We start from the raw sequence: 246,195 nt of genomic DNA, 5'->3' as shown, positions 1-246,195 counted from the left end.
TCCCCGGGTTTCTGATAGTGCTGGTAACCCCGGGTCCCAGCCCGCAGGGAAGGGCAGGAGGCAGCTGTACGAGTTTATTCAATAAATACTTCCTGAAACTGCCTCTCAGCCTGGCATTTCCATCCGTGTTGAATGGACATTCAATCCCGCTCCTCACCGTTCTTGGCTCTTGTGCAAAGCCAAGATCTGCATATCCTGAATCCACCATCTGCTGCCGTCTGCCCTGCTCTCTGCTTACGGTTTCAGCTGCGGCCGCTCCTGCAGCAGCACCGGCCTGTGGGAGAGGAAGCGAAGAGCTGGGGTCGCTCGGCTGCCGCCTTTTCTCACCATTAGTTTTTCCCCTCAGCCTCGGGTTGATATGTTCGTGTAGCACAGCTGAGCTGCTCCCGTCGGTGTTTGCAGTGGTCTCCTTTCACGCAGCAGCTGATCCATGTGCTTCACGCAGGAGCAAAACCCTGTTTTTTTATACCTGGGCCGGACAGCGATGGGCAGGTGCAGCGCCTGGGCAGAGGCGGTTTGTAAGGTAATTTTCAGGGTGGTTCTCCCTGCGGAGCTGTGAGCAGCCAGCCCTCCCGACTCCGCTGGGTGGCCTCGTGTCTGGCGGTCGGTGCCACAAGCAGGGCAGGCGCAGTGGGCCCTGGGCTGGCTGCGTGTGCCGGGCGGCTACTCTTCTGCCAGCGGTTGGGCTGTGGCTGTTGGAGATCTGAGACTCGGTTCCCCCTGATGTGCCGGGGACACGCACCACCCACGTCGAGGGAACTCTGCTCGTGCTAGCAGTGAGTTTGTGGATTTTTAAGAGCACGTACAAGGTTATTAAGTCCACAGGAACTCCAAGGGCCCTACAGCAGTTACACCTGCAAGCACAACCCTCTTTCAGGCACACTTCCTATGGAAGGGAAATTTAAATACACTATGACATCTTTAGGGTTATCAGAGGAGAACAACTGCTGTAATAATCTCCCAAAGGAAGATTTTTCCTGGCAGCTGGACTGCTGTAGCCAGATGGGAGGCAGGCCCTGCCCCCCACCGCAGACCGACGGCCCACAGAGGCAGCGGGTGCCACTGGGCACGGCTGCTTCCCCCAGTGAAGGGCTGGGAGGAGAGGATTGCACCAGGAGCTGTGTGCTCTAAGTGGTCTGAAATGGAACAGAGCCAGGAGTCCACGCTTGGTGTCTCCTGGGCTCCAGCTCCATCTTGGCAAGAGACCTGGGAAGTCCCTGCCAAGAAACAGGGAGAAAGTAGGGAATGGGGTCAGGCGGTGACCTGCATCAGGGGAAGAGGATCGCCGGGGGCAAAATGGCTTTTGGCTGATGACCTTCATCTTCATCTCTGGCCTGACACGGTTCCCTCCAGCCAGGGCTGCTCCTGGGCTCGGTGCTGAAGGGATTCACCTGCCCTGTGGCATGGAGAGGGAAGAGAAACGCTGCAGAAATGCATTTTGGAGCATCCCCGGGGGCGTGGTGCCACCCTGAACCTGCGGCTCGGCTGCAGGAGTAACCCAGCATAGTTCCCATTTGCTCCTAATAGTGAAACTCTTAATGCTTCGCCGTGAATATCCATATGCCTTGGCTAGAAATAACCCAGCGTTACTTCCCAGTAAAGCTGGTCATTTTTCAGCGAGATGAAGTGTTTTTGCCATGGCTCCACATCCACCAGGGAAGGCCTTTTCACTTTAAACTGGACAAGCAATTAGGAGGAACCATGTGCAGCTTCTGAAACACAGACTAAGCCCTAATATTAAGCTCTTGCAAATTAATTTTGAAGAGCATTCAGCAGTGTAGCTCATTTGTCTAAGAAAAGTAATCAAATGTGTCTGTTTTCCTTTTACATATCACTTGCAGCTGTTAAATGCCCCCCCCCCCCCCCCTTTTTTTTTTTATTTAAACTGCAACTGATGTATGAAGCAACAAGAAACCTCTTTTCAGTTTTTGTGTTTTGTGCGTGCAGGGTGTTAGCCTGCCTTCGAGACGCTGAGCTGTGCGATCAGCAGTCAGTGAAGTCTGCAGTAAAACAGGGTTGGGGTTTTTCTTTTCCCCTGGCATAAACTGTGAACTAATCTCTTTCTTGTATGTGGCTTGCTTTGTTGGAGCATTTACAGTAGTTATTTCCCTCTGATAAGAGTGTAACTTGAAACACCACTTTCTAAGAGTGTCAGAGTAATTTCATAATAATTTTTGTGAATAAAATGTTTCTTGTCAACGTTACTGTTGAATAGGTGTTCGCCTGCTGTAGCAAGCCCTTGCCTAGCCAGGTTAGTCCTGTCCCCCGGGATTCCCCACTGACTAGCTCCATCCCCACCCTCTGGTTTTTAAATTGGGAAAAACTTTAGAGTTTCACTTCACAGTTTACTGGACCTGGACCTGAAGAGACCGGAGTTGCTGTATAACATATAACGTTTCTATCGGCTGGCTCTCGGAACACAACGTACTGTTGTCCTGCAGTGCCCCGTGCTGCGCAGCCGGCTGCAGGGCAGAGCTCAGAGGAATCGGGGGCGGGGGGCCCCACTTTTACTAGGACGGATGATCTTAAGGGTCTTTTCCAACTTCAACGATTCCACAATTCTACAATCTGGCTCATTTGGTGCTCACACACCCGCTCTTTCTGTGGCTGCCTTGCAGGCCTAACTGATTTGAAAAGCAGATTTCTTGCCCACGTCCCTGCCCTGATCCCAGCTGGGTCAGCGCAGCTGGCACACTTAACCGGCTCCGTGCCCGCGCTGGTTTTTGGTGTCTCCCTCCCTGCTTTGAGCAAAATACTCTCACTCTCCTGCGATGAGATGTTGCAAGGTGTCTGTGTGATTCAGAACAAGCTGACAAAGGCACCGCTGTGAGCAGCTGGTGAGCAGCTCCCTCACCCGTCACGAAGTTTGGGCCCATTTTGGGACAGAAATAGCAACACGGAGCCCTCGAGCGCCCTGAAAAGCCACCGAGTCCCACGGGAGCCAGGTTGTCCCTATCTCCCCTTCCACTGCCATTGCCACTGCCCAGCATGGGGCTGCATGGGGAAGGATCCTCCATGTCCCCACCCTGAGTTATTTCATTCTGCAAGCCCTTGGGAATTTCTTTGCCCTTCAGCCAGCTGAGCACACTGTGCACTCGCCTGCTCTGCACTGCGAAGTCCTGCTTTGCACTTGGGCTCTGCCTGCTGGGAATTGTCCCATCCCTGTGGGCAGCACAGAGCCTGGGGGGGCACCCCTCTGTCTTGGGGAGCGTGGAGGATCAGCGGATCACTTATTTCTGAGCACGTAAGGAAAAGTCCTGTGATGCAAGCAGGATTTGCAGCTGGATGTGGGAGGGGAAAAGGGACCAATGGAGGCAAGCAATGAAAACACTGAATGTTGGGTTTTTTTTATCCTAAGAAATGTATAGCTATCTTCTTGTGGTTTTGTGGGGGGTTTGCCTTTAAATAAACACAGAATAGGTAAAATTACTTCTTCAGGTATTTCTTTTATAGCCACTGTCTCCCTGACACCTCCATGGGCAAGTACTGAAATTTGCATCTACCTCCTTTCTAGGCATCACCTGCCATTGTGCTTGCCCAGACCAGGGAAGCTGCTCTGACCGGGGTGGCCAGTGGATAGATGAGGATGGGGAGGCAGGAGTTTTTTCTGCATCAATCTGTAAAAAAAACCCACCAACCAAAACAACCACCAAGACCAAAACCAACATGTGCTGGGGGAGAAGTATCAATATTTGGAGATTTCTATGGTTGTCTGTAAGAAATACTACAGTATGATGCACTTCTGGAGTGTCTTTTTATAGTTACATGAATATTTTGAGTAATAATGTTTTACACAATGCAGCTGGTTTTATTATTCTACTTTATTATACTGCAGTATATTGTACTGCAGTAAGCTACCACTATCACTAACGCAAATTATCCCTACTGACACGTGTGGGGAGACAGCAACATGACAGGCTATGGCCAGAGCGCGGTGGCTTTGGAGGATGCACTGCAGTTACGGGGGTAACGCACGCTCTCTGTAAGGGCGCTGTCTTCCTCCTTCCCACGGTTTATGTTTAGAAGACCCGCAGGTGAGATCTGGTGAAGCAGGGGCTCACCAGCCTCAGGCAGGTTTCCATTCCCTGGTGAGTTCGGTAAATTAACCTGCGGGTACCAGCTGGGGCCAAGCTGCTGAGCACCAACGGCTATTTCTGTACCTCTTTTCTGCACAGATGTTGCACTTAATTTCCTTGATTCCTCTTTGCTGGGATGTGGTTCACCAGGCTGGCGCATGGCCCTCACCTCCTGCCACAGAGGATCCAGCCCATGGCACTCAGCACCGGGCTGCGCCAGGGGAGCTGGTGGCTGGGAGATGGTGTCACCAAATAGAGTAGAAATGTCCCCTGTGTGCCCACAGCAGCTCCACTGCCCCAGCCAAATGCCTGCTATTGCCCACTTGCTCTGTTTTTTGTGGGTCACTGCTGGCGAGGGGCAGAGGAGATGCCCCTTACTGAGCATCCCCACACCCCACACCTCTCTGAGACACAGGGTCTGACTTTCTGTTGCTGCTACCAGTGAGACCTGCTCTGTCTGGTTAAATCTCAGCGTGCTGACCCAGTGACTGTTTTATGATAAAAAAACTTCTTTATGTAAGAAAATTGCCAGCCTCATCAGACTCTGCAAGAGCCTTTAGCCCATCAGGGAGCTACTGGCCTTCAGGTCTGTGCAGAGCAGGAGAGACCCCATTTCTCTCTGCAAGAGCTCAGCAGCTCCATTGTACCACCTCGTGTCCCATCGAACGAGTGCTCGGGGATGGAGGAGTGCCTGACACACCAGGACAGGCTGCAGAAATGACAGGAACCTCATGAAGTTGCAACAAAGAAAAAGGCAAAGTCCTGCACTGGGGGGAATCACACACACACCCCCCTCAGCAGCAGCACCAGTTCAGGATGGGTGCCAAGGGGCTGGAAAGCAGTGAAAGACTTGGGGGTCCTGAGTTGGCTGTGAGCCAGCCCTGTGCTCCTGTGACAGAGTCGTCCCCCAGCACCCTGGGCTGCGTTCAGAGCACTGCCAGCGCGTCAAGGGGGTGATTTAAAAACACAGAAATGAGCAATACCTGCTTCAAACAGTTGCCCAGGCTGTGATTTTGCTGTGGATATTCCAGTTTACGTGTTCTCTACTGCAGAAAAAGTAATTAAAATGCAGGTTTCTGGTGTGAACTTCTGTAAGACGGAAGACCCCATTCTTCCAGTTTTCCTTCTGCTGAGAAAGCAGCAGGAGTTAATTTTGTCAAGGCCTGAACGAAATCCGTGGGTCCTGGTGTGCATACAGATTTTTCTGATGTGCAACAATAAAACACAGAGATTTCAGCCCCCGACCCCGTGGCCAGACGCTGCCACTGACAAAGGCGCGGTGGCAGCATTGTGGCTCTCACAATAGAGCACTGCGCTACTGGCACGCAGCCCCAGGAAGACCAAAAGGACCCGCAAAAATAATTTCCTTTCAAGAAGAGCCAAACTGGAAATACGCAGCACCCTTGTGGATGGAAAACCGCTCGGTTTTGGCAGGTGTCATTCTGTTCATTGATTATCCTAAACAAAAGAAAAGTGAATTATCTGTGTGAAACTCTAATTAATTACTACCCATCAGGAGCTTCTTATGCAAGAGCTGTCATCAGCAAAGCAGGGAAAGGCACTGAGAAACTCTCCCTAGGAGATCTGAAAATCAGTCTTGATGGCTTATGAAATAATGCAGTGTCCTGCTGTTCGGGAATGAATGGGAAAACAAATGATGAGGAGAGAGGGAGGAAAGGAGATCCTGGGGGGCTTTTAATGTTGATGAAAAGCGGTGGACAGCAAGGTCTGGGCTGTGTGGAGCCTGTGTACGATAAAGGTCACGGCAGCGCACACCTCTGTTTCTATTTCAGCTGTAATTAGAGCGTCTTGTCTTGCCTTTCTTACCACCAGCAAAGCACAGCGCCTCTTGGCATAGTCCTAGATGGGTTGTTGCCGAATGCAAATGAAGCTCATTTCCCATACCTGAAAATTACTTTTAAACCATCCATTTATGTCTTTAAACCTGAGCACAGCATTAAGGACAAGTAACAAACACAAAACTTTCTGGTGCTACTTTTACAAAGCTGCTTCTCAGCAGAGAAACTCACTTCAATATTGAAACCAACTGCTTGTCAGCTGTGTCACTTTGCAAAGAAGAATGGATGTGATGGGAAAGCCAAGGAACAGACTCACTGTTAATCCTCCCAAATCAAAACTGGCAAGGCAGCGCTGGGAGACACAGCAGGAGACACAGCGCAGGCTTGAACTTGTGCTGGAAAGAAACACTCAGAGACTTACTTCAAGCTTCCAATGATGATTAAAGATCTGGAAAAGAAAAGCCTGGCAGTGAAATAATTATTTAGTCTTCTGCCTGCCTAATGTCAAAAGCGAGCTGCAGAGACCTGCTGCTGTTTTGCTAGAACAGCTTGCCATCCCTCTGCTTTCAGTTGTGTGGTCATGAAAACACCAGCTGAAGAGCTGTGCGGCCGCTGCTCCTTATGGAGTGGGGACTGTCTTGCTCCTCAGCTCCAGGGCCAGGGGAGTGTCCTGTTGGGGGGCTCGGGCCTGAGCTCCCTTTCTGCACTGCCCACTGTCCCGCACACCCAGGCAATTTCTTCCACCTGGAGCAGGAGGAAAGATGGCTGCAGGGAGATTTCTTCCTACAACTCTATCTAATATGAAGGTGTTTGCTGCGTTTCCTTTTGTCTTCAAACCATGGGATTCTGAGACATGCTCTGAAAGTACAGACAATGTTTTGTTTCGTGTCTTATAACTATGGGTCCCCTTTTTCCAATCAGTTGGATATGAAAATAGATATTGAATTAGGAGCCCTGTCTTTATCACTCTGCGATGACTAACATCCAATTTCCTATCTGGGGTTTTAATAGATTGCTCTCTAAACCACTTGGAGCTATCTAGCTGAAGCAGCTGCTCCTACGTTGCTGCATTAGCAAGGTTAAAACTGCACTAGCTTTCGCAGAGATCTGAATTCAGCACATCTAAAGATATATTTCAGTGCAAGGTCTGTTTTGTGACACGTTCACGCTGCTGCCCAGAGCCATTAAGTGGTGACAGTGCCCAGAAACGCAAGCCAGGCTAGCGTCAGTGTCTGAGGCAGACGAGGAGGGCCGAACGCCAGCAAGGAACAAGCTCTTCACAGCCCGCCCGGCTGTCGTGAGCAAAGGAAGGAAAAATTCTGCTTTGATGATGATGCAGATAGCATGGGTTTAGAAGAAGAGATTTTACCCCACATTTTCTAAGCTGACCCTGCACCTTCAGAACCCATTGCTAAAACCCTCCAGCCTGCTTACTCCATCACCAGCAGACATAAACCAGCTGGTCCTGTATTTAGCATTCCACTCTGCTACTGTTGAATCTATGGGAAAATAGAGGGGGGCTTCAGAGAGCGTGTATTTCCACTGCTGCCAAGTAAGTGAGCAGAACAAAGCATTAGGATTGAGTTTAATACACGCCACACAGATCACAACCTGAATCTTGTCTTGCCTGCCATTAAAGTGGTCAGAGATACAGCTGACATTCATTGCTCTAAACAGCTGTTGTTTATTTCATCTTGTTTTCTTCTAACTTCTTTCTGTTGGATCAGCTATGGTCAGGCTAAAACATAGGAGGTTTCGTTGTTGTTTTAAAAAATTGCCGTTTTTTGTAGGCAAAAGGGAGTGTGCAAAAGACAGGGGAACTTTTCTTGTCAATTTGAGATCCTTTTTCACACTCAAAAAAACCCCCACACGATTAGGGTCTAAAGACTAAATGGCTGCTGCTTTGGTATGCTTTTAGAGAGCTGATGTTAATTAGCTGAGCCTAGTAAATGAATTGTTTTGTAAAATTGGTTATGTTAGTGGAGTTGTACCCTGACTGAATTAGATACGTTTTTCGGACATGATTTTCTAAATCTAGCGAAAAAACTAGATGCAAACAAGAAAGCTAAATAAGACCTTTGTAAGCCTCCTGACATGCAGAAAAATCATTTCCCTGTGCATTTACCAGTTGAACCCTGCAGATCGTGTAGCTGCCATCTGTAGCCAGTGCTGCTGATAGACCAGGCACAGTTGTTCAGGTGTCACTGCGCTGACACAGAGCAGTCCCCCAAGAGAAGGCTGGGCTACAACGGCTGATGCTGCTCTGCAAATACTGCGTGTCCACGCAGTCCTTCTGCTGGTGGTTGTGGATTGCCAAAGACTTCAGATGTTCATGTGTGAGGTGCAGCTTTCCCTGGTCTGCACTCTGGATTTGTGAGCTGGTGTGTGTGCGTGTGCAAAAAAACCTTGTGCTGCAGACCAAGCTGGAGATGAGCTGCAGAAGAGGAGTGAAGAAAGTCACCTTGTAAAGAAGGTTGATGATAGTAATGGGTGCTGGCAGTCTGTGCACAGCACTGAGCAAGCCCGAGGACACAGTTACAGCGGACGGCTACAACTGTTCTGTGCCCTATTTACCAAGTATAGTGACCTGTAAGAGAAAAGCAGAACGTTGGCTCAAACCATCAAAAGACTGTGAGTCCTAAGGGGAATGATGTCATTAGTCAAGATGAAGAACTGGAAAAAGGGACAAGAAACATGGGAGTGCTGAGAGCCAGTGTTCATCCTGCTGCTGATTTACCTCAGGGAAAGCGCTGCACTGTACCAACCTCACTGCAGCCCTGCGCAGGCCGTTTGGAGCCACGCATTCTTCAGGGCTGATCAAAACACGTCAAGAGCCGAAGGAAGGAAGTGTGAAGTGGTAGGGACATGTCATCTAGACACCTTATGGACTTCAAAGATGAAGTGTCACAGCCCAGTTCACAGACATTTACCCAGACTCAGACTTGCAGATCAAGACCAGAAAAGGGCGGCAAAAGTCTATGGAAGAAATACCTGTTCCATTACATCCAGCAGTGCAAAAGGTGGGATGAGCCTGCTGTACATGCCTCATGCTTAGGATAAAGAGGAACCCTGATGTGGCTCTTGACATTTTTCCTGGGAGCAAAAGAGAGAAAAATCACTTTGCAAGGCATAGGCACATGTGAGAAGTAGAAGGGAGGGCCCTGAGCAGCATCACCTGGGGCCCCCACCCCTGCCCAGGGGCTCTAGTTAAGCTCAGTCTGGGCTGTGCTGAAGAAGCACTTTGTGGCTCTATTGCACCTTCATGTGGTTCATGGACTCTCTTGATCCCTGCCTGCGGGATGGACCTGCCCAGCCATCGCTAGGATGCGTCTCCTCCTCCAGTTACTATCACTGGGATGTGTCTCCTCCAGTTACTGTCACTGGACCTGAGCCAGCCAGGGCACCGCTGAGCCCAGACCTTGGGATGGAGGCTTGGAAGTCTGCCTGGAGTAAATGGTAAGGTAGCAAGGTCTGTGTTAGAACAAAATGGGCTTAAATGTGTTAAGTTGCAATAGCTGGGTTTGGGGTTTTTTTCCAGATTGCTTAAAATGATTTCTTCTAAGCAGCTTTAAGGAAATGGTATGTAGAATAAATTATTTGGATGATCATATACCCAGCTTGGGCTGGTGATTTGCAAATATCCTGCCAGAAATAGTACTGTGTGAACAGAATCATGGAATAACGGAGGTGGGAAGGGACTTACAGAAATAGTCTAGTCCACCTTCCTACCCAAAGCAGGGTTGGGTAGGGCAGGCTGCACAGGGCTGTGTCCAGATGGGTTTTGATAGCTGAACAAGTTTAAGGTATAACTTGCAGAAGTGTTATTTTCTTCTACGGAGAGCTGGATATGCAAGAATCATCACTAGGGATCTCCATGGTTGATGTAGAGAGGCCTGCCGAGAGAGTGGGTTGAAACTCCATTGAAATTGTCTGTTTAGGGTAAATGATCTTAAACCTGTTTCATAGTAGTGTTGGGCCTTTAATATTTGTTTCAAAGTAAGCCTATTTTCCTATTCCATGTAAAAGATTAATGTTCCATTAAGCTAAGTGGATGGATTACTGGCACTTTACAAAATCAAATATTTCCCAACAATGAAGTATGCTAGCTTTAATGTCAGGACTTAATTTCTTATCTGTTACATTTATTACCTGTGATCAGATTAGTTGATTAGATGGAATTTTAGCTGGTTCCTTCGTAAAATACAAGGACCTTCCAGCCTTAGCTGTTACGCAAGACAAGAGCTGAAGAATATTGTTAGCAGCTATTTTTTTCACAGAATTCGTCAACATCCAGCCAACAGACCAGCCCTCCCTCCTACAGTTTTATAAACTGGGCTGGATGCATCAATACTTGGGTTTTAGGCTGCCAGCCAGTGAGTCCTCACTGTGAGGATTAGAATTATTCCCCAGCAGGTTTCTCTGAAAGTGTCAGCTGTGACCCTGACCACCAATTTCCACTTTGACCCTCTCAGGGATTTAGATATTCATAAAAGGCTCAGTCGAATGAATCAGCTCTGCCTGACAGAATTGTCAATACATACTGGGTGGCTGAGGTGGAGGAAGAGGAGTAAAGTGCATGCACTGATAGCTGTACACAACCAAGGCTGTAGAGAAGCTATAGAACTGGCTAAGTGACACAAGCTTTTTTCTTTCTGAATACTTTGCCTGAAAAGAAATGGTCTTGTCCTGTTCCCCCTGCTAAAACCAGTACCTGGTCCCTTGCAGGCAAGGTTAAGGTGGTACCTCTTGGGCCTGTTACAAAAGCTGTTGACCCTCGAACCGAATCAATGGGAACACCCAGCTTTTCCAAAACAGGGCACAAAATAACCCACCTTCCTGCTGATTATTTTTTTTTCTGCTCCGTTAAGTATATTTTACAGGGCGCACAGTGCTTCCAAGCTAGTGTCTGTGATGATGCCCCAGGGTGAACTGTTCCCTGACACCTCTTAGAGCCCAGCGTACAGAGGAAAATGGGAGTCAGCCATCTCAGCCTCGCATCCCAGAAAGTGCTGTGATGTTACTTCTGCACTGAAATGTTGTTGTCTTCAACAAAAATATTCTGGTTTTCAAACTTATTTCTGAAGGAGAAATCATCCATGGAATTACCCTCATTGGCTTATGTCACCACTGCTTCCAGTCTCCTGAAGTCCTGACTGCTGCAGGCTACAGCTGGATGCTTGTTTATTAAACAAGGAATTCCTGTGTTTGCATGCCATCCTCAGCTTTGCTTTAGGGCTGCATAGAAGTACACTATGTTTAAAAACTACATTGCATTTTAGAGGATTTTAAAACTAATAAAATGAGCTTCAGCGGTTTAGTAAGCTGCGACCCTTTTCATACGGAAAGCTAGTTGATCTTTTCTAGGGAAGCTAGTCTGTTGGGTGGTAGGGCTGCCTGGATTGCTATATTTATCTGTTTATATGCATGACTTGGGAATCAACAGCAGCCTTGTCATCCACTTGTGAGAGTGAAAAGACTTATTAACAGCCTCCCAAATGAACTTTTGAAGGGATAGGAAGTGCATCCTTCACAGCACAGTTAACTGTTTCATGCATTTCTCACAAGTAGGCTTCTAATAATATTGCAAGGAAGCTAAGCAGGGACGGAGTGTCTGCCCTACGCCTTGTTGCTCTTGCTCAGTCTTTCCTTTAAAAGCAAAGACAAGAATTCTTCTACTTCTGATATTAAATGTGGAGGGTAAATCTCATTGCCTGATCACAGGAGCACAGCCTCTGTTATACCACATTTAATTCCCCTCTGTTTGATGTATATGAGCTTCTTCAGTTATTTGAGCTGCAGTGGAAGGACAGAGATGGGAGCACAAACATTCATTAGTTCTGCCCAATGAATTAATTGATTTCTTACAGTATTTAGGGTGTTTGTTTCCTTCCCTGATTTCCATACTGTCCTATTCATCTCTCTGCAGCCTCCCATCGGTTTTCACCTGAATTCCCTCTTTCTCTAGTACCAAGACCTTTATGGAAGAGGAGGGAAGATGACAAAGCCATCTGGGTTTAATGAACTGAGGGCACAGAGGAAAGAAGACAATTGTGGGGGGAGGTACTGGTTGTCTTCTCTGCTTGGTGTTGGCAGTACTAGGAAATCTCCTCCTGGTCCTCTCTGAGAAAAGCAGTTTTGGAGGGGAGGGGGTAGAACAAACCAAGAACAAAACCAGAAGATTGTGCAAAATACCACAAAATGGGAACTGTCTTCTCAGTGGAAGTTCTGGGGCTGTGCTGCCCCTTTGGGGAGGGGTGGGGGGCACAGGAACTGGGAAGCCTTTCTGCCAGTGATGTCCTTCATGGTGCCTCCCCAACTAACCAACCAGCAAAGAGACTGGGAAAAGAAGTAATTTCACCTTAGGCAGAAGAACTTTCCTTTTTCTTTTGGCAGTAAAGGCTGCGTTTCCCTTCGCTTCCCTTATTTTTAGTGTTGCTAATACCAGCAAACCTCATCCAAAACACATTTGCTTTTACTCCCTTTCTATTTTAATAGGCAACATATCTTTTTACTTTTTTGACAGTATTTCACTGAAGCAATTTATTCTGTTCTGTACAAGCTCTCCTACCACATTTATTGCCAAAGTATTTGAGTGCATTAAGCAAAATAACATCTGCCAGGTTATTTGTCTTCTGTCTCCTCAGGAAAAAGAGGATGCAATAGTGTCCTAGTTTGGTAAGTGGGACTTTTTCCCCATCCTCTTTTACATCTATATTGTGGGTTTTTTTTTTATTTTTATAGTAGAGAAAGCAATGCCCAGGAATTGTACATGTCCCACGGAGCAATAATTGGTGACACATTAATGAGGTTTACTTCTTGGTTCACTCCATAACCTCAGATTTGGTCCCAAGAGCTCTACTTTCTGGTCACAAAGCTGTGCCATCCCTCCGCTGACCAGCAGTGACGGTGTCAGCAACACTCTTCATCTTACTGGGCAGCCTTTTGGCTATGGTGGGCTTGCAGCACGGAGGATTAGGAAGGTAAAAACCCTGCATTTGATTTTGTTCTGTGGGGAACTAGAGTCCAGGATGGTTACCATTGGTGCTGCTAAGGGGATGTTCTGCACTGTCCTGTATACTAGCTTGAGTTTCTGAAGCGCTGTGAGCTGCCTTCCCAGTTGCACCATGTATCTGTACTTCAACTGGGAGGTGATGAGAGCATGAAAAATCGCAATCGAATCATACACCATAATGGGACAGAAATGGTAAGAAGTCACCTGGAGATGATGAGAAGCATTACTTAAGACTGGCAAGTGGGAGCTCAGTGTCAACAATGCATCCAAAGATATTCCCGAGTTACTGCCTGAACTGACCGCTTGTGCATCATCTCCTTGTTGTTGGCACTTGAGTGTTTGGCACCGTCAAGTGTCTGTCCACTGCCTGGTATGGGCCCTTGTAAGCAAGAGGCCCAGCAGTGGAGGAACACTGTCCCATCGCTGTGAAAGATGCCCCCCTTCAGAAAGCATTCAAAGCCTTGGAGTGTATTATCCTGCCAGTTCCTGTGTGGAAGGCAGTGGGATGCCAGGGTTAAAAGTTTAAGCATGAAGTGACTCTGGAGAATGAGAACAGATGCCTGCCTCCTACCTACTGAGAGAAGGAGAGTAATTCATCGCTGCCAATGAAACTGCTTCATCTCTATGCCTTTGCCTAAATTTGTGCCAAGCTGTATCACTTTAGGAGAGGTGCACTTGGAGGTGGCCTTTGGGCAGCTTCTCTGTGGACTCTCGCAGGAAATGGTTTGGCCATGAACAGTAGCTGGATAACCAGATGTGCCACAAGCAGGAACCTTCAGGATCTGCCAGACAACTGTGTGTCTGAGAGGGAAATAGATGCCTGTGGGCAATGATGAAGGCCTTGATTATACAGTATTGGTCAGTGCAAGTTGTCCGTAACCTTCTCACGGACTGGCAGGATATCACTCAGATTTGTGGATATTAAGTCCTTTAGGATGTTTAGAGTTTCCTGATGCTGAAAAACTTGTGCTCATGAATGGTATTTGGTAAATATCAGTACAGCGGTGTAAGAACAGTAAGCCTTCCAGCGTTCAGTCCTAGTGCAGATTATGAGTGCTCAGGGTCAGTGGAATATCTTAATGCAATGGATGACTTCTTGAAGTTGACTTGGCAGATTCAGCAGAGGAAGGTAAGAATAACACAGCCTGTGATACAATCACAGCATGACCTCTAAGCAGGTTCTTAATTTTATCCTCCCTGTATCAGCTGCCAGTATTCAAGTTTCCAATAGGATGTCAGAAAACCAGAGCGCTGTGAAGAGAGGAGCATCATTTGAGGTTGCTGCTGCAAGCTAACAGGCAGCAGTAACAACCAGGTCCTCCTCCCCTCAGGGTGAGACACTGCTGTCTGTTACTTGGCTTTGAAACTTCACCAGTGTTTGTGAATTGTTGACTGAATCGGGATTACTGGTATTTCTTGTTGCCAGGGAGTTAAAAAGCTAGTATGTGCTGCCTGAAAGCTGTGGGGGACTAAGAGTAAGATTTTAATTTTCTTGGCCTTGTACTCTAGAAGATAGGGGGTTCTTTTAGCCGTTTGGGAATTTTGTGTCCTGCCATAACTCATGTATGTTCGGTGCTTGCGGTTAAGAGACAACTCTCCTAAATACTCCATAGCCAACAATCAAGGATTTGCCTCAACCTAAATCACAGAGATTAAATCTAGAATCTAGAGAAGGGTTGACCACCTCAGGTTTGGCAACGCTTCCCTAGATTCTAGATTTAATCTCTATGGAGTTTCACAAAGTTTAACACCCCTGCACACCGGACTCGTGATCAGATGTCTTACATGACTTGCTGACCAAGGCAGCATATGGGGAGGGGGAGAATCACCTTGTTTCTACTTGCTGCTCTTCCATGGTATTGAAATGATACAAACGGTTTGGCAGCCCCAATTTTGTAAAAGGTATTGGCTTGTTTTGAGAGGCCTAGCAAAAACTGTAAAAACGTTTGAAGAGGGGAGAAAACACCATGTATGACTAATTTGAAGAGCTCAATCTACTTGACTTACCAAAAAGTAGCTTAAGCAGTGACTTGATTAGCATGTAATAAATATAAATTTTTGGTTTAGGCAGGGAGGGTGGAAGAAGTACTATTTGAAAGCTGAAGTCAGACAAGTTCAAATTGGAGCGGTAAGTAAACTTTTTATTGCCTGTTCCTCTGGTTGCTCACTGACTGCTAAGTGGTGACCTCTGCTTTATCTTCTGACCCAGGCTGGGTGATGTTGGGAGACAAACTTTAGTCAAATACACAATACCGAACAGGAGGAAGCCGGTGAATTGCAACGACCGATGAAGTACAGAAGGTCAGACTAGATCTGGTGCTGGTCTCACTTGCCTCTTCTGGAGGCAGTTGGGACCTGTGTGCCATATTCTTTCCCAAAAGCACACCCTTTGCATGACAGAACAAAGGTGTTCTCTACCTAAGGATGAGGCTTGGGGCAGGGCAAGCCTGTATATTGGTGCGGATCAGTACGTGTCCATCCCCGTGAGGGAGTGTATGGGGCTGTAAGACACCACAGCACCTTCAGACCTACAGTGCCATCCTGACCTGAGGCTCAGCTCCGTCTCAAGCAGGGCTCCTGCCATGCATTGCCGCAAAGGCTGCTTTGGCCACTGTTGCTTTGCACCAGGGCAAATTATCCCCGGACAGCTGCTTAGTAAAGTGATGTGGTACCAAGTGCCCTTCCTCTGCAGGAACTGCAGGCAGCCACAGAGGCAAAAGCCTAGCTGGCTGCTCTGTAAGGTGATAGCTCCCGTTTCTGCTGAAATTCAGCTGGCATCCCCGTTGCCCCAACCTCTGGTGTCTTGCTTTTGTGTGAGATAAAGGTCAGCTCCTGTGACCAAATGTAAGCATCCTTAGTTCCACATCCAACCATGATGTTGGGAAGAGATAGTAGTGCAAAGCTTTCTTTTTGGGGACTTCAGACATGATAGGCTACGAAATGTTGGGAGTGGTAGTTTATTGGCAAAGGGAAGGATGAGTTGCAAGTTGTAACAGTGCAAAACGTTCTAGAGAAATGCTTTTAAGTTGCTTCAAAAATTCTGGCACTGTGGGATCTGTATTCATGGAGGCTGCCTTCTGTACCCTTGCTTGCAGTATGAAGTAATGAAGGAAATACAGTATATACCTAAAACTATAATTTGAATTAAAGTATTAGCAGTCTTACAATTTTTTTACACTACATGCACAGAAATAAATTTGCCCTTTTTTGGGGGGAAGGGGGAAATAGAAACTTTGTTGATAATTAGTTCTGTATCTTCTGTATGCAAAAATAAATGTCTGTAAATTATAGAAATCTCTCGAGCAGTTATTAACTCTTAGTTTTACCATAGCATAACTGAACAGCTATACAGACAACCTTTTTTTCCTGTTTATGATTGTGGTACAAAACTTTCATTCAATACTGTTCTTCTACACTGCACTGCATAAAGACTGGTTTATCAAGATCTGGTAGGGTCTGCACTGTGCATTTGTGGGATACAAGGGTATGGGATCATACTTGATCAAGAATTGTAACAAAGCAGCCTTCTGTTCAGTTTCCAGAGGCTGTAGTCATTAATCCCTGGGAAAGAAAACAAGGGTCTGTGTGTCATCCACAAATAGCAAGTTTAACTCTTAATTTAAAAGGCTTTATAATGAATGCACTCTATTTTTGTGTTCTGAGGTGTTGGGAGTTGGTGTGGGTTCTTTAAGCCTTTTACATGCTGCTCCTCAGTTGGGAAGACTAGAAACTTCCTCTTGTAAAATGTGAACTAAGTTCTTCGCATCATTACTCCAGAAACTTGGCCTTTGATAAAGACATCAAACGCCCAAGGATCTTGCATCGCTCTTAGGATCAAACAGAAGCTCCTACCGTAACGAAACCATATAAAATGAGTTATCCTTATCTTCCACATCATGGGTGTTTGGGGGTGGTGTGACCAGCGAGTGGCTTTAGCATACAGCTGCAAGATAGTGTGCCATTTTTAGGATACTTTGCCAGCTTTAAGGTAAGCTGCTGCTTGTCAGCCAGCCTGAGCCAAGTGATGTTGGTGTGGCTTTCTGTGCCTCTCGCAGCATACAGGGCTGTGTACCTTCAGGGGGCCGTGCTGGGGCGTCCCCTGTGCCGCCCCTCACAGTGTACAGGGCTGCCCACCTTCAGGGGGCCGGTGGCTCCTCGGCCGTGGGGGTGCTGGCCGCTCCGTCCCTCAGGGGGCCGAGGGCGATGCTTCCCGAGGCAAGCCCTCAAGGCGCGCGGGCTGCTTCCTCTCCCGCGCTGCCCCTGCGGACGCAACGCTAACGCCAGGCCGGCTGTCTGCCTTGCGCCGGGTGCCGTGCGGCAGGCTTGCCCTCAGCGCTCGCCTTCCCGCCGGCGGGGGGGCCGGCCAAACGGGCTGGCGAGGCCCGAACGCCGGCGTGGCCGCCCGTCCCGCGGGGCTGAGGCGGGGGCCGCCCCGCTGGCTCCCGCGGCGGGCGGTGCCGGGCCTGGGCTCCCCCGGGGCAGGGCCGAGGGCTCCGGCGGGCCCCGCGCCCCCTCCCGCTCCCGCCGCAGGGCCGGCCGCCGCCGCGCGCCCCTCGCCGCCCCCGCCCGGCGGGCTGGAAGCGGGGCGCTGAGGCGCTGAGGCTGAGGCTGAGGCGAGCCCGCCCCGCGCCCGCAGGGGAAGCGCCGCGCTCTGCCGGCAGCGCGGGGAGCGGAGCGCAGCCCCGGCAGGTGGTGGCCCTGGTAGCTGAAGCCGCCGCCGCCGCTCCTTGCTCCCGCTACCAGCGCCGGCTGGGGGAGAGCGGCGGAGCCATGGAGCGCTGAGGAGCGGCGCTGACTGGGGACCCGCAGAGCACCCCCCTCCCCCCGCCGGCGAGGACGCCGGGCCGCCGGCGAAGGTAAGCGCTCCCCGGCTCTCCGGGCTCGCCGCTCCGGGCCGGGCCGGCAGCGGCGCTGGGCTGCCCGCCTGCGCCTCGCCGCTGCTCGCCTGGCCGGGCCGCCGCCAGGGCCGGGCCCCCGGCAGCCCCCCGGCAGCCCCCCCGGCGCCGGAGGTACGGGGCGAGGGGCGCGGGGGCCGGGGCCGGGCGCTGCGAGGCCCGGCGGGGGTGCGGCCTCCCCCTGCGCGCCGCGGGTCTGGCTGAGGGAGACATCTGAGTCACTTGTGGGTCGGTTTCTGCAAGTTTTGTGGTATTGAATCACATGGCATTAAGAACTGGTAGGGTTTTTTTTAAAAAAAAAGGTAGTGGTTTTCCAGAGAGGGAAGATGCACTTGTATTTATTTATTTTCTTGCAGTCTTTCTGAATTTCTGTTAGAATTATTCATTTTACTTCGCACCTGTTAAGGCTGTCTTGTTGAAGCATCGCCTCTCATTTAAAGGAGTCGGATTCTCGGGATGGAATGGGATGGGATGGGTGCCACGCTCTGCCCGTGAGTGGGGTCTGGTATCGGCTGCCCACCCAGCGGGGCCCGGCACCCTTCCAGCTGCTGGGGTCAGTCCTCCCAACGCTGCTTTCTCCATGACATTTTCTCTTCCAGGCTTTACAGCTATGCATCGTGTTCACTAACATGTGGTTTGAGTCAGTTTGTTTTTTCTGGTTCTCCTTTTCTCAGTTCGGTGCCTGGTGGGAGTTGTGAGTTTAGAGAGGATCTGGAAGTTGAGCGTTTCCTCTGCGGAGCTCTGCACCGGCTCTGAGGCAACAGCTGCCTGCGAGCCCCTGGGTGCCGCACAGGCTGGCGGAGAGGGGTGCTCCTTTCCCTCCCTGGGTGAAGGTTGAGGAGTGATAAATCAGCTGTGATAGGCAACGAGCTATTTACTGTAGATCTCTCGGGGTGCAGCGTAGCCACGGAGGCATGGAATTGTTTTGTGTGTCTGCTGCAGTAGGACCTATCCCAAGAGGTCCCCTACGCTGGAGAGGGAGTTCCTGATAGATGTGTAAGGTATCGTAACGGCACAATTGATACAATGCTTTTTTTTTTCATTTGAAATTCTGATGTCCAGAGGAAGCACCAGTGAATAAGCTGAATAATTGCATTGGCACATTTAAAATCGAATGAAACGGAGAACTTTTTATACCGCTATGAGCAAGATGCTTATTTGCTGCATCCCTCACCACCAGCTTCAGAGATGGTGGCCAGATTGTAAATAAATCTCTGATTTATAAATCATCTAGAATCTAAAGCTCTTTAGTAAAAAGAGTGCTTTTCTAGTACACTATTAAGTATACTGGCTGCATATAGCAGATTATTCATTGTAATTATCTGTCTCTCTTGTCATCTAATCTATTCTAATACATTTCCATGGGCCTGCTCAGGTACTCCAGGTACAGCTACATTTTACTTTATTCTCATCTTTGAACATTTTAGATTCCGGTAAACCATTTTAATGTAATGCTTAAACATGAATCTGAAGTAAAATACAAGATGCAGCCTTGTTGCCTGCTTCTTCCGAAAATATATTTATGGAAGTGCCACAGAGAGTTTCGTAGCCTGCTTTGTCATCTTTCCTCTCACTTTTCTCAGTGCTCACCAGCCCCTCTGTTTGCCCAGCAGTGGCAGCTTTGTGTCCCAGACCTTCCTATTCTTCCCCAACCACCCCTGTACTTGCTTCCCAGCTCTTTCCACCTCACATGGAGGCCTCTTCTTATTCAGCATTCAGATCCTTACTGAAGAGTCTGACTTACCTGTCAGGAAGTTTGTAACGGATTAGCTGTCTAATCATCTCTGTGAACAGTAGTCTTGTTTAAAAAGTCATTACAGTCAACTATCTTGAATTTCCGTATATTAAATGGATAGCCATGGATAGGTTTGTAAAATCCTTCCTAAAACGGCAGTTTTAAGCATTGACAAGATAGGCCAGTTGGGCTGATTTGTTTTACGCGAACAATCCTGCCCTGGAGTGATCTGCATTGTACAAGCTGTTCTGGTATAGATGTGAGTAGTTCTTATGCATTGAGAAAATGGTGCATAGACATACCTTTGTTTGTTTACATTTAAAGGCTATTATGCAGCAAATAAAGCATGTAAGTCTTTACACTAGTTCCATCAGTAAATTAAAGTGTCTAGTTATGGCAGTAGGATAAATTTAGCTGTAGCGGATGGAAAAAAACCTATTAGAAAGGCATAGAACAAACGATGATGTGAAAGTGCTCCCCTAAACTTGAAGGCTATTGCAAACAAATATGTGTCTACATATATTAAATATGAAGGAATTACTATCCTTTTGCTTTAGAAGCAATACATACATTGCTTCTAAGGCAAAAGGATATTAATCTGATGTTATTACTCATGCTCTGTTTTTTCCCCCTGTATTTCCCATAGTTTAGAGAATTAAAATAATTTGTCAGCTTCACTTTCAGATTCTTGCTGCTGCAGTGTTTTGGTTTGAGGCAGTGGAGAGGAATGGTTATTTAACTGTTTTATGTAGAACATTTTAGCTGAATTTCTTTAATTATGAACAAAGTTTTCAGCTTTAAAAACTTGCTTTTACAAAAAAAAGAACAAATTGATAGCGTCGTGTCGCTTGCTAAAAACATGCACGAAGGGCCTGTTTCTGCTTTCTGTTGGTGCCGTTCTGAGTGTGAAATGCCATTAGCTCGTGCCACTGGCTCTGCTCACCTGTAAGCCCTACATGCCATTATATTTCAAATAGCTTAAGAGTATATCCCTTATTCACATTAACATATTAAAAAGTGTGATGAATGGTACAGAGAAGGTAAGTTAAGACCCTTTTTCCTGGTCATACAATATAAAAACAAGTAGACATGCAGTGAAATGGAAAAATTCAAGACTGTTAATTGTTTTTTTTCATTAGATATATAATTAGTTGGATTGGGGGACTATTTGCTAGAGTGTTCTTGAAGCACAGAACTTGTCTAGATCCAAAGTAATTTCTGTAAATCACAGAAGTATCCAGAAATATGAAAAACTTTGCAAATACTAAAGAGACAATTTTGGAGAGCTGTAGAAAAGATGTAAATGTTTATCCATCATAGCTTAAGCCAGTCTCTGAGAAATAAGGCTTGGAGGAAACTTTCTAGGAGAGCAGATTATTCTGTGTCTGCCTACAGTAGAATTTCTTGCACTTTCTGTTGAAGCATCTGGCGCTGCTGTCAGTGATGAGAAAATAGATTAGTGGATGATGATGGATTAGATCTGTGGCTATTCAGATGCTTAAAATGTGTAATTCTGTAAGTGCACATGTGCACTCTGAGTTTGGTACTTTCTCATGTTTGTGCACTTAACAGTGCACTTTGCTTATTTTTTTAGCAAGTCAGGGGACAAAAATCCAGAAAATTCCCCTGTATTTGTCTTTGCTTCTCCCTTTTCTTTCTGTGTAGTCTTTTGTGTGTGTGTGTTTTGTGGGGGTTTTTCCTCCCCTCCGTCCATCTCTCTTTCCTGAATGTTCTCTCCTCTTTGGAAGCCAAGCAAGGAGTGTTAGATGTATTTTTCCAGTGGGGAGTGAGGAGGCAAGAGGAACCAAAAGCTAAGTCATGGGCTGGATAGTGCTTTGTGCATGTGTAGTTTGACTGCCTCCTTCAACCTAAATGTTGTCTTTCACCTGCTGAGAGATGGCCAGCAGGCAGAGGGGAGGGGAAGTGTCCCATTATGGGGGGAGGCATTGTCAGGTGGGGGTGGGACACAGGGTGTTTCTGTGAGGGCAACCGGACTTGGCTACTGTTGGTGGGGAAGCCGTGAAACCAGGCTGTGACAAACTAAGATGTAGGATCCAGAGGGGTCTGTGCAGGTTCAGGGTGTGAAAGAAGTAAGGACAGTGTTGGTGTTACTGAAAATGTAAGTTGGGAATTGGGACAGTGTAGATCAAATGTATTGTATAGAGCAAGTTATTTTATATAGAGGGGGAAAAAGAGGTAGCTTATTTGGGGTAGAATTATAAAGCTTGGTACCTTATGGGCTGAACATCTTTACTTTTAAATTGTTGAAGAGTTAAGAGACGGGTAAGAGTTGGTGCTAGCAGGTGGTTTATGATGGGCTGTGGGACAGTGAAATGAGGCTGGATTGGATTTGGCTTTGGGGCTCAGGATGACGTGGGTGGGTGATACAGCATTACTGTTGGTGTATGTGAAGTTTTGTAGATTCTGGTGGGGTGGAAGTAGCTGAGAATTCAGTGCAACGTGGCATAAAAAGCCACAGGAAAAGAGATGTGATGTCATGAGCTTAGGTGGTTTTTTTCCCCCACGTGTGGAAATGTGACATGTAGTAGTATGACTAAAACTAGGGTTAGGGTTTGGCAAGCTGTGGGATTGATGCCTGTTTCTTTCTGTAACACCAGTAAGGGCTGATACTAACAGGGGGAAATGCCTTGAAGGATAAGTCTTGACTAGGGTTGAGCTTCTGAGCTTGGAATTAGAAATGGGAGCAGTTAACACACTAAGAAATGTGCTGAATTACGGTCCATAAACTGTGATGGCTGGATTCAAGTAGGCAAATGTCTCTTGATGGGCTCTGAAGATGAGCAGCCTTGCTGAGCTGGAGTTAAAGTCCAGGTTTCTGTTAAAACTTGCTATGCTTAGATGTTTCCTGTTAGGCAGTCACCCTTGTGAGCAGCCATATGGAGACTGCTTTTCCTACCCAGCAAGTGGAGTCAGCTCTGAGGTTTTTAGAGCCTTCACTCCATGAAGGATTCCATCCGACCCTTGGTGTAGTCATACTGACCCTTCATTGCCAGTAAACAAGGGCATTTGTCCCTTGCCTCACTGGCTGTAGCCTTGGGAATAAATGTGGATATTCCTTTCAGAGACCCAAATCACAAGTGTAACTAGAGCAGTCCTACCCCAGTGGGTCGTTCAATATTAAACATGATGTGTCAGCCCCTTTAGTGCCCTACAACAGAGGTTCCTTCAGACCAGGCTGTGGAGGTTGGCTGGGGGAAGCTAGAGCCCGGACTGTCCTGCCCAGGCAGTTGCAGCAAAGTTGAACTTGATCAAAGAGAGCTGCAAACTTCGTGATTTTTTTTTTGTTGTTTGTTTATCATTGAAAACCTTAAATCCTTATTACTACTCTTCAGAGGTATTTTCCCTACTCTTGTAGGCCATTCTCTGAAGATGAAAGCACTAAGCTGACTGAGGCTTTTACTGTTTCTTTTTATAATTGAAACACTAGCTAATTCAGAGGACCTTTCCTTCTCAGGTGATTTCGCTGTTGGTTGGCCAAGAAATAGTACAGCAGTTCTGTTTTCCTGCAGGCTGCAGGTAATTTGATGAGATGCCATTATTTCAGTGTATGATATGCTTTATCTTATATTAAATTAGTTTCTGGTAACAGAAAAGCAGCAGAAGCCACCAGGATCCTTTGCAATGCATCAGAGAAGTTAAGGTGACTCATGTTTTCTTTGTTTCTTGGAGTGTCATGAGTGATGCCCAGAAGAGGATGGAGGACCTCCTCAGTGGTTTTGCATTATGTTGAATGTCTAGGCTATGTTTCAATGGAAGCATGAGACTGCAAACATTAGATGACATTTTTGAGAAAAACTGTGAAAGTTATTTGCTGAAATAACTTCATTTGCAAACAGCTGCTTGTTAAGAACGTTCAAGTGACCTGACTTAGCTGCTAAAGAGTTAATATGTACTCATTTGCTCTCTAATTATTTGCAGCGCTGCTGATAATACCCTACTTTTGACCTGATTATAAGCAGCAGATTTTGCAGGGAACAGCGGCTATTTGTGGTAAAATGTATGCCTTCCAAGCATGAAGTGTTAGTGAGCAGCACGGAACTAGAATTTCTATAGTTAAAACATAACAGGTAATAAAAGGTTGACTAAAAGGGTAACCAAGCATCTGGTGCTAATACCTTTTTAAACAAATACTTTTCAACTTGCATGAACTGGGCAGGCATTGTTTGTGTGATGTTTGCAATGGAAGAATGATTTTTCACAAGGTATTCAAGGCATATTTTGTAAAACAATGCACAGAGCAGAAGCTCTGTTCTACAAATAAAGGAGTAGGAAGAGAGAAATGGAAAGAGAGGTCATCTAAAATAAATTCAAGGAAACAATACGGTCTTGAAGACTACAGAGAGCTGGGCAAGCATGGCAGAGTGGGGAGCAGCAAATAAGCGGATGCCAAAAGGGTGGCTTTGTAAGTCATGTCTGGGAGAGAAGTCACCTCTGCTTCCCCAAACCCCAAAGGAAACTCGACCTGTTGGCAGTGTTTTAGAGAGAATATTCTGCTGAGGCAGTGATGTGTTTTTTTACAAAGATACCTCAAGGAAGCTGCAAAAAGTAGTTTGCGTGAGAGCTTAATGCTGGGATTTTCTCATCAGTATTCTTTCAGATGTTTTTCTTGTACAACAGTGTTTCTAAACTTGTAAACAATAAGTTGACCCTTTCCTTTGGGAAAATAAATAACCATGGTTTTGCCTGGGGTCCTGGGTGAACTCAGGTGCCACTGACACAGAAAAAACAGTGTTTCTTCTGGAAACTGACGTGAATAAAGTGACTGTGTGCAGTATGTAAGTCTGGGAGCTGTTGGAGCTGCAGTGTTTTCTTACTGACATGTAAGAATCAGTTTAGGGATGTAAACTATGAAACATGAAAAAAAAAAAGGGGTGAAATTTTGCTTGGTGGGGGAGAACCTTCTCTAACCTTGTTGCTAAACAGAAGCTAAACGTCAGAGTCAAGCAGACTGATGTGAATTGAATGATTTCTGCCTGCGAGATGGTCACCGAGTGAAAAACTACTTCAGAACATTGGCTGAAGGAACAGTACTATGCTCAGATTGAAAAATACAGTTTTGCAATTGATTTTTGTTTCATTCATGCTTTTGTAATTCAGTAATTGCTCAAGGAAGCAATAGACTGCATACCGCCTGAACAAACAGTACCAGAAAAACCTTCTGAAACTGCCAGAGCACTTGTTAAATGTGAAGGATAAATCTGGAGTGGAGCTCCTTGCAACAGGGATACTTTCAAGAGTGCTTATAAATAATGAAAACAGGAACTTAAGGAAGAGAGGAATCCAAAATTATTAATCCTCAGTAGTAACCATTTCTGAAACTACAAGCCCAAATAAGAAACAGAAAATGATCCAACCTCAGAAGAGCTCTTGAGAAGAAAATAAGTATAAAAACATATGGAAACCTTCGGGGTGAAGCTGCTCTGTTTGATGGGATTCTGTTCAAAGAAAAATCATATTCTCAGGATGCACAGTGTGCTCAGGAATACTAATAATAAATCTCACAGTGCCTGTGTGTGGGGCGAGAGCTAAACCCCCTACTGCCTATTTTGGTCATTCCACTTGAAGAAAAGGCATCTATGTATAATATTTGCAGTCTCTGTAGGCATCAGCTTGGAAAACTGTCACTGAAGTAGCACAAGATTTTCTGTTTTTCGTCTGAGAATGGCTAGTGTTATTGTGAACTTGAAACACCACTTGCCATTCTTGGGCAGAAGACAAAGAACATTTAGAAGCAGGATATTAAGTGTTTTTTGAGCACTTAGATTCAGATCGCCACTTCTCCCATAAGTGCTCCTCTTCCCACTAGAGAAAACTTTCAGGGTATCTAGGGTTTATCTTTTGGCATCCTCAAAGGAGAACGGGAAATTTGTTCAGGCATTGTCATCCTTGAAAGCTATAGAGGCTTCTCCAGGGAGCCTTGGTGGTGAGGTACAGTGCAAGAAGAACAAAGTTGGAGAGTCAGATTGGGATGAGCAGTATCCTTGCCTGCTAACCTTGAGGATTTTGTGACAGATCTTTGCTTGAGACAACTCTAAAAGGGGTACATCATCAAGAACCTCTAGGCCAGTGGCCTATTGCTTTAATAACAATTAATGTTCTACCATAATAGTTCCGAGGATACCCATCCCCACTGTTTTTTCCCAGGTATGCAGGGTTGGGAGAAGTGACTATGCCTCACTTGGTTTTTTGGTTGGTTTTTTTTTTTTTTCCTTCTTTCTTTTCTCTGGCTCAAGTTTGCATTTCCTTTCTAGAATTCACTCAGAAATTTCTATTATAACTCCTCTTCACTGCACTTTCCTAATGAATTATGTATATACGTAACTTGCAGACCTCTGGATGGAAACCATTAACAAAAGATAAATACTTGGACTGGATAAGCAGGGTGATTAGAAGCCTGGCATTTTTACGAAGCTGGTGATCTTCTTTTCCTATTCTGAGCTTTTCACTTGCTTTCAACATATGCATAATGTTTTGGTATCCTGAAATCCCCTGCCTATACTGTTAGAGGTTTGATGTTTTACTTGCCATGTGTCCAGTGTTTGCCCTGTTCTGTAGGTGAACTGGGCCTGTGTGCTTTTTCACATTTTACATTCATTTTTATTGTTTTCTGTAATTTCTGGAGAAGCCATAGGAACTTCCCCCCCACCTCCCCCCAAAGCTGCTTGTGGGTCACTGAATTGATTCAAATATAAATTGAAGATTTTTTTAAATGCCTTTTCTCGGAGAGGCAAGAACAAGGTAGTGTTTAAATGAAGTCAGGCACAAGAACTATAAAAATAAAGACTTGTTTCCCTAATGCTTAGTTTTCTTCTGGAGCCTATTGGCATATTCACAGAAAAACCATGTATTTTTAAAAAAGGAAAAATAATCTGGTCACAGGCAAGTAGCTAACTAGAAGGAAGGAGAAAGGTACATTCTTTAGCATCTTTCCTTGTTCCTTAATCATCCACTATCAGTGTAAAAAATGTTCTCTACAAGTGCTAGTCTACAAGATTAGTACTGTTATGGTGCAAGACTCCTATCATGTAACACATTTGTAATGAAACTAGTTCCTCAAATCATTTATGTGTAGTAAAAGTTAGGAGGTACTCGGTAAGCAAAAGAGGAGGTATTTGTTTAGACCTATGTAAAAATAAAGAAGCTTTATGATAAGGAATAGTACCTTAGCTCTAAGCAAACCTCTGTTGACTTTGTGCGCATCAGTAGAAAGCTTTGGTGAATTTTGCTAGAGTAAATATTGCTTCTCTTCCTTGACCTGAGGTATTACTGTTGTGGAGCTTCCTTGTTGCTCTTATCGGCTGGAGGAACTGATACTAGCTGCATTTATTTATTTTTTTGAGGGCCATTTTTTTCTAAAACAAGGAGCAAGCAGGGAGACATCTTCCAAATTCCTCTCCATGGCATGGCTTATGCTTCCACGTGCCTCTTCACCAGCAGAAGTGCACGTGCTCCTCTTCTGCTTCGCTGTAGGTATCCTGCTGTAGCACTCGCCTTTTAGGAAACTCCTTTCTGTGCAGGGCTTGAGTGCATCAGAGAAAGCATTGGCAACCATCCTCCAAGAAAAAATGCCTTTCTCCTTTCACATAACTCACTATATGATTAAACTGCAATATGGTGCAGTTGCTGGAGTAGTTACTACTATTGCCTTTTCCATTTTTACTCTGCAGAGATATCTAATGGTTTCTTTATTTGATAGGTCTTGTGGTGGTCTAATGGATCAAAGACCTGCACGTTGGTGGGCACCAGCACTTGCTTTCCAGTATGACAGTGTAAAAGCAGTAAAGAAATGGCAAACTGAGATGGAAGCCTCTACACCAGAGCTGCAGTACTCTCGGGTCCAGGCTCATCTTAAAGTTTGCTTGCATGGAGTAGGCTGGGGAGTCAGAGCTTTGAAGTTGTTTTTTCAATGCTGTTTTTAAGAGGTGCATTGCAGCCAGGTAAGAAGTGGATTGATAAGGCAATGCAAATGGGTGATTGCTGCGCAGAGCTGTCTGTATATCAGCCGGTTCTCAAGGCAATGGATTGCCGCTGCCTGTAGCACTGTTGAACTTCTGTTCAGTACTTTGACTGAAAAGTGCAGGGGGTCTTTCCAGTCTGCAGATTAGCTGTGGATTTGGGAAAACACAAGAGATAGTTATAAAACCATCTTGAGGTCAACCTGCTTCTTTCCAGAGCTGTGTCAGTCCTACCTCCAGTACTTCAGGATAAATACATACTTATCATATTCGTTCTCTTTCTACATTTGTACCTGTTACTTTGTGGTTGAATAAAACAGATTTTCTTTAAGAAAGCTTATTCTATTCAGGAAACTAAACCCATTTTGGTTTTCATTTTTGATATTGTGTCTTTGGGAGCAAACAAGCTGCACCTGGGTTAAAGCTGTGAAGTGCAGTCATGTGGCATGCACAGCTGCTTCATACTGTTTTGTGCTTCAGACATATACTTCCATTATTATTATTTTTTTGAAGTATGGTTACAATGATAGGTTTCAAAAGGGTACTTGTAGGTGTCTAACAACTATACTTTATAATGAGAGTAATTAAATTCATAGAAATTAGTCGTTTGAAATTAAAAGAAAATTGTGAGCAGCATGAAATTGTTCTCCCTGTGTTCTTGTTTTTATCACTGCATACTTGGTGGTGACTAAAATGCAGGCCATGTTTTTATACTGTAAGTATAAACAACTATTATTGTCATTTCTGTGAATTTTTTTGATTTAAAATATCTGGAGAAGACTTTTTTTCCCTGTTGGAAGTCTGTAGGCTCAGATCATCTTTTTCTGCAGAGGAGGGTGAAAGGAGTGTTTTCCATATGTCTTTGGGGTTAAAATTATCCTGAGCGCTGTATGGCTATGGTTCTGCAGATGAGTTCAGTTCTGCACTCTACTGCTAAAAGGGGTAAGTCTAAATGGAGAACGTGGCGAGAATGCTTTGTTCCTGAGTTGTTCAGGTTCTCCATTGCACTCAGTTGTCTCCATACTTACAGTTTGGCCCTTTGAATTAGCATGTCTTTAAGTAAGCAGTAGACATATTTCCAAAAATAAGTGATATTGTAATTTTCAGTTATTAACTCTTTGGGTATCTGCCAAAACTTCTATCACAGAGACCTGCAGTCATATTTAAGGACCTACAGGCTGTCTCCCAAGCCAGGTTAACTCACTGGGCTGCTGAGAAGCCTCTGCTTGCAGGAGGGATGCAGCTTAGTGGCTCCCCTTGCTCCAAGCTGTGGAGGAAGGAAAACAGCCAACAGCTAACATCTGCCCCTGGGTGGATATACAACAACGTATACTGATGTGCTGCAAGTGCCCCTCTACAGATCCTGAGTTGCTGATTTTCAGTCTTTTTCAGCCCATTGCCCTCAAAACAGCTGGTAGTCATCTTGTAGCCTGTCAGGGTCTCGCTGTCCTTCAGAAGAGGAAAGGATTTGGTGTTTGGAGTCTTTCTGCGTTATTTAAACTCTGTGCAGGTCTGAAGTGGCAGGAGGTCAGTGCTGTTTAATCCCTGCATGAACGGAGCAGGCAGAGCACCTTCTCTGCCCTCCTGGTGCAGCCAGGCTGAAGAAACTTGCTGTCTTCCCTGTCCCATGGTGCTGCCAGGGGACACGAAGTCTTCGCTTTTCTCCTCCATGCTGTTGCGTAGAGGTGGCACTTCTGATCTCCAAAAGCCAATACATGTGAAAATGAAGGGGGTTAATTCTGCGTAGTGCAATGCTGCTGGACCTTAGGATTTGCCTTGAGTTTCTTGCATTTTCCTGCTATTTCCAGCAGTAGAGATCTGCCTGTTCCTACCCTGAGGCTGTGAAATGTAGACCTAATAAATTAGTTTCTGACTGCTTCTTTGCTTGTGCTTTCAGTAGTTTTGCTTGCAAAGCATTCAGTCTTTCTCTTCTGGGATGCATTATAAATGCCACTTTCAGCCAGGTTACAGGCTGCTCTGTGCACCATGTTTACTGTAGAAAACCAGCTGTGGGTACATCTTTCACAGATTTATTTTGGGCATCTTATTTGGTTTCAGGAAAAAACCATTTCCTTCTATTCTGAGTTCTCAAAGGAAGGAATATGAGCATTTCCTTATCTTGGTGGCAGCACATTTATGGGGGGAGCACCTGAGTGTTGGAGTAAGTTAGGAATGTAAACGCCTTTTGAAAGGACAAGAGAAGCTATCATATAGTGCCTCCTCCAAAATCCTGTATGAACAGATTAAGTTGAATGTAATTAATAACATCAAGAAGAAATCCATTAAGTTGTTATAGTAACTGGGAAGCTAAGGTTTCAAATGTATGATCTGAGTGACTCAGCTGTGGGGGAAGGGATCTGAAAGCCCACATATGGAGAGCTGGCAGCATCCTTTTCCCCCAGTCTCTTTTCTGTCCATGTCCCAGGAAGCACCACTGCAGGCACATTGCGTGATTAAGACTCTTACCAAACCCCGAGTATATTTGTCAACAGGAAGGACAAGTTTATTCTATCCACCCCATCTGCTGCAAAAACGTGTTTGGTTTTCCTGTTGTATATCCATGTAACGATTAATGCTCATCTCTACAGCATGTCTGGAGATCCTGAAGAAAGTTGGCAAAATACGTCCAAAATAAGTGGTAGTGGTAGCAGTGCTAGGTCTTTCTGGGAGGCTTTTTCATAATGGGTAATAAGGAATCTGTGGGTTCTTGGGTCCTGCAGGGTAGCACCACCTCATTTCTGGAGGTCCCCTGGAGCGAGGGTATCTACTGAGGTTTCAAAAAAGGGAATTTATTTCCTGTAACTTAGTTGGGATCTTTTTATAGATAAAGAAGGAAGTATATTACTTTCATTGACCTCTCTAAAAAATACTTGTGTAGAGTCAGTGTGGGAAAGGATTGTTTTATTTGCATATCTATGGTCTTTCATCATTTGCACTCTGCATTTTCTTGGGATGCAGCTCTCACCACAACAGTATATAAACATTTACCTGCTTCTCTGCAAGTCTTAACATCAGGTAATGGCATGGATGTCTAAAGAACAGAGTGCAGAAATCTGGGATGCTTTTTTCAGCCTGATGTGAAGATATTTTTTGCCATTGTAATTGGCTTGGTTCTTAGTACGCAATTCTGCATCCAGAATTAATAATAAACCTTTGAAATAGCAAAGGCTTGCTATTTCGTAGTGTAATTCTCATGTGTGCAGCTTCTGCCTTAGGAACAGTGAAGTCTTTGTTGAGCAATTAATTGTATAATGGCAATCTTCATACAAGATAAATGCACATATGTTTAAGTGTACAAAAAATTACAGGTGAGTATATGGTTGTACTAAAGGCCCTACGGAAATACTCTGCCACTTGTGTAATTTGGGATTCTTTGATCTGCTATCTACTGGGGTGACAAGAACAAGGTGAAAAACTGATACTTTTTTTTAATCATTATATTCTCTAAACTGTAATAAAGATGTTGATATATTGCTTTAAATTTTGCAGGAAGAACAATTCCTGCTGTAAAACACATCTAGTAATTTAATACTGCTGTTTTACTACAGGAATATGGGTGCCCTTTAGTTTCTCAGTAAGGCAGTTCTGAAAGATGAGAGCTTTAAAACTCCTCTGTACTTTTTACATATTGGAGATTCATATAGCTGGTGGTAAATTAATGATTTGGTGAGGCCATAGTAAGGCATATATCCTCTTAATCTGCTGTCCATCTTTGAAAATCCTTACATTTATTTTCATACAACAATTTATAGAAATGAAATAAAACATGCAAGTAGCCCTAAGTCAGTTCTTTTTCTTAACTGATTCAAAACTCTGTTACCGGAGAGTGGTGCAGAAAGCCCCTGGTTGCCTGGTGATGCGGTAAAAAGTTAGTGGGTTTAAAGATTTTTCCTGTTCTGGAGAGATGAGTCTAGAGAGCAGGTGCAGTGGAGGGCACATTACCATGGCTGTCACGTTGCTGTGTGGCTGAACAGGGCTGTAGTATCTCCCTGCAGGGGCACCGTGTCCACACGAAGCCCCTGCACGATCCAAGCAGCCTCTGCAAGCTTCTCAGCTGCTCAGTGCAGCAGTGCTACCTCTCCAGTGGGAGTTTCGTTCTTGAGAGCAGCAGTGGCAGCAAGGCCAGGTCTTCGGTGTGTGATCTTGCTTATGGGAGAAGAATATTGGATGAGCAGGCCATCTTTCATTTTGAAAGCTGGCATTTCTCCTGCCCAGAAGAAAAGTCTACTTTGCCACCCTGAGAAAGGAACATGGGTTTTGTCTAAGCATGTGATAAGGATGAAATGGGAAACCTTGCAGAAGTGTTAGGCCACTCATGTGGCTTACAGCATTTTGTAGGCTGATGCCTTGTGGCATAAAAAAAAAGCAAGTCGTGTGCAAATCAGGCTGCTTTGACTTTTTTTTGCACTGGAACAAGCGAAAAATGTCATATTCTTCCTCCCTAACCTAAGGTTAGCTTGAAAGAATACTGTACTGGTAATACCTAAATATTTCATTTCTGGAGAAAAGATACATGAGGTAGTACATAATCATCTGTGGCCAACAGAATTACCTGTTTTAAAAAGAACTCAGATGTTTTGCTTCATTGCTGCAAAGGTGGGGAATGGTCTTTTGCCAGCACATTTTCAAATTTTATTAGAAGAGCAATATTAATTGCATTTAGTGGCGTTCCCTTTACCAGTAGTTGAGTATCTCTTACTTTATGGGCCAGAGACTGTTGAAATTTTACCAGTTATTACATCTGTAGATACAAATGCTGACTCTTCACATCAAGACTCCCATCTTCAGTTGCTGTTTCTCAGAATTGCCAGCTGTGTGCAGAGCAGTAGTTGTTTTCTTGGTGAGGCTGTAACTAGGTTGGGATTCCCCTGACCACACTTCGAACAACCTGGGATTCTCATACATCCCTGTGTTTTGGAATGTTTAAGTTTGCAATTCTATTTGCAACTTCTGTGTTGAATAATTTGGACAGAAGAGCCAGAACTTTCATGGTGACACACACAAAAGAGCCATGACATGAAGCCTGTCCCTCTGAAATGATGTCTGTGCTCTGAAGCGTGGGGATGCTGCAAGTAAAGGTTACTGAGCAGTGCACTGCTCATTAATTGTGCTCTTTGTAGTTGTTGCAAATATGCAGCATGAGGCAGACACTGAGTGTTGGAAGTATCACCCCACATAATTAAAGGTTTGAAGAGATTTAAATAACTAGGAAAAAAATGACAATGATAACAATGAGACGTTTGAGGAAAAGGCTGGTGTTACCACTTTCAGCTAACATAATAGCACTTGATTTCTGGGAAAACTGTGGAGCGATCTGAAGTATCCTTTCATTTAAAAACATAAATGTTTGTAGTTTCAGCCTGGAATCTACAATAATGCAAATATTTTCCCAACAAGCAAAATATTAGCTACTGAAAGAAACAAAGTAGCACTAGTATAAAGAAACAGTAGCATCTGCTTTGGCTAAAAGAAAAATCCTGGAATGAGAAAGCTTAAATGTTCTTCTAATTAGGCTTTTTCTAAGTCTCTTTTTATAAATTAGTTTTTCAGAATACAAAAATGTTGTCATAGTTGCCTCTTAAAATATATAAAGTAAAATATTTTAATGGGAGTGGTTAAAGCTAGTGGTTGGTAGAAAACATCTGTGCATGTGAAGAATGCCAAAGGCTTTTCCTTTAGTCTTAATTGTCTTTTATTGCATGGACAGACAGAAATTTCATTTTGGAAATTGCTAGTATGGAGGAAAACTGGGATATGTCAGGTTTGTAGGTGACCATGCTAAGCTAATGCAGTCAGGTCCTCTTTAATAGTGTGAATGCCATGCTTTGCCTTTGCAGGTGAGATGTGAAATTTAATTTTAATTACTCTCTGTTTCTGCATAAAAAGGGGACTGTCTAAAAAGTGGAGCCATTTGATGAACCACTTATCCTCCAAAGTCAGTGTTATGACAGATACTTTTAGGCATGAATTTTGGAATGGGTTTGAGTTCTACTGAGAAGCCTGAAATCCTACATTTAGAGAATTTCCTTAGTTCTAAATGAACAATTAAGTTATTTTTTTTGAAATCTGAGAACGTAATTCTTTTTTTGACAGATAGAGGGGAATAAGGCGAACAGTGCGAGTTAAAAATAGGTTCTCTTTCCTAATCTGTACGTATACAGCTTGCGTACTCTTTCCTGGGTGCCCTCATGCAGTGGTAAGCGTAGCTGGTTCTCTGTCCTATTTCTGGCTCTGCTTTGACTCAGAAGTGGTTTTGAGTCAGGTGCTGCTTTTTTTTTTGGTGCGCTTGTGTCCGCTACTGCAGGGCTGGGCGCACTCATCAAATGCTTTGAGGTCTGTGGGTGAGAGGTGTTGCAGCGATGTTAAATGTGTCCAAAACTTGGGTAGGAGATGCTGAGGCAACAGTTAGCTTTACTGTTAATATATGGCTGTTTTTCTTATGTGCGTGTTCCAGGATATTATATAAAATTTTTGAGACAATGCACTGTAGCACAGAATTATTATTGTTGTACTTAATAATAGAAGCTACTGCCGCACAAACTCCGTGATCTAAAAAAATAAATCCATTGTATTTCACTAACAAAAATGATGCTGCAGACAGGCAGTGTTGATAGGAACAATATATCATGCGTGGCTAGATGCTGTTACCCCAGAAGTAACCTCATTTTGTACTCATTTAGCAGCACGGAGAGGTCTCTCCCAGGCTGTTCTTTCTTCTTCCTTGGACTGCTTACAGGATTGTCTTTTATGAGCAGTCTAGGATGCACAATTTATGAAAATGCAATTTATCAGCTGCAGAATCCTTTTTCCTGGTGAAGAGAGGACACAGGGGGGCAGATGAAAAACGGCAGCAGCTGTTTACCTTGGCACCAGGCATCCTTTTTATTTAGTTTTTGTGTGTGTCTGTGGTCAGAAAAAGCTATTTACGTGACCTCGCTGTGTTCATGATGGAAGCATTTACTCTCATTGGCCATGGAATAGGTTTTGCCTCGGGCAGCTAAATTGGTTTTTAGGTGGTGTTTCACGGCCCACAGGGTTGTTTTTGAGGCTGGGCGGTGGGATGAGCGGGCCCTGCCTGAGCGTGACTATCTGGTACAGAAAACCACTGTGCTGCATCGTGGAGAGCTCTTTCCCCAGCTGTTGACTAGTGCCTTCTCTTGTTTGAAGATGCTGCTGGGTATCTGATCATGTTTGTTCAGTCCCTCATCTCCCATTTTATAAGCCATCTTCAAATAAGACACAGCAGCAAGAAGGCTTATGGGAGACTCAAGGGAGATTCTTAATTTTTATGAGATTTTTACTTGCCTAAACAGTACAAGGGGAAAAAAACAACCATACAGGGCTGTGTGCCTGGCTGCTGGGGAGGGAGTGAGGTGGTGTTCATCTCCTTGTGGGGTGGGAGAAGGCTTCTGGAGCAGCATGGAAATGACATTTATAACAAGTCTCTTACTTGCGTGGGGCATCCCCAGAAGGAGCCAACGCTCAGCTGCCGCGTTGCGCCGTGACTTCTCTCTTCACGTAGACCTTGGTGGCCAGGCACAGCTGGTCGGCAGGTCAGAGATCGGGCCACAGCACTGGCTCTGGTAGGTGGGGTGAGCTGCTGCCCTGTGATGCAGATGCAAGGCACGGATAAAATGGAGTAGCTAAGCCTGTCCCTAGCAAGATTTGAAGGGTCTGCAGTCACAAAGCTGTTAGCGTTTCTCATAGATGCTTTGAATTTTCTCCTTCAGCCTCTTGCTGTGTGGCTGGTGTGCAGTTAAGATTTCTTCTTGCTGTTGTGGGTCCCCTCCTTTGCAGGTCTCAGCTAGCTTTGTTTTGGTTCTCAAGGGACCTCTTGCTGTGCTGATTTTGCATTTCATCTTTCTCCACTATTCTTTTGCATTTTTTTCAAAGAGAAAAATTGGGAAGATTAGGAATATTCCTCTGTTACAAGAGTTCTTCTGAGGATGGTCTTTATTTGTAGGCTTGATTGTATACTTGTGTGCTTAGGATCATTCTGTTGCTTTGCTGCATGGCTTCAATATTTTTATTTTAAAAAGGTGCGGGGGGTAATCCATCTTGCAGACTGTTTGAGCTTGGCCCTTCCCATAAAAACTTCAGAGGAAAGAGAGATCTGAGGATTTTAGAACTTCTCCTCTTGGACTAGAGCGATCTCTGGGTGAGTGTTTAGGAAGGTAAGAAATAAATCAGCGGCATGAGGCAAGTGCTGTGTGAGCTGGCCATGACACAGTAAGTGAGTTTCCCCACGCTGTTCATCCAGCACATGCTAATCCTGCCTGATCTGCAGCATTTCCGTTATCTGTGTAGACCAGCAAGGCTTAATGCGTTATGCTCCTTTCCTAATAAAAACACAGGGGGAATATGAGGTCTATTTTTTTTAAAAAAAAAAACCACCAAATCTAAAGGGGGGAAATTTGCGTTGTGTGCATTTTCTGCCACACTGTTTTTTGTTGTGCTTTTAAACTGATTTTTTTTTTTTAAAAAAAAGCATAATTAATTGTTCTTTGCTCTCTGGATGCAGTTCAGCTCCACTCCAAGGTGTGGGAGGCTCTTCTAGTCATATGCACATGGAACAAGAAAGGTATAAATTGCATCTTTTAATAGTATGCTTCACTTTTCTAAGTAATTACCTTGAAATCCTGCGCATGCTGGTAGGCAGCACTATTAAACTGTATCCTTTGTTGCTGTCAGAACAGATTTTTAAATTAATTGCATTTAACCTCAATAGTAGACAAACGTTTTTAGAAAGGTAAGATTTAAAAGCATTAACATAGTAAAGAAAATAGAATAGTGTTTTCTGTAATTCTTTCTTCTGCCCAGGCTATTAACCTTTGCCTGAAAGTTCCTGAAAAAAATATGGTCATATTTTCTGAGTAGTAATAGTGAAAAATATTGCTTGTCTGTCACAGGGATTCTGCAGAGCATGTTGGGCCTAATGACAGTAAGCAATGTAATGATAGGTTCAAATTACTGTTGATTTTCTTACCATAACTGAAACAAATGAAGAGCAATGACAACCTGATTGTACCCTCTGCTGGAAATCAGGAAGCGACTGGAATTTCTGGAATAGACTGACATGGTTATTCTCAGCTTTAGTGATTAGGTCGCCAGAGAAGAGATGAGTCTTTGCAATCCTCTTAACCTTTGTCACTGAAATTGGGAGTAAGAAAACTCCTTAACACCAATATAGCATTAAGAAGCAGGTGATATCTCAGTAAGAAACCTCCTAATGAAAGTTAAGACACTGTTGTAATAAGGGTAATTTACCCAGTGGTAACATGGGAAGGGAGGGGATTTTAAAAATTGTGGGGTTTTTTTGTCCCTGCACGACTTTGACAGAACTTTCCCAAGTATGTACAAAGAGTATCCTGTGTATAGAATTTACCTTTTATAATAAAAGAGTTGGTTTAATTTATATTGTAGATAAATTTGGAACTTTATCACATGGCACAGATGTGATGGCTTAAAACCAGCAAATTAATTTAGACTGGGTTTGCATACTCAGCCTGTAATTCACAGGTTGGCAATTATGAGAAAGCTTAAAAGCAGCCTTACAAGGGGACAAGCTGGAGTAATCACTCCTCTAGTTGGATCGTGTTGGTAGATCCTTAGCACTTCTATGGGAAATGTAGTTTATATGAGAATTGCAGTGATAAGCAATAAAGCTAGTTTTACCTCTCAGGGCAAATCCTTCTTTTCTGAGTCTGTTTTCACAGGTTCCAGGCATTTGTGTGCATAGATGCCCTTGCGTTGATTTTGTGTAGTGCTTTGAAGTCTTCTCGACATTTTATGAAAATTATAACAGATTGAGTTTTCTGAGGAGGAGTGAGTTTCTCAAGAGTTGCCATAAGCTCTGCAGACCAGTTTAGTTGCTTCTGTTCAAAAGAAATGAGAAAAGACCACTGAAAAAAACCCACCACCTTTTTACTCTCTAAAGAGGAAGTAAAAAGGGCTGTTTGGGAAATTCCTATGTATGTATTTCTGGGAGGCTATGTCCAAGTAGCTGGATGTTTTAGTGGTAGTCACAGAGCTAAAAATTTAGGGCTCAATACTGAAAAAAATAGCCTAGCACCTAAATTGGTAGAAGGGAAAAAGTTACAGTTAATTCTTCTGTGGCTCGAGATGTGTGCATGTGAAATGCACAAAAAGAAAAAAAAAAGGTAAAATCTCTGAAACTAATTTTTCAGGGGAACGTAATTTCTGCAGAAACATTTGACTGGTATTTCTTTGAAGTTTTGTTTGTTGCATGTACAGCTTGTAACCATACTGCACGTTAGTTCCTGCTGTAGGTGGATGGCTCCAGTACCTGCGGTGCTGCTGCCATGCTGTGCAACCAGTTGGCCGTGACCTCCATTTCCTTTTCTGTAAGCAAGCTGACCTTCTTAGCAGTCCCAGGGCGAAGAATTGCTCTCACATTCTGGGGTTGCTGGTTTTGTTTAAAGTAAAATACAAACCCATCACTGTTCAGGTACCGATTACTATTTACACCTGAAGTTTCTTTTGACCAATGTTAAATCCATGTAGGGTTTATTTTTCTTACAAAGAACCGCGTGCAATTTCCAAGCTTGAAATGAGAGCCCATGTGTTTCGTCTGGGAGAGCTAGACCCAAGATTATCACTTTTTTTGTGTGACTGTCACCCTGTCTGACTACTCTCCCTGTGAAGTTTTGATGACTTTTAAGGAGAAACAAGTTGTTTGAAACCCAGCTCACAAATGATGTAATTATCTGTGTGGTCAGATAATCTTTTTCATCCCAGCCCTTTCCTTAGTAAAGCTTCTCTATTAATTCACCATACAAGTTTCTGGTTTTATCTGTGATCATCCTCAGCTTCTGCTGAACCTGTAAGGATATGCATTTTGTTGCTAGGAAGAATACTGCCCCAGTAATGTGTGTCATGGCCCTGGCAGCGCTGCTGGCAGTTAGGAAGGAACAGGTATGGTACTGCAGAATGTGCTGTATGATCTGGGTTTCACTGGGTTTTGTTTTTCATTCTCTCCCAATCTTTGTGTCTTGCCTTCTTGAAAAGTGGGAGGAAATTAAGAGTATGAAAGGAGCCAGATAAACAGCTCTGCTTGCCAAAACCTTTTGATAAGCCAAAGAGCTAGCACTGCGTGAGCAGCAAAAATCTAATCCTCCTGGTCCAGCCTTGTCTGTGTTACATCGGTGAGGGGAGTATCCTTAGGGGTGAGAGGGCTGATCTGCTTGTCGTATAACCCTGTGGCTTTAAACCTGCCCATGCAGAAGCTGAAATGTGTGGGGAAAACAGTGACGTGGTGAAATGTGTGTCTGGTATTCCAAATCATACCAGAACTTGCACACTGAGATGTGTTTTAGGAATTTCTTTAAATAGTGGATTTCACACTGGATGAGTTGAATAGCTATTTTTAAAAAGGTGTGTAGGAAAAGGAGGATTTATAACACACATCTATGTAGTTCTGTTCTCACCACTGTCAGTTGCCAAGTTTTGAACCCTGTTAATTCATACCTTTGCTATAAGGCTTTATCACTCTGAAATTGCTGGAGCGTTTACTGTCATTTTTAAAACCCATGGTCATTGAACACAAAAAACTCAGGTGGAAGAACTAGGGCAGCTTGAGAAATCTCATACCCTACCTAGGATGTATTCCAGCAAAATGGGTTAGACCCAACTGCAGCACCGAAAGAGTAGTTTTCGTTGTAGTCTGACATCAAATACAAAGCCTTGCTGCTTTTAGGCACTCCCACACTTAAGCAGCCCACTGGGATATAGTTTCTTTTTGAAGAATTTGGGTAGTGGAGAGAAATTCTTCGCTTGTAAAAAAGATTGCATTAATTAGAAAATGTGCATGGGAAAAATTCTGCAGTAAGCCTCTTTCGTTTCTTTTCCCCTAGATGTTCATCCCAGGTGTCAGATCTTTTATGTAAAGACGCAAGAAAAGAATGACTCAGATTTGAACAGTAATTTAGTCATGACTAATGGAATTCTTACATTTTCTTGATAGGCTCTTCAGAAACGCGATCCACATTGAACAAAATATGTTTTTTATAATTATTCATGTTCTGGTTAAATTTACTTTAAGAAATTGATAAATATTTATAAAGGAAAGGGAGTTGTGGTATAAGAGGACTCAGACATCCACAGAAACGATGTGCTAGTCAGTCTCGTCCATCTCTATTTCTTCTCTCCTCGTGTCAGTTCTGATGCTGAAGTTCAGCAAAATTTAGAGACACTCTTAGACTCTCAATCTTTCAGATTTTGTTTTCCGAAGATGTTTTCCTGGATACTTACTTGTGTGTGTATTTACTATGTATTTACTTATTTATTTATGTTGGTTTGTGAACTGACATGTATTCAGAGCGAGCTGGTGGAAATGCTCACCAAGCCACTTCCGATTGTATCAGCAGCCCCGGCCAACTGGGGAGGTCCCAGTTGACTGGAGGACAGCAAATATGATGCTCATCTACACGAAGGGCTGGGAGGAGGATCCAGGGAGCTACAGGCCTGTCAGCCTGACCTCGGTGCCGGGAGGGTTATGGAGCAGATCATCCCGAGTGCCACCCCACGGCACGTACGGAACCACCAGGTGATCAGCCCAGCCAGCGTGGGGTTATGAAGGCAGGTCCTGCCTGACCAACCTGATCTCCTTCTGTGACAAGGTGACCTGCTCAGTGGATGAGGAGAGGCTGTGGATGGTGTCTGCCTGCACTTCAGTAAAGCCCGTGGCACCATTTCCCACCGCATTCTCCTGGAGGAACGGCCCGCTCATGGCTGGGCCGGGGGTGCTCTGCGCCGGGTAACAGCCTGGCTGGGAGGCCGAGCCCAGCCAGTGGCGGCGACTGGAGTGACCGGCCGCCAGCGGGACGTAGCAAGGGGTGTCCCCAGGGTGCGGGCGGGGGGCAGCCCTCTAACACCTTCACCCATGACCGGGGCGAGGGATCGAGCGCACCCTCAGCAGGTTTGCAGGCAGCCCCGAGCTGGGGGGTGCTGATCTGCTGGGGGTCGGCCGGCTCTGCAGGGGGGTCTGGGCAGGCTGCGTCGAGGGGCCGAGGCCGATCGGACGAGGGTCCCCAGGGCTCAGTGCCGGCCCTGCCCGGGGGTCACACCAGCCCCTGGGGGCAGGGGGCTGGGAGCTGCCTGGCGGGGAAGGGCCGGGGGGGCTGGTCAGCGGCCGCTGGACATGAGCCGGCAGCGTGGCCGGGTGGCCAAGGAGGCCAGCGGCGTCCTGGCTGGTACCAGAAACAGTGTGGCCAGCAGGGCCGGGGCAGTGACGGCCCCCTGCGCTCGGCACTGGTGAGGCTGCACCCCGAACCCTGTGTGCAGGATCGGGCCCCTCGCGGCAAGGGGGACCTGGAGGGGCTGGAGCGTGTCCAGAGCCGGGCAGGGGGCTGGGGAAGGGGCTGGGGCACAAGGCTGGCGGGGGGGGCTGGGGGTGTTCAGCCCAGAGAAAGGGAGGCTCAGGGGGAACCCGATCGCTCTCTACAGCTGCCTGAAAGGGGGGTGCAGCGGGGTGGGGTCGGTCTCTCCTTCCAAGTAATAGGGCAAGAGGCACTAGCCGCAGGTTTTGCCAGGGGAGTCTTAGACTGGATATTGGGAAAAATGTCTTCATGGGAAGGGTGGTCAAGCCCTGGAACAGGCTGCCCGGGGAGGTGGTGGAGTCCCCATTCCTGGAGGTATTTCAAAGATGCGCCTATGTGGTGCTTAGGGATATGGGTTAGTGGTGGGCTTGGCACTGCTGGGCTAATGGTTGGACTCAATGAGCTTGAAGGTCTTTTCTGACCTAAACGATTCTATGATTTATTAGTCCCATTGTGGGATGTGCTGCAGTGTGAGCTCATTTGTGTTGGGCATCACAAAGTGTGCGCAGCAGGTCAGTAATGGATGTCTCAGACTTGTACTTACATTAAGTACATACCTCTATTAAACACAAATCTGTTTTCTGCTGCTTTTGCAACTGCTTCCTCCTTTTGGTCTTTCTATGATTTTTGTCTAGATTTTACAATAGAATCTGTATTTATTTCTGGCAGGAAATAGTTATGCCATATTATTCCTAGTCCGTGCATACATACCACTGTCATGGTCATCTTTTCTTGCATAATATTTGGGACAGTGTCATCTAATTTGCTGCCTGCTGGCAGTTTTGCATTCTTTTTATAACAGGGCTTTTTACTTTCTCCTAGCTTTTGAAGATTGGTGGAGTCATTAAAAGTATTCTAGATTTTTATTCTGATACTGTAGTATGTCTTTTATTCTGCTAATAGAGTAATAACTCTTGGACTCTAGGAAAATTTTTCACAATGAAAATAATCAGCCATTGGAATAATATCCCCAGGGAAGTGGTGGATACCTCAACATTGGACACTGTCAAGATCTGGCTGTACAGGGTACTGGACTATCTTGTCTAGAGCGTGCTTGTGCCAAGAAAGGTTGGACCAGATGATCCTTGAGGTCCCTTCCAGCCTGGTATGCTATGCTTTTATGACTTTTTTTACTTCTAGCCTGCTCATCGAATTGTAATATGGATCAAAAGCTAGGTAAGGTTTGCAGAGAGCAGTGACGTTGCCATGCAACCATGCTGCCAAGTGTCCAGTTTTTAATAGCAATTCCATTGCTGTAATGTCTAAACCCACTCCTGATTGCTTTGACGGGGCATGCATGTGGCCTGTGGTCATGAGAAGAGGGTTTTTGCTCAGGCCATAATTCTGTTTATCCCACTAGCTTGGCTCTGGTGACAGCCAGTGATGGATGCTGAGAGGACAGCAAGCCTGGGGGGAGGCACTGCAGAGCACTTTCCATTGTTTTCTGTCCTTTGCTCCTGGATGGTCCTGCTCATCCTTTTCTGGAGGGAAGCTGTTTAGGTGCTTTAGAAGACAAATCCCTCGGCTCTTTTCCAGTGCTACTTCATACACGATGAAGCGTACAGCCCTGTGTGCTGGCACTTGTGCTGAAATGGCAGTGAGTTATGTCTGGCAAGGATCTGAGCACTCTGAATGCTTTGGCTGGCAACGAAGGGATACATGTGTGTTGGATGTATGAACCCTAAGGAAATGAAAACAACTGGAGGTGCCTGTGCCACAGCCAGAACTGCAGGCAGTCTCAACTACCATGCTGGCATTGTGCGTTAGTGTTTCCTTGGAGTTTGTTTTGTTCTCTCTCTCTCTCTCTTATTTTTTTTCCTAGTGTGGTTTGGTTTAGGGGAAAGCAGGTTCATTACAGCACTTCTTTTGTTCATGGAAGAGCAGATGAGCAGTTGGCTCCTGGAAGCTGCAGTGTCCTTAGACCTCTGTGGTCACAGGCACGACTATGTGGATGCTATGTCTGAGAATTAGCGTGGGGTTTTTTCTTTAAGCTTTTTTGATTTAAATAGGTGGACATGCAAGCTAAATACTGTTTAACCTGGGCACAATGGTATTAAGGTGACCCCCTGATGGCACAGTTGTGTTGTAGCTGTACGTCAAGCTGAGCTGCCACGCTTGGGTATGCAGACTCCTGAATTCATTGTGGGGTGGGAACCAAAGAACAGGTGTTGTATGACCAGCAATTGCCATGTAAGATGACTTTCAGTACCGGCTGTCGGGGCTTTGAACATCACAATAAAAGTGATGGGTGCAGGCTGCCTGCTTTCTGGGATCCTGACTGCTGGTAGTGGCAGGGAAGAGAACTGGGTGCCTAATTTTGACGCTACATCTTTCCTCGTCAGCTGGGTAGGTGGCCAGGGTCTGGCAGTCTTTTTTTTTTGCAGACAGTCTGAATTGCTTATTGCTCTCCTGAATTTGCCCTGCATGAGCAGGTGATCTGAACACAGTTAAAAATCCGTGATGTCTCCGAGTGAACATCATGTTAGAAGTCTTAATATTGCCAAGCCTGAAACTGCTGCACAGCTTTTCATGGTGGCTTCAATAATAAAGTTCATGAACAGTGGCCCTTCAGCGGTCTTCTAGCTCAAAAATAATCCTTCCAAGCATAGGGGGGTGGAAATTTGTCAGCGCACAAAAAGTGGCACTCCAGCTCTACCTGTTCTTTGGGGGAAAAAAAAGAAAAACCCCAGCACCCTCAGTCTTCTCTGTATAGAATCCTGAATGTAGCTTTTTTTAATGAGCGCTAAATCCACAGCAAGAAAGAGTAGGGGGCCTGGGAACAGTCCGAGGGGGGCTGTTCCCATGTGCTGTTTTCCCCTGCTGCTTCGGCTGCTCGGCTGTGTTTTGTTCCCCTTAGCACTCTTGCATAGTTCAAAGTGGCTGCAGTGTCACCCTCTACAGAAGGCTGTGATTTAGTGGCTGAAGTGGTGTGTGTGTGCCAGCACAAGAATAAATAATGTTTGTGAGTTATGATTAAATCTTAGAATCGCATACAAGCGCAATTCCTTTTCTTCTCTGAGAGCCAGCTCAAGCCATTCTTGGAGACTTTCTATACTGTACCTCTGAAAAGGGCTCATTTAAAGAAAAATTCTCTGCAAGTAGAACCTGTTAGCTTTGATCCCGTATTACTAGACATGTTCCAAAGCTTGCTTAGATTGCACAGTGTTTTGAATACTGGTTACTTTTAACATGATTTTACTAAATATTGTAATTGACCTTTCACTAATAGAGAGCTACACTTGCACCAGCATCTGCTGCCAAGTGTTTTATGAAAATGGGCAGTAAATTATAAATCAGCTGTGATGTTAGCAGTTAGCTCCACAGTTTGTTATCAGAACCAGTGTTTTATTCAAAAATACAACTTTTTCTTTCAGGTTGCCTCTCTGAAGAAATTTGATTTAGCAACGTTTGATTTTATAACGGGGTGCGCTTTAATCTCGATAATGAAGAAAAGCAGAAGTGTGATGACAGTAACTGCAGATGACGTAAGTTGCTTCTAAAGGCATGTTTTACTTTTCACAGTACTTTATGCAAATGAGATAAAAAGATAGTTTTGTCTTATTTTGTAAGTGTCAGCTGACTTTGCTTTGGTTACTCGTTGGTTTCCTTAGAATTGTTTGCAGCTCATATAATAGGCAGAAGATAAGCCCAGCACATTTGAAAACAAATAAGCCAGCCCTGACACCATGAGACATTTAAAGGAGTCTTGTGCAGAGCATGTACCTCACAGGTCTTTGGTCAGTGTAACGCTGGCAGGCAGCAGGCAGTGTTTGCGTACCTTATGGAAGCTCTCTTCTGGATCCCATCTTTGTGCATATGCTGTACTTCTGTACTTACAAATGTTTCAGCATCTCTCCCCAGTGTACTTGCTGAACACCTAATGTGATGATGTGTATGTTATTCCATTACTACACTTGCTAATCATCATCATAATACCCTATTAATTAAACTCCAGTTCCCATTCTCTGGAGAAATGTATCAGTTTGTAATGATGGCATGATAACCACAGCCTTATTTGTCTTGTTTGTCACAGCTGAGGCTCGCCAAAAATGGAAAATCACATGGAATGTATATGAAAATACAGTGGAGGAGTGGAACCTGATAGCGTATCCTATAGCACTCCTTCAATAAGTGTTTCTTTTGGACCACATGTTGTACTGCTTCCTAGTCAGTTTGCCTGAGCACGATGCTTGTCTGCTCAGGCCTTGCTGATACAGAAGGCAGGCTTTCCTTTCTGGGCTTCCTTAGGAGTATTTTTGACCTGATTTTGTGCTGTGAAAGAGTAGGGTTTGGATCACTGAAGATCTCTAGCATATTTTTGGAAACACAGCATGCCAAATACGTTAAACTTCTATCTAGGTCATTATGATGTTGATGCCTTAGTAACGTCATGAATCTGCACCAGCATGCCTCGTAGCACTTCAGGCTATGTACAAGGAGTAGAGGAGCTGTGGGCCATGTTGTTTCCTGTCTGGATCCTTCACATGGTTGCGGGGTGAGCAAACAAGCAGGGAAAGCTGAGGAAACTAGTAGTATGCCTTTCTCCTGTCAGTTTTGTCTTTCCTTGCTGTGTTGAGATTCCTTGCTGAGGGTAAGAGAGCAGGCAGTACCACAGAGTTGTTTAATGCCCTCAGGACAATGGAGAACATACTTTCCATTAGAAACTATGAGGCAGCGGAGGAGTCATGCTACTTTGCAGTTGTTCATGAAGGATGTAATAAATTATTATGAAAAAATTATTATGAAAAATTAAACCACTTTTTTTTTTTAAAAAAAAAAAGTTACTCGGTGCTGGCTGGGAGAGCACAGTGGTAGCAGTTTGTAGGGAAAGTGAACCAGGGGATTTGGGGAGGCTGTAAAGTGGGCTTGGAAAGGTCTGTGAAGGGTGGAGAGAGCAAAGTGGAGATCAAAATTCAGGAGCAAGCAGAAGAAGAAAAATGTAGAGGGGTTGCCATAGATATACATGCTGATTGTAATAAACCTCCAGCTTCTACTGGTAGCTCATCACACACAATACAGAAATATTCTGATTTATATCGGACAACTATATTTGACTAGCTAAATTCTCTGAGTAAGACCAAAACTGATAACCCTTTTGCAGTGCTGTTGTTCTGTGAGAGGACTTCTGGCTTGGGTTTGAGAAGACTGACAGCCAATTCTGTGGTCATGGTGATGTTTTTAAATAAAAATCACTAGAAACTAGAAGAAAAACTGCTTTAACTGATCAAAACCTTTTTTTGAGACTGTTTCTACTAGCAATGCCATACGTAGTGCAGATTAGCTGGGAGTTCTTCTCACTGAGTTGCTCTTGGATGATTCAGGATGTGTCTTAAGTCCAGTATTCTTGGCACCTTTCTCTGCCTGGTGATTCATCAAAACAAAAAGTGGCAAACCAATGTGTTTGTGCTGTGGAGAGGAATGATCCTTAGGTGGATATCGAGTGGAATGTTCTCTGAGAAAGTTTGAAATATTAAAAGTTTAACATATTGCCAAAGTGACATACATTATTGAAATGTTTAGTTAGAATTAGCTGTTGAATTTAGCTTAGACAAGTTATGAGTGAATTTGCAAGTTCATTCATAATTTGATAACAGTGCAGCGCAGTCGGACTCTGCCAAGATTTCGTCATACAATTATTTTTTGTGAGTAGCTATGGCTGTAGAACAATTGAATGTGTTTCATCCTCATGGAGGAAAATATTTGTTTGCAGAACTTCAGTGGCTTTTCTGTTTTTGCAGAATGCTCTGGATTACCTGGAGTGTGGGCTGAGTAAGTCCTACAGTACTTCTACCCATGCTCTGGGCATAGACCTCTGGAGAGGAAGAAGATGCTGTTCTGGCAATTTGCAGTTACCACCGCTATCCCAACGACAAACAGAAAAAGCAAGGACCCCTGACAGAGACATTGTCTGCAGACCAACAACTCTGCCTTTGTTGACACCTCCAAGTATAGCAATCACCACTTACCAAGACTGGTAGGTTGTTTCCCTTGTTTATGAATCTCACACAGTTGGGGTTTTTAGTGTTTGGTTTTGTTTGTTTTGTGGTTTTGGTTAAAGTTGGTTTTTGGGGGGTTTTTTTCCTGCTTAAAGTTACTAGATAGTTGTTTTGAATATCTTAATCAGTATTTTTGATCTTGATCCGTTACCATGGATGTAAGTTTACAAAGTAATTGCCTTTTTTTTTTAAATTCTACTTCTGTTAAAACCTCTTCTGTTCACTTTTTTTGTGCATCTTCATGAAACTTTAGTGTTGTAAATTCTGAGCTCTGTCAGAGGATTTGTGTTTATTAGCTTTTTATGCACAGAAGAGTTCAGGATGGTGGTAGACTTTTCTACAACAGATTGGAGAAAGAGACTTTAGCTCTCTGGTTATTTTCTGTGCAAATGTTAGAAGAAAGGCTTGGAAAAGCATTTGACTTTGATGTTAAACTCAAGAAAAGTCCCCAAGAAACTATCAGAGAGCTGATTAAAAGGGGATTGCTAAGAGGTGAGCTCCAAAACAGAAACACAGGATGTTAAGTGCTACAACAAGGACGTTCATCTAGAGGGAGGAGGAGAAGACAAAGCCCCAAGTGTTCACGTGTTGGAATAGCAATTTTTAGGTTTTGGGGGTTTTAGGCTTTAATGGAATAGCAATTTTTAGGTTTTAATGGCAAAATAACGTTAGATGTCCAGCTTGCCATATGAATCTTGAAATGGCATTGCCATGCAACCTTAAACCTTGTATGCTCAACTTTGGAATTCAAGTGTTGTTTAGATTCTAATTTTTAAATGCTCCACTCTATTTCATTTGTTGGCTGCAAGACATGTTCATCATTTCCAAGTCTGATTCTGGTTTTAGCTTCTGTTAAGCTCGGCACTCTTCAGAGGTGGCATTTCAGTTTGCATTTGAACAATTACAGAGGATATCCTAAATTTGTTAGAATCCTTCAAAAACAGTTTTCCTATTGAAAATAGGATTTTTGAACTATGTACTTGAATAGATGAGATACAGAAATCAAAGAGGAATTAGCAGGAGCTTTTGTTCCATTTTTGCATTTAATTGCTGTGGATAAATTTAACAAAATGAGTTACCTAATTTCAGATGGATTGTGAATTTTGACAGTAAAAGGATTGGGTTACCTTTATAAGCATTTTACGAGTGCTCCTGTTTGCATACCTGCAGCAGATTGTAATCTTGACTGCAGGACAATTAGGAGCCTATGCATAAGGTGTGCTTTTAAGAATGAGTTAGTTCTGATCTTTGAATACACCTTCATACACGATTTGGGAAAATGCAAGGAATTGCAATGGATTTATCATTACTTTCCCTTGTAACACAAGGGGGCATTGCTGCTCCTCTCTTCCATTACAGCAGACTCTATGTATGCTGTTGTGTTGCACAAAATGTGTTTTCTTGAACAGTATGCCCACAAAGAGAAAATACTTAGAACTGATACTCAGGTTACTGCTCTTTCTTTACTGCTGTTAATCTCTTATAAGTGAGCAGATAGCTTCCAACTTCTCTGGCTCGCTTGACACTATCATATCTGTTTACATCCATGTAGCAAGTTGGGAGTTGCTGGTTTGTGTGACCGCAATGCAGAATGCGGTTCGAACACGTCTTCACACAGGCATCTTTGCATCCCCCTCACCTTTCTGACTTGGGCACCAGTTAGATTGACTGCTCTTACAGCCGGGCAGAAAAATGGTGTAATCTTTCCCATTTTCTCTTTAAGTTCTAGTCATCAAGTGCTTTTGATGAGGTTAGCACTGGTCTCTACCCCATGCCAGGCAGTTCCTTACCTACAAATTTGCAGTTACTTGAGGCCTGACCATGCTCCCGGGGGTGCAGTCATGGTTGAGGGTTTTTTTGTGTAGTAGCAGTGTAAGCCGAATCTGGTCCCCAGGCTGTTTGGGCTTGTATATTGTGGTTCAGTTCTGTATGAAGTATACCCCAGATGCGGGTTATATTTGTGTAAGCCCAGCATGTGCCATTGTGATGAAACAGCTTTGGAATGATATGAGCATTAAGAGACTCGGTGAGTGGGCAATAAAGTGATAGGAAAATTTCAGTGTAGATAAATACAATGTGATATATCTGAGTGTGAAAGAATTGTAGCTGCAAAACAATACTACTATGCAGGAGCAAGGTGCTGGGTATAGGATAGAAGTCCAATAGAGTTGTGAGTTCAGTGCTTATTAATGGTCAGAAAAAATCGAGTTAATTGTTAAAGATTTGAAGGAAAAGAATAGTGGATAAAAGAGAACATCAGGATGCCATGGTGGGAACCCATTACTGGTCACATGTTGAATATAGTGTACAGGTCTGGTCCTTCCTCTCAAAAAAGGGTATAGCAGAACTAAAAAGAGTTAAAGGTTTCTAAAATGATCAAATATATGGAACAGCTGCTGCACTGGGATTGTCCAAGGAGGCCTGAACTCTTCAGCACAGAAAAGACACAGCTGAGCAAAGGGACAAAACCAAGATATTATAAGTGGTATGAAGAGAAGAGGTAGTTGGTCTATTGCTTATTGTCCCATCTAATATAAGAAAAAGGGGCCATCAAATAAATTGGCAGGCATGAAGCAAGTGCAAGGAGGTCGTTCTTCATGCAGTTTATAGCTATGCTGTGGAACTTCGTGCTGTAGGGGAGACCGTAGATGCTAGGAGTTTGAGCAGGCTTAAGGGAAAGCTTAACAGATCCTTGGAGGAGCAATCTGTTGTGGTTTCCTTCTGAATACATAAACTCCATCTCTTGTTCAGCTTCTGAACTGCAAGTTGTTTAGAACTGGGGAAATATTTGAGGGGAAGTATATATGTTCGCTTTCTGTTCCTTTCTGTTCTGTGCTTTTAATATCTTGTGGGAGACAAGATGATGGGCTAGATGTACCATTGGCCTGACCAGTAAGACCATTCTTTGAATATGTCTGGGTTTTCTTTATCACCCCACTTTATCTTTCCTTGGAGCTTTACTAAAAATGCTGAGGCCACTGGCAGAAAATTCACATGTTTTAAGCAATCGGGGCGGGGGGAAGGGCTTTACCTGTAGGTGAGCCTAATGCCATTAAACAGTGTAAATCTCAGACTGGGTCAGGAAAGAGGATACTCCTTGTGAAAAGGGTATCCAGCTCTTAGTTTCATAGGATTATAGGATAATTCAGGCTGGAAAGGACCTTGGGAGGTTTCTAGTCCAAACCTTGTTTGATGTGAGATCAGCTGTGAGCTCAGACGTGGTTGTGCAGTGGGGTTTATGTGCTTTGATCTTGAAAACCTCCAAGGATGGAGACATCAGATCTTCTTTGGGCAACCTGTTCTGCTGCATGACTGTCTCAGAAAAAAGCCTCAGTATGTCTGGTCAGAACCTGTCTTGATTTGTCTTCTGCCAGTTCTCTTGTGTTTCCCAGCATTTCAGTGGAAGGTAATGGCAGCGTGCTGTTCCTTCGAAGCGTGGCGTGTATCTTTTTTAGTCCACAAATCTACCGCATTAATGCAGCACCAAATATTCAGATTGCGCTGCTTTAGACACCTGTCTCCGGACCATGGAAATTGTTCACTAAATTTGTTCCCTGAGTTTACCTTGAGGATGCAGAGGTTTCCTGACCTCTGTATGTTCCCAAAGGTAGACAGTCTTGCTACTGGTTGTACAAGGTCAAATTCATTGGCAGTGTTACGGTGGTAGAGTTAGTGAATCATGCAAAAAGATGCTCTTCACTGAAATGTAAATGGCCTTGGTATAAGACATTTGGGGTCCATACAGCTAAAATGCATAAACAATGTAAGGTCTAGATTTAGGTATTCTATAAGGTAAATCAACGTAACTCTTATGTGCCCAATAGAAATTGTTTAACAGTCACTTAGTACGTGGTGGTTTTATTCCTGAGGGTTTGCAGAGCTGTAGCTTGGAGATGCTTTTCACAAGAGATCAGTAGGACTCGTTCAGAAATGTGTAGGTTTAGCCAAGCTTTCTGTAATCTATTTCTGTGCATATGAAACCCCAAAGACAGATGTGAAACATCTCATTATTATGACATGAAAAATTATTTCTAGAAATAATGTCTTTATTTCGTTTGTCTAGTGTGCATAGTAGCTATCATCTTTTTTTTTTTGTAATGGCTGTAAGATTTTTAAAGAGCTTCCTAGTGATACTGTGATGACAGTTAACTTCCCATGCTGATACCCAAGCTCCTCATTACACAGTTATACTTAATGTATGTTCAGAAACGCATATGAAACTTCTAAAGGGACACTGTCTCTTTTATTAGGACAGGTAGGGTGGAAGTGAGGCTTTCCATGCATATTTCATACTGAACAAAGAAGTCACTTCAGTTTGAGGTTTTGTTTCCTATTTGTGCAAGCCATTGTAGTCTTTGTAGAAATTTATCATCTTAACCAGAAAAACAGTGATGAAGTTTCTGGAGAGGCAGGGCTAAGTCAGAACCTGATCATCAGGGGTTTGCTCTGAACTGTGAGGGGCAAAAGCTCTACATCTGCTGGGGTTATTTCTCTTTTCTCCTGTTAACTTGATTAAATCCCTGGAGGAACTCTGACAGTGTGTATTTGGGGTGTGCATTCTGCCGAGCCATTTTTCCAGTTCTTCCTTTTCCTGTTAGCACCAAATGTCTGCTATACGCTCATTTATATTTTTATTGTTCTTGTGCTGGAATGCTGTTTTGCTTTCTTCTGGATGGTTTATTTAGGCTCACTGATCTCCATTGCTCCAAAGCATTTCACTGTTTGTGCTCTGTATTGAACAACATACCAAATGGCAAGTATCTAAATTATCAAATGAGATTTTTGAACCGAAACCCTAGAGGAGAGTTTGTGTAATAATATATCTGTGGTTCTTCCTGGACCAATTTAGGGGATGCTGCACCTGTGAAATACAATGCTTCCCAGTACTACCCATGCAGCTTGCACAGCTCTGAATGTTGCCAAGCTCTTTGGAAAACCTTACCTATCAATGGAGAATATAGTCAGATTACAGTAAGACAGCTTCAGTGCTTTGTTTTCTTTTAAAAATATTTTTCATGGTTTGATCATCACTGAGATAGTACAGAATTCAACATCAGTGCTGTGCTACAGACTGTGTGCTAAGAATGCACTGACTGGAGATTTAGCTGTTCCTGGGATTGCGTAACTGTGGTTTGAAGAAAAGAGTAACAGTTCAAATGTAGAACATATTATTTGGGAGGGGTAGAGGAAAACAAGCCTATTCCTTCTTTAAGTAGCTTTTCTGCCACGTTTTTTCAGAAATCACCTTAAATTTAACTTCCAGTGATAATACAAAAGTAAGAACTGTGAGAGGGTGAGCCATGACTTACATAATTTTTTTAACTTCAGATACATAGGAACCTAAAAAATAAAGCTGCTCCAGAGTTGTTTGTTTTCATTTCTTTATTAGAATTTTGTTTTCTTGAGACCAATGCTGGTCTGACAAGATCTATAACCAGCAAAGAAAAAAATGGGCAAGCTGACTCCAAAGCAATAATTCTAAGCCAGCTGCAATGTAATAATATTTTGTGTGAAAATGGCAAAGCAGTACACATACGAAATAGCTTTCATGAATCATGCAAGGGAAGAAGTACGTAGGATATAGATCTTCAAGTGGCAATCTGAATGTGGAAGCCTTATAAGCTGCTTTTGCACAAATTTTGTCCATATTTTCATGAAAGTTGTTAAAATGCTTTCTGCAATCCTGCTCCATATTTTGTAACTGAAGCTTTGTGCTGATAAATGCGGGCAAGAGGGAAGAACGAGGGTGTGAAGTATACATTTGTAGCTACACTTAGAGCCTCCAAAACAGTTCTCTTACCTTATTTTTTGATGCTCACCAGCTCCTGTGTTAGGTTTGACAGCTAGCTTTTTATTTACACCATTTCTACACATTTGACTCGGATCTGTGGGGATATACTGACAGTTTTGCATGAAGTTTCAATGTTGATACAAAACCAAGTTTTATGTTGAGTCCAAAAGCGTAAGGAAATGAAGGTCTTAAGAATTGCTATGGTTAATATCTAAATATAATCAGGAGTGCTCTTTTTCAGGGCATAGAGATTAATTAAATATTAGGACTACAGTATTAAATGCTAAATCGAAATATGTGTCACTAATTGTCCAGTGCAAAAGCTACCTTGCTCTTCTGCAAAAGCAAAATGAGAACTCACTCGGTTCGAAGGAAGTTGTCTGCTAACAGAGCTGGTTGCTATTTGAGTCACATTGTTGCCACTTAGTAAAAACATTAACCATTAGTCTGTCTTTACTTTTTCAGATATTTTTTTTTTACAGCATACGTAATTAATCAGCAGATTAGTGTTTTGTGTGCCTGTGAGCATGTTGTGTTGTTGCTAGCCATTTGTCAGTGACCAGGTCTATAACTTGCTTTCTTCTGAAACAATTTTATTGTGCGGGTTGGTGGTCACAATCTAAACAGAAAATATGAAGGGATTGATCCTTTTTCCCATGTCCATCTGAAAATCTTCCTGAAGTTTAGGTGTGCAATGAAGGTTGTGTGAGTGCATTACTGCATTCTGAAGTCTGCGTGCGCAGTGAGGGCTGATGCGTGTATGTAGTGTCAAATCTATGCTTGTAGTACTGCGCGTTGTTCTCCAGATGGTGATCGTGGGCAGTAAATTAGATGCAACGTTAAAAACAAAGCAAAAAAGAAAAATCAGTATTAGTTTTTGAGCAACTGAATCTGAGATCAAACCTTCAGTAGAAATGCTGACTTCAGCTCAGGCCAGCTCGTAGCCACTGTGAAGCTGTTAGGCTGGTTGCAATTAATTGAGGGATAGACGTGGAAAGTTAGAATGATAAAGGGGATGGAGATTTGCATGGAGGATTAAAAAGGATAATAAAACCGTATTCAGGCTAGTAAACTAAGCAGAAGGTCATATGCCCAGTCGGTGCTTTACATGCTTGAAATCTGTAAATCCCATGGAATGAAAGGAAATATTTAGGGTAATAGGAAGCTTAAGCAGGAACAGTGAGATGAAAACCAGAAGTTCAGAAGGAGTAATGCTGTTTTGGAGAAGTGTGGGGCTTTTTTCTTGTGTTTTTTTAAATGTTTTTTCAGACTACGGGATAATGCCCTGTGAAATAGGTTGAAGTCTTATTTCTTAGATCATTTCAAATTCAGCTAGGTAAGAGCTGAAGAAATATGCTACAAGCTTGGAATAGAAAAAAAATAGATGAGCTGGCTTCCTGTATGATGTGAAAAATAAAAACCTAGGAGAAAAAAACCCAAACCTTAAAAACATGTGTTTTATTTTTATACCTATATTTAAAATGTCTTAAATCACAGAATGGTTGAAGTTGGAAGGAGCCTCTAGAATCATCTAGTCCAAAATGTTTATTATTCCTATAAATCACATAATTTTTTTTGTTGTAATAAAGCAGGATCAATTATTCTGATTGAACATGCTTCCTGTATTTCAGAAGCCTATACCACATTTCTGTGGGGCGTTTACTTACCTTGAAAAAGGAGGTCAACGGTATTTGTCATAACATCTCATATATTCTATAGGGAAAATAGTTTTTAATTACATTGTGCTGTTTCTGGAAAATGTATATGATAGCTTAGGTTTGAAAATCAGACTGACTGTGATTTGTCCTAAGTTTCCTAACAATATGAAAGACATAGAGAGCATTGAAGAATGTTAGATGTGGAAACAGTCCTAAAGGATTTCATCAGCTCAGTGCTTTTATTTGTTCTTCAGTAGGTAGAGATATTATCCGGTACATTTTAGAGATGGCTTGTTCCTGGTGCTGAACACTGGTAGGAGCTTGGACTGCTAGGGACGCCTCAAGATAGTTTTTGAAAAGCTGAAAATGTTTGTTGCGAGATAGTTCGTATGTTGTCTGCAGGTAGATCATAAAAATTACATAAAGTTGTTCACTAAGGCTTGAATCTGTTTGAGCTCACCAAGGTGAGAAGTAAGAGCTGCTTGTCTGGTATGGGAAGAGGACATGCCTTGAATTTGTTGTCATCGTTGCTCCCCACCCCAGCTTCTTTTTAACACCTCACAAAGATGTGGAAAAATAAATGTAAGTAAGCGAGGTAATTTAGAGAAGTGCCTTCTCTAAAATTTTGTTATTTTCTCCCTTTGTAAGATGTTTCCACCAGAGGATATCCCATCCTCACCTACCTGGTTGTGAGGATGGTGGTTCTTAGTGACCCAAGAACTATGTAGAGCAGAGGATCAGTCAAAGAAACATAACTAGCAGTGAGGCTGTTGGCACTCACACTTAGCCTGCTTCCCTGGCTCTGCTACAAGAAGGCTGGTTTGTGGGGGGTCACTAGTGGACCCCCGTCCTCATCTGACATTACGCAACAAATCCTGTAGATCTCTTTATAAAAACAAATCACAAGAATCCTTCAGAATAGGAAAAAACGGTGGGCAACCTAAATATACAGGGGTCACTGCTTGTTTTATGCATAGTACAAAGGCAAACCTATCTAAAAAAACCAACTGCTGCAGAGATAATTCGTGCTATCTCTGAGTTATCACTGAAGTTATTTTCTCAGCTAAAAATATACAGATAAGTGTTTTGACTGCCTATATTTAGACATTGTCTCTTGCTGTCAGTTTTTGAAGCTCTTGGATCTTCTCATTTGGCATATTTTTTTTTTATTTTTATGTTTTCTGCAAGGCCTAAATAGAAGAAGTATGATTTATCTGTGGTGTAGTTGGTGTAGAGGAATTTTAAGAAGAAACATAATGTTGGATTAGTCATAAGTTTTGAATTTAAATTGTCATTATTTTATAAAGTATTTTTGTACACAATTTGTATTTGTTGGTGTAACATAATCTTTTTCTTAGTTTGCATTTATTTGATTTGTTGGATTTTAGTCTGCTTATGTGCTTAAAATGATAGCATCCCCTTTTTGTATGAATTGCAAGGTGAGCCCAGTAATTTTATTGAAGATGATCCTGAAGTTTGGTGCTGCCAGGTTTGCCTGGAGATACTAGTCGTTCAAAACAGAGGTAGCTGTAGGCACACAAAAAAGGCTTTTAATGATTCAATTATAATTATATACCTCAATGCAGAATTAAATAAGACATCTTGAAATGTATCTAGAATGGAAAGAAATGAGTCATTGTTAATTAGCAAAAGACAATGGAGCTTCTGAAGTATTATGTTCAACCTTCATCTTCCCAAGAATATAAAATACATGGAGATTATGGAAATACAGTTGATATAAAAGCTGAATCAGAGAAGAGTTTGACACAACTTTCTTTTATCTTCAAAATTTTGTCTATTGATAACTTCATCTGAAAGGAAAGATCAAACCCAGTTTGCTTTGTTACCTGGAGAGCTACCTTCTGGTTCAGCTGATCCTTGGCATTAGTTACCATTTTGTTCAGTATTACACCATGGTGGTCTGTTTTGTGCTCCTGTGCAAGCACAGAAGTCGTTTTACTGTGAAGGCCCGTGTACCTCTAAAACCCACAACAGAATAAAAGCAAATGTCATGTGCATCAAAAGGGTCTGTGTTTCCCAGTCCCCCCCAGTTTTCTTCCCGTGTGTGCTTGCTGGCGGTGGGCAGCCATGTCCCTGCCGCATGGTGACCAGCGCTATGTGTGGCATGTGCCTACGTGGTTTTTCAGTGATGCCTTGAACTATCGCTGGAGCTCTGGAATACAGTGTAAGAGAAAGAGTGAATCCTGGCCTGTGTATCAGTTTAGCTGTGACACGTGGCCTGCACACTGTCATATGGCCTCTCGTGTCTTTACACTAGAGCAGAAGCCATGGGGTACAACATATTTGAAATGGATTACAGAGCGGAAAAGATGAGTGTGTTGTTACCTGCTCTAGGTTGCTGTAGGGCTGCGATGTGAATCTACTTTCCAGCATTGTGCCATGGCCATTTAACAGACGACCTCCTCCAGCAGCCCCCATCCTGGATGTTGTATGTCTGGGAAGTTTCAATGCTTGGAGTTTGATTCCACATACCGTGCATTCATCTCCCCGCCAAAATTCAGCAAAGTCCACTTATAGATCATGTTTCTAAATACTTGTAACCAGGCTATTAAATCAGATTACTTAACAGTCTGCTACCAGCCTCAGTCACGTTCTGCAGGTTCTTACCATGTCTGCTCCTTCAGGAGGCTCATTACCTGTCTCTGGACACTCTCTTTCCACCAAGAAAAACGGGAGACGACTTATATACTTGGACAGGCCACAGCCACCTCCTCTCTTCAACCTTGCTCTTATTGGCACTGGCAGTGCACTGATCTCTAGGTTTTTGGCTGTGAATGTATTCCTTTAATTAAGCTGTAATGGACAAAGCTGTGTGTGAATTCTGACAGTTGCGCACAATGCATGTTCTATTTTTTCTCAGCACCAAAACATGAGGCGCTTGGCAAAGCTGGGGGTTACAACCATGCTGTTGAACAGTAAATGTAGTGAGGTTTACCTGTTTGTGTTGGTTTGGGTTTTTTTAAGGAAAATTTTTTAAGGAAAAATAATCATGAATAAATGCACATATAGGCCAGATACTGTTTAATTTGTAAGAGCTGATAAGGTGTAGATGATCTGAAACACAAAGTAATTAAAATATCTTGCATGTATGTCTTGTATGACAGGAGGCACAAATAACCTGACAAAGTGGGTGCCTGAATTGGTTACACAGTATTATCTGTTATCAGTAAGAACATTCCTCTGAAAAGAGCAATATTGGTTTTTTTTCATATTTGTCATTGTGTCATTATCATTCTAGTTACATGGAAATTACAGATACTCATGTTTGTCTGCATTTCATATTAAAAAAGGAGGTTACCAGTGACTGAAGTACTGTGGGTGATACTGGCCAGTAGCTGCGGTGCCCGTAGCTGCCTCTGGACGTGGGCGCGGAGGCACCTGCAGCGGCACCTAGACCTGGGCGCAGAGGCTTCTCTGCATGGTGCTGAGCAAAGACCTGATCCTGGCTTACGAATGTTGGTGACTCATGCAAGATGAGGTGCTTAGTCACAGGCAAATTCGTGGCAGAGACAGGTGCAGCTAACGCTAATCACAGTCAGATAACACCCTGTGGAGTGAATAAAACAACAGCCTGGTGAGAGGCGAGCTAGCCTGTCCAGGCAAATCCCTTTTTAGAGATTCCTTCATGCATCTCTGCAGCAGCATAAAGCCTGGTCTCATCACATTGGATGTAAAGGGTGTGTGAATTTCTAAGACTGTTTTGCCTTGGCTTCTCTTTTCCCTGGAGTTACCCCCAAGGTCTCTGCTTGTGAAGAATGAGTTGGCTTATTGAATTAATAGGTAAAATATTAATCTATAGCTCCAAAATGAGAAAATAATCACAAGTAATACAGGTGGGTCCAACATATGTGATTACTCACTATGGATAATACAGAAGGCATTTAAATACTCTCCGAGAAATACTCTCAATCAAACACAATCAAAGTTGCTAAGGAAATTACCATTATCAATAAGGTATCTTATATCATGCTCTGAGGGCTTATAGTATGTGATATATATTTTTATATATATTTATGTATAAGTAATATTTCCTCATATGTATTTACTGGGAGATAAGGAAAAAATGGCATTGTAGCATGATAAGAAAGTGTACTTTTTTTGTTTAAACACTGAAAAGTGCACGGAACTCAGATAAATTGTGTGTGTCTCTTTCTATGGTGCGATTTACTATGGAAGAAAATGTACCAAATCAAGTTTAGGACTAAATGACAGGTGAAAGGTGTCAGGCTTACCGTTACTACTAACTTTTCCATCCATGTTCTGAATGCAAATAATTTCTCTGTGACAGAGGACACCTTGTAGTGCACTACTCAAACAGTACAATGATGTGGTTGACGTAGACTACTAATTCAGTGTGAACAGATGAGCCACTCAACTCTCTCAAGGTATCTTTATTAAAGATGGAGCTCATTTATTTGTGACTAATCTGAAAAGTATTCTGGATGTTCTTGACAGTGTTAGATGCTTTAAAGACCTTAAAACTTATGAAATCGTACACAGAGCCTGCAACTGCTGGGTGCTAAACCAAAACCTAATGTGTTAGCTGCTTATTGAATGAGAAATAGCCCTGTCAAAAGCAACTGGATGCTAATGGAACAGGAAGAGCTCAAAAGGTCACCTTTGGTATAGGGTGGGTCCCGTTCAACCTTTGCTAAGCTCATAGATGTGGGTAATTTCTCTGTGCTGGTGTCCTGACTCCCTAAAATGCGGACCTTCCCGGTTGCTGCTTTCTTCTGCAGTTGGCTCAGCTCTTACACTGCAAACCAAAGGGTTGCTAGGTACTGTGGTTCTGTCTTCTGTGACCGTTCATAGTGCTCCAAAACATCGCTTTAAAGGCCTATGCAATCAGAAAATTTCAGAGGCCCCTAAATCTGTGGGAATGGAGACACAAACTATATAACTTTAAAATATTAAATATAGAAAAAACTTATCTTCCAATGGTAATATAAATTGCAGTTAACTGTTGCTTCTATTTTTTTGCCTCTTAAATATGGGAAATTTGTCATTTAAACCAGTAATAATGATGTATTTCTGCTTCTCATTCAGCATCTCAGTGTCTGGAGACTTGCAGGAAAGTATAAGAAAAATTGTTGAACATGTCATTTAGAGATTTCTGTCATGGAGCCATCTTCTAGAAGCTGTAGCTTGTGAGACAGCAGGCATTGCAATTGAGCAAAGGTGGGCTTCCCCCCCCCCCCCCAAACACACACACTTAAAAAGGTACAAACTGAACACCAAAAAGCCTCCCACTTCTGAGCCAAAGAGACTTTTCTGCTTTGGGCTTTGCTTAGTCTTCTATTAAAGAAGACATTATTAAGGGAGGGTGGAAGACATTTCCTACATTAGCACCTCTTCACAGCTTCCAGATAGTGTTTCTTTGCTGTTACATTTACGTTACTGTTAAGCCCTAGGTTTGTATTGCTTGGTTTGGAAGTTTGATCACTGTGCTGCGTTGTGGCTCTTGTTTACTGCATTGTAGGAAGATGTGGCTGATCAAATGCATCTCAAATTAGAATGGTGAATTCTTATTATTCAGGCTAAATAACTATTTTGAAGCATCAGAATTTGGTATGATGGTTCGTAGGTATATGTTTAAGTAGAGGCTATAAGACTTGTTGCTACTCTAAGGGAACTAAAAGTAAAATTGGGATTAGGATGGGGTGGAATTAACTAACCCTAATTCTGCCTAAAATATAACCAGTAGCTCTCACTGGTGGGGTGGACATAGTGTGCCTCTTGGTTGTAACAGAAAGGAAATCAAGAAGGCATGAAGTACACATTTTGTCATTTCCTCTTGTAACAGTCTCTTCAGCTTATACTCTTCACCTTTATTTTCCCTTTTCCCAGCAGCTGTTTTGTCTAGAGAACTAACTCCATCACTGAAAAGATTTAAATTCTCCACCACAAACACATCCTTATGTATATAACACTGGCTGTACAGCTGTTTTTTCGTTTTCTTGGAATCTTTTCCAGGTTTTAGCAATGTTGCATCCAGCTCTTCTTTTCACATCAGTGTCTCCTTCCCACCTCTTTCTTACCAGCCATTGCTCTGATTAAAGCCTTGGCTGTCGTTTCCTATCCTTGCTTTTTGATCCACAGCGACTTCCATTTTCACTGAAGCACTGTTCCTTGGCATCTGTTTTCCTGGCCACTTACCTTTCCTTAGTTCCAGTTTGTTGATGTATTTTTTTTTTTTTTTTGTCTTGCACTAAGTGTCCTCCTAGACATTCCCTCTTGTTTGCTTCGCTTACCTCCCCCTTGCATCTTTGCCTGTCTCCCATTGCCTGGATTGCACTTATTTATTCCCAGCGCTGGCTCATCTCGGAAATTACATCTTCTACCTTAGGCATCGAACTGAAGATCGCATCCATGTCAGACCTGTGACATTTCCATTGCAACTTTATTCCCTCCGCTACTGGAGCCTTTTTAACTGAGTTCTTTTCCAGTATAAGTGACTATACCCATATTCTTGACTCTCTCTGCTACCTCCTCTTTTCCTCTGCTTTCTCTATTCATGTGTCTTTATTGGTTTAGTCCTAAAGAAAATTATAAATTTATAGCTTTTTTTTCTCCCTTCCCTTGGTTTATTTTTCTCCTTTTCCTCAGAACCTTGTTCAATCCTTTCACAAAAACAGGCGTTCCTCAACTGCTCTCTTCCTCTGAACTCATCACTCGCTTCAATGACCCAATTCTAATTCCAATTTCTAGTTTCCTGCATGATCACCTGCTCTGATCAACCCTTTTCTTTTATAATGGAAATATGATTTAGCTGACCTGTTGGAGGGGGACAGAGATTTCACTGTCTCCTACTCAGGATCACATTGCCCTTTTATCTCTCTCTAATAGCACTAATTGGCTTCTAGAGTTTCTCTCCTGGAAGCCTATCGTAGATTCTCCCAACCCATCTTCTACCCTGTGTGCTTGGCAGAAATCCAGATATTAAGTAGCAACAGTGCTGTGAGATTGCGTAATGTTGCCGGCCCAATAGGCATTTTTACATCAAATATGTTCAAATTGTAGTCTAAAAGAAAGAAACTGGCTTCTGAGAGTCAGATTAAGTCCTTCCCTTGTGCATCCTCAACTATTAATAAAGGTTCTAGAGAGAGCCATTTCTCCCAAGTGACCTTTACAATCCCGTGTTTGCACAGATGCCTGACTTAAACAGAGCAAACACTGCTATATATGTGTGAGGGACCATCAAAATCCTGCCAGGGTTAACTAGTACAAAGGAACAGACTCTTCATTGCTTCAGGAGCACGTTGCATGTGTGCATTTAGACAGCAAATTGCTTGAACAACAATTAAAAATATGTGGGCAGTGTGTGTGTCTGTGTTTTATGTTTTATAGTGATTGGCACATGTAGTAGTCTTAACTTTCATGTTGTTTGAAGGAGATCTTTATTTTTGCTTTTAAAGACAGACTATTAAAAGCCAGGACTTCTGAAAAGAAGACTCTGTACTTGATGAAAAATATGTTTCCCTTAGGTTTCCTTTCTTTGACAAATAAGTGAAAGTAGTACCCGCAAACCGTGATCCCTTGAAATAATTTTTCTAATTAATTTGCTGTCAGGTTAGCATTATCTTTTTGGGATGCCTTGCTAATATGTGTATGGGTGGAACAACGACTAAGTAACAGAGGGCAGTTTCCAAATTTTTTTTATCTAAATAAGCTTGTGGAGAGTGTGCTGTATGGAAGAATTATCCAATTACTCTGCCACTGACTGAGTGCTGTGAAAAGGCAACTAACCACTCTTCCTTTCCTACTGAAGCATGTAAGATGTTTCACAGTTGCCTCTTCCCTGGCATTTTAATTTATCCTGCCAATTATGACTTAGAAACAGGTAAATAATAGTGCTACTGTAAAGAAAAATATGTGTTCTTGTTGCTTAGCAGTTGCTTTCAACACAGTGAAGATCGGCCTTTGATGAGGAATTGCATGCTTGAAAATGTTTACCACTTATATCAGTTATTCTATTAAAAGTATTAAAATATTTTAAAACCTTCAGCAATCCTAGACACTTTGGTGAGCTAGGAAGCTTGTATGAAAACTCACCCAAGTATACTCAAACTTTTGAAAATTTCCTTATTTGTTCTTGTTCTTCCAAGCAGTTTCATTTTCCTGCCAGTACTACCAGGCCCTTTTCCTTAATCATTCTTTCCCCCTCTCAACTCTGCCTTTGTATTACTGGCCCCATTTCTGAAGAGCTGAAATTACTTGTTACTTAAGGACTACTGATCCTATTGCACAGAATAATCTGTATTGATAGATAAATTGTTGCTTTACACTGTGTTACTGGGACATTACAGAAGTTCAGGAAACGAGATGCCTGTTGACTGTTTTTGCTGGTATATTAGGGGAGCCTCAGTAAACTGGGACTTGCATCTGGTAGCCTCTCCAAGTGTTCTGGTACCCTAGGTGCTCTGTCTACCATTATTTTCTGTTGCTAATGGTAACCTCACAAGTATAGCAAAATTCATTTTTCAGAATTATTGCCAAGGTTATTTTGATAAGCAAGCTTTCGTGCCAGTTAGCTCAAGTCTCTTGAGATGTTCTTGTTCTCACCTCTTCTTGGCTTATCCTAGAGTAAAGCAGCATGTCTTGACAGAATTCCAGTGCTACAAATCAGTAGAGACTATATAGACATTAACTGCATGGTCCTCTGTGTGTGCAGTGTCAGAATTTGGCAGCATGAATCGTGAAGGTAGCTGAAACAGAAAGAGAACTGTTCTACAGCCTTTTTCAGGTAACAGTTAGCTCCCGTTGCCTCCAAGATCTGGAAGATACTTAACAAAAGAAATATCCTGTGTTAATGGTCAGCCTTCAAAATACTCTGAGTACCAAGCAACTACTGTCCTCGACCTCATCTTGGAGAAGCAGGTAGCATTCTGGCTACCCAAAGCAGTGGGTGGCACTTTGTCTTTTCATTCTTTATGCTTTCACAAGGGAGAGTGGAGGCTTGCTTACCCCTCAGTCTCCTTTTCTCATTGCGTTAGCTTAGTTTGTTTTGCATTTCTTTGCTCCATCAACAGCCTTTGCACATCTTCCCACAGTACCTTCTGCAGGCTGTGGGGCTGACATCTCGTTACTAATTTATGAATGTCCAAATAACGAGAACCGCTCCCTTAATGGACACTGCTTCTAACATCTCTGAATTCAGGTAAGGAAAGTACATAGTACGAGGAGCATGCCATTGCACAGCATATTTTATTGCAGAGTGCTTTTAAAAGGTGAGTTTCCCTTTATTCTCCTTGCCATTTTAATAGCTTTCTGAAAAGACATGGAAATATTCTTTCTCTAGTATCGGATGTATTCTCACAAAACCTCTCCAATATCCCATTTTGCTTCCTGGTGAGTTAGAAAGTTAATTTTTTTCTGTTTGGAATTCCAGATTCTAAGCATTGTGTGGATTTTGTTTATCATTCAGCATAGCTTCCAAGCTTCCCTTTGTCTTTCACTAGCTGTCAGTACAGTCGAGACGTAGAGTAACATATCACAGCCTAACACGTCATAATTCCTAAAGCATTAAATGTTCCTGTTCTGCTCCTGTGTGAGCCTCTTGGTTTTAAATAACACTGCATTTCCAGTGTCCTTAGGTTAGGCTCAGGCAGAGTTTTTTGTTGTTTGATTGGGGGTTTTGTACTTTGGGTGGGTTTTTTTTTTGTTTTTAAATAAATCTGAATGATGATTATCATAGTGGCAGGTTAGGCAGAATGCCTGGTAACTCGTCTGTAGTCTCTGCTATAGGGAAGCTGTCTATAGCAAGCCTTTTGCTTGAAGCTGAGGAAGGCATGCTAATGTTTTTGTAAAGTGTTTTGGGATATGTGAGTGAAAAGAACTGGAATGAATAGGAACTGGTGGGGATTTGTTGTGTAATTGATGCCTATACTGTGCAATCAACATCTTGTATGCAGATCAGCGCACTCTCACCGTGGGCTGGCTGGGTATACTCTTTCCTGTCTCCTCCTCCTTTAAAAAGAACTATTGTATTTACATTTAAGGTCACCTACTTTTGACCAGTTAAAAAGATGCTCTGCCACTCCCTGTAGTATTATGCCCTTATTATGAGCATCGAATCTTGTCTTCAACTTTCTTGCTGGGATGTTTTTTTGGGTTTTTTTAGCCTTGCAAGTGTTGGTTTCATGGTGTTTATGTCCAGAAAAAAAAACCTTGGGATTTGTGTTTCTAAATACATATATTGCTGAATTAATTTGAATTAATTTGCATTGTCTTTGCAGGGAAATGCCAGGCTCCCCATCCTTTGGTGTTTCCCCCTGTTTTCTCTCCCTGTGCTAGCTTCTCCAGTGGTGCTTGCTGTGCTGGGGCTGTGCAGTATCTGGCAGTGATTCTGCCCTTTGACCATACACAGATCCCAGGACAGCAAAGCATGCTGCTTCGGCAGGCTTTCAGCTTCGTCTGTGGAACATGCATTCTTGCAGGCTTTGTTCTTGCAGAATATTATTGCTTGCCTTCCCCCCCACTAGACCTTTTCTTCCTGGCCCACCCTGAGCCTTGCGCACATCTCTATCAGAGCCAGCGTTGCTGCCACCCCAGGGGTCTCTCCAGGTGTGCCCGGGGTGTGCTCGGAGGTGCCCAGGAACAATGTCATGGTGTTAGACAGCTCGTTAAAATTTCATGAGAATGTGACACGCTCATCACACAATACGTAGCTCAACAGAATCCAGTTGTCAAAATAATATTGAGCCAATAAGCATGTCATGGGTGGAGCTACTGCAGTATGGGTAAAACTAATTCTGAATGAAGACCTTTTTATTAAACATACTGGGCCTGAATGAATCAAGTTACTTGGCTTGTGACAGGCTAGGGAATTCCTTGGTTTTATTAGTGCACACTGAAAAATCCAGTGTTTTTCTGTTCGGTATGTGAAGCCAAAATGCTATAGGAAAGGGATTGATCGGGAGCTGGCTGTTATGAATTTTTCATGAGCTGGTGTGCGGGGCTGAATGGCTCCGGCGCGCGTCGGTGGGTAGCTGGCAGGCAAGCTGCATCCACACAGAGGCTGCTGACACAGAAACACTTTGGTGCATTTTCAGAGGGAGAGCTGGGCTGATAAAGGGTTTTCTGACAGCCCTGGCTTATCGTCCTTCAATTTATGCTGCTGTTGCTTCAGGCAGCCTTTCCATTTGGAGCCCAGCCTTGTGAATGAGCAGGGTAAGCTCTGCCGATTTATCAGCATTTTTGATCTGCGGCGATGCCTGCGTGATGTGTTTTTCTTACGTTTTCTGAATGGTGAGAGCTCATATAACGTCTAAGCTATGACAGCAAAAGATTCTTCTAGGGAACTTGCTACTCCAGAGTCAGAGATTTACATAAGGACTTTCAAAGAACAAATGCATTTAGAGCTCGAGCTTCCCAAGCTGCCTGGGAACAGACCTACGTCTCCAAAAATTTCTCCTCGCAGTTCACCGAGGAACTCTCCATGCTTTTTCAGAAAGTTGCTTGTGAATAAAAGCATCCGCCAGCGTCGTCGCTTTACGGTGGCACATACATGGTAAGATCTGCTGGGTATCAGTGTGGGTTTACAAAACATTGTGTGGCTGTGGGTTTAACAGGGAAAAATGAGCTGAGATTCATTCACGGTACACTCTGCAAGTGTTAAATGAATAGAGCAGAAGACAGCCAAAGTATGTATAATGCAGTGCCTCGACAATTGTCATTCAGCTTCTGTTCTTTAGAATAAATCCAGCCCATTATTCATCTGTGCCATGGTTAATCTCTGAACAAAGGCAGCAGCCGCTAACTTTCCCAGGCATTACGTTGTCGTAGGTAGAGCACATGAATTCATTTCAAAACCTTTGAGACATGTTTTTTTCTTTGCTTCTGTCAGCTCTGCCTGCAGATGACAGTACGGCGCAGACTGGGTGATTTGGGCAGGGTACTCCTGGAGTTAAATGCTGGAAAGGGCTTCAACTTCCCTGTGAGAGCTTTTAAACAGTTTTTGCTAGCTACAAATTATCTTCTTTCAGCCATTTTTTTCCAAGGAAACTCCAGTTAAGAGTCATCTTTTCCCTCCCTTCAAATTACGAACCCCAAATAGTCAATTTGCATGCCATTACAGTTGATTGTGAGATGCCTCTGACTGTCAGTTATCCTGGCTAAACCGTGCTGTAAACAGTAATCAAAATACGTAATTCAGGAAAATCTGTAAGAATATTTTTTGGTTCATTTTCTAAATTTACTCTGTATGGGTCTTGTACAATCCACCTTTTAAATTCCGAAAGTCTTTATAAATATGCACTAGTTGACTGTGGGAATTAAACCAGAAAACTTTAAGTAACATAAATATTTTTAAACCCTGCTAATGCAGAGCTGTATCCCATTAGTTTCCTATTCCACAGACTAAATCAGAGGAGAGAGGATGAGGCTGTCCCGTTTGTATCTATATGGGCCAGTTGTTTTGGGGTATCTGAAATACCCATCCTTGTCTGTTGTTTTTAAAAATAGAACATTATATTAAAGTGGTTAATTTGAGTAATGCCGAAATAATTCAAAGCTGTATTTACTTCTGAAGTGAATTACTAATTGCTTAGAGTGGATTAGTAGCTCTGACAGTAGTTATGTGCTGTTAAACAGTAAGAAAAATAAGAGGAAAAACTGGCAACTTTCATACCAGGGAATTTTACTGAGTTGAACTGAGATAATTGACTTGTAAATCTTTTTTTAAATAGTTTGAAATGCATTTGAGGTGTAGCAGCATTAAATTAAAATTAGAATTCTAAAATCATGCAGGCTTTCTGCCCCCCCCCCCCCCCGCCTTTTTTGTTTTTTTTAAATTTAATCCAAGCAGTAATAACAGCCACCCAAACTGGTTACATGCTGTAGTGGTTTCAGTATGTTCTTTAGCTTCCTCTAGCATTTTAATTGATTGTAGTCAATAGTCTTTCGGTTTATACACATTAATTCCCTCGAACATCTGTCATATTTCTCAGCATTGAAGCAGTGGGTTACTGCTCATCTTACCCCCACTAGTGTATTTCAAGAAATGTGTGCTATGGAAAGACGGTACTGCTGGGAATTAGTAGAGCAGAATGTGGTCAGGGTTATCTGCATTGTTGGTGAAAAAAAATTTTATATATATATGCACACACACATACACACATATAGATGTAACTAACAATCAGCTTATAAAGGAGGTGGGATTACTCTAGGTTGATTTTTTTTAATGGAAAGATGGAAGGTTCCCATACTCTTAATTTTTTTAAGTTCTTAGTATCAGGTGGTTATGAACTGCACGTAAGTGTTTTAGCCTTAGATAAGATGTAAGCTATTGTAGAAATGAAGAAAATCACCCTTAGAAAGAAAGGTTTCAAGAATGCTTGCTTGTGAGTACATATTTAACGCAGTCAAAACATATAGCAAACACAGACATATTTTCAATTTGCTCTAGCATGTCATAAAACAGGAGGGAATTTAAATTGAGTGTGATAGAACATTTCATTAGAATGTCTGTACAGCTGTTGTATGCGTGTTGCAGACAGTGTACATTCAGCTACGTAACTGAATTTGCTTATTAGTTGTAAATTTGTTATGCAGGGCATGAAAACATCATCACCTGTGCTAAGCAAAAATGCCACTTACGTAAGGTGCTCTTCTGTGTTGAGCTGGAAGTTAGTATCTGGGTAGCAAAGGAATTACTTCAGGAGTAAATGTACAAGAAATATCAACTACACAGTAATAGTAAGCAAGGAAATTGATTCATGCTGTTGGATATCATATAATTTATATCTTTCATAGCCTCATAAACAGTAAAAACCCTCAGTTTGGGGGCTAGTGGCGTGGTAAAGGATCATCTTTCACCACCTTTGTCATTGTTGCTAATGTTATTACTTGATGAATCTTCTGTTCCCTCTTCTATGCCCCTTATTTTCAATTTTCTGTCTTCCCTTGCTCTTTTCCCTTCCTTTTCAACTAATTGCCTTTTCTAGGCATTTTCCTTCTTTTATAACTGAATACGTTGCAACTTTTCTCGTGATTATGCTGATGAAATCTCTGTCATCACCAGTCTTCTCTGATATCCAGTCATCAGATCTTATCCAGAAAGAAAAAGGAAAACAAAATTTCAGTTTGGTTTTTTTTGTTGGTTTTTTTTTTTTTAAATAAGCCCATGATTCAAATGCTTCTGTGCTCTGAATCTTTCTTTTCCTTGGGATCCAGTTCTCATGACAGGACATGACCGACTTGTCAACAGAATTGCCTTTAAATACCTGTGAAGCTGATTCCTTCCTGCTCCAAACCCCTGAAACAGTTTACCGTGGCTGCTGTTGCTGTGTCCAGTCTTCAAATGCCTCACTCATATAAAATAACAGTACAAAAACTCTTAAACCTTTGGTCTTTTCCTTCTACCAGAATCCACAAGTCTCACTCTTCTTTTCTTGCGACTATCATTTTTGTCCTGGAGATCCTGAAAGCCCACGTGCTATTTCTTCCTTTCTGATAGTCCGTTTGTATCACTTGCCTTTGGGGGGTGGGGGTGTGTGAGGAAAGGAGCAGGCAGTAGCTAGCTGACACGACTTGATACCTGTTAGCAACCATCCCGTGCTGAACTTGCACGCACACCTGGTTGCAGCGTTTCCTCTGCAGTCACTGGAGGGAGGTCAGCACCTCTGCAAGACAAGGATGGATGCTTTGTCCACAGTGCTTGCTCGTGTGAGCCACTGCTACCGCAGGAACAGCTCGTTCCCTCTCCATTGCTCATGTCTGTTCTCCCTTGCCCAGGCCTTAGCCTGAGGACTTTCAAAGCAAGAGCTGTAAAAATAACTTTCATTCTCTACAGGTCTGCCATCTCAATCTTGTCAAGTAATACGGTTAATGTCATTGGGATTACACCCAAAGGACGGTCCTTCTCAGCAACGTCTTGGAAGATCCTGAATGTCTTGTGAAAGAAAGTAGATATTTTCTAAGTGCACTCTGCTGCCTATAATACAGTTTTATTTACCTTGCAGTATTTATCTTCAAGATTAGAAGTAGTTCCTCAGTAATATTTATACAACCTAGATCACTTAATCAGTTTCTTAATATATAGACAGTCATTTGCTATGCTGTGTGATGAGCACTGGCTTTTTAATGAAGTGATTTCTAGAATATGTTTATTGCCTCTTCTTAACTAAGACTTGTGGGTTTTTTTCAAATTAGTTCATGTTTAGTTTTCCTCATTTTAGTGGCTTTAAGGTTGTTTTTTTTCTTTATACCCATTATTTAGTTTATAAAGAAAACACAGGATGGAACAGAAATAGTATGCTAGGAAATTTTGCTCTGTTTTTTCTTTTGATTGTGTTTCAATGAAATTGAAATACAGACATGCATTTGCTTTTTAAAATATAATGTAAAATGTAAATCGTATGCTAACCTTAATTTTTTGAAAACATCATCTGTTTTCATTACACAGTAATCTTCAGTGGTGGAGTTTAGTCTGTTAAATAGTGTGGCATAATCTAGTCAGAGGGGTAGCATTTGAGGGTTTTCCCAAGCCTGGTGAATAACAACTGGTCGGTTTAATTACTTGAAGCTGCAAAATGTACTATAGGCAAATCAAAGCTATCAAAAGATGTCACATTTTGTTTTGCTCTCTGGTGATTGTTCTTCTAGACTCAAATAAGAAAGCCTTACCTAGTGGCAGCCCACACTTGGATCAGCACTTCAGAAAATTCAGGTTTTGGAGACTGTCTGTATACTTGAAATTGCTGAGGATAACAGGTGTTTATAAGATCCATCAACTTCGCCAGTGCTTTGGTCATGTTGCGGTGCTGTGTACAAGTCACAGGGCAGCACGCGCGTGGTGGAGTGGAGCTCCTGGTGGGATCTCGCCCCTGTTGGTGTCCCCTTCAGCACCAAGCCCTACCGTGTCCACCTGCGGTGAGGTGGCCTCTGCCCTGTGCTGCCAGCCCATGCACCAGGGCCCCTGGTCTGAGCTCTCCTGGCCAGCTTCATCCAAGACTTGGGCTAGAGGAATTGACTTTTGCTTTTGAGACAAAGCTAGTGCCTCTCACCATAGCCTGTCTTGCTGAAAGTACTGTATGGTATGCTTTTGGACCTGTTTCAACTTTGCTATATATATAGCAGGGTGCATTTCCATAGTTCCAGCACTGACTAACACACTTGCCTTTACTTCAATGAGCTGATCTGTTTGTGTTTCTCACTGACTGTTGATGTGATTTCAAGCTTGGTTTTTTTCCCTCATTATTTTCATTTTGGAGAAATAGGATGATTCTCTTTCTGTCTGGAGTTTCTCTTTCGAACTGGGACTGGTGTTGGACACACTGTGTTGCTCAGTTATCTACTGAAAGTCCTAGGAGAAACAAACTGAATTGAATAGGGAAAAGGATGGGGAAAAACCAGAAGGTTCCTCTCTTTTTCTGTGCTGAATATGTTCTCCCATCTGTCCTGAGGAGCATTCCTGAGTGCTAGCAGCAAGTGGCAGGAAGGATTCCAAAGGACATGAAGGTGAGGAGGAAAGAGCTCTTCAGACAACAGAAGTAAGCACACACAACAAATACTGAACCCAGCTGTGTGATCTTCACATCTGTTTTGACTGTATATATTGCCTTTAAACCTCGTCTACAAAAGTAGAGGACAGAAAGGAGAAACTTTTATCATCCCCCAGCCACTTAGGTGGGAAAACATGGTCTTAAAATATTCACCAGCTGTTAAAGATTCAAGCAAAGTACAACAGATTATTATATTAATGATAATTTAATTTTGATAGATTCAGCCATTTCTCTGGGGTGGGGAGAGAGAATGAGAGCGGATACCTTCTCAGAGAAATAAACACTTTCTGGAATTTGTAATACCTTTAAGTTTTAACTGTTTGCAGTGTGCTGATCTATGAGGAATGCAGATTCTGAGAGGTTTCATGATTTACTGTGGCAGCGGAGACCTGCCTAGAGAATCCGTGACTTCCAACTCTCATACACAGGCTTACCAATCAAGTTAATGTTTTCTGTGCCAAAATGGTTTCCTTCGGAAGCTTTACTGTTGAATTTAGCTTTGCTGAAAGCTATGTTGATGTATGAAACTTGCCATTGTGATAGCATCTATGGATTTGTGCTGTGTGTTTCTAGGAGGTACGGTTTGCTGCTTACGTGCTCGAGTTGGTTGCCAGGACAGACTGATAAACCACAAATGTGTCTGCCACATAATTTATGCAGTGTAGATTAGCTTCACTGCAGATCTATACATTCTGTAGTCCATCGTTCGGTTGTTTTTATCTTTTTCACCTTTTTTTCCTTCTGAATAATGACAGCTAGCTTTCCTCAATGTTCCCCCTGTTTTACTTCTATTACTTGGGATTGCCTTAAGAGAACATCACACGGGTTCCACAATGCATGCTTCTCTGCATGGGGTGAGTTTGGAGGTAGTTTTGACAAGTCAAGTTTGTAGGTTCTTCTGTAATGATCATGGTATGGGCATTCTGCAATACTCAAAAAAATCAGTTGAGGTTAAAAGATGGACAGTGTTCTTGTCAGAAGTGAATTAAAGCAGTGCCACAGAAAATGCTTGGCTGATGCTGCGATGGCTGGATTTGCAAATAGAAGTAGAAAGAAGAGAGCGGATTTGGGAAGCTGCAATGTGAAAATTGCAGTTGCTCTCAATTTCCTACTGGACTACATGAGTGGGTATGGTATACAAAATGTAAATAATAAACGTGAACTCTGCTCATGGGATGCTATGAATTAATAGGCAGCATTGCTTGACACACACGAGTGCCTGTCTCAGCACAATATAAAGCTCTAACTGATAATAAATAATAGACATTTATTAATGTACTGAAATAGTGACACAAGCATAATGCTGAAGTAAAACAAGAAGAGTGGTGCAACAGCAGCTGATAGTGTTTTGGGGTAAAAGATTGCCATAGCTACCCATAGGAAAATTATTAATATGAAATAAGGTTTTATTTTCCAAGAAACACATCCATGGAGTCAATCTCTTCTAACAGATAAACTTCTACCACTGGGAAGCACTGGAAGAAAACTTAAGTTTTTAAGTTTCTCAGGTGGTTGTTTTTTTTTGTTCTCTCAGCACTACAAATAGGTATTGCTGAGGGGCAGAGTAGATATTAAATAATATAAGACTCTGAAGAAATGGCAATGATTAGCTGATTTATTTTCTTCTGATGGTAAAATAACCCTAATTTTTTTGTGTTGGACAAAATGCTTGATTGATCTACTGTTGTCTCCTGATAAATGTAGACCTTCCTTGTGGTGTGGTATACTACAATATACTCACATTTTCCACGTGGCTAAAATGATGGCATTCAAGTAAGAATCAGGTTTGACCCAGATTGCTTTGAGTTTTGACTATTTCCAGTAAAATGATTGACAAAAGTGTAAGAAGAACTTGGAGTAAAGGGGCTGACAAGAGTATGGAGATACAAATCGGCCTTTAAATGAGAGGAGGAGGGAGGAAAGACCTGCAGGTAGGAGGAGGGGACAGTGCTGAGGGACTGAAAATGTACAGTGTGAGGTATTTTTGATGTTGCAAGCAACATCACAGTAGGAAAAAGAACTGTTTCGAAACTTCCCAGTGGTGCAGACAGACTTCTGTTGTTTCGGAGATGGGGCCCTGTCACAAACAGAGCTGAGATGGGTGGCCAGGGTGAGACAAGCGGGTTACAACTGGGCTGACCGACCCTGCTGCCAGGCATACCCACCAGCCTCTATCTCAGCAGCTTCCCTCTCTGCAGCAGCAGCTGCCAGCTGGCTTTGCTGTCGTTGGCAGAGAAAGCACTGGGGACATGGATTATTTTTGTTGTTGTTGTTGCCATAATAATCTGCTACATTAAGAAGCTGCCTACTTTGCTACTGTCTAGAACTTGTTTGGACTAGAAAAGCAGAGCTCTTGTGGGTAGAATTAGGATGCCTGCACTCATTAGAACGGAATTTACCTTTCTGTGTTCAATGTAACATTGTGTAAAGGCCTTCTGCATTTTTTTTTTTAAGCCAGCAAGTTGCATTTCATCATGATAGAGCAATTTAATGCAGCTTTCTCCGCAACAAATTTAAATGTTATGAAGGGAAAACATCTGCATGGCAGTTAATGGAATTAAATGGGAACCATTTTATCAATTTGCCCTGAATCAATTTGTACTCATGTGGAGAGTTTTTGTTGCACTTCCAATAGCTCCATGTGTCCAGCATTATGTAGTCAGTTACTGCTAGGATGATGATTTTTCATTGTGCCATTGTGTACAGTGTACGATGCATCATAATGCAGACCTCAGAAAAGGACTCTTATTCTGAATGAAAATGTACTGCAGGTAGATTCTTACATATACATATACGGAATAATTTCCATTTCGTTGCATATTTTATCTTGGTACAGTAACTTCTTGGATTCCTGTTTCATTGATTTCTGACGTAGCTAGCTGTATAGACATTGGCATGGAAAAGCAAGCGTGTTGTACCACCTGAAAGGAAACATAAGGAGGCATTAATCTCATTTTATCAGTAAAAGAAAACAAAAGTCAATTAATTTTTCTCTCAGCTCAAGCAGTTTTTGCACTGATACAGGTTGACAAAGTGCAAACACAACAAAAATGTTTAAGACATTGCCTCCTTTAATGATATTAGCATGTAGTTCTTACCATAATAACAAAGTACCGTATGTTCTTAAAATGTGCAGAATATAGGTCGTAAATTAACAGTTGCTTGCTGCCTTTTCAATATCTAAAGAACCATATAAAGAGCTATCTGAAGATTAGAGACATTTTGTGCTGCTGCGTCATTTCAAAAAGCTTTAGTGAACCCTGCTGACATTTTACATATGCAGGTAATAATTGCATAGTGATGGACAACTTCATTAGGTTAGACGGAAAGTTTTCTTTCATAACAATAATGCAAAATTAGCTCTTCCAGTTTTATTGGATTCATTATTACTAAGGTAATTGGAGAGTCTGAACCTCTACTGAGCTGAGTGGATTCTGGAGCTCGTGACACAGAAATGAGGTCTAAGGGAACGTGGTATGTTAGGAAAGCATTCAGTCCTTGTAGGTTTGAGGGTATTTTCAGATCTCTTTCTTTAAAAGGCATACTAAGTCAAATTATGTATTATTACTTGCAGTTAAGGTTTATCACAGACCTAATCATCCATTTATGAGTGAAGTTTGTTTGTTGGGTGCTATGTACTGCAGTGTTTCTCTTTTTTAAGCAGGGAAGACAAGATGGAGGGGGAAAAAGAAGAGTTACCAAAATGAACAAGTTAAAAACATCCTATCCTATATTGCTTAGATAAGCTCTTGCTTGTCTGGGGATTATTTTATTTTGTATTTTTTCTATGGGGGATGGGGAAAGAATGAAAAACAATCAAATATAACACATGGAAACTCAAGAGATTGGCAAGGAACGCAGAGCCAAGGCAAAGAAGAGAATGGGGGGAGAGGAAGAAGGGCCGGACAGCCCACTGATCCTGTGGGAAACCGTTTCCGGATGACTCTGCATCGATTCCAATTGGCACAATCACTGTCACTAGCATGTCAGGCTGTCCTTAGGCAGTTGCAGCTCTGAGAGCCAACTGCTGGGACTGAAGACCAACACTGTTGGAAGAGGCAAGTCTGAAGCCCTGAGCCAGAGGAGTTCTCAGCCTTCCACATCTGACCATCACCTCTGAAAGTCCCTTTGGATTCAGGCTTTCGAGGAAATTTTGTCTGTTTCTCTCAGGTGAGGACCTGAGGTTAGTAACCTACACACTTACTGCCTCCAGGGTCTTTGCATCTGCAAGCGGTTGTGAACAGCTATTGAATACGCTGCCAGCCTCAAGGTGGCTTGTAATACAGCCATCTACTTTTCAGTTAGACTTCAGTGCCAGCTTTCAAATCTTTAATAAACCATTCTTAAGAGATTTGAATGTGTATTTCCCAGACTTGCAAACCATATATGCAGACTGTTACTGTTTAAATGTTGCAGAAAGCAACGTGGGGACTAATTTACCTAGCTAGGAAAGTAAAATCAAGTAAATCCAGGTCCTGGCGCTATTCATACAGTGTTGTAAAACTCCTGGGAAGATAAACAGTGTTCACAGCATGAGTAACTTCTGTTCTTAGCCTGAATTTATCTTCAAAAACTAGAATTTTATCTTGAAAAATCAAGTTCCCATGAATTTTCATAGCAATAGCATTTGCTTTGAAGAAGCTTAGGTAGTATACCCTGGCAGAGGTATTTAAGACATACAAGCCCATGTTGTTGAGAAGCTATGCTGGAGAGCTTTATATGAGCATCTGCTCCTGGTGGCACTGTGCTGTAGCTCTCCTTAGGCGTTCTGTCCAGCATTTGAAATTCCTTCTCTGCCCAATTGTGTAGATGTATTTTATAATACCAGTGTTTTCCTGTGAATACGCTAAAAACACAGAGTAGGTAATAAAAATTTTCTGACTTAAGATATCTCTGTCTACATTGGCATCTCTTCTTGTAGCTTCTGAGAACCTCAGAGAGTGGGTTTTATTCATTTGTGCATATACGTTGCTATGGAATTCCCTCACCTCCTAACCTCTTGTGTTCCTGTTTCTACCAAAGACTTACACTGCAGCTTTCACAGAAACAGAAGTAGCGATATAATGACCGTCAGTATGAGTAGGCTGAGTTTAAGCAGCGTTTCCTCTGTCATAAAATCAAGCTGTTCTTATGCACCACTGATGGAGACACCTCTCTGCTGATGGATAAATGGCATGGCACTCAGTGTGAGATTTGCATGGTTGCTATTATGGCTAAGTGATTGGGAGTCCCACTGTAGGAGTTCATACACAAGTGTGTGATCTGTTGAGGATCTAATTTCCTGTACATTAACACATGAGTGCTCATTTAAGGGGTTCTCAGCCCATTTGCCTTATTCTGCCCCATCTCAAGCTTAAGTTAGATGGGTAGGAAATTGGGATATTTGTATGAAAACCAGATGAGGCAGGTATTCCTAGGGAGGCTCATTTTCCGTAAGCATTCTGTTATTACACTGTGAAAGTGCTCGTGATTGTATACAAGGGCTTGATTTCCTGAGGGCTGTCGCCACTGCAGAGCTCCCAGCATCCTTCTTGTGCATCCTTTATGGTATGCAGTGCCTAAGGGAGCTGTGTCTTTGCTGTGTCCCAGCCATTAGACTGGGCTGGGGCTACCTGGAAGCTGTGCCCCTCCAGCCGTGCTGCCTTCACCCGTTGTTACTACTGTGGTAATTTACTTTGTGATCATCTATTTGGCTCTGTCCTTATGCCAGTTGCCTGAGTTATGGGTGTTTGGGGTGGGATGGAGTCACGATCACGGAGTATTGCAGCTGGGAAATGTGTGCTTGCCAGTTTGAAGCAGAACACTTTGGGTTACCCTGTTGCGTGGGTGGACTGCAGTGACGAACTGCGTTTGCTCTTGGCTATCACAGTAAGTGGATTCTGTGATTTCTGCATTTAAGTATGTCTTTAGTGGTTGACTTAAGCAGGAAAGTGTTCAAAGTAAGTCGTAATTATACACATCTCTTAACTATGATTAATGTAAATTAATGATGGCAAGCCACAGCCACCCTTAACTTCTGAGATCGGAGTATTAGTCTGTTTTCCAAAGCTCTCTCTTCCCCTTGAGGTGACGTGTCCTTTGAAATATAGTCAAGGTCTGTATTGTCAGACTGGATCCCCTTAAACTATTCTGTTGAGCTGCTGGAGGTCAGCGGTGGAACTGAGAACAAATGGCTCTTGCTTTGTCCCTCCAGTGTTTGTTGATTGAGCTGCCTCCAGCCGGTGTTGGGCTTGTTGATTGCTTTTCCAGCAGTTTGCTGTTAGATTAAACCCATGTATACATGCAGTAAAAATACTCATCAAGAGGACACAGTGTATTCAAACATTATTACAAGGCCGCCCTTTTTATTTGATACTGAGCTCCTTCAGTTCCAGGTAGAATTGATGGAAGCTGCAAATGTTGCCTTTTTCTGAATCATAGCCACTAAGATATTTTTTATTTATTTTTGCCCTCAAAGATAGATGGTAACAAATGATAAATGATGTCCTTACCAAAACCACCCCACACCTCAACCCTGCCCAAGCCCCAAAGAACTCCATTGTCATTTACCTGATATTTGCAAGACAAATTTCCTTCAATGTTAAGAACAATGTATGAGGAACAGTCCTACTATCTCAAGAGATCTCCTCACCATCATACTGGTAATGAGATGCAGGTGATTACATAGGCCTCATGGCAAAGGAGGAACAAAAGAGAGAAGATTGTACAGGATGGAGGAGGTAACACTGGAAGATGAACACTGAGAGAAGTTGGCGTAATGAGAAGCCCGCGCTTTGCACAAGCATGATCTTCAAATGGGCTTCTCTGGAGTACAGTGCCGTGGCAATCTCTCTAATTCTAGGATCTATAGTCAGTTGCTGCCTTTTCTTCCAGCTTACAGATGTGTTAAGCTCTTATCTCCATAGACGTAAGGATGTGTTCTCCATTCTGCCTACAACAAAAACACCTTCATAAACCACTAAGCCCTAAGGCTTTGCCCTGTTTTCAAGAAGGGACTGATGAAAATATGCAATACTGTACTTGAAACTTGCCTCCCTAAGGAAAAAGAAAAATCTTTAAATGTCAGGCTTTGCTATTTTTTTACAGCATGTCCCAGAAAGAAGCGCTTTGCAGTCACAATTGCAATACACTGCATGCCCGCCATAGGCAATTATTAGTTTGTCTCGTACTTGTCAGTTGTTATTTTACAATGGAAAAAAAAAATATAACAAGTTGTAAATGCTTTCAGTTGGTCAGCCTGTTGGGAACTGAATGTGAATCTTCTTCAACCGTGCTTGGAAAGTATTGAAGTTTTTTTGAGAATAGTCTTCATACTTTGGGTTGGAATTTCATTTACTCAATTACTGTAAACTAGGACTCCACAGAAGGCTAAGTAAAAAATGTCAGGACTCTGCTCTGTAGGATAAAAATAGTTTCCAATAGGTTTCTCTGTTGTATTCAGAGCATATTTGTATTGTTTAGGTTTCCCATAATATTAACCACTAACAATATTTGACAGCGTACTCCCTTTGTAGTGTACTTGCTCAAAGTAGCCTCAAGGTGGACTTGAGAAACGGGTTTGGTTTTAATGGTTGGTTAAAATAATTTGAGAATTAATTAAAAGGACTTAAATTGATGTTAATTCACAAAGTGAAATTTGAAAAATACGTATATAAAGAACTTGAATCTAGTCTCTAATAATAGATGTGGGAGAAATTACAAATTTTCCCTGTGGCCTGAGATGACAATTGCATTCCTGTTAGAGTACTCCTGTCAATCCTGACCTGGATCACTCACTCACTTGCCATCACCTCTGTCGCTGGACCTCTTATCATTCAGACTCAAATATCAGAGCAGGCCTTTTACTCAGTCTTTCTGTTAGCTGACTTACTCTCACTCGTTATGTAGATCTCAAAAGAACAGTAAAATTGAGAAACTGATCTTGCTTCTGTGCTGAAGGGTTGGGAGGTGAAGCAAGAGAACATGGCAGGGAATAGTCAAGCACAATATTGAGGATTACGTTAATAACTGTGTAAATAATGAGTATGGAAGCGAGCTCAAAAATATATAGAGCTGACATTTTAAAAACTCATTTAAAGTTGCGTGCATGACAATATAAGACAAATATCCACCGACCTTCAAGTGGTGGAATTGATCGGTCATATCAGTCCAAATTTGCAAAGCCAGGAGCATGGTGTTAAGTTTTGAAGTTGTCTCTGAGATAAACGACTACAGACATTTGAAAATGCTGTCAACAGAAGAGCAACTCACCCCCCAAGCTGGTGACAGTTGAGCAGTCAACCTGGAGATTTAAGTCCCAGACATTTAGTTGTTTTTTGGTTTGTGGGTTTTTTTAATTTTTCTCATTTAGTGGTCCTTATCCAAACAAACACCGTATTTCATTGTTAAAAATGTCATTTGCATGTTGTTAAATATAAAATTGGTCTCATAAGAAAGGTGTTGGCTTATTTCTGATTTCTCTTGTTAATGTGTTATGAAGGTAAAGAGAAATAGATTAAAATTATTTCAAGACCTTAGGGAAGATATTTCCTATGTAATAAACACCACAGGTTTGTTCATTCAAATGTGCTGGGGTGGAAACTGATTTTTTGGTGAAAGAGCAATTGCTAGTTGTAAATGAGTGACAGCAGTCATTGTGAAATCCAAATTCTTTTCTTTGTAAACTGAATGGTCCTGGGTAGTAGTGATACAAGCTTGAAATGGCATTGCCTGAGGCAAATAATACCCTGTCTAATGCATTTGATTTTGCAAATATAACAAGCTGAGTTGCATTTTTGCTTTCACTTATATTAATGGTTCAAGGAAAGGAAAGATAAGAAACTGAAACAGATTATTAAATCTGCCTTTTATTGTGATATCACTTAAAGTAAAAGCTAGTGATGCTTTAAGGAATCTTTTGAAAAAATGTAGTATGTAGTGCTATATAGAGAAAAAATAGAATATATAATCTGGTTTTTCGATTTACAGCAACTGGGGGTCTTGGTAGAGGATTTGGTTAAACATCTAATGAATAATTCAGGGTCACTAATTTATGAACCCTGTCATATAGACTAACAGCCAACTTTCAGGGCCTTAGACAAAGAGAATAAATACACAGCATTTAGCTAAACAGTGACCAAACTGGGAAGTTAGTGTGGTGGGAGGGAATGCTGTGATAAGCCTGTGAACCTTTGAAGGGCATCAGCTCTTGGCTGAAAGAGGGAATGATTTAATTCAGATAGAAACTGTTTTTTTTAATAGTCAATATTAAAATCTCTCACCAGAAGCAGTAAGCCTATTATATTATTAATACATTGTTAGTGAGCAGAGGCGTTTGATACAAACACACAGATGGACTTCAGGACCTTCATGTCTATACTCTTAATTCTGTGAAATGTTTTGTTGAACCAGTATCTGATGCATTTTTGATGCTTGACTTCTGCCAGGCTATGAAACTGGAAAACAAAGGGGAGAATGTTTCCCTGATGAGCTTGCAGTCTTAATTAACAAGACTTAACAAAAACAATTACCACAGATAAAGGTTAAAAAGAGATAGGAGAGATGAAAGTAAATCTCAAATAGGGACAAGTATTAAAGCAGAGATGTTAATGTTTGAGACTACTTTGCTTCCACTGAGAACAGCAGACATTAATACAAAGGCTTTTCAGAGCTGCAAATGGCCTATTTTCGTCCTGGATCTCTTGATCTACGTTTTCAGAAATTTGGATTTTGGATTTCAAAGCCAGATAAAGCATATCAGAGGCTTATAGAACACTGCATTGTGACATGTCACCTGTCCAAGTTGGCATTTTGGGTTTAAAATAATACAGAAGTCTCTAAAAACAGCAGTATGTCGCAATTGGAAATAACTTGTTGTTTTTCATTTCAGTGTGACTAGTGTAGACAATTATCTGATATTCCCCATTTGACATAAAGGTCCTGGGTTGGGAATCCTGTAGCTCGTAGCAGTTGAGTCGATAGACCGACTCTAAGGGAGAACTGTTCACCAAAATGACGGGTAATTTTATCTGAGTGAAAAGACACAGCAATGATCCCCTAAAGTGTCAGAGCTGGTCAGTACCCTTCAGCTGGGCTTTTCTTGCAGCAGGCATCTCCTTCAAGTAGCTTTTTGGTTGATCTGTGCTGGTTCAATTGTGAGTTTGGGGTCCAGTTTTATTTATTTGTTTGTTTATAAGAAGCAACGGGGATTTGGAAGTTTTTGTACAGGAATCCAGTCTTTCATAGGGCTGACTGAGCCTCTTAGGATCTAGGAACTAGGAAACTGTAATGGTGAGAATTTTGTGATGTTGAAAAATTGATCTCTGCAGCTTCTTACAGCTGAAGTGAGTTTAGCTTCATGCACTAAAGTTAAATTGATGTGGTATCTGTGACTGGTTTTGTCACCAATAATTCTTGCCTTGAGCAGGATAGTAAGAAGGGCAAACGAATTAAAAACAGAGCTGCTACTGACTACGCATTTTTATTTGACTTTCTTAATGTTAAATTAATTGTTGACAGAGATTACTTAGGTAGATTGGTTTTGTGCTGTAGTTTAAATTAAGCCATTGTGATATTACTTAGCATGCAGGAAAGATCCTTCCAAATTTTGAAAAGGTCACTGCTGTTAATCATTTCAGGAAGGCAGTAAAATATTCTAGTAATGACTCAACTGAAAGGAATAACCAAGATTAAAAACTTCTTAGTGCTTAGTGAGTGTGGTGTAAGGGGGCATACTGAAGAGAAGCCTTTGCGGCAGTGTTCAGATGGAGACTACTGGCTACAAGTGTTTGCAGCTGTTTGTTAGTTTTGATTAATTCATGTTGTCAACCCTTGTGACAAAGTTATTCAATTAACCGTGTTGTATAGCTGAAGAATGTAATTGGGGGTGGAGGGGGACGGGTGGGTATTTGGTTTTAGGGTTTTTGGCTTACTGCCGCAATTAAAAAATTGGGGATTCATCATGGGTTAGATGTTGGGCTCCTCAACTTCCAGAGGTGTTTCCTCTAGTACATATTTGTTGTTGAGTTTGGTTCTGATGAGCTGCGAAGCTCCCAATGACTTCACTTTGAGTGAAGTGAGAAACTTCTGCGGATTGTGACCCTTTTGCTTTTCTAGCTAGGCACCTCAAATGTGAATCAACTTTTTTTAAGGTTTTCATCAATAATACTAGTATGTCTTTTGTGCTACTGGAAATGGCATTCACTTTGGTAAGGTCTTGGTAAGGAGGAGTCAGCACAGACCTAAAGGAAGTATGAGCACATATGAGTAATAGGTACCTAATGCAACCATTCCTGTTTAAAAATGATTACAAATACATTTTCTGTGAGATAATTTGTGTATTGCAAAATTGTCACAGGTCTCATAGGAATGAGATCTTATTTTCATTTTAAGACTTTTATTTATAAACATTTTTAGTCATCCTTTCAGGGTCACAAAATTATTTTTGAAAATAATCTACTAACTTTCTCTACAGCTTGGTATTTATGTTAAATAGGATGTATAGATATAGTACAAGTGAAAGAATTTACAAACTATGCAGTAACTCAATTGTTATTTGTTTAACCATGCCACTAATGAGGTCTTCCTTCCCCTCACCCCCAAAGTCTGTGAATCCTAATTAAGGAGTTCCTTTTAGTTTACAGAATACATAAGCAGAATAAATATTGAAGGATTTAGCATAATAACATTTATTTATTGTATTTTTTAATGTCTAGCCCATGTTTAATTGTATTTTATATGTACCCAACGCTCATCTGCTTGCTCTTAAGCGTTCTGTTCCGCGTGAGCTAAACGATAGTCTGACAATGCACTCTGCACACTCCGTGCTCGCAGTCTATGGGGCGGGAGGAACTCCCCGTCCAGCACAGGTCCTGCCCGAAAGGTGCACAGTGTCCTCTTCCGATAGCCTACTCGGCTGCGGAGTACACGCATGAGTGCTCCTGTGGGTCTGGAATTAAATTGTCCTAAGTGTCTGTCAGAGCTTCAGCGACCTGACAAACTTTTTGTGTTTAGTAAATATTGTCATCTAGAGGCGTCTTTGCATAGCCTACACTTTTATGCTGCATTTCATCCCATTATTCCTAGCAATGCTTTTATCTTTTACCACCCTAATAAGTTTTTTCCTCCTTGTATTAATACCTGGAAACAAATGTTGACAATCAACATAACTGCATTAGCTGTAACATGCCTAAAAGATGACTGTTTTCTTATTTTAATCTTTCTTTATACTAATCTCATGGGGCCTTTTCTGCTTGATTTTTTATTTCCTTTCAAACCTATCTAGTTTCTCTGTAGGAAAAAATAATTGTTTCACTGTCATTTCAGTATCAACATTGGGTATGGTTTTTTGTGCCTGGAGTATCCCTATTGTACTAATTTTTACTGATAAACAAGGGAATTTTGAATGTTTTAGACATATGATCTAAAGAATCCAATTTCATTCGAGTGGCCTGCTGTTTCGGCATCTCTTGGGCTAATGCATTTTCCTGTAGACAACTTGTTTAGCTGAGTTTTTTATCGGCTGTAGCATCTACTTTTTGTTCCTGCTTTTACCAGTCTATACCTTGTAGAGAGCGTATGAATCAGCATTCAAGCTGAGGTGAAATATATTGACTTCACATTTCTCATCTTACATTTAATTTTTAGAAGCATGGGGCACATCTTCCTATCTTTAAATATTTTTAAGATACTGGCTGTCTTATTTAGCTTTTAAAACATTTTTTTTATTCCACTGCAGTAATCCTTTCCTGAACTGCTTGGGTTGAGCTGTTTTGATTGGTGTGACATGTGTGGGCCTCCTGCTGCTATACTTGGATTTACGTTACATGCAGAAGATTAATCTCCAGGTCATCAAGTTTAAGTCTTCTGAGGACAGACCAAGAGGAATTTTCTGTGCTGAATGTTTCTGCGTTGCTTTTTGTACAGAAAGTGCCTTACCAGTATCCAGATAGTCTCTTCACTTGCATCTTTTGATTTACAGTAGGCAAAGTCACTGTATGGGAATGCCTACCCGTACGGGGCAGGGCTGCCTTGCTGTGTCCCTGCTATCCCAGTGCGAAGTGGTGGTGTGGGTCTGCAATGCCGATGGTAGGCAGCAGGAATGGAAGTGGCTCTTTGCTCCCATGGTACTTCATCTTGCAGCTTGGAGCATGGTTGGTGAACATCATGGTTGGGTCTGAGGAGCAGTTATCACTCAGGTTCATGCTTTGATACCTGGGGGTCTTGGATGGTTTGGGGGCCTTAGAGGCTGGAAGCAAGACCCTTAGTCAACTCTGGGATGCTCAGTGAGGAGTGGGTGCTAGCAGCAGGCGAGCTTCATGTCCAGAGCAGCGTAAGTGAGAGGAGACAGGCTGATGGCAGAAAGAGCCGGAAGTTATGCATGCTATACGTCCCATTTACTACTTTAATTTGGAAGCAGCACTGCTTCTGCTCCTCTAACCTGAGGAAGCCCCTCCCATGCAGTATGTTCAAGTCCTGTTTTCCAGAAGAGCCCCTCACCGTGCCATCTGTCTTTCTGTCATCAGCCACGTGAAGAAGGTGTGTGGCTGCTGGAGCACGGAGCTCCCTGTCAGCTGGAGGGGCTGCAGGGTACCAGCCGTGGAGTTATCTCAAGGCACCTACAGAACAGGCACCAGGGGCAGTGGAAAGAGGGCAGCTCCCCCAGGAGAGCTCGGGCTGTGGAGGTGCAGTACAGTCCCTGCCACCAGCAGCAGGACAAAAGCCTTGCTTGGGACCGTGCGCTGGAAAAGGAGAGGTTCTCATGTGGGCTGTGCCAGAAGGTAGACGTGAGAAACGCCCTTCTTCCTACCACTGCCCCCGGCTTGCTGCCCTCACCTCTGCAGCAGCCCCAGCAGCGTCACTGCTCCCCGTCAGACCACTTGTGCCGCTGCCATGAAACACAGACTTTCCTTCACTGCCGAGAAGCTGTGCAGGGCACCGTGGCAGACCCCAGGTACTCCTGCAACATCATTTTTAAGCTTACAGTAATTAATGTACAATTTTTCCTCTAGCCAGGGTAAGTCCCAGAATGTGAGAGGCAGTGTTGCTCTGGGACATGTGCATCTGCAGGAGCATGTGTTTTGACAAGTCCCATATGTTGCCACCTACATAAGGAAATGTAATTTCTGCCTGATCAGCTTTGATCCTCGGTGAGAATGCTAGCGTTCTGCAAGGCACTTTGCTGTTGACCAATCTTCCACCACTTCATACATCACCGTTCCAGATCTGTCATGTCACTTCTAGGGTCTGTTGATGCATTTACAGCATCGAAGTCTCTGCTGTTCCCAATACACCAGCACGGCATACGTTTTCCAGGAATGTTTAAGCTGCAGCCTGCTGGACAGGAGGCTCGGGAAGGTCTGAGACGGGGAGGCTGTTTGGAGAGCAGGAAACTGTCTTTTGGGGGGTGCCTGAGCAATACAGGTTGTCTCCTCATCCATCCCCTTCTTCTGCGCTGAAGGTTTCATCTGACTGTCACCAAGAGATTATCCCAAAGTAAAAATACGATCCACCAGAAGAGATTAAATTTACCTTTTTTTTTTTTTTTTTTTTTTTTTTTTTTTTTTTTTTTTTCCCCAAAGCTGAATTCATCCCGGGTTTTGTTTGTGGGTTTGTGTTTCCCTTTTTTATTGGCAAACCCTTTATTGCAGGGCACCATGCTGTGATTGAAGTAGTAGTAGACCAAATCCAGTATTACACCAGTTGCTGTTTAGGTTCATCTACTATTTTTAATTGGTCTTTTGTCCCTTAATAAGCTGTCTATTGTCCTGCGGATCATGCTGTTAAGTAGTGCAGTGTTTATTATTCATTCCTCTGTTCTCAAAATATAAACCAACCATGGTTAAAACTGCAGTTCCTGACAGAGCACTGGATTTTGGGGAGCTGGATTTCATGAGGTTTGGAAAACAATTTGCTTTTCAGTATAAGTAGTCTTTCACATAATGCATTAACTTTTAAAGGCTAAAAATATTGAAGTGTCCAGGTGGAGTAAAAGTGAAAATAATTTCAGTTTTCTTGTTGAAACAAGACCTGGAAATTTGGTCAATCCAAAATGTGAGTTGCTCTGTGACTGTGAGCAGTTGATGATCTCTAGTAAAAATGAGGCTGAAAAACAGAAGGTTGAGCCATAAAGCACAATTCTTTGTTCTGTTTCCACCACAAATCAGCCAGATTGCTGTCTCGTTTTGCTGGGGTTGTTTTCAGTGCCTGTTGGTATGCTTTTAACCCAACACAGCATGAGAGGTAACATGCAGTTTCCATGATGTATTTCATTTGTACGTTTTTTCTTTTGGAGGTTCATCATCATCCCGTAAATTTTTTTCTGAATTGTAGTAGTTTTTCGCTAGTGGAATGAATACATATGGCAGATACTAGTTCAATCATATGTGTTTGACTTGGTTTAGCGAATGTTGTGGTGATTTATAGGCATCAAGTGTACCTAGTTTGTTGTCCTCCAGTCAAAACCACGGAAAAAAGATTTGGTGGAAGCTCACTTTGACATAACCACAATTAGCAATTTCCATCAAGCTCTGGTGTAAATTAGTTCAGTACATGATGAGAAAAGAGAGAGGAGAGGAGGTGAATACAGTATGTTGGAGACTGCTGCCTCATCTTGGCTGCTGGCTGATACCCAGTGTAGGGGATTTCCTCTTCTTGGTGGAGTGACCATCCCGCTGGGTTTCGTGGCTGCTTGGGACTGCAGTATTGCAGGTACCGGTCAGGTGAGGAAAGGCTTGTCTTGATGCAGCGCTCCACAGAACTGCCAGCTGTCTCTGCTGGGGGAAGGCGATTGTACGGAACACCCGATGTTACCGGGTGTCACCTCCTCCGGCCGAGGGAGAAGGGGGAGCTCTGACAAATCTTGATGAGCCTCCGTTGCCCACCCCAAAGCAGTGGGGCGTTCTGGAAGCAGAGAGTCACAAGAGATCTTTTTTATTTAAATGTACTTGTGGATGTTTTTTTCCCTTTGAGGAGCATGACTGTTCAGATGATTCACAGTTGCTTTCTTGTAGGAATTTCAGCGCCACAGAATAAGCAATCACAATAGCACGTACTTGTGTTGCAGCTTGTTTATTTGAGAAAATACCCGTAACACAAATTGTAATTCATTAATCCATATGCATCTTCTCAACTACAATTGTTAAATTAATTTTAGAATATTTTTAGCCAATTTCATGGTTATGATCTGCATGTCAGGTCTATATGTAGACATCACACTTTTAGAATGCTTCCACTGAAAAGCCCATACTTGTGCTGAAAAGCTGAGCTGCTTTAGTATTGAAATATTGGTATTAAGCCAACAGAGTGGATAGATACTTTTGCCTGCAGCACTCGAAGCATGTTGTTTTGTGCATTGTGATCTGTTACAGTAAAAATTTTCTTGTTCTTGCAATACATCTCTCTATCTGGCTGGCTAAGCAATATTTTTACTTGTAACCTTTGTGTCCAGAAAGGCAAATATAACATTAGAGAAGCTGGAGGAAATGTCCTCAGAGCAAATCACTTGCATTTTCACATGTTACTTTTATGAGATGTTACAGAATTTTACTATGAAAAAGTGTGTTAGACAGGAAGAAGCAAGGTAAGATATTAATCAGACAAGCGTTGGCTTTTGTGGTTGTTTTTAGTCTATATATAGAATAGCAACAAAGCAAAGAGTTGCATTTTTAGTAATCATCCTAATGGTCTGGAGATGGCTAAATGCCATATTATTGGACTGAAAGCCAAGTTACAGCTGATGCTTTTTTCAGCTTTTGAACACAATGCTTGGTATTACTGTTCTGAGAAAACAAGGCAGTTATGAGATACCCTGCCCTACTGCGCATAGTGATGCTACAGCTGCGGGATTGTGTCCAGTTCAGGGACCTCACTTCAAGAAGTAGAATTGGGTGAATCAGAAAGAAAATGGTAGAAATAGCAACATGGTCTATCAGGAAAGTTTAAAAAACTGGTATTATTTACCCTTGTGGGAATGGCTTTTTTAGTTATATAAAAAGTTTCAGAAGGAAATTTCTTTCCATGTCTGCTGCAGATAGGGCAAGAAATAATTAGCAGGTCTTGCAGCAAGGGAGATTATCAGGCTACAGGCATTCAGAAAAGCTTTGGTGGAAAGATGATGAAATGCCTGGGCAGGCTGCAAGGTCTTCAACCTCAATCATTTCTTGAGTGAGGTGAGGCCAGAAAGTTTTGGATTTAGTTGAACCTGGTTTAGAGTGTGGGAAAAGACCAGGCAACGTCTTGAAGTCCCTCACAGGGATGTCTTTCTGCTCATAAAAAGGTACAGCAGATATTCAAGGGAACTTCTGTGACAGCACTGAGTAAGATCTTCTGTGACAATGTAATATGTGTAGGAAAATAACAGGAGTGAATATATAACAACATTTATCTTAAAAAATATTACTCATTTATCTACTTAAATTCCTTTTTTTTATGCAGGCATGTAGGTGAGTAAAAATCTCATTCTACTACATAAAAACAAGATAAATGAGACATCTGATAATACTACTGCTGTGCAATGCTGTTCTCCACTGTAAGTCGTCGTACTCAACCTCCCACCTTTTGCCTATTTAGTGTGTGTTGGTACAAATGACTGTAAGGTATAAAGGCTGTATTTGCACTGAAAAGAAGCTGGTAAGGGTATATAATGCATTGAAAATGGAGGATTGTAGCATTCATTTAACTGCTTTTACCTAAATTCTTTCTCTTAAAAATCTCTTTGATGCAGTGCTGGTCTTCCAGTTACCCTGTGCAAAGTACAGTGGCTTCTTAGTAATTGCAATTAAGGTATATCCATCTGTACTCACTGTGAAGCCATAAGTCACCTTACGTTTGTAGCTGGTGTTTTGAACAATAGGTCAGAGTGGAAAATAATTGCTGGAAAGATTGATGATTGCAGTTATGTAAGGCAGCACATTTCAGTCACCCCTACAGTCACGCTGGTGGTGTTAAACGTGTCAGAGATGGTACCAGGATAACCTTCCCATCCTCAGTGTGACTGTTCCCTGGGCAGATTTATTGAGCTCCAGGGCACACCATGCAAATCTCAAATCCTCCAGGTCTCTGCAGTGATCTTATTTTATTTGTTGGGGTTTTTCCTCTTTTTGCATAGGGGTGCAACTGTGATCTCTCCTCCCTCCTTTCTCCAAATATTTATCTGCATTGCTGGAAAAGCTAGATTCCATTACCAGCCCCTCCATGGTGTGCATCCCCTCTCCCTGACGAGACCAAAGTCCTCTCTCCAGAGGAAGGAGATCTGTGAAATACTTTGTGTAGATTCTTAATTAGAGAGGGGGGAAAAAAGGCATACTTGGACGAGACAGTGCAACATCTGCTGCAGACTAACAGTAGTGAAACAGCAGCTTTTTAGGTTTTCCATAAAAAAAAAAAAAAAAAAAAAAAAAGAAAGCTGTTCTGCAACAGGCAGAGGTACTCAGGCTCACTTAGTTTGGTCTTTAAGGTTTGCTGCCTTGATGACTGTAGGAAGAGGTATTGTTGGCATAGTCAAGTTTTGTCCATGTTGGCAAATCATGGTAATAGGAGGCTCAATAAGAGCGAATCTGGAGAGGAAAACAGTGGTGAGGAGCCAGTGTCCACAGAGGTTTGTTCTCAGGGTTTTACTTTGGGCTGGTTCTATAAGCTGACTGGCTATTAGGGGCTGGGGAGCCCTGGCAGCATCTGAGGTGCACCTTCCAGTTCACTGTCACCTGAGAAGCTCCAGTTCACGTTCCTCAAGACTGTCCCAGATTGCAACCAAAATAACTTTAATGGGGATGGCTGCGAGAGTTGCATCCAAAGTCATCTTCCAGCGTGGACAGGAGCAGGAGTACAGAGCATAAACCTGGTGACATTGATTGTTGGACATTGATCATGGTCCCTTCCAGCAGGAGATACTCTTACCTTCTGCTTCAAGCAGTAGTGGTAGAAACCAGAGCATCTGTTTTTCCAGGTGGAGTCAGGGAGCATCTGTGCACCTTGCACGGTGGTGTCCATCATCCAAACTACTTCTTCCTTGCTTACGATTAACTTGCAGTTTTTTGCATGATATGGAATGCAGAAACTAGTGTTGTGAATTGCCTTTATACTCTCACCTCAAGAATAATAACTGAAATAAAAATAAGATGCAGTAATCTGCTGCAAATCCAATACTACCTGGTTACTATTGCAGTTAATTAAGGGCCCATGGAAATTACACAGTCTGTATTTTGTGGCTGGTGCTGTAGCTACGACCTTTAAATTGGGTCAGTAAGAGTGAGGAGGAGCAGCAGAGTCCGCTGGAAGCCTGTGAACCATCGAAATGCTTGTCAGTATATGCGTCTGTAGAAGGCGTGTTAGAGAGAAGGAGAAGCCACAGTTTCGTGAGGCGTGAAAGGGATGCTTTGTTAATGTAGAGCATAGCATGTACCGTTATGAAAAAACAAGCAAAAAAGAACCCTCAAAGAGGTGATCTTCCTAATAGTCTTGTGCCCCCTAAATTTTATCGAGGTTTTTTATCTAATGGGAATGGAATTTTTGAAAAATCCATTGTAACTGGGTCTTGTCTAGCACTTTAGTGAGAATTAAATTGCTTTATTTAAATTACTTACATGATCTCCTGTGAAATCCTGATAATTATTATTTAAATACACATTTTTGGTTGAGTTAAGAATCTGGCAAATGGTACAACTCTCCACAGGAGTTTTCACCCATTTTCATTATTGGTGAATGATTTCAGTTATTGCCTGTATCTCCAAATCTCATTCACATCTGACTGTAGAGATGAAAATGCTGTTAAGAGTGTGGTGGCTGTTTCTATATAATCTCACTGAGAAGTTAAATAATATGCATTTATATTCTGTTTACCATCCATGCCAGATAATTTTTTTTTGTTCTTTTTCTCACTGTTATTGTTTCAGTGGATGTTGTAGTTGGTTAGGGATGTACGTAGGGCTGAAATTCCAGCTTTTTGATGTCAAAAACCACCAGGATTTTCATGGGCAGGATTTCATTTCATAGTTGTCCTTTTTACTAAAGTATAAATCTTTGTATCATTAATCTAATGCCTGGGTCTCTTCTTGTCTTACAGAATAGAACAGAAGGCAGCTCTTTATGTTAGCCTGTTTATAGAAGGTTAATTATAATTTTGCAGATAATCCTTTACTCTGATTCCAGCTGTTCTGGACAGAATTGGATATACCTACCCAGGGTTTGATATACACCAATTTTATGTCCTTAATAAGCTTTTATTTCATTTATAATGCATCTTGAGTGGCAATTGGCAGCCTGGGTGAATGTAACCACTTAGGTACCAGCCTCACTAGTGTATTTCTTGATTGTTTTATTTTTAATTTAGTAGGACTTGTACTGTGAACCTCAGTCAAGCCATCCTTCTTTTGTACCAGTGACACTTGTATTCTACGTATTTTATTAGGAACATTAGTTTCTGCCACTTACTCTTAGGTTAGTAGCTGCTTTGCTTCATGTGACATGTTGTATTCCCTTTACCTAGGATTTTGTTCGGTAAGATGAAGTCATGCAATTTTCACTAAATGAGTCAAGAGTTATCGAATTGCTGTCCCAGTAATGGGAACCCTTTCTGCTGTGATCTGTCGTTATGTCTTTGCTGGTTGTGAGTGGAGATCCTTATTGTTAAACAAATTATAAACTTTTCAGATTGGCAGGATCCTGTTGTCTCCATATGTAGTAAAGTTTAATGCAAACGAATCACGAACAATAGCAAATGATTGCATATTTCTTTGGGTTAGCAATAATGAGAACTAATTGAGGGTATTTATTTGTATTGGAGAATTAGTTATTATTTGTTCTTTTTCATTGAAGTGGATTCTCTATTGGAAGCAATTTCTGAATGTCCCCTTCTTCATTAAACAATAATTCTTACCATAGGCTTAGGGAGAGCACTTAAGACACTTAAACCACATGCACACAAAAAAAGATTTTCAGTGTTATCTGTAGTGCTTCAGAAGAGATAGTGTTGGGAGTTTTGACCTTTAAATATATACATTTTGTGCCTTTTTGATACTTAAATTGAAACAGTATTCTTCCTTTTCACCTCCTTCAGGCTTTAGGATAGTTTTGTGAAATGTTTAAATGAAAACTTGAATGGTTTTAAATTTTACGCACCCTGACAAAGCAATTAAGGCTGCCATTGGTACTGTGAAGAGAGAATGTGGAAACCTCGATGACAAAGAGGCTGGCAGGGTTGAGGTCTGCAGCTGCAAATAAACCAGAGAAGCCTGAGGTGCTCTGGGACAATGAGTTTATGTTACAAGGGAAAGGTACTGAAGCTTAGCTAAAGTAAGAAAGAGGATGGAGCGGGGTCAAATGAGCAGTGAGAGGAGTGCTACAGATTTGGATTCCTGTGCCTTTTCCATGTTCTGTGGTTATACACACACTAAATGAGGTGCCAGCACCCAGATACTGTTAAGATGCCAATACTGTAAGAAATAAATACCGCGTTGTCTGCTGAGTTATCCCAAGGTGGGTAGTGTCTACAGAGAAAACATCCTTCTTGTTGGGAGACTGGAATCAGCAGAGACTAATAAAGGGAAAAAAATGCCTACCAATAAAACAGTTCTTCTTTTAAAAAGTATTTCTTCAGGTGGAAATTTCCATTCTGTCTTGCAGTTTGATGTGTTTTCGTGCTCGGACTTTCAAGCCACTTTGTGAAATGCCAGAAGTTATTCAAACACTGAAAGCAGCAGGAGTTACTCCTCTTTAATCATCAGAAATCAGTAGGTTGTGCCTTGTGGTAAGACTTAAAGTCTTACAGCATTAATTTCTGGCAGGTGTTTTCCTTGCATAGGGTCTGATTCTGCTGGAATCTTAAAACATGTTTTTGTAGTAATTATTAAGGTTTAGAGTGAGGAATGTGGATACTGTAGCAATGTTAGGATGTTTTGTCTTCAATGAATCTTATTTTTCTTGGGTTTATTTCAGCAGTCTTACTTTCCTCAATGCATACACAGGTTTACTGATAAAGAAAACATAAGAGGACATCAAGAAAGAAAATAAAGTTATTTAAAAAAATCTTGGAAAACTTTCAAGTCAAGTAAATATACCTGTGTATTTCATTAATCATATTTGCAGGTAGGAGCAAAGGCCAGCAGCATTGCAGCAATGACCAGGCGATCCAGGCTGGCTGTTAATGGAACGTGCTCCCTCCAGCGAGGCTGTCCTTGCCTGCTTTGCACCCATAAATCAGTAGGACTCAAAGGATCTCATGACGTACTTCAGCTATGTAAATTTCTGCTGGCTGTCTGAAACTTTGAAATGCAAGTAGATTTTAGCAGAAATTGAGGGGGTTTTCTTTGGGCTGTTTTTCTTTGGGCGATCATGCCAAAGAATGAGCATCTTTGAATGCTAACATGTGCCAAACATTCAGCTGGTTGATTAAAAAACAAATAAAGGGAGGAAAGGGCAAAAAGCGGCAGAAAAAAAAAAAAAAGTGGCATGGGGTTTGCGCTTTTCAGGCTTATTTTGAAAAATAATTGGTTTGAACTCTGTTGATACTGTGTCAGAGGAGGTGGCCAGACTTACTGAAGTATATTCAGTCACAAATCATTCGCCATCGATCTGCCAGTTTTCTGCGCTGACATTTAATGGCTGTCAGTTGCTCATCATTTTAAGAATAGTGATGGAGGGGAAAATGGTAGTCTGATAATGGGAAAGCAACTGTTATGTCAAGAAAATGTTTGAAATTCTGCAATTTAATTATTGCCTTCTACCATGAAAGACACAGGTGGGAGCCATTAACTCAAAAATAACCCCCAAAAAGCAACCCACCCCAAACCAGCCTCTTCTTCAATTCTAATTTGAAAACAGGTAATAGTGAAATTACAGTAGTATTTGCTAATGTTAAAAATGAGAAAATAGCATAATAAGACAAAGATCGACCAGAGTAATCTTCTCAGGAAGGACCAACAGGTAACAGAAAAGGGGCTATCTTTTGATATTCAAATGAAGTTTTAACATTGCATACAGGAGTCGAGGTCTAAGCAAATATTGGGGGGGGGGGGGGGCGGGGGGAGAATACTGTAAAGCCCAGCTGATGAGACTTCTGCCTGAATAAGTTTTACTTATCTGTTCTTGAAATCCGTTATTTGGTTATTAAGCTCAGTGATGTTTTGGCAAGATGAAAAATTAGTTGCTTTGTATTTGGGGGAAACAGGGAAAAACAGTATGTAGAACAGGCTTAAATTACTCTTCTCAGAAAAAAAAGATTCAAAGACCTCTCCTGGAGCTTGCAGAGATTACTGAATGTCCATACAGCCGGGAATACTGCTTGCTTGATCTTTGTGACATGAAATAGGGACTTTGAAAAACTATGGAATAATAAGCACAGCAGCTCCGAGTCAGCTAAGGAGCCTTCACAAGTGCTGACTAACTTTTTTAATAAACAAAGACCATTAAAATATAATGAGGAAATGAGGCTTGTGTACAAGTACATCCTGTTGTTAAATACAGCTGTACCAAGCAACAGTGCTTGGTGCAAATTTACTTTCCATCCCTGCCCCTGCCGTTAAAACGGCCACCAGCTGCAGACCCCTCGCCCTTCTGCTGGCATCCCTCCGAGCCGCCTGGATGCGGGCGTTTGCCCCCGGGCAGGGGGTCAGCCCCGGCTGGCACTGAGCGGGAGGGGAGGTGGCGGCGGCTCAGCTGTTCCCAGTGAGCTGTTATATCAGCAGGGAGAGGCGAGAGCGATGCTTTATGCAGCATTGTTGTAACCATGACACTAAGGACGTCATCCCGTGAAAATAGCAGTTGGAACATTTGTGGAACAAAGCTGAAGCGGCTCTGCTTTTCTGTGCAAGGGTCCTCTAGCAGAGTGATACCATATGCATGCTGTTCATTTACATATAGATTAACTATCTGCTCTCAGCTACTTTCTGGCTTTTTAAAATCATGCTAAGAATTAAGAATGGAATTGCAAATCAACCCACAGGCTCAGGGAAGCATTTTAGTTTCAGAAAGGGGATTCTTTTGCTCGCCCAGAAACACTGTGCATTACAGGCGCGAGCAGGCTCCTCGGGGTGCTGCCCGGTGGGAGAGAAGGTGGTGGGACAGGGACCGGGCAAGTTTCTTCTCAGCATTGCTTGGAGTGGCAACTCTGCTGATTCAACAGCCTTGCGCCTAGTCAGTTCCACCCTCCACTGAATAAAACTGGTGAAAGCCAGAGGTGGCTGTGCTGTAACAGAGAAGCATTAGTGTGCTGGGAATGCCAGTAAAGTGATTTTTCTGGCTGCGTTGAACGCAGAGCAAACCTGTAAATAAAAACACTGGGGAAGGGAGGGCAGCAGATGCAAAACCAGCCTAAAGGTAAAAGAAAGGGATGAAGTAATACCAGCAAAGAGGGAAATGCGGGAGGGGGGTGGGGGGTGGGGGTGGGGAAGGACAAAATGGGTGGAGGCTGGAGGAGGAGCAAGGAAGGAGGGAGACAAAGCAGGGCAGGGGGTCAGCAGGGCTGACGTCAATGTGCCAGCCCCGCTGCAGCTGCCTCGCTGGGCTAGGGCGCTGCCGGCCTGACATGCCTCCTCTTTCCCCATCGTGTCAATGTCGTACACTGCAGTAGGTTTTCTGTATGGATGGTTCTGTGTCTAGAAGCTGGGAAGGGGCTAGAAACACTTAAGCTCCAAAAGAACATCCAAAAGCATGGTCCTCTCTGAGTCACGCCACGTGAGAGACACCCGTGCGAAGCGCCTTGGCTGGTGAAGCAGCGGGGCCCCGTGCGCTGTGCGGCGCCACCGCCTGCGGAGGCAGAGCCGGGCTGAAGGCACGCTCCCCCTATTCTCCCTGGCCACCGCCATGCCATGGTTGCAGTATTTTCCACCTGGGAGGGTCTAGCAGAAAGTACAGAGATTGCACCTGAGGGCTTCCGTGCGTGTCACTCGTGTGCTGTGTATTGGAGTTTGTCACAAGAACGCTCACAATTGAATTTTGGGGTTTCTGTGTTTTGTTTTGTTTTCTTTTTTTATACGAAGACCTGCCAGTTCTGTTTCAGTTTTCCCTGGAGTGGTATGAGAAAAGAATGGGATTATAAGGGAATCATCACATTTGTAATGCTAGAAAAGTAAATCCTTCATTTGTAAGAGTTGTTTGACAGGAGGTGATGTGCAACAAGGCATGAGAAAGGTAAATCATTACAAGGGAATCCCAGGTGTGCTTCCAGGCTGACATTGCCTCCCTGGGGAACTGCAGGATCTGTGACACTCTTGCCGGGAATGGTTTTTTTCCCGTGAAAATTGGAAGTTTACTGATAATTAACAAATAAATGAACAGGGAGATTAATTGCTATTTTTGACTTCCTTTCCAAAAAGAATGAGTTATGTTCCTAGAAAAATATTATTAATAGGGGTCTTTCCTGCTTTGAATAGTCAGTATTATGTGAAGTATTTTTGTCTTTTGTATGTAGTGAGAGAAAAACAAGCTACAAGTTTTGAATAATTTTCAGACTTCTTTTGTACTGCTCAGAGAAATTGAGGAAGAATTTACTTAATGGAATAAATTCAGCAGAAATGCTAGAGAAATTAAGTTGTTGGGTTTTTTTAAATTCCTATGGGTTTTTCAAATTAGAAACTCATTACCGCTTTGGTATTGAATGTTAGGGTTGTGCGATGACTTGCATGCTCTCTTTTAAGATAAAGGTGCATTTTCTTCCATTGAACATTTGTTGGGAAAATCCAATATAACATGAAGGAGTTACATACCATGTTCCAGGAGGCTGCTGCAAATGTGATTCTCCCAGCTGAAAGAAGCATTTAGATAAGTTTTTCCTGGTGCACTGGAGGGCTTCCGTATCATCTCCAGCAGTTCAGAGTCCCTCTTGCAGCTTCTTCATTGAGTGATAAGTCTGACTCATCTTCATCTTTAGCTTACTCATACTTAATATTGAAACATTCTTCAAAGGAAGGAGATCTAGAAAAACTTTTCACTCCTGGCAACATCCCACAATGAAGACTTGAGTCAATATGTTTGACACAAAGTAATTGACATAAAAGGAATAAACGTTTTATTTGGCAAAGGACATTTCAACGTGAGAAGAAAGGTAAATCCCTTAACTAACAGCACAACCAAGACAGCATTGCCGAAAGTAATCAATCCTCTGCATCAAAGGCACTGCCGGGGCTCTTGTTCTGTGTCCTCAGATCAAAGTTTCCTCTAACCATAAATTATCTTTGCTAGAAATCATTGATGAGTTTTCCATCAACTCCCTCACCCTCTGGAAAATACTGAAGGTGATGTTTGGAGTGAACCGCAGGGAGGAGGCCTCAGGAGAAGGCGGGAGGGATGAGCTCACCAAGCAGCTTCCTGAAGAGCAGAGCAAGTGGCTGCTCCGTTGATTCTCTTCTGTGCGTTGGCCTGATGCATCCTGGCATTTGTATTCTGAACTGTCGTCCAAAGCGGTTACTTACGGTCCTGCTGCAGCCCGGCAGGAGGCTGTTAGAGTAACGAACATCCTCACTGCAACTTGAACGTGTTCAAGGTCCTTGTGTTGGGCAGTGGGACATAGAATGGCAGAAGTGCCTTGATGACCTCCTGGTCATCAGCATAGGAAGCAAGTCCAAACCTCAGGTGGTTTCGGAGCTGCCAACATTGCCTAGCTGTATCTACATTAGATAAGGTATGCACTAAAGATAGCAGCTCTTCATGTGTAGCTTTTAGATAAACATCTTGGGTTGGAAGTTTCTCTTATTTTCTATTAATGTTGTGTATTTTATTATTTAGTTAATTATTGTTTAACACCTTCACCCATGACCGGGGCGAGGGATCGAGCGCACCCTCAGCAGGTTTGCAGGCAGCCCCGAGCTGGGGGGTGCTGATCTGCCGGGGGGTCGGCCGGCTCTGCAGGGGGGTCTGGGCAGGCTGCGTCGAGGGGCCGAGGCCGATCGGACGAGGGTCCCCAGGGCTCAGTGCCGGCCCTGCCCGGGGGTCACACCAGCCCCTGGGGGCAGGGGGCTGGGAGCTGCCCGGCGGGGAAGGGCCGGGGGGGCTGGTCAGCGGCCGCTGGACATGAGCCGGCAGCGTGGCCGGGTGGCCAAGGAGGCCAGCGGCGTCCTGGCTGGTACCAGAAACAGTGTGGCCAGCAGGGCCGGGGCAGTGACGGCCCCCTGCGCTCGGCACTGGTGAGGCTGCACCCCGAACCCTGTGTGCAGGATCGGGCCGCTCGCGGCAAGGGGGACCTGGAGGGGCTGGAGCGTGTCCAGAGCCGGGCAGGGGGCTGGGGAAGGGGCTGGGGCACAAGGCTGGCGGGGGGGGGCTGGGGGTGTTCAGCCCAGAGAAAGGGAGGCTCAGGGGGAACCCGATCGCTCTCTACAGCTGCCTGAAAGGGGGGTGCAGCGGGGTGGGGTCGGTCTCTCCTTCCAAGTAATAGGGCAAGAGGCACTAGCCGCAGGTTTTGCCAGGGGAGTCTTAGACTGGATATTGGGAAAAATGTCTTCATGGGAAGGGTGGTCAAGCCCTGGAACAGGCTGCCCGGGGAGGTGGTGGAGTCCCCATTCCTGGAGGTATTTCAAAGATGCGCAGATGTGGTGCTTAGGGACATGGGTTAGTGGTGGGCTTGGCACTGCTGGGCTAATGGTTGGACTCAATGAGCTTGAAGGTCTTTTCTGACCGAAATGATTCTATTAATTCTATTTCCAGTGTAAGTTTTCAAGTAGGAAAAACTCCTTACTAGAATATATCACTTATTTTAGTATGTCAGGCATTTCCCATGACTAGAGGCATGGCGGCAAAGTCAGTAATCTTCACCTTACTCTACATGATGCACTATTACCATGCTGACCCTTTTCAGACAAAGGCTGTTTTTCCAGTGGGTTAAGAAAAGTACTTATTGTTATATATGCATATACAGCTCTATGTCATTTATTATGAATTCTTAAATCACATTTTCGCTGCTCCATGGCTGTAAGTATGGTATATATCTTCAGCCATATTTCTCTTCATATTTATGATACCTACAGCTTTAAAAATGAGCTGTATTTATTGAAATTATTTCCCAAGGATATGTTGAAGTCTGCTTTGTACACTCCATCTGCTACCTGAGGAGGAGGAAGAGAAATGCACTTTAATAATGAGAACTTTAAGAAGACAAGCATATGTAGTTCAGAATTTGGTTGGGTGGTTTATTATTTTTTTTAATAGTTCTGAGCTATCAAACTGGGGCTGAAAGCATTATGGTTCTCAGTAAAAATGCATGAGGAACACATCTCTAATTGAACCTGAACAAGATAACGTTAATATAAAACAGGGCATACTGAAATAGCTTGTCATGTTATTCTACATCACTGAAGTGGAGTTTTATAGGATTTCTTCCCTCTTAAATCAACAATTTAAGATAAAAAACCCCATACAATTTCTTGGCTGGCATTTTAAGTGTAACATGATTGTATAAATTTATAAAAATGAAACAACTGGAGGTTTCCAACATGGTTACAAAACTGTCACACCACGCTATTTTTCTTGCAATTTGAAGTGGAGTGAAGCTCAGCTATATTGAGTTTTTTCGTTTGTTACTGAAGAGACCCATTGGGTATTTTCATTTGCTATTTTTTGCTGTAGTTTTTCTCTGGCTTCCATCTTTCAAAAAAGTCCCCTTTAGATGGCAGGTCACACAGAGCAAAGTTGCATCTCTACCCTGCCGTGCTGTCTACTCTCCCTTCTGAAGCAGGGTCCTGGTTCTCCTGAGCAAAGAAGTAGTGCTTTCCACCTAAAAGTTTCCAGGTTTTTGCTTCCCTTTTCTTGCTTTCATGGAGAAACTTCTGAGTTTCTTTACACCTTTCAAAAGGAGCTTTTAATTAAAAATGAATAATGCAGAAGAGTTAATTTTAATTTAGATTTTAAGTATATAGAAGAGCTGAATTTTACAATTAAATGATACCAGCAAAGGGCATCTGCATGTTTGTGTAGTGCTATAGCACAGAGCAGTGTGTTAAATATATAAGGGACAATTTTGATGTCATTAAAGTCAACAGCAGAAGTCCCTTTGACGTCAGGGGAGCAGGGTCAGGCCTTTAGCAGGGTAAAATATGACTCCTTCAGTGCACTGTCCATTACAAATATACAAAATACCACAGTATTTTTAATGGTGCTTTTTATATATTTAACCTGTTCAAAGCTTGTTTTTAAGGATTGGTGCACTCTGTATTCTGACACATAGGCACTAAAAGGACTAAACTTCAGTGTTTTGTTCTAATTCCTAAAGTATTTAAATGACTTCTGAAAAGAGCTTTGCCATACATAATTCAAGTATTAGAATATTCTTGGTTATATACAAAATACAGATTTTGTGTTTTCATTGCTTTTATATATTTAGAATTTTTACAAACTCCCTACATTTATGGAAAAGTTTCTAATTGCAAGCTGTGAGGCTTGGTAGTTTCTTCTTTGTGCCTGTGTGATGAAGAGTTCCTTCCCAAAGAAGTCAGTAGAGTTACAGGCTAGTAAGCAGGTAGGTACTTTTAAAATATATAGAGAGAAATATATATGTATATATATATGCATATAGGGGTGTGTGTGTGTGTGTGTGTGTATATGTATATACGTATAAAAAAAATACAAAATCCTGAACTGGCAAACAACTCTAATATTTCCACCCTGCCCCACAATCAGGTTGCAATTGTTTCAGAAAAATGGTTGTCAATCGCAGAAGCAGTTGAGAAAACAAATTGTGTGCCATTTTTAGTATGTTGTCTCCAAGAGAAAGGCTCATGAAATGTGCGTGAAGCTAGTCAGAAAAATGACCTATCATTTTCCTTCTGCCCATGTGGTTTTTTTTTGGTCTGAGTGTTGTGTGCTGCACATCGCAGGAAGGGTCCAAAGGGGTCAGCCCTAACAGCAGGCTCCACCGTAACACTGCGCCAGCTGATGGATTGGACTTGGCAGCTCCTTGTCTTCAGGGGTTCCTTGGTAACTTCATTGTTGAAGTAGGTGACCTGTTGTTAAAGCAGAATTAGCCTTTTGTGTGCCTTCAGGATTTTCCCCCTGAAGTTGCCCTCGCCTTTGCATTTTTACAGATTAGCTATTGATTTAAACCATTCATCATCATTTTAAAGTGATGTAAAATGCAAAGTGACTGACTCCCTGCTTGATGCATCAGGTCAGATGTACCCTTGGACCTGCCAACGCTTGGGGAGGTGGCACGGAAGGTTTGGTTGGCTCATACAGATGTTTATTGACTTTCCTCTGAAGTGCTTTCTCTAGTCAGAGGTGGCCAGCCTGAGATTTGTGCGCAGCTGGTGGTTCAGGGGGGACGGGAATGCTGTCTGAGTGCTTCCTCCTGTCCCTCGGCGCTCTGCTGACAACCCAGAGCTGCTGCTGATGCCACTGGTGATGCCACCAGATAATCTCTGGTGTGAGCTCAGGTTAGCGTAGGATTTAAACCTTTGGGCTAGTTCAGGGAACTTTGTATAATGTGGAATATTACATAAACAACTAGAGCCTTTCTACTCTTCTCCCTGCCAAAGTATGCTTTGTTTTTTCCTTTTACTTTTTTCCACAATTAAAAAAAAAAAATTTAAATGCACTTTTTAGGCATAGCGTTCTGCGCCAACCTTCCCTAACAGTGAATGGGCCGAGCTCTTTTCAGAGCCGTTGGCATTGGAAATGCCAATGAGCCAACACATGTTAACAAACACAAACTTCGGCTGGGGACTGCTTTATATTCTGGTTTTGCTTGTCTGAATCTAGCGGACCTAATGCACAGCTAAAGCATGAGCTCAGCTGAGCGCCACATCTTCCATTTTTCTAGCTGTTTTATCTGGAAAATAAATTTGTCTGGTTAAAACAGGTAGAGAAGGATCCAGCCAACCTAGCGTTTCAGAGCTGCTGCGTTTTTATGGGAGAAGTTTGTGAAGCGAGCACTGACAGTTCACACTGCCATGGGAACAGCACTCATATAATGCTTTTTAATCCACTGTAATCAAGTATATAATCAACATAATTAATTTCTATACTGTTGCTCTCCTTGGTTCACATGGAAAGCTATCAGAAATTGCAAAATTGGTCCTAATTCAGGGGGAGTATTTTCCTAGAGTATTTTAGGTAATTTCCTTTTAGCTAGCTGCTAATTGCCAATCTTTATATAGATTAAATTTGTGTTACCTGGTGTTACCTTTACCCTACTGCTTTGAGATTTAACTATGTGGAAGTACTACTGTGAGAGTGACGTCTTTTTCTATGCAAAATTTTAAACCCAGAACATAGTTTCACTGAAGATCTAACTTTAGGTGGCTGTGTCGGAGGGCCTTTTCGCTGTTCACTGGAGCTGAAAAACTGACCCGTGTGAAGCATGGAGTTTGCCTTGTCGCTTTATTTTGTTTGTTTTCATTGAATGATAATGAACGTTTAAACGATCATTTCTGGGAGTTAATGACCAAGATAAAGGTCTCGAGGCTTTTCTCTGCAGTGCCCTGCGGGTGATACCCAGCATTTCTATGTGTCGCCTGGATGATCAGGTTGGATGTGTGTCCAGTGTGGAAATAAAATACTCCTCACCAACTCTCTGATTTTATTTTTTTGTTGTTGCTAATGGTTTGTTCTTTGCCATTTCTTTTGTCCCTGATGTTCTGGACCGCCTAGTTCTTGTCCCTGTCCACATCAGCAGGGTGTCAGGATAAGAAAGGAGCACTGAAGGGTAGCAGTGATGCCCAGAGCCTCGTGCTGTTCCTTCATGCCATGGGAAATCAGCTCAGAGGGCTCTTTAGTTTATTTTTCTTGGCTTGCTGAACTCGGCCGCACAGGATTGAGCTCAGCTCTGAGCAGAACCAAGTTTGCATCCTCATCCTCAGAGTCCCCATGAAACTTCACCTAAACTGTGAACTCCACAGTTAGCTGTGTTAATTAAACACAAATTTAAAAATTCTTTTCGTCAAGACAAAGGAGTGTGTTCTGCTGTCACTGTTGCAGAGACAGTCTGCATTTCCCAAGTTGTTTTGTTTTTCCTTCTCTACGTTCCTTTTATACTGAAAAGGCGGATTATTATAGTTGCAATTACCATGGAAACAATTACCATAAAGTATTGATCGACCAAGATAGATTAGTAAGCACAAAAGGATAGAGGTTGTCTCTATGGAAACATGGACATTTAGAGCTTTTTTTTCTCCTTAAGAAAATAACTATTGTTTCTTTCCCCTGAACAAGTTTCTAATCTAGTTTACAATCACTTTGTAGTTTTAATTGAAATTGCTTATGTAATCAATACTGTGTTTTGGTATCATTAATTTTCTTCTTACCTCAAGTGAATCTCTGAAATAGACATTTTTTTTAAAAAGGGGACTTGCTTCATTTGCACGGTGTTTTTTTCATATTAATAGCTGAAATGTATCATTACTTGCTAATGAAAAACAGGTCAACAGAATAGGCCATTTGCTTCTGAAAGTTAGCATTTAGTAGGGTTTTGTGTTAATGGATTAACAAAGAAGTAACTAACCTGTTATTACTTTGAGTGGCACAAGGAGTTCAGCATTCAGTAATGCTCTGTAGCGTCAGCTGTTGATCATTCCAGCTCCTGCTGTTGGATCCAGGTCACATACAAAATGGAATTCAGATATTTCATCGCTCAGAAGCACACCATCCTCTCTTTCTAGCAGAAGTTGGTGGTATTCCTGCTGGTGGCTGCAGTGGCTCCAGTTCCGTGGGGTTTGGGCTTGGCACCAAAGTGAGTCTGAACATTTTTGCCATGTCATCACTCCTGTCAAGTCCTGTCCTGTTTAGTAAGAGCTGAAGTTGGATGACGATTCCTAATGTAAAATATATAGTTACTCATCTTGAGAATAGGGCAACACTTAAGTAGCTGGAGATTTTTTTTACTCGCTTCTTAAATTCCTCTAGTGACATGAAATGAGTATGGGGTCCTTCATTGTTTTGTAAATGGTTTGGGTGCTCAGACCTCTAATGGCAATATTTATTTCTTTAAGCAAAGAGCAGTTGCATTAAGCTGTATTCTGTGTATCTTTAACTGTACTTTCTTGTTAAATTTTATTGTAAGTCAGTTTTTGTCAGTGCTGGAACTCTGTGGTGCTCCCTGTTGTGAAACGGTCGCTCCCATGCAGCTTTACCTTTACTAACTGCCTTGGGTAAAGGTGTGGGTTTGGTAGCAGCTCGTCCAGGATGGTTTACATATGCCTTTTCTCCTAATCTGGAGTTTCGCTTATGGAAATAGGTCTTAGCACTGTGTAGGTGGCAATTTAAAATAGGTGGCAAAGGAAGACAAAAGGAGAAGAACTTGAAGGATGATCTGATAAACAAGCAAATTCTGTAATTTTGTTCTTTGTTGGTTCCCTCCTTCTGCAAAATGTTAGGAAAACCTTATTCTTCTCCTTTTCCCTGTGGGGAAAGCAGCCCCGAATGGAGACATTGGTACTAAACTTGTTGTAGTTTCTGCTCTTTAAATGGAATATGAAGTGTATCATTTGCCTGCGTTTTCCCATCTGTTGTAGTACACATTGCTTAGTGCAAGGGGAGAGGTGCCCACCAGCGTCCACGATCACTCAGTTGCTCCATCTCTTTGTTGACTGTATTAGAGAGGGCTGTTCTCTTTTAATGGAGAGTTTTTCACTTGACTGTACATAAAACATTCAATGAGCAAATCTGTTCTTACGGGATGTAAACTGCCTGCTGCACTGAAAGGGATGAAGAAGCATCATTGCAAGTGGAGATGTGTCAGCATCCTCTGCGGGATGTGTGTTTTGCTGGGTATAGAGGGAACATGTTTTCATTGAGGCAGCTCTGTTAGATGGTCAGGAGTTCTCTTCTTGACTCTAACGAACACGACATGAAGCTAGAACCTCATCATGGTATTAACTGATAGCTAATCCCAAACAATTGTGGGGCAGTGTGCTCTGCAAGCATCATTCTTCCTAAGTGCTCACTCAACTTTTAGTAGACGGATAATGAGTTTTAATGTAAACTGTGTGCTAAAGTGAGAAAATTATTACTGTAAGGTCCTGCAGTTTTCACCTTCCCAACTGCAAAACTGTTTTGGTCAGGCTGTCCCAGCTAAGGAAGAGGTAGGGGAGGCTGACCAGCCATAAAGGTGGACAAGGGCAGCTCCGTGATTCCAGTGCTGGGGAGGCTGGTTTCACTAGAGTTGCACCTTCTGTTGTCACTAATTAGTACAAATTTCCTGGAGCAGGGGTTTTCTTTACCAGTAAATTTGTACTGTACCAAAAAACAATGACTGCTTGCTCCACAGATGGAATGAAATGATGACACTATTTGGGCTTACTGTGATTAGCACAATCCTGCAAAAGGTGCAGGGCTTATCATTTATTTATTCCACTGTGCTGTGTTCTCCTAAGTACTGTATTCATTCATAAAATGTAAGAAAAGAGGGTTATATGTCAAGCTAGTAATCCAGCATAGAGACTTTTTTCTGTGTACTAAGAGCTATAATTTAAAAAAATAATGTCATCCTACGCTTATACATAGCTGAACCTTCATTACAAGTAACAAAATTTTTACAAATAGCTGGTTTCAGTAACGCAAGTGGTTTGTGATGTTTCTTGCCATAAAGTATTGCTTGAATCTATATTTCCAGTTGTTTGTATAGGTATACAAATTCAACAGCCATATGTAATATTATGCCCTTTCAAGGAAAGTGGAAATTTTAAGCTTGATGATATGTATATGTATAAATAGCACCTTTCTTCATGAGAAATTCCATGTGTCGTGAATTACTGGAATTTCATGGCAATCTAAAAAATATTTAGCATAAAACACAGAGAAGGGGCAAATGCAAAAAAAAAAACAAGGGAAAAAATAGCTGGGCTTCTGCTGGATAATTAGGTTCAGTGGTGGAACGAATGCTGTGCATGAGAAATGCGAAGAGGTAAGGTCTCATTACTTTTGAAAAATACAGGGCTACATTTTATTTCAAGATATCCAGCTGACTGTTAGCTAGTTTCAGAATAAGTAGGATGGAAACTATCTCTTACCCAGTTGAGAAATGGAAAGGAGAGCTGGACCCCATTGCACGAGGCGTCGGTGTCTCTGCAGCTGCCTCTTGCCCCCACGCCTGCCTCCAGCCCCACACCTGCCCTCTGGTATAGGGTGTATAATGCACCAGGGCTGGACCTGGAGCGGTGACTCTCAGAGAAGGAAAATCTCATCCAGTTTCTGTATTTTCTGTGTAACACTTTGATGCCAGTGACTATTATTACAAGTTAAAGGCAAAAAAATCCCTTCTGTTACTACATTTTTCACTTTGTCGCAGGTTATCTGGATTGCGTCTCTTAGACTTCTGAAAACTTCCATACTTTTAGACATTTAAAAAAAAAATTGAAATAAAAAAATCCAGGTGTCCTAAAGGTTCTTCTTGGTCATGGAAAATATTTTTAGTATATACAATAGCTGTCAAAATCACTTTGATACATTACTGTCACATGAACATTATGCTGTTGACACAAACATGCTTAAGAATTTAAAGAACTACTGTTGAATTCTAATTAGGTTTTGATTAAGTGAATTCTGTGGGCAACACTTTCTGTTTCCTGGGGGGAAACGTGCACTGCTGGTACCAGCACTGCTAAATATTAGAAAGTTTATTTCTGTTTTGAAAAGTACTTTATGTGCAGATTATATTAGAAATAATCAGACTGCATTTTGAACATTGTTTTCATGGAAATCCTTGAAATTATTAGTCAGCATTGCTTATTGAAAGTGCAGGCATGGGCAGTGAAGCCAAGGAAAAAGGAGAAGCATGGTTAAATTGTTTGTTGTACTCTGATAGGCACATTGGATTCACATAATAATCTTTAGTTTCATTGCCTTTTTAAATGTATTCAAAACAACAGCTCATTTTTCTAACTCAGATCTGTATGCTAGTGGCTGACGTTATTTGTTGGGAGATAAATACTTTATAGAGTCTTCTCTATCAAAAACTTGTAAGGTCAGCGAATGCCAAGATATGTCATCCAGATAAACTGAATTCAAGAAGTTTTTAATCCAGATCTCTTGATATAAACAAGCTTCAGTATTACTGGAAATTTTTATTTTTTTTGGCCTTTACCATGTGAGTGCATATTAAGAGGATCATTTCAAGGAAAGTAAATTCAAGAGGTGGGCTTTGCATTATGTTATGGATGAGATGCAGGCGGAATTGTGTTTGTCTTAACTGACAGTTAATTCTGGGATTTGGGTCTGCCTCCTCCCAGCCTGCAATCCTCCTCCTCCTCCATTCCTGAATTGTTTGAAGTTTTGATGTTATTGTAAGGCAAGAGGTGAAATCTGAGCGGACACCTGCTAAAATGTGGACTTCTGAAAAATAAACAACAAAAAGAGGTTACAAAAATGATTCTGCTGGATTTCTCTGTGAAGTGATGCAGCATTCCAGCAGTTGGAAATCTGTATGGTGCTAGAAGGAGCCATCTCCTAGAGGGAACATTACCCAAGAAAGATATGTTTTGTATAATCAAACATATAGGGTTAAAATAAACACCAACAAAAGGGGCTTTGCATTAGAAAAATCTAAGAAGAATATAAACAAACACTAACAAGTTTGTTGGACAAAAAGGAGAAAGCTAGGCTGCTGTGCAGCGAGCAGGAGCAATGTGCTGACTCAGCTGCAGGTCTGAAGCAAAGAACGCAAGCTTATTTAATCCAGCAGACAAGAATGAATTATTAAGACCTGACAATGTAAGCTGAAAACCGGAAGAATTTAGTTTACTTTAAATTGCACGTCAGTAGGTGAATGGGGTTGCATGTTCTGGCTGCTTGTGCTGTCAAGGTCCTTGACCTTGAACAAGGGCTGAACCTTTCCTCTCCCATGTAGAGAGCTCCAAAAAACTGAATGTAGAAGACAAAAGTGGTTTGTCCAAGTTTTAGCAGAGAGACTAGAAAGGAGGTGGGGTCTGGGGTTTCTTCCGTGTTGTGGCTGTTTGCTTCAGCATCAGCGTATTTAAAGAGGGCTTAGCATCTGGTGGTGGCCCATCGGTCCGGGGCAGGGAAGCTGGTAATGGGGCTGCCCGAGCACGGGGGTGTAGGAGACATACCGCCTACCCTGGCCCGATGCCAGCTGCTCTTCCTCCTCACCCCTGGCTGGGTTGCCAAACCCAACTTTATGCAGATTCTGGGATAATCCCAATGTGGGACAGGTGTAATTTGACTCATTTTCTGATGAATCGGTTGGATTTCATGATTTTAAAGGTGTTTTCCAACCTAAACAATTATGATTCTGTGGCTTTGGCCATGCCCTGGTGGCCAGTTTTCCAGAAGCCTGGATCTCAGCAGTCTCCCAAGAAAATTTACCTCCCCCCTACACTGTTTCTTTTCACTTTCCCAGAGGAATTTCTGTGGGGTGGGAAAGGACCAAACCAGGCAGGGTGACACTTGCGTTAGTCCAGGCTCCTGTCAGGTGCAGACTCACACCCAAATTCTCTTCACACCCCCTGGCTCTTTGCTGCTGCGGGTACCCAGGCAGAGACACCAGAACCCCTCTGGTACGAACTAGTCGTAGAAGCCCTCAGCTCTCTTCCCAAATGAGCTGCAGTGACCCTACTGGCACAGCTTCCCCACATTAGTATTTCTCAGTGATTGTTCTGGAAGCCAGCTGTAAGCTGTTCTCACGTGCATCACTTTAATCTGTGCTGCGGCTTTCAATGTATGGGGCTTGAGGCAGATGTATCCTTACAAAGTAATGGTGCTCACTTCTGGTTAAATGAGTGCCTCTTAATTGTGAACCCAGGAATTCACCCTGAAAATATTGTGTAGAAATTTACATTTATATTTAGCTAAATACTCCTGAAAGGTTTGGGGGTTTTATGCAATTTAAGCCATTTTCCAAATTTTAGAATATAGTGATTCTTTAATATCTCCCTTTTAAAAATGAAACATAATATAGACCTTAGCTGACCTTACTGACAGATGCTGTTTCCCATTCGGCTCTGCATTGTTCATTATGTTTATATCTCAATTATTTCTAGCAGTGTACACACAAATACAATATTATTCCTGTTTGCACTGTCAGAAAAACATTTGCTTTCTGTACTGTGTCTTTTCGTGGTCTGGTTCCCTTCATTAACACAAGAGATGTTAAATATTTAGTGTTATATAAATAAGTACCTTGATAGTATGTTAAACATTTCATCAATTAAATTCATACTAATTGAAGACAGCTTTCAAAAAAAATGTCAGTCTGAAGGAAAATAAGTCCATTAAGGTAGGGAAAGTGGCAGTTAAGAAAGAATGCAGTGTCCTTGTCAACCAGAAAACAATTGCAGGCTTCCAGATTGTATGTAATTATTTTCTACTCTTTTTAAGCTCATCTCCATGCAAAATGAGGTTGATAACTTGCTGGGGATTTCCCTGACAGCATCCATAAACAACAATGTACAAACCTCCTTTTGTGATGAAATAATCAGGCTTTTGAGACAAAAAAAAAAAAATATTTACTTTTTTTTTCATTGTGGGGTGTCCTTTTTGCCTTTTAGACGCAGTTATAATGAAATGGTGGGGATTTTTACTTGGAGTCATTTGACTGAAGTTGTTTCAACTTGTAGTCAAATTTGTGTAGTCAATCCCTGCTTTAGAATCATATCACAGCACGGTTTGGGTTGGAAGAGACCTCCAAGACCACCCAGTCCCACCCCCCACCACGGGCAGGGACCCCTCCCCCCAGCCCAGGCTGCTCCCAGCCCCGTCCAGCCTGGCCTTGAGCCCTGCCAGGGATGGGGCACCCACAGCTGCTCCGGGCAGCCTGGGCCAGCGCCTCACTGCCCTCACAGGGAAGGGTTTCTTCCTTGAATTTAGCTGAAGACTTGTTCTAGCAGGTGGGTGTCACAATTTTTTTACCATCTAGCATGTGCAGCAATCTGTCTATACACGTATTAATCCAGATGTTGTACTCTGATCTCTTGGGGAAATTGTGCTTCATATTAAGTTTTGTTCTGCGAACCTCTTCCCAGGAGGCAGGTAGCAACAGCAAAAATTTGTTCTGCCTGTCCTTGATGTGGAGACAAGAAAGGACCCTCCAATTCAGGCTGGGTGGCATTTTTACAGTATGTGGTGGAGGCTTCAAAGAAAGCACCATAAATCTGCTGATATCCATAACTCTTGTGATATGAAGACCAATTCTGATGAATCTAGTTGTAAATATGAAGCTGCTGTTAACATATTTACACAAAGCTCGGCACCATTCATCAGAATATAACCAGTAATATTCTGGCTGTGTGCTTAATGTTGGAAATGGGGGAAGCAAGCGGAAATTACTTTGCACAGTAGAGTGATCTGATAGAGCAAGATGAAGGGAGTAGTGATATGATACAGGAAAAAGCTGAATATATAATAACAGGTGAAAGCCAAGATGGGCGTACAGATGAGCACAGAAGGCAGAAGATACGTTAGTGTGGGGGCTGCCAGTAAATGTATATTAGTAGGAGACAGAATACTGTCGTCTGGGGCAGGGGTGGCAGGATGACAAGGCAGGTATTTAAAGCTGAAAGATGAGAGTCGTGTAGAGATTTTATTTCCAGTTTCTTGTTTTAGTACACTGTTGGCATCAAAAAGAGGAGCTGCTTGCGTGTACCCGAAAGCAGAGCTTGCCTCCGGAGCTCTGCACGCAGAGCGGCAAGTCAGCACCGCGGCAGGCAGGAAAAATTGGAAAGTTTGTGATGGGGACAGAGAACATGGAGTGCAGCAGCTGGAAGAGACCAGAGGCAATAATAGAGTCAAACAATAACGTTTCACGTTGTTTCTAGAGGAAAGTATACAAATGGTTTATGGGGAATGACCCAAAAGATTTTCTGTAGTGGGATACAAGATCGCTTTGGGCTGATGAGTGAGCTAGTGTTGAGTCGGTGAAGGCATCAGCCTGAGGAAGCAAGGCACCCCCGCTGCTCGTTTGTGCGGCTGTTGCTGCGGATAACGAGCTCAGCCCACACCGCCACTTATGGGCTCCATATTAATGTGTTTGTTTCCTTCTGGTATCAAAACAAGGACAGCGAGAACTGAACCTCTGCCCACCACGAGAGACGGAGAGGAAGAGCACTAGAAAATCTCCAGGCTGGGAAGCTGTGCTTCCATCACTGGTACCACCCTTTCCAGCGTGGTGTGCTGAATCTGGTGGCGCTGGGCAAGGACCTACCAGTAACTAGCTACTCTCATCACGTTTCCCCTTCTTGTTTATTCTAAAAGAAGTCTGAATAGGGTCACAGAAAAATTAGGGCCTGGAATAATCAGCCCCTTGAAAGCAAAAGAAGCACGAAGAATTATTTATGCTGTACTTGTAAAGGAGCCTGTTCAATAACGTTAGTTGGCGCCCTACTTTAGCATGAATTTTTCTGCCTAATGTTTCCTGATTTTTTATGTAGTTCTTGATGGTCTTGGGAAGCATCTTCTGTGACTTCCCTCTGGCAGCTGGTGCAGATGGTGCCTTTGCATCACCTGAGCCTTCTTCCCAGAGTTGCAGTGTCTCTTCTGACCTAGCCAGCCACTGTGGCTGCACGTTCTGCTTCTTGTCCCAGCAGTGTGTTGGATACTAGCTGAATTAGCTCTGTGCTTTCTAATTTCGGGAGAGTGATTTGTGGATGTGATTATTTCACAGAATCTGTAGCTGTCTAGGTCCTGCTATTAATTATTATTCTTGTTAAGTTGTGCTGGAGCTGAGGGAGCTGGTGCAAGTTTTGGGGTTCAGCTATGAATTGTTTATTCCTTTGGTCAAGATTTTAGTGGTTTTAGTTAGGACAATATCAATGCAGATGACTGGCTTTCTTGTTTAGTTTTGTGGCTTTTTTTTTTTTTTTTTTTTTTTTTAATCTTTGGCCCTATTGCTGCTTTGTGTGGGACCTGAGTCCTGACCTGGCTCGGATGCCACCAACTAGAGCCTCCACCTCTGGCTGCTGGTTGCAGGACTGGCTTCAGAGGACCTGGGGCGCTGGTTTACAGATGCGGTGTTTGCTGAGGTCTGATCATTGTCACCAGAATGAATTATTCCAGGGTGCTTCCCTTGCCTTGTGCTGTTGTAGCTTGAACTGTGCTGGTGGGACCGTTTCTCACTGTGGGAGAGGGGGTGCTCACAGCGTGCACTACGCCCGGGGGTGTGCGGAGCAAGTGAATGCATTGCAGCTGAGTAGTCATTTTTGTATGTTATAAACAGAATTTTGATGCTATCTAAATCAAATTAAGGTACAGCAGGATTGTATTTCTCATGGTGGTGGCTGCATTCCCCAGTAAATCAGTTTTTTACAAGGTTAAACATATTCATATTGTCTGTTATGAAAAAAGTCTGTGTAGAATATTGCAATATACAGACAAGTAACCCGTTTTCTGTTTTAAAATGACTTTTTCTCCATAATCAGGTTTAGAATTCTGTTATTAGAAATGTTAGGTAGAAAGGATACTTTTTTTTTTTTTTTAAATTGAGGCCTTCAGTGAAGTTTTTAAAGTCTAGCTGAAACACTTTCATCTTGTATGAAAAAGTTATTAGATATCCCTGCAAGCTGCAGAGCAAACCTCTGACTTGACAGTTCTGCTTGTCTTCACACCACACCAACCCATCAGGTCAAAAAGCTTCAGTTCCAGCGCCCTCCCCAAGCCCCATGCCACTAAGAAGCCCATCTGGAGCTTTAGATTTAGACCTGATATTAGAAAGAAATTCTTTACTGTGAGGGCAGCGAGGCGCTGGCCCAGGCTGCCCGGAGCAGCTGTGGGTGCCCCATCCCTGGCAGGGCTCAAGGCCAGGCTGGACGGGGCTGGGAGCAGCCTGGGCTGGGGGGAGGGGTCCCTGCCCGTGGTGAGGGGTGGGACTGGGTGGTCTTGGAGGTCCCTGCCAACCCAAACCATGCTGTGATTCTGTGATACGATTCTATGATTATGTATCAATTGCTGCTTCCAATTCAGTGGAAGTTGAGGGGTTATTTTTGTGTTATTTCAGAAAGAATATTTTACAAATTACAGGGTGCAATTCATCTATAACAGTAAATTGAGAAAGCCCAGGAAATACAGGGTAATACTGTACAGCATAGACAGATTGTTTATAAAATCTCACACGCTTACCCATTTTTTATTCACCTCTGAAATCCAAAAAGAAAAAAACACATCTCAACTGACAGCCTGTAAATCTTTCCAAGATTTTTGGTTGACGGTATGAAGCATTGTTAACTATGGATAGTTTACAGAAGTTTTTAAATGTATTTTATAAATCTAATAGAAGAAATGGCCCAGAGGAAACCATTGGTATATACATGACCCGATGGGCAGCGTCAACACTAGCGATGAGTTCTTGCTGCAAGTGGAGTATGACGTGGGTTACATGACATAAAAATTAATGATGCTCCTCGGGGGCTAGTTTTATGTTAATTTTTCAGAGTTTTTCAGGGGACACTTCATTATCAGAAATGTTCAGCAGATTCAAGAAAATCCTGTTTATGAAGAAATGCCTATACTTTTATGTACTGTATTCTGATGGTCTTGTCAAAAAGCGAGTGGTAGATGGTGTGGATTTGTAGATAGGAAATACCAGGAGCAATGAATAAGAATTATTGACCCGTGATATGTAAGGAAGAAGTCATACTGACAGATGTTTGTGCCTGATACTTGTTATCGTGTGAATCAAGGATGTGTTTCAATAATACCTTCTTCGAAGGTTTTATTTTCTCCTAACCTGTTTAGTTCAGTTCTCAAAAATAAAAATGCATTAACTTTGAATCATAAAATTATTATTCTAATTTATTATTCCAAACAAAATGCCTCTTTCCTGAAGAAATGGCATTGTATCCTTTTAGAAGTAATATTAGAGATCTGAATTTCAGGTTTTAATTTGTTGTATCACAGCTACAGGGAATCAATTTGATGACATGAAAGTTTACTCCTATGAAATACTTCTTTTCAATCCATCTTTTTCATCTGTAGCATAAATACATCAGGTTTTTTAAACATCTAAAGAAATAGATAAGTCATTCCCCCCCAAGAATATTGCTTTTGTATAATGTCACCTAATTTATATATGTTTTATTAATTAGCAGGTATACCTGGGAAATTCCTGGTTTCTGGGTAGTTTTGCTTGTTTGCCCATCACCTCTTAAGGCATCGTGATAAAACTTCACTAATCCTCTCTCATTAGCAGCACTCATTGCTCATCCTTCTAAAGAGATTAATAATTATGTATTTCTCTGACATCAGTTCAGGCATGAATCACACGCATTTGCACGCACAAATGAGGGCAGATCTGCTGGTCCCTCCCTCCAGCTGCCCCATGTGAACTTACTAAACTCAGGGGAAGGAAAAGCAGCTCCTGCAACAAAGTGTTTGCCTTATTTTCTTTGTTTTTAACAAATACTAGAGTAAATGCAAAAATATTTCTAGACACCCACAAGTTAGTTGATCTTTATTTTTTAAAATATAAAATCTTACCTTTCTAAGTTCAGCAGAATCTTCTATCTTCCTTGTATTTTCTTCTGAATAGCAGCAATGCATGTTGAGGAGAATGTGGACAGATATTGTCACCCAGATGTTTGATAACCCTAAGTTTTAGACAGAGCCAGTGCCCCTTTTGGTCCCACATCTGCTGCCACCCTGTTTTGCGTGCCAGTTGTCCATGCGTGTATTGGTGCCCTTCCTCCGCAGGGTGAAACGTGGTCATCGAGCAGTAGGTTTCAGTTCTCATCCCTTATTTCTACGAAAAGGGTTGCTGTGAATCTCACTTTCCAGAGGGGTGAGGGAAGGAGAAATTCTGCATCGTATGTAGTGAGCAGGGATTTATTCAGGCACAGCAGGTCTCTGGTAGGAGCTAACTTAAGTTCACTACATTCCGGGTGATTAATAAGTCGTGCCAGAAGCGTTAGAGATCTAACTTGAGCACATTGCTAGTACATACAGAGGGCACATATACCTCCTGTTTTGTTTTTTTATACATATATGGTACTTGCCTATATCGCAAAGAATTCCACATGCTTTACAAGAACAAAGGGAGAATGCACAAATGACTTTTGCCCAAATCTGACATTGTTGTCTGGGGTCGTGGGACAAATCATGTCATTAGGACACATTCATTCACTAGTTTGCCAAATCAGGGTCTAATCTGATGATCAGCTATCAAAGCGAGTGAACAAAGAATGGAAGGTGTAGAGCGAAGGGCAGCTATTGCAGCCTATGCGTAGGGGTTTCTCATGGAGCCTATGGCTCTCTCCACCACGCCGTAAGTGATGTGTTGCATGCTAAGCCTTGTAAACGTAGTATTTCAGGCCAACCTGATTATTTGCTATGTTCAAGGGGCAAATAACCTCTTCCCTTTATACTTGATACATTATTCATAAATCCTTCTTGGAAATATCTGTTGGCAGTACTAGAAGAGCCAATTATATTCTTTAAAACAAAATTTTCCTGTTGCGTTTTTGAAGGATATGTATTTTTTATAACTGTAATGTAGATGGTCAGTAAGCCATTAGTATTTTTTAAAGTCAGCGTTTTTCAAGGTGCATACTTTCCTCATGAAAAATGCATGTGTTCTGATAAAATAAATTATCCCTATGCTTTGGCTCAAATTAAAATCAATTCCGATGATATAGTGAATATTTTAAAAGTCTGTTGTTTGTTCAGATAGAGCTGATGGGAATGATGAATATGCTTTTAAAACCAGCAATGATTTCTGGAATGAAAACCAAATACCAAGCAAAAGCAAAATAGCACAGATTTAATCGAAAACTAGAAGAAAATAATTAGACACCTAGGCTAACTAATAGAGGAATGTGACAGTGCTGACAGTTGCATCGGTTTACTCCCTGCGACAGCCTGGGCTGGCTGCTGGGTAGAAAGCAGCTTTGCAGGAAAACGTTGGACCTCCTGGTTGACAGGTTGAGGTTGATCCTGCCCTTGGAGCAGGGGAGGCCAGCCCGCAGCTGGCTGCGTTACTGACCGTGTAGCTGGCAGCTCGACATGGTGTATCGGCAGAGGCTCAGCAAACTCTGTTTGCTCAACCTTAGGGAGAGGAGGGGAAGGGGAGATCTCACTGCTGCTTCTAGATGTCCAACAAGAGGGTGTAGAGAAGGCAGAGCCAGCCTTTTCTTATAACATGGGAGATTTCTGACTTGGAAGGAAAAAACTGCATTAACTGTGAGGGTGCTCAAACGCCGGGGCAGGGGCCAGAGTGGCTGTGGGAGCACCATCCTTGGAAATGCTCAAAATTTGACGAGGCAAGGCCCTGAGCAACCTGGTCTGCTGGGACCTGCTTGCAGCAGGGCTTGGATGAGACTTTTCCAGGGGTCCCTTCTAACCTAAACTGTTCTGTAACGCTGTGATTTCTGTGGTCTGGATGGATTAGAGTCCTTTCTTGCATATTGGCCAGCTCAGATACCTCAGGAAGAAATGTAGATACCTTGCAGCTATGGAATAATCTGATTTCTTACTCAAGACCAGCTGTAACACTTGCAAATTCCTGCGTATTGCTGCTAGGAAAAATCTTCTTACAAGACCATTGTGAAAGGAGGGGGAGAAAATAAAAGAGAAAAGGGGAAAGCACAGTGGTGAAGCAGAAGGCAGATGTAAATGGTGCACGTGTATTACACACCATAATGTTTTGCGTCTCAGCTGTAACCAGCATTATTCTTTGGTGCAGACATTTCAGTTGGGTGTATGGCAAGGCCAGGTTTGCAGCAGGCAATGAAGGAGTGAATCTTGGTAAAAACTAGTCCAAAAGCTGGTTAATTTCCATGCTCACCACTCAGGTAGGGTTCCAGGGGTTTCCTCCATCCAGGGTATTTTCATGGTGTCTTGGCAGCCCCATGGAGGGGAATCCCTGCACTAGGGGGTAGCGCATCCCCATGCTCGCTTCCACCTTGAAGTTGGGAGGCAAACACAGTAAATCCTGATAGTTTTAACTTACACATAAAAAGCAAGATGAGTAATATATTCCTACTCTTCCATATCGAGCTAGACTTTTTTATAAAATTTGCCATCTAATGTAAGAAATGTAATTATTTAGAGGATCTTTCTGAATTAGAAATGCTATCAAAGTTATACCACTGTTATTCAGGTGGTAACCGATACCTTCTTGGAAAAATACAGAAAAAAAGAAAAATCTCATCCACTTTAATGATTTATGTTATTTTAATTTCTTTGTGTTCTTTGTGAGAAGACTGTTTTCAGAGAAGCTTTACAATTTAATTTGCTGACTCCCACACACGGCACAATGCTATTGCCTCACAAATGCAGCAGGTTAATGTGTAACCTGGAGCAAATCAGACTGTAATAAAAAAAATGAAACATTTTGTTTTGCTTGAAACCTAATGCTGTTATCTGAGTTGCCAGTGAGGGTATCAGAATGTCTTCCACTGTCTTTTTACTTTTGTATTAGATTTGCTCTAGTAAGGGGATATAAATAAATTTTATATGTTGGTTCCTAGAAATTAATATCTTTTTAAAAGCTTGCTTTCTGCCACCTGGGCTGCAGTCTATGTGAAAATAACTTCTGTAGCTCATGGCAACAGCATTTTAATGGTTCCTAGGCCTATAGTTTACCCAACAAACTTTTAATTCAGAGTTGACATTGTGTTTGGCTGCTGGCAACTCTTCCTCTCAGTTAGCGTGAGCAGCAGTCAGGTCGGTGAGAGCGACTCAGTATTCTTTGCGCATCCTTCAGTGACCTCATGCTGGAGCTGCGTCATGCCCTCTTCCCAGGCAGGTAGTTTTCCTTCTTGCATTAGCCACAGTAGCAAAGAGCATAGCAGGAATCCCATCCCATCCTAGCCAAGAAGCCTTGCTAATGTAGTCTTGATCAGCAGGACAGCTGGAAGAGAGCACTTGAGTCATCACATTTAGCCCTTTGCAGAGACAATCCAAAAGTGCCCGCACGCCACCACTGCATTTTCCATCACCATTTAAGAAACTTAAAACTTACTATAAAGGGTAGAGTCTGCATTCTGTTCTGTAGTTTGCTTGAGTAAGGAGGAGGACAACGCTAAAGATGTCCTCAGTGCCCTCTCTGCAATTGCTCAGCACTTGTCCATGTAACTTCTGGACAATCATATGGTTGGTCACTCTACAGAAGAATTTAATTCACTTCTCTTCACTGATGTTTCTTGCCGGTTTGAGCTGGTAGGAGAATTTCTCCGTGGCTCCAGATGTTGTCCATTGGCTCCCAGTGTGGCACACTTACAAGGTCCCAAAAACGCAGTGGTCCCGAGTGCAACTGCACTGTTGACATCTGTACTGCAGAGGGAGGCAAAATGCTCCTCTTTGCTCCCCCAGAGCATTCCCTTCCTTCCCCATGCAGACCCAAGTAGTCCCTGTTCTCTGGAAGGCTGGCTTAAGGGATGCTGATGTCCAGAACTACTGTCGTTGGCCTTGCCGTGCTTGCGCATTGCCAAATCCTGCTGGATTTCAGCTATTAATACAAAATTTTGGAAGCCATCTCAAAGGAAAAAGACACGCTTCCATAGCTGCATTGCCTGTTATGTGTGCTTTAAAAATTAAATACAAGAACAAGGAGTTTTTTAGTGTAAGCATTATCATGTATTTAGGGGGAGAAAACCTGAATACATTTAAATCTTGTTTTTGAAAATTTGCAGTCAAGTGGAAAAGTAAAATCCTAGAGGGGGTATTAAATGACTGCTGTCAAATACTGCTGCATACACAAAATGAGAGGGTATTGCTGTGGAGGTATGTCATCACATTGCTATTTGAAAAAGCAGTCCATCATTTTAATAAATGTTACAGCTCTGACTGGACAGAGTTGTTTCAGTCTAGCAAGGGGCTGAGTCTGCAGCTCTTCCCCCAAAGAAGAGCTGGCATGAGCATGTTTTAAGCTCTTGAAGTGTCACAAAGTCTGACATGGGTGTTGTTCCTTTTGGAATAAAGCAAGGAACAGCGTTTATCACATCTCCGTTCACGGCTGTGGGCTGCTCCATGTAGATGATTGCGTGGGTCCATGCTCACGGTAAGCCACATGGAGTCCTTGCTGGTGCCAGAAGGGATGGTCGCACCTTCCCAGTGCCACCTCTTGGTCTGCCACACCATAGCCGGTCCGGTAGAAAACTAACTTGCAAACCAAACAAGAATAGTGACTTCTCTGCAGCTCAGCAAAGTGAAATGCTCAGCCAGCAGCCGAAGGGAGAGGGCTGAAACCGCCCTCTGCCCTCCGTATTCTGGCAATTAAAGCGGATGGTTTCGAGACTGCACCCGTGTTGATGTACCTGAGCTGGGCTGATTTAAAGACGGTTTAGGTACTGCTTGTGCCATATGCATGAACGGGCAAGGCATTTACTGGGCATCTGTGATTTCTGCTAGGCTTAGTGCTTCTGCAGCGCTCAGTGCGAGCAGCCCCAGCTCGCTTACAACCCCAGCGTTTGTGCCCAGGTGAACTGCAGTGCAGAGCAGACCTCAGCAGCGGTGAATAAAATGTGCAAATAGCAGAGGAGGGAGCCCTGACAATCATAGCTGTTGGCTGTACAGCAATATACCATAGAGTCACGGAGCAGTTTGGGTTGGAAGGGACCTTAAAGATCACCTAGTGCCCACCCCCCATGGAAACGGGGACAGACAAGAGCCTGCTTTACCTGGAGGCATGGCCACAGCTGCCAGGGACAGTTTTGTAAAGTACCCAAGACCCATGATGAGAAGCTCCTACAAGCTCAGCCCTAGATCAGACCAGGGGCTTGCCTTCTTCCTCTCCCCTTAGGTCTTATATTTCCTTTATATCAATTAAAATTTAATAGAATTACAGTTTTTTATATGTTTCACCCCAGTATCTCACAGGTTACATTTCTGTCTTACTAAGCTGCATTTAACGGTCAGCTGCAGAAAGGGAAATTTCTTTTTTGTCTTCATGTTTTGTTTTAATTCAAGTTTTGATATCTGAATGTTGAGGTTTGGACTAGCAGAAAGATTGGTGGCTGTATCTAGATGGTGTTGAGAGCTATGATTTTATGCATACCGTATAATAGAACGTCACGGACAATGCAGCAGTTTCCTGGGAAAGCGACTGCAGCACCTATGTACAAAAACGAAAGGGTGTTCTGCCGTCTCTTCTGGAAGCTCCCCAATGTGCGTTGAGGCTGCATCCCTCATTTTGGCACTTGTTTCTTGTGGTTCTATCACCTTAGTATTAATTCTGACACACGCCAGTTGCTTATTTTGGTTTGCATTTCTTCTGTTTTGAATGAGGAGAAAACAGACATCGGCTCTGAAGGATTTCTTTTTTAAAAAAACAACAACAACAACAAAAAAAAACCCTAATTCAGATTGTCACTGGAGACTCCTGGGTAAATCTAGCCACTGCTGCTGCTCAACAGTGTATTTTTAATCGAGAGCTCTGTCTCCGCAGGTAGCTGGGGGAGGGGGTAGGCACTGTAATACAAGTTTTATGGTTTCCTGGTGGAATCCCACCGTATCTCACAAGCCGCTTCCCATCAGCAAATTCCCTGTTCAGCATTCTCTGTTGTAGGCATTTGGAGAGATCTTTCGAACGCATTTTATTTACCAAGTGTATTAAAACACCCACACAGATGTCACTGTGGGTTTCTCGGTGAACACTGTATTTAAAATGTTTAGACTGCGTGTTACTTGACTGGTGGGGTGCAAATGGCTCATTTTCAGCCATTGTTTCTACTTTTGAGATTGTAATAGTCACTTCTTTTAAATTTTAGAGGCAGTAAACAAAGATGCAAAGATTTTATCGAATGGTTTTCCTAGGACGGCTCTAACTGCTGTCTCTGCTCAGTGGCTGCAGTAGGGACTGCGATGGCTGCACGAGCTGACCATCTTGCCACTGCTAGTGCTGTCAGATGTACTGGCTGTAATGGAACTAGTGCTGGGCCGTAATGATGAATCATAATGAAATTTATTTTAAATTACATTAATTGATAGAATAAAATGTCATTTGAAAGGGGTTGTTGAACTCACCCGCAGGCTGGATTTCCTCAGCAACCCTCCCCTGCTAACGTGCCGCCCACCGCTTTGTCACACTCCTCTTGGTGGGCTTGGGTCTGGTAATTTCAAATACCTTTTGCCAAGCAAATGAAGTGCTCAGAGGTGTGTATCAAATAGGAACAGAAAGCTGTAGGTATCCACCTGGAGCTTGCCTACAGCTTTTTGTCTCTTTCAAAGATTTAACTATTTCTGGTGCATCTGCAGCACTGCCTCTCCCCTCCGCATCGCCTGCGTCCCAGCGTCATTGTCCACCGCTGCTTCTCCTTTGGGCTGAGGGTTTAATGATGTGCGGCTCTTCAGGTTTGAACCTCTCTTCATGGAAAATTGGCTGGTGAGTCTCCTGGCAATTAGGAGGCAGAGATTTTCCAACAACTGCTTCGCTTGTTGCTTCTCCGGAGCACTGCTGGTGTTCCCTTAGAGCTGTGTGTCTGTGACAACGGCTTATTTCCCCCATGCTCTTCCCAAAAGCTTCCTTTGATTTATCTCTGTTGAAGACCAGAGGTGTTTCTTCCTTGCCAAACCACCACCACACATTGCTTAATATTATTAGCAGTACTGCTATCTTTAAAGTTAAAACTTCTAAAGACATTGATCCTTGTTCCTTTCTGAAGAGCAGTGGAGTATATAAATAAAAGTTTGATTTTTTTTTTTTTTTCTTGACCTGGGGATGTCTAGGCACCAGTCTGGCCTTAAGATCCTTAACGATGATGTTTTCTACTGCTTTATTTTTGTTACAGTAGCAGAGATGAAAAATGTATGGTTCTGCAGAGAAAATCCTTCTTTTGTAAAATCCTACAGTGTTCCAACCTCAGAATTTACTGATTAGGCAGCAAATACAGCAGTCAAAGCTAGAAGAAATTGTTTCAAAGGTCTGTAAGCTTTAATTTGATTCCCTTTTGAATTGGCTGGATGTACCAAATTCTTGCTCAAGTCAAGTCCACTCTTTCTTCTTATACGAGCTGTGTATGCTCATGAAAAATAAATATGAACAGTAAAAGAGCTCTGAATTTTTGATTCTTGCTCAGAATAATGAGGCAGTGCCATGGATTCAAGAGAAGCAGAGACATTTGGGGAAGTATAAGGATGTGGATGCACATTACTTTAATATGCAAGAGTATGTTGGGAATTACTGTTCATTTCCACTGAAGTAGATACATTTATGGTTTTGCAGAAAACCGCTGGATTGCCAGTTTTCACTATATACTGATAAAGTCTTTAGTTTTTCATTTTACAACTCTCCTTAGATGCTGATTTGGAAAATATTTTTTACTATAAGGTAAAGTATTCAACAGATTTTTCCCCTTGTAGAAGTATTTATATATTTATGCTCTGAAGATTTAAAATAAAGATGTGAGTGAGGGCAGGAGGAGCCAGCCCAAAGCTTTTTGTTTCAGTTTGCATCTGGCCAGCCTCTGGTGACCACGTTTTATGACAGCTTGCCAGGGGCGGGTTGGTTGTAGGCAGGACAGCTTCAGGGCAGGTGCTTGTCTCAGAAAAAGTGCTTTTATAAAAATTGTTCTTATGCGACTAGTGTGGTCATTGAACCCTACAGGAGTTAAGTTACTTTGGAATTGTTTTTCTTAATTTGTGCTTCCAAAGCAGTAGGGCATCGGTAGCTCAGGCCATACTCTGGGTTGCTGCAGCTGGATTGCTCAACTCAAGCATCTAAATGGAGCTCAGGTCCAGCTGTTGGCTGTGGGACTCAACTGGGAACGGCAGACTCCCTTACTTACAAAAGTATTTTTTGCATTTCTGAATATCGTGACTCTGATCTGTGTCCTCTGGCCAAAGCTAAACAGAGGTTGGCCACTTTCAGGAAAGCTGAAGTCCAGTGAAAAACTGCAGATTAGGCTTGTGCCCTGTCAACGTGAAGAGCACTTTTTTGGGGAGGCTAAGTCAAAGGAGTGGTCACCACTTCTTTTTCAACTGTCTTAACTAGTATCAGCACCTTATAAACGAACTCATGTATTATACTTAGCTGTTACTAAATAGGTTGTGGCTGTGTTTGCTCATAGATACTCAGTGAATTTTATATGCAGCACGCATTAGGATGGTTGATTTCTATTCCGATAAACCAGTTCCACACTTTACATCAACTCCCATCCTTCTGCAGTTCCAGATGTTCTATTATATTTATGCTTGCATGTAACATGTAAAGTTTATTGTGAAGTTGAAAGTGTTGTTCAATTCTTGTTTTCTCTTACACCTTCCGTTTCATGTTAAATTATTAGTTTACCTATCACTTTGCTGCAATGGAAAAGAGCTCTACTTCATGAGAAAAGAGTAGGGTCTAATTTTAAAGAGTTATGTATTTGCTGTTGCTGTCATTTTGATGATTTTCTAATATGTGATTTTCACATTTTTATATTACTCGTGTTAGAAATAATGATCGTTAATGCCAATAAATTGTCACAAACAAAAACCAGAAAAGGTTACAGTTTATTATTGCATTTGTTTGACTAAATATTTTTTTTTACCCAAGATTTAAATGAAAATACCTTTTAATATTGTTAAAGTGTGGCTATAGCAAATTGCCTTTCTAGTTTTCAAGGATCCTCTGATTAGGATGTAGTGAGCTGCTCTGTGTTTTGAAGCCTGCCATCGTTAGTGTTGTGGCTTGGGCATGTTGATCTCTGTGCCGTGGTTCCCCCAGATGTACATATGGGGAGATGTGTGCAGGTGGTCCTTGAGGAAGGTGCGTCTTGCTGCCTCCAGCTCTTTATGGACCTCTTTCCCAAGGGACACTTTGGGCATACTGGCCTGACCAGTGAGTCTCAGCTCCAGGCTTGGGATTCTCTGCTAGGAAACTGCATCTCTGTCCCAAGTGTGGGTAGCTGCCAAACTCAATGGGATTCGTGTGCTAAACTTTCCTACCAGGGGCTGGCAGATTGGAGAAGCCTAATTCATGGATCCCAGCAGGCTGGGGTGGGAACTAGGTACAGTGGTAAGTAAGACTGTGGACTCTTGGATGGATGCAAAAATAGAGTATTAGCCATGTGAATAACCTTACTGGTGAAAGAGGAGTTGCAAACTGGCCGATTTGTGTGCATCATTTTCTTGGAGTTGATTCTTCTCAATTTACATCCTTTTTAGGACCTGTTCTTAGTCATATTTTTAACATTCGTATTACATTACAGTATTAGAGCACTAGAACATTTGATGTATGTTAGATATTTAGCTTTGTGAAATTCATAATGAACTTAATAATGAGCTTCCAGGACAATTAGCAAAAATGGGGCTTTAAAACGATTAGTGTATGTAGTGCGTGGAAAGATCTATTTCATGTGGTGAAGCTGGGCTTGTTGAGTTCAATTTTCAAAAGTAGAACTGGGTTGTTACTAACAAGTATTGTCATTGCTCCAGTGTGCCCCACTTATGCTGATTAGTGTGCCAGAGATGCGTAACCAGTTACGTTTATTATTTGTTAGCAAATTAGGAGTTTATCCTAGCAGTTACCTTCAGCCAGTTCTCCCAACTATTGCTGATAGATCAGTCTCTAGTTTTTTTGTCTTTCTGGGGCAGATTTCAAGCTGCTCTAACAAGATCTCACTGAAGTCAAAGACAATTAGATGTACCAGCTTCTCTCAGATAAAGAAAGAGTTAAAAATTGGTGTGCCTTGAGAATAATATAGCTGAAAGCACAATAAATTACTCTTTTCAGTTTTGAAAGCAGGGAGTGCAGGGAGGAGAAAATTCATAATGAAAAAGTTGGAATAAAATACATATTAAGCTGTTTTTTTTAAACAAGCTGAATTATTCATGTGAAGCTGAAATCCCACGGAGGGGCTACTGTGAGATAAATAACCCACTCAGCCTTGTTTATGTCACTTGAAGCCCCCCCGGTAGAATTACTGTCATGTACAATTAGACAAACATTAATCTATATGTTACTGTTTTCTTTAGCAGAAATGGCATTCAACTTGTTTGTTTGTGGTTCTATTAACTAGTTACAACCTTTGGCTATTATCAGACATAACAGTTTTCAGTTGCTATTTGAATTAGGAAAAAAAAATACATTCACTGGCCTAGAAACCATTTTATCCAATTCTTATGTCTAAACACACCGGTATAGGAGGCTAATGTCTTCCAGATGTGCTTCTCATATGGGGAGGCTGGAGAAAAATCCGTTTCAGTCCAAGTTTCCATTGTCCAAAGTCCAGGAACAAATATATCTTGCAACTGAGACTGCCCGCCGCTGGAAATGCTCTGTTGAGTTGTGAAGCCTCAGAGGTTTTCAAATGTTCATATTTAAGATCTTGGTGGGGCTTTTGATTGACCACAGAAAAACTGGCCGGTATCTGTATGCAGTACGATGCAAGAGCAGAGGCAGCTGTGGTTGCTTAATCTTCCTGACACAGACTGGTCTTGTTGCTTGTGCTCCCAGTGAAGGCGTGGTTCTGTGGTCCATATCGCCCTCCACTACATTTCTGCATATTGATGACTTTATTTGACATACAACAGGGCCTGCCTTCTTTGAAATCCATAATGTTAAGTCATCTGTTGCAGAACAGAATCAGATATACCCTAGAGACTGGAGGAATGAAAAACATTAGGACGCTCAGCTTCCCATCATTCAAAATGAGATAGTTTGCACACCAGCTGCTTCCTGGGATATGTATTTTCTGTGACAAGTGGGGCAATTTTCTGTCTCAGCAGGTAGATTTCTGTATACAGCCGTTGTTTAGGAGGAGCTGAAGAGACAGAGGCATGATATGAGGATCCAACACAACTCTAAGTAAATGATCTTTTCTCTCCGAACAGTAGGGGTTGAGCTGCACTTCTAATGAAGCATTTTTTAGGCGAGAGAGAGGTGTCATTTGTCAGCTGTGAATTGCCTCATTTAGGGGACTAGATCCATCTCTGAATTTTCTGCTGTTGTGTCGGTTGCTTTCGGAACAGAGAGAGAATTTAATATCTAACCTGCTCTTTGGGGAACAATGCAGCAATATATTGCATGCTGCAGCAAGAATTTGTATTTCAGCCGGCTGGCCTTCCTGTGGCTGGGGCTGGGGTGTCTGCATACCACCCATGCAGTCACACCCTGACATTTGAAAAGGTCATCACTTCTGAGTTAACTACCACTTCTTGCTTCAAACAGTGGGATCCCGACACGCTGTACGTACAAGGGTGTTGTAACACAAGTGGAGAAGGATGTTCGGCAAACGCCCGCTGGTGATGATTGCAGACCGCGCTACGTTTGTGTAGCTTTGCTGCAACTCAGGGTTGTGTATTTGTGGTCAGCCTTTAAAACACTGGTAAGTGTTCTGCAACAAGGCATTATTCTTCAGTTGCTGTGTGAATAACAGAGAAGCACCAGAAATACAGGACATGTTGAGTTGCGTGTAGCCTCTGCTGGAGTCCTTTAGCCCTTTCTTTCAAGGAAGGCATGAACGACTGACTGAAGAAGGGAGAGGACATACTTTTATCAAATCAATTTAAATATGAAGGGAAGGGATGCTTATCTTGCGGGGAGTCACTTTAGCCCACAAGGTCGGAAACGTTGCTCAGCCTGGCCCTACCTGTTACATTTGTAATGTCAGTGGAACTCTGAACCTTTAATTCTGTGTTATGAATCTGTAACTGTGAATCCTTTAATCGGGCGAGCTTTGGTAGAAGGAAGAGAAGTTGGCCTCCCAGCCCTCCAATCAGAAAGATGAGCAGATTTCTATGTTATCTTGTACATTATGGTGGTTTTAGTCATCTGAAGTAGTTCTGTACTTACGGAAGCAGCGGCTCCATAACTTTTCCAAGTAGGCTGCAGCAAGATCTTCAATAGGATGTTCATCATCTTCTTTTCCATACAGGGATGTCTTCTGCCCAAAAGGCTGTTTATATATTGACCTAAATATCAAAATCCCTGGTTAATAAAAATACCAGATTTACTGCTGCTTGTGGTAATATCTGGGGGTTACCTGTGCAAACACACATACCTCCCAAATCCAAAGGTGACAGGCTTGCCCTGCTGACTCAGCAGCAGCAGTACCTACATACACACACCTATTTGTGTGTGATAACATGAAGTGAAATTTAGCCTGAAGTTGCTTTTTCTCCTCTTGCCTTCCCTGCCTCTCATTACTCCATCTTCTCCTTTTTCCCTCAGGACTTCCCTGTAAACAACCTACCACAGGTTGCCCACTCCAGTCTAACAGGCTGGCTGCTGCTGCTTGTGTGAATCATGTAAGGGCATATGTTCCAGCTACAGCGCATTAATTGCCTTTTAAAGTCTAGACACCTAAGAAAACACAGTATCACAGTACAGAGCTTTACGTCTTCAAATGGCGGTTCGAGATTCACCTCTATCAGCTCTTCGCGGGAGCTGTGATTCTTCTCGGGGCAGCGCTTTGGTCATGAAGAGATTGAAACTTTAATTCAACAAGCAAGTTAAGCGCATATTCAACATTAAGCACAATAATCTTTATCCATAAAAGCCTTAAAATTCCCTTCCCTGTGATTTACCTCTGTTTGTCCAACTGATTCAATTCACAAGTGTCATGACACTTCCTTTTATTGAAAATCACTCTATTTATTGTGGAAAAAACCCTGCGGTGTAATGTTTAATCAAAAAGACATGATGGACAGAGAACAAATCTTCCTCATTTTAAAACATTAATACAAGGAAAAAGAAAATCTATCAGCAGCAAGCGAGAGAATCTCCAGAGAACAGCAAACACAAGTTAAGGGCTGTGAAAGAGTTTCACTCCCGGGTTCAGTTTTGCTGCATGGAATGTGATGTTATAATTCTGTAAATTTTGTTTTTAATGATCCATTTCCCCGAGTAGCCTAGTGGTATAATTTAACAGCAATAATGTTTTGATAATCTGTTCAGTGCATAGAAAAATACCCTATAATTTATAAAAGTATAAAAATTAACAGTAGAATTAGAGAATGGTATAAAATTACAGATTTATAGAATAAATAATTCTGTAATTCTTTGAAACTTTTTCTTAGAAAAAAATACCAACTTTACAGTAGAATGTAGTAGGTAATTATTTCCCATTTATCTTTACAGATAATTTTTTTTTTTAGAAGTCAGTTAACATCTTTCTAATTGAAACGATACAGAGATTTTCTACGGTAAAAACACTGAGGAATCATAAGCAGAATCGAATCAGCCAGTATTTTTTAAACTGTACTCTCCAGTTCCTTTTAAATAAGTTCCTTAGGCCACGTATATATACATATATTTCTAGTAGAAGGATCTACCTACTTTCTCTGACTACAGGATTTTGATTCCTGGACTATTTTCCTGTTGTGGATGTGTTTGTTAAGAGTGTAGCTCAGGGACTGCTGTAACAAAACAAGCTTTTGCCTCTGGTTCTGCTAGGAAAAACAATGCTGGTGAAAATCTCAAGAGTTTACTCTTCGGGCCATTCAGTATTCCGACTGCTGCATGGAATCGTTTGGGTTGGAAAAGACCTTCAAGGTCATTGAGTCCAGCCAGTAATCCAGCACTGCCAAGGCCACCACTAACCCATGTCCCTAAGCACTGCATCCACACATCTTTTAAATCCCTCCAGGGATGGGGACTCAACCCCTTCCTTGGGCAGCCTGTTCCAGGGCTTGACCTTCACCTTTTGGTGAAGACATTTTTCCTGATATCCAATTTAAACCTCCCCTGGCACAACTGTATGTTTATGAATGTAAAGATTTGGAAAGTGGACGTTGTGAAGACCAGCATATGCATGCTTCTTGATCCTGCTGGCTGAAACATCCATGCCAGCTCTTGCCAACACTGATACAAGAGGATCTCCAGTGGTCCAGCATCTTCCTGGGTGTTAGAAAGGATTTCACTCCTGACCACAAAAGCTCTGTAGCTAAGCCAACCAACGAATCATTACTGAGCTTTATACAGTAGTTTATTATAGAGCAAACAGTGTTTAGCTAAAAGTCGGTGCTAACGATAGTGCTTCATGCTAGGGCCTGAGTAAAGTACTGACAAGTTTCATGGGGGTGGTGGTGCTTAATAGTGCTTCAGCCTTTGTGGCCAAATGTTGTTTACAAGCAGCGGTAGCAGCAGCACACTGATGGTTATTCAAGGTTTTAAAGTCTCCTAAATGAGTAAATGTTACCTCTTGATTATTTCAGTTTTGTCTGTCGCTTAAAGGTTTGCTTTTGATCCTGGCGCAGAGTGTAGCTAAATCCAAATCTACCAAAATCTTTTAAATGGGCAAGCAATTATATTTCTTAGTGTAATTCAACAAGTTTATTGTTTTGGTTGATACAAAGACTTACTACTCCAATAATTGAGATAAGTGTGTTTTCATTGTGTTCTATTGCTAATAAAATAGTTGTGATTTAACATCTTGCTGGCTAAAAATAGCTAGACCTTGGGCCTAATTACAGAGTTTTCTTTTGCTTAAGATTGTGTGCAGTGGAGGTTGAAAGGGTTTGTTTCCAAGGAAACAAATGCACTGCACTTGCCTTGCATCAAATGTTTCCTGTAAGAAAATGCCATAACCAGGCTCCTGGGAGAGAAGAGTGTCGGGAGGTAACGGTGGCCTGTGCGGAGCCTTTTTCTAAAAACGTCTGGGTTTGTGTTTTCCTGAAGCTGGGAGCGTATTTCTCAAATCACTGTTTGGGTGCATGAAAAAAGCAGTGTAGTGTTAGCATCCTAATTGTGGTGTCTCGGGCTTTGTCACCCAGCTCGGCGGGTTTTCTTCTGTGCAGGTGTCCTAAGTGCTCTTGAAAGATTCCACAGTGCTACAGGAGCATCCTTTCCAGTTAAAAGACACCTGCTATTTTATATTACAGTTCTCCTTTTACATGTAGCTTTTATTTTCCATGTTGGATGAAGAAAGTCAACATATTTTGGGTAGACGTATTTTTGGCGGTTTATGTGGCAAGTGTACAAAAGTCTGCCTGTAGCACGTGCGATGCAAAAAAAGGGCTGAGGAGTGCAGAGGGGAGGTGCTTCTTGATTTCTTACCCTTTACTCTGAAATTTTGCTTTCTTAGGGAAATGGGAGCAATAAAAAATGGTTTAAAAATTGTAGTAATGGGCAAACAAATTGGAGAGAGCCCAGATACCAAAGTCCAAAAGTTTTGTGTGTATGTGTGGTGGTTTTTTCCTCCCAAAGTTGGAAACATTTAGGAAGAGCGTGCCTTCTCTCTGTTCCTGAGGCAGTGATATTTAGAGGGGAGGGAACGTAAGTGATAAGGAGTAACGGTTAAATATATACACTCATGATGCCGGGCTGCGATGTGGACTATTCTGAGATGCATGAGTAAGTCTCTTGAAGGACTTAAACCTCTTCACGAAATCTGTTCTGGGAATAGTATTTTTTTATCATATACCATAGGTCATCCAGAAAGCCAGACAAGAGCAATCCATAGAAAACATCACTGAGGATGGCGGGAAAGGCTTTTCCAAGGGGCGTCTCTGCCGAGAGAGGCAGACTTTGTGCAGAAAAAGTCTGTCCTTCTTACCAGGTCCGGCACGAGACAGGACTGAAACATCTCATTTTAGCCCTGGCATCTTTAGGAACTGTGTGTTTCTACCTATAGTGTTGAACTGCATGGTCAAGATAGATTAATCAGCTTTATCTGTTTGAAATTAATAGGTGTGTATTAAATGATGTGCGATGTAATTTTTCTTTCAAAATGTTATTATAATGCCAAACCAGTAAAATAAATGGATGTTTTCTGTGGGGCTTTGGCAGAGCTTGCACTCTTGAATAGCAAGAACCTCCATTTCCTGCAAAGCCTTTGCTGGCAAAAGGGAGATACTTCACCTAGTTCAGAGAGAGAGGTGCTTTGGGGATTGGTAAATCCCGAGTCTAATCCCCTGGGAGAAGCGGTGCCTCCAGCGGCGGCGGGAGAGGTGCGTGGGTGCTGTAACACACACCGGCATTGCCCAAGGCTGCCGTACCCTGGGAATTAGATGCTTTTCTGCCACTGGTAGTAATGGCAGGAAAAGGAGTGTTATCTGGGCAAACACTTTCTGTACTGTTGCGTGATATAAACCCCTCCAGTGCACCTCTGAACAGCACACGTGAAGCAGATCCTCATGAGGCTGTCATCGAAAATGCAATGCCTGGAATAGAAGTAGATATTCCCTCAAATTCTGTCTGGGTATACCTGTTCTCTAATTAGGTTCAACAACACACTTAGAGAATAAAAAAATAATAATGACTCTAAGAAGTCCTTTCCCTCCGCGCTTCTGTATGTCCATTGTTTCTGTTTTGCAAAGCTGTGTTCCCACCAGGGAAGCTGGGAAGATGAGGGAGGTGTGTTTCTGATGGATGTACCTGGAGAGTAATGGTTCTGCGATTTCAGTGAGAACAAAATGTAATAGTCACAGAAGCGACAAGATAGGTTGCTAAATACATGGGAAGAGCAGGTTTGCAAAGAACACATCATTTTTGTTCAGGCCCATTTCAGCATGCACTGCATTTGAGATCTCTTTGCTGGGGGGTCCCAGCAGAAGGCGTTTGGATGGGTGTTGGAACATCCGTCCAGCTCATATATACATTAGTTTAATGGTCACAGGATAGCACAGGTATTTGTAAAAGACAAGGATGTATGAAACCAGTAAATGTTGTGGCCATGAAGCTGTTATCTTCTTGATATAGCTTCCAAGTATGTTTCTTCATGTTCACTAACCTTGTTGTTAAGCTGGTTAATACTCTTGTTTTCCCCTTGCTCGGCCACCGAAGGATTCGAGTGGGTTCCCCACGCTCTCTGTGCTTAGGGCCTTGCGGTTATACACGAGCAGAGAGCCAATGGAGCAAAAAAGGAGAAAGCGTCCTGCGCTCAACAAAACAGCAGATTCTTTCCTGCCCCCGAGTGAAGGAGATGTAAAACCAGACACCAGGAGCACTCAGAGGAGGTAGAGGTCCCGGCAGCATGCCTGAGCCACCCTGGAGCTCACCCATTTTGGACCTGATGCAGAGCAAATTACTGCCATGTGCTGTAGGAATTTTGCAGTGCGCTGGGCTCTGTAACAGGCATTTAAGGACAAAGCATGACTTGCTTTGTACAGCTAACTCTGGGAAATGTTCAGGGATAATGATGGCACATTCACTGTTTTCAGATTATTTTAAAATTATTACTGTTCTGATTTTTCACAGTTTTAGCATGCCAAAATCTCCAGGCTTGGATGAATGCATAGACATGCATATTATTCTGCTGCTGCAAGTTAAAATGAGAGTGATTTCAATATGAAAAAGTAACTATTGTCAATATAAGTTACTTCTTTGTTACAGAAATATAATATATCATTGAGAGGGGCGTTTCAATGTGCCAAGGAAATTATGTGTTAAACAAAACCTTAACATAGGTAAGTTTTGCAATATCGTCGTAGCTTTTTTAGTTTTCAGAAGGGGTCTGAGAAACTGAAGATTCCTTGGTTTTCAGGGTCCAAGGTATTGTATTATCTTCCTTAGGGTGAAAGTCAGGGATTGTAATATTAGCTAAAGGTCGATGAAGAGCCCTGTTCCGAGCTGCCTCCCTGTCCTGCCCCAGACGGTTGCACTCCGCTCCCACAAGGCACGCACTGCTGGTGTTCTCACTCTGCTTGCTGCTCTAAGGGCATGGTGCCTGGCGGTGGGTACAGTGGAGACAGGCTGTGCTGGCACCAGCCTGCTTTCAGGAGCTGGCGGTGGCCGTTTCATGTCCGAACAAGTGCTAAGTGGTAAATTTGCAAAGATCTGGAAGCTTCTCCTCATGGGCTTCACTTGGGATCACCACGGCCATGGCCAGTGGTGGATGTAAAATACACACTCACAAGTGAGGAAGCATATGGGGAACGTGATTAAATTTTCCTGTCTGTTCTGGGGCTTCTTCCCTGTCACAAAATCAGATGTAATAGAAAATATTTTAAAATATTTTCATGCAGATGGATTTGTACTCAAAGGAAATTGAGAGCATGATGGGAGTTAACATTATGGGAGAGAGCAGAAAGGAGCAATCTGAGTGCCTGAGGAAACTGCTGCTTTCCCTTGTCTCCTGTCAGGAAATAGCTCCTTAAGTACTGCACTCCGAAATTGTCATCTGCTTGTTTTAACACAAAATGCCATCATGTAAAAATACCCCTTTTTCAGTCAAGGAGCTATGAAAGCTAATGCTTGCAAAAACTAAGCTTAAAGGGTTGAAGACACACACACACACACAAAAAAAATGTGTTGAGGGTTATAAGTCATAATATTATGACCTATGTTAAAGAGGCAGTTATTTTTTTCACATATAAATCAGTGCTGTAGATGAGGTCTGGGGAAGCCAACAAAGCTTGTTGCTGCTGGGTGCCTTCCCGCCCGCTGCCCTGGTCCTCATGCTTTATCACGTCCAGAAATCCTGTCCTTTACGTAGGTACCTAAATTGGAGTCCAGCTTTAGATGCTCAAGTCTGAAAACACCAGGGCCACGTCAGAGCCCAGGGCTGTGTTTATGGGGATTTATTACTCATCCAGAAGGCATCCAGCCTGGTGTGGGGCTCGGGTTTTCTTCCTGGCCTGCAGCAGGGAGTGGGAAGATGGGAGAGCATGCCGGCGTCGGGCGTTTGTTCTGCATCTGCTTTTCCAGATGGCTCCGCGGATGGAGGGGGGGACCCAGAGTCACGGCTTGGAAAGCTCGGGAAGCCTCATGACGCTTGATATGTTACCACCTAACTACTCTGAGATGTCTCATCTCTAATTATCAGTCTGCTTACAGACAGGTGATTATATTCTGATATGCAAGGAATTACAGCACTTTTTCTCGGTTACTTCATTTAGTTTCATCCAGGAAGCAGCCATCAGTGTTTCTTCCCTAACCGAGGTAATACAGCAACTGCATTTCCAAAGAAGTGGAGCACTGAGAGGAAATAAATTTCATCGTAGACATAAAGCCTAAGTTTCTGGTAGTTTCTGTTTCCATCAGATAAATGAGGCTCGGTTTTCGTTTAGTCACTTCGTGTGCTGCGGTGGGAACTCGCATCCCCTGCAGCATCTCTTCCACAAATTGGTTTGCAAGAGCTTTAGAGGTTGGAGGTAGCCAAAGTGGAACATAAAATTAAAGCTCCCTAAAGGTGCAATAAAATTGTAGATCAAAATATAATCCAGATGGAAACCTGTGCACTGCATGTACTTCTTCTGTATACAGCACATTCCCAGCTTTGAGATTTTGGTGTGCTCTCACCAAAAATGTGCATTCCAAACGTGTCTTCATATATGCTGTTGACATAAAATAGATAAAAACTCTCCCACTAATGAATTGCAAGCTAAGTCAGTACTAAGACCCCTTGGAGATGGTTATGAAGAGCGTGGTGCTCAGTATTCACAAGCCAGCTGCCGTTGTTGATTCATTATGTTATTTTCTGTTGGAAACTTTTCAGAAATGTTTGCTGGGAAGTTGCAGGATGGATCAAATATCAGCGAGCTGATTCTCCATGTTTTCCCCCTTTTATCAGTTTCCCCTGTTTCTTGTACAGGCTCTTTCTGACTTTCACTTACCCATGCCAGTCTGGCTCACCGGGCTGCAGTACAATGTCAGAGCCAGGTCTTGCAGGTCAATGCAGGCTCTGTGGTGTAGAAGGTGATGCGCCGCGCGTCACTCTGTGCCCGGTGCACAGTTCTCCCTGCGTGGTGGCCAGCGGCAGTGGGCAGAGAGGTTTGGGGGCTTCCCTGAGGGCAAAGGCTGTGTTCTTTTCTGAAAGCAACCACCGTCTCTCAGATTGACCAACCCGGTCTAGTGGAAGGTGCCACTGCCCATGGCAGGGGGTTGGCACTAGGTGATATTTAAGGTCCCTTCCAACCCAAACCCTTCTGTGACTCTGTGTTTTAGCACCCTTTGTGTGAACCATCTGCTTTCAAACGCCTCCTCTTCCACGTTAAGTTGCTTGGCTTGAATGTTACCCATTTGAAAATACAGTTTTATTTACGGGAAGAGAGAGAGGAAGGAAGGTGTTGGTGAGAAAGATGGAGGTGATGTGTCTGTTTCGAAAAGATGAATCGTCCTGGGGGGGCACTTTGGTTTTGCATTTGTGGAGGAAAGATTCAGGGTATATTGATAGCATCGCTCCAGAAACTGCAGTTTCCTGCTGCCAAGTGACTTCTAGTGATACCGTTTTTGGAAAACGTAAAGTGCTTGTGCCATCTCCCGCCTGTATTTATCCAGAGCTCTGCAGACGGAGTTCAATGCAGGCGTAAGGCAGTGTGAGGGAGCCCATCATTCACGTTCGGTGCCTCTTAAACACCGAGAGCACAGGTGTAGGGACTGCACCAGCTGCAGAGCAGGAGGGGAAACAGCCCTGAAGAGCTGAGTTGACAATTAAACAGTCATCTGCATTGGCGAGAGATTTCATTGAACCTCTTCCTAGTGAATACATACCTGTCATTATGCTAGCTACTTTCTGCCGTCCAACACCCAGCTTATCTTAGCCTCTTGTTGCTGCGGGGTTTTTGGCATATGTGTTTTGCAGAAGAGTCTGCAGGAGATCCAGGTTGGATTTTGGAGCTCGTAATTTCCTGGCACACCAAATTACGTGCAGGTTTCAAGTCAGCTTACAGCAGGTATAGCTTATAATTTGGTGAATAGAATTCCAAAATTCAAGAAAAACAGATTATCTTAAAATTATGTTTGATAAGCTAATTATTTTGAATGGGTATATGTTTTATGATTGCATTCCTTAAATAAGTGTATTTTTCAGTATTAAGACAGAGAATACTGGTATTTAAGAGTTGGCAAGGTAATGTTCCTGGAGCAATTGGGTCAGTCCTTGGGCAGCCTATTTAAGAGAAAGAAGGAAATTAGAATTGCAAATCAGTATTTCATCATTATGAGTCAGTGTGGCCAGAAAGAAAGAATGAACGAAAAGCTTCTGTGTGGCTGAGTAGTTGGTTTGGTGCACAAGCAATCGCATCCTTTCCAAATCAATAGATAGCTTTGTACTCTGCCAAGCAGCCTGTGGCAGCGGCATGTGACAGAAGAACCCCAATGATTAGAAACATTTGTGAAAGGGTCGATACTGCTCTGCAGCACAGCTAATAAAACACCGGCAGCAGCACTGGAGAAGTTTGCTTCCGAGTGGTTTTTCAAGCTTTTCCATTATACGCTAGGATGTTTGCATGTTATCCTGATTATTCCAATGTTAATAACTAGGAGGAAGATAAAATATTCCTCTAAACATATTTAGTATTCTATTTATTTCTCTGGGGTGAAACACCCAATATACTCTTGCATTAGTGTAGGGTCTTGAATCTGGAAAGAAAGTCTTTAATAGGGTCTTTAATCTGGAAAGAGATGGCATCAGATGTGCATATTTTTACAAACGTGCTGCGATTCTGGTTTGTCTCAAGATAGCAGAAATATCAGCTGATTGTTTTCAGGCTGCAGTATCTGCGCCTTTCGAGGACAGGGAACATTCCTGCACCTTCACAGCAACCTGCTGTTGATTGGGGGAGTAAAGGTAACGAAGTGCCGAAGGGCCTGGAGTGTTTCAAGCCGGCACGCTAACAGGCCAGCTGCGCAATAGCTGCGTTATGTAACTTTTCTGAAAGACATGGAAAAAAATTACATGCTAGTTTTCTAGCAAATGGTTTTGAAGAGCCTGTGCAATTTTTCACAAAACATTTGACGTGGAGCATCGCTATAGGGGCTGCCAGGATGGACCGATGGGACTAGGACTCATCATTAGTAGGGCTTGCAAAGCGTTTTATCCTCTAATTAATAAACATATTAAATAGGTAGATGTGTCACCCAATGGATAAAGATCAGAATGAACAATTTGATGGTTTTTTTGAAGTATGTAGGAGTAGGAGGCAGGGCAATCAGCAGTGCTTAGACCCAGAAGTGAGGCAGAAGGGGGTTCTCATCATAGCCCCGAGAGTTATATTCATTTATGTCATGTTGATACTGCAATTGCTAGTCTTTCATTTGGGTCTTTAGTGGAGGATAATTACTCAACTGTCTGAGAAGCTATAGGAGAAAAAGCCAGGAGAATGACTTATTATCCTTCCCACCCAGCCACCATTTGATTACTGCCATGTTCCCTGCAATTATCCACATCAAGTTCAGGATGCTAGATGAAGGGAAGAGTTGGAAACATGAAGGGAGATACCGTACAAACGGGAGCAGGGAGAGAAAATGCATGATCTCGGTGTGGTGGGATAGAAAAGAAGCAATAGTGCACATAAATGTCTGTTACCAAATCAGCAGTGAATTGATTTTGCCTTTTCACCAAGAAGAATGAGAATAATGTTGAAGGCCGACGTGGCAGGCTTTCTATTCGAGAGGGACACGCTGGTGTTCCTTCCCAGGCATGGGGGGGTGGAGGGCACAGCCAGTTTAAACCTGGCAATGTTTTATTGTACCAGCCTGAGAGCTGGGGAAGAGCTAAAAGAGCAGAATCATGTCGGGCAGGAGGGGAACACCGAAAAGGAATTCCTTTGAATCACTTGAAATCGTGAGAGTTTTCAACTTGCTGGGCGCAGAGAAGCTGGTGGAGTGACGGGTGGGAGATTTTGGGGGGTGACAGTGGTTTGTTGCCCCCCGAGCCCACAATGTTGGCATGTCCATTGGGAATGGCCCAGAGGCTTGGGTTAAGCTCATTACATGAGCTGAATTTCTCTTATTTGACAAAAAGTAAACTAAATTTCAACCTGGCCCATGGGGGGAGTTCCTGAATGTAGCTCTCCCACAGAGTGGTTTTCATTTATGAAACCCCTATGAGGTGTATCGGTGGGTTTATGCTGCTGGGGTCGGCTAGCCTGGCGGTGAGTGCCAGGCATGTACGGAAGAAGCCTGGGATGCTGGGCTTTACTTCGCCAAAGAAATGGAGGACACAGGGGTCTAGAAATTCCCACAATATTAAGAAATGCCCTGAAATATCTTTTGAGCCGAGTTTTCAGCTATATCCAAATCAACATGCATTTCCAGCATAATAGACATCACTTTTGAAAATATAAATTCTCCTTTTGAAGGCAGTAACAGCAGAATTGCTGTCTCTGCTGGCTGCATGTATAAAATGGCCATTTGTCCAGCTGCCCGTTGTCCCAGCAGTACCATCTGCAGGCTGGGGTTGGAGATGTGCATCTGTCAGTGTACCTGTATATTTATCTCCATCCATGTATGTTTGTGGGCCTTTTTCATGTATAAGATGCATAATTCTGTAGTCTACGCGGATTATTTGCCGCTGCGTGTAAAAACTGGCTCATTTCAAAATGAATTGACCAAAGTGGAGATGCAGCAAAGCAACTGAGGCACAAACTGCATGTTAGGTATCCGTCCTCATCTTTACAGGTACGCTCACTTTTCTATTATACTTTTAAGTTGCCCCTACGTTTTTATAAAATGGTTTTTGATGTCAATAAAATAAAATATGGTTTAATGTTTCATATAACGGTTAAGGAAGAGAAGTGCACAGTTCTTTCAGTCTGGGTTTTGTCTTAGCTTTGACCGTGTTGGTGCAAACTGCTGACTTGTAACTTAGACATTGCCAGGCTACCCCTTCCTGTGTATTTTGAAATTGGATTTGAGATCTTAATTAGTAAAACAACTACTCATTCCCCTTTCCAGTTCGGACTTAACTGCAGGGTGGGGTGGTCCAGCAAGGTTCGGGTCTCGGTGTAAGGGCAGGCTCCCCGCGCCTGGCGTGCGATCCCCTGCTGGGTGCCCCGGGCTGCTGTCCCCTCTTGCCACTTTGGGAACTCCCCGCTCTGTGGGGAGGGAACATTATGCATCGGTTATGACCCCGATGAAATGTAAAGCCTGTTTATACATCGTCTATAGAAAGCCCATTTATACATGTTTGCTTATGCATTTGATTTCAGCCGATGATAAAATCCCTTCCTTTTGGTTGTCAAGGTGAAATGTCTCGAGACTTCACTGGGAGAAAAAAAAATCCAGTAAACGGCAAATTTGCTCGTACATGCTGCGCATTTCTTGACATTGAACTTTTTGTTTCCCCAACAGAGGGAAGCGCAGCATACGCTCCAGCCTCATTAGCCTAACCCCCTTCTTGCCCCCGCGCTGGGGTGGGCGGAGGCGCTGCCGGGGCAGGGGTGCGTGGGCAGGTCCCCTTCAGCATCCCCAAACCCTCGCGCTGGCACTGCTGGAAGCACTTTAAAGTCTCCTTTATTTATCCAGACCCCCCTTTGTCCCCAGGTCCCCTCCCCGGCTCCGCAGCCCCGGCGCTGGTGCAGCCTTGCTGAGCGCTGGCGGCAGCCCCGGGGTGGGTGATGGCGAGGGGCTCTGCGCCCCCGGCTGCGGAAAGCCCTGGTTTTGGGAGCCGCTCCCCGCACGGCTCCGTGGCGGCTGTCTTCCCACCACCCACCCCCTGACGTCTCGATGCACCAGGGAGCTGTGCTGGGTTTGATGTTTAGCGGCGGGATTTAGATGTAAATCTTGTAAAATTCCATTTTATGCAGAGACACACAAATCTGCTCTGGCTCAAAGGCTCTGGGTGAAGTTGCAGCTGCGGAGGTACCTGCTTGGAGGATTTTCTTGCAGGCAGAGCACCTCTCCAGCCAGGCAGAGGGAGGGCTGGAGAGGCAGCTGTGTCCAGAAACACAGACCCGTCCCTGAGTGACAGGAGTAAGGCAGAGCGTACCCGTGTCTGTGCAGAATGACCCCTTGCAGGGAGCTCGCAGCCCTCGGAAAGCTTTGCTGTCTCTTCTGGTTTAGCGGATTGGACGAGCCAGGCCTTTTGCCATAGAGACCTGCTCCCTCCTGGCTGTAGCCCCTAACCTGGGCACGGACCTGGGTCCCCCTGAAGCCGCCTGCACCGCAACACCCCAGGCATGTCATCCCTCACGTCCATGGTACGGAGCGGGTTACGCAGGAAGGACCTGGGAGTGGAGTTTCTGCAGCATGAGAAAACTTTGATTCATCTGTGAAGGTGGTGAATGAACGAGGGATGTGACCTGGAAAGGATAAACAGGAAAATAGGGATGTTTCTCCAGCTTGGAAAAGGCTCGCTTTTTTTTCCCCTGCTGTCTCAGGATCACTGGAAGGGATTACACAAATGAGAGCAGGAAACTGCAGTCAAGGTTTTGCCAGAAATAGATTTTTTTTTTTCTTCTGATATAAATGAAGAAATATGGGAGTCCGTAGAGGCTGTTCCACATGCACCCTCACATTTTGATTGCCAAGTCATTTGCATTCGTATATAAAGTGACATTCACCCTGCAATGGGAGCTGACATGTAATCACAAAGAATAAAAACTCCTGGAAACATCTACGTGCCACTGATACAACTTCAGAAAGACAGAAGTTTGAAAGAAGCAGAAAATGTACTGAATATTTTCGGACAAGTAGAAGGAAAGTATCGTCTTGGAAGATGTTAAATATTAATTTTTTACCTAATCGTCGTCATTCGTGGATTTGGTAAGTATTCCTAGGTTTTGTCCAGCTAAGGGCAGTTCTGGTGGGCAGAAGAGCTTGAAAGTCTGCAATTTTATGTTTGCAAAAAGCAGGTGCTAAAAAGAAGCATTGATAAGGATATGCGTGTTCCTCAAGCTGTAAAATTGTCAGGGTGCTTGCTGAATATTTTCTTTTCTTCTGTCTTTCCTGATCAGATTTTGATCTCACGACGCACCCTCACGACGCCTAGTAACTGGGGGGTGCGGGTGCAAAGGGTGGGAAAAGGATGGAAGATTTTGTATCATGCTTAATTATTTTTGTTGTAAGATGTATATGAACATGAATTTTCATTTAAAAAATGACTCACTAAAACGTCTTTTCACTTGGGTGATTTCATGGTGTTACCTCTGTACCTTCTCAAGTCTGTTGTCAACTACTGTTGCATTTTAATAAGCAGATGGAGCTGCCGCTGCTGCCTCTGCTCTGATCTGGCTGTGTTAGGGCAGAGGGAGATGGGAGGGGACCTTCAAGGGCATGTCCTGCCACAGGTGCCACAGGTTTGTGCTTGATGGACTGCCCAGAAATGGGTTTCCTTTCCATAGGTAAAGGTCCGCTGTTGGAGTTAAGATATGAAGTCATTGGGTAGTGTGAAATATAGTCTTACAGTTTCAGATACCCCATCTAGTCTGTACAGCATCTTGTAAGAATATAAAATATAGAGAAAATTTATATTCTAGATGTTCAAATACTGTATTCTTTAATCTTACCTATACACATACATATTTTGGTTTTACACAGAATTTATCCAATGTAATCTTATTATTACTTATAATCATTTAACTGTGGCTCTCTCTGCATTAGGCTTCAAGATGAACCTATAGCTCAGTATTTGTATATATTAATAAAAATATTGAGGGTCTGAGTCTTTAAACGGTCTGTAAAGATACACAGTCAGCTTTCCTTCTCCAGAGCTCAGAGTCTGCTCATCAAGCAGAGCCATGTGTGGTGTTTCAGGGACAGGAGAATGGAAAGGTAAATATATAAAGAAGAGGGAAAATGCACTACTGTATTATTGGAAGACCTCTGGTTAAAGCAGATGTTAAGAAAGGAAGAAACAAGGACCCCCTGGAAACAAGGAGGCAGCAGGAAGGGGAAGGAAGGAGGGTCCCACCAGTTGCTTGAGTTGTCCATGCGAGGTGTTGTACGTCCTCCCCATCCCAAGGACCCGTTTGTGTTAGTGTGAGGTTTTCTTCATTAAAAAAACCCAACAGCATCTGTCATTACATTGCATAGACATTAGGGCTGTGTCTTCCGCACTCGGTGCGGCGCTGGTGAATCGATAGATAGCTGAGACGAGGAAGATTGCTCTTTCTCTGCTGCGCTGTGGGTTGGGGTGGACGGCGAGGTCATTCTCCCTGCTGCTGGCCATGCCGGCCTGGCAGAGCTGCATCGGTGGCACAGTGCTGCCCTGGCACCCTCTGCCCTTCTGCAGGACAGACCTGGTGGCACGTGTCGCCTCCCCTGTTGGCATGGCGGCTGTGTGCTCAGGAGGGCAAAGTGTGCTGACAGCAGGAGCTCCTGCCCTGCTGAAGAGGTCCAGCACGTGCTGCTCACGTGGGCGTGCTGGCGACCTTACCGTGTTCGTGCTCTTTGACTCTGGTATTTGCTCCCAGGTTCCCAGGCAGCTGCAATGCTTGCAGAGTAATAAGGACCGTGCAATGAAGGTGTCAGATGTACAATTGCTGTGCAGCACGTTGCACAGTCTCGTAGTTTCAGACAAGCACGTTGCCCAAATTTGTCATCTTTGTACCAAAATCCTTCAGCTTTCCTTTCTCCATACATGCCCATTTGTCTGCAGCGGTAGAGGACAGTTCGTATGTGATACCCAGGTGTGCGCGGGAGATCCTAGGAGCATCTCGGCAAGCAGTGGCCACGGGATTGTCAAAATCTGTATAACATTGCCCCTGCAAAATTGTTTTTGTGCACGAGTTATCTCCAAAGGCACCTGGCCATGAGGGATGTGTTTTGGTGCTGGCAGATCAGGCTGGGTGAGCTCAGGGAGGAGGATGCGCCTTTGCTGGCAGCTCTCAACATCGTGCCAGATCTGAAGGACGGGTATAAGTGAGGAATCATGTGGCTGCACCTGACACAGTGGCAGGTTGTTGCTGAGCGTTAGCAGAATCCATATTAGATCTATGTAGATACAGAATTATCACCACAGCTTCCCCTTTTGGCAGGGGGAGTTGTTGGCTGGATTTAGGAAGTTCCTCTTGAGACGGAACCCCAGTAAGCTAAGATTGAGGGGTATTGGATCAGGAGGAAAGGGGTGGGAAGCATTAAGTTGATTTGCCAGAATTACAAATGCAAGGAAGAGGAGAGACTGTGTGCGTTAGTTATGGACAGTGCCAACACCTGCACAGAGCAGAGGATGTCACAGAAATAAGCGTTTCATTCAGAGAAAGGAGACATACATTTTTGTAGCTGCAAGAGCAACATAAGTAATTTTAGCTTGAGGAAGTGCAGAACTCGAATAAAAGCTCAACACCACCATAATCCTGAGGGGGGGGCTGTCAAAGATGGGTCCCGGAGACAAGTGGAGCTATTGGAGCCCATCGGATCAGTTGGAGAAGTTTCAGGTCATTTAAAACTGTACAGCTCAGAGGGAGCCCTGCCACTGTGTTGATTTACAAAGGAGAGGATAGGCGTTAGCCTATAAAGATTCACTTAACCTGTGCGCAGGTGGCGATAAAGCACGTTCTTCGCCCCGTGCTGGTCTCATAACAGTTTCAGACTGAGTCTCGCCAATCATGACCATTGTAACCGGCTGGTTGCTTGTTCAGGGCATGCGTCGTGGCTGAAATTCATTAATTACTGCTGGCCATTTGCACTGTATCTTCAGGCACTTTGTTCCTCTAGTAAGTTTTCAGTCCTCTTCTGAACTTGTCTTTCCTCTGTCCCATCATGCATAAGCAAACTCTTCAACTAAAATTTTTTAAAAAAAAAAAGTATTGTAGATGCTGGTGGAAGCATAAGTGTTCACTGATCTGAACTGTCTAAAACACATTAATTAAATTAAACAAATCAACCAAGTAGCCATTCGCTGCCAGGTGGGTATGCAAGTGAACAAATAACTGCTCCATATTGCAGAAGAGTTGTCAAAACCAGATCCTAACGAAGCATTTCAGAGAGGCTGTTTTAAACGGTGCAGCCTGGGGCCAGCTGGGACGGCCTCTAGGTTCAGAGCAGCGGGTTCTCCACCAGGTTCAGTGGCCCAGGCTGCCCGCAGCAGCTGTGGGTGCCCCATCCCTGGCAGGGCTCAAGGCCAGGCTGGACGGGGCTGGGAGCAGCCTGGGCTGGGGGGAGGGGTCCCTGCCTGTGGTGTGGGGTGGGACTGGGTGGTCTTGGAGGTCCCTGCCAACCCAAACCATGCTGTGAGTCTAAGTTCAGGAGAGGAGCTGGTGGTTCCCGTCCACACATGGGTGATGTGGGGCATTGGTTGCTGCTGCTTTTCGGTGGGGAGAGGGGAGTGCTGTGCTGAGGGATGCTCTGGCTGGACTGGGGCTTTGGAAGCTGTCTGGGGAAACGGAGAATAGTTGTCAGCAGCTGAGTGCACTGGCATATCAGTTCTTCTAAATGCATGGTGGAGAAACGGGAAACTCCGTGGCCGGCGCTTGTTCATAGGGACGTTTTAAAACTCCTGTCTGTCCCCTGCACAGTGCTGAAGGGCAGCTGCCTTGCGCCGATGGGCGAGTAGAAAAACTCCGGAGACAGTGAAGCGGTGCAGGGAAAGGGCAGGGCTCTGCTTCTGGCTGACAGCACGGGCATGGCCTGGAGGGGCTCCGCAGCCCGCAGGCAGCTACAGTCCGCGGGGCAGCTGCTCCTGGCCGATCCTTGTGTCAGGACTGAAATACCGACATCGTTATGGTAGGGGTGATAAGCACAGTGTGCAGAACAGCCACCCTGACATTAACACTTCCAGCTCCGTTGGTTGTTTGCGGTTGGAGATAAGGCTGGAAGTACTTTTCATACTGCGGTGCCGTATATACTGACTACGATTTTTATTTATTTTTATTTATTGAGTTTTGAAGTACTCAAGTTTTGGTCCGGGAGTGAATACTCACCAATACTGTGGGTAAAAATCTGCTCGACCTTCAAGTTACCTTGTTTTCGTGGGGCTTAGCTGTGACTTTAGATGTACTTGAAACATTTTGGTTGTCTTCACATATTAATTCCTTAGCCTTCTATAAATAGGTAGTGTCTTCAACAAAGAAATGATTTATATGCAGAGGGTAGGTTTGAGAGACAGAACTCAAAAATCTGTAGGCACAATTTAGAAAAAGAAGGCCAAATATTTCTCTTGTGCTCACAAATGGCTGTAGGAAGAATAAAGAATACGCTCTTGAAATGTGTCTGCAGCGAAGACAATGCCTGGCTGAAACGAGATTTTGAACAATAAAATAATGGGGATTTAATTGAGTCTGAGCAATGCAGTGTTTGCTTTCACTGTTAGAAGAGCTGGTTACGGAGGGATTCTGGTGGAGGAATGGTGCTTGGTATTTAGTGACCTTTCCCTTCCCTTCATGCTGTATCTTTTCAAGTTGTTCCTGGCTATATTTTCATGCTGGTTTTGCAAGGCAGAAGATAAAAGTTAGAGCATTTGAGGCTGCTAGTGTTGTCTTTACATTATCATATTTATATTCATTATCTCAACTTCCAGTTAAATAATCTGTGTCACTTTATTTGGATGGCAAACTCTTTTTAGCCAGGTTAATGTATATCTAGATCTGTCATGCACGCGTAGCTGTTTCTCCAGTTTCTCCTTCTCCTCCTGGTTGACTTGTCTAAGACACAGAAGCCCAAGTCCTGACGTGACGCAGACAGCCCTCGCCGTGTGGGTCCTGTCAGGGTGAGCCTGGATGGAGGAGCTGCCCCGGTGGTTCAGCAGACCCGCCTGGCTTCGGTGGGTCCCCAGGGAATGCCCTTTGGTTTAGGTGGCATCCAGAGATGACCAGGAAGCCACGTGCTGACTTTGTTACACAAGCCCAGGTTCTCCTTGAACGCTTTTAGAGAAGGCAGTGGTCTTCATCCTGACGAGGGGGGATACCATTGGTGCTCCACTGGCTTGCAGAGCTCTGCTGATTAGCTTCCCTGCTCTGCAACCTCTAAGCATGCTTCTGTGTCTCTGATTATTTTACTTCCCTCATCACCATTGTGTATAAGCTTGAGAGATTATTTGTAATAGTGCTGCAGAGAGTTAAGATAATTTTATTTCATTTTATTTCTTCCTACGTGATCCTTCCCACCCACCCCACCCCACCCCCACTCCCCTGGCCCCCTGCCCCCCCCTCCTTCCCTGCTACTGCAGCCGTGCCCTGAGACCATGTCCTGGCCACCATCACATTTCCACCGCTGATACCCGTTCCTCCCAGCATCTCCCCCTCACGTGCTCCGAGATGCTGTCTGGCTCTTCAGACAACCGCTGCGCAGAGCGGTCCTGTGCTGCACCCCGGCTCACGCAGCCAGATTTAATGTCTCAGACGAGAAGGGCTGGATGAGCTGGGACAAACCCTTGATGAACCGAGTGAAATGAGTCCACGTGGCTTCACAGCGTACAGCAGTGATGCACTGGATCAAACAGTATCATGGGTCGATTTCTTACTGAGTTTGTTTTCATGTTTAACAGTTAGATTGATAGAATTAACACATTTTCATATGCTTTCCTTAAAAAACAAGTAGAAAAGATAAACTGCTGTTAAAGGCTTGCAGTCATTTTTCTAGAATTTATAGTGATAGCTGCATAAAAAAGCAACAGAACCATACAAGGAATCGGGGCAGGGGGGAATATATCCTGTAAAATGATGATTAAATCCCTTTATAAACCAAGCAATGATTTTGTTACTTTGGAATTTTATTTTTTCTTCCAAACAAATTAAACTTCCAGAATTTAGTGAAGAGCTGTAGCGCTTTAATACATTTGCCATCTGCAGTTTCTAATACCACTCTCTTTGTTAATTGTACTGAACAAAAAAAAATATTCTCCAAATAATGGGGAGCTTTTGCTGTTGTGAACGCTGAAGCAGCCCTGCTTTGGTGCAGTGCCAGGAGTGCGTGATTGATTGTATCTGTCTGAGCTGTCACCCTGAGAGGAGCAGCAGACCCGGGCAGGCTGGGTGCAGTGCTGCTGTCTCGCAGAGCTCTAATTTTGCTGGCCCATTGACGTCACTGGGAGGTTTCAAACCAGCCCGGAATGTCTAGTAAACTTGCACATAAATGAAATAATAAAAGTCTGGTAGCTAATTCACAAGCATAAAAATGAGGTTTATTCTCTCGGAAAACCTTTCCTGTTTTGTTCTTTTTTTTTCACAGCCTTTATCTAGTTAGCATTTAAATAAATAAAACTGAAATTCTAATAAGCATCGAGGATCATCTGTGATAGATTGAACAAAGGCTATAAAAATGCTGCGAAAGAGGAGGCTGGAGGAGGGGCAGCAGGAGAAGACCTGCTGCTGCTTACCTGCTACATACAGCCCAGTCTGCCCAAAACTGCTTATTATGAATAGTGCCATCATGCAGCATTTTAATAATTTTGCCGGGCGTCTGCACAAACCATCTGTAGTTTCGTAAGCCCTGTGATGCTGCGGCTATGTCAGATAGATCGGTTGAAATGGAGCGTGGCTCATTATAACATTGCCCTGCTGAGAAGTACTGGCACCTCCACTCGGATGGATGCTCTCTGTTCTTCCAAAGGTAACCGAATGGCTTTTTTTCCTGGAGTTCAGACAGTTTAGAACATAATTTTACAACACTCATAAAAAAATAAATGGGCTTTTAACATCGTTATGTTACATGGAATGGTATCTTTTTGTATTCTGCGTCATGAGCTTCAGGATCTTTCTTTTGTAGATGGTTGCCCTCCAAATGACGAAGCAAAAGTGGCTCACTGAACCAGAGGGTGAGCAGGGCATGGGTTCGGGACAGCTCTCCTCTCCTGGCAGCTGGACACTGACTTAGATCTGCCATAATCCAGAGTTTTTCAGAACAGAACCAGTGGAAATAGGAGTTGGATAATGATTACAGATTTGGTTTTGCAATGTGGGGAGAAAGATTGTTAATCACACTTTATTTCCTTTAGAAAGTCCTGCTGAGGAATCTCATCTGGATGAAAAATAAATACCATGGCTGTGAATTACAATTCTGTGTCACCCAGTGCTGACCAGGATGTAAGCAATGACAGGACTGTGAGTGGGAAAATACTTTATTTAGTTCTCAGGGTTAAATTTAGGCTGAGCTTTGGGTCTGGGGAGCAGAGGGCAGCGCCCAACGCCTGTCTGTCCGGCTCTGGGCATGGTGTTGGTAGGGGTGCTGCTGTGCAGGGTGTGCCTGGCTTTGTTCTGAGCAGAAGTAACTTGAAGGGAATGTCGCATGGCCCCTGGAATAGCTTTTTCATTTTTCCCACCAGTGAAATGGAGAAATTGTAGGGGGCCGGTTCACTGGTACTGTGGAGCTGTTCTCAGGATGGCACAACTGGAAATCACAAGCGATGGGAGGGTGTGTTTTTGAAAAGAAAAAAAAAACCCACCACTTCTACAATTCTTTGTATATAACAAAACCCAGGTCAGCAAGAACCCAAAATTTTACTCATTCCTTCTGCAGGATCCAGATTTCAAACCCGTTTGTCATGGTGGTGTTCTCTGAAAAAGCTAACTGCCCAGAGATTGCCTTACGTGCTAGGAAGTTTGTAGCTAAAAGAAATCTTTATCCCAGTTATTAACCTCTGTAAAAGAGGTTTATGAAGAAAATCCTGATAAAGCTTTAGAAACAAGAATCTGTATTCCTAAGCCTGCTAAGATACAAGAGTGGAAAAAGCCCCGGAACTTCTTAGGAATGCTGAGACCCATTTTTGCATTCCCTGGTGCCGGTGCTGTGCCGTGGCGCAGGGAGCAGTGGCCTGCATGCCCAGCATCGCCACAGGAATATTCCCACAGTATGAACCCAGAGCAGCCTGGGTCAAGGTCAAGACCCTGCCATGCACGTGTGCTATAGTAGTCCTTAGGTATGTTACCACCTATTTTTCAAACTTTCTCACCTCGATTGCTTTACAACAGCATCTGACTCCCCAGCTGACTGAGGAAGGGCTGATCCCTGACCAACACTGGCCAGGCACTCTTGCCAAGTTTCAAATTAAACCTTTACAGCAATAGCCTGAAACGGAAAAGAAAGAAAAAAAAAAAATCAAACCCAGCCAGCTTCTGACAGACCATTTTTTATTGTGGGCAGAACATGTTTTCCATAGTTTTATTCTTGAAAACAGCTCAATAGTTTTTGCGGGAACTTTCCAGGCAAGTTGCATCCTGAGCGAGCCAGGCTGGGCGAGCAGCCGCACCACACTGAGCACTGGGGTTTGCAATGGGAAGCTTTAAACATTTTTTACTGTGTGTCTCCCTCCGAGGTGTTTATACCTACTGTGTGTAGGTGTTAACTCCAAAGAAAGTTTAACAATTAATGTAAGCAGTAACAACCAGCAATTTAAACTAGTTAATTCTGTAGTGGTTAACATAATTCTGAAACTTTGTATAAACGCTCACAATTCCTCTTTCATGGTAGAAGACTTCCCTTATTTCATTTTTCTTTCTGTTTACCTGTTTGCCTGTGTGAAACTTGTGTTTTAATGCAAGTGTCAGATGTGGACTTTGCTGTTAGGAGGATTCCCTTCAGCCTCCCCTTTTGCTTTCCAGAGAGCTGCTGGACCACGCACAGCATCTGTGACAGGAATGAGGGGCCCTCTATTAAAAGCCACATGCTGTGCCCCCCGATTTGCTATTCAATGTGGAGGAGCAATGCAAAGGTTTTCCCTAGCAGCTACTCCCTGAAAGCTGGAGGACATGGGAACCTGATGTGTGTTCGTATGTTTTCTGTGATGAAAGCAATAGGTGTAGGTCTGCTACTGAAATGACAGTGAATTAAATTAGCCCGAAGGGCCTGATTGCATTATAAAATATTTTTAGAAGCCATGGATAAAGCACAATAGGTCGATAATGTAAACTACTGGAATGAATGCCGCATTTGATGATGTAAGTAATACGGTTTTGGGGTAGGAATATAGAAAAAGCAGAGGACTGGAAAAGCAAATATAGCAGGTGCTTGTGAAAATGCACAGGTAGTAGTCTAGACAATTGCTTCCACAGGATTAAAATCTGTCATCGTTAAAAGCCTATTAAAAGCAGATTTGCCACATTTAAAGGAGCATATATTGTGTTGCCTGCACTGGCTTAGAAACTCTTTCAATTTCGATGGTTTGGCCCACTGTCAAAAGCACAAGCATGAGCAAAAAACACAGCATATGTGATTGGTGGGTTTGTTTATAGAAGTAAGAGAATTAGGAGAGGAACTGAATTTGATAGACAGTATATATTTGGCTTTTAGGAGAGCTTGAAATACAACTTTGAGTATTCAAACTGACTCTCATAAGGGGAGAGCTATAATACGGCCCGAAAGCTGGCTGTTAGCTAAAGACGCGAGTGGGCGGTCTGGGGAGCGTCAGTAAGATCTTAGAAGGACAGGCTGCTTCAGGGAGCCCGGTATTAATTACCTAGCCTGGAGGGATTAATGTCTGCAGAGAAACAAGCCAAACTCTTGTTGTCTAAAGGTTGAAAAAACAACAAATAAATACGTGGTTTCTTGCATATTAGGCAAAGAGAAGGAGAGGGAGCTGGGAAGGGTGGACAGCAGCGTGGTAGTCCTCTGGGTAGGCTGGCAGAAACGGGGAAATGAGGATGAACAGAAGGATGCTGAGAGTGACATGAGAAATAAGCTGGTAGTCACCGTGCAGTCTGGAAAAGACCGTTTGGTGTAGCAGGCTCGGTATCTAGGGCAGCAGCTGACGTATTTCCAAGGAAGCCACAGCAGTTATTAAGAGTTGAGGGTTTACAGCAGAAAAGGAGGCAGGTTCAGCACGACGCAGCGGTGGAGTGGGCTGCAGGGTGACCCACAGGAGCTAGATGGACAAGGTGCTTCGCGTTTACTGCCCACCGATTCAACCAGCTTCTTCATCTTGGAGAACCTTGAACCTAGTTTGAAAAACCCGTACGTGTCACTTCAGTGGTGGCTGGTGTTACAGCGTTACCCACCCTGGCTCCGACGGGAGCAAGCTGCTTTACCTGTGAGCTTTTTGGGAAGGAGCTTGTGCTGCAAATGAGCTGAGCGCGAGGTGCTGGGCATGGGGCAGGCAGAGAGCACTGGGACACATCCCCACCGGGCAGGGGCTCGCTCGTGCTCGCGAGAACATTTAAGTGGGAGCCTGCTTCAAAGCAATCTGGATGCTGCTTCGGTTAACTCGCTGGTGCGTGATTGCTGCGATGATAAGTAAAGATTTTCTGTAATTTGGTGTGCTTGTTTGGAGGGCAGAATAGGAGTTCTTTTAAGAAACCAACATAAAATAAAACTAGCCAACATCCTAAGAGGAAGGCCTGAAGAGTTAGTGGCTGGCGAAGTCTGAAGGTGCAGTTCACCTGAAAAAGGTGGAAGCAAGTACCTTGAGTGGTAGCATGTTGATAAAGTTCTGTTGTATGCCGAGTGCTGGATGTTGCTTGGAGACTGGGGGGGGGGGGGGGGGGGGGAAGTGTTTTCACTTGTAATACATGCTAGATCATTTTATAATGCACAGGGAGAGAGTTTTATTCAACCAAAAGGTAAACTTTGGATGTTCCTGATGTTGTTTCCAGTAAACGTGTTGAGCAGGTAAAGGATGCGGATGTACTTTGGGGTGTGTGTATGTCCCAGGAGGTGAAAGAACAGAACGTGTTTGGGAAGGAGGTTGTGCAGTAGGCTGGGAGGCCCTTTCACAGTCCCGGCGTGCTGTCGGTCTCCTGCGTGGCTTTCGTGGCGATCTGCCCTACACTTCCAAGGACTTTTGGTGTTCACTGAAGGTGGCAAACAAACCACGCTTTGGTGTGGCGCGTAAGCACAGATAACATCTATATCATGCAATTAAGTTATTAGACAAAACTACTGGTGTTTCTTGGAGGCTGAGTAGTCTAATAGCAGGACATTCTAATGTCTTTGTTACGCATTTTGAATGAAGTTCTATCAGACCAATACACCAGTCTGCCTTAGCTGTTAAGCACATAAATTTCAATTAGCTAATCTCTTTCTTTTCGATAAACTGTTTCAGATACCTGTACTTGTTCCTTTACGTTTCTATAAAAGTACGTGTATTTTTCTCTCAGGGTGGCATGTTTTAGCTGGTGTGTGTAAGAGGGCTGGCTATCCTGTGCTGCCAGAACCAGGAGGGTATGACAGGGAGTTGTTACCTGAAAACCCATGCGGTTGGTTTATGCAGATGCTAATTCTGTCTGATGGAGAGCAGATACCTTCAGGTTTGGTATCTGAAATACGCTGCGTTCAAGTAAAATATTTAACAGCTTTTGTTTTTATGATATGACCACATGAATCCTAAACCCCCGAATCTGTTTCATTTAATAGTAAGTCCCTCATGGCTAATTTTGCATGCAGTACACAGAGTAGCATGACTATTCTGGGATATGATCCCAGTAACAGTGGTGAGTCATCAGCCGCAGCAACAGTAATGATATGAGGATCTATTTATTACTGCTCTTCTAAGCTGTGAGTTCTTCTAAGCAGTGAGTTCATCTAGAAATTATGTAATTATTCCTCCTGGATGATTTTTCTTATTGGTTTGTAATTACACAATATTCTCAGAACACTTCTGTATTTTAAAATTAAGTCCTCAGAATGACTTAATGCAAGAACGAAGAGATTAAATCTTACCTTGTTTAGATTCATTTTGTTTGACTTTATCAATAATACAGCTTTCTAGATGTTGTTGCACAAACTTCACCTTGCTTTGCAAAACTGTTTAGTGCATCATTACTGGTTCATAAGTTTATAAACAAATATTTGGGGTAGAATCATCTGGTCTTAGGAACTGGTAGGAGGGGAAATTCCATGTATGAGTCTGTGGCTGGTTTCTTGGGTGGGAGGAGGGCTGGATCTATAGCTGTTGGAGGAGTTGTCCTCATTGCCTCCGAACGGCAGGCTCTCCCTGGAGAGGGCTGAGGAGATCCAAAAGCTTTTAGGGAGTGTGTGCTGCCACCCAATCCTCCCCCAGCTGGTACTTGTTTTCATAAACAGCCTTCAGTGCCAAGTGCCGGTCCGTACGAGTTTATCCAAGAAAAAGCAGCACTGCTACTCTGCAAAAGTGAGAGGCAGGTTGTTGGCAAAGATCTTTTTCCTCAAAAATAGGAAAGGGGGTGTTAAACGCTCTTGGAGGCCCCTGGCACAACCTGGGTGTCACGGGAGCCTGGCATGGAGCGCTCAGGGATGCTGCTGGCCCCAGATGTGGCACTTGGACCCAGACTGGAGCTCTTGGACAGAGTTCCCAGCCTGGGGTACCCCTTCCTAGCAGTGTGTGAATGCTGATTTGTCTTGCTGCTTTACACCAGCTTGCACCCCGTTTCTACAGTCCCTTTTTAGATATAGGAACATTTGGGTTTGTGTTCTGCATCGCCAGAAATCATGGGGGAGCCTCGTACCTATTCTAGAAGGTCACCTACTTAAGGCATCGGTCCGTCAAAGCATTGCTGTGCCTAGATTTTCCCATATGCTAGGGGTGGGATACCCCAGGTTACCCCTTCAGATGGCTCCTTCATCTCCTACCTGTACGTGCCAACGTGGCTGTATTGAATTTCTGGGGAACGTACAGACAGGGCTCACTCTTACCCCTGTGAAGACATGATTCAGGAGTGCCTCACATCATGATTTATACCAGCAGAGGAAATCATCATGAAAAATATATTCTGAATTAAAATCTCAGGTAATTTTTTCAGATTAATCGCTCTCCTCTAGCCTGTGGGTCTACTGTACTCACCTCTGCATGGGCCACCTCACCCCAGTGGCCTCAGCAGCTCTGGAGGGCTGCTGAGTCCTCCTGGTGCCACTGGAGGAGGCTCTAGGGACACTCCATGATGCTCTCCAGCCCTCAGCACCAAGAAGTCTGAAATCCTTCCCTGGTGACACTCTTTGGGAACATACCTGGAATTTTTGGCAAACAAGGAGAGAACAGCTCGCCTTCGTTTTCTGGACAAGAGGAGCCACATGCCACCTACTGGAACCAGAGCTATTTCTGCGCAATACCTGGCTTGTTTCTGGTCACGTCAGCCAGAGCCTGTTAGCAGTGACTTTAGGTGAAAGGAAACCAAGGCATCACCGATCACTTGGCTAACGTTTTGATTCCCTGACATGCTTCTAAGCCTGAATCATTGTGCTTCACTTGTGGCTCTTAAAACACCAGCCTTGAGATTGTCTCGATGCTGTCAAATGTTGATGTAGGGTGCGGTGTCACAGTCTTGATCCCTGCACAGTCTATCGTATTCCCACCACGGTTTCTGCCCACCTGAATTGTTGAGGTTCATTTGCAGGTAGGTGACAAGTTTTTCCATGGGAAGTTGCCATAGCATTGAGAATTATTTGTTTTTTGTCTTTGCCTAGAGCTGAAAAGAGAAAAAAAAGCCTTACAATAGACTTCAAAGCAGCCCATCTTCTTGTTGCTACCTATGGGAACAGAAGATGCTTTCATGTTTGTCCCCAGCTGAAACCCCATTGTGAGCTGATCCATGGCATATCCAGGAAGTATGTTTCGGTGTGTAGACAAGGACCTTCCCAACCAAAATTTTTCTGGCAGTTTTGTCACCCGCAAGAGCAGATCTGGGGTGTTTTGGCATCATCTGATAAGAGACAAGATGGAGCATGAAGCAATTTCCCTGTTGAGTTGGTGTATTTGGTACTGAATATATTTTGGAGCAATTCAAAGGCTGTAGATTAAAAAAATCAAAGAAATAAACCTGTTGTATCTTGCTGCAAATGCTGTGGAGAGCCAGAGGCAGCGGGTCTGCTGGGTGCCAACAGGGCCCTGAGTCTATAAGTCTGCAGAATTTGGCCCGAAAATTCCCCTTTCACAGAACGCAGGAAGGAGCTGTGATGCAGCTCTCTGCTAATTAGAGAAGCCTGCTCTCTCTTCAGCATTTGCCTAATATTTTCCAGATGTTTGCAATCTTCATATAAGCATATAATAAAATAATTGATCTCAGAGAAGTAAGGGCTGCAGCTCTCGATGGGTGACCAGGGAAGTCCCTTCCCATGGCTGTGTCCCCGTTGCCACCCTTCCCACTCATTCCGCTGCTGCTGCTGCAGGCGATGAGCTGGCAGCGGCTTCACCAGCGCCGCGGCACATGAGGACGGCAAGTCCTCTGCCGTCATCCTTAGTGGGGATGTGCGCCTGCTTCTTGGCATCCAGAAAAGCTTAAAGCAGGGAAATACAGAGCTGCTAAACTGCAGCGTGTGCGTTGCCGAAGTGCTCATACCTGAGGGGCTGGACTCTGGGTTTTCTGAGGAGTTAGATAAATAGTCCTTAGGTTTGATCTCTATTTAGAAAGAGAGAAAAAAGCGGTGTCCTTCTAGTTATAATCTATTTCTTAGAATTATTCTATAAACTCAACACAGCCCGAGTATTTCAAAAGTTATACAAAAGACAAGCTAGCAAGGCTCTTGAAAAGCCCTAAATCAGATTTTATTTAGTTATCTCATGTAAGTCTATTATTTTTACACTGATTGTACATAATATTGTTTGAGTGTTTATTATATGCAGTATTTTGACATTTCGGTTCAATTTTTATCACTTCCTTAGCATAGGAATAGATGTTTAAAGATGGTTTAGTGGTTAGTTTGGAAGGAGAGGTTAATTAAAAATACGAGGGCAGTGGTGAAACGGATCTGTCTTAGGTACATCATTTCTATATTAGGCAACTTGGTTTTTTCCCAGATCAAGTAAATTCAGTAGATGTCTATCTCAAAGGGTTCAGTGTGGTGCCGTATATGACATGGTGAGATGCAAGCTGGAGGTGTGGACTGCCACAAGAGCTGTAAAATGGGTAAGGAGTGAGCTGCGGGGGAAACACGCTGGAACTGGTGGTACAGCAAGGACATCTCGTAGGCTGGAGGAAGTTAGCAGTGGGATTTTTCAGGGATAAATCCTACATCTGATCTTCTGAAACATTTTCATCCCTGTGTTTGTGCTGATGCCATCTTTTGATCTTCTGTACGCCCACTGTTGCACGTTGTGGTTGGATGTGGTTGCACGTGTGGAAGGCTTGCCTGGCCTTGGTGAAGTTGAGCAATACGGAGCGTAAGGTCACGTGTGTGGGGATTAATAAGAAAAACTTTGGCTGTACACTGCAAACTGATTAGCTGAAAACAGTGGCAGAGGAGAGCCAGCGTGCTGCCTGCAGGGTAGTTGCAGGCTGTGAGCTGGTGTGGCTGTGGGCTCTCCCTGCGAGCAGCTGTGGTCCAGCCGAGATACCGTCAGGGAGACCTCACGGTCTGCTGGGGCAGCTGGGGAGGTGTGCTAGAGATCGGAAGGAACCCAGTACTTGGGAGGAAGCTTGATAAGTTCATGGAGGAGGTTGTCTGGTGCAGAGTCTGCAGTAGCAGAGGGCTGGACACAGGAACACACAAAGTTTTTTCCAGATACAGGCACGTGGATCTTACCCTGCTGTGTAATCGCTTCCATGCTATTTAACGTGGGGCAGAGTATCGGCTCAGGTGGGAGCCTTCTAAAGCTGGCTGAGGTAGACTTCCCGCTGAAGTGCTGCAGCCTGTCCCAGTCCCGATGCTCTCAGTGCCCCTGATCTCTGTTCCCAGCTCTTGGTCTTTGGGGAGCCATCCTGGCTGCAAGCCCCTTGCCCAAGGGATGGAGTCCAGCCATGGGACCAGTGGCTCGGTGCCACCTGCTTGCCTGTCACCCTGCAGCGGGCCAGCTCAGCTCCATGAACCCGTGGAAAACTCGCATTGCTTTGTCTCGGGTGAACGTTGTGCCAGGTGGGTGCAGGGGGAGGGGAGCGGGGCCAAGCCCAGGCAGGCTGAGCCCAGGAGCAGCTTTATTGTAAAAACACCAAGGCAAAGATTCTGAAGCCAGCTGGAGAAAGTGCAGTCAGAGATTTCTTATAAATCATCTCTGCTTCAGCTAAAGCGAGAATCCCCACACGTCAGCACTTCCCAACTCTGGCAAAAGCCCTGGGGGTGTTGAAGCTGGATGACATCATGAGGAAAAGGGGTGAATTCGCATGGAGAGTGATGCCAGTGAACTGAATTCCTGGTTTTGCCATGTGAGTTGTGCCTTGCAAAGCAGAACAGAGACAGGCTAAGCACCCAGAGAGGTTCCAAATGTGTCCTTCTTGTGGTCTGAGTCCATTTCTGGGGGGAAAACCTGTCGGGCTCCTAAACAAACATTTCTTGTTAACCTTTTCTTGTGGTGAGGAGCAGGAAAGAAGTGGTTGGTTCTGTGTGCTGTCCACATCAGTGGCTGGTGAGTGTGAAGTGGGGGCCACAGCCTGTCTCAGTGGGGTGGCTCGGGTCAGCGAATCCACAAGAAGTTGTGTCTGCCTGGTTGTGAAGAACCGCTGTGTGGACATATACGGACTGCACAGCATTTGGAAGGAAGCCCACCGCTCATAGCAGGCACAAACTAGCCCCTCTCCTGCAAGAAGCAAGGCAGAGAAGATGCCTTACAGGTCCAGGGAGCGTTGAGCTTGGCTGTCCCGTGTCACCAAGTCGCCCTGGTGTGTGTCTCCCCAATTCCCGTAGAGCCACTTGGCTGAAGAGCTCCGACATCCAGCCACGAGAAGAAAGGCAGGGTTAGGAACTTCTTTATTACACTTTTGTCTGCTCCTGAAGTTACAGGTCTCTTGAGATCAATGTGCTTCTTGATGCTGTCTCAACAAGGATACTGACTTCTGTTTCGAGTCCTGCTGCTGGGCCAAGTTGCCAGGTCCCTCATGCCCTTGTTGGCAGGGCCATGGAGCTCCCGGTGTTGTATGACACCCTAACTCCGGGGAGAGTGAGTCTGCCTGGTTGCAGCTTGATTTCATCTATTTGCAGTTAGAGACACTTACGAGAGCAGAGATTTACTGGCGGCAGGTGGCAGTGAAGGAGATGCTGTGTCTGTACCTAGCCTTGTTGAGAGCATAAAAGGGCTTTCTTGAAAATCTGGAGAATAAATATTAGCTGAAGGAATAGCCATCTGTGAGTGAAGTTTTGAAGTGGGTATGGATTGAATGCCCTAGTTTCACTCAAATCACAAAAGACTGCCTGCATTTTTTTCATCTGTAAGGACAGTAAATTGTTTGGAGTGGAGTCTGGAAGAACAAGCTGACCCCCTTTTGCTTTACTGCAGTAAAATTATACACTGTTTTAAAAACTAATTTATTAAACTTATCGCTGCTTTCCCAGATCAGTTTTAGCTCCATTAGAGCAAGCCCAGCTAACGAGGTCAGCTGGTGACTGATGTAATAGTATATATTTCAGATTAAATGTGTGAAGAAGTGGATTCTGGCCAAAAAAAAATAATAAAATCCATTATTGGGAGGAAACACAGAAAATTGCCAAAGCTATAGTGAAAGTATTGCCTTCAATCAGGTCTGACATGTTAGTACAGCAGTACGTGGAAGTATAAATGGTGCGCTGCTAACATGCGTCAGCTGCGTTGCTTAATGCCTGGCTGGAAGGTGCTGGGGCTGTCGCAGTATACGCACAGATGAGGAACATTTATAGAGTAAGGGACAGAGTTTCTACGTACCAGCCTGACCCCTCACATAACGCTTTGCTTTCATTGTCGGCAGCCCTGTATATCCATAAATAAACTTTGCAATTACATCCTCTTCTTCGGGAGAGGTGTCTGGTGCTGCGGAGCTGGGTCTGAGCAAGCAAGCAGTGAGCTCCGGTGCCAGTGAGCCAAGGCCACAGCGCAAGGTCCCAGCGGGGGGCTGCGCGGCAGCCGAGAGCTCCAGCCCAAACTCTCCATCTCTTTGCTTCTCTGAGTTTAAGTCATGAACTTACCAGTCACACATTTTTATGCAATTTAATATCTTTTACGTGGCTTCATTTTCTCTTCTGTTATTAAAAAAGAAAAGGAAAAGCTCTCATGGGCATGAATGAGGATTTATGTAATAGGTTGCAATGGCTCCATCAAAGCCATTGTGCTCTATCTTGTGAATATCTATTTAATCAGCGGTTTTAAAAGACCTTATTTGTGCTAAGTGATTCTTCTTTCTTAGACTGCCGCAAGAATTTCATACCCTTGTGAAGACAGAGTGCAGCCAGTCCAGCTATTCTAGGCTTGAATGCTGCTATTGAACCATCTTTATGCTGGAAAGTGTTTCAAGTACCAAAGACGCTATTCAGATGATTATGGAGTCTAGGAAGGAGCATTGCTAGGATGTTACTTCTGTGATGAGGTCCCTGGGCTTATTAACTAATCTGTTAAATTCAAGTCAATAAGCAACTCAGCTATGCTTGCTCAATTTTCTACATCAGAGATTTGCTTGAGAAGCCCTGTAGGCCACCATCATAATGTAGGAGTTAGGCCAACTTTTGATGTCTTGGAGACACCCAGAAGGTTTCAGCCCCTGCTCCCAGAGAGAACTGTGCTCTATCAGCCCTCACAAGAGTTGCCCTTGCTTTGCAAGTAAGAGCAGTGTGTAGTTAAGGTGGCATTGCTCGCTCCCTGCCACCACTGAGCCACCGGGCCAGTGCACGGGAGAGTCATGGCAGGGGTGAGGTCCACCACCGTGTCCGTGGTTATGTCCTCAGGCTGTCTTAGCAGTCAGTGGCTTTTTGCTTCCACCTCACCCAAGGAAATGGAAAGGGGTGGGAGTTAGTTCTGGCTTTGTTTACTGAAACGAGTGGAGCCTGTGAACATAAATTTAGACAGAATTTTATTTCTGTGTGTGGCTGGTTAACAGCACACACAAAAAAGGCTACATTCTTAAATTAAGTCACAGAAAACACTTCTTAGAATAGTAAAGTAAAAAGCTATAATGAATAAGATGTGTTCCTACCAGTAATAAATTCTTGCACTTAAGCAGGTTGACTTCTACATGGCTTCTCAGCCCAGCACATGCCATTTTCCTCTCCGCTCTATGTTATTCAATACTCAACAGTCTCCCTTGCCCAATTAAAGCAGTACCTTGGCAGAAAGCAAAAATCACAAACCATTTGGGGCTGACTCTGCTCAGCACAAAAAGGCTTGACATTAGGGTTTTGTTCCCTGCTTGCATCTCATGCCACCCAGCTATCTTGTTTGTTCTTCACATGACTTGCCATCAGGCCCTTGATATCTGCGTGGCATTTCATGTTCCCCTCGGTCAGATGTTTTGCTGGGTGACGCCAGGTTATTAATATAGCGTGTCACATTTTATTCTGGCTGAGTGGTATAAAGGGAATACCCGTTGTTTGTCTCCCACCCTGGCTTGGTAATCTTGACCATTTCCAGACGCTCCTGGCGGCTGGCAGACAGATAACACGCCGTCCTGCTCGCCCTGGGACTGATTGGTTTCTTGGCCATCATCCAGTTCCAAGTGCATCAACACATTTGCAGAAAGGTTTCCTAACCTGAAAACTCGGAGCTGGCCCACTCTCCTACATGAAGGAAGGAAGGAGCTGGATTTCGGCTGGAGTTCAGAAAAAGCACAGAGAGCAAGGGGAAAGGTTTCAGAAACTGCATCTTGGCTTAGGCTGGAGAAGACAGCTGCCTGAGCTGGGGTGGGAGGGTGCAGACCGGTGCTCAGTTAGTTTCCTTCCAGTCCTCTGCTGGGAATTAATCTGAGCTTGAAACAGGCTAATTTTAATCCATCTTTCTAATTTAGATGATATGGCTAGCAGTGATCTAGCACACGCAGCTTTTCTGCAAGCAGGTGAAGAATTAACACCCCCCCACACTCGGTGCAGAGCCACAGGAAGAACGCTCAGGCCTACAGCGTATAGAATTATTGATCTGAAAACCGGTGTTGAGCAGGTACCTCTGGGCTCAGCCCTCGCAGGAGTGTTGGTGTGCGCTGGAGTGTTTGCTCAAGGCCCCAGCATCACCAGGGCTGGGGTTGCGTGTGTGGCCCAGGACTCCGCTACAGCCCTGCCTGCCTCGCCTGCCCTGCCTGTTGCGCCCCTGGCAGCCCCCCTGGGGCTTTCAGCAGCTCCTCACTAGTTTCCAGTGTTTTCTCTCGTGTTTCATGAGTGAAATCAAACATTTCTTTCCCTCCCTTGGACTGACACGTCTGTGCATACTGTCTTCAGGATTTGCAACACGGAGTGTTTTCACACAATTTTTTATTTTTCAATATTTTTAAAATGGATCCATTTTGGGCATTGACTACTTCTGCCCACTCATTCTTCATTAGCTCAGTACAAACCTTTATCAATACAATAAAATACTCAGGATGTCTAAATTCTATTAGTTCAAGAATGAAGCTTTTGCTATGATGACGTGAGTCTTAAACTGCAATCAGATATAATGATTTTGTGCCATGCCTACACATTTATGCTTATTCACAGTGAAAACTTCACCTTCTGCATTATTAGATGGTGATCAATTGTAGCAAGTACTCTGCCAATATTTCTTCCTAATCTCTAAGTGTTTGTGGCTGTATTGCTGCATTGTTTGCTATTACTGGACTTGATGACTTATGGCTGCATTAATATATTCATAGTTTGGGGCTGCAATTTATTTTGCTCTGCACTCCCACGTCTCAATTTCTTTTGAACAGTGCAGCTTTATGATTTGTAGCAAGTGACTCCAGAATAATGATTCCAGCAAGTGATTTTCGACATGAAACAGAGCTTCTAAGGGATCACTAATTAAGGAAGATCAAAATGAACCCTGAAGCAGGTCTTGGGAAAATTTGCAGGTCTAGAGAAAATAACAGTGTTATTAAATGATATTTTAGGTGCCAACAGTGCACTACCTGCTTTCACATCAGAGAAATAATTCCTTCCCAAGAGGCTTTTAGAAACGCAGCAGGGAGGAGTTGGTTGAGATGCAGTGTATGAGAAGGCAGTGTAGGAGGCGGGCAGGAGCTTTTCTGAAGGGCTTCGTGGTAAGATGATGATCTGAGGTAGGACTTGAGCAAGGAGATGATTTGGCAATAAGATGCAGACTGTTGCAAGCATGAACATGCTATAGAGAAGTCACAAGGTGGTTGTGAAATTGTGCGTAGAGGAGGCTGGGAGTTTGAGCTGCACGTTGAGTGCCAGGAATGGAGTGGAGGTCCCTGCACCATCTCCGTGAGAGCCAGAGAACCGGGATGAGAACCGCATTGATCTGGAGACCTGAGAAGGGCTGGCCTGTGCAGACACACACCGCCGTTTGAGACTTGTTTTGGATGGAGAAGCAAGCTGTAAGGGTGCTAGAAAGGTTAAAGGGGGAAAAAAGACAGATAATGGATATCAGATGTAATGGGTAATAATGTCTGCCTCCTTCCTAACGTGTTCTGAGATCAATTGCTGGCAGGCCTGCGAGGACTGACATCCTGAGCTCTGCCACACCTAGAAAATCTGGGGCCATGTTTTTACTGTATGAGCTCAGTTTGGCATAAACTACATGAAAATGCTGCAAAACTTTTGCCCTGCCTGGCTTTTTGGGCCCATAGTCACTCCTATAGAGGGTTTTTTTCTTGCTGCCCACCATTTCTGTCCTTCTTTGCTCTTGCTGCCCGCCATTTCTGTCTTCTCTCCATGCTGGAGAAGGTTTTCCTTTTGCTAAATGCAGTTTACTGTCCAGAATTATTAAAGCTCATTTCAGAGCACATGATTTAATAGCAGAAAATAAAAATCTGTGTTTTAAATTCACCCTCTTTTTCCCCCTTTTGTTTTCAAACAGCCTGAGGAGGAAGGGAAGGAGTGTGGGCAGGCAGAGCGTGTCGCTGCTGGTCACTGCCGAGGCAGCACTCAGGTGTCCCTTCCAGCTCACTATCATTAGTAAAAATGCAAATATATGGAAATACTGTATTGTGCATGCCAGCAGATGCACGGTTTGTATTTCCTGCCTCTGCCTGCACACGTGCTGAGGTATGGGGGTTATCCAGAGCTACGGTAACAGCGTTGGTGGCAAAGGCAATGTCAGAGGTGTCTCGTTTGGGATGGTGCAACATCCTTTTGATGCCAGCCACTTGCTTGCATCTTGCTTGTGCCTGCCGTGCTGGCCAGGCTTCAGCTTAGCACAGGAGAGAAGGGGTTTGGTAGGCAGCTTTGTGCAGCACTGGGGAGGCAGGAAGGGAACAAAGAGACCCTAAACCTGACAGCTCATCTCTGCGTGTCGCTGTGATGTCCCCCAAGTAAGTGTGCTTCTATAGAGTAGATGGATGTTCAGTGGATACGGCTCATCTGTGTTGGCTCACAGACAGCAAGAGGGAAACGTGGGCATCGCAGGAATCGGCTCCCTCCGAGCCAGGACGGAGGTTCCCTCCCATGTCCATCGGGGTGCCAGCTGTGGGATGAGCCTCCAACGCCACCCGGCTCCATCCCACCATGTTGTAGTCAATTATGTTATTAATCCCACCAATAATAACATCAAGTTGGTGTTTACCCCCATCACTCCTACAGGAAAGCTGTTCAGTGATCTGTCTGCTCTCGAGGCAAAAAATTTTCCTCTGATTTCCAGCCTCAGTTTATTCATGCCTGTTTTATACCCACTTGTTCTTGTGATAGCATTGTCCTTTAGCTTGAAGATCTCATCTCCTCTGCTGGCCTTTGCCCCTGGCACACGTACAGAAGAAGGGCATCATCCCTCAGCGGCCATTTCAGCAGGAGGAATGAGCTGAGTCCCTCCGGCCTTATCGTCAGGACCATGCTATGCTAATGGCAACAGAACAAATGAGCAGTGAGAAGCACAGTGATGGCTGTGGCTGTGATTGACCAGAGTAAGGAGCTGCAATTTAAAATCATACCTGTGAGCAATTTCTCTGCATTTCCCAGAGAAGACAGAAATACTGTGATTGCCAGGGAAGGAGTTATAGCAAATATTCTATTGAAGTTGTATTAACCATGGGGTATTGGTGTTGTTCATCATTGCAGTACCCCAGAAAAGGGTGCCGTTTCTAACCCTCCGCTCAGTCCATGTGCCAAACCACTTAGGCTGAGTAAACGTGCGACTTTCTGCCAAAGAGCCAGGTTTTTCCATCCTTGATGTTTTGTGCTCAAATAGTACCAGTTGGCAGATGCTCGTGATTTGGATGAGGCTGCTTTTACATTAAGCTTCTGCTGGGCCTGAAATGATCAATAAGAGCTATAAAAAAGATTGCCCTTGAAATCACATCAGCGTACTTTGCCATTTGCTGTGAACAGTGTCTTCTCCTATTGAAATAAAAGGTGAAGAGTACAGACATTTGAAAGATGTGAAGCAAGTAAAATTTTGCTGAAATGTATCCAACTGGATTAATTTTTGGGGGGAGGGAAGAGTCTCCAAAGGATTTAATAATCTGAATACCATCTTAGGACATTTCATTGTCTTTTTGCTGGCAGGGAGCACAGATACCAATTATGGAGAAAAATCCCCAAACCAGGTCAAATAATTATTTTATGAATTGAGTGAAAAGGCTTGGTGCATTTCTTAGTGCAGCAGCTTTCCATACATCCACTGTTGGACTTTTGGGTATTGTAGGTGAGTTGAGGGTAGTTTAAAACATCAGTGCAGAAAATGTGTAAACCTGACTCAAAGTCTGTCTGTCTTCCCAGGTCAGATTAGCCAGGTAAAATGGAAAAATCTGTGGTCTCTGTAACTTGTTAAAAATTATTGTCACTTTACTCCTGTCTCCGGTCTGTTTGACAGCAGCTCAGAACAGCTATTTGATTTGTAGTTGATGCCTTCGTGCAACCTGTCGCAGCCGGACAGAGTTAGGGCAGAGCAAAGCGGCTTGCTGTGACTTTGCTGGCCTGTTTGAAAAGGCAGAAGTGCTTCCTGGAGTCGTGCCAGGCGATCCTCTTTTTAAGGTCAGCATGAAATAAACCATGACTCTGGCCGGCAGCCTCCTGATGCTCTGGTTCCGTACAGATACGAGAACACTTCCCTACATACTGGAAGCAGAGATTGTTTGCGTATGGGTCCCTTGAGACTTGTGCTGCTGGCTGGCATTTACCATTACTGCACTGAATGCTTTGGGAAGAGTGTTAAGTGCGGATTACACTTAACAGGTGTATGAGATACTTGATAAATTGATAAAGGATGAAATATATGACTGTAATTCCCCTTTCATTACCAGTAATACCCTGGTGGGGAAAATGCGAGGCTGGACCCCATGTACCCACTTGCTGGGTGGAATTACCCACCCCAGGCTGGCTCTGGGGAGGGAGCAGAGCTTGTCCGTAGGCAGAAATGCTGTAAGGTGTCCTGAAGCAGCACAGAAGCACTGGGCTAAGCTGCAGACCCCAGTGGGGTCCCCATCACACGAACCAGGCCGCCGCAGGCAGCCTCCTCCAGGGGAGGCAACATCCATGTCTTACGTGTTGGGAAAGAGAGTCTGTAAAATGTTACGGTGCTTAGATGCAGCTGTAAAAGCTGAACTGACACTGAGCAGAGCATAGCAGCCAGGCCAGGCTGGGATAAATACTGTCCTATAACTTGAATGTAAACACCTGTGCCGCAGAACAGCACCGTTTTGCAGAGCAGGTGATGCCAGAATCCAGCGAGTGTCTGCTGAGGAGCACCGTGCTCTCCCCGTGCCACCTATAGGGCAGGCCATGGGCGTGCAACTGCCTCTCCAGCACCTTTCCAGCAGGGAAAAGGTGGCAGTTGTCTCTTCGGTGAGGCCCAGCCGGGTCCTTCAGCAGAGCAAAAGCACAGCCCGTGTGCCGGGGCAGATTTGGTCCTGATGATTTGTGAGCGGATGGAGGGTGCTGGGCAGAAACACCTGTAAGGCAAGAAGAGCTGTGTAAGTGCTGCGCAGGGATGGTAATACCTTGGCTTGGGCAGCAGCGGCAGGGAAGAACAGCAGCTGCTCCATCGGTTGCTAGCTGGAGTACTTTGAGGAGGAAAAAGCCCTTAGGAAGTGGCATTGCTGCCTGCACTAAGAATGATCACGTTCACACTCATCTGCATTTACAAGCTCTGGAAGTGAAAATAGAGAGGGTGTCCGTTGTGTTTGACTATGCCTTGCATTTTCCAGAGATTAATGACAGTGAACCATAGTAAGATGATAAAATAGCCCAGGTTGTACATGTGGGAAAATAACAACTGGTTTACAGAATTCAGAATTTCTTCTTTGGAGGACTTAAACAACCACATGATGTTAGCTTGTTACAGGGTAACGTCAAGCTACTTATCTGTAGTAAACATGAAAAGGATTAAATTTTTTGGAACCCTCTGTGCTAAAAGAAAATCCAAACTCATTTCTACCTACCTCCTGTACTTTTCCAACATCTATTTGTGGCTGCTGTGGCATAGCGTGAGACTGCAGCCAGTGTGGCATGGTGCTGCACACCATCCTTGGGCTCGGGCAGGAGCTCCGCAGCCTGGTGGCTTTCACCAGTGCTGGTGAGTGAATGGCCACGGGGAGAAGTAATGGCTCAAGGACCTTATGTGCAAGATGCTGAAAGTTTCAGGCAGTAATCGCTGCAGACAGAACAAGCAGATAGCACAGTGGCATCTGCATAGCAAATAGGGCTTTAAAAAAATAAATGAGCACTTCATAACATCCCTTAAAAACTAGCAGTGCTTGTGCCAAGCTGGCAGCTGAATGGATGTTTGCTGCTGTGCAAACCGGGAGCCTCACCAGGGTGCTGCTGACGAGTTACGCTGGAGAGCTGTAAGGGCTCTTGCTGTGTATATTCATTTTTATCTTTGTACTACTCTGAAGATGGCCCTGGGTGCAAAGCGAGCACCACTAGCTCTCAGGTCTGCCTTGGACACCAGGGCTGGAATCAGGCAAACTGCGATTCAAAGCAGTTTGTAAGCACAAGGCAAGCTAATTCCTGGCCCCATCTTCTGCGGCAGCAGGCAGGCTGTGGGCCGTGGCAGGGGGCTCTGGTTATTCTGCCCCCATTGCACCCGTTGAACAAGAAAGCCACTAGGAAGAGTGAACTTATATACTCAGAGATAACAAAGTCAAATAAACATATATTTTTGCTTTGTGATACACGCAGAGGCTTAATAACATGTTTAGCAGCAAATGACAGTTTACATTACAAACACTTCAGTAAGTGCTGCTGAGTTTTCTGTGCCAGGCAGCTGTGATAGACAGTGCTGGGGGGGGGACTGCAAGGGCTTGGTGGCTGCATGTCGGGAGGCACGGGCATTTAGGCTCTGGAGATAAAAAAGAGTTGGGAGTCACATGAGGGACAAGCCTAGCAGAGGGTTTTGAACACTTTTGAGAGGCCCCTGAGAGCAACAAGGTGTTCTCCTTGGTGGGAGAAGGTCAGGAAGGGGAAAAAAAAATTCTGACTGAGAGCAGTCAGGCTCACGGAGCCTTGTGCCCATGCTAGGGCATCTGCATCGGCTGTCAGTGCGCTCAGCTCTGGCACGCCCGCTGCGTGTCCGATCCTGTTTCATTAGGTGCCGATGGTTTCAAGCACAGACCTTTCTGCATGAAAGGTTGTTTCGAAAAAACAGCAAGCTGTTCTGGTAATGGGAAACAGGTGCACAAAATTAGATAGCAGTGAGAAGCAGTTGCATCTGTACAGATCTGAAGGTGTAAGAAACAGCATTTTTCCTTGCTAATGGTGTTAAAAATCCAGCTGAATGTCATGGTGAGAAACAGGGCTCTAATGATCACAAGGGGATCTTTATAATTAGCAGAGTCTGCCCAAACTTCCTGAAATCCTGTATTTTGGAAACATATTTGATACCATAGTAAAGGTGGTACCGTACGTAGAAGATCAGGAGTAATGCCCTCAGGAATGAGTCTGGGAAGGCAAAGCAGATGGTAAGCCCTCTACTTGTAGAGCCAGTGCTGTCATCCTCAGGAAAAGTGTAAATTCGTAACATAAACAAAAAATACACAAGCCTGCCTGGTTTGATAGACTTAAATGTGCCTGTCTGTGTGGTTTACATTACAGATCTAGAAGCAAACGGTGGGGCTGTGTAGCTCTCATGGTAACGATTTGACTTGCAATGACTATTCAAATGACTCTGGAATACATCAAAATCATAGCACAGTCCTATTTTTCAGTTTTTATTCCAAATCTTACCACGTTCCAAGACTGCTGGCGGGCAATGCTAATCCAGGGGCAATGCGCTCCCGATGCTGTCTCTTCCATATTGCTACTCCACCAAAAAGTTTTGTGCCAAGACCCCCTTGCAGAGGTAGATCAAAGAGCTCAAAAGCCTGAACTGTTGGATTAGTTGGAGGTGGCGTCTTTGGTCAGCTGCAGTGCTTTCATGTGAGGGTGATGCTGTGCTGTGGGAAGGAGCGGGGCTGGTTTAGGATTGATATAGGACTGGTCTGATGCGTCCTCATGGATGCTGGAGGGAGCTGGCCCCATCGCTGGGTGGGGGCAAAGATGGCTGGAGGGCGATGGAGAGTCCTACGGCAGGGATCCAACTGTCCACAGAGGCTTGGTTGGATTTTCTGCTTGTGATAGAAGACTGCAGGAGTTTTTAATGTAGAGAAATTGTAGTTGTTACTGTAAAACTGCAGAATTTGGACAGTTGGGGGTTGCTTTTATTAATTTTCTTTGTTTTGCAGACTGACTCATGAAATCTCATTGTGTTTTACAGTTGAGCATGATTTCTGCTGGCTTGATGTTGCTTATTTGTTCTTTGCGGTGTTATAATCACATCTTTCCACAGGTCCAAAGCAAGTGCCCCCTCCTTAGCTGCTTGTCAGAGCCAGCTACAGCTAACTCCTGCCACCTGCTGTCTTCTTTGCTCTTCACTTCATTAAGACCTTGGTTTATTAAAAAATGCAGAGGGACAAAGGAGATGGAGCTGCTGCTGCCCCGTCGCTTGCACTGTCCTCCCTACTGAGCACTGCTCTGCAGCCACCCTGCTCCTCACACTGCCGACCCTGCCACCTCCTCTCCTCCACCACCACCAGCTTTCCTCTCATCCAACCCAGTAAGCGGAGAGCCTGGATGTTGAGTTTAACTAGCCTGGCTCTGGAGAGAAAGCCAGGGGACAGGCCACCTTCCTTCCCAGTTCTGCAGTGCTGAGAGTGGGGACTCGCTGGGCTGTGGTGCTGCCCCTGCCATTGCTCTCTTTGCCTTTGCTGCGCTGGCTGTGCACTTGCCACGTTGGGGGTTGGTTGGTGGGTCTGCTGGTCCCTTTGGCTCACACTGGGATTTGTGGCTTTCTCTGGCCCCCCAGTCCCCCTCTTCATCTGCTGCTGGGTTTCTGCTGGTGGTCTGTAACCCTGAGAATATGCTGTCCTCAGGGGTGCCACTCACGTGTACTCATGAATTGTGTGTTCCTGAATCTGGCATTAAAAACAGAAGGGCCTCAGGAGACTTGTTTTTGTCTCAACAGATTGATGTCAATTCTTTGATTTGCAATTATTTTCTGGCATAGGGATTGCACCACTGATTTGTGTCAGTGGTTAACTAATGCCCATCCCATATGGATGCTGTCACCTTTCGTCCTGTGGAGCCGGTTTTTGTCTCTGTTCAAGTGGACTCAACTTCTTGGAAGCCCTTGGTGGCCTCGAGACAACCGTCACTCCCTGAGATTGTCACGGCGCTTGGAAAAGTTGGCTGAAGAAACCTGGTAACACAAGTTGGAGGCAGGCAGGGAACAGTGCCAGCTCAGTGCGCTGGAGCTTCTAAGACCATAGAGCAAGGCATGCTTTTTAGAGAGATCTCCTACAGGGGACAGGTATTTATGTAGCTTACCTTGAAGGATTTATAGGGACCTCAGATAGCAAGTCTGTGAGCTATGTGTTGAGGTAACGCAATTTTAAGTCTCAACAGTGCCTGCTCAGTCCTGAGTGCAGTAAGCATACACGTGCTCATGCAGAACTGCCCCTGGGGGCGGCACGGGAGGTTAGGGGAAAGAAGCAGTACATCATGGTTGAGGACTGTGCCCTGGGCCAAAGATACTTCATCCAGCCTTGGTTTGGACATGGGGTGAGGAACAACCATAGAATAACAGATCAGGTGTCCCCTGATTTTTTACCTCTGGCACTTGCCACCACTGCTTCAGTGCTCCGGTCCCAAAGGTTGTTTCACAAATGGGGTGTCTTGACTGCAAGCGCTGTTGCTCGAAGGTAAACTGCAAGCAAATTTTGGCATTTTTTCTCTAGGCTATTGTAGCGGTGGGTGCTTTGTGCTTTGCCATCCTTATGTTTAACGAGACAAATGCAGCTTTATGTTCCACTTAGGCAAAGACTGTGGGGTGCTGCAGACTTTGGAGAGGGCCCTTACAATCTGCAGAGTATTCTTTGGTGATTAAGTTTTTCCAGCAGAGTTCATCAGTTAACTTGTAATGAAAAAAATTAGTGGGAAATGCAGCCCTGAGAGGGCAACTTTACAATCTAATTGCAGTTCTTGACAATTTCAGCAAATGTTTCTTTGGGAGATGTTTTTTCCCTCAGGACACAATTCTAGATGGGCTGTTGTATAGACCAAAAGCAACTGTTGAACTTAGTGTACAGCAGAGATTTGAAAAACACAAGGTTAAACTCTTGCTCTACATATCTCGAGCCACATTCTCCTGATGTTGGGTCATCTGGGGGAAACAGTTTCCCATATTTGACTTCTTGTAACTGTTAAAAAGCCATGACAGCAGAGACTTGGACCCGGGTTTGGCCATCCTGGTGAACACCTTGCCCACCCACCTGTACCACTGGGAGTGCCTGTTCAAAATAGACACTTAAAAATGCATAAAACAGGACACTTGGTAGAGAGAGCTACAAACTCCTTGTTCACCCTCACTTTTGGGGGGGAATTTTCTGTTGATTTAATGGCTGAGCACATGGTTGGCTGAGTGCTGGATCAGGCCCAAGGAAGAGGAGCCAGATGAGGGGGCCGGCATGGCTGCAGGCTGAACTTGCGGAAAGAAATAAAAACGCCTTTCCAGCTGGATTAACTGCGTGATCTATGCTGCAGCATCCCAGGCGCTGGTACGGGAAGCACAGGCAGTGTGCAGCCAGGAGCTGGCTGCGTGCAAGCAGGGTGGCTCCAGCTTCCAAGCAGCCACGGCACTCCGAGCTGGGCGTCAACTGTGCCGGGCTTCTCACTAACGCAGCCTGAATGTCTCCAGCTCATCAAGAGCTGCAAGTGCTGTAGAAATCTGCAAAACCTTCACGGTTCAGGGAACTGTTTCCTGGGGAGCTCTGCCTTTGCCAAGGCTTAACCTCCACCTTTAACCCAGGTCACAGAGTGTCAGGTCCTTCTTAACACCTCCGGCTATGTAACTGTTCACATCCTCTGAAAATACTGAAAATCCCTCGGGCTTAGGTGGGAATTTCTGCATGAGTGACTCAGAATAGGCCTAGGCTAGCAGTGAGGGGGGTTTTTTATGTTAAAAGAGGGGAAAGGAAGAGGATTTGAGTATCTTCCACCTACCTCAAGGCATAGAAGCCATGCTACCGTAAGCCATGCAAAACCAGATCTTTGGTGGATAGTTCCCCTCTTACTAAACTTGTTCCTCTGCTTACACACTTTTTAAACCTTGTGTGTTAACTTTTTCTCGCAAGCCAATTGCTAAGGTCTATGGGCAAGCAGCGGATAGAGTATCAAAGAGCCAGAAGCAGCTGTGCTCAGCTGAGCACTCAGGTTTAGTTCATTGCTGTATTTCCATTTGTGTCAGTAAACTAAATGTTCTCAGTTGAAGATTTTGCAATAAATTGTTTTGAGTAATCAAGGTTAATTTTCTGAATAGGTACGGATTAACTATCAGCTGGCTGTTGTTTGTAGACGCCATAGTTACAGAGCTGAGTTTGTTCCGTTGATTACTTTGTGGGTACAAATAAAGTGTACTCAGGCTGTCATTGGTAAAACAGCAGAATATAAAGAGCAAAAGAAAAGAATATTAATTGAGCCATTACCAGTTTCAAGATGTACTTAAGCAGTCAGGTAAGTAAACAGTACAGTGAGGCACAGTAGATGTAGGAGTCTCCTTCAGTGTGTTCTGTATTATACTGGTGCCCTGCCTTTGGATTTCCAAAGAATCTAAAAATCTTTGCAGTGGTGCTTGTGATTTTTTGATTGCACTAATTAAATGTATGTTCTCATGCATTTTTTAATTCTTGAGGAGCCATATGTGAGACCAAATGGCATGAGACCAAAGTAGTTGCCCTCTATCTGCAGCCACGAGGAACACAGTAACTGCCAGGACACATAGTCTTCTATTGCTCCACTCCAGTAAGTAGTTTCTGGAGACATCAAAAGTAACTCGCTCAGCACCCACTCCCTCCCAAGTGGATACACAACCGTAAATAGACATTTATGTTATAAATATCACTGCTTAAGCAAAGCGTGCAGTCTCTCACACACGGTGTGTTATTACTGATACTTGATAAATTGTTCAGTAATTCATTGGTGGTTGTTCATACGAAATAGTTGGTGTATGCCAGGAAGCAGCTCACATCAGGAGCTGCCACATCAGGGCATGCAGCCTACATTTCACCACCACTGCTGCTTCCAGTGCAGCTCCTGTGTCCCACTCCTGCATTGCTGGAAGCAGTTTGGTGTCACACTGCAGCTTGGTGCTTCTCCAGGAAAGATGTTCAGTTTTATTATACAGGAACCTGAAATGCTTCTGCAAAACCTGAGGTTGTAGTTGGTGCCTGGGTGTTCAGTGGTGAGAGGGTTTGTCCTCTGCTCTGCATCCTTCCTGCCAATGCCCAGAGAACCGCAGACAGGCTATGCCATAAAATTTGGATTTTAATCAGATTTCCTGGTCGGGAGGTAGGTGGCCTTAATGCTTCGAGGTGTCAGGTCACTGTTCGAGCAGGCTGCCTTTGTTCTGAGCCTGCTTCGTCTTTCATTCTCTCCGGCCTCATCTCTAAATAATGTAGGTCAAGTTCAGCGATGGCACCGTCATGTCAGTGGTTTTCTCCAAGACTTCTCTACTAGTGATTCCCTTCTGTGGTGTTTAGTGTTTGTTTTCCCCTTCTCATTCATCCCTTGATCGACCTGTATTAAATCTCTGTGTGTATGTATGGACTCCATACAGAAGGAGAATAAGCCAATACATTTTGCAACTAGACACACGCTCCTGTATTTTTTTCACAATTATGTGCATTACTTACTTTCAGATCTGCCAGAAGTTTTGCTCTTTTAATGTGTGTATTTTGTCTGCCTCCTCACAGGGTAGTTAAAAGCATGCTGTGTGCTCTGCAGAGCGGAGAGAGACAGGGTCTTCCCTGCCACTGTGTTCAGGGGATCTTTTGACTTAAAGAGTGGGGTCAGGCAGGAGCAAGGAGGGACAGAGAAATGCACAGCCGAGATTGCAGCTTGGTGCCATGGCCAGGGTCTAAGCACCTGCCCAGTGGGGGAAATAAATTGGGAGAACATCAGGAATGGGGAGAAGCACATGCCCTGGTTAGAGTGAGATCTCAGCTCCCGCTGCAAGTGAAATGAAGCCTCAGACTTCCAAAGGCAAGAAAATTCATGCTGAATGCAGCTGTACTTCACTTGGCTGAGCTGGAACATGGTCACACATATGGTATTTATATCAGATCTGAATGCCCAAGCAAAAGAGGCCAACCTTCTTATTTTCAGGGTTTATGAGGGGTGTCACTTGCTGAAGTGTCCAGGGTGACTTCAGCCACAAGTTGCAGCAGCCAAGTTACGAAACCGTAAGAAAGTGGGTGTATAATGGAAATGGTGACAGAAGGTTTGGGGCTTTTTGAATTTTTTTAAAATGGTCTTTCATTTTGCAGCCCGGCTATTTGAAACTGATGAACTAATCTCTTGAATGGCTAAGATGTGAACTATGGCTGAAAAGAGACTCGAACATCCAGCTCACACAACTGCCAAGTCCTTGCCAATCTTGCAGGATTTCAAAAATTTGCTTCCAGAGTGGATGGGGACAGGGCTTGGCTGGAGGACAGTGGCATGTCATAGCTTCTCTAGTCCCTGTTACACTTGTAAGGCTTGGAGTGAGGTTTGGCAAATCAAACCCCCTGACTTGTGCAAACACTGTGGCCATGGGGCTGGCATGAGGAGGGCTGCAGAGCCTGGTAGCAGTGTTTAACTGCTGCATGTTCATGCTGAGAGTGACAGGAGCTGTGCTGAGCTTAGAGAAATTCAGGCTGAAGGAAGACTGAGCAGATGTAGTCAGGAAGGAAGCCTCGGGGGTAAATGTTTTATCGTAATGCAGAGTCCTGCTTGCATACAATAAAAACACACCAGCGAGAGGCTCCAGTAAATGTAGCCCTGCGTCTCCTGTACTGATCAAATGACATGGTGTGGGCAATGCAAACATGACACATGCACTGAAAAACATATTTTGACAGACGCGCGTGACACACAGTATGTGTTTTGTTCACAGCTTCGATGTGGAAAATGGCCCGTCACCAGGTCGCAGCCCACTGGACCCACAGGCCAGCTCCTCATCAGGACTCGTATTGCACACAACGTTCCCGGGCCACAGCCAGCGCAGGGAGTCGTTCCTGTACAGATCCGACAGTGACTATGACTTATCACCAAAGACGATGTCCAGGAACTCTTCTCTCCCAAGTGAACAGTAAGCATAAATTCCACTCACATCATATTTTACAGTAACTAAGAGCTTTATGTGGCCTCCTGTAATCCTCAGAGCTCTGTTAAGAGGAGCCTGTAGGTGGTACTCACATTTCATAGCCTGCGTGCCCAAGATGGGTGCTTTTATGGTCTGCCAAGGCATGACTTCCCTCTCCCCCATGCCATCCTCAAAAATATTCCCCTTTTCTCTGTAATCTAGCAGAAGAGCTTTCAAATTCATATCCTGAAATAACAGAGAAATTTTGCATGTTACCTTTCTTGGTACTAGTTCTTCACGTGGGAATTAGTGTTAGGGGTACGAAGCGCTTGCAGCTAACTGCAGGGTAAAGCCCGGGCTGTGCTCAGGGTAGAGACTGCTGTGAGCTGCCCAGGCCACCGTTGGACCTGCAGACAGGAGAACCCTGACGCTCCAGTGCTTGGCTTGCTTGCACTCTTTTCTCCGTTGCACTCTCACCATACATTCTCAGAGCCTGGTTAACATGATCTCTGCTTTTTCTTAAGTAGTTAATGCTCCATTAACCTGGGCAATAGAAATATACTGTACTTACATTTACAGTATTACTCTTCTCTATCCTGTTTTCTGTCATGGGTTGTTCACTACAACCGAGCAGAAAGCTGAGACAGATGGTTAAGCTTGAGAGGATCAATACAACACAAAGCATGGAGCTTAAATGAGTGTCCTGGATTTGCAGCCCTTTATTTTAAAAGGCACAGTTTAAAGTTTTAAAGTGACCATTAAGCTATAAAAGAAGTCCTCATAAAAAAAAGTTTAACTGTTACAGAAGGCCTACAAGTTTTGTCCTAAATCTAAATATTAGCGAGATCCATGAGGAGAATTCTTCTGAAAGGGAATGTCCATCCATGTTGGTTAACATTTAGTAAATATTTACCAGAGACAAAGTAACCACTCCAAATTATGAAAATGCCATGTTTTGTGTAAATGGTGGATCTTGACAGTTGCCCTGTGTTCCCAGCAGTGTGCTGGAGGAGAAAGCTGTGCTGGCATGGGGAGAGCCCTGTCCAGCTCTGCCCGCCACCCTGATTTCCCCCAGCTTCATAGCTGCCTGCAGTTAGAGGGGTCCGTTTACTGCAGGCGTAAAAGCTCCCATGGCTCTTGGAGGAGCCAGCATCTCCTGACCTGGTTTTGACATCAGTGTTGAGACAACTTTAATTAAAATGTCGACTTAGTAGCACTGATACCTGAGTCTGGGCAAGTGGACGTGCTCTGTGGCAGCACAGCCAGGGAGAATACCCCTTTGAAGGGTATTGTCTAGAATCTAGAGGTGCCTATGGCAGCCTGCAGCCATGCCTGCTGTCCTGCCTGCAGCCATGCCTGCTCTCTTGCTGGCAGCCTTGCTTCCTCTCCTCTGCCTGTAGCCATTCCTGCCCTCCTGCCTGTAGCCATTCCTGCTGTCCTACCTGCAACTGTCCTGCTCTCCTGCCTGCAGCCATGCCTCCCCTGCTGCCTGCAGCCATTCCTGGTCTCCTGCCCGCAGGCATGCCCCCTCTCTCCTGCCTGCAGCCCTGCCTGCTCTCCTGCCGTCGCTCTGTGCCCCTGGTGCGCACCGTACCAGGACACCAAGGGATGGAGCCTGCTAGCAGCCACGCTGCATTGCCCTGCTTCCAGCCGCTGTCAGGGCTGTGCTGCACAGCAATAGCTCTGCCCTGCCATGTCTCAGTTCAGTCAGTCATACTGGATTTTTCATATACGCGCCAGTGCTACATATCGTATCGCCAAAAAAATCCCTCTTACTGATGGTGACGATGTATTTTGCTCAGAACTTCTGCTCAGATCTTCCATGATGAAAACAGCCAGACAAAACCCAGTATCTGAATAACATTAAAGACTGTGACAGAGATCAACAAAAGCCAGGAAATTCAAAGCTGACCTTTCCCTGGACCGTTACGGGTTTTTTTCCACCACGGTGTGAGCGTGTTGCCTTAACTTCTGAATTTCCTGGCTTTTATTGCCTGGTGTTGCCAACCCGAACAGCCGCTCCAGCCGGGTTGTTTTGCGAGAGCTTTCTGTTACGAACAAGATTTTATGTAGTGTTAAACAAACGCCGCATGGGTTAATGCTGGTTGGGTTTTTTTGTCTGAGGAAAAACTCCCTCTATAAAACGTGCTTTCTCGGCAGTGAGTGATGCCCTGCCTGAGGTGAATTTACACAGTTTCTCCATTTTTTCTTAGGCATGGGGACGACCTGATTGTCACACCTTTCGCCCAGGTGAGTTGGCAGCCTGTCAGCCTCTCAAATTACAAAAAAACCCCAACAAACCCCTCAAGTGGAGAAGGTAATGTCTCCCATTTTGCCTGTCTCGTAGGTGCTGGCCAGTCTACGAAGTGTGAGGAACAACTTCACGCTCCTTACCAATTTGCACGGCACCTCCAACAAGTAAGTGTGGCGCTTTCCATCGCCTGGCGGCTGGCAGGCAGCGGGGGCCCGAGGAGGGCCTGGCAGGGGCCAGGGAGCCCCGGGAGCCCCGGGAGCCGCTGCTCGGCGCCCGCCGCCGGGTTGCGGCCGCGCCGCCTGAGGGGCCGCCGCGCCTCTTGCGCGGGACGCCAGGGGGCGCCAGAGCGCGGCCCTGCCGCTCGCTCGTGGCGCCGGGCTGCAGGGCCGGGGGCGGCCCGCCGTGGGGGCGGCGGTGTGTGCCTGCTCGGGCAGGGGCTGCCGTGGTGTGACACCTGCCTCCCTGTGCCGCCGTGGCCGCCCCAGGCCTTCGTTAGGGGTCCAGCTGCCTGGCCTCGCCACCCATATTTCACCAGAGAGGCGGTCAGGGCCAGAGGGTGGGCGCCGAGGGGAGGCCCCAGCAGGAGGCGGGGGTTCCCGGGCGGGGCGGGCAGCAGTGCCCAGCAGCTGTGCTGGGGGGGCTGCCTGCCGCACAGCGGGCCCACAGCGCTCCGTTTCGCTCGGTCCTGGCGCTGAACCGGGAAGGCAATGCACTGAACCGAGGGGGAGAGTGTTGGGCTTTATACCTGCTGAACAGGAGAAACTAAACAAACCTTTTTAGGCCTTTGTCCAGAGCCACTGTTTCCCCTTAGCTATTTATAATGAGCCGGGCATCGTCACTTTCTGGCCTGTTTTGCCCCAAGAGAGCTGTTTTGCATGAAACCAGCATCATTCATTCCTGGTGACGTCGGTCACGCACCCACCCATCCCACCCCGGGACGGGCAGGCGCTGGTGGCTCCCATGTCCCGCTGGCTCCTGAGGGGAAGGATGAGCTGCAGAAGCGCATGCCGGTGGGATGCCACAGGCTTGCTGCACTGCTGCATGCGTGGCCTTGCCTGGGTGCCCACCGCAGGCTCTGCTTTCTGCCTTCCAGTGCAACCTTGTGTTTTACATAAAGCCCAGCATTTTATCCAGGCGCGAGGCTTTCCTCCCATTGATTTGTGTTTGCAAATTTTGATGGGAAGGAGCCACCACATTCCAAGATGGAGGTTAATAGCAAAAGAGATGGCTGAAATAGATTCCTTTTTTTAAGCTTTGCTTTTTTGAACAGCTCGAGCATTTCAGCAGTTCCTAATGAGGAATCTGAAATTGGACGGGGCCGGAAGGAAGCGAGGGCGTAACCTGTAGGACACACAGGCATCTTGCAGTGTCCTTTTGAAAACATTCCCAGATTTGATTGAGGTATAAAGTCATTTGCCCAGCCAAAGTAAAAGTCATTAAATGTTTAAACCATTATATACCAAACATCCAAGTCCGTGGCAAAATGTGCTTCCAGGCACTGCGGAGCTTCCCGCACAGTTTCCAGACAGCTCTGCTGGGTTACAGCCGTGCTGCCAGCTCATGATTTTATCATATGTCTCATGATATGTGGTATTTTACTTAAACTTCTGCTCTGGGGATCATGAGAATCTCAGTGTTTCTTTAGCCCCTCCTCTCCCCTCGCTTATTCCTCCTCCTCCACCCCTCCTGGCCCGAGAAAGAAAAAGAGGATGCTGTCCCACATATTTACAGAAATGCTGGAAAATATGAATGTTAAGGGCTGGAGGAAAAAAAAACAACTAGAAGTCATATTTTTTGGACTTCAGCGTCAGGGGTTTTGAGGCAGTTTCCTGATTGGAAAAGAGGAGAGTATGATTAATGGTTTCGGAGTGCCTGTGTTTGGCAGATGTGGCCCAGGACACAGTCAGAAAGCATCCGGCGCCTACTCCTAATTCCCACCAGCAAGAGAGAAGGATCAGGAAGCGAAGCCATGTATGCTCAAGTGTGGTGGTGGCTAAGAAGGGACAGTGCTGTCAGACCCCAGATCTCTGGGTCTCTGTTGCCTGTGCCATGGCTGCTGCAGTAACCAGGATGGGCATGGCCAGGACATAATTCAAGGATGCTGGGAGCAGCGCTGTTCCCTTTTCAGGCACTGCAGTGGGGAATACCTTCCCGAACACTACTTCATCCCTCCCCGCCTCCCCGAAGGCATGTCTGTGCAACTCAGTGCAGGATTTGGAGATACCTGGAGCACGCCTCCCCAGATACTGGAAGTGTGGTGTCCCTATTGGGGAGTTTCTGTTTTTTAGAGATTTCAAGATCTGGCTTTTCAAAGGCTCAGCAGCGGCAGGTCAGGGCAGATTTTCAGAGAAGTTGGCATCCAACATGTGTGCCCTGTGCTGAACCCTTCAAAGAATCTGGGTCCTGTAGCTCCCTCCAGAAAAGCTGAGCCTTTGAAATCCCAGCTGGCAGGCGGGTGCTGCACCAGGGGAGCCCCCTGCACAGGAGCAGGCTCTGGAGCAGTGCCGGCAGATCGGGAGGCTGGGGCCAAGGGGTTGAAGCAGGACTGTAGCTGTGTTACTCTTAACGCAGATCTTACCTGGTTAGCGAGGCCTTCCTGGAGCACTTCTGAAGAACCCCCTGGAGCTACAATTGCAGCAGAATTGAGCCGCTCACTTGCTTTGATTTTAGCTTCAAAGGAGAACTGGCAAATAATGGATGTTTCAGTTCAGTCGCTGACTTAAAAAATTGGGGTTAGGAGGTTGGCTAAGAGAGAGTGTGGGGAAATCTGGCTTCAGTTAAAATGTATCAGAAACTTCTTAGGGAAGCAAAAGCCCAAAGTTTCAGTTTTGGTCAGCCAGAAATACTGCATTCAATCCAAAATGAAGTGTCTTGATTTTGGTGTCAACTCTTTTTAACTTCCTTAAAAAAGAAGCCTCTTTTTGCCTGAGTAAATCATGGTTTCAACTTGAAAAATTAACAGTTTTATTTGGCAAATCTCACAATGAAATATTTTGACATTTGGACAAATACTGCAGCCTTTTTCCAGTCAGACCCTGTTTGCTTGACTTGAATCAGGTTTTCAAATAGCTTTTGGTCCTTCTGAAATCCAGACTTTTCTGATGAAATTGTTGCTCCTTGTCAAACAAAATGTCCTTCAGCTGTCTTAGAGCTTGCACTAGCGACTGCAGCATCTCCTTACTTGTTTCCAGGTGAAATTCAAACTGTTAATTGTAGGCTCTAAAGCCTTTCATTTCTCACCTTACCTATGGCATTGCCTTGTAGCCTGCACACTGGTGTGGTATTTGAGATTACTCCAAGCTCCAGTCCAGACCTTGTAAGAAAAAAAAGCTTTTCAGGAGAAAGCGTTGATTCTGGGGGACCCCCTTCAGCCACACAGACCAGCCTTTGCTGACTTCCAGGCATATTTTGAGCAGAAAATTGCAAAGGCAGTGTGAGATGATGGCACATCTCTCTTGGCATGCCTTCTTTCCAGCACGTGTGTGTGCCTAGCCAGGGGATGTACATCTTTGAGTTATCCTAACAGATACGTTGATACGGTTTGTTAACTGTTTATCTTTGTTAACTGTTGATAACCGTTTGTTAAAATCATTTTAAAGTGGTTGGGGCTTCTTTGTGAGTATGAAAAGGATTTTTAATCGTGGGAGTTGGCAGTTTGAACTGCCAACAGGGTTTGAAAGGATAAAATAATAGCTATTTGCAGAGTGTTCTTTATCCCCTGTAGGAGATCTCCAGTAACGAGTCAGCCACCTGTCTCCAGAGTGAACCTGCAAGGTAAGTGTGGGACTTTGATAATCGCCTACAAGGCCAAATACAGGTGATGCTTATTGCGCATCGTTTTACCAACAGCTGCTTTTCTGCCCCCTCCCCAGTGCAGTTCGGGGCTCATAGAGCTTCTTCTGGGTTACTTGTGCAAAACCAATATGAGAGAACCATCGGGTCCAAAATATCTCTGTTTTAATAGTTTGGCGTTTGGGTTTATCCATGTATATTAGCATGAAAGATGAACATGATTTTGGTTTGATAGTCATGGCCACAGTGACTGCTATTCTTCTGAGTCCCGGTGCTGCACAGGCCTGGACAAGCCCCAGCCTACAAGCCTTGAACAGGCTCAGACACAGCTGTACTTTTTTTTTTTTTATCCTGTTTATTTCAGTTTGTTTCCATGTGATCTATGTAAAAATTGCAATCTCAAAAACCTTTCTCAGGTGAAACTTCCTCTGCTTTTATTAGGGTGCCCTGGAATGGCATTTTTTTGTTTCATTGTTTCTTTGTGGTCTTTTGAGATCTACATTTAGCAATCAAACGAGAGCAGAAGTCAGTGAGTGTGGCTAATCGCATCTTCTTTCCTGTCTGCGCTCCACCTCAGTCACCTTGTCCTCACCCCGGGTCAGAGACCCCAGCAAACACAAGTGGGTTTAACTGCGAACGCGGAGGACAGTAGCACTGAGCAAAGCCTCTGGACAGAGGGCACTGGGCAGTGCACTGTGTACAGGTTGTGCTAGAGCCTGGGCGAGCAAGGGACCCCCGTGGGGGCTCAGCGCCTGCCTGGAGTGCCAGAGCAAGGGGGTGGGCTCAGCAAGCAGAGGCAGGGAGCAAGGTGGTGGGAGCAGGGGGCTGCTCAGGTAGGGTGAAGCACTGAGGAAAGGAAGCAGAGGCAGCCTGCTGTTCACTTATGACAAGTTTCTTTATTTTTACACCACACAGTGCTGAGGGCTTGTAGGACCCCTCTCAGGAACACAGCTGGCCCTGCTTGCGCTAATTTAAAGGTTACTCCCACAGAGAAGAAGATAAGATTTGGAGGAGTGCCCATTCATAAGGTTTAATCTCAGCCTTTCCAATAATTATGTGCTTGGAGGGACTAGTAAAGCTTAATTTTTACAGTGTGTGAAGCCTGGAAAACTATCATTTCCTTTCATGCTGTGTATTATTTACTGTCTGGGGACACGTATAGTCCTGGACACTTCCAGATTAGGTTCCTCAAAACTTGTTAATGGGATGTGGAAAGCTCTGATGTGGGAACAAAACTGGACAACACAAACTTTGCTTCCACTCCCTGTATGTGAGCAGTGTCGAGTCAGAGCGAGCAGGAATGCAACTCATCACCTTATTTAAAAATCTCTTCTAGCAAGACTTTGATTTTGTGGCCTGTATGGAAAAAATCATAAGCTTTCCATAGGTTTGTGTGTATAAGTTACAGAATCTAATAATGAAGAGAGAATTCCCTTACAGGAATTGTTAGGTTAATTTTCTTTACACTTTCTGTGGAAATGATTGCTTTCAACTTTTTAACACTTTGTGGGTATTCTTCTACAGTATTTCCAACACAAGCCATAGGATACTTGTTACTTTTTAGCTAACCCAAGCTTCTAATCCTGGAGTTACATGAAAATTTCAAGCTTCCTTTTTGATTGAAGGGTCTGACACACATAACTGTAGAGCAAGTTGGTTCACTCTACAAAGCTCAAAAAAAGAAAGCAACTGAGAAGAATCCAACTTAGCATTTTTAGCCTTGTGATCCTGACTCATGGTTTTTAATGTTTCAGTGCTGGTAATTATATGTGGATGGGTGAATATATCTAAAAATAATTATATTAACATTTTACCTGAGATGTGGAAAAAAAAAATAAGCCCACATGTGGAAATGAGCCGTGCTGGATGCATTTTCAGCATGCACATTTTTACTTGGTAGCAAAAGGACTGTGGAAGAAAACTGCAGCTCAGCAGCTTGTGGGATTTGTAAAAATTCGAGAAGTGTATGTTGGATTAGTGGCCCCTCAAGTAAGTGAGTTCTTAGCCATGAATCTTAACTGACTTCAGGTGAAGTCTTCAAATGAAACAAAACCTGTGAGTTGTATCATCACAAGTTATGTAAATTGTGACAGTTCGTAGATGAGAATAAGAAATATTTTTGAGATTGATAGGAAATTGTGTTATTTCCTACATGAAAAAGGCCAATATTGACATTATTAGTGAAAAAACCTTGGGTTCTCTGCCTAAATTCAATTTCAGATTCTATTTGCTGATGGATGTTACCAACTCTTGCGGGATCTAGTTTCTAGGCTGAAGCATTCCCTTCCTGGCCAGCCTAAAACATTGCATCTGCCATCCTGTCGCACCCCGGTGCTGAGAGCGTCAGGACTGTGCTTGCTGTGAAGGGACACGTTGAAGGAAGACTCTGAAAACCAGCCTGACAAAGCTGCCACGCTCACAGATTGTCAGGGGCTTTGCAAGGCTTGGAGTCGTAGCTGAGAAGGGATGCGCTCTTCTCAGGTGAGGCCAGCACCCAGCCACCTGCCTGCTTGCTCTGGTGGTAGGTTGCGTGCCCTCAGCTCACATTCTGCCCACGCTCATGTGCAAATAGCCATGTAGTGAAGAATGCCAGTCTTCCTCTATCCTGCAGTTATTTATTTTCTTGGTTTGTGCTATTCTAGCATGTAAGCCAGGACCACTCTGAATTTCTGCCCGCCCTTGTTGAATTCAGTGTCCCCGCTTTGCTGCCCAGAGTGCATCCCAGGTTCTTGCAGAGCCTTTCTTGTTTCCCATGGAAGCTGCGGTGATTCTGCACAGCAGTTCCCTTGATCGATGTGGTGATTGCCTCCCTTTACCTATTCACAGTCATTGTTACCTGTGGTAACTCATTTCAGTATGGCAGGAAACAATTACGGCCATTTACTTTCTAAGGAAGTTTCCATTTAAATGCAGCAAGAGCAAAGATTTTTAGGGGAATTTTTTTTTTTCAGTGTTTACAGCTTTTTTTCCCCTAGATGGCTTCTGATGTGGAAATTATGAAAGGAAGGAGAGTTTTTCCTATCAGAACACTTCCAGTTATGTGCCAATGGCTCCTGTGTCTGAAAGGACGCAGAGTGTTTTTCCTGAAAGTTTTGGAGAAGGAAGCAGTAATGTTTTGATTGGGACTAGGCTGCGTTACATACTTCTAGATAAAAGAATGTGTTTTGAAATAAAATGCGTTTATATTCTCTAGATTGGTTAGTCGGCAAAGCTCGGAATTTTATTTTAGCTCTCCCATGTCACACGTTGATTCATAGATTTACCACAATCAATTGACATCAGTATGAGCACCTCATATAAGTCTCCTTTTATTTGTCATTAGTGGAGTGATTTATATCTTGTTATGAAAAGTACAGAACTCAGGGTTTAAAGCAAACTAGCATACATTAATAAAATTACCCTGGAGGGAGACAAATTACATTCCGCATTTGCACTGGAAGTAATACATGCCAGCTGTTTACTCCAGCTAAAATATTACAGGATTTGTCAGTTGTTTCAAAGTGAGAGGAGCCAAATCTGTTGCTAGTGTACTCCCAAGGAGTTGCATCACTGAGGACCCAGGCCCATGGCGAAATGAATGAGCTGTGTCGAAATTATGAAATTCTTTTTCTTGCTTGCTTTCATTTTCTTGAAAGTTTAAAAAATTCTGGCCAGGTTTTTCATGGGACAAAGTGCTTTCAAAGCTGATACTGATGTCACTAAATTTCAGAGCTTTCTTAACCTTATAACCACAGCCATAAAAGGAAGAGGAGTATGTATTGAACATCCTGTGTTTTGTCCTTGGTATCAGCTTAAGTAAATGTGGCAGATTTTTCCTGTTATTTTGTTATAACTGCAGATCACAGGAACGAACAAAATTGCTTTTATGAATTAACTGAGAAACCATAACATGGAAATATGAAACTGTAGCAAAAAGTACATAAATCCTTAATTAGCTGGTGCGCTCCCCAGCTGGGAAGGATAATGGGAATACTGGAGACCACGCGGTTCCAAAGCAGTGTATAGCAGTGCAGAGCACGATTGCACGGGGCCGGGGTTATGGACGCTACCCAGCTACCTTCTCTGGAGTTACAGAAACAGCGATATAAACACACTGTCACAAACGCATTGTCATATGAGTGTTTCTGATGTTTCTTCCCCATATTACCCCCCCTTTTTTTTTTAAACGTGGCCTCTGCCACAGTTACTTTCATTGACCTTGGTGCTGTCTTGGGCTCAGTGAATCCATCAGTGCCTTCTCTTCTCGATTCAGCTCTCCTCTCCCCTGGCATCAGTGAAAGGTCTTTAGTTCCTACCCAACTGATTCAACTAATAAAATCTTTAACCAGCAACAAGTCTGGCAGTTCCTGCTTAGTTTTGTTCCTTCCTCCATATGTATTTGTTTCACTGGCCCTAATCCCCTCTGAATTAAATCATCTTGCACTGGTTGCCACATTCAGTCTAAGCCTCTCATTCTTCCACCCGTTTTGGTACAATCTTTTCTCCATCTGTTTTGTTTCCTTTGTACTTTTCCCAGGACATTTTTGTATTTTACCACATTCTTCCTCTCAGCTCAGCACAGTATCAGTGCTGTTTGCTTAGACTCCCAGTATCAAGGCTTCTCCCCCACTGCTTGACAGTGGTTGCGGACTTGGTCTTGGTGTTTGTGTGGACTAGCGTAGGCTCTGCACGCCGTCACCTTCCCTTTGCAGTGCATGTGGAGAAGCCTGTGTGTTACCCGTGGGCGCTGCGGTATGTGAACCCCCTCCTCCCTGAGACTGTGGAGAAAGCCCCGTGCCGGTCGTGGCATGACAGGGAGTGAGCAGCCTCCCCGGCTGAGCAGGGGGTCCCGGGGAGAGGCGGCACATCGCTGCCGAGAGATCCATACCCAGATGGACGGTATTTTCCCACACTGGTTCACTTGACCGTCTGCTCCATTTAAATGTTACTGATGGCTGTCGGGAGCAAAGCGTGATGTCAGGGGTCAGGCAGCGTTGTGTGCTTCCTGGAGCTGCGAGGGGCTTGCAGAAACTTTCCTTAAGAGCAGGCGACCAAGTGCCCCTTGGATACTTTCAACACTGAATAATTACAGTCTGTCCTCACAATTAATTATATAGCTAGCAATATAACATAGCTGATTCGTTTTGCAACCCGAGTCTTCGGCGGGTGTAGCGCTTTGGGATATGTCACACACAGGCTTTTCAGGGCTCAGGGGATTAAAGCTTTGTTAAAATTCCTCTCTGGGGATGGGAGTGAAAGATTGGTATTTTTCATGCTTGTGCCTTAGCCTCTGCTTTCCTGTACATCTGCACGTTTGCCTGCACTTCTCACATGCCTTTACACGAACTCAAAACTTGTACTCTTTCATTTTTTATGTGGGTGTAAGATGTACACAGACTCGTGCACAAACATTTGTATAAAGCGTAAACAGAAGGCTGGGTAATGCTGGTGCTTGTGCTAATGAGAGTCGCAACTTTTTGTAGGAGTTAACGATCCCCGTGCATCAAAGTAAGCTCTTGGTTACAAATATCTATAAATCCCAAGTGATTAGTATGGAGCTAGCGCTCTTGCAGAATAATATTGCCTCTGCTCAGTGTGCAGAGAATGGCGCTGGGCATGTGTGAAACAGAGGATTCATTTTGAAGTTCTGTTGGTCGGCTGTGAGTTTGGCTGAAGATCCAGCCTTTTGATCTTGAGAAAGATTGTACAAGTCGAGTAGATCTGGTGGTTTTGGCTTTTAACAAGAGTGCAAGAGGAACCGTGTATCACGACAGAGCTGATCTAAAAAAGTAACCGGTTGTGTACAGTGAATTCAGTGGTGCTGTAGACTTACCTATAAATATTATTACGTACAAATACTGTTTTTAAAGGATGTGGTGCTATAATGATGCAGATTATTTAGAAACTAAGCAACACTGTAAAAGAAATCAGACCGATACCAGCTTAATGACATGACTGAGTAAAATTAAGGCTGTTGAATGGGCAAGTGATTCTTACTGCTTCAGAAATTGAAAGTGCGTTTTAAAGTGAGCTTTAAAAGTTACCTGTAGAAAAAGCAACCATAGCTGACAAAGCTCCAGACCTCGCTGGGGACGTTTCTTGCTCCTCTGGGGTAGTTCATTCCTGCAGAGACTCCGTTTCGTGTGTTGTGCCTGCCTGCAAACACACACCCCCTGAAAGTTGGACTCATGCATCTTAGTAAGTATTTCAGTTATGCTATTGACGTCAATGCAGTCATTAAATAGATTGCCGGCCCTCCCATCAGTAAACCTGTGCCAAAGACCTAGAGGCAGACACATTTTAAAAGAGGAACATCAGGTTTTCTTTTAGCATTTGGAGAGAATAAGGGAAAAGTTCCTTCTGAAGTCACTATGCTTTACAATAAGGGGTGGTTTGGTTTTTTTTTTTTGCTTTATTTCCTAAGACTCATTTTCTGCGAAGATAATGGCTGCATTTTATTTAACACACTTTTGTTATGTTACTGTGCGCATAAGCAGCTCCAAATGAGACTAAAGAGTAATTTTTTGAGCTCAGCTCCAGCTGAAAAATGACACTCATTTTAGGTCTCCCGGCTAGATTTATTTGTGTATCGAGTAACAGAAGGTATTCAGGCAAACCTGTTTAGCCTTTGACTCCAGAAATTCTGCAAGGATTGATTTCATGACATCTATTTAAGAAAATAGCCTTCACTTCTCCTCAGCAGGCTCTGAAGACATACAAGCTAATCATGACTCCATAGCAACAGATAAAAACTGTTTTCCCCTCCGCCCCACCTGTGGATGTCACATGAAGATGCTACACGTGCTGCTGCCATCAGGAGCCTGTCACTCCCTGGGCCCAGCTGCCATCCGCGGCTGTGGGGCGCACAGCCACCATGCCAGTGGGACTCCCTGCGTGTGCTCGTGCTGTCCTGCTGTATCTCTGAGGCACGCTGGCTCCCCTGGGCTGCCCTGGGCATCCATTCATCCCTGCGGCTGGGGAGATGCCGACCTCGCCGAGCTGCCATCCTGCCCGTTGCTGAAGGCAGCTCCGGGTCGGTCAGTTCTCCTTGCCTGGTGTCAGGAATGGCTCTGCCCATCAGACAGAGGCTCCGAAGGGGCTGCGAGCTGAAAACCTAAGGATATATATATAGATGGCATCTTCACCCAGGTGGAGGGAGTACCTTTCCTTGACAAGATAAGCAGGTATGTTGTAATCCACAGCAGCACTGTGTTTCTGCAGAACAGCTGAGGAGCCAAACAGCTGGGTTTTTTTGTTGAGGTTGTCATTTCACTGATGTGAAATGTGATGTCATTTTACGTAGGAGAAAACCATCAAAACAGTCATAGGTTATTAAAAGGGCTTCTCTCTGATGAATGGTTTCTTTCTGAATGATCCAGGCAACTGTGAATCCAAGGTGGCAGCGAAGAGATCTTTGCAGTGGCATGCTCTCATGTCCCCATATTCACTCTGCTCTTTAAGCACAGGTCAAGCCCTGAACGCCCTATATTGCTTTACTCAGCTCCCATTTGTACTGGATTGCTTAAGGCCTCTGCGAAGACAATAAGACTTTGCCATTGCTAATATCAGAGTTGATAAAATCTGTGTTTCTTTTGTTTTCTGCATAGAATGATAATAGTTGCTGTGGGTGAGATTTTGACAGCGCGGTCTTCAATGTACTGAATCAGTTCCATATGAGTTTGAAAAATGTGTACTTGATCTGAGAAAAAACCCAAACCAAAACAAACAAAAACACGCAAACCAAACTTCTGGCAGGCCAAGTTTTTTTGTGGGTTTTTTTTTTTTTAGGTTGTGGGGCACAGTTTGTGCATGCCTTAGTGATGAATAGGGTTCTTCATTGTCCCACTGATTTGAGCCCCTTCAACTTCCATGTCATCAGCATTTTCCAGCCAGTGGGAGCTGAAACAGACTCCTGAAAGCACCCATCAGCTCATCCCTGCAGCAGCTATATATAAGTTTCTCCTTCCTCCCCTGAGGTTGAGCTCACTGCTGCAGCATTGTGTCCCAGACACAGCTGGCCATGGGAGTGTGAGAGGCTGCATCCGAGTATCTGTGCGGAGACGTTCCCAGGGTAATGCACCGCACAAATCCCAGAGCCGTCAGCCCGTCCTTGGCCAGTCCCAATGTTCAAACCTTTGTCTTCCTGCAGGATCCAGTTCCAAGTGTAAGTTGCTTTCTTGTTGTGTTTTACACAGTATTTCTAACTTTGTGTTTTGATTGTTAGTGGCCAAGTTATTCAGTCCGTCACTGGGCAGGAACTCCTGCTGCTTCACATTGATTAGTTGTGGTGGGAGCAATGCCTGGTTCTGGTTTGTAGGGGCATGTACAGAGGGTACAGCACTGGCCTGGACAGGCAGAATTTGAATTTGCCCGTTTTCCTCTCTAGGGTGGACATTTTGCCCACCAAAGTTAACTCTACAATTATAGGAGAACAATGATAAAGATTAAAACTTTAAGAGCTTTGAAAATCAATATATAAACTAGGTAGAATTAAAGATGGCGTAAAGGATTGCTAATGCACTTTTCCCTCTGTTCAGTTGTGGAATCGCGTCCGTTCTGAGACGCGGTTTAGACTCACCAGTTCCCAAATGGTGACACTGAACAATGAACGTCTTGACTGTTTTCAATGTTCAAATCACCTAGAAATGCTCTGGGTTTATTATTGGTATCTTTTAATCTCCTGATTGACTAAAAAAGATTTATATAGTTAAGTGTGGTATGCTTATTAATGTAAGCATGTCATTGTGCAACTAGTAAAGAATATTACGCTAATAGTTAATGAAACATTTTATTGTAATACTATTTTCCCCGTGAGAAGTGTCTGTAAGTGACAGCCTTAAGTATTGTATAATTACAATAATTTTTTGACAGAAAGGAAACAACTGTTAATTTTTTATAGCTATTAATAAAACATACCAGGTTCTTAAGTTAATTCAGTTCACTGGAAAAATACGTATGCTTACAAAGATTTAAATTTTTTAAGCAGTAGACTTTAAAAGACATCTAAATATGTCTGTCTCTGTGGAATATGTTTTCATATCTAAAGGTATCATTGATTGACTTTGTTGTGCATTCAGGCACTTAATAATTCTAAGAATTCAAAATTTAAAAAACCCACCCAAAAACAACCAAAAAAACCACCAAACTCAAAAAGCTGGCACGGCATAGATTTAAAATTAATGTCTAGTGATTTTTTTATTCAGTACTGTGCCTGTTGAAGGCCAGTGGCAAGCAGCCTTTCATCAACCAGAAGAGGAGTAGGATCTGACCCAAGGTTAGACGCTGGGTTTTGTTGTTTCCTAGGACCCATGATCAGTGGCCATCATTCAGTACGAAATACTTAAGTAGTTGGATTTAATTTTAAAAGAGCTATGCTTTTTAATGTAGATATTCTAGTATAAATATCCTGCTGTCATAAATATGTCTTTCCAAGAGGAAATTAAACATCTGTGCATATGAAAAGTCTTCTACCACACCTCCACACACTTCAAAAAATTTCTTAAGCAGACATTTTTGCCTTGTACCTAAAAGACTCCAGGTTCCAGGCGTTCAGAGCGAAGCTTTGGGTGCAGCTTGCCAGGGCCCGCAGGGCATATTCCAGACACCCCAGTATTTTCATTTAAAATGGGTTGAATCCAGTTAGGCCCTTTGTGCTGCAAGCACGCGTTTAGGTAGGTTTTACGAGCTTAGCACTTAATAACAAAATGATTCTAAGATGTCACATCTTGCAAGCAACATATTTTTCTTTAAATACTGTATATTAGGTTGACAGAAGCACTCACTGCATTCTCTGAAAAGCCACCGTACTACTCCCAGAGGTGGAAAAGCCAGCCTGTCCTCCTGCTCCCCTTCCCTCCCTCCCTGCCTCCTTCCCTCTCTGTGAGAAGTGACCTGGGATGGTGGCCCTGCTGTTGCTGATGGGAGTGCAGGATGTTTGGGTCAGCACAGGCACAGGGAGTGCTCAGCTGGCCTGAGACAGCCCGAGAGGACGTGCTGTAACCATCTGCTCGGGGTGGGGGCTAGCATCTGATGGGTTGAGCACAGCGTGGGGCCAATCCCGCTAGCAAAAATTCAGAGAAGTAAACGTTTACAAGATAGGAAACACAAGTGCAGGGTTTGTCAATAATAGATGTCACTGGCATTTGACAGCTGTGAAATGTTTATCTCCCTTTCTTCCCAAAGATACTTCCTTGAAGAAGAGAAATCCAGATACAAGTTTCCAGTCTAACTGGAGTATTTTCTGTTTTAGCAGTGATACTTTATGCGACATGGTCCACATCCAGATTGTAGTCAAAGAGGTATGCTGGGCCTTCATCTTCATTCAAGTTCTTTGGGCAGGGTATTTCCCAAAATTCCTGTTACTGAAATGTCACACACTGTTTGCAGCTTCCTGGGTTTCAACTATATTGCGTGAAACTTTTAAATATTTCCATCCGCTTACAGTGGGAACAAACTATCCAGGTAAAAGCCAAAAATCTGTTAGTCACACTTTATAGATCAGGAACAAAAAAAATGAAACACAAGGAGAGATGATGCTCACACCACATTTTTCAGCAGCAGCTGCTCATTCTGAGCCTGCCTTTGTAACACATCCAAATGTGGTCAATTTAGCATGCTGCTAGAATGTCTCTTATTGCAGATTGCCTTAAATGGAAAGTCATGTGCAGCTTACAATCAGATGTTTCACAGAAATTCTATGGATTTCACTGAACTTATTTCACAGAATTAATTAATTCAGCGAGGCAGTGTGAATGACAGCCCAGAGACCTTGGCCAAGGCTAACACGAGGTGCCTCTATTATGCTGCTAAATGTAAGAAATTATGAAAGGTGCCACGCTGCATAAAACTTAAAGCATAAAAAGTAAGCACTGGAATAATCTGCAGCAGGCCAACCCATACTTGACCTTCAATGGGGAATATTTCAGTTTCCATGTCAATTTAATCTGATATTTTAACTGAGATTGTTAATTAATAAGGGTGCTATCGGTATAGCTGACATTTTTATTTCCTTGAACTTGGTTTGAGGTGCTTAAATAAATATATTGTGAGGGCCTTAACTGAATGCATTTTGAGAGTGAAAGGCTGTTTTTACCTGGGCTGGCTGTAGCGATTTGACAAGGGCTTACACTTCCAAGCCTGCCTGTCGCTGTCAAGCCTGTCCTCCATCTGCCCCTTGAAGGCACCTCTCTGATGGTGCAGCTCAGTGCGAACAGCCTGGTTCGGGTCAGGACCGAGACCTCAGATGTTAGGAAAGTGGTCATACAGGAATCGGACCTCCAGGTTTAATCACCTTCTGGCTAAAATGATCCAGGTGTAAGAAAAAAACCCCACAAGTAAGTTATTATCCGATGTTCTCTATTATCTATTTCTGACTATGGATAACCATTTAATGAATCTGATGCTGTGTCCCTGGCAGTGTCGGGGAAAATATGGTCCAGTGCTGAGCCACATCCCAAAAACATCTTTTAAAAAGGTGGCGACCAGGGTGTGATGGCCTCGGTTTGAAGGTGACACAGAGGCACAGTGGAGATCAGCACGTGCAAAAGATTAATACGGAATATTAAAAGCTGTCAAAACAAATTATGCTGGTTTGTAGGATACTGACATCTCCCTCTTCCTCCCCACCCTTTTACCCGTGGGACTCACTCTGTGATTTTAGACAGATTATTCTAAAAGGACGTATGTGCAGTTTAGTAAACATAAAGCACACTGAGTCACAGCTAGGAACAGCTGAAATTGTTTGCTAGGGTAGATTAATACAGATGATTAGCACAGTGAATATTTTAGCTCTGTTGTGGGCTACTGCGGGTCTGAAGATTTTTATTTGTGTGACTTGAGGCTCACTCCGTATGCTCAGAGTTACAGCGTGCAGACGCGCAAAAAGTGAATCCATATGTCTCAGGGTGCCACCAGAGATCTCTTTGAATGGCACTGGCTCAACGTGCAAAACATTCCACATTTTCAAAAGCTGGAGGACTGAAGATTAAGAAACAACTTTTTTAATTGCGTGTACTTTCAGATTGTTCAAGCTATTTCTGCTGGTTCGGCTCTATGACCGACCCACGGTCTGCAGTGAGCAATACTCTGACTTCCCACAGTGTCGTTTGGTACAATTACAGATCGGCCGATAGGGCTTACTCAGAGTATCACTTAAAAACCCAATATGTCAAAACAGGTCATTTTTTGCAACATGCTGCGTACTTGAGTGGCTCTGCTCAATGCGGAGTAGCAATATCTGTGGGTTTCAGATGTAGGATGGTGCTCATATTCATTTGAGAGGCTAAATAAGGGCAAAAAGTTCACGTAAGGTAAATTGTTGAGGTTGACATTATTACCCTTTGGGTACATGAAATATCTATTGTAGGAAAACAGATTAAAATTCCAAACTAAATCAGTTTTTTAAGCTTCCGTCCTAAGGATAATGCTTTCAAGAAATTACATATAGCCACGAAAAAAAAAAAACCCAAACCATTTAATTATATTTATTAATTAATATAATTTAAATGGCTGGTGTGGTGGCTCAGAATGTAACAGCTGACTGAACGCCCAGTCTTTCCAAGGCTGAGAGCGGGGCATATGGACATGAAGGTTGATATGTGTCTTAAATAATTCCTACGAATTATGACTGGGATGCTTCCAGGAGCCACATTCTTAACTTTCATATTGAAGACCTTAAGGAAATTAAATTGAGAGGAAATGGAGGACAATTTTGTGTTAAATTGTAACCTTTCCAGGAGCCAAGGAAACTGATTTAAACAGGTCCAAGGTCTTACCAACAGCCTGTTCTGCATTGCTGTGGTGGCACAGGTAGCCTCATTCTGACCCTCATTTAAAACTTCTGATTAATTTCCCTTATGAAGAGCTAAGGTTTATTAGTAAACTTTGTCTTTACCTCTAATGCCACTGGCCAAGGGGAGCTTTTCAGGTAGATTGGCACTGTGCTTTGTGCTTCCAGGATTCATTCCTGAGGTTCCTCTTCCATTTCCTACCCCGGTATTTGTTTCGCCACAGTCAAAGGACTTTCGCTCTTGACAGAATACCTAGACCATAAGTTTTATTATCTTCAGGTTAACCCGGTTCAAAACCTGATTTAATGGCTACAGATGGGTACGTGGGTGAAAGTAACATCTGGATTCTGTGGCAGATCCAAACGCAGACCTTTTTGTTTGTGGTTTGCAAAACTTCTGAAGCAATGAAATAGAGTACGGTTAGCCCTTCGCATCTTTCGTGTGTCAGGGTGGGTTTTTTCCCCTTTGTTGAATTAAAATCGTTGCTGTGGTCTGTCTCGATAGTTCCTTCTTCGTCTTAGGCCTGTTGTGAAAGCCAGCTCGCGGTTTCCCAGGGCGGATTTCAGGGCGGCAGCAGGGGCGCCGGCGGTTTGCGCAGACGTGCAGCGGAAGGCGGCTGAGCGAGGCCCTGCGCTCCCACAGGCGGCGGCCATGGCACCAGGTAGCGCTGCCATCCGCACGCTGGCTGCGGGTGAGCCAGATCCAGAACCGGAAGGCGTCTAGCCACAACAGCACAGGATGGTGCCCCACCTAATTAAGCCTGTTGAAAGGCAGGGCTAATTAGTTTAGGTGGAGTGCCTTGTTAGCACAACGATGTTGCTTCCAGGATCCAAGTTGGTTTCCCTGCACGTGTAAGCTTACCAGCCCTCTCAGAGCCAGCCCACATGTATCGAATGAGATAATGTGCTGCACGGCACAGGTAGATCCTAAGTGGGTAGCTAGGTAATTTCACAATCATATCCTGATTTTTCAGTGTCTTTCTCACACTCGTGCATTCACATGCACGCCATGTGCTCAGGAAGAAAACACATTTACTCATATAGTAAAGTGTCCATCTTACTGCGGTCCAACCTTTCCTTGTTTAGCTGGAGAAACAAAAACACAATCTGGGCACCCCGTGAGTTGCAGGAAATTGGGATTTCAGTCCCCAGGCTCAGCTCTGGGGCCTGGGCTGGAACCTTCTGCAGCCCAGCGAAACCAATGCTCATCTCCATGCGCAGCCTGCAGCTCTCTGGGCTGTTTTCACTGCACTTTGAGGAGCGTGTTGAGTAAACGTGTGGTGAGGATTCACTTAATTTAAAAATTCATAATGACCTTGGTAACTGTGATCTGTCTTCAGAAATGTGTTCGAGGTATGTATTTTATTTTCTTATGAAACGTCATCTGAAAAAACATTTTCAGCATTCTCCGTGCAGGTCTCTCCTTTAAGTGCACCATCAGTCTTTTGCACTTGTTAGTCCCTGTGTAGGAGAGGTACTCTCTTGCGTGTATTTTATCTCCTGTCTTGTGATTAAGGCAGGAATCCTATAGGGCAACAAGGAATCAAGCCTGGTCAGTAAAATGATAATGTGCCAAACCCTGTGTTTGCTCCCCGAGATAAAGTTGGAGCTGAACAATCTTTCCCGTGCATTCAACAGGCCAAGATTAGATTCTGCCCCTCTTGCCATTTCTGCTTCTCCCTCTCCATGCACTGAGGAATTCCTACTATGCAGGCAAATCCCGTTCCCAGATTCCCCCATGATATCACTGCTAAGTGACATCTGACAAGATGCTTCCTGCATTTTGTTACTTCCATTTGGCACCATAAAAGCACTGTCACTTACCCTTCTGATTTGTGGCATGTGGCAGCTACACTGTATTGTTCGCTCCACGTGGCTGCCTGGGGGGGGGGGGGGGGGGGGGCGCGCAGGGAGGGAGGGAGGGAGGGGACACTGCAGAAACCGGGACTGCCTTGTGGCAAAAACTCCATCCCACCCCAAGGTGAGATGGTATCTCCAATCTAAATCCTTCTTCAGAACTTCTTCAGTTTTCCTCCCTCGTTAGCATTTCAGATTAAACCTTTAGACTTATCTTCACATCAGAAATTACCTCTCTGGGAAGCTTCATAGGCTTTTATTAGCCACCTTCAGGTGTTCTTAGTGTTTACGCCTCGTTTTTGCACCTCATTGTAATGCAAAAGTTGCAGCGTTAACTTTGCTTTGGGAATCTTCCTCTAATCTTTACACTGTAGCATTTTTAAAGTTGAGATTTACACAGCTGTTTTAGCATGCATGCATATCTGACATATGTAAACACACGAAATAAATGTAAGTATTTTTTTAGTTTAATTCAGAACCCTGACTTTTGATTAGCTGGTCCTTTCCAAGTGGTTCCCAATGCTCATTCTCAGTCAAAAAGAGATGTTAGTATTATTTATTCTGTGGGAATGGAGATTCATGATTAAACGTCTTCTGCACCCTGCTGCAATGCCCACTGAACCTCTGGTCCTTCTCTCCAAGCAACGTTTCGTAAATTCAGTTCTTTGCAAGGCAATACCCGAGTAGCATCCCCTCCCGTTTTCCTTCATTCTTTTTTGGTCTGTTTTTAAGGTGTCTGTGGGGACATCACAGGCTCTCCTACCAGCAGTCCCTGAAGAACTACAGCTGTACCCCCCACCCGATGCCTCCTTCAGCTCAGAGCTTCAGCTTCTTGAGCTCAGCAGGGCACAACACCCAGACTGAACTGCTGAGATTGTCCCAGGCAGGTGTCTCGGCTGTTGGTTGCCTCTTCCGTGTCATTATCCTCTCCTAGAAGGAGTGATGCTCTTGGTACTCCCAGTACCTGCTGCCCAGTGCAAGGGACTGGCACTAGAGGACTAACTCTAATGATGAGTGCTGCTTGTGGGCACCCACAGTTATTGCCACAAAGCCTGGCGAAACTGAGCGACTTCTCCAACTCCTGCGATAATAAACCGCAATCACCCTCCTCTAGACTAATTGGTAAGCAATTGCCTCATTACTGCTGACAGTCAGTGGTCTGTTCAGTGAGTTGCCAGCCTGTGTGGGTCCTTGGTGACCTGATTCTCATGACCTGGCTTGTGATCCACCCCAGCCAGCCTGCACACTGGTACTGGTGGGTATAGTCAGGACTTCTGCAGGTTTGTCCAGTTCTGCCTTAACTGGCTTCATCAGGGCTTGGCTCTCGCTCCAGGCTGACCTCTTGGTATGGGTTTCCTTGAAGTGTTTCGGTTTTGCCTTCAAAATGGTGGCTGAGCCCCCACAACTGATCTCCTGCCGCTCACTTTGGGGTGGGTTGCAGGAATCGGGATCAAAGCAGTGCTAGGGGGACAGGCTTCCCAGCACCAGGGCTCTGCAAAAACTCTTGTTTGCTGCCGAGGGCTTCTGTTCACTGCTTGGTCTCAAGACTCCATCATTGTCACAGGATCAATTTCACGTAACTTCAGCCATCTAAAAATTATAGACCGATCTTAAGTAGTGGCTGATTTTTGAAGAAAACATCGAGAGCTCGGGAGCAAACCATCCTGTTGTGCAGGAAGATCAGGAATTTCAGCAGAAGCCAACTTGGTGAAGCAAGGAGCTTCTTAACGAGTCAAAGTGCAGAAAGAGAGCAGGCGAAGAGTGAAAAGGACCGGTAACAAGGGAGGGATGTAGCTGTTTGGGTGTGTGGGGTGAAGCTGGGCAGACCAAAGGCCGATGGAGCTGTGACTAGCGGGGGGACTCCAACGAGGGTATGGAGTATGGAAAGAAAGTTCAGAAGAAATGTTAATCTATGCAGGAAGCCGCTTAGTGACAGCTGGTACACGAAAGGCCAAAATAGGCCAAAATACTCAGTGACTTTTTTTGTCTCAGTCTTCACAGCCAGAGTCTTGGCCCAGGCCCCAGCATCTGCTTCCCCAGGCAGCTTGGGAAGGAGAGGGATGGAGGGGAGCGGTGTGTTAGGGGCCACATAGAGGAGGTGGATGTGTTCAAGTCCACCTGTTGGACAGGATTCTGGCTGGAAAAGCTGGCTGGTGTGGCTGTAAGGTCAGCGTGTGTCAATCACGAAAAATTCTGGTGCTTGAGAAGGTCTGTCTTTGAGAAGGGTGAAGGGGATCTGGGGAACTGTGGACAAGTCAGGCTTTTCCCTGTCACCAGGGAGGTCACTGAGGGTGTCTGCTGGAGTCTGTTTCCAGACACACAGAGGGCAAGAAAGTGAATCTGGAATGATAGACACCGATTTGCCAAGGACAAATTGTGCTTGAAAGCCCTGACCTCCTCCTCCAAGGGCTAGCAGGATGGCCCGGCTGTGGGAACACGGAGGGCCTCCTGCAATAAGCGCTTTGGCTCCATTTCCCACAGCATTCCCACGTGGAAGCTGAAGCAGCATTGGCTGGCCAGACGGACTGTTGACAGGGTTGGGTATTGCTGGGCCACCAGGCTCTAGGGGTGGTGATAAAGGCTGAGTGTGCAGTTGGTGGCTGATGACAGGAGGGGTGTGGGGAGGCTAACAGTGCCCTACAGCTACTTGTGCATCAGTTTGATGTTGGTGATTAGCGGGGGATAGTCCTACTGGTGGGAGGCCAGAGCAGAGGACATCTGGAGGTCCCTTCCAGCCAGTGTCTTGTGACTGCAGTAGAGGTGCCTTCTGTAGTTAAAGGAGAATGACGGCACCTCCGGAGGGTGATTCAGCCCATCGCAGCAGTCATGCTGAGAATAGACCAGGATTACCCCTTGGAGGTCCCAGCCACTTTCCACTGACTGTGCGGGGAGCTTAGGTGATTAACTTTTAGATGGCTAAAGATAGCTCAGATGAGCCCCCCCACCCCAGTGACATTTCTCCAGGCTAATATTACTGCTTATCGGTGTTGCTCAGATTACATTGCAGCTGGCTCAGTGATCGGCAGCGAACACATTGGCTGTTGACTCAGAAACATCGCTGCTACTATGGCAGTCGAGTGACTCGCAGACGTCTCCTGCGCTTCGCGGCATGGCCAAGTCATGCTGCAGGCATTTCTCCCGTCACTGGAAGCCTCTGTTTTGGTGGTTAAATGAGCTGTGCCTTCTTCCTTCTTGGGATGCAGCATGGGGATGTGAAGTGGTTTGGGTTTGTGTCGTTCCCTACAGGCAGGAGGTTCTTCTTTCTCCTTTTCATATTGCTTTCTGTGGTCCCCGTGCCTTCACTTGGTGAGGCGTCTCTGCTTACTCCCCCGAGTCTTCCACTCCTGAATGTGTCCCCGATGTTCTTGGCGGGGGCTGTTACAATCACTGCCTTGGCGTCTTTAGCAAGTTTGGAGCCGTTTTTCTGGGGCCTGAGTTTTCCCAGCAGCCTTTCTGGGCAACTGAAATGGTGTGTCCCAGAAAGGACCTGTCTTTAATTAGGGAACTTATAATGCCAGACTCCTCAGCAGTGTAACGGAGGAGTTCATTTCTTCTGCTCCTTGTTCTTTTTTTTGGGAGAAAAAAAACATGCCCCCCAAAATCTTGGCCTTATTTTGCCTGAGGTCGTAGTGCATGTCAAACACTTTCATCAACAATTTCAGTATCACAAACGTTATTCCTGGCAGCAGCATCTCTCATTTCCTGGCATTTTTCGCAACTAGCAGTAGAAAGCTTTCACTTCATTTTTTTTGTCTCTATCTTCCTCTATCATCTCTGAATACAGACTCCATTGTTTCTGCTGCTTTTGAGCCTGTGTTAAGATTTTGTCTGCGTTCCCCACAGCTGGATCTCCTCCAGTGCCACCTCTAGCGGTGCCTTTGCCAGTTAATCCCATTGTCTCTCTTTGCAGGGGTTTCGCTACCCTGGCCTCTCTCACCTCCTCGCGTGTATTAGCGCTGGCTAACAGAAAAGTCCACGTTTCTAAAACAGCTTTTCGCTAAAAGCATTGCTTCGAGACAGCTCTCCGTTCATTTGCATGCAGTGCCCGTGCCCGCGCCGCCTGCAGCCTGCCCATCTCCTGCCGAGCCCTGGCACCTGCTGGCCCCGCTCCACGGCTCTCCCGGTGCCCAGCGCAGCTGCCCCATGCTGGGGAGCAAAGCCAGAGCCCTTCGCTCTGACCCCCACCACCCTTGCCACCAGAGGGAGGTTGCAGTATAGCTGCAGGTGTGAGAAATGTGAGAGGGGACAGCTAGAGTTACTGGTTGAACTGGAGTCCCAAAAATATGATCGGGAGGGGGGAGAAGGGCAGGATCATCCATTTGTTTGGGGAGTTGCTCAAGAGCGTACTGGCTCCACCTGTTCCACAGGTGCTGGGGCTTTGTGCCTTTCTTAGCACATCTGCACTTATCTTTGCAAAAGATATAATTAGTTTCATTGCATACAATGAAATGTTGGGGAGGAGGGGAAGTGTATCTAAAGACTCTGTCGTTCCCATGATTTTAGATTAATTCCAGCCCCGCGGTCCAGCGGACCGGGAGTGCGCAAGTGTCCATAAACCTACAAGCAGGAACATGTTTGTGTGCTGGCAGTGTTGCTGGCACGTGCGGCGTTGGGTAGTTCTGCTGGATACATCGTGCTTTTGAATAATACCCCCTTTTCGGTACACATCTAGCTTTTGTGCTTGGAAAAAAAGTTTGACAATCTGGTCCATAGACTCCCTGAATATTGGAAAACATACAGAGCATCTATAAAAGAAACCCCTAATTACAGGATACAGGGCTTTTTTCAGTGCTTGCAGTTTGTAAGATGGTGCTGTCAGACATGGAGATTTTCACTGAAGATTTAAAATTAATCACTGCATTTGTGCTCTCTGCCTTTCATTTTGTTCCCTGTGAATTTTCAAACCCATCTACAGAACAATTTTCTCAAATACGTTTGTTGGATCTGTTAGAACAATAGTTTAATTCAAGGAAATAGCTCTCTGCTCATGGGTAGTCATGAATGCACTAACAGGATACATTAAACAAATAAATTATTTGGTGTCAGTTATTCACTCGGCATTGTCAAGGATAAATATGTAAACATGTCCGCACAATCTGTAAGCAACCACAGATATATTAGGGAAGGCAAAGGGTAAATGGCTGACAGCCTGCCCGAGTCCCTGTTCGATCAAGTTTTGGCATGCCATTTGTTGATAAACCTGTTTTACTGAACATGCTCTGTGCTCCCGGGTTTTAGAGTGATGCTAGACACTGGCTAGTAATTATTGCAGGGCATATAATGAATCTTGCTTTTTTAAGTTTAAGTAGCCGTATTCTTTCGTTGGAGGGAATGGGAGGGAACACCTTCGGTGATCTGGATCTGCATGACTTTTATCTAAGCCATGACCACATAGAGTACCTTGTTAAATCACGCAGGCCACCCTTCCTTTTTTCTCCTTCTTTTCCATTTCCTTTTCCTTTTCCTTTCCTTTTCCTTTCTTTTCCTTCTCCTCTTTTATTTTTCTGTCCTCTAACCTGCATCAGGACTTACAGTCAAATGGGTCTCAGCTGAAGCACAGGTGAGTTCAGCTGGTGGATCACATCATATGTGAGGATCCCACAAAGAGGGCTTTTGCCAGCTTGCTTTCATAGAAGCTCTTAGTCATTAGTAGTCAAGGACTGAGAAATGTAAATGAAGCCTTCACTAAACATTAATGACATCTGTACTGCTCGCAAAACAATAATCTGTCATTCATGTGATTAAGTAGAGGATCTCCCTTCTCTGCTTAATCTTTTTGGTCATCTATAATAATGACAATTAAGATAATCTATAATAAATATAGTATGCTATATAATTAAAAATGGTTTGTCTTAATGTCCTCTGACGAATTCTCAGCGATAAAGACTCATAATGTGTATTTTTACAATTTTTAAGAAAGGTCTGTATCTGAATGTGCCTTTTTTTTTTTTTTTTTACTGTGTAGATTATTTTAAATATCTGTAAATAAGCAAAATATTCAAATGTGCTGAAAGCCTCTGGGACAGGGGTTGCGTTGTATGGATTCACACTGAGAATTAAGCACATTTTAAAATTGCACCCTTAATGTTATTTTCAGGTTAGGCGCCTGGGAGCATGCTTTCAGACGTTTCCTAAAGCAGAGTTTTCAGTGCCTGCAAGCGGTTTCATGCACCAGGATAAACATTTACATGTTCCCATACAAGGACATGGGGACTTCAAAAGCCCCAGCTCACCTAAGAGCTGCAGTGGAGTTCAGTTCACCAAATGGACTCATTATTGACCGTTTGTTTCCCCGTCACTAGTGAAACTAGGGAAGCATTTTATTCTGTATTACTTAAATTTTTATCTTTTGTTTCTTATGAGTGTTTGCCTGCTTCAGGTTTTGTTGTATTTTATCAGTTTGTTAAACATTCAGGGAACGTTTCAGCGCCTGCCTACTGCCACGTACATACTAGATTTGGGAACAGATCCAGTATTAAAGCCGTTCCAAGGCAAAATAGAGCAACCGTTCTTACTAATTTTGCTTTGAAGTGAGCAGATTTGATCCCGAGTCTGAATTGTTGTTGAGGTAAGGTTAAGATAGAGTGATAATATTTTTTATTAAATCAACTGGAATCACTGGAATATGGGCACTTTGGTGACCTTGGTGGCTGTCCCCGGAGTCTCAGATGAATTGCTGCTACAAAGGCAGGCTGGAACTGATTGCAGAGTGCTTGTAGGAAGGATGGCTTCAAATTTTGAAGAAGTTTACAATTATAAAGAGCTGCAATTTATTGCAGCCAGGATGCAATTAAAAGTAAATAACCCAGAAGATGTCTTACTGGTACTGTGAACTACTGGCGGCGTACGTGGGATAGGATATACTGCGTTAAAACTTGGGAAGACTGCTGTAAGCAGCAATGCCTTGCTTTTTAACCATCATCATAAGAGTTTCTCTTTTACCCATACAGTCAGTCCATAATTTGATCTTTAAGAGTTGAGGAGAGCAGAGTTTGTAAAGATGTCTGCAAATATTTGTATGCAACATTTCTGGCCTGCCAAATTGGACAACCTGTTCACAAGATAGAAACCCATTAGCAATATTAGCCTGCTATATCATGGAGAATGTAGTTATTTGGCACCTGTAATATTCTGCTGAGCAAAGAGGAGAACTGCAAGTCCTCTCCAGCTTTTTTAACTCACCTGTTTGCGATCTGGTATTTTGGCCACTTAAAACTTTTTAGCCTTTATGCTCTCTGCCAGAAGCAAGACACACTATGTCTTAATGTATTTATTTAAAGGGGACTGGGGTGGCAAGAGGGAATTGTGAGGAGAGAAAAGCTCACTTTGAGTTTTGGCGTTTGGAGCTGGTTTCAAAGTATTTCCTATCTTGGTTCTTCTGCCGTGGCAGTTGAGGGCAAAGACACCACTGCCTCCCGCAGCCCCTGGGGCTGCGGTCTCTGCCCCACCACCGTGCCGTGCTGCCTCCTGAGGCTCGGCGCATTTGGCTAACAGGATGGGGACAGCAAGTTTGTGGGTTAAGAGAGGGACCAGAACGCACGGCTGCAGCTGCAGATAACGCTGGCCTCATGCTCGACGATACCCCAGCCAGCGGGCGAGCGCAGGGGCTTGCACGCGTGGTTGTGCAGTGGCAAGGGGCTGTGGCTCTCTGCTGCAGGGAAGCACGGCACAGACATGGGGTTGGTGGGGGAGTATGGGCCAAGAGTTCATCATATTAAGCCCCCGTCTCATCTGTGACACTTCATAGGCCTTCTGGTGAAGTGTGTATTTGCTCTTCAGCTGAACCACTCCCAGAAAGAGGATGATGTCCAAATCCTTTCACTTTTCACGTACTCAAGAAGAAAAAGAAGCCTCAAGTCCATATTCACTGTGAGAAACCAATAGCATGGCCAAGTCAGCAAATGGGAAAAAGCTTCTAAAAATGGGCTGCTAAGGCACTTCTCTAGTGAGAGATACCGTATGTTCCATTCCATCGTCTTACAGAGATGAAGAAGAAACAGATGGAAAAAGTACCAAAAATGCAGTTGTTGCAAAATACTGGCACATAAATGAATTGTATTTCAGTACATTAGAACATCCTAAGTGCCAACGGAAAAATATTAAATGGTGTGCTGCTTCTGAGGGCTCAGCCAGTCTGTCCTCTGATGGTCTGGCAGCAAATCGGGTCTTGTGACAAAATGTCACCTCGGTTCCTGCTAAATTGCCACCAGGATCAAAAGTCATGCAGAAACACCATGAATACTTGAAAACTGAAACAAACTCCTGTCTTTAATTAGTTCTGTATTCTGTCTCAGAAATGATTTCACGTAGGGCGCTAGAAAAAATGACGGAAATGCTGGTTATAATTTTATGGGTAAGGGCTTAGTTATGCAACACCCAAATATAAACTGAAACATGATACAGTTGAAGACACATATATAGTATTCCAGGAGTTCATATCCAGAAATTGCAGGACTGTTTCCGTAAGTGACCATGTGCACCAGCTGTACCAGGAAGGTTATCAAAGTCCACGAGTGGAGATGGTTTAACGGTGTTTCTGACAGAGGGTGTTGTGCTCCTGATGTCAGTGGGACGCTCACATTGGATTCAGGGAAAGAACACGTCATGTAGCATCTGAACTTTTGTTTATTGTTTATGTGAATCCCTGTAGTAACGCTAGATACCAGTCTGGGAGAATCCCAATGGCGCTTCATCTTTCTCTTCTGTCACTTCTTTTTCTTTCCCCCTGCTTTTGGAGGGTTCCTCAGTTCCCTGCTATCACTTCCAGTTCCCTCTTGTGCCCTGCATGGCCACCTCGGCAGAAGCAAATGCTGCTCCTGCAGGCAGAGCTGGCACTGAAGCATCACGAGCTGTTGAGAGTGTATCGTACTCTCGTGTATCATGCTGTATCGAACGCAGCTCTGGCTGTGCTGTCTGCAGGGACTGATGCTGCAGGAGCGCTGAGCAGAGTGGCAGGTGGCATGGTGCATCAGCAGAGGAGGAGCTGCTCTCACTCACAGGGGCTGCGTTGGTTCTGTTGTTTAGTTCCCTTACCAGTATCACTAGGTACCGCTAGTTTTAAAATATTCAAATGTGATTAATGTGGTATATATCCATGAATATTAACTATTAAGAAAGTTAGAGAATCCATGTTATTCCCTTTTAAGATCATTCCCACAGAAAGCTATTGCATTCATAGAAGAGCAACTTCTAACTGGTGTTCTATCAGACTTATTTTTGGATAGCTGTGTATCTTACATTTCACTAGGGACTTGGGAGTAAGCACTTTAATTTTACATGCTGTTTTTCAAAAACACCTGGTGCAAATTTAGCCTTATCTGTGTAATCGTAGCCGGTGCTTTCACAATTTATTTGTAAACAGTCACAACAAGTTAATGAGCAGGGAGTCAGAGGACTTGGATGTGCCCAGAGAGGGCTGGTTTGGTAGGAATTGGGGTTTCCAGTCTGATTGGTCTGAGACTGGGTCACTTACAAAGCGGCTTAGGAGACAGTTACCCCGTTTCTAAGAAAGGTTGAGCTCACGCTGTCTTCCTTCTGTCAAGGAGGATAATGTCTTTTCTTCTGCTTGACTGTCTAATTTCTTGAAACTCGTAGGGATGTGGTATTTTTGACGTACTTACTGGTCGAGCAAACCGAGCTAAAACTGCCGCAGGTTCAGAAATGACTGACTGAGGAGTCGAGGAGGGCAGGGAGGGTGGAGAAGCTGAGAAGCATGCATACACCTGGAGGGAGGCACACCACCAGAGCCTCATTTCACAGGGCTCGTTTACTTAGTGAGTGAAAAAATATTTGGATTAGTCAAAACCAAAAGACACTGCAGAATTTCAGAGAAGCTACCCAAGGATGAAGGTGATGCATCTTTCCCTGGGTCTGAAGACCCAGACAGAGCTGTGCGCAGGAGGGCAGTGGAAATGTGCAGGCTGGCTTAGTGTCAGAAAAAGCTAGAAACAGTACTTTTATATGGAAATACACTTATTTTAAATTGGGCATTAAAAAGCTTTTGAACAGTAGCAGTACTCACCCATTTTTTCCCCTTAAAATTATACTTAGCAAGAACAGTTTACTATCATTTCACTGCAGCTTTGCCATTGAAATGACTTGAGATGTTTTAAGTAGCAGTTTTCAAAACATCTGCATTTAAATCGTTAATCTATTGTCCTCTAAATGTTTTTGTTGAAAAGGCCTAGGTAAGTGACAATGCTCGTACTTTTACATGAGTAAACCAGGCTTCAGACCAAAGGGATTCCCACTGTTCCCAGGGGAGCCTCAGGGAGATGAAGCAGAAAAGCAGCTCACATGCTGCAAAACGCTGGTGGCAAGGAACGGTCATTTTGCACGACTGTCCAGATATAGTCTGCTAAAAATTCTGAAAAACATTTAGAATCTATAAAATATTCACTGTATATTTATCTCATCTTCTGAAAAGGTAAAATAAAATTTTCAATTATTTAGAACTAGCAGTAGCCAAACCCCCTTGTTCCATACCTTATACTTGAAGTTTCCTAATTCACATTGTTCTCCGTAATATCTAGTACCTTTCCTTGGGTTTTGGTGGTGGGGTTTTTTTCTTTTATTACACAAAACTCTGATTTCAAAGTAAGGGAATATAAAGGGAATAGCCTGAACCTTTCATCAGCTCTGGGGAAAATAAATCCTTCAATATCAAGTGCAGATTTCTGTTCTTGGTCTTGCATTGCCGTGATGGTTCTTTCGGAGGTGAAGATCTGAAGTGAAACTATTGGGGTAGCAGGTCCTGCAACCTCGACCCTGGGCAAGGCTGGAAATCCCCAAAAGGGCTAAATTAGGGTCTAGTGCCAGAGTCTGTCCTCTATGAACCTATTCCTGCTGCTGCTGCTGCTGCAGGAATGCACACGTGCCATGGTTCTGCTTAGTGGAGAAGTCTCGGAGAACACACTACAACAGCACAGTGCAGTTCGTTATTTACACGTATGGTCAGCTCCTCCTTAGTTTGTCTGAGGAGATGGTATTTTTCCAATTCCTAAAGTCATGATTTAGCCTGTGTTAGTTTTATCAACGCAAACATTTTCTATTACAAGGAATTTGAGCCCTTCCAGGTCAACTAATTCACATGATAAAGTAGTTGATAGAGAATATGCATGTTAGAAAGGAAAATACGCTCAAGTTCTGTGTGTTTTGGCTATTTCCACCTGCTTTTTGATATATGTATCGTAGAAGTATGCAAGAATGAGATTACTTGCCATGTTTGGAGCTCTGTGAGCACAGAAAAAACATTTTCAATGCCACAAAGATTCAGATTTACTGAATCTTTACAATGTGCCAGTTCCAAGCACTCCCTGCAAGTTTATTGCTGAAATACTCTTTGGCAGCATCTACTTTCTGCCATGTAACTTCCAACATTGAACATACAGCCTGTGCACAATACTTATTAATGATGTTCGTTGCTTTATGGCGATGGTGAATGATGATGAGGATCTATCCCTATGAAGGCAGGTACCAGCACGAGGTGCAGTTTGGTCCCCCAAGGACACGGGGGGCCGAAGAGGGTGGCAGCCCTGCGGGGAGCACACCCCATGCAGTCCTGGTGAGGGTTTGACAGGGAGGGCAGTGGTATACACACATATGGGGCATACGTGTGTACAGCATGCGTGCTATACAGCAGATGCTTCGCTGAGTGTATATCATAGCAATCCTGCCCTCTGATGTCACTGTTACCTGCTCAGCCAGTGCCATTAGAAATGCTGAATCCATTAACTTTGACAGATTTACGGGGTAAGCATATGTCACTGGTATTATGAGAAGCAGTTACATTCATGGAGAGATTTTATGATTCACTGTATCCGCTTATGTAAACCTTAACTTTTACACTGAGAGCCGCTCAGGAGCGCATTGTCCTGCTGACAGGGTCAAGGAGCAGAGCTTGGTGGGAGCAGGGGCCAGCAGGCTTGGGGAGCAGGGCTGGCAAGGCTGGGGTGCAGGGCCTGCTGGGGAGCACAGGCACATGGCACTGGGGAGTGGGACCAGTGGGACGCAGCGCTGGTGATGTGGTCAAGGCCACAGGGAACACGCCAGCAGAGCTAGGGGCTGGCAGGGAGTAGGGATTGGCAGGGAGCTGGACCAGGTGGGAGCTGGGGAGGGGAGCGGGATCAGGCAGGGGTGAAGGAGCAGGGCTGGAGGGGCGCAGGAGCAGGCAGGGCTGGGGAGCAGGGCTGGTGGGGCAGCAGAGCGGGGTCGGGGCACAGAGGCAGGCAGGGCTGGTGGGGATGGGGAAGTGGGCCGGGGGAGCAGGAGCAGACAGGGCTGGGGGGGATGGAGAGTGGGCGGGGGATGCAGGAGCAGGCAGGGCTGGTGGGGCACAGGGGCAGGTGGGGATGGGGAGTGGGCCCATGGAGCAGGAGCAGGCAGAGCTGGCGGGGATGGGGAGTGGGCTGGTGGTGCAGGGGCAGGCAGGGCTGGGGGGCAGGGCCGGGGGGGCGCAGGGGCCGGGGGCCGGCGGGTAGCCGGCGGTCCCGCAGCCCGGCCCTGCTCGGGGGCGCCCGGTGCCCCGTGCCGCGGGGGCAGGGGCGGGCTGCGGGGCCGGGCCGGGGCGGGCCGGGGCGGGCGGCCGGGGCCGGGGCTGTGCCGGCTGCCAGCGGCGGGCGGGGATTTGCTCGCCGGCGGCGAGGGGAGCGCAGCGGCGGCCGCATGATGAGGGAGCGGTGCGGCACCTCCGGCGGCGCTGGCGGCGGCTCGGGCGGCCCCGGCATGGAGAGGCTGCCGCCGCGCCAGCCCGACTACATGTCCGTCTGCCTCTTCGCAGAGGAGCCCTACCAGAAGCTGGCCATGGAGACGCTGGAGGAGCTCGACTGGTGCCTGGATCAGCTGGAGACCATCCAGACCTACCGCTCCGTCAGCGAGATGGCATCCAACAAGGTGAGCCGGGCACGGTGCGGAGCCGGGCGGCGGGCGGTGCGGGGCGCGGTGCGGGGCACGGCCGCCTGCATCCCGGCTGTGCAGGAGGGAACGCGCAGTTCGGCGCTGGGCCGGGGGTGCGGGTGCCCCGCGGGTCCCAGCAGCGCCCGCCGCGCACACGCCGGCCCCGCTCCGCTCGGTCCGAGGCGCCCGGCGCCCGTCCCTTCGGCACCGATGTTTCCAGGCACAGCGGGCAAACGCCCGCATTTAACAAATTATCACTTCAGAAGTCAATTATCTTCATTGCTGCCTGTCCGTGATAGCGGTAAGCTCTAAGCGTTGCGGTGCGTTGTTGGTCGCTGTTGTGCCCGTCGGTGGGCGCCCCGTGTGTCCCCAGCGGTGGGCTGGCTCCGCACCGCTCGCCCGCGCGGGCAGGGAGCGAGGGCAGGGATCCCGCACAGGGAATCGGCTCCCGGCAGAGATCCCGCACAGGGAATCGGCTCCCGGGGGAGCTGCTCGCCCGCCTCCCGGGACCTTGGCTCCTTTGGGGTTTGGGTGGGTTTTTTAAATTTGTAATGAAAGGGGAGTTTTGAGTTCTACTGCGAGGAGTCAGGTATTTTCTCTCTAATTTAGAGAGAGTAAGTATAAGTAAGTAATATAAAGCCAGAAAAGTACATTGTGCTAAGAGGAGCGCGAGGGAGAGCAGAGACCCAGGAGCGCACCGAGAAGCAGCAGAGAGGAAAGGCGAAATGCGAGGTCTGAACCCTTGTGTGCGACTTTCAGAAGCTGCTGTTCCTGCCTGCCCCCTCCCCGTGCTGGAGCCGGGCTCCCCAGCTCCGTCCTGCCCAGCCGAACGCCAGGCTGTGGCTGCAGCATCCCCCCGGGCAGGAGCCTGGCTGCCGGGCGCTGTGCGGGGTGGCGGCGCTCCCTGCCCCGCGGCACCGCTTGGCTGCCAGCGCAGCCTTCGCACCTCCGGGACAGCCTGGCTGCTCCCCATCCCTTGGCTTTTCCAGCTCAGCTTTCTCTCACCCAGGCTTTAATGCAGTGTTTACAACCGTGCCTTGTCTGATGGAGCAGCTCTGCAGTCCCAGACTGAGCTTGCTCCGTCGTTGGGATTCGGGCTGTGTCTGCTGCATCCCTGGCTCTGACCCGCTGCCACGGTGAAACCCGGTTCCCAGTTGTAAGGCACAAACCCCATGTTGTTGTTGGGTTCTTTCCTAAGTGGAAATTAATGAAATCAGAAATGCTGAATCATAAACTGATTTTATGAAAAACGTTGAGCAGAGAAATCCTATTATTTCGGCTTCCTCCTCTGTTAGCGATTACCACAACGCGCGGGGCCAAAGGAAGCAATAAAAGTTTTATAGACCAAGCTTTCAAGAAAGAATATTTTTTGTTTGTTTGTTTGTATTGAGGGAACCCAGGGTGAAAGCTGAGAAAGGTTTAGGCTGCAGAGGGCTGCACCTCCAATGTGGACACTGATACCCTTAACTTTGAGATTCTTTTTTTTCTTTTTCTGACTGCCAAACCAGACTCGTGAAGGTAAAAGACTTTAACTAAATTGCTTGTTGTAGTAATTAAAAGTTGTGATCTCTCTGTGTGCAGATGGCTTGCAGCTGGGCTGAGCAAAAGGTTCCTGAAACTTTGTTCTTTCATAACCATTTTCTGAAATGTCTGCGTTTTTTGGTCAACTTCCAGTATCATTTTCATCTGCGAAAGAAGAACATTAAATGGCCTCACACCTCACTTTCCTTGCCTCATCAGCACTAAATATTGACATAAATTAATTTGGGGGTTTGTGGCTTTTGGGTTTTGGTGGCAGACGTACAGTCTGCAGAGTGATCTTGCAGAGCAAGAAGCCCTTGGTTTAGAGACGTGCATCTTTAGGAGGAGGCTGCGACGGTCCTTAATTGGTAAGGTTTTTCCCTTCACCAAGTATCCCACTCAACTGCCAGCTTTGGTCAACGGCATTTAAATTTGTCACCGGTAAATAGAAAAACAGTCAGATGTTTTGAAAACAGGATGCTTGGGCTCCACATTATTAAAGAAAAACGGAAAGAGAAACAGTATAGATAGGAAGAAAGCAAATAGACTCAGCATGCTCCCAAGTGCAAGAGCAGTATAAACAGTGACCTATCTTCCTGACCTCCGCTCTCGCCGAGTTCCTGGCCCCGCGCCACCCAAGCCAAACTACGTCATTTGAGACTGATAGTAGGCATGGCACAGCTGTTGCAAGTGTGACTCGAATTTCCTGTCTCCTTCCTGACAGACGTAGTTTAGAAAACCCAGAGTTGCAACAACAGCAGAGAGAGAGGGAGGATCTCGGCATACGTGTTCGCAGGGTGATTCTCAGAAGTCCTGCAACAAAAAGGAATTGCTGGGGGGAAACACCATGCAGGACAGCATCCTGGCTTTAAGCTGATGGTTTTCGGAAAACATCAGTTAAAACATGTGCGTATACGTTTTTAAGATGTGAGTTAATTACAGGAGAAGTGAGGAAATGAGCAGCTAATCTTACTGTGAGCTAACGAGTCTGATTGCACTGACATCAGTGTGAGCCAGGGAAGCACTGCTGCTTGCACGGTGGGACACTACGGTCCCAGGAGCAGGGATTGGACGTAAAACTGGCAAAGGGGAAACTGTTTCCCCTGTGTGTTGTCGGTATCTGTGAGTCCTGCTGCATTACCAGAGCAGTGCCTGATCTGCAGGCCAGCCCAAATCCCTTGCTGCTCCAGCTCCAAGCTTTTGCTGCAGAACAACTGACCGTGCACAGTGCCCTTAGTTTTTTTCTCTCTAATTTAGAAAGTTATCTGGAAAACTACCTGGTTGCAGGGAATGCAACCAATACGAAGGGGATTTATTTTCCTAACATTAATACTAACCTTTTGCTGTGAGGAGAGTATGGCACTGCAGCTGTGCAGTGAAACGAAATTACCTGCAAAAAGCTCTGTAGGCACTCAGTGTTGCCTGAAGAAGCAGACCACATATATTTACATTATTGTAACATATATATTCTTTTTTTTTGCTTGCATTTATCACCCTGTCCAACTTCCAGCTCAGGCAGCTGCTGTGTCTCAGAAGGATTTGTGAGTCATGGGCCTGCTGATAAAGAGGGGGTATATTCTCTCTTGGTGGCCACCCTGTAATGTTGCATTTGGCATTAGGCAGCTGTCCGCAGCCTGGCTTGTCCTGCGGATGGAAGTGCAGGACCCCCTCGGCTCTACTACCTAGCCTAGCATTTGGGATCTTGAGAAGGACACACTCGGTGCATCTCCTGAATCTTAAAAAGGAGCAAGTATTTTTCCCAGCTGAAATGCTGGTCTTGCCAGCTCCAAGCATTTAGGGATGGAGAAGACGTTTGATTCCTGGCTGTGCAGTATGCAGCCCAGACTGTGCCTAAAACAGATATATCTGAATGGGCCCAAGCAGTACCTTTCCATCTCCTTAAAGCAGACCAGTCTTATTTAGAGCTTTTTGCAGTCTGTCAAGTAAGTAAATGGACAGGTGATGTCGTTTGTGCTCTGTGAGGATATTCTGATTTTGACAGAGGTGGTGTCATCAGGGTGCCTGCCTTGTGCTCTTGACACTTTTGAAACCCGCTGCTCTCTCCGGACTGTTCCCTGGGGGACCCGTCCCCGCCAGCACTGCTCATGCAGCTGCAGACACTGCAGAGTAAATCTTTAGTTTCTCATGTCAGCTCTTAAAGCCATCTCCGTTACTCCCAAGTGCTGAATGATGCAACTCAAATCTTGCCACCCAAGGCCGTTTCCAGCCAGTGGCTCAGGGCAGCAGCACGTCAGGGCTTCGCACTCCTATCTTGGTTGCTTGTGAGCCAGAAGCCACTAAGATAAACATAACTGATTTCATTTTGCTTGTATTTCAAAGGGCATTTCAGTCAGAAAAGAGGAGCAAGGCCGCACCTAGCTTTCAGGAGGCAGTGGCTAAATAAACATCTGGACACTAATGTAAACTCCTGGGGTCAGTGGTAGAGGTTGAGCACGGCACAGGGCCAAGTGCCAGCAGCGTATGTGCTGGGCTGCACAGCCTCCGCGCCCGCTCGCCTGTCTTCTGCCAGCCCACCAGCCCTCCGTCTCATCCCCTTTGGACGTGATGTTTCCCTTAAGTGGTGCCGACCTGTTTAGTCTTTTGCTTGCTTTCGCTGTAACTTCCTTTGTTTAATACGCTTTAAAATAGCCGAGTGCCGCACAAAGAGGGGCTTGTTCGCTTGTGCAGCAGCCAGCAAACAAAGAGACTTCCACGTCTCCTGTTTTTACAAGCCGGGATGAATCACTGAGCTCCGCACGCGGTTCCCCAGCCGCACGCCGGTATTCCCCTCGCCCAGGGACTTACGTTATGGAAACCGGGATCTGCTACCCAGCTCTCTGGAGTGTGGCAGGCTGGTCAGAGCAGCCCTTGGCATCGCTCTGCTTCAGTCCCTGCAGAGCCCTAACACGTTGCCCGTGTCAGGTTTGACGTCGGCGTGTTCAGCAGCGGTTAACTGTTTCTTAGACGTACAGCTGCTGTCTGCAGAGCAGGATGCTAGGCGATCGTTGTGCTCGGTGAGAACTGCGGTAGGAGCTGTTTATATCTGAGGTTGGGAATATTCACTCCATCTTGGTTTTATCTGATGGCTTTTCGTTTGTGTTGAGGATGTCCTTGTGCTAGAGGACAGGGCAGTCTTTTTCTTAAGGCAAAGCTATGGGTGATGCAGGAGCCAGGTTTTTTAACAGAGCCACTTGGGAGTGGAGAGCGCAAGGTTCCAGTGAAGCCTGCTGAGTGAGGAGGAGCCGGCTCTGGGCAGTGGCTCTGCCCCAGGCTGTAAAACCCCTCAGAGCTCCTCATGGATGTTCAAGACTTCCGGAGATGGGTCCGAGTCAACTCCTGTGTATCAGTTCTCATCACTATCATAAATGGACTTATGGGGTAGCTATCTCTGTATCCATCCTGTTCCTCCTCCCTTGCTCTTTGGCCTCTAAAATAAATCATTCTGACTATATCAGATATGTCATAAGAGTGGGGTGGAATAGTGGGGCCGTATGTGGGTTATTTAACAATATAATATTCTGGTCTTGTGAGCCCTCTGGGCTGCCAGTTTCTGAACGTCTTAGTCAAACTGATTCAAATGTTTAAGTACTGGAAAGCTGCACCACTGGGAGAAGTGTCCAGCATCGGGAGCCAGTGCCACTGTTTGAGGTGCCTCCTAGAGCACAGTGACTCTGAGCGGCAGATGCATCCTCACCTGCTGGGACTGTTGTGGTAAACGGGTGGGAAAAGCCCATACGAGGGAGATCCCAGGACCAGCACGTCTAGATAGCCACAGCAGATAAGAAGACTTTGGTTTGAATGTTGGTTCAAATCCATCCTCCTGGGAGCCCTTCTGTGGAGCTGCCATCCTCTGGGACGTGACAGTGCCCAGGACCTTCTAACATGTCCTTTAAAGATTTCTGCTTGTGCTGGGATGCGATGTGTTTTAAAAGTTCTGCATTCTCAGACTTTTACGTTATAACACATTAGGGTGGGGCTTAAATAAATAATAGCTCAAAGGCAGGTTCAAAATGAATCATGATTTGAGGGCAGGACTAGAGAGTGACTAACTGTTCAGAGCAGTGACCTATCTGGAAGTGAAGTGAGGATACCGGAGAATGAGCATGAAATCTCGGAGGAGAAGCATCACTTAGATGAGGGTGAGCTGTGAAGGATTGCAGAGTAGGCTTTAATCCTTGGAGCAGTCCCAATCCTGACCCGATTTTGTGGACCAGGGCAGTTTGCACAGCCTTACTCCGAACTCTTTGTTTTTTACCCAGTTGCAGAGCAACTGCTCTCGGTGGGGCGGCTGGGGATCAAAATACTTGCGCTAAGTGAAACTTAATTGAAAGATGTTGCGTTATCAAAGCCAGAACATGTTGTGGAGATGTACTGGTTTGAAGGCTCATCCGTCAGAGCTCTTAGAGGGAGAGATTCCTCTGATTAAAGCCTTTGCCCTGTGTTTAAAGCAAACAAACAAGAAGTGCCTCACCTTGCTGCTGGTTTAGCACAGCTGGGCAAACGCCACATAAAAATTATTCTGCAAATAATTTGCCTATCTCTGTGTGAGAAGGACTTTTCATTTAAATATATTTACATTAATTAGTGCCTTCCGTATGGTTTTGGTGCTTGCGTTAGCCTCATTTTCATTTTGGCAGGACCAACTGCCATGTTTTCTGGGGGGATACTGTCTTGTAGAGCTACACTGACTTCTTCCTAGGACTTGCTCTTTATCCTGTGTTTTCTGAAGCATACAGACTTCTGTCAATTAAAAGTTGCCGGAGTTTTTCCTCATCACGGGCATCGTGGAAGAGTCATCTCAGGGCACAAAGTTATTTGAATTTTCCAGAGCCTGTTCTCCTACTCAGGTAAAACCCCAGCTGGATTTGCTTAAATGATGACTGCAGAGCCTGACTCAAATTTAAATTAAATTTAAATTGCTGCTTCACACGATTAACAAAATCCCATGTTTAATTGCATTGCTCTCTTTGTTAAATGACAAATGCTCTTCCCTCTCAGATGTTTGGTTTTTTCTCTTTTTTTTTCTCCTGAAGATTGAGAGTATAATCCAGGCATATTTCATCTGAATGGCCAGCATCTCCTTATGCGCAGCCCCGAGCTCCCCGGGAGCAGGGCTGCCTCTGCCTGCTGCCTGCCTGCCCTGGCAGGGACGAGCGGCTGGGGAGGCTCGCGGGTTTGTGGGCTCTCCTTGCGTAGTCATTTGGCAGCAGTGTGGTTTGCATGGGTGTGACTGACAGAAGATTTTGGTTTGAGATCTGCAGCCTTCTGGAGCGCTATCTGCTCTTGAGGCCACAGATGTTGTCAGCTGCATCAGGTCTTTCTTTAATCAACTTTATGTCAACAAACAAGCTGCTGTAGGTTTTAATTTTGCTGTTGCTTCCTAGCCTTCAGCTCAGGCTGGTACTCATCATCTCTTCTTCCTGATTTTCCTTTTGCACTTAACATGGCAAACATTTTTCCACCTGGTAAAACTCTATAAAAATGATTTTGCAGAACAAATGTTTTTCCTTTTTGCTGGTTTTCTTTGCTCACCTCTCGTTCAAGTGAAAAATACAACCAGTGCTGGGCTGAAAACGTGGTATGAAGACTGACCACGCTGTGTCAGCTGCTCTGGAAAAGGTGGTACTAGTCTCAGGAGTTACCCCTTGCCTGCAATGTGCCATCGGTGTGGTCCTTCCTCCTTACAGTGTAATTTGTTTTATGTTACAAAATGTACCTTTCAGTGATGAAGAAGAGAGTACAGTTCCTGAGGGATCGCTGCTCAGCTTTCGTGTGGTTGCGAGCTCTTGCCATGTGCAGTTTGGTACTTACTGGTGAGGAAATCCTTACAAAATCGAGTAAGTTGACACGCAGGCTCCGGTTGTGGTTGCGTGTATTAATTGGCTACAAGAGACCTGTTCTTAAGTGTAGGAAGAGCATTTTGGATGGAGCAGAAATCAACCTGTGCTTCTGCCAAAGGAGCTTCAGATCACGCTGCAGACTGGGCCGTACCCCCTGCTGTGGTTTTTCCACCTGAGGAGACCACACAATATGTGCTCTGTCACACCACGCAGCGTGAAATCTTACATTCCCTCAGTCTTGCTATTTCATGTCAACCCAAACAACAAATGTAAAGCTGAACCGAGGGCTGCTGGGTACCAGACACAGTGCTATTGGATACACCGCGAAGTGAATCCATCAGCACTGGGTGCCTCCGGACTGCCCGATGGAGGAGGTGGTAAGCGGATTTGGCCCTGCAGGGTATGGCAGGCATTTTCTTCGTGTGCCAACAAAAACTCAGGCAGGCACACCTTACACATGACACATTCATTTTCAGGAAAGTAAATGGGGTGGTTTCTCTATGACCTTACCAATTCGCCAGCATCGGGCGGAGGGGTTTTTTCTTCTGCCTTACCAGTTCCCAGCAAGTGAGTAACATGCCCCAAGCCTGCTTTTAACTAAGGAGATTCAGTATTGTTTCTAGGCAGTGCTAATTCACAGTGCTTTCCTCGGGCAGGATCCTATTGGGAGTTTTTCCTTTCTGGCATTTTAATGCCATTTGCATATTTCAGGTCTCTGGAAATGAGCTGGAAACCTACCGGTGCTAACACTCCTGCTTCAGGTTCCACTTCATCACTTCTTAAGCCCCGTGTTGCGTAAATACGTCCCACCCAAGGGAGGTTCTGCTGGCTGCTTTCAGAAATGCTAAACTTCATGGGTAAAACCTGAATATTGTTCTGTCTACATCAGATATATGTTACTGCTTTCATGAGCAGCCACATGCTGATTTATGGCAACATGCTATTTATTTATCAACATTTACATTGTGGAATTTAAAATTATTTTAATAACATAAGGCCAACAAGTTGGTCATGATGTTACTCCTTTAAAGTCTTCCTTTGAACATACATATAAATCAACTCTCCTTTGATGTGAAATTGGAGATTTCATAACCGTGTGTTTACTTTTTGGTTTAAAAAATAAGCTGAAGGGAAAACAAAAAAAACCCCAAAAACAAATAGTACTTTGTATCTCATTAAAAATAGTTTCTAGCACATTAAAAAATATATTGTTTTAGGAAACAAGGACTAGAAAGAGTTGCAAAAGCATTTGATTTTTTTAATGACTGATAGTTGACTGCAGCCATTCCACTTTTCTTCAGGCATTGAAATGCGTCTGAAAACTTTCCTCCCTTTAGTAATGATTACTGCGAAGTGGGCTCATTTTTTTTCTTTAAACATTTAAATGCACCTTCCCGTCATCCTTGGTGTGAGTGCTTCAAAAGGAAAGTTGATAGAAATTACGGTGTAACAAGGACAGCTGCAAATTTGTTTGATATAGCCCTTTCTGTAAGTGGTGTAACATCAGGAAAGCACAGACAAATGAATGAGTTACGGCTTCTATAAATTAAAGAATTTTAACTCATTTGCAGATGTTTTAAGAAGCAACAAAAGAAATGCTCCAGCACTCCAAAACCAGCAGGTTTTGAGGAAAAAACAGCAATGAAAAATGACCTTACAAGGCACTTGTGTGCCAGAGATCAGCTTCCCTGCCCTGCCTCAGGAGCGAGCAGGGGGTGCCCAGGTTTGGGTCTGACCCCTGTCCCGGGGCACCCAGGAGCGCACACGGTGAGCCTGGCTCTGCCACTGCTCAGGCAAAATCCCAGCTCCGGGAATTTTGTCTGCCTGAGGGGTAGGTGTCTCTGTGCAATACAGGAATGAGCTGTCCGTGTCAGGAAGAGAGGGCTAGGTATTTGGAAATACTCATTCTAACTTCTGAAACACAGGCAATGAGACTAATCTGATTTTTTTACAAACCTGCATTAGCACATGAGTGTGACATCTCTTCTCTTAGAGCGACCAGAGGTCCAGACAAAAGCATTACACATTTGCTGTTTGACCTGGTTGCTGTATACACGGATGAGTAATTTCCCTCCTGTGTGTAAATAATTTCCGGCTGGACTCTCGTTCCTGCTCCGTCACACAGGCAGGTGAGTGTCAGCTCTTCCCAGCTCCCAGTGCTGGGCATCCAGTTATTCCCAGGAGAAGAGCTGTTGAAACGAGTGGAGTTACACCAAAGTTTAATTGCGCCTCTGGACCTGCAGTAATTTACCCAGGCAATTAAGCTGAGAAGGATTCAGCCCAGCAGCCTTTGCGTGGAAATCAAAGGCGAAAGTAACAATCGTACCACAAATCCTTTTGTTCTAAGGATTTCTAGGAGCCTAGGAGTGGTGGAAGAGTGAGGGATGTAATGTTTGCGTCAGAAGGGTGGGTCGCGGGGAACGGAGTTTATAAACATTTTTACACACTGGAGATCTGCACCGAGATTCCTCCATCAAAGTGTGGGGTGGGACCCCACTCTCCCTAGGTACTCCGGGCAGGCTGGAGCCCCACAGCATCTCAGCAGCTCTTTTATCTTGAAATTGCCCTCAGCTCCTGCAAATGACTAAAACTTTTTTAAGCAGCCTCTTTGCATAAGGACTCTTGGCCTCAGGGAACCCCAGCTGGTATACATCGACTTCAAAGGATTTACATCAGCAGCAGATACATCCTCCTGTCTTTAGTCTCCCTGTAAAGCACCAGGAACACCTCTGATGCCTGCTCTAAAGGGGAGTAGGAATGGGAATAACAGCAGGACTATCGCTGGAGCTGGTGTGGGGCTGGAAAGGCCAAGAGCTGTGTGTGCCGCGGTGTGGCTCTCCCTAACCTTCCTAGGAAAGGAAGAAGAGTTGTTTCTTCCATGAAGAGCCGGAAAGGTGGGACTTTGCCCACTGAAGCACTGGGGAGATGTCCCACGTGTGGCTGGGTGCTGCCCTGGACGCCGCCCCGTGTGGCACAGGGTGGCCCCTCTGCCGGCGCGCTCCCAGCGTGATGGGGCTCCTCAGTCTGGCAGATGTTTGGCCTAATCTACGACAGGCCAAATTTTCTGTCTCTCACACAAATGAAGGCAGGCAGGCCTCGCACACAGAGCTTTTGGTTAGGATGGGGTGGAGGGCCGGCTGCCAAGGGAGGGAGGGAGCTGCCGCGCTCAGTGCTGATGCTGATGCCGCTGCACGCCTGCTGAGCTCCCATGGTCATGTCCTTGCAAAGCAAATAGTGCAGCTGCCGGTGCAGAGGGAACATGAGCAGCAAGGGTGCAGTGTGGGCAGCCAAGAGGGGAACTATGAGTGAACTTTCCCAACAGTAATCAAGGAAATTGCCGCACGCACACACGACTGGAAAGCTGGAAAGAAACTGTGATTCCCTCTACCAGAGAATACATGAAAAAGGGTCACTGCTGGTAATCAAAGAATGATTCAGTTTCTGGGAGACTTAATTTGGTTCAGATGACTTCTGCAGTTACTTCAGAGCATGCAAAACAGGAAAACTCCATGCAATGCACTGGCTTTTTCTCGCACAGCGCTCCAGATGGTTTTAGACCTCTGCGACTTGCTGGGAAGGTCAGCTGTACCACCATGTGTATTTGGTTATTAAAATTTTTGGCTGGGGCTTCATCTTATTTACGTTATCTGCACTCTTTTCATCAGCTGAATGTGTTAACTGCACGGTCCTGTGATCGGAGTTCTGGGTAGAGAGCAGGGACCCTCAAGCCCTTTTCCTGATTTTGCTTCTTTCTGGGGTGGGCATCCCCTCCCGTGTACATCCTCCTGTGTGCACGCGCATATTCTGTGTGTGCCTCAGTTCCCATCTGTACAGTGAGGTTATCGGTGCTTATTTCCTTTGTAAAAGGCACCAAGATGATTATTAATTATGAAAATAACAGCACATGTCCACATGTTCCTGATACGCATTATTGTAATTGCCGAGCTGAGGGCCATGCTGTGCTCATGCACGAGCTTTTTAAAGCAGCACCACTTCTGTTTGCTTAATGGCAGAGCAGTTGGTATTTTCTCATTGCTAGCGTGCAATCTGTTTGTTTTACCCTTTGCTGTCAAATCGATTTAATGAAGGGATCTTACAGAGGTTTGCACATGACATCAGTCATTGATCTGTGCAGAGAGGCAGCAAACGCGCTTTCTCCCCGCAGGCGCCGCAGGCAAATGGCAAAAGCAGTTCAGAGGAAGCTGTGTCACTGCAGAGCATCCTGACATCAAGGGAAGCTCAGGAAAAATCCCAAATGCCCCCCACGAGCAGCAGAGACACTGTGATTGCCGAGTGCACCATCAGCATGCCTTGGTCCATGCTGAACTCTGTTCATTTTAAAAGGGTATAGTGTTATTAAGTAAATACTGCTTAGGTGCCAGCATCATTCAGATGGTAATTTGCAATAAACTTTGCAAAGCACGTGGGTATTCTTACAGCGCTGTGGGTGGTGTCTCGGGCTGTGGGTGGTGTCTCGGCTGGGTCTGGCCCCGGTAGTCCTTTTAGCAGTGCTCTAATACTGCTGTCTTCGTTTATAAAAGGTTGCTGATTAAAAGTCGGGAAAAGTGAGCAAGATTAAGGCTGTTGGAGGAGGTGAAGGGAACAGATTCCTGGTTAAAGATCAGATATGAGAAACCCAAGGTCTTCTATCTGCCCTCATCTCTACTGCAGATGGCTTAGGTGACCTTGTGGAGGCCATTTAATTGCTTGGTGCCGCTGTGAAAAGGCAGCCAATTGTGAGGTAAAGGCAATTTTTTCTGATGTTTGTCCACTGCTTGGAATTATTAGTCTGAAAGGGGCAATTGTACAGAAAACCAGACAGATTCAACGTTGCTTAAAAGTTGTTTGTGTGATCATCTGATTATGGTGTTTTCCTTGTAAAGATAAAGGCCTCGATCCAGAGAAATGTTTCAGCACATGCTTTGCTGTAAGTCTGTGGGAGTGCTCATGTGTCGGTGGCTGGTGCTTGTGACCAGCGAAAATACGTCACTGTGAGGAATTGATAGGGTCAGAGACCTCCTCTCCTCCCACAGGCTTTCTCTTACTTGGTTTTCATTCTCGCTGCCACTCGTTCTCCGTCACTAAGGTTTCTCTTAGGAGTTTCAAAAAGGCTTTTGTCCCTCTTGGTTGACACAAAGTTTACTGGAGACCCCATGAGCCAAAGCCCGTGTCCATGACCCAGCGCTGTGGGATGCTCTCCTGGGCAGCCAGCATCTTTCACATCCTGCTCCTGGCCGTATCCCACGAGATACCATCTTTCACATCTTGCTCCCACCTGCATCCCATGAGGCAGTATTTAAACTGGTTGAGTAACCTGGCAAACGAGGCCTCTCTGTGTGACAGTCACACTAGGACAAGGCAGGCTCCTGCAAGAGAAAGCAGCAGAGATGGTGGTGGCAGAATCCGAGCAGATGGCACCCCATCTTTGATCTACGCAGACAGCCACGTGCTCAAAGGGAGGTGACATCAGCTTTCCACCTCTGATAATCATAAATTCAAGGAGAGAAGGAGGTGGGTTTGCAACTTCATTTGCACCGTGTGGTTCTTATGGCCAAAAGGCTGAGCGGCAGTTCCATCTGGACGGTGCTGAGCAGAAGCTGGAGCCATGCCTGGCCAGTGAGGCGTGATTTTTGTGGTGCTCAGTGCTGGTCCAGCAAGTGGGGAGCTCTGCACGGGCTGTGTGCGGGTTCTGCCTCTCCCTGCGTGCGGGCTCTTGCAGTGGGGACAGGGGTGCAATGCAGCACAGGCTGCCCCGGTGCCCCACATGTCCCACACGTCCCAGAGCACACGAGGAAGCCTCATGATGTCATGCCAAGCGAGGCTGATAGATAACATTTAATGAAGGCAATTGGAGGAAGTAAATAATTTTAGACCAGAGATTGCACTTTTATTTTTGGCGTGCTGGCCGCTGTCGTGCAGTGTGTTACAGCTAGCAATCACCAAGGACATCCTAAAGCAGGGCGAGTGCAGCACATCGGCGGTGACTCCTTGCTGTGATCTCTGTCAGACCCAGGACAATGTGCTTTTCTTCTGATTTGATGCTAAAAGGACAGCTACAGCTTCCTAGTAAAGTGGTTGCATTTCAGCTTAAAATAAATTACAATAATGATTAAATCTTGCAATTGGGATTGTGAATATATTGTAAAAAAGAATTTATTAATTGCAGGCTGACCTTACAGATTTAAGGTTATTATTAGCTTATACCTTTTACCTGAGAAATAGTTCCAGTTGGCAAAGGTACATTTTGCTACATTGCTGCATTTTGCCATTTACCATGTAGGGGGAAAAACGTATGATCACATGGAAAATGTGAAAAATTATGCTTTTAAAAATCCATCTGTGAATACTTGCTTTGAAAATCCTCTGTAATGAAGAGGATTAAAACAAAGCAGAAACGGAGAAGAGGCTGCTGCCTACTTTTGACTTATTTAAATATGCACAGAGCTTCCTCCATTTTAATCTTCCTTCTAAAAAGATGGCTGTGTTACTAAAGCTGGCAAGCCCGCAGAAACCAGCATCATTTTTTTGCTGTACAGTTCAGCTGAGCAAAGCTGATGTGGAGTGGGGACCCCCTTCAGCCAACTAAGCAACCAGGACAATTCATAATTCATAAGTGCTTCCAGCCATCCAGCTGAATACATTTGGATTAGTTCTCGTTTTTTCGTGCAATCCCTGATTTCATTATTCTCTCCTGCGAGCAAATACACCCACGTTCAGCCCTCTGCAAAGATGCTGTGCCAAGCTTGGCTTTGTCTGGGATTAGCAACTGCCGGGCGTTGGGGGATCTCTGGCTTTGATGAACACTGATTTTTTTTATTGACTGGGGAAGGGGGTGTCGGTGTGCCCGAGGAAGCTCTCCTGTCTGACCGGCGATTTCTCCGTGAGGATTTGTGGACGGTGGCGTGGAGTTTTCCAAAATGCCTGAAGCAAACTATTTGTTATCTGTATCTTGGGGTTATATTAAGGTGGGTTTAAATCCTGAAGGCTTATAAATGGCTGGGGTTTTGTACTGTACTGCTTGGATAAAAGCTCTATAAGGAAAACATGCTTTTAAAATGGTTATTTGTGCGTACTGTATGGCAAGAGATAGACATATGTGTGTACTGTGCATGCAGCATACATGTATGTAGATTTTTTTTCCCCTTTGGGAATTCACTGTTGCGGGGTAAAATGATGCAGCAATGAAAATGTGTGATTAGAAAATTAGGAGGACCATAGCTTGTATAGCTGGGTGAACAAATGCTCGAATCCTGGATTTTACTGTAATGATCCAAGCAGATCTTCAGATTTGTGGCATATCTCTGTTATGTGCTGAACATAGGCAGTTTTTTACTTGCATAATTCAAAATGGAGCAAACTTACAAAATTGAGAACAAAAGAAGGTTATAGGATGTGGAACTTAAAAACAATACAAGAATTTGATCTTTCAGAGATTTTCTGAAACATTACCTTCTCATTTTGTTGCAGTAAAACCTAATATGCATCTTTGGGGGAAATGAATTTTGTAGTTTAAGGTACTGAAAAGAAATATCTAGTGATGCTGCTGCTGAACAGTATATCTAAATGAAACTATGTGTCGCTGACTCCATTCCAGGTATCTCCAGAATTTTGCTTTTAACATCTTGTTTGTGGACTTGCTTGTGATAAAGCTGTATTAATTTGGAAAAACATTCAGAAAAATGCCACCTTTGTGTTTGTGCTCTTCCCCTCCCAGTTCAAGAGGATGCTGAACCGGGAGCTGACACACCTCTCTGAGATGAGCCGCTCCGGCAACCAGGTGTCTGAGTACATTTCCAACACTTTCCTGGGTAAGGCGTTGCATCCCAAGCTTTCGGGTGATTCAAAGATAACGATTAATGGCAGCCTAATAGCCATCAGTAGGTGCTTGTGCCCAGTTTTCCTTTGGGGCAGATCATTATTTAAATGTTTTGATTTTTCACTTCCAAAGTGGACATGGGGAGGAAAATAATACGGTGTTTGAATAAGGCCACCCACAGAAGAATTCCTTCTTCAATTCAAAAGATTTTGCTGTTCAGATGGATTAAGCGACTGGGAGCTGCGTTATGCAATGTTTGATTTTTGCGTTGACCTTACTTAAAGGACAAAGTCACACAAGCCCAACTGCATACTCTCATCTCTGCAACTGCTGCCTCATCCAGCTGCATCTTCCCCTTCAGAGACAGGGTTTAGGTTCAGCCCGGACATTTTATATATTTGTGTGTATTTTCTCATTTTGCACTGGATGTGAGAATGAAGGGTAAAGAGAATATTTTGCATTTCATTAGGTTTGTTGGAGCTCGTAGGACTACTGATGTGAATTAATCCTCTGCATTTATAAAATATATTTGTTATGAAAAATATAATTTCCTGTGTTTTCAAGCAGCTTTAGAATTTGTGACCATTGGCATATAAAATGAAGCTTAGCACAGGACCCTCACATACGTATCTCTGAGTCCAACAGCTTCAAATGCTGAATGTATGTGGGATGCCGGAGCTCGTGGGGGACTCGTGCCCTGCGGTTATGATGGCCCAGAATGCATTCAATGTATGACACACAATTATTTCCATTAAGGGATTTTAAAGTGATTTCAGTAGCCAGTTGCAACTGCAACTACTGCATGCATTTTGGACACATCACATCATTAATAATCCATGTAAGCCTGTAGCTGCTTTGCGGGAATCCATGGGCCCTGTCTTATTGCTCAGCTTAATCGTAACATCCAGAACATGAATTAATACAGGGAGTAGAAACAAGACTGCCTAGCTGCCAGCCAGCAGGCCACTTCTTCAGCTGGAGGAGCCTGGAGCGTACACAACGCGCCGGGAAGCATGAACACCATGGCATTTTCTGGGAGTTTGTTGTTCATCAGTTCTTTGCCAGTAGGCGTATGTCTCTGGAGCAGGATATGCTGCAGCAGAAATACCCGGTGTGGCTTGATACTGTGGACCTGATATAAAACTGATAAACCACACATACACTCGAGTTAGCGAGTCTGTGTCTCAGCGGGGACTAATTAGCTGAAGCTGCTGCTGGTGCTAACAGGGCTGTATTATTCCCTGAGCTCAGGCTGGGTCAGGTAACTGCATTTCCTTTTGCAGGTCTTGACAATGGTCTTGTTCCTCCCTATTCTGCTTTTGCTCACATGTTCTGTAATGGTGACGTCCTCACCGTTTTGTGGCAGTCTGAGGGCCGCTCGGCCGCTTAGTGCTGCGCTAATGCCGAGTGGTGCAGGCTCTCCAGATTGGGCCAGACTGCAACTTGATTGCTCATATTAAAAATAAATTAGTAAAGCTTTTAAAAGGTTCTTAAAGCTTTTTTTAGGAAGTCAGGCTGTTACATTTTTATGATTTACTTCCCCCCCCCCCCAAAAAAAAAAAAAAAAACAACTTGGTTTAAAATTAACTGAACACACAAAATAACAGGAGTCTTATAACTGAGGAGGTTGAACAAACAAACAAACAAATATGCAGAGAGGACATTAATTTATGTCCAAACAGTGTTTGTTCAATGGGGATAACCTACAGATACTAGCACCGGATCACATGACTTCATTCAGTCTCCTGACATATTAAATGAGCTGAGGAAGTGACGTCCTTTGCAGAGGGGCCAGTCCTGCCGTCACCGTTTGGTCAGCGAGAGCAAGGATGCCAGCTTTGGATCTGGATGAAGGACAAAGATAGAAAACAGTGGGTTTATTGTTGGCCACATCACGTAAATGGGGAGGATCACGATGACCTTTCGGCACATGCCCTTTCCTGAGGGGCGAGGGATGTTGCTGCTGCCACCACGATGGGAACATGATTTAACAAATTAGAGATTTCGGCTCAAGAATGTCCATTTTGTGCTGCCTTAACCTTAGTCATTGCTAAGGAGATTATGTAGAGGAAAGTCCTTCTGTTCAGCAAAAACACACAGGGGAAACACCCGTTGATGTCAGCTTGACTATTGCTGTGAATAATGGCTTCCTTCTTAATTGCAGTGGTGCAGACACGCTGGTAGTTCTTATTTCAGAGAATTTTAATTCAACCAAGGCAAAAGTAACTGGTGCCTAGATGCCTAGTCTTTTCTGGAGGTCCTCAGAGATGCAAAGGTGCAAAGAGCCTTTTCTAAAAGTTCATAAAAAATGGTTAGTGTGAAAGTTGAGCCATTGTATCTCCATTTTCACCCAGCAAATAAATCAGTTGCAAAGGCAGTAAGTAGCATATGCGGATAGATTTTTTTTCTTAAGCACAGCTCTGCAGCCAAGTTTGTGCCCCACGAGGTGCCTACTTAATGTGCCCCAATGCTCTTACTGTCTCTGAGCATGACGACAGAAATACAGCCTGTGCATTGTATGTTAGTCTGTGTATGTTTGTAAAGGGCAAACCTTGAATGAATCGCTGACACAGATTTGTTAATTGCGTTGGTGTTTTAAGAGCAGGGGGTATGGAGATGAGTTTGGCCCTAATAAGTATCAGTAGAGTGAATGCAAAAATCGATGCTTCTATACTTTATTGAGGAAAAATGTGTTTCTCGAATATATATTTTATTTTCCTGAACATACATAACCAAAATTAATTGAGATCTAGCCATAAGCAGAACTTGGGGCCCTTCAGGCATGGAGAGCTAACTCCTGGACACGTGCCGTGTCCCAAAGCAGTGCGGCTTGAAAATGGCTGTGATGAAAGCAGCCTGGCACTTCGTGTCCCAGCAGGGCTCAGTGGGAAGATTCAGTCTTGCAGAGGGCAAACAGAGGTTGTGTGCCTGGTTTGCTTTGGGTTTGGTTCAGTTCGGTCCCAAAATTAGAGAAGACCCCCGGCAGAAACACATGGGTTTGAACTGGTGTGGAGAGCCACTTAATCAGGAAGGCTAAGGGGCTGATTTTGAGTGGCGTGATGAGTGTTCACCCTGCAAACCATGTTGACTCATTTCACCTTTATTTGTTACAGACAAGCAGAATGATGTGGAGATTCCTTCTCCCACCCAGAAAGACAGAGAGAAGAAGAAAAAACAGCAGCTCATGACACAGATCAGTGGAGTGAAAAAATTAATGCATAGTTCAAGCTTAAATAACACCAGCATTTCACGATTTGGTGTGAAAACAGAAAAGGAAGACCATCTGGCCAAGGTATGACAGATTCTTGCAGTTCTGGGAGAACTAGAGTTATCTGGAAGCCAGGAATGGACTGGCTGGCTGGCCTGTCCCCCTCCCTTGCCACCCCCCACCCCCCAAAAAAAACCACAACCAAACCTGCAGTCAGTATCTCTGAAGTGATGTGTCCATTACAAATGCTTTAATTAATGGTACCAGGCCCTAACAGCATATTCTATGTTCATAAATTCCTTGAAAATACCCCTAAAATAATGAAAAAATATGTGATGAATGCAGAGGAGAGCAAACACCATATCCAGCAAACTGGCTGTGGGGCCTTCGTCTCTGTCAGGGCATTTCTTCTTGCTACCTGGAAACACACATCATAAATAATTCCCCTGCCCCACAAAGAAATGTCATCTGCTTGTACAAGCTCTTTGGCAGCAGCCCTTCACAGTTACTCTGTTTTCGCGTACTTAATTAAGTATGCATGTTCATGCACTCACACACTTATCACAAGATTGAATTTGCATCTGTTTAAACTGTTGGAAAATGCAAAAGACATGAGAGTGATAAATGTCTTGAAAAATATTGTAACGGTTCTGTTTTTGTCCTTTCAAAAGGAACTGGAAGATCTAAATAAGTGGGGACTGAACATATTTAATGTTGCAAGGTATTCCCACAACAGGCCGCTCACCTGCATTATGTATGCTATATTTCAGGTGCGTGATCTTCTGATCCAATTTGCTTCTTTTACAACACTATTTTAGTTTCTAATTGCTTTCTGGTTTGTTGCCTTCTACAGTGTGACAACTTTATTTGATAAATGCGTGTATGCTTCTACCATTTATTGTACAGGAGCGAGATCTACTAAAAACCTTCAAGATCTCCTCAGACACGTTTGTGACGTACATGATGACGCTGGAGGACCACTACCATTCGGATGTAGCTTACCACAACAGCCTCCATGCCGCTGATGTTGCCCAGTCCACACATGTTCTGCTCTCCACCCCCGCACTGGATGTGAGTTCCCTAGTTTGAGCGAAGTGCTTTGTGTTGGGCGGTCATCACGTTCCAGGGTGGGGTGGCAGATTAAAAGCACCATGTTGCCTGTGTGAACGTAGCAGAAAAACCTTAAGCTGAGTCAAGGACCGGTAGCACGCAACTGGCAAAAAGCAGCATGCTGCCTGCTCTTCTGAGGGCTCCCTTTACTGCCAGGGAAATCACCGTTACGAAATTTCAGCAGCACCTTTGCCCGTAATCTCTTTCATCTTAAAGAGCACATGCTGCTTCTAGGCCTTTCTTCTGAGTAATGTCTTGTCCTCAGAAAACTAATTTTTAAAGCACAGTTTGTTTCTCTGAATCAGCGTCCCAGACTGTTGAGAGATAAAACGTAAGGATTTGCCTGACAAATTCCATTTTTTCCTTCCTAGGCCGTCTTCACTGATTTGGAAATTCTTGCTGCAATTTTTGCAGCTGCAATTCATGATGTGGATCACCCTGGGGTCTCCAATCAGTTTCTTATTAATACAAGTGAGTTTTGTTTCAAACACAATAACTTCATCTGCAAACTTGGAAACTAATGGAAATGCATTTTCCATTACAGCACGGTCACAAATTACAACTTTCAGGCTGCATTACTTTCTCAAAATATTGTGCACTAAACTAGATGGACATTTTGAAATAAAGCAGTAATTAAAATGGAATTCCTAACAAAGGAAGCTATTGTAGTGCAATTTGCAAAGTGCCCTTGAATCTTGTGAATACGACTACTTGCTAACGCATAATAATTCGTCCAGTCCTGAGTGCAAAATTGATCATTACTATAAGATAAATAGTGCTATTGCTGTTGACAACGATAAAGCTAAATACCGTGTTTCATACTGTGTTCTGCTGCAACAGGCTAAGCATGTTACTTGATTCCAAAATATGGGTATTGTTCTTTTTTGGAAAGTGTGTTTGCAGGATTCATGCTTTCTGTTGTCAGTGATTCTAAAGCCCGTAACTAAGTCAACTGAGTACTATTTTGTTCATTAGAACCGAGCAAGGGCTGTTTATATTATATACATATGTGCTCGGATTAGAAAACCGCACGCTCTTGGCATGCATTAAGCAAAAAAAGAAAACCTTTCCCGATGTATTGCATACAGATAAACATTTCAGTACCCAGGACAAGCGTTTGCTGTTAGAAGTCACACATTTCACATGCTGGAGTCACATACTTGTGTTGCTTTGCTAGATTCCGAACTAGCCCTGATGTACAATGACGAATCTGTCTTGGAGAACCACCATCTTGCTGTGGGTTTCAAACTGCTTCAAGAGGAGCACTGTGACATCTTCCAGAACCTGACCAAGAAACAGCGTCAGACACTCAGGAAGATGGTGATCGACATGGTATGACCCATGCACTCAGTGCTCCTCCTCTTAGACAAAACCCCTGGTTTCTTTGTATGCTTGCCTGTACTGAGATCCTGTTTTCACTTCTGTAAAGGTATTGGCTACAGACATGTCAAAGCACATGAGTCTGTTAGCTGATCTGAAGACTATGGTGGAAACCAAGAAGGTGACCAGTTCAGGAGTCCTCCTTCTGGACAACTACACAGACAGAATACAGGTATGTCAGCCGAGTTTCCTGGATTTTGTGTGTTTGGTTGAGGGTTGAAGAAACTATGTTCCTGTTTGCACTCTGGCTTTTGAATGGACCATATACAGCAGCTACTGACCTAAATTTTCAGCATTTTCTTCTGTTCTGCACCATGAAGGGGTACAAGGTGGTCCCATATCCTTTAGGTAAAGGGGATTTAACCCTTAGAGCATGGAACGGCGAACATGCGCATTCTGCTGAAGTTAATCTGGAGGGCCGAGTTTTTGAGGGCTCCTGAATGCCCTTGCTGCTTTCTCCCGTTTGTTTCTCCTGTCAAAAAAGCACAGTAAGATTGCTGTAGCATTGCAGGGGTGCAAGATTCTAGTTTGTGGCTCCACACAAAAAGCAGCTCTCACTCTGAGACATCAGTCATGTACAGTCTGTTCTCTCTAAAACATAATCCTTGATTTACAGAAATGACAAAGCAGAACTGGAACAGGGTTACGTAGTTAGTAGGACAAGATACATCCTGATCTTCTCTCCACTTTGATGGCCAAATTCTTAGAACAGACTCATGGGAAAACTCCCGTCATTTTTATTTAAGACTGCTGATGTTAAAACAGGTCACCCTGTTGCTGTCTTAAGTCCTTGCGACCACACTTAGTCAGGCACATTTTTTGTGTGCGTGGAGGGGATATTACTCATTTAATAAAGTAGGAGCATTTAACCATCTGAGAGCATGGAAATAAATTTTGAATGGTGGGAAGCACCTGCATTCAAAAACAAACCTGTATGATGTAATTACCATTGCCACAACTGCACCCCGTCTAAGTACCGAGTTGTCTGAAAAACATGCAGCCCGTTGTACTTCTGGAGCAGACCATAGCAGCGAGTCTCGTATACAGAGATGTTACGATGTTAATATTTTTATAGGCTGTTGGAAATCGAGGAGTCTTGTGGTTAGATGTTCTGAATTAAGCAAGCAGATACAGCTTGAAACCGTCCTCTTTTTTTGCATTTGATTTTATGAGTTTTCTGATTAATGTAATTGCAGGTTCTCCGAAATATGGTACATTGTGCAGACTTGAGTAATCCCACAAAGTCTCTGGAGCTGTACCGGCAGTGGACGGACAGGATCATGGAGGAGTTCTTCCAGCAGGGAGACAAAGAGCGAGAAAGAGGAATGGAAATCAGTCCAATGTGCGACAAACACACAGCGTCAGTGGAAAAATCGCAGGTAATTGGCCATGAGCTGCATTTTCGTACTGCCTAAGCTTGTATTTTTAAAACTGAGACAAAATTCATCTGCTTTCTCTAGCACAATTAGGCAAACAGCCAGCTGTTCAGAGGGTTGGTTCTGATTGACCCTGACATCCAGCTGTGCCTGAAGCCCATACAGACTGGCGAGGCTGTTCAGATTCCTTTATGTACCCCTTGGTGTCTCCTCATTTCCAAATGCATGTTCATCTTGCCCTGTTTCTCTCCCAGTTTCCAGAGTGAGTTCGTTTCCTTTTGTTCCCCAGGCTTGAAAAGTGCAGTTCTGATCTCCTCCCCTTCCTTCTGCCAGGTTTCTTCTGCCTTCATGCCCTCCAGCCTCCTTAATTAGCACCTCCTAAACCTACTGACGTCATACCCCGTGTTAGACATTTACATCAATGCCAGCCCCGTTGAAACTGCAGGGTTAGGAGCTTCTCCCAGCTGAGATCCACTTCAGGATGCTGGAAAGGTCTGGCCATCAGTCATTACTGAGCCTCGTGCAGAACAGTTTTGCAGAGCGTGATCTGGCCAGTTAAGTTAGGGGTCTGCTGGAGCTGCTGTGTGCCAGGTGAAGTCAAATATTTTACTTAGGTCAATACAAACCTTAAAGGAGATGGCGCTGCCTTTTTTTTTTTTTTTTTTTTTGGATGAATTGGCTCATCTCTAGTTCTGATTCATGGATTCAATGGTTTCAAGGTCAGATTTTGTTCTGACCTGTGTAGCACAGGCTGTAAAATTTCACCCAGTTAGGCTGTAACAAAGTCGGTAATTTATGTTTGTCTAAACATATTCCAATCTTTATATAGTGGTGTCTTGGTTGTTGTTTTTAAATGACTTGAGCAAGTCATCATCGAGGTTTTTCAGCTTGAATAAGTAACAAAATTGATGATAATTATTTCCAAATGTCCTCTTCGGCTAAGCCAAGTGGTTTCAAAATTATTCACTCAACCACTTGGTGATTTTGTTGGAAAAATCTGTCTTATTTGTTAACCTAACAAGAAATGAATCCTTTGGCCAGGCTTGGCCAGAAAATGCCCATGTGTTCCGCATGTGAGCTCCAATTAATTTTTTTGTTTCACATACGCACTTCACAGAGGTTTCAAAATGGTATTTTTGCTATGCAAAAAGAATGGGAATTGCACAAAATGGCTACCTCTGAAATCCCAGCTAGTGGCAAAGGAGGAAGGGAGGTGGCACATCCATTCTGGAGCAAAACAAGGAATTAATTGGAAAATAGTACGCAAGTATTTCAGATGTTACCTCTTTACATCACAAAAATATTGGAAGATCGGTGGTCAGCTGTCTGGCCAGCTATTCCATAATTTGGGATGTTTGTTTAAAAAAACAGTGGCCTGGTGACTAAGTGACCGATCCCAGGCCATTGGTGCTGTATGGCCCCCGAGCATTTTGGGTGGCAGTGAAACCATTAACTAACCATACAGAATATTTTTTTTTTTTCACTTTAAAAGTTCTCCGGAACATGTGCTGCAGGAAATTTTCATCACCTTTTTGTTTAAGCTGCCTCCACAGTATGTTACAATTGAATGTTAATGGTTCTATTGACATCCTGTTGTGTCTGAAGGAGGCATGTGTGATTTCCAAAGCAAACATCTGCACGTTGAGTCTGGCCCCTCTGAGAGCCATTTTCCTGCTGCACAGAAATGTTGTCCGGCAGAGCGAGGAGAGAAGGGACGCGTTCTGCCAAGACAGAAGAATTTCAATCCTCTTTACGGCTATTCAGCTTTCTCCATCCTGGACGTACGTCCTCTTAGTCAGACAATTGAAAAATGATTTAGCTCAGAGCTTACGCGCCGGCCGGCGGAAGGGCTGACGGGCTCGGCCACAGCCCTTGCTGTTCCCACCGCTGGCATGTTGTCCCCAGGAGCCGGGCAGCAGCGGTCTGTCGCCTTCGTGTGAGAGGAGTACTTCTTGGGATGAGCTGACCAGCTTTCTGCGCTCTTCCCGAAACAAAAGGAAAGGAGAGGAAATCTCCACCAGCGCCAGCTCCGCAGCAAAACGCGGTGCCTGCTTTGGCAGAGTAGAGCAGAAATGCTGAAATGTTCATAGAGAGAGGCAGGACTGTGAAAGAGTTCAGAGTAGGTACAAACTACGCACAGTGGTAAAATACACCTAGAGGTCAGACTTGGCTCCGTAAGAGCAGTGACATTCGGCGTTGGGGCAGCTGCTGGCCTGGGGCGCGCTGGCGTTTTCACAGCTGCCAGCCACACGTGTGCCTCCGCTGGGGTCACGGCGGCGTTGCCATCAGCGCACCAGCCTTGTCCATGGTCACCAGCGGGTCCGACCCCAGACACAGCAAGCTCTCTCAGTGCAGTTGGGGTAGAGGCAATGATGGTCTAAAATGCCTCTCTTGCACTAACAGCTGGTAAGAAGCATCTCTCGGTGGGATGTTCTGCCTTCAAAGTGATGGCTCACCCTGACTCCTGCAGGGCAAGGCTAGTCCGGACCAGGCATCTGCAGGGATCTTTAAAGGCACGCATGCAGCATGGGATGGGGTTGGCAGCTCCGTCGCCGAGTTTTCCTCTGGCTCCTGCTTTTAGTTAAACTTTCATCCAAGGTTTGATTGCAGACATCAACCTAGCCCAACGTTGCAGGTGCAGCTGTGGGTATCAGATGATTATGTCTGCGATCAAGACCGTGCTGGTTTGGGGACTTGCTCTGGGGGTGGGTATTTTGCTTGTAAAAGTCATGTATTCACAGCATCTGAACTTTTTAGACGGCAGCCTGCTCCTAGTCATTCCCTGGCCTTAAGTGTGCCGCGTTCCTGTGTTCCTCAGGTGGGGTTCATTGACTATATCGTCCATCCACTCTGGGAGACGTGGGCTGACCTGGTGCAGCCCGATGCCCAGGACATCCTGGATACGCTGGAGGACAACAGGAACTGGTACCAGAGCATGATACCTCAGAGCCCATCTCCTCCACTGGAGGAGCGGGGCAGGGACTGTCAGAGTCTGATGGAAAAGTTCCAGTTTGAACTGACGCTGGAGGAGGAGGATTCAGATGGGCCGGAGAAGGACGGCGAGAGCATCAGCTACTTCAGCAATACAAAGACACTCTGCGTGGCCGACCCAGGGGAAGAGGATTCACAGAGGGAGGCGAACATAGAAATCGTGACAGAAGATACGTCTCCTGTCGACACATAATGTCCTGTCGCTGTGTGGGTGGATTTTAAACACTTGATGAGCACGCGGGCAGTCTCACGGGCTAGCCTGCAGCCTGGGTCTGAGGCCTGTGTCTGACATGGGCTGAAAGATCTTCCCAGCTACTTGAGATTGGAGTCAGGGTTAAAGATCGTGTAGTGAATGATTGCTCAGGAAATTAACAGGTGATTTACATTGTGGTTTAAGCCTTGTCAGCTGAGAGCATTGTCCTGTCCTGGAGCTGGCTTGGGTCATGACTGAAGAGTAAACGACACACAACTGAGAGATTTTATACTGTTAGTTTTGGAATTTATACCAGTTAGACTGATAGAAACTACTGATTAATAACTCTCCATATAAAACCTGTCCACCTGACCACCTGTCTGCAGACCTGTGTGCCTTCTTTGTAAACACTTTCATGTCTTTTCAAGAGTCTATTAATTAAATACACGGAGTTTAGTATAAAAAGCAACGCAAAGTGTTTCAAAATTGACAGATACTTTTTTGATTCTTCCTGTTACAAGAAGCAGTCTTCCTTTTTTTCATGGGCAATACCTGTCACTTTATTGCAGTTAATCACTTTTACAGACTAAATAGAAGGGAAACCCTCTTTTGCATTATCGCACCTTTAATCGTCATCTTAACACCCCAGGCGACCCATTTAAAGTCACTTCATGCCATCGTGCACCATCTCTGTTCGCTTGCTAGGAATAACAGTATTTTTTCCTCAATGGGGTTTTATTTTTGTCGTGCGCAGGATAGAGGGTAGTTTGTTTCCATGGCACAGCACAGTACATATATAAGTAACGTGATAAGGCAGCGTGTGACGCGCGTTCCCCCTCGGCAGCTCCTTGGCTCAGTGGAATTTGCACGCTCAGATATTTGTGTTTCTCTCGCCTATCGTTCACGTTTCCTAGGGTTAGGTCCACCGTCCTCCTCCTGCACTGCCTTGAGCTCTAACACCTCCATTACTGTTTATAACAGTGTATTTATTACGTAATGTATATACTGTAATGTTTTGTAAGTTATTAATTTATATGAATTAACATTGCCTGTCGGCGGCAATGTTAATTGTGTAGAAAACTCGGAATAAGAGTTGCCTTTTTTTCTTGTAACCTTTTGTATTGCGTAAAATACAAGAACCTGAACATAGCTGAAGAGACAGACGCAACCCAGGAAGGGCATTTGGGTGGCTGCCGCCTGCGGGGGGGGGGTGGGGGGGTGGGGGGGTGGTGTGAGCTCGATGACCGGACCCCAGGGCAGCGGGCAGGCGGTTGGAAGTGCTGAAAACCTAGAGGGGGGTGGGGGTGGGGGGTGGGACCAGAGAAAAGAAACCCCCATGGACAGGCCGGCTTTTAAATGTCACGTTCCAATTTCTGAACAACCCAATGTGAATTTCTATGACAAAAATGTGAACTGATGTAATAATTGTGCTGTGAAACTTCTTCTGACAAAGCTTGTCCGGCATCGTGAGCGGTGTCAATCTCAGTTTGTAAAATATGTTTCAAGCTTTTGGTCCAACTTGTGACTAACTAGTTAATGAAATAGCACAGTTGTGCATGATCAATGGGTTTGTATGTCTGTTGAACACTGCATTGTTCCAGGTGGTTATTTTATTGTTTCCAAAAGTTTCACACAATGTATGTTATAGTATTATATATTGTGTTCAGATGCATTCTTAAGAGATTTTTATATGAAGTGAATAAATGAAAGCATGACCCTGGCTGTTGTTTTTGGTGCTGCTGTTGTTAACAGGGTGGCGCGGGCTGTACCGACGAAGGCGGCTGTGCTACCAGCACCAGGGCAGCGATAGCAGTGGACCCTCGGGTGGCAAAACCCAGCGGACACGGGGAACCCTTCTCTTACGGACGGAAAAGAAGGGTTTCTGCGGCTGGAGGGCACGGCCACCCGCTCCATCGTTCTGGCTGCGAGACCTTCATCTTCCTGAGCGGCAGCTGGCGGTGGAGCGGGGACCGGTGCTGGTGGCAGCGGCGACAGGAAGGCAGTGCAGACAGGAAGGCAATGGTCGCGCAGCCTGCGCCCGGCACAGGGCGACACCGGGGCCAGCTCGCGGGATGCTTTCATGTCCCCGCCTGACCCAAAACAACTGACTTTCCAGTAAAAACAACATCCTGCCGGCCAGCAGCACGAGGGCGAGGGGGCGGTGGGGACACGGTGCCACTCTCGCTGCGGGTGATGCCGGGGGAGCTGGCGGTGCTGGAGACCCTGCTGCAGCATGGCGTGGGGCTCCACAGGCTCCGAGATGAGGCTTCAGCCTCGGCTGGCCGGGGTGGGCAGCTGACACCACAGCTGGGTGCGCTGGGCTGGAAGCAGGGGCAGCCCCGTGCCCGCCACCACGACGCTTTGCTGTGGCAGCTGCGTCCGGCGCTGTGCCCGTGGCTCCAGGGGACGTGTGGGATGGGAAGCGGGTTATGGGGCTGAAAAACCATTTGCAGCTCTGGGTGGAGGAAAGCGGCCAGCAGGGACGGACAGCAAAGTGCTGCAGTTGTGGGTGAGCCACCAGCCCCACCGGGCATGCTGGGGGGAGGCGGTGTGCCCAGGGGCAGGGTGCTGTGCCCTGGCCCCCTCCCCTCTGCCTGCACCCCCCCCTGCACGCCTTCGCTCGCTTTGCCTTCCAGTGACCTAGTTCTGCCAGGCAGCGGCTTCATTAGTACATGCAAACGTGGTGGTGCTGCTCTGGCGCTGAAATAACAGCCGCCTTTCACTTCTCCTTCTCAGCAGCAGCAGAGAGAATGCTCCCATGGCAGCTGTGTTGCCAGATAACCCAAATCCTTTTTGTTTCCCTTCCACTTTGGGGTGGGAAATCCCAGTTCAGGTGCAGGGCAGCTTGCTGGCGCCGTTTTTCCTCCTCTCCTCGGGGGATGAGGACACCTCTTGGCTCTGCTTTCCTGGCCTCCCATCCAAAACTGCCACCGGCCCGAGCACCCTGTGGGGTTCGCGTGGTTTCCTTCAGCATCCAAAGCACGTCCGTCCGTGTGGCGGCAGCAATGCGGTGCTTCCTCCTCATTAGCGGATGGACGGTGCTGATGGGTGCCTGCTCCCCCTCCCCAGTGTTCCCGCTGCGGGTGTAGCTGTGCTGCCTCCAGTGACCCCCCAGCAGGTCCTGGCTGCGCCCGAAGGGGCTGGGAATACATTTGGGGGGTGTATTTGCTGCTCAGATATCTGGGGGAAGCAGGATGAGAAACAACCTGCAGGAAGACAGGGTGCAGAAATGTGTCTTTCCGGAGAGGGGGTGGCTCCCAGGTCTGCAACTGGGGCATGCGACCAGCTGTGCAACCAGCTGTGCATGGAACTGCAGCTTGCAACCAGGGAATGCAACCGGCCTGCGCAGCCCAGGCGTGCGCTGGGGTGTGCAACACCCACTGGGGCTGGGCCAGGAGGGGCTGGGATGTGTGCGGGGTCCATGGTGCAGGACCCCAGCCCAGCCGGATGGGCTTGGGACCTCCAGCCTTGGGGCTGTGAGAGGAGGATGCACACACTGTCCCCTCCTTGCCACCAGTGTTAATGATGGCTGGTGCCAGCAGCCCCGTCTTCAGCAGCGGCCGAGTGGCAGCCGTCCTCCAGGACACAGTTTCCCACTGAGGCCAGGGAGCTGGGGTTGCAGCGGGGATTTCCACCAGCCGTAAACCTTCCCCCGGGCATCAGTCCTGGGGACGAGCCGCTGTTGGCTCTGCACTGGCACCTGGGGCACAGGGACAAGGGTCCCGCAGAGCCCCCGCTGCTGCCAGGAAACTTCTGACCCAGAGGTCGGCATTGTTAATAGAAACCATGATGCAAATAAATCAAATAATAAACCCACCCTGTTGCTTTTTCCCATGGTGCACAGGCACTGTCTGCTCTCCTGGGTGTGAGGGCTGGGTTTCCTTGTTCTTTTTCCCCCCTGGTCCATAGGAGTCAGGGACGAACACGAGCGTTCCCCCCGGCACGCCAGCGGCTGCAAGCCGGTGCTGCGGCCCTGAGCCACGCGCAGAGCTCCCTGCCAGGGAAAGGCACTGAAGGAATCTTGGGTTTCTTCTGAAGAAACACTGAGGACGCAGATTTCTCATCTGAGTAATGACACTCAGTGGCAGCTTTCTGCCAAGCCATCAGGCCAGCGTCTGTGGGTGTCCCGTGCCCCCCACTGCAGGCCTGGATGGGGACAGGGATACAGGTTCCTGCGCTGGGGCCACCAGATGCCAAGCACCAGGATGGCTGGTGCCACCGCCATCCCCTCTGGTTTGCATACGTAGCAAAACCCCCTTCAGGACGGTGCTTATTGTAACGGGGGCTGGGCGCCTGGATGCTGAATGCTCTGCTGGCCTTGCAGCCCCCCCCCGAGGTTTGCGCCACGTTCTCATGGGGGTGCCCCATGCCCCTGAGCACCCTGTGGGCCACCGCACTGTGTCCCTCCGTGCGCCAGCCAGCAGCACAGAGCATTTTCCAAGTTACAAACCAGCCATAAGGATTTGCAAAGTGCTGGAAGTGGTTTGCTGGCTGAGGAGATTTAGGTGCCACTGGCTTAGAGTTCCCCTAAAAGTCCTAGAGATGAAAAAAAAGAAATGAAAAACTGAAGTGCTGACAGTTTTGTCATAAAAAACAGGAAGGAGCTGAGGGCTGGCCCACAAAGCACAGATTTTATCGAGTCTGTGGTGCTGGAACGAAGCCCGAGGGTTCACGGCACCGGCGGCCCCTTGCGAAGGGGAGGTGGGTGAACTGGCCTGGTGGTGGGGACACCGCTGGGATCCCTGGGCTGTCCAGGAAGGACAGGGCAGGTTGTGGCCCAGCTGATGCAATTTAAGATGCTCTAGATGTTTTAGCTCTCTCGAACATCCCTCTTAGGGTGACACAAGGAGCCTGTCCCCAAGGGCTCCCCGTCCCCGAGGGCTCCCAGCCCTTGCTCCTGCTGCACAAGTTTCTGGTCTATTGAGGCTATTTCTGCCACCCTGGTCAGATGCCATCACCGCTTCTGTCTGTCTGCTGAGAAGATGGAGAGGGGATCTTACCAATGCATGCAAATATCTTAAAGGAGAGCATCAGGGGGATGGGACTGGCTCTTTCCAGTGGTGCCCAGTAATGGGACAAGGGGCAACGGGCACAAACTGCAATACGAGAAGTCCCACCTGAATATGAGGAAGAACTTCTTCACGGGGAGGGTGGCAGAGCCCCGGGCCGGGCTGCCCGGGGGGGCTGGGGGGTCTCGTCCCCAGAGACACTCAAACCCACCGGGACGCGGCTCTGTGCGGCTGCTCGGGGAGCCCCTGCGCCAGCCGCGGTGGGGGGCTGGGTGGTCTGCAGAGCTGCCCTCCCACCCCACCATGCTGTGATGCTGCTATTGCAGTGCTTAGGAGGTTGGGGACTGCAAAGCTCTGACCATGGGGCTGAGGGAGGCACCCCTGTTGTGGGGGCAGGACAGGCTCTCCTGGGACAGGGTTTCTGTTATGGGGTTGCCAACACACTGTGGAGCTGGACACAGCTTGTGCTGACAGCGCCGTTACGCTGCCTTTGCTCACGGCAGCTGGTCCGGCTGCAGATTGTCACCGTGTTGGGGGGCTGCAGGAGTGCTGGTGAAAGGCTGACCCATGGGGGACAGCAGGACAGGCCCAGGGACGTCCTCATCCCCACGGCAAGCTCCTCATTGCAGAGAGAAGACTGCTGCAATAAAAATAAAATATAATAATAATAATACATATTGCAGAACAGACATACCCACAGGAGGGGGTCACTGCTGGCAGTAGGTCCTGCTGTGGGTCCCGCATGGAGTCCCCAGATCCCACGGGTCCCCCCCACCCCTGTTGCTGCTATTTGAAGCAGCTTGGGATGGGCCCAAGCAGAGGATTTCAGTTACATGAAATAGTTTTATTTTTACCTTTGACACCTTCCCGCTGCGCTGCTTGGGATGGGCCCTGCTCTGGCCAGGCACCACACCGCGCTCTGGGGAGCATCCTGCTGTGGTTCGGGGTGCAGCGCGGCACGGAGGGCGCAGCATGATGCAGCTCAGGTGCACGGAGCCAGCCGCTTTTTGGGGCGCACCAGCTGGACTGAGCAGGGGGCCACCACCATGCTGCAGGCGGCGCTCAGCCTGGGACACCGGCAGGGCCAGGGAGCCATCCCCAGGGAGCCCCTCGCTGTGGGGCTCAGCCCACTGCCAGCACCATCCTGCCCGTGCACGGCTGCCTGCACAGCTGCACAGCACCATCCTGCCCCAGCACGGCTGCCCGCACAGCTGCACAGCACCATCCTGCCCACGCATGGCTGCCCGCACAGCTGCACAGCCCCGTCCTGCCCACGCACGGCTGCTCGCACAGCTGCACAGCACCATCCTGCCCACACACGGCTGCCCGCACAGCTGCACAGCACCATCCTGCCCCAGCACGGCTGCCTGCACAGCTGCACAGCACCATCCTGCCCACGCATGGCTGCCCGCACAGCTGCACAGCCCCGTCCTGCCCACGCACGGCTGCTCGCACAGCTGCACAGCACCATCCTGCCCACACACGGCTGCCCGCACAGCTGCACAGCACCATCCTGCCCCAGCACGGCTGCCCGCACAGCTGCACAGCACCATCCTGCCCCAGCACAGCTGCCCGCACAGCTGCACAGCACCATCCTGCCCCAGCACGGCTGCCTGCACAGCTGCACAGCCCCATCCTGCCTATGCACGGCTGCCCGCACAGCTGCACAGCACCATCCTGCCTATGCACGGCTGCCCGCACAGCTGCACAGCACCATCCTGCCCACGCACGGCTGCCCGCACAGCTGCACAGCACCATCCTGCCCACGCACGGCTGCCTGCACAGCTGCACAGCACCATCCTACCCACGCACGGCTGCCCGCACAGCTGCACAGCCCCATCCTGCCTATGCACGGCTGCCCGCACAGCTGCACAGCCCCATCCTGCCCACGCACGGCTGCCTGCACAGCTGCACAGCACCATCCTACCCATGCACGGCTGCCCGCACAGCTGCACAGCACCATCCTGCCCAAGCACGGCTGCCTGCACAGCTGCACAGCACCATCCTGCCCACGCACGGCTGCCCGCACAGCTGCACAGCACCATCCTGCCCCAGCACGGCTGCCTGCACAGCTGCACAGCACCATCCTGCCCACGCACGGCTGCCTGCACAGCTGCACAGCACCATCCTGCCCATGCACGGCTGCCTGCACAGCTGCACAGCTCCATCTGCCGAGGTCCCAGGCCACTGCACAGCACAGCGCGCAGGGCAGGACACTGCACAGCCGGCGTGTGCACAGCAGGGATGTCCACTGTGGGGGACACAGCTCGGACACATGGCAGGGACATGCGCTGCAGGGACACACAGGTGGGGTCCGGCACAGCTGGAGCCATGCACAGCTGGGCACTCAGGCAGCTGGAGTGGTTCATGGCAGAGCCCCAAGCAGCTAAAGACAAGTCCAGCTGCAGTCCCACACAGCCAAGGCCATACACAGCTGGATAGATGCACAGCTGGGGCTGTACACATCTGGAAGGGTTCATGGCTGGGGCCTCCGTGCACCTGGATCCTTGCACAGCTGGAGCCTGAGCACAGCTGATGCTTGAGCACAGCTGGAACCACACAGCTGGAGGCAGCTGTTCTGGGCCTGCTCTGGGGTTCTCACCTTTGAGGGCCCTCTGCCTTTTCTGCCACATTGCACAGATGTTTCCCAGCGCCATCCCCTGCCCTCTCCCTGCTCCGACATGCTCCAGCATCTCTCACTCTTGCCCCACAGGGGCTCACAGTTCCGTTCACTGTGCTGATGTGCAAGCACAGCTGGTGTGATACAGGCCGACCTGTCTGACCATCGCTCAGCCATGGCCCCACTTCCATAAATAACAATTTTTTTCCAGCATATTCAGCTGAGCCATTTGGGTTGAAACCTTCCACCCCACCAAAAAAAAAAAAAAAAAAAAAAAATAAATCAGCCTGAGGCAGGCAGCTGTCAGCAGCAGTGTGAGGAGTGGTGCCCAGTTGCGCTGCTGGGGAGCAGGATGTGCCCCCCGAGGGTGCCTGGGCAGCAGCACCACTGGCCGAGCTGCACCCACCCGCATGGGGCTTTGCCGGACCCCATGGGTTGGGCTGCTTTGCCCCCGAGGAGCCAGCGGAGCCTCGTTGCTCCCAGGCGGTGCAAGTCTGCTCCTGCATGGTCAAGGCAGTTGGGGTTTTTTTTAAACGATTTGAAGTTAATAAGCCATCGTGCCTAGAGGGAAAAAACGTGTTTGAAATATTGTTGGATTTGGACCAGCACAAAAATTCCCAGTTTATCTTCCACTGGGGCTTCCCACCGCAGGCAGCGGCATGGGCAGGCGGGTGGGGGGCACCCAGGGCTGTCACCCACTGCCCCCAGCACAGCGGGGAGAAGCCCCCCGAGCTGGCACTGGAGCAGAAAGCAGGTGCTAGCCAGTGTGGCTTCAGCTCGCTTTTATTTTGCTTTGCTGCAGATGACAGGTAATCCCGGCCTTGTGCTTTGATATTTTTTCCCCTTGCTAATTGACACTCTAATTAAGCTCATGCTTAAACTACAGGGAAGAGGGGAACGGCGCAGGAGCTGGGAGCCTGCTTTTATTTGTTCTCACGTCTAATGAGGGAACAGTATCCAAACACGAGATACTTTTGAAATACCCACAGCTGACACTGCTCCTATAGAATTTATTTTATATTCAAAAGCTGACACTCCCTTCACCCCCCTGTGCGCTGCTGGGCCCCACCTTGCACCCTTGGGGTGCAGCGCTTCAAATGCCATGAGTGTTTCTTTGGGCAGAACTGAGTGAAATGCTATTTTCGGGGCTCCCCCTTCCCTATGCCCACCGGCTGCAATGTGGGGCGGTGGGGTGCCCCCACCAGCCAGGAGCCAGGTGCCAGGGTGCAGCGCTGACCCCCCACCCAGTCTGGGGGGCACGTGGGGAGGCCGTTCCCAGCCTGAAAATGTGCTTGGCACTGGTGCCTTCAGTGATCAAATATTTAATAATTATTAGGATTTAATAGTTTAGGACTTTAATATTGGGTTTGATAATATTTGGGAGCAGGTGTGTGGTGAAGTGGGGCTGCTGGCTGCCAAACCCCACACCTGTGGGGCGCACGAGGCTTTTTCAGTGCCGTTGAATTCCTTCTTCCTTGCAAAAAAATAAAAAAGGCGGCATTAATAATATTCCCTCGGCCGTCTCGTTTCTGGACAGGGCAGTGGGGGTGGGGGGGCACCCAGGCCCTGTCCCCACCCCGCCTGGGCAGGTGGCTGGAGCATCCCCAGGGCAGCCCCCAGCTGCGCCTCATCCCTGCCGGGTGTGGTGCTGAGGTGCTGGGGCAGCTGATTAGCCTGATAAGCCCTTGATTAGCAGGGCTGTGGGTGGGGGCCGGGTTGCTGGGAGGAAGAGGAAGCAGAGGAAGGTGGACAGGCTGGCTCTCCTGGCTTGGCAGAGGTGGGTTTTGGTGGCTGGTGCTGGTGAATGGGCATCTCCGAGGGCGGTGTGAGGGGCAGCGATGGGGGCTGGGCCCCAGTGGGGGGGGTGTTCCCGGCCCGCTCTTACACCCCGGGGCATAGCCTAATTACCTCTGCTTACACCATAGTTATTAAACAAGGCAGAGTTGGCTCTGGCAGCTCAAATCGCTCTGCGAGTGTGCCCGCTGCGCCTCAGCTCTGCCAGCACCCCTGTGCCACTGGGGCACCCTGCTCGGCACAGTGTGAGTTCGGGGGGGGGCACTGAGCAGGGCTGCTGGCTGGGGTTGGGGGGGTGCTGCCCCCCATGCCCTGCTCGTGCCTGGTGATGGAGGTGGTCGGTCCCACAAGTTGCCACGTTTGGTTTCAGGGAGCACCTCCCTGTTTCCAGCCCTGCTGTGACTTGTGCCGTGGCTGTGGTTGGGGGGGTTGCTTCGCTGGGGATGGTTCGAGGTTCAGTGGGATGCTGCTGTGGTGGTGCTCAGCCTGGACCGGGTGCTTTGGGGGGCGCTTAGCAGGGCGTGGGGTATTTTGCAGGGTGCTTCTTGAGGGCTGGCTGTGGTCGCGTGTCCCCCAGGGCCATTTCCCTGTGTGCCGGTGGGGACAAGCGGCAGGCGGGGGGGCATGGGCGCAGCCTGTGCTGCTGCTCACGGGTGAGCTTCCATGGAAGCCTTGCTCCCCCCTGTACCCCGAGGACAGCCTGGCACGCCGAGTCTCCCTTTAAACACACGATAAGCTCGCTTTCCCCAGCGCTGTGGGGGACCCCGTGCGGCTCTCTGCCCTCTCCAAGCATGTGTCCCATGGGTGAGGGTTCGCTCCTGTGTCCCTTGTCCCTCTCCTCGGAGCAGCACGCTGAGATGGAAGGGGCTCGGCGTCTCCTTGTGTGTGGGGAAAACAGGGGATGAATAGAGCAAAAACCTAATAGAGCAGAAGGTAACGGGCTTTATTGTGGAGTGAGGAGCAGCTGCATCCCGAAGGGGGCCGGTGCCTGGGGGATGTGGGTGGGTGCTGCTCCTCTCCTCCCCGCAGCCCTGCCAGCCTGCGGTCCCCGGTGCTCCCGGCCGGGGTGGTGGCAGTGAGCTCGCCGAGGGGGGCAGGGAGGGATGGGGACCACCCGGGGGCTGGCAGGGCCGGTTCCCATGGGTTCCCGGTGCTGGCCCAGCCCTGGTCCTGCCGGGGGACTGCAGATGCACGTGCAATGCTCTGGCCACACACAACATGATGCAGGGTGGTGGGGCGCGGTAGAATCGTGGGTGCAGTCTCTTTCGGCACAGATTTGCAGGTAGCCACGTTTCTAGGACCATGCAGGGGCATTTGGTGCTCCGGATCTGGCTGATCTGCCTCTGCGCCCACCTGAGCTCCCTGGAGGCTTGGGCATGGTGGTCCTGGTGGGACCCTGCATCTCCCAGCCCCCTTTCCTGGTAGGGAGAAGCCTTTTGAACAAGGAATCTTGTCAATATGGCACTTTATCAGAGTCCGAGCGGCAGCCTCTGCAAGGGTTTGGGTTTGTCTTTAGCTGTCCTAGAGCAATGCATGCATGTCCACGTTTGTTGTGACGCTCCTGCGTCCCAGGACTTCTAACCTCCAGCAAACACACACCAACCTCTGGCACCCTGCAGGGAAGATGTGAGTTTTATAAGGGAAGAGGCAAACGGTTGAACTTTGGAAAGTCTGTTCTGCAGGGGATGGGGGAGAATTCCCCAGCGCTGTGCAGCGCCAGGAGCCATCGGTGGTGAGACTGCCAGGGAGTCTGGTGTCACCCATGGCATTTCCACCAGGAGCAGATAAAGGACAAACTTATTTTCAGTAAAGGTTTAGTTTTGGTTTAGCGAAAGGGTTGCGGAGCCACGAACGCAGAGATGTAAACAATCCACCGGCTGCCCGTTAATGCCGGGGGATTTGCCAGGGCCAGCTCCCACGCGGGACGAGGCTGGCGGATTGGAGTTTTATTTAGCAAATCCCCATCCACATCCATGCTGTGCCCCGCGCTCTGCACCCGCCCTGGGGCACTGTGTCCCCGGCCAGCCAGGGGACGAGCTGGGCTCCTCCGCTCCCACGGTGCCTGTCACATGTACCTAAAGCATGACTGCTCAGATATGAGTAATGCACTCTGGTGATTAATTTTCTGCCTTTTTTTTATTATTATTATTTTTATTTTGTCTGTTGATGTTTGCTTGCAGCTGCCTAAATGCATATCCTTCAGGAGCTGCCTGAGTTTTCCAGCACTTTTGCTGAGAAATGTCCATGTGTCCACTAAAGTGGTTGGAAATTGTTTGGGAATCCATAAATAGGAATTTTACCTTGAAACGAGAAGGGCTCATCGGCACGCTGCCCTCTCCAGGGAGACGGGTGTGCTCTCGCAGTGAGCCGGCTCTCCCTGTGCCTCCCAGCTCTGGGAAGAGCAGGGAGCAGCTCTGTGGTGGTGTTAGCATGGGGTTCATTTTGCCCTCAGGAAGACGAGTTTCGGTCTTGCCACATGGCAGGGATTATTTCATAAGGCCGAGACGCCCCGCAGAGCCAAGCGAGGCTGGAGCTGCGCCATGCTTAGCCCCAACCCGTGAGTTTCCCGCGCGTACGGTGCGTGCCAGCACCACGTGGAGCCTGCTGGAACCCGGGGGAATTTGGTGAAAATAATTTATTTGCCCTTCACCCAGCTTGGGGAGGGGGTTCGCAGGGGAGACTACAGCTCTTCTCGCTGGTTCAAGGCCTGCAAGCCCTGCCGAGGAGCAGCAGGAGGTGGGTTGCCAGCTCTTTCCCGCCTGGAAGTGGAGCTGCCTGGCTCCGGTGGCGCCGTGTCCTGCTGTCTGGATTTCGGAGCAGAAGTGTTATTCCGGTGTGTCCCAGAGGGATTTGGGCACAGCAGGTGTGTGTGCATCACCTGGGCATCCTGCCATGTGTGCCAGCCTGGGTCCTCGGTGTGGCTTGGGGCAGAGCGGCGCAGTGTTTGGCATGTTGCGCTTGCCCTGGGATTACAGACGGATTTCCAGCAGGCGCTGGGCACCCTTCCCCGCAAGCCCGCTGCCTGTGCTGAAAGTGCTGGCAGCTGAGGCAGGTCGTAGGGGCTCCTTGCAGGGATTAAACCAGCCATCTGCTAAATAATCCCGGGCGGGCGGTGGGGCTCTGGCCGGCTGGCATGGGTGGGGGCTGTAGTTGGGGACACTTTGGTCCTGGGGACACTTGGTGCCGGAGACTTGGTTGTGGTGTTGGAGCTCATTTCCCCATTGGTGCATCTAAATTCTTGGAGGTGCTTGGCTTTTGGATTTTTTAACGGAGGGGAAATGGGATATATATATTTTTTTTTTAATGGGGGAAAATGGGATATATTTTTTTTTTTTTAACAGGAAAAACAATGCAGGTATTGCTCTCCCTGCTTGTGAGCAAGGTGAAGTCTTGAGAAATGTACCTGGTGACTGAGATGGTCTTAACGATGGTGACGCAGGGTGAGAGGTAGAAGTTAAGCCCCTGCCACACATACGAGGTGCTGGGGCAGGCTGGTTGTGCCCCACCAGAGCGGAGGTGGGGAGGCAGCTCCTCTGTGCATGCAGGGTGGTGCTGGTGGCCGTAATCCCCGTCCTTGCTGGGCGCTGAGCTGCGGTGGTGGCCGCAGGGATGGTCCCACATGCCTGGGTCCCCTCGCCCCGGGCTGGGGCTGTCCCCGCTGTCCCGCGAAGCGATGGATGCTGTTTTGGGTGAGCGCATCCCTGCTCGCGGCTGTGCGCGGGGGCTACTTCACTATGTGTGTAAGGGGCTTGAATGCATCTTCCCTGCCAGCAAAAGAAAATCATATAACCAGACTTTGGGAGGTGGTTTAAAGCTGGTTTTGCCAGAACCGGTTTTGTATCTTGTGTATTTATGGGGTGATCCTAGCAGCGTCCTGGGTTACTCCAGCGCTGGCATTGCCAGTGCCCTCCAGCCACGCTCCCTCTGCCCTCGTAGCAGCTCTGAGAAATGGTGAGCTCAGGCTGGTGAGGTTTGCACATCCATCGGGGGGGGGCTGGCTGGTGCGTGGCAAGGCTCTGTGCTGCGGGGGCTGGCAGAGAGAAAAGGGGGGATGTGGCACTTTGCTGGGACAGGCTCAGGTGGCATCTTGTAGAGCAACAGTAGTACCAGCTGCTGCTGGCCATGGTGATGGTAGATGCAGGGGTCCTTGGATGGTGGTGGGGGGTGTCCCAGGCGGAGGCTGAGGGTGGCTCTTGCAGCCCCCCCACTCTCTCCCCAGCCTCTTTTGTTCCCCGCTCCGGCGATGCTTCGGCTGTTCTTCATGTGGAATTAATTCCCAGGCGCTCTCGGAAGGCAGTCGGGGAGAAATTTCTCCCGCATCATCCTTTCGGGGCTAATTGCTGGTGATGTGACGTCAGCCTGATGGATTTCTCTCTCGAATGGCTGCGGGAGAGGCGAGGAGGCCCCGGCACCCGCGGATGCGCGCCC

General features: G+C 45.0%; 1 protein-coding gene and 1 long non-coding RNA gene across 6 annotated transcripts; one reads left to right on the top strand and one right to left on the bottom strand.

Annotated features, from left to right (window-relative positions):
• Positions 1 to 15,816: 15,816 nt before the first annotated feature.
• On the bottom strand, positions 15,817 to 17,147 carry LOC130156817 (uncharacterized). The gene is made up of 2 exons (XR_008824619.1): positions 17,022 to 17,147; positions 15,817 to 16,013 (listed from the first exon to the last, which is right to left on the bottom strand). It is a non-coding gene; the product is annotated as an uncharacterized LOC130156817 (long non-coding RNA).
• A 453-nt stretch (positions 17,148 to 17,600) lies between these two features.
• On the top strand, positions 17,601 to 234,064 carry PDE4B (phosphodiesterase 4B). 5 transcript variants are annotated; one of them, XM_056355648.1, is made up of 17 exons: positions 17,601 to 17,743; positions 44,205 to 44,315; positions 46,569 to 46,804; positions 173,158 to 173,352; positions 175,560 to 175,596; positions 175,694 to 175,764; positions 179,325 to 179,374; positions 206,794 to 206,906; positions 221,985 to 222,078; positions 225,200 to 225,378; positions 225,966 to 226,064; positions 226,201 to 226,365; positions 226,776 to 226,875; positions 227,582 to 227,736; positions 227,834 to 227,956; positions 228,981 to 229,163; positions 231,979 to 234,064. In XM_056355648.1, the coding sequence occupies exons 2-17, from the start codon at positions 44,274 to 44,276 to the stop codon at positions 232,342 to 232,344; spliced, it is 2,208 nt and encodes a 735-aa protein (XP_056211623.1). In that variant the 5' UTR covers positions 17,601 to 17,743; positions 44,205 to 44,273; the 3' UTR covers positions 232,345 to 234,064. The 5 variants fall into 5 exon arrangements, with proteins under 5 accessions (XP_056211623.1, XP_056211624.1, XP_056211625.1 ...); XM_056355649.1 differs by lacking the exons at positions 17,601 to 17,743; positions 44,205 to 44,315; positions 46,569 to 46,804 and adding an exon at positions 65,446 to 65,805; XM_056355650.1 differs by lacking the exons at positions 17,601 to 17,743; positions 44,205 to 44,315; positions 46,569 to 46,804 and adding an exon at positions 139,855 to 139,916.
• The last annotated feature ends 12,131 nt before the right edge of the window (positions 234,065 to 246,195 follow it).

This window comes from Falco biarmicus, chromosome 11 (assembly GCF_023638135.1).
Source record: "Falco biarmicus isolate bFalBia1 chromosome 11, bFalBia1.pri, whole genome shotgun sequence".
Lineage (NCBI taxonomy): Eukaryota > Metazoa > Chordata > Aves > Falconiformes > Falconidae > Falco > Falco biarmicus.
This window is presented reverse-complemented; position numbering and strand designations above follow the sequence as displayed.

Bases quoted from the DNA above. Each gene is read 5' to 3' on its own strand.
- PDE4B (XM_056355648.1), top strand. From the start codon at position 44,274: ATGAAGAAAAGCAGAAGTGTGATGACAGTAACTGCAGATGAC. The intron at 46,805-173,157 runs GTAGGTTGTTTC...TTTTGTTCACAG, and splicing joins ATCACCACTTACCAAGACTG to CTTCGATGTGGAAAATGGCC. The intron at 226,876-227,581 runs GTGAGTTTTGTT...TTGCTTTGCTAG, and splicing joins TCAGTTTCTTATTAATACAA to ATTCCGAACTAGCCCTGATG.